The 248,899-nt window shown below is 44.3% G+C and overlaps 5 protein-coding genes and 1 long non-coding RNA gene across 20 annotated transcripts; 3 read left to right on the top strand and 3 right to left on the bottom strand.

Annotated features, from left to right (window-relative positions):
* Positions 1-37,803: 37,803 nt before the first annotated feature.
* UBIAD1 (UbiA prenyltransferase domain containing 1) lies at positions 37,804-137,083 on the bottom strand. 10 transcript variants are annotated; one of them, XM_069034746.1, is made up of 4 exons: positions 136,128-136,230; positions 135,401-135,953; positions 77,798-77,906; positions 37,804-38,700 (listed from the first exon to the last, which is right to left on the bottom strand). In XM_069034746.1, the coding sequence occupies exons 2-4, from the start codon at positions 135,921-135,923 to the stop codon at positions 38,658-38,660; spliced, it is 675 nt and encodes a 224-aa protein (XP_068890847.1). In that variant the 5' UTR covers positions 135,924-135,953; positions 136,128-136,230; the 3' UTR covers positions 37,804-38,657. The 10 variants fall into 10 exon arrangements, 9 of the variants coding, with proteins under 9 accessions (XP_068890847.1, XP_068890845.1, XP_068890846.1 ...); XM_069034744.1 differs by lacking the exon at positions 37,804-38,700 and adding an exon at positions 57,470-57,904; XM_069034745.1 differs by lacking the exon at positions 37,804-38,700 and adding an exon at positions 60,943-61,439.
* On the bottom strand, positions 52,042-57,451 carry LOC138121332 (uncharacterized). 2 transcript variants are annotated; one of them, XR_011156160.1, is made up of 5 exons: positions 56,975-57,451; positions 54,249-54,287; positions 53,601-53,822; positions 53,219-53,318; positions 52,042-52,798 (listed from the first exon to the last, which is right to left on the bottom strand). It is a non-coding gene; the product is annotated as an uncharacterized lncRNA (long non-coding RNA). The 2 variants fall into 2 exon arrangements; XR_011156159.1 differs by having other exon boundaries at positions 53,219-53,822.
* Positions 137,084-137,377: 294 nt separating the features above from the next.
* On the top strand, positions 137,378-201,951 carry MTOR (mechanistic target of rapamycin kinase). Of its 3 annotated transcripts, none has more exons than XM_069034654.1 (59): positions 137,378-137,442; positions 138,511-138,674; positions 139,057-139,165; positions 140,459-140,691; positions 141,046-141,246; positions 141,971-142,105; positions 142,524-142,799; positions 143,119-143,227; positions 144,031-144,217; positions 144,401-144,529; positions 145,346-145,590; positions 145,762-145,977; positions 146,608-146,813; positions 147,308-147,430; positions 147,750-147,839; positions 147,927-148,019; positions 148,515-148,649; positions 148,980-149,109; positions 149,303-149,553; positions 150,425-150,466; positions 151,556-151,642; positions 152,213-152,380; positions 153,197-153,309; positions 153,743-153,905; positions 154,158-154,250; positions 154,955-155,101; positions 155,910-156,052; positions 156,649-156,811; positions 156,937-157,082; positions 172,475-172,550; positions 174,456-174,595; positions 177,000-177,100; positions 177,944-178,059; positions 180,033-180,110; positions 180,492-180,599; positions 182,878-183,003; positions 183,630-183,761; positions 187,383-187,498; positions 188,771-188,888; positions 189,653-189,859; positions 190,357-190,457; positions 190,788-190,884; positions 191,500-191,598; positions 192,193-192,315; positions 192,926-193,108; positions 193,696-193,830; positions 194,117-194,291; positions 194,516-194,651; positions 195,319-195,466; positions 196,146-196,268; positions 196,671-196,753; positions 197,730-197,802; positions 198,300-198,374; positions 198,864-198,999; positions 199,307-199,372; positions 199,515-199,595; positions 199,870-199,950; positions 200,376-200,481; positions 200,970-201,951. In XM_069034654.1, the coding sequence occupies exons 2-59, from the start codon at positions 138,555-138,557 to the stop codon at positions 200,983-200,985; spliced, it is 7,608 nt and encodes a 2,535-aa protein (XP_068890755.1). In that variant the 5' UTR covers positions 137,378-137,442; positions 138,511-138,554; the 3' UTR covers positions 200,986-201,951. The 3 variants fall into 3 exon arrangements, with proteins under 3 accessions (XP_068890755.1, XP_068890756.1, XP_068890757.1); XM_069034655.1 differs by having other exon boundaries at positions 137,393-137,442; positions 199,873-199,950; XM_069034656.1 differs by lacking the exon at positions 150,425-150,466 and having other exon boundaries at positions 137,393-137,442.
* ANGPTL7 (angiopoietin like 7) lies at positions 157,998-163,976 on the bottom strand. 2 transcript variants are annotated; one of them, XM_069034870.1, is made up of 5 exons: positions 163,496-163,976; positions 161,800-161,903; positions 161,279-161,473; positions 160,287-160,485; positions 157,998-159,452 (listed from the first exon to the last, which is right to left on the bottom strand). In XM_069034870.1, the coding sequence occupies exons 1-5, from the start codon at positions 163,872-163,874 to the stop codon at positions 159,283-159,285; spliced, it is 1,047 nt and encodes a 348-aa protein (XP_068890971.1). In that variant the 5' UTR covers positions 163,875-163,976; the 3' UTR covers positions 157,998-159,282. The 2 variants fall into 2 exon arrangements, with proteins under 2 accessions (XP_068890971.1, XP_068890972.1); XM_069034871.1 differs by having other exon boundaries at positions 161,800-161,900.
* A 1,168-nt stretch (positions 201,952-203,119) lies between the features above and the next one.
* Positions 203,120-217,636, top strand: EXOSC10 (exosome component 10). 2 transcript variants are annotated; one of them, XM_069034835.1, is made up of 26 exons: positions 203,120-203,258; positions 204,200-204,336; positions 204,779-204,902; positions 205,190-205,288; positions 205,383-205,487; positions 205,881-206,046; positions 206,784-206,895; positions 207,171-207,246; positions 207,383-207,493; positions 207,920-208,063; positions 208,381-208,571; positions 209,281-209,437; positions 210,043-210,191; positions 210,457-210,507; positions 211,245-211,356; positions 212,008-212,058; positions 212,603-212,681; positions 212,844-212,959; positions 213,269-213,364; positions 213,997-214,071; positions 214,508-214,595; positions 214,818-214,891; positions 215,446-215,626; positions 216,095-216,156; positions 216,832-216,905; positions 217,467-217,636. In XM_069034835.1, the coding sequence occupies exons 1-26, from the start codon at positions 203,130-203,132 to the stop codon at positions 217,495-217,497; spliced, it is 2,790 nt and encodes a 929-aa protein (XP_068890936.1). In that variant the 5' UTR covers positions 203,120-203,129; the 3' UTR covers positions 217,498-217,636. The 2 variants fall into 2 exon arrangements, with proteins under 2 accessions (XP_068890936.1, XP_068890937.1); XM_069034836.1 differs by lacking the exon at positions 205,190-205,288.
* A 2,158-nt stretch (positions 217,637-219,794) lies between these two features.
* On the top strand, positions 219,795-226,198 carry SRM (spermidine synthase). The gene is made up of 8 exons (XM_069034810.1): positions 219,795-220,034; positions 220,172-220,292; positions 220,560-220,652; positions 222,071-222,224; positions 222,940-223,023; positions 223,326-223,471; positions 224,335-224,457; positions 225,022-226,198. Exons 1-8 carry the CDS (start codon positions 219,889-219,891, stop codon positions 225,037-225,039), a joined length of 885 nt encoding a protein of 294 aa, XP_068890911.1. The 5' UTR covers positions 219,795-219,888; the 3' UTR covers positions 225,040-226,198.
* Positions 226,199-248,899: the final 22,701 nt, after the last annotated feature.

Genomic DNA, 248,899 nt, shown 5'->3' with positions numbered 1-248,899 from the left:
AGAGTACCTGTTGTAATTTCATGAAGGCATGGGGGGGTGGAGCGTTCAACTTGTACTTGTGAACACAAGCATCTGCGCTGAGATAGGCAGATGCTGACGCAGCTGTAATTTGATGAGAAGTTTGAACAGGGAGAGATGGAAGCGATGAGGACTTTTGCTCCAAATGGCAAAGGAGAAGACCTCAGTTCCTAGAGATGCTCCCAGAGATAGTTCTAGAGATGAAGATGAGGAGGACCCTTTGCTCCCAGGGAAGGAGGAGGGCCTCTACTCTTAAGAGATGAAATGCTCCCAGGGATGGGTGAAGAGAACTTTTGTTTCTGAATGGCTCAAGCTTAAAATTGTACGCCATTAGCTCAAGATTGGACCCTCAAAAGCAGTTGTAGGAAAATCTGCAAGTCGTCGGAGGGGGACTCTCACATGATGCGAGCAGAGAACCAGCCTGGGTGGCTGTCTTGCTGTGATAGTTTCTCCATAGCATGAGCAAGAGAGATCCTCTTCCTAAATGAACTGAACAAGGCTATTACGGAAGTGGTAAACAGACTGAACATCTCAAGGGTTGTTTTTTTGCATTGTCAATGGGAGAAAGGAGAAAGGTGGGGGGAGGGGAAGTGTTCTGAAGGTGTGGTATGATTTTATCTTTTCCCTCTTTTAGGTCTGTTAATAAACTTTATATTCTTTCAAGTTTGGTGCCTGCTTTGCTTTTCTCCTAATTCTTATCTCACAGAAGGTAAGTAGTAATGAGTATTTTGGACCAAACCACTACACTAAATTGGTGTTTCTGCCCGGTTACAAACTGAACCCGCTACAAGATCGCCCTGAACAATTTGTGGGAAAAGTTCCAGTGTGCATGTAGCAAATGCAGGGCACATTATAGCCTAATGATTAATGGAAGATAAGATGTCTTTCAAATTCAAAATTATATTAGGTATTTTTCCTGTTGATATTATCTCCGTGGAAAAAAGAAAATTAACTGTGGGGGAAAATTATGAACAAAATTTGTAGCTGTTATAAATCAGTCCTGTTCTATTTTGACCTCAGAAAGGTTGGCCAGTTCCTAGCAATGGAGCATATGACTACTTACCTGTCTATTCAAACACCCTGTGGCAGGGAGTTCTATATGGTACCTGCTTGGCAAATTAGTCTTTTGTCCCCCACACCCAGAGTTATTTCCAACCAGCTATTGGAAAGCTAAGCAGCTAAATATTCCTTTAATGTCCAGGTCCTTCCACTGAGTTAAGACAAGCATTCTGCCTTAGACAATGAAACAGAATAAAAGCTTGTGCTGTTCTCACACCCTGAGCAAATGGAGCGCAATTGAAACCCTCCATCTATTATCAGGCTTTGTATTTTACCTTGTGCAGGCTTTTTCATCTGAACATCAACCTGCTTGAACTGCTGATGTGGGAGAAAGGCTGATCTACCTGTGGGTGAGGAAGCCAACAACTGGTGTGGTTCTCTCTGAGGGAGCAAGAAAAGGGGCCACGTGTGTCTGAGCAGCCCAGGCAGGCAGATGCGGTTGCTTTTTGACAAAGCCAGTGGCTTCGTGCTCTGACAAGGCAGCTCTTCCTGTTGTGGCTCCACTACTTCACCAGAGCCCTTCATGCCACAGTCAGTGGGTTTGTGTTCATGTGGAAGGCTGTAGACTGCAGCCACTGCAGGCAGTGTGCGAACAGTCCCAGCTGTGCTGCCTCCAGTGTGGAAATGGGGACCAGTGCAGGCTGTAACTGAGAATTAAAAACATTATCTGTAAAAGAGCCCCTGGTGCCTCAAGATGGAGAAAAGTGTCCTCTGAGAGATGGGGCTGGAGAAATATCTTTTGCAGTTGCTTTTGGTGGTGTGCCCCTATTTACCAACACAGTGTTATTAGTATAAAGGTAAAGTGAGAAGTACAAGAAGGGAAGAAGACAGACAATACACAGCCAGGAAAAAGCTAAACAGTACATAAAGCTAGACTGGCAGATTGATAAAATATTCTTAGGCAAGAAACAGTCTGAAAGACAGGAAGATGGAGAGAGAGATTTAGAGCTGAACTTAATACTTCTGTGATTTATTTGCATTAAGCTCAAGTAGTGTGTGTGGCTTGGGTTTTACTTGTTTATTTTGCTTCCCTAACTGCCTCAGGTGCTGGCAGAGAATTGTTTTGCTGAAGTTGCAGTCCATGGAATATTTTGGAAATTCATTGTCCCTGGGAAAAAATGAGGACCATTTCACAAAATTCTGAAAAACTTCTTCAAGTTCCAAAACTCCAAAGAAAGAGAATTACATGGGAAGTGGTCTGGCCTCTTTCCTATAGTAAAAGTCTAACTTTGTCTCCTCAGAGCCATAAGATGAAGAACTACCAGCAGGCTTCCTACTGTGCTTTGCATGAGGACATTGTGCAAATTATGGAAATTTTGTTCATCCAGCTATACTGCAACAGATGGCAAAGTAGTGAGAATGGCCAGAGCTGGTGGGTGGCATGGATGTGTTTACTCTAATAAGGCCCTGAGATTAAAGTTCCACCAGTGCCCATCAGCAGTCCGCTACATTCATTCATTTATAATTATTTCCTATTTTTCCCTGAAATTATATTTTAGAATTGCCATTATTTGGATGTTTGTAAGAATCCAATGTAGCTCACATGACCCCGACTCAAAGTTGGGCATCCAAAATTCCTTCCAGGATCCCCCTTGTAATCCAAGCCCAGGCATCAAGCTCTGGGACACTGAACCCCTTGCAGCCAGAGACAGGACTGTGGTATTGCAAAACCTCTTCTGCCATGATCAGGCTGTCCAAAAGAACAGGAAGAAAAGTGAAAAAGCAGGGAAATATGTGGATGTAGGAAGGAGAATACTCAGAAAAAACGTGAAGGAGACAGGTGAGGGAATTGAAAATAATACAACAGAAGTTTTAGAAAACCATAGGACTGATACCTATAATCTCTGCTACAGAACTTCTGCAAGATGGATTAAAAGTTGCAGAGAAAGAACTTCCTTACATTTTGTGTTAAACTCCAGGAAAAGTATTAATAGAAAGAAAAAGGAGAAAGTTAAAATAGGAATAGGAAACTGAAAGTCCCTGAAGTTGTGCAGTTACAACCCCTGCAAGCCCAAGTACCTGAATGCTAGAGGAAGGGGAAGGGAGAGGCAGCTAATGGAGGAGCTTGTTGGAACTCCATAAAAAAATCAGTTGCTTCTAGATGTAATGTGATCCATGCTGCCTTCAAAATCTCGGCTTGGAGCACCATCCATTTTTGGATGCTCCAGTACCAGGGAGCTGTACCCTCTCAGGTGCTGTTTGCTTCTGATGGATGCTGCTGTGACAAGTGCATTAAACACAGCAAAAGTGAGCTTTATTAGGATCTGAAAACCAGGGTCCACCACTTCTCAGAATACTTATAAAAGAGTCTGGCTTGAGATAGATGCCAGCATTCCCACAGCATGCAGAGCATGGCTGATGGCAGCACAAGTCCTCCCACAAACTCTGTCCGTATCTATTCAAGGCCCTGCAACACAGAGCAAACTGGGCAGCTGCCACATCTCCTCCTTAAAATTACTAGTGTTTCCTCTCAAGGAGACTTGTGGTTAGTGGCAGGTTATCATGAAAGCCTCAAGTGGGCTTCAGGAAGTTGCATCCCACCACCACTAGTCATCCAGTTTGCAGGATATCTCTGTGGGTGGGACACAAAGGGTCAAATTATGGTTTTGACTTATGGGATTCATGTTACCACAAAGAAAAGTCTATATGTAAGCTGGGTCACAGGACAGAGATGTGGTTTGTTAGGCTTTACTAAACCCACAGACTCATTACCCAGCTCCTGTTTCCAGGGAGGAGCAAATGGGTGAGAGTTCTCCCTCGTGTGACTCCAGGTCTCAGCCAAAGGCTGACAGACAGACTGTCACTGTCTCCTGCTGTGGCTCTGATTTTGCTGCCATTTGAGCCAACAATAGTGCCAGCCCAGTTGTGACCTTCTCTGCCCCCTAAGTCTGGATTCCCCAACACACCCCAATACTCCAAGCAGCTTTTGCAGAGAATCTCACTCACTGGTCCTGTAATGAGCTGCACAGCTTGATATGGGATTAGTAGAATCTGATTTATTAATTGTCTACAACACTTAGCCAGGACACCTGGGTCTGCTGGCACCTTGGTTACTCTGTGGGAGCCAATTACAGTCTGTACATATTCATGGCATTTCATCCACAAGCCATAAAAGCTGCTTCCCCAGCTCTCTGCCCATCTCCTTTATGCCAATGCACATCCAGCCCACCCAGAGACAGGGAGGAGTAGTTTCCTTTCCTTTCACATTTCCCTGAAATCAAATATTTGCAGTGTACATAACTGATGTAATGGAAATGCACAACTAGCACATTTGACAGAGAAGAACAGAAAAGGCCTTCCCCAAACTCACCCATGCCTTAGAAGATGCAGAGATCTTGCTGGACTTCTTTCCCTGCAGCCACTTGCTCTGTCAACAGACCTCATCATCCAGATGAGCTGAATGAGAGATATTTCTCATGGTCTGCAACACCCTCCCCCCCAGCTCAGATGCATCTGAGACCAGGTCTCATGGTATAGATCAGTGTGGTCACTGCAGTGCCAGCGAATCTGATAGATTTAGACCAGTTTATCCCCAGTGAGGACCTTGACAGTAAGTGCTGAATGAGACACTGGGCTGCACCAGGTATGTCATTTAATGCTCATGTGTGCAGTGATTCTTCACTGCTTCCCAAGGTTTCTCTGAGGTTACATCTAACACAGTGCGTGGTCGGTGGAGAGTTCGCCGCGTTATTCCCGAAAGTGTCTCTGGCAAAGGATCGCTCCGGTTGTGCCATATAGCACACTAGCAGGCTAACTTCTTCACCCGTGCAGCTGGACGCATGGAAACACATACACATTCAAGCTGGATAGCTCATGTGTTACCAGAGACAAAAGAGTCAGGAGGGGTCCCCGTATGGCATTCCATGAAGGTTTACTGCAGCAGCTGTGAAGGTAGCCAGTGACGAAAAGACCCTAAACAATGGCGGGTCCAGAGTTTTATACTGGAGTTGGGTAGAGCATCAGGGACCAATGATCTGAGGGAACAGGGGTGGTACAAAGGCAGGACTAGGGAATGGGAGCCAATGGGGAGGAGGGAAGGGCAGAGTGGGCAACGAGCCAACCTGACAGACCCAATCTGCATAGCACCACAAAGCCTGATGGGAGAGGCTTTTCCTTTCTCACCCTAACTTAGGGGGTGTTCTTAAACTTTGGAGTCAGGCCACCAAGTCCTCTCCTGTTTCAGAGTTCTTTGACCCTTCAGCTATCTCATCCACTGGCTCAGCCACCCCAACATACATCTACCAATATCCATGTGCTATGCTCCTAGGAAAATAGCAGCCCTGTGAATACATCACTGAAACCATGCTTGGCCCCAACAGGAGATGGAGCTGGTGCTGGGATGAGTGCATGGAGCTGCAGGGAGCTCCACTAAGTGTTCTGTGTGCTTTCAGCACAGTAGGCTCCGAGCCCAGCCAAGCACGGACACGCATCTCTCAGGAATCCACTGATGCACCAGAGTTAATCTCTCTCCCACAGCAGCCATCCAGGATCCAAAATGTTAAATCCATAACCTGCTCTCTAGATTTATTGTCCTGAAGGCCATTAAGACTTTTGTGAACTTTGGAATGCAAAATAATGTTAGAAACTCACATCATTTATCTGACACACTAGAGTGGCTCCTCGTCAGCCATCGCTACTGAGGAAATATATCCCTGTTCTGTGTTTAGGAAACAAAGCTATTTCTGTCACACAGGAGACCAGCTAAAGCTTTTTAAAGAATCTGATTTTAATATTACTAATCTTTGCTTTTTGTTTTTGTACATCCAAACAACTTTGTGAAGGGGCCAGATTGATGTTGCCTTTCCAGTCATTTTTAATCATCATCTCTGCAGGCTGATATGAGATAAAATCACAATTTTCATTAGTGATTTGGGTTGCTCCACTTCTGTTATGGACACCACCTCAGTAAAAATCAATAACAAATTAAATCACAGTAGGCAGTGTGACCAGTGAAGAGTGGCCGTAGGCTGTGAGAGGGAAAAGGTTTGTATTCTTTTAAATTAGAGATAAATTGAAAAGAGAGAACTTTGTGGCGTCATCAGAAGTAGCCATGCTAGGAAGGTACTGGATAAACACAGACTGTACTTTAGATCCTACATCATATTAACTCATTACTAAGAAGTAGTATTGGCCACTGCTGGGAAGTGTTTCCCTGTGTAGTGCACTACACAGGCCTGGTTCTCCCCCATTACTCCCGATTTATTCCATCTAACACCATTAACTTGAAGAAGGTTCCTTCTGACTTAATACCAATATGAGACCAAAACCAGATTCCTCCTTTTGAGACACTGAAAAAGAGTGTAATGCAGTCTTCTACTTGAGCCTCGCACAAACATTTTCCATTTCTCCTGAGTCTGTGAGGAACAAACCTTTCTGCTTTAAATTCACAAACTGTGAGCTCTCCCAGGGCAGTGGGAGAGACAACATAAACAGATTTTAGGTCACCCCCATGTGCTTTTCAGTGTCTCTTTTGTTTCTCTGCATCACCACAACTCCCCTGAAAAGCAGCAGCATGACTGGGATTGCCCACTCTAAGTCCTAGACTTGCCAGTCCCAGTATCTCAAGTTATTGCCTGGTTTTACACTAATAACGCAACCGGGGGCTTGTAATCACAAGCCTCGGCATGCCCTCAGGCAGAGGGGACGCAGCGTTAGCCTCCACAACGTCCTCGCTGGACGGCTCAGTGGAATAGGTGTGAGATGGATGTGTGCGCTGGCTCCTCCTCAGAGGAAGCACATCGGGTGGCCGATGGATTAGGCTCGCGTTAGTCCGGAAGCAAAGATGGCGGGAGGGGCTTCTGGTGTTGTTCCAACATGTTTATTAGCAGGAGGGTCCAGGAACCAGAAAAAAGCCTCGAGAAGCATTGGGCACACCCTTTTATGGGGGGCTGGAGCAAGGCGGGGAAAGGGAAAACCACCAATGGGGTACAGGCAGAGGGGAGGATACAATTTTTCAGAACAAATGGGAAAAACAGGGAGGCGGGAGTCACAACAGGGAACCAATTAACAACTAAGAAAGGGAGAACTTTCTGGAACAGGGGGAGGTAACTTAAGATTGGGAGCCACCCAGGGGGAGGTAACCTAGATCTCAGTGATCTCTTCTGGTCCGCCCTCCGATCCACTGTCCTGGGTGGAGAAATCCACCCAGTGGGTGGCCCTGGTTTGACTGACATTTGACGGTTTCAGCCCGAGAGTAGGCTGAGCCACCCCAACATACTAAGGTTCCTGGCATGTGGCGACCTGTGTCTTGTAAGTGCAAACATTTCCTCTCTGAACAACTTCATTTAACATCTCAGTTATCTGGTGCTTTTTTTCCTTTTGTCTGCTTCACAGTTTATATTTTTTTCTTTATCATGGGGATTTTGCCTGTCAGAGGAACATTACAGAAGGCAAAATAAACAGATCAGTATTTGATGTTACACTTTCTGTTTAGAAGTTTCTCTTTCTTCTCCCATTATATCAATATTACCATGTTGATTCATAAGCAAAATAAAGTATATAAATACACTCTTTTTTTCATTTTTAATCATAAAACTCAAAGTTATAGTTCCCACAACAACTGTAACTCAACCTTAATGTGCACATTAGAGGCAGGGAAATTACCCAGCAGTGGAATATGTGTGAGGGAATTATGCTACTGGTTGAAATCCCATAGATGTGAAACATTTCATGTCTGTTTGTGACAAGATGTCACACCAAAAAAAATAAGCTATCTCAAAGATTTTGATCTTTATGGACATAAATGGAATTCAATCTTGCAAATGCAGAATCACTTTACTGAGGTGGTGTTACCTTCATTGTTGAACTCCACTGGCCTTAAACATGCCAAGGCCCTCCAGAGCTCAAGAGAGTGCACTGAGCACGTGTGTGAGCTTCTCTGTTGTGCAGAGCAGTTGGGGTGACCCAGAACCACACAGAGAAGGGTCTGACATGTCCCCCAGACTAGGGCATGCACCATGTACCAGACCACAAAGCTGGAAGAATCATGAGAGGACCTACTGCATTCATATACACAATCTGTCATCCATCTTGCCTCTTCCAAGCCTGCATGTCACTCCTCTTTTCAGCTGATCTCTGGAAAAGACACAGTTCTGAAACACAGGAAAGGATTAGAGAGATTGAGTTAGAAAGGATTGGAGCCCACAGGGATACAGATGAAAGGCTGGAAGCATCCACAGGCAAGAGGTCTCAGCCCCTCCAGCTCTTCTATACTGGCTGCCAAAGTAGCCAGTCACTGCAGGGAAGTGTTTTAAACACAAACTGCATCCCAGGAGACTTTGGTTAAGTTATTCTAATTATTTGTACAATAAGATGAAAGAGAAATGTGTTCCCAGTTCATAAAGGCTTCAGCAAATAGAGTCTACCAGGTGCTGATGCTCCTTTGTGAGACCTGAGAGCTGAGAACTAATTAGTTTCAAATTATACCCTACACAAAGACACAGCAAGGAAGCAGGAAAGACATTCACATGCCAAACCACTACAATGCACTTTCAAATGGCAGATCAAATAGGCATCACCACTTCAGAGGGCCAAGGATGCCTCCAGCAATCGGTTGGTGTTTACCTTAAACAGCAAGGAGAAAGGCAGAGGAGGAGAGGAAAAGGGAAACATCAAAAGGGGTGGCAGACCTGGCTCTCCTGAATCCTCTCCATGCTGTTCCTGTAGGAAAGGGGTTTCCCTTAAATTTAGACCTTTGGGATCTGCACAACTGCTTTCACCATTTGCTGTCATTTTTCATTGGATGTACTTTTAAACGAGCTTCACAGTTTAAATAAACATGAAGACAGTGACTTAGGAGAATATAGCTGGAGTTTGAAGACATGCTGTTTGTTGTATTCTATGATGCAGGAAGTTGTGTGTGATCCTATAATTAAAGGCTCATCACAATCCAGCCCAGAAGGGTTAACACAACTTTTCCTTCCGTATTTCCTGCCTGTGGAAGGTAGTGCTGGGTACTCCTTTCACTCCCGCACAACCTTTCTTACTTCTCTCACCGGTGTTGCAAAGAGAAGACTCTCACCCTGTTGGGGTGACCCAGCCCACTGCAGGGCTGGGGCAGCGTGCCAATCAATCCCAGCCCCTCCCCTGGATCGAGTTCCCCGAAGAGTCAGACTCAGGGGGCGGCTCAGAAGCCTAATCCACACCCCCCCGGGTGGTGCCCGTGTACAAGCCGCCTCCCCCGGTTCGGGAAAATTCTCGGTTACTGGGTTGTTCACTGGTTCTCTGTTATAACTCCCGCCTCTTGGTTTACCCCAGTGGTTCTTGTTAAATTGTATCCTTCCCCTGGCTTGTAACTCATTGGTTGTTTTCCCCATTCACCGAGGTTTTAAAATTATCTATAAAACTGAGGACAAGGCTCCGAGATCCCATCCCAGCAATCTAACCTCATCATGATCCCATCGCATTAAACCTGTTGGAAGACAGACCTGAACAGCCTCTCTCTTCCTTTGTCCCCAAGCTAACGTGAGCCGATCCCGTTGGCTCCTGCCGTGTTTTCTCTGCTGAGAAGCCAGCTAGTTAGCCCAGCAAGCAGCTCTTTTCCTGATCCCGAAGTTGTTTCTGCGACGGGCAGAAGTAACGCAGCTGGACTCTCTCTGACCTGGGGCACACCAGAGTTGGTGCCTCGAGCACCAAACGCTGCATTATCACCCCCCTTTGAAACCTTCAAAATTAAATAACCCTACCAATAACCTGCTGCAGGGCAGAGATGTATCTGTGCCTCTTTATCAGCCAGTTAGTGGCATGCACAGAGACAATGCCAGTCTAGGGAATGCCTGAGAGGAGACACAGGCATTAGTCAAAGCAATTTCACACTAAGAGTGTCCTGCAAACAGTCCTCAGCATTCCACTTCCATGCCTTCATATGATGAATGCTGTGTAGTGTACACAGTTTATGTTTTCCACTGAAATACATATCATTGTCCTCCTCTAGTGGCACCATCCTGGACTACACAAACCATCACCCTGTTACATCCTGGTATTCCCACAGCTCATCTCAGACACCCTAGTGCACATTCAAACCAACTCCTCTGCTTGGATTGGAGAGGTTCTACAAAGACCTAAAGCTTATCCTAGAGCACAAGGCATCAAAAAGGCTACAAGGAACTTTAGTCCATTAATTCCATTCTAAAAAAAGGCATTTCATAAGGAAGATCAGAACCTATGTCAGAGCTTGACCCAGTTTTGGCCTGGGGAATCCCACAGAAGTCCCTGGGGAGCACCCAGCTGTTTGGGGGGGCACAGAGTTGAGGCCAGGAATCAGCCAAACACCCAACATGTTCCTTCACACCAACTCCCCTCTCCTTTCCTCCTTTTCTCCTTTTCTCATGCATGTGATTCATTAATGATAGCATGGTCTGCTGATCACATCTGGACCATTCTCTGCTAAGAGTGCTCAGGGTACCATGTTAATAATATCCAGGTCTCTGTTTACCCTCCCAAAGCTGCCTGTACATTCTGTGTTTCTAACTCAGTAGCAGTAATGTGGTGCTCAATGCAGGCAGATACATGGTACTAGTACTCAGGCAGCACAACAGGCTCCTGCATTCACCTGACAGAACTAAAACACATGCCAGAGTTACTGGGGGCTGTTGGAACCTAATGATGCAGACACTCAGGCTGGAAGACCCCAAAAGCATCCAAAGATCTCAGCAACCATTCCTATTCACAGTCAAACATCCAAACTGCTTGGGTGCTTTGAACTTCTTGCTGGATGTGTTTCTCTTTCTATAGATGCCTCCATACCTTTAAACATTTGTTCCAAAGCAGAGTAAGGAATGCTACAGACTTTCTCACTGGAGGGTGGTTATTAAGTTGATAATATATTCATAACCTGTGAGATGTAAGATTGGAAAAAGCCCAGCACCTTTTCTGGCCCTTCCCTCTGGGATTTAACTAACCCATCTTGGCACAGCTCCGTTCTCCTTCCTGACCAACACCTCATCCCTGAGAAAAACAGGTCAAACACAAGTTGCTAAATTCCCTGAACTGGGCTGTCTTGCCCTTAGCCATTCCCCTGATGTAAAGCAAAGTTCCAAAGGCTGAATGCCATTGTGCCATGAACCATGTTTATTGTAACAAGAAACAAAGAAGGAAGAGAACAATGGAAAAGGAAGAGAGAAGAGAAAACAAGAAAGGAAAAGACAAACAGAAGAGTGAAAGGGAGGGATATAGATAGACCCATTAATTTGCTTCTGTTCACTCTGGGGTTTAAACAACAAGCCTCTGTGTCTCTGGTTTATCTAGGTTCCTCAGCTGTGAAACGTGCTGTGCTCCAGTGTCTTCTGAGCTTTAGAGATTTGCTGGGAAGCTGGGAATGAAGCAAGAGGCTCACCAAACAGAGATAGCAGAGGCAGCCTCATACATCACACTCAGAGGGAATTTGTTCCTTTCAGCACTGCCCATGGATGAAATTACATTATATTCTGTTTGGATAACTGGATGTCATATACCACCCTACCTGTTATGGGATGGCATTTCCTTCTGTAACAATGCTGTTAGCTGCATCCCAGGACAGAGAGAACAAGGCACAGGTTCCATGAAGTATAGAGGAAATGTAACGACAGAGAGGTGTTAGTTCCAAGAAGTCCTGGTTCCAAACTGGACCTCTCAGGGTCAGGTTAGTAACGGAGAGGGTGAAAGACAGAGCATATAGAACAAGAATGAGATGAAGAAATGAAAGGGAAAGAAGCAAATCTAAGAGGAGAGAAAATAAGGAGGAGAAAGGAAATATATATAAATCCCCAAATATATTAATTTGGGGATTTTTTTCCAGCACAAACACAAAGCATTTTCTTCTCAATTTGTGAGGTGGGCTGCACAGGTCCTTTAGCTCGAAATTCACTGTGGAGACAAGCCTGTCCCACTGGGCAGGGGCAGGTCACATAACATCTGCCTGGTGGTCCTGCAAAAATACAGCAGTTTTCTTTGATCTCAGCCACTGAGGATCACAGAGGTATTCCAAGACTCCCAGCCACGCCTTGCTACCTTTTATATTAACCATTTACCTACATTTTGTCTAAAACACCCTCAATTTCCCCCTCATTGTGTCCTTTCTTGCAACACCTCACTCCAGCTCATTGATGGCTTTTTAATAGCACAGTTAGAGCTGTCACACAAGCCAGAGGATAATTTTATGTGTCATACTGTCTCAGTGCATCCTGGGGACTCCATCTGGCTCAAGCAAACTTCTTTTATTAAAATAATCTCTCCTCCCTGCTAGTTATTGAATCGTCTTCGCTCAATGGCCTCGCTCAATATCAATTTTTCATGCTTAATAATTAGTACAAAGAATAGAGTTTCATTGAATAAGTGTTTAATGTCACACATGATTAGGAGACACAGACATTCCTAACCAGGAATTCAATTTGGGGCCTACAAGAAAATGTTAGCCTTTATTTTTCTTCCTGAGGTGTACTGTTCCCTTCTGCAATTAACTTCTTCAGAAATCTATGCTGCTATTAGTTGATTGCAACAATTGCTGCAATTCTCCTTTTAACTTGAGAAGAGTCACCAGGTTTGGAAGGAATTTCCAATCAAGCACAAACAGGCAAATACCCAGTTTCACTGCTGCCTTTAAATGTCAGTGTGATGATGTCTTGGTCCCAAACCACAGGCTCATTTCCCAAATAGAGCAGAAACCAAAAAATTGCTTGCCACAATGAGTCTCAGATAAGCTATAGAAGCAATCCAGGCAGCACAAAGTGATTTGTTTGCCTGGCTGCTTATCTCTCTTTATCTATCCATCTAGTTAACACTACCCTACCTACTCACCTATTTGTGAACCCAGTGCTGTCAGCCCTTCCAATCAGGATGTTTGTGGACTTGGTGGATGCCTGATATATTTAGTCTCCAAAGGCTCTCTGCTACTACCCCCTTTTAAATGTATGGTGTCTTGGTTTGAAAGACAGGTGTCTGCTAAGGAAGGCAGAAGCCTCCCTTGGAATGGCAGATGCGACCCCCCTTCCCTCCGAGTTATTATAATTTTGAAATCAAGGGGCTTTTAGGCAAAGATATGGGAAATAGAAAGAGCAGTTCCTTACTATTATATATCTACATGTATATAACAAGTCAAACAAACAACAATAACTATGGCAGTAACAGCAAACAATCACAAACCCAGTCCCACCCTTCCTGGCTGTCAGGCCCTTTCCCCTCGGGTGCAGTTCTGCTTGCAGCCAGCTGGGGCGCTGGCGGCTCCCAGTGAGCAGGGCAGGTGCGATGGTTCCCCCGCAGCTGCAGGGGGCACTCTGGAGTGAGCTCAGGGAGCACGCGGCACTGGTGCCCTGGGATCCCAGGAGGGATGGAACAAAGAAGCTTCACAAACCCCTGGGCAGCTGATCCTGGTGTCCGGCCGGACCCTCAGGAACAGCAGGCTGGAACAGCAGGCTGGAATGGCAGGGACAAGCACAAATCCCAGGTGCCAGATGAGATGTATCCAAACTGCGGAGCTGCAGTGGGGAACCCCCCGGAGGTCTGGGCAGGCAGGGCGAGCACAGCTACAACGTAGCAAAGGCTCGGAGCAATGGAGGGGGCAGGGCAGCCACGGCCCAGCTCCCAGCGGGGCAGGGAAGGTGGGCTTGGGATCCTGGGGTTTCTCTGGCAGAAGGAAAAGCAGCCAAAGAAAGCAGTCTCCCTCTCCGTCCAAACACCGGGACCGACTGTCCACACACCCAGGTGAAACAAAAGAGTAGCCAGATGCACCCCATTCCAATGGCTAGGTCTTTTGTTTTTCTTAAGTACTCAGCAATTTGTCCCCCTAGCAACATGTATGGGGAAAATTCCTTTAACAGAAAAAAACCCTAGAACTCCTAAAACCCCAACATTATCCACCCCGAATTTTTCCCATACTAACATGTTACATGAAACTTAACCCTTTTAACCATATAAATGCATGCATCACCCGAATTATATACATATATACATGCAGATATTGATACAAGTACAGAGCCATGGGTAGTTCACCCTAAAACAAGGTCCCCTTGAGGTATGCATCGGGTCTCTCCATCCTTTTGCATCACCCACCAGGTGCAACCTGGTCCCTGAGCGAAGACAACCCCACGGATGGGTTTGTCTTTGCTCAAGGCAGAATTAACCCAAACAGTTTTTCCAAGCATACCTCTCATGTGCGCCCCTGGAACCTTATCTCTGTCTATTGTTTGTAGGGGTTCGGATTGGGCAGGGCCTGCTTGGCTGGTGGAGCCTCGGGTGTTAACTAACCAGGTGGCTCTTGCAAAATGCACTTCCTAGTTTTTGAAAGCGCCCCCACCCAGTGCCTTCAAGGTGGTTTTAAGCAATCCATTACACTGCTCAACCTTCCCAGCTGCTGGTGCATGGTAAGGGATGTGGTACACCCACTCAATGCCATGTTCTCTAGCTCAGGTGTTTATAAGACTGTTCTTGAAATGAGTCCCATTATCAGACTCAATTCTCTCAGGGGTACCATGCTTCCAAAGGACTTGCTTTTCGAGGCCCAGGATGGTGTTACGGGCAGTAGCGTGAGGCACAGGGTAGGTCTCCAGCCATCCTGTGGTGGCTTCTACCATTGTGAGCACATAGCGCTTGCCTTGGCGGGTTTGAGGCAGTGTGATGTAATCAATCTGCCAGGCCTCCCCATACTTGTATTTGGACCACCGCCCACCATACCACAGGGGCTTGACCCACTTGGCCTGCTTGATAGCAGCGCATGTCTCACAATCATGGATAATGTGGGAGATACTGTCCCTAGTTAGATCCACCCCTTGGTCTCGTGCCCACTTATAGGTGGCATCTCTGCCCTGATGGCCTGAGGCATCGTGGGCCCATCGAGCTAGGAACAGCTCTCCTTTATGTTGCCAATCCAAGTCTATCTGGGACACCTCTATTTTTGCAGCCTGATCTACCTGTTTGTTGTTATGATGTTCTTCATTACCCGGCTCTTGGGGACGTGATGGACCTTCACGGGTAGCTTCTCTACCCGAGTGGCAATATCTTTCCACTCCTCAGCAGCCCAGACTGGTTTTCCTCTGCACTGCCAGTTTGCCTTCTTCCACCTTTCCAGCCAACTCCACAGAGCATTGGCTACCATCCATGAATCAGTGTAGAGGTAGAGCTTCGGCCACTTCTCTCTTTCAGCTATGTCCAGAGCTAATTGGACGGCTTTGAGTTTAGCAAATTGGCTCGATCCACCTTCTCCTTCAGTAGCCTGTGCAAATTGTTGTGTGGGGCTCCATACAGCAGCTTTCCATTTCCGGCTAGTGCCTACAATTTGGCAGGAACTATCAGTGAAGAGGGCGTATTGTCTTTCACTCTCTGGTAGCTCGTTATATGGTGGGGCTTCTTTGGCACGTGTCACCTGCTCCTCTTCTTCTTCAGAAGATAACCCAAAAGTCTCACCTTCTGGCCAGTTCGTAATTATTTCCAAGATCCCAGGCGACTTGGGTTTCCGCTTTGGGTGTGCTTTGTGATGAGGGTGATCCATTTGCTCCAAGTAGCGTCGGTGGCGTGATGCGTGGAAGGAATCTTTCCTTTGAACATCCACCCCAGCATCGGTAGTCAGGGTGCCAGGAGGAGTTGTGCCTCTGTGCTGATTACTTCTGAGGCAGCTTGGACTCCTTCATAGGCTGCCAAGATTTCTTTCTCTGTGGGAGTGTAGTTGGCTTCAGACCCTCTGTAGCTTCGGCTCCAAAATCCCAGTGGTCGGCCCTGAGTCTCACCAGGCACCTTCTGCCAAAGCCTCCAGGACAGACCATGGCTCCTGGCTGCAGAGTAGAGCACATTCTTCACCTCTGGTCCTGTCCTGGTCCTGTCCTGGGCCCTGACTGGGCCAAGGGCTACTGCGTGAGCGATTTCCTGCTTAATTTGGGTGAAGGCTTGCTGCTGTTCAGGGCCCCAGTGGAAATCGTTCTTCTTTCGGGTAACCAGGTAAAGAGGGCTCACGATTTGGCTGTACTCAGGAATGTGCATTCTCCAGAAACCTATGGCACCTAGGAAAGCTTGTGTTTCCTTCTTACTGGTCGGTGGAGACATCACAGTGATCTTATTGATGACCTCAGTGGGAATCTGACATCGTCCATCTTGCCACTTTACTCCCAGGAACTGGATCTCTCGGGCAGGTCCCTTGACTTTGCTCTTCTTGATGGCAAAACCAGCTTCCAGGACAATTTGGATGATTCTCTCTCCTTTCTCAAATCCCTCCAATGCCATGTTCCCCCACACAATGATGTCATCAATGTACTGCAGATGTTCTGGGGCCTCACCCTCTTCCAGTGCAGCCTGGATCAGTCCATGGCAGATGGTGGAACTGTGCTTCCACCTCTGGGGCAGTCGGTTCCAGGTGTACTGCATGCCCCTCCAGGTGAAGGCAGGTGAGGCCTGCACTCTGCTGCCAGAGGAATGGAGAAAAATGCATTAGCAATGTCAATAGTGGCATACCACTTTGCTGCCTTGGACTCCAGCTCATACTGGAGCTCCAACATGTCCAGCACAGCAGCGCTCAACAGTGGAGTCACTTCATTCAAGTCACGATAGTTCACAGTCAATCTCCATTCCCCATCAGACTTGCGCACAGGCCAGATGGGGCTGTTGAAGGGTGAGTGGGCCTTGCTGACCACCCCTTGGCTCTCCAGCTCACGGATCATCTTGTGGATGGGGATCACAGCATCTCGATTTATCCGATACTGCTGGCGGTGCACTGTCGAGGCAATTGGTACTCATTGCTCTTCCACTTTCAGGAGCCCAACTGCAGAAGGATTCTCAGATAGTCCAGGCAGGGTGTTCAATTGCCTAATGCCCTCTGCCTCCACAGCAGCTATCCCAAATGCCCACCTGAGTCCTTTCAGGTCTTTGTAATAGCCGTTCCGGAGAAAGTCTATGCCCAGAATACACGGGGCCTCTGGGCCAGTCACAACCAGATGCTTTTGCCACTCCTTCCCAGTCAGGCTCACCTCAGCTTTCAAAGGGTCAACTGCTGTGATTCCCCGGTCACCCCAGCAATGGGAACAGGTTCTGCCCCGACATGTCCCGATGGCATTAAAGTACACTGTGCCCCAGTATCAACCAATGCATCGTATTTTTGTGGCTCTGATGTGCCAGGCCATCAAATCCACACCATCCAGAAAACCTGGTTCTCCTGTGCCTCTTCCTGGCTAGAGGCAGGGCCCCTCTAGCCCTGGTTATCATTCTTTCCCTGGGCGTACATGCTAGAGGTACCTTCAAGGGGATCAGACATATCATCCTCCCTTCTGTAATACCTGTCAGCTCAGTCACGGGAGGCTGAGGCTACTTTCACCTTAGCAGAACCCCCTCGGTTAGTGCCTCCCTCCTTGAGTTCACGCACCCGCGCTGCCAGGACAGAAGTGGGTTTCCCATCCCACCTTCTCATGTCTTCCCCGTGCTTGCACAGAAGAAAAACACAGCTCAGCTCATGGGGTGTACCCTCTCTCTCTAGCTGGGGGATGACGGGCTCTGATTTGGGGGCCTGTGACTCGCACTGGTGCCACACTGATCTTCCTCATCTCCTCCCTCATCTCCTCCCTCATTTCCTTCCTCATCTCCTTCATCTCTTCTTTGAGGTCATGGGCCACAGCAGAGACATGAGCTTTCAGCAGACCAGTGACCATACTGTCATAATTCCTGAGCTTGTTGGTGACAGAGCCCACTGTTTCTCGGTTATTCTCAGTATTAATCGTTGCAATGAATGTGGTGTATTGCTGTGGCCCTAGCTTTGCCAGGTTCCACATCATCTGTCTTGTGTACCTGACCTTATCAGGGTCATTATCATGCTGTCCATCCCTCCCAGAGTACCTCTAATACTGCCACCTCTCTTAGCTGCTGGATCCCTTCCTCGAGTGTCTTCCACTGCATTCTATGATGGTACTCCTGCATTCTTTCTTTGTGAATGAACCTTTCTCTCACACTCATTAAGAGCCACTCCCAGAGAGAAAGGGGTCCTGGCTCCCTCACAAATATCTGGTCCACGCTCGGGTCCTGGGTCAACGATCCCAGATACCTTGCCTCACCACTATCCAGTTGCACACTTGTGCCCATAAGGTCCCAAATCTCAAGCAGCCAGGTTGTATAAGGCTCATGCCCCTGCCACACAATGTCTTTTTGCATATTACGCAGACTGTCGTACGACAGGGACTCAGTGATGATTTCTGGCTCTGGCTCTCCTGCTGGTTGTGAGGGCCCTGGTTCCTCATCATCAACTGGTCATACTGATATGGTCTTATACTTCCTCCTTTGCACAGGGGCGACTGCTGCTGGCTGTGGTTGCCCTTGTGGTTCAGCTGAAACCTGGATGGTCGTAACATCCGTGGGTTCCACTGCTGCACCATCGGACTCACCCTCTTTGGGGCAGGGAGATGGTTTTTCACTAGCTGAGGAGGTGTATTCCCTTAGCACTTGGCATATCTCCTGGTGCATCTCTTGCATCCCCTTCATCAGTACCCCTACCCAGTTCAGGTAGTCTATTTCTGAGGCGGGCTGTTGGGCAGTATCAGGCTGTGGGGCAGGGTCAGGCTGTGGGGCAGGATCTCTAGTGTCTGGGGCTGTGTTAAGCTGTGGGGCAGGATCTCTAGTGTCTGGGGCTGTGTTAGGCTCTGGGACAGGATCAGGTTCTGGGGTAGGATCTCTAGTCTCTGGGGCAGGATCTCTAGTCTCTGGGGCCGGTGTCTGGGTAGTTATCCAAACCAATCTCAACTTATCTCTGAGTGCTAAATAGAGTAGGCCTATGAGCACCAGTTGGACAGTACCCAGAGGAAATCTAAACCCTTCAAAAATTGATGGGGTGGGCCCAAAGAACTGGTTGAGGGGTTGGGAGAAAACTTCCCCCGTTGTCATTTCCTCACAGAAGGTACCACTTTTAACATAACCCCGAAAACATGCACTTAGTGTGTGATAGCCCTTTATCCACGTGCCCACATTCCAGAGGAAGTTAAAAGCCCATTAATTCCTCACCTTCTCGACCCATAGTGCAAACTGGATAACAGCAATGGTAGCCTTAGTCAGAGGACCCATGTTTAGGTAAGGAGCTGGAAAGGGGAAGAATATAGCCACGACCACATGCCACACGAACCAGGGTAAACTAGACCAGATAGTGCTGCCTAACAAGGTTCCTATATCCAGCACACAAAAATTAAGTTCCCCAGGATCTGGTTTTCCTTTCTCACTCCTTTCTCTTAATGCCCTAAGGCCCCACGCTGGGGCCAAGATCTGTCTTGCTTTGAAAGACAGGTGTCTGCTAAGGAAGGCAGAAGCCTCCCTTGGAATGGCAGATGCGACCCCCCTTCCCTCCGAGTTATTATAATTTTGAAATCAAGGGGCTTTTAGGCAAAGATATGGGAAATAGGAATAACAGTTCTTTACTATTACATACATCTATATATGTATATAACAAGTCAATATATAAAACAAACAACAATAACTATGGCAGTAACAGCAAACAATCACAAACCCAGTCCCACCCTTCCTGGCTGTCAGGCCCTTTCCCCTCGGGTGCAGTTCCAGTCGCAGCCAGCAGGGGAGCTGGCGGCTCCCAGTGAGCAGGGCAGGTGCGATGGTTCCCCCGCAGCTGCAGGGGGCGCTCTGGAGCGAGCTCGGGGAGCACGCGGCACTGGTGGCCTGGGATCCCAGGAAGGGATGGGACAAAGGCTTCACAAACCCCCTGAACAGCCGATCCTGGTGTCTGGCTGGACCCTTGGGAAGAGCAGGCTGGAACAGCAGGCTGGAACGGCAGGCTGGAACAGCAGGGACGAGCACAAATCCCAGGTGCCAGACGAGATGTACCCAAACTGCGGAGCTGCAGTGGGAACCCCCCGGAGGTCTGGGCAGGCACGGCGAGCACAGCTACAACGTAGCAAAGGCTCGGAGCAATGGCGGGGGCAGGGCAGCCACAGCCCAGCTCCCAGCGGGGCAGGGAAGGTGGGCTTGGGATCCTGGGGTTTCTCTGGCAGAAGGAAAAGCAGCCAAAGAAAGCAGTCTCCCTCTCCGTCCAAACACCGGGACCGGGACCGACTGTCCACACACCCAGGTGAAACAAAAGAGTAGCCAGATGCACCCCATTCCAATGGCTAGGTCTTTTGTTTTTCTTAAGTACTCAGCAATTTGTCCCCCTAGCAACATGTATGGGGAAAATTCCTTTAACAGAAAAAAACCCAGGAGAACTCCTACAACCCCAACATATGGAAAATGAAATTCAGATAAAAAATTCAGGCCAACAAATATATTTATGAATGAAGATGAGAGACAGCACCTAATTGTTCTGAGGGGTCTTCTAAGTGATTTTTCCATGGCATATTAAATTGAGTTCTTCCAGGTCTGGGATTACCATCCTGACTGACTTTCCTTCTTCTGCATATTTAACTCATTAGAAGTGGTCTGCAAATGGTTGTGGTCTCCATGTTCACAGTGACTGAAATCTTGTCTTAATATATTTCCTACAAAAGCAATTCTTAAAATTCACTAACACACCAGTCTATGACATCTTCATATATATCACACACTGCTCTGAGGAGTGATAATAAGAAAATTTGCTCAATGAAACATACTTTCCTCCCTTTCTCTGGTTCCCTCATCCCTCTTCTCACAGAACCTTCCAAGCAAACTCTTCTTTTAATAGGACTTGGAAAGCATTTGATAGCAGCTGTCAGCCCTTTACACCTGCCCACAGTCTGCACTCTGCTCTTCCCCATAAAAGAGCACATCGATCTATCCTCTGCAAGATGTATTTAGTTTCCCTGGAACTTCTGATCAGTCGGCTTGTCCCAGAAGAACAAGTGGCTAGATGAGAAATGTGTTCCCTGTTCATAGTGATATTTTATCTGCAAGAGATTGATTTGCTATGATAGCCACCAACTTCCGTATCTGGAAACCTGGCAGCACCTTGAACAGCCTCCTGTACCTACCCAAAAGATGCCTGTAAATACAGAGCACTGTTCCTCAGCTTGGGGAATAAAGCAGCAGAAACCCCAGCTCACCTCTGTGCCTGTTAGTTGGGTATATGGGTGTTTCTGTCACTAACCTAGAGGAGATCTAGACACTCACCACCACCCTCCAGGCCATGATTATTTAATTTTTAATGAAACAATTTGGACCCTTTTTATTTTGACAATTTCTTCTCAGCTCCTGTGCTGCTGCAGCAGCAGGAGGGAAGTAAGGGGTAGCAGAACACATTAAGGCTAGCCCAGATTATCAAAGTGAGATTCAGCTTCAGAAGAATCCCAGGCAGTAGAGATCTCTCTAGGAAAAAAGAAATCTTGATTTCTCAGCTGTTTTAGGGTGCCTGGCCAGAACTTCAGCTAATAGGAGTCTGCATCCTGAATAGGATCATTTTAGAAGACCTTCGTCAGCTGTTTCTTTTCCACTCCCTTTACTCACTGTCATAGGTTAGCAAGCATAGTCCCGGAAGGGATGTCCTTGCAAAGGGGTGCTTACAGCTTCCTCTGGGACCTGATAGAACCTATCAGCTGGCCAGTTTGAATATGGACAATTCTTTAAGCCACTTAAAGTTGTGACCGCCTCTGTGAACCACACTTAAGAATAGACAAACTCCCACCCCAGCTCTCTCTCGTTTCCGGCGCTGGGACAGGTGGCTGCAGGCCCCGTGCAGGGGCCAGTGGGCCCGGCCAGGCCCTGCTTGGGCCAGGCTGGGCCGGGCCACAGCCAGCCTGGAGCCATGGGCCTGTTCCAGCCATGGAACCCCCCCCCCCCACTGCCTTGCCGTGGGCAGCCGGAGCGGCTCGGAACCCCCCCCTCTCCACTGCGGCCGAGATTCAGCAAAGCGGCACCGCTGTCCGGCAGAGGTCAGGTGACCAACTGCGATAAGCCACATTCCAGCTGCAAGGCCGAGGTGAGATTAACCCTTTTATTGCTGTGAAGAGCTGAAAACCTGAGGGAAGAGAGAGAGGAGATGCTTAAAGCTGAAAGTCTGTTGTGAAGCTATGATATATCAAAGTATCCTGTTGTAATTTCATGAAGATATGGGGGGTGGAGTGTTCAAGTCATAAGCAATAGGCAGATGCTGCCGCAGCTGTAATTTCATGAGAAGTTTGGACAGAGAGAGATGAACCAGATGAACCAGATGAGGACTTTTGCTCCAAAGAGGAAAGGAGAAAAACCTCAATTCCTAGAGATGCTTCCAGAGATAGTCTTAAAGATGAAGATGACCCTTTGCTCCCAGGGAAGGAGAAGGGCCTCTGGTTTTTTTGTTTCTGAACAGCTCAACCTTAAAATTGTACCCCAGAAAACTTTCAAGAGTGGACCCTCGAAAGCAGTTGCGGGAAAAGCTGCAAGTCGGGGGAAGGGACTCACATCGTAAGCAGAGAGACTCCTCTTCCTAAATGGACTGAACAATATTTGGAAGTGGGTGGCTGTCTCGGTGTGATACTGTTTTCATAGCACGAGCAAAAAGAGACTTCTCTTTCTAAATGGACTGAACAAGGTTATTATGGAAGTGGTAAACAGACTGAACATCTTAAGGGTTGTCTTTACATTGTCAGTGGGAGAAGGGAGGAAGGTGGGGGGAGGAGGAGAGTTCTAAAGGTGGTATAATTTTTTTTTCTTTTCTTCTTTTAGGTCTGTTAATAAACTTCTTTATATTCATTCAAGTTGGTGCCTGCTTTGCATTTCCCCTAATTCTTATCTCACAGAAAATAAACAGTAATGAGTATTTTAGACCAAACCACTACACTCACTCTGTATTACTCCTGCTGGGATATCTACAGAACAGCAAGATGGTTTCTTCCTTTCGAACCTGAGAGACACAGTGAGTAACTATGCACACAGGCAGTAAAAAGAAAAATCACTTGGATGAATTAGGGACTTTATTTTATTGTTTATTTGTGGGAGTGAGACACTTACTGCAACTGTATTGCACATGGTAATGAAATACAATTACCTATTCTTCTCCAACTCAGATGAGAACAAAGAAGCCCGAAGTCTTTGGAAGGTGAAGGTGAATTAAAACCAGATTCAAAGAAAAAGGAGAAAAAGAGCTTTGAAAGGAGTGGAGGGGCTGGGAGCTTATTTTGTTTTTGAGATCTCTATTAAAATCAAACATTATTTCAGAGGCTTCCAGCTCTAGCAGATAATTAATGAAATTAAGCTGAGGATTTGCTGCTCAATATTTGCTCATGCTACAAGGGAAAGAAACAGTGCCAAACCACCTGTAATTTTATGGGCAAATAAATCAAGAAAGAGTGGTGTCTTGATTACTCAGACTACAGAGGGGAAAAGTACCTCTCTTTACAACAGAGGCTTCTCAGTAAAGGTAAAAATTAATTGGTTTTCAAAGCCACCCCCTGCCAGTGCCCAGCTTTGCAGTGGTTGAAATACTGGTAAAGTCTCTAAAGCACTCTGGGGCTGTGGATAGCGTAATCAGGATATAGTCAAAAGGCTGACATTTTCAAAGCTGCAAGTGGATTTGGATGCTGCAGTTGGGAAGGCAGTGATGGGAACCTTAAACAACCTCTCTCCAAGTCTTGCAGGGATATGAGAGCCAGATAAAGGATTGTGACAGTGGGTTTTAGGCAGGATTTTCTTAGCCTCTCACTCATGCTGTGACTAGGGGTGTGCAATGCGTGGAACTCCCACACTCTGCTGAGCTCCCGGGCAATTTATTTCTCTGATTAATCAGACTCATTTCAACTAGTACAAAAGACACAGATTTTCCAGCTCTGACAGTTTCTAAAACCAAAATTACTAAGTCAGTCCAAACTGATTAGACAGGCAGCCTGGCTTAGAGTCTTGAGCTTGGGTAAGGCAGAAGGCCAGAGTAGGTGATCAAAATTGTGCTTCCAGCTTTAATATTCATATCTGTGTGCTTCACTGTGCTATTGGGGGTCAGTAATCACTGAAGCAAAGCTGTGCGGAGCCATAAATGTGTGCCAGCTTTGGTCACCAAGGTAGACATCCACAAAATTAGTGACATCAACTGCTAATATAATTGGATCCACAGGATGCTTACAAGTAGCCTTAGCTTTTAAAAAGGAATTGAATCCATACTATAGGAGGAATGAGTTTAGCCCTTTTTATAATAAGCCCAGAGTTAGTTTAGAGACAGTCAGACCAGCCTTTAGTCCGATTGGGAAATGCTGGCCCTTCAGCTCCAAGCTATTTGCACAGTGAGCAACTATGATACCTCCTTCTGCCCTGGGAAACCACTTGCCTGACAGAGATTGCCCTAGGGCCCAATGCAGCTTCAAGCTGGAAATGGAAATGTTATCTGCAGGAATGGCAAGTGCAGTTAAACCAACTATCAATGGGGATCTGGAAGAATCTGGATCCCTCAGGCCACTCTTTACTATGCCACAGGATTTCCAACACAAGTATGGTACATCTTTTGTGATGTGCTGTGAGAGGGCAGAAGACAAAACAGGATTCCAGTCTAGTCTTCCATGGCAATCCCCAGGTATGTGGGGATGAATGACATACAATAATAGCAAGTCATTACATCTGCACTGACAGTGATAAAATAAGGGGTCAGCAGAGAATTCAGAGGTTTTCCAGGGGTCTTGCACTCAGCAAGCAATTGCAGGTTAGTGTGTGATAGATTGAGAGGCCACGTTGAGGGGACAGTTAATAAAAGCAGGACTAGAAGAATCAATGTATTCTGACACAACAGTGACAGATTGGAGAGAGGGACAGATTTAATATCCCAGAGTTATTCTTTCCCAGCCTGACAGATTTAATATCCCAGAGTTATCCTTTCCCGGCCTAAGGGCCCTGCAATTGATTGAATAAATTAAACCATTGCTGTGGATGACACTCGAGTTAAGGTCATATCAGCACTTCCATCTTAACTCCCTGTTTCCTTCCCTCTGAGGTTTTCTTTTTCAAGTCTTTGCACAGAAAGCTTACTCCTGGGCTACAATTCTGCCAAGAAGATCTCACCTCCCATTCAATTTTGCTATTACAATTTTCAATAGGAGGGAAAAAAGCAAGAAAAGGAGGAAATTACAGAAGGAGGAAGAGATAGATCTATCTGGTGTGCTTTTGAAATGAAAGGATAAACAGGCCATATCAGGTGTCTAGGTTTGAAAGACAGGTGTCTGCTAAGGAAGGCAGAAGCCTCCCTTGGAATGGCAGATGCGACCCCCCTTCCCTCCGAGTTATTATAATTTTGAAATCAAGGGGCTTTTAGGCAAAGATATGGGAAATAAGAATAACAGTTCTTTACTATTATATATCTATATGTATATAACAAGTCAAACAACAATAACTATGGCAGTAACAGTAAACAATCACAAACCCAGTGCCAGCCTTCTCGGCTGTCAGGCCCTTTCCCCTCGGGTGCAGTTCTGCTTGCAGCCAGCAGGGGAGCTGGCGGCTCCCAGTGAGCAGGGCAGGTGCGATGGTTCCCCCGCGGCTGCAGGGGGCGCTCTGGAGCGAGCTCGGGGAGCACGCGGCACTGGTGCCCTGGGATCCTGGGAAGGGATGGGACAAAGGCTTCACAAACCCCCTGGACAGCTGATCCCAGTGTCCGGCCGGACCCTCAGGAACAGCAGGCAGGAACAGCAGGCTGGAACAGCAGGGACGAGCACAAATCCCGGGTGGCAGATGAGATGTATCCAAACTGCAGAGCTGCAGTGGGAACCCCCCGGAGGTCTGGGCAGGCACGGCGAGCACAACTACAACATAGCAAAGGCTCAGAGCAATGGCGGGGGCAGGGCAGCCACAGCCCAGCTCCCAGCGGGGCAGGGAACGCGGGCTTGGGATCCTGGGGTTTCTCTGGCAGAAGGAAAAAAAGCAGCCGAAGAAGCAGCCTCTCTCTCCGTCCAAACTCCGCCGGGAACTGACTGTCCACACACCCAGGTGAAACAAAAGAGTAGCCAGATGCACCCCACTCCAATGGCTAGATCTTTTGTTTTTCTTAAGTACTCAGCAATTTGTCCCCCTAGCAACACGTATGGGGAAAATTCCTTTAACAGAAAAAAAACCCAGGAGAACTCCCAAAACCCGAACATCAGGCTACTGTGCTTATTCTGTGTCGTGGTCAATCTCTCTTTGCAAATAGTGAGCAGAAAAATAGACTTTGTAAAGAAAAATGTACAGAGAACTGACAAAAATATATAGCTGTAGTCCAAATTAATCTCTGTGTAGCTTCACTTGCATGCAAAATTCATTCTTTCATTACTAAAAGCATCTAAGGTAATTGCAGATGAATGCTCTTCCACTTTTATTCTTTATCACCTCTTGACAAGTGTCTCTCAGAATCATCAATAGGATTTTATGTCACAACAAATTTAACTGCTCAAATAGAGTCAGGTGCTATGACAGAACTGGGCCCTTTGTTGAGCTGGTCTGATCATCAGTATTCCCAGGGCACCTCTCACCCATGTACAGAAGTGAGTCTTGGAAAATGCTCAGTTTTCTTTAAAGCACTAGGCACCCTCATCTGAAGGAAAATCTAACCTCTGCCCCTCAGAAATGTGCCATGTCTCTTATAAACCAAGCTTTAAAACCATTCTGTATAATTTTCATTTTTATAGGCTGTGTCATTGTTGAGACTCCTGCACCAGCCACCATTGGGTCAGTACCATCCCAAATATTGCCAAAATGCTACTCAGACATCTGTTGACACACGGTTGACAAATAATGGGCCAATAGACCATGCTCAGAAAGTTGTGTATTACAGATAATAAAGATTGTGCAGGGCAACTTGCCTCTGCTGTGTGGTTCTTTGTGTTAGTGCTTGGTATCGTACCCTCTACAACCACACCAGCTCCAGCAATAGCAACAACAGAACCTCAGTTTCACTTCTTAATTTCATTCCACTCACTGTGCATAAAGCTCCACTGCTAAAAAGTATGAGCACTTAGCATATTTCTCATTTTAGCAATTACCCATCTGACCCCAATTCCTTCCTTATCTTTTTGGCCGCACTGATAGGGCACCAGGGAGCAGTTTCAGCCTTCTCCCTGTGTGGAGAAGCAGGTGCTCTGAACTTCATACAACATAACATTTCACCAGACAACACAACAGGAAAACTCCCCACTCTTCCCTGATTGGCAACAGCCAAAAAACAGAATGGTTCTTGATAGCTGCCTCTCAGGATGCTTTGGGACAGATGTGCACATAAGAATGTAGTATGTGAATGCTGTCTTTAATGGGAGTCACATGGCTACAGCCCTAAAGATCTACTTAGAAAATTATGAGGCTTGGTGTTTTAAAATGAGAAAAAAATGTACACAAAATGGTTCAGGTCAGTATTCGACTGAGACACAAGGCAAAGCCAGTTGGACATCCAACACAGACACAGCAGTGTGCACCTCACCTCTTCACCAGCCAGACTACATGGGCTAAAGTCAAAGTAACAGAGTCACCACTGTATGAATCTGCATTTAAACCACGAATTTATGGGGTAAACACACCAATCATTCAGGCTCTTGGTGTCAGCCTCTGTGGGGCCCTCAGTGACTCTGTCAGCGTGTATCTGAGTCCACAGGCTGTTTGGCTGTGAATATAAATATAGATTGAATGTCAGTGCCTCTTTCCACAAGTCAAGGCTTCTCATTTAAAACACTGCACTTGCATGTTAAGTAGAGAGCAGTTAGACACTCAAAGGCAGGACAAATCTAATTTGACTAGAAGGGTATGGTGAAATCAATGCAGTGCAGTGGCAGTATGGAGGACCTTTGACCTCTAGTCCTGCTTCTGATATTCACTTGTCTTTTACACCCTCCCTGTTTCACTGCTCCTTGGGTCATCATTTACAACAATATGCAAATAGCCACTGGCGCTCCAGCATCCTACACACATCACATTTGTGCAGGGCAACACAAACTTCACATCCACTGTGCCCGTATTTATTTTTTAAATCATCTGCCAGAGTGGTCAGAGTGAGCTTACCAGCCCTTCTTCCTGAGCAATGTAAATGATGGATTTAATCTACTATACCACAGCCATCACCCCTGGAAAAACCACACACCTTTTTGTGAATAATGGGAAACTTCTCATGGATTTTTCTAAATGAAATGGAGCACAGTTGGCTAAAGCAGTCTCTGGAGGCTACTCTTTAAACATCAAGCATAGCATCCTCAGGCAGTGGAATTTTATGAATCCCCCTCTGAAGTTAATGCACTCATTAGTTTTAGGCTGAGGAAGCAGATGGCAGCAGACTTGCCTTTCCTTGGACATAAGTGGCAGAGTCTGCACCACCCTTCATTAAAGGCTCTGAGACATTAAAGAAACTAGTAATTAATCTAAAGATGCATGTCAAAAAATTTCTTTCCTTCCATGAGGTCTGAGTTTCCTACCACATATGACATCATTACTAAGTAGCCAGCACAGCATTGAAACTGAGAAAAAGGGGGAGGGAGGCAGAAGGAAAAACAGAATTCACCTTTCTGGCTATGATTTTTATCTGAACAATGCAAAATGTCAATAATGACATCTTGAAATAGGAGCTCACATACTTAGAACATCAGATTTGAAATTCACCCCAGGCTGAGCCAGAGGCTTGAAAAGATTTCTAAAATTTTGGAGTAAGCTTGGGTCCAGTGCAACATTGTACAAGGTCCAATTCCAAACAGAAAGTGGCAAATTTAAACCTGGCTTCAGTTCTCACCAGACCTTTGTAAATCCATTATTTCGTTTCAGAAGACTGGAAGAAAGCCATTTTGCAACAGCTGGTGTTAAGCCAGGTGGAATTGGTGATTCTAGCTAATTAGATATCTGTTTCCACTCAAAAATGGGGAGATCCTCAACAAAGTGCAGCTGGAGGAGAACTGAAGGAGAATCACCTCTGTACATGTGGCCTGATCCTGATACATTCCAGCCATGAACCAGTCTAACCACAATGAACCAGTCTAACCATAGTGACACCTTTAATGCAGCAGGACAGCCTCTTTATTGCAGCCTCTAACCTACATCTGATTTGGCTCTGATTTTGGTCTTCATCTGAAGCCTGCCAAGGACAAGAAATCCTGACTGTTGATTGAGAAAGTCCTCTGACACTCTCTGACTTTCAGGCACAACTTGGTTGAGTTCATATATCCCCTGTGATGATCTTGGCAAGAGCAGCCTGGCTCCTCCAGAACAGTTGGCATCCACTGCTGGGTGGTATCTGCCAGGGACTCCTGTCAATGTAGGGACACAAAGAATTCTTCCTCCCTGCTCCAGCTCACTGTTCTCTCCCCCAGGGTGCAGCTGTTATCTCAGACAGGAGGGTAATTGAACAGACTCGGTTTTTTGACTGAGGATCAAAACAAGTGGTGTTTAGCTAAACTCCCTTCACAGCTCAGTTTCTTGATGCTTCTGTTACACCAGCAGAAAATCTAACTTTATTATTAGTGTTTCTGTAACAGATTATTCTATTGTGTTGCACAAAACAAAGTGTGTTTCAGAATGCCACAAAACATCTGGCTAGCTCTTCATATCCTGGGAGCTTCACTGCACCTGCACAAATTGATTTGAAAATGTATCATCCCAGGGTTCTTTCTTATAAAAGGTCTATAAAGAGGTTAGTTTGGAGAAGTTAGCCTGAAGGTTAGCCTGAAGAATAGCTAAGCAACAAGCTTGAAGCATCAGACACCAGCTACTCCCACCACCTCAGACTAAGAAGCCCTGATGTTGCCTTGGGTCAGGCCCTCAAAACATTGCTATGTCTCCATCTGTACAACAGGTAATGACAGCTCAGTTTTGCAAAGTTATTCTTTGGCTAAACTAACTGAACACTGAAATGTCTGTATAATTGTAATTGCAAATAAATCTCAGTAGATATTTAAAATTAGGATTTAAAAACTCAGTGGATTTTAGTAGCAGTATTAATATTACCACCATAGCCAAGGCCCTTTGCATACTCTGTGCCCAAATCCTGCAGCTCTAATAATCGAGGGAATGTTTAGTCTTTGAGCTGTAATATTTCTTGCCTTTTAGGATTCATCCCTGACAATAATTAAGTCTCATAAGGATGAAACTTAAATGAGCAGTAGCCTTTGGGGATGGTATTAGTGTGCTAACTGTGTTTGTGGTTTAAATATTAATGTCAAAGTGTAATTACCATCTGCTAAGTTTCAGGCTTGTGTTTGAAAACACATTGAGCTAAGCAGGAAGAATGAGCTGTACCAGTTGGAAGCTTTTAGAGCTGGAACAATTTCTCAACCAGCAAAGATTAGAAGGAGACATGCTTGGTGGGTATTCTTCTTGCAATCCCAGTGTGTGGTGGCTTCCCACTGCTGGCTGACTCCAGGCATAGCTCCCCCCTCTTTCACCAGCAGAAGCCTCAACAGCAGCAACACTCTAATACGTCATTTCAGGGGAGGTCGGGGATGTCGTGTGTCTACCTTACAATTGCAATGCAAGCTAGGGCTGTGTCCCAGGGTAAAAAGCCTCATCAAATTGAATGCCACTGTCCTTTTCTCCTTGTAGCCTATTTGCTTATTCCCTGGAGGCTGAGCAAGGATCCTGCTGGGTTCCCAAGATCCCTCTGGCAATGAGTGAGGAAGCACATAACTGTTAAGTTCACTTATCACATCTGGGCTCCCTGTGTGAAGTATTGTACAGACTTCACAGAATGTTCCCAGGGAACATTCAACATCTAGAAGATTGGAGCTTGTAGAAGAAGAGCTTTACAAAGTATAGGGATAGCGACAGCAGGAAAGCAGGGTGGTGGTGAATACCTATTAGGTTTGGAATGGGAGAGAAGGATTCTGGGCATGCTAGCACTTGAAAGGGAAAGGCTGCACTGCTGTGGAGCCACAAATTGCAAGCCAAATACAGTAGCACTCTACTCTCCCTCTAGGTCTTGAGCTTGAAAGAGGGAGGCTGTGAATCATTTCACTTCATGTCTGTTCATTTCAGACAAACAGAACAGAAAAGTCAAGGCACAGAAAGTGGAAAGAGGGCAGGAAATGGAGCTGACTTCGTGAGGCTGTGTTAGCCTGGCCACTAGTTAAAAATATTAGTAACATATAAGCTATTCCCACTACTCCCAAGCCTTTGTGTGATGTCAAAAGTGTGGACAGGAGGAGAAAAAACAAAGTAATGCAAAAAAAAATCTTGCAGAGTGTTGCCTAGGCTTAATTCCTTTTTCCTATACACAGCTACCCTGACCCTCTAGGGAAGACCTTCTCTCCCCAAGGAGTGCTGTCCCTGTTCAAGACTTCCTTTCATTAGAAATTATCCTTGTGCCCTGGGTAGGATCAGGTGATCCCTACACCTTCTCAGACCTCTGCATAATAGATGACAGATTAAAGATGATTCCTCTGATACTGCCCTTTGCCTCTGGGGAGAGCAGAGCTTTGAATGGCCGTGGAGGTCTGTGTGCCACAGATAAATCTTTCATTCAGCATCTGTTGTAAATCCCAAGGAATCTAAAGGGATTTAGCAATTTACTCTAGCCAAGGCTTAGATGATCAAAAGAATTTCCTTAAGTCAGCAGCACTTAGGATGAAAACTAGCCAAAATCTTTAAATATAGTCCCTCAGCAGGATGAAGCCATTATTCTTTCTTTTTGAGTTTATATGTCTTTATTTTTATCATCTCTCTGAGACGAGTGGAGAGAAAAAAAGTTTAAGAGCATGGCTAAATTTTGCCTTGCTCAGTTTCTGCCCTGTTCAGAGACACAGCTATCTCCAACCTTCCAGTGACATCAGCCTTCAGAGACTCATCAATAGCTGCATTGCTGGAAAAGACTCATTGCCAGTGCCCTAATGACCAAAAACCTGCCAGAGGAACTGCAAAATTAACTCTGGTTCTAAGTAACTAAAGATTAAGTGAATATTTTCTTCCATTAACTATTTCAGCTGGCACTCTAGCTGCAGATTGCTCTCTGCCTTCAATGGAGGGATCATACCTTCAGCTGCTTTGGGGTAGGACATGCACCCCTGTTCAGGCAATCTGGTCTCCTGGGTTGCGTTTCTGGCTTTCTTCTGGCAACATTCAGGATCTCACAGAAACCTGGTGCATGTTTTAGGAGGAAACACAGTAATCCAAAATTGATAGCCTCATTTGGAACACAGAGCCTTCCTCTCCCTCTGTCTGTTTCCACTTCTGTGAAATGGCTTTCTGCTCTTTGGAGATAGGAAGGGATTTTGCTGATGTTTGGTAAGAGGTCATGGAACAGAACGGATAAATGGTAGAATAGATTTCCTGCCTGTCTGCAGATCCTGACTCTTCATAGACCTTGAGCTGTGCCCTTACACCAACGGTCAGGTCCAGTATGGTACTCAGCATTTCTGGCCTCCATCCTAATTCTGTCTGTAACTGTGGAGTGAAAATAATAAAACATGATATAAATACTGCTGTCACTCAGGGCAGTCATTGCTTCTTAAAGAGAACTCTATAAAGTACAGGATTAGGTCCCACTAACTTTTTTGTCTCTAGTTCTTTCTGCCTTTTTTCAACTTACTCAGTCTCCTTCTCCCTTTGCAGGTATCTTCCACAACATCCCTTCTGTTCAAATTCTGTATTATCTCAGCTGGGATGACAGTCCTGGACAAAACATCCCAAGGAATGTGTACACTATGTATCGGCCCTGCTCTGACTTTATGCTGGATCAGGTATTGCTTGTTCTCCCCTGGGCAGTGTGTAAGCTGCCATAAAAGCATAAACTGGCTTAAGTCTGAGCTCCGAGCATGGGCTAATCCAACTGAAATGCAGCCATCTGTAACAGAGAGTAAAATTCAAATTTGTCCTGCCAGAAGGACCAGAAATGTACCAATCTTTTACAATGCTTGTGGAATCGCAGATGCAGATAGTACCTGGAGATGCTTGCTAAATGGGAAATGGGTGAGGTATAAACCTTAAATCCTTCCTGCTATAGAACATCTTTCCAGGACAGAGTCAAGACCTAGATAAGGCACTGTGAATTGACTCTGCAGGTGTGCTGAAATATTTGCTGATACTTCTAGAGGGCTAAATTCACACATGCAAAAAACCAAGCTGGAACAATGAGCTGAGCAAACTTAAAATAATGAAACAAGAATGAAGTGTGGCTCCACTCCCTTCCTTACTGGGACAGAACTAAACAATCACCAGGCCCTCCTTTGCTATAATTTTCTCTGGCAGGGAAAAAGACACGAGCTCAACATGACACTGATGTCCCTATGATCTGCTCCAGAAATTGCTGGGGACAGGAGGTGTCTCACTGCCTGGCCTGTCTGGCAATGACAGAGACATTCCCAAGGCTCTTCTCTCTTGCCTGTCAGCCGACACGCTGAGTTAACAGGCATGTTTTGGCAGGGAGATTTTTTTAATCCTTGTGCAAAACTGAACGGTTTAACAAAGCAGAGGTGTAGATAATGTATTCTGGATTAGTGGTCAGCATTGCAGTTAAACCTCTCCTCAACTCCATGGAGGAGAAAGAACAAAAGAGAGAAGGGAAATTAATGGATTCTCCAAACTGCTACATTACACTAACTTAAGGCCATCTGCAGGTTGCGTGAGCATTCCCTGGTCTTGCATGCATTTGTGCCTACAGAATCCTTCCAACTCCAATCAGAGAGGAGCAGCTGCAGTGAGACCAGTGGAGTTGGTGCCGAATTATGCTTCTGATGAGATGCAAGAGGCATTTCGATTTCAGTTAAAACCACTAACAGCATCTAACAGAGATCAGAATCTAGACCATCTCTCTCTGATTCTGGAAAACAGGATAAAAGCAGCACATCATTAAAACAAAATCTCACATAATAAGCAGAGCTCATTTGCATGTCAGTACTGGTAACAATCTATCAGGCTGTCACCTGCCTTGACAACTGTCATCTGGGATTGACACACTGAGAGAGCACAGTGCTTCCTGTGCTTCTCTCTCTTGTACTGCTCACCCATGCTCATGTCTTAGTCCCACAATTTAAAGCATTTTCCCATCTCTTATGTGCATTTGATATTCACATCTATTGATCTAGTCTTTTGACTTTATCCCACAACATGCCTTTTGTTGACAGTATTCACTTGAGAATGATTAGCCAGACATATTTTTAATGCAACACTCTTAATGCAGGTGGGAGGTCTGGGACAGGGCCTTTACTGATGTGATTTGGAAGGAATGCCCACCTGCATCACCTAATGCCCCATCTCACCAATTTTTCCACTGCATTTCTCCTCTCTCCTTCTTTCTGTTTCTTCCATACAAATTCCAACCCTCTCTCCATACTTCTACTTGTTTATTCTTTATATTTATTTTACAGCTTCTTTCTTTCAAATACAAGTGCCTTTCTGACCCCAGCAGGAAATAGGGATATGAGGCCAGGTATAAAAGATGCTGCCTCCATAAAAGATGTTGCCTCCAGCACTTGTGATGGAGTTACTCCTACATATGCTAAGACTGAACATAAAATCAAGAATTCCAATCAGGAAAGTGGACACAATCTCTGATGGGAAGGAGAAAGTGTTTACCATTGGGCCAAGAAATGAAATCCCCAAACCTTGTTCTAAAAAAAAGATGAGCATCTTTAAGCCTGCAGAAAGGGAAGCTGCAATACAGGGCTGTTTCAGTCATTACAGTAAAGGCGGTTCTTGACATAAATCAGACAGATTTTGCTTTCTTTGATACTGGTACAAATCCAGGATAAACACCACAATTTCACTGGGATTACTTCACATTCATGCTGATGCAAATATTATTAAAATGCCATTTCTCACCTTTAAGAGGAGAACCCTCCAGCAGCATATCCACCATGCGCCTGCTGCTGCTGTAGTTCCTCATTAGAAATAGGCTTACTGAATAAAGATCAGTACAGCATTTTAGCAATGCTTTTTCTTTGTTCTCTCTGTCCCCCTCTCCAGGTCTCATTTATAGCCAAGGGAAGGGAAAGAAACAGCATCAGCAATTTCTGTCTACAATGAAATACAAACTCTTCTTCCCAAGCTTCCTTGTGAAAATCAGCCCTGGATAATTGTCTGCTTTCTCTCTTTTCATGAGAGTAAAGAAAATCTAGTAGATAACAAATACATCAGACAGAGAAAATTCTGCTAAAGTTGATGAGCTGGTGTATAATTTTGGTGCTCCTAGAGCACAGTGGCTTGTGACTGTGACAGACTCACTGGCCTTTACTGGGGGCTCAGGAGAGAGTCCAGAAGTATCTTTGCAATGGAGGACATTCCAGATTACTGCTGAAATAAATATATTTGCTGCATTCTACAGGCAATTTCTATATAAATCACAGAGTGAAATCCAGAGTCCCAAGCCTCTCCATCCAAAAATGCAGCATCTGCAGCTAAAGCTTAAGGAAAATTCCTTGAGAAACTGCCATAGTAATTCCTTAATCTTGCCTAATTTGGTAGGGACAGGTGGATGGATGTATAGACATATACATATTGCTTTTCAGGTTTCTGCTTGTGACTCTTGAGCATCCCTATTGTTTTAGCAGATGTATCACAGGGAAGACCAAGATTTTCCTTATCAGTTTAATATTATCAGCATTTTCTCCTGTTTTAGATCATTTGACACTCCTTCCTACTCTGTGGGATTCCTTGATAGAATCTACTAAGTACAAACAGCTACAGCTACAATGTTAATTGGTATTTATGCTGCAAACACTGCATAACTGCATGGTCATTTGCAAGTTCCCTTACATCAGTCATTAATGATATTTAACATTGTCAAGTTACTACATCAAATTCAGAGTGTTCAGGTCCCCTGATGAAAAAGCAACCCAGAAAACTGAAATAGTCCTGCCTATACCTTGACATTATTCCGACTGGATGTGATCATTGCAGGATTCCACATTGCCTTATCTTGTAAAAGTTAGTACTAGCAACTGATTTATCCCGTGACCTTCACCTGCCATGCAGCTGGAGTCTGCCTGTAGTGTGAGTACCTCAGCCAGCTTCAAACAACCTCAGAGTCACAACAGAAGCACAAATTTCAGTCTGGGCTGCACAAGCTTCCCAGGTGTCCCAGGTGTGTATGGCTTACTTGGGCTCACATCCATCCAATTGCACTTTCCCGTGGCTGCACCCCCATTGCCTCCCACCTGCTGTTGTTACCTAGGAAAGTAAAATGAAAGATGCAAACGCCAGGTTCACTGTGATATAATGGCAACCCAAGACTTCAGATTTGACAAACCCTTTATCCTGCCCAAAGTCCTTTGCATGAAGAGCCCTTTCATCACCATGATTCTCCTCAGTTTTGTTCTGTTTGGATTTTTATGGAATTGAACTTCACAAATTGTTTCAATGGTATAAAGGAGAACAGACGGTTTTCAGGCCCAGCCCCTGCCACAGATAGAAGCATATTACTTCTTCAGCTCCTTGCATACAATATACTGGGCTACCAGGATGTTCTTGACAGGATTATCTAATTACGTCCCTGTCTTGGTTTTGAGAAAGACAGGTGTCTGCTAAGGAAGGCAGGAGCCTCCCTTGAAGTGGCAGATGTAACCCCCCTTCCCTCCAAGTTATTATAATTTTGAAATCAAGGGCTTTTAGGCAAAGATGTGGGAAATAGGAATAACAGTTCTTTACTATTATCTATATAACCAGTCAAACAAACAACAATAACTGTGGCAGTAACAGCAAACAATCACAAACCCAGTCCCAGCCTTCTCGGCTGTCAGGCCCTTTCCCCTCGGGTGCAGTTCCGCTTGCAGCCGGCAGGGGCGCTGGTGGCTCTGGTGAGCAGGGCAGGTGCGATGGTTCCCCCGCGGCTGCAGGGGGCGCTCCGGAGCGAGCTCGGGGAGCACACAGCACCAGGAGCCTGGGGTCCTGGAGAAGGATGGAACAAAGGCTTCACAAACCCCCGGACAGCTGGCCCAGGTGTCCGGCTGGACCCTCGGGAACAGCAGGCTGGAACAGCAAGCTGGAATGGCAGGCTGGAGCAGCAGGGACAAGCACAAATCCCAGGTGGCAGATGCGATGTATCCAAGTGGGGAACCCCCTGGAGCTCTGGGCAGGCAGGGCGAGCACGGCTACAACGTAGTGAAAGGCTGAAGCAGCAGCAGGGCAGGGCAGCCACAGCCTGGCCTCCAGCGGGGCAGGGAAGGTGGGCTTGGGATCCTGGGATCTTTCTCCGCAGAAAGAAAAGCGGACGAAATGAACCAGCAGCTTCTCTCTCCAAACACCAAGAGCAAACTGACCCCACACCCAGGTGAAACAAAAGAGTAGCCAGGCACACCCCTCAGTGGCTAGCTCTTTGTTTTTTTAAGTATCCAGCAATCAGCGATTTGTTCCCTTAGCAACATGTATGGGGGGAGGGGGGGAAATTCCTTTAACAGAAAAAAAAAAAAACCTAGGACTAAACTAAAACCCCAACAGTCCCTAATTGTGTCTTTGGAATATCTTTTAAAGATGTGTCTACAAGCTGCAGCAGTTGAGGATGGCAGTATTGCATCTCTCCCACCTGCTCGCTCCGTATTTGTCTCCACTGTAAAAACACACGAGTACACCCCTCACCCAGTCATGCTGTGCCTGCTACCATCACTTTCGGGACAATGAGAATACTAGATCCCCAGGGATATAGGAAAGGCAAAACTTTGTTAGGACTAGGAAGAATCTGTTTCCTGTTGTTGCTTTTGACTCTACTGCATTTCTGAATTAGGAAAATGTATTGAGGGAGTCTTTTCTACATTTTTTTCAGGCCTGTAGTGAATTTGTACAGTCCCACCAGAGACTCATATGCCATTGTCAGTAACCAGGAGACACAGCTTAATACCTCAGAGACCTCAGTGCAGCACGTGGAACCACTCTGGCTGTTGGCCACAGTTCTGAAAGAATAATATGTCACTCTTATTTCCCAGAGAATGGCGAATCACGACACAAGTCCAGGTTGCAAGATATGGCCAAGGCAAGGCCTGTTTAATCACCCATAACCTTTATAGCATGGTTCGCAAAAGAGAAATTACATGATTGGCCTATTGGCCTGCCACCTCTGGAGGTGATAGGTTGAGCAGTAAGACAGCCATTTCCAAATATTATTCTTACAAGACAGAAAACAATTCTAGTGTTCTCACAACAACCTGCAGGTGCAGAAATGGTTTACATTCTTACAAACTGTTGTCCATCCAGTTCTCAAGAGAATGAAAGCTTTCACTGAGAAGCTGTGAGAAGCTATGAGAAGCTGGATTTCTCTAACTGCTTTCTTATGAGAAAGGAAAGTTTCACAGGAAAAATCCTCTGTCAGGCCTTGCATCTACAATTCCCCCTTTTTGTTTTAAAAGGACCAAAAAGGTCACGTTTGTAATACTTTGCTGGATCCCTTGCAAAGGAGAACAAACCCAGCATAAGGAGTCTGTTTGGTAGTGGCCAGTTACCAAACAGAGTCTAAATCTGATACTGATTTAAAGCAGGCAGAGGGATTCTCCAGTATAGAAAATACATTTAGCGAATCCAGCTATACTCCCAGTCATTAATTCCGAACAGCCTTAAGGGCTCTCTATCAATTACTACTTCTGGAGAGCCTTAAGGGCTCTAATATTCTGTGTAACAATCTGACTCTAGAAAGAAATACTTCTGGGTAGCCTTAAGGGCTCTAACAATCTGACTCCATAATACAAGAAACTTAAAATTCAGTCTCTGTTAAAATTCAGTCTCTGCTTGTAGAAGGACCAGGCTGACGGTCGACATCCTGGTCATCATCAGAAGGGTCACTCGATGGATGCTCTGCATTCCAGTCATCATCTGAAGGTTGCCTTGGAGGTTGTTTGTTCTGCTTCTGGTGCTTCAGGTCAGGGCGAACACATCTCACGGGTAGCCATCGTACTCCAGTATCTGTGGAAACGCAAGCATACCCAGGACCCCAAGCAAAAAGCTTGTGTGGGCCTTCCCACGTTTTAGTGAGGAGGTCCCGCACCCAGACCTTTGCTCGAGGTAGGTGCGTCTCGCCTGCAGACTGCAATGAGAGAAAATTATTCAAAATAACAGGATTGTTTGAATTTGGTGGCACTGTAAGGTGGTTAATGGTATACAACGCCTTTTCTAGACGGCTCTGTGGGGTTTCTCCAATCATTTCCCTTTTTGTTTTCTCAGAACACGCTTCAAAGTACCATGAGCGCATTCAACAATGGCTTGGCCTGTAGGAGAATGCGGAATACCCAAAGCATGATCTAAGCCCGATAAGTGCAAAAACTGCCGCGTCTTCCGACAGACATAGGCAGGGTCATTATCAGTTTTCACAGAAGAAGGTACACCCAAAATCGCAAAAGCGAGTTTCCAATGGGCAATGACATCATGGCCTTTCTCCCCAGTATGAGCAGACGCCCTGTAATGGTTTGGTCTAAAATACTCATTACTGTTTATCTTCTGTGAGATAAGAATTAGGAGAAACGCAAAGCAGGCACCAAACTTGAAAGAAATACAAAGAAATTTATTAACAGACCTAAAAGAAGGGAAAAAAAAATTATACCACCTTCAGAACTCTCCTCCTCCCCCCACCTTCCTCCCTTCTCCCACTGACAGTGTAAAAAAGACAACCGTTGAGATGTTCAGTCTGTTTACCACTTCCATAATAACCTTGTTCAGTCCATTTAGAAAGAGAAGTCTCTTTTTGCTCGTGCTATGAAAACAGTATCACACCGAGACAGCCACCCACTTCCAAATATTGTTCAGTCCATTTAGGAAGAGGAGTCTCTCCGCTCGCGATGTGAGTCCCTTCCCCCGACTTGCAGCTTTTCCTGCAACTGCTTTCGAGGGTCCACTCTTGAAGTTTTTTGGGGTACAATTTTAAGGTTGAGCCGTTCAGAAACAAAAACAGAGGCCCTTCTCCCTCCCTGGGAGCAAAGAGTCTTCCTCATCTTCATTGTTAGGACTATCTCTGGGAGCATCTCTAGGAACTGAGGTTTTCTCCTTTCCCATTTGGAGCAACAGTCCTCATCTGGTCCATCTCTAGGGACTGAGGTTTTCTCCTTTCCCGTTTGGAGCAAAAGTCCTCATCGCTTCCATCTCTCCCTGTCCAAACTTCTCATGAAATTACAGCTGCATCAGCATCTGCCTATCTCAGCGCAGGTGCTTTTGCTTACGAGTTGAACACTCCCCCCCCCCCCCCATATCTTCATGAAATTACAACAGGATACTCTAATACATCATAGCTTTACAACAGAATTTCAGCTTTAACATCTCCTCTTTCTCTTCCCTCAGGTTTTCAGCTCTTCACAGCAATAAAAGGGTTAATCTCACCTTGGCCTTGCAGCTTTGCAGTTGAATTTTTCTTATCGCAGTGGAGAGGGGGGGAGAGCCAAGCCGCTCCGGCTGCCCACAGCAAGGCAGTGGGGGGGGGTTCCATGGCTGGAACAGGTCCATCAACTCCAGGATGGTCATGGCCCGGCCTGGCCTGGCCCAAGCAGGGCCTGGCCGGGCCCACTGGCCCCCACACGGGGCCCGCAGCCACCTGTCCCAGCACCGGAAATGAGAGAGAGAGCTGGGGGGGAGTCTGTCTATTCTTAAATGTGGATCACAGAGGTGGTCACAACTTTAAGTGGCTTAAAGAATTGTCCATATTCAAACTGGCCAGCTGATAGGTTCTATCAGGTCCCAGAGGAAGCTGTAAGCACCCCTTTGCAAGGACATCCCTTCCGGGACTATGCTTGCTAACCTATGACGTGCCCACATAGCTGAGGAGAATGCGTCAATAGACACGAGCACATACTTAAGTCTGCCAAATTCGGAGATGTGTGTTATATCCGTCTGCCAAAGCTGCAAGGCCCGTAGGCCTCTGGGGTTTACCCCCGATGGCAGAGTTGCACCTAGTCCCTGACAGTCAGCACAAGAGCTGACAATGTCCCGAGCCTCAGTTGGCATTAAGGGAAACTGCTTTTCCAGAGTATGTGCACTTTGATGGAAGAAATTGTGTGATGCTTTAGCTTGTGCAAGTTTATCAGGCTGAGGAGCTACCCATGCAGGGTTAGCCAACATGTCAGCCCTAGCATTACCCTTCGTGATAAAACCTGGCAAATTGGTGTGGCTTTGAATATGCAAGATGTAATATGGATGCACTCAAGCTTGAATCACACTCCACAAGGCTTGTAATAGTGAAAACAGAGCCGCATTATTCACTTCCTTCAAAAGTGAACAATCTAAGCGCTAAGTTATATCTGCCACATAGGCAGAGTCAGTGACCAAATTCAAAGGAACCTGAGAGAACCACTGAAAAGCCATGGCAACAGCCCTCAATTCAACCAGCTGGGCTGAGCCTGACTCATGGCCTTCCAACACCTGCCACTCATATCCTTCCTTCCAGGTAATAATAGCTTTCCTAGTTTTCCCAGAGCCATCGATGAAGACAGTGGGTCCTTTCACTGATACCCAACTATTTTTTGGTCATTGAATGAGGCTTGTAGATTTTGCCATTTGCAGTAAATTATGGCTGGGCAGATGACAAGCAATTTGCCCTGAAAAGTTTTGCAGCGCACTTTGCAAAGGAGCACTGTTCACAAGGCTCCATTCAAAAAATTCCTGCTGCACTGGAAGCACAATTGTCACAGGATCCGCTGCCATCAATTGCAAACACCGATGACAGCATTTGATTATCAGACAAGCCATCAATTCAAACAATGTGGGTGCTGTCTTTTTTGGCTGATGTGGCAAGAAGACCCATTCCAGAATATGTAAAGGGTCAGACCACTGCTTATTCCATTGGCCAATGATACCTGTAGGATGCAAATCTGGAGTGGTAATGAAAACAGTGATATCAATGGAGAGATCCACTCAATGAACCTGTCAAGCAGAAACAGCCTACTGCACCTCCACCACTGCTCGTCGCGCTTCAGGAGTCAATTTGCGAGGTGAATTCAACTCAGGGTTCCCCTTTAAAATATTAAAAAGCGGGGAAAGCTGTGCTGTGGTTAGTCCTAGATAAGGACGTAACCAATTAATGACACCCAGCAATTTCTGAGCATCATTCAAAGTCTTGAAAGAATCTGAGAATTGCACCTCCTGATGTTGGACAGTCCGATCCAAAATTTTGACTCCTAGGTATTTCCAAGGAGGATGCTGTTGAACTTTTTCCAGAGCCACTTGCAAGCCATAAGAATGCAGAGCAGCAAGCAGCCAAGCCTGTATCCTCAGCAGCTCATCGCGGGTAGGTGCTGCCACCAGGATATCATCCATGTAATGATAGCAGTATGCCCCAGGAAACTGCTCACGGACTCCGGACAAAGCCTGAGCAACATACCATTGGCAGATAGTCAGGTTGTTCTTCATACCCTGAGGCAGAACCTTCCATTGATACCTCTGCACAGGTTCAGCATTGTTAACTGCAGGCACAGTAAAAGCAAATTTTGATTTGTCATTAGGATGCAAAGGAATAGTGAAAAAAAATCCTTCAAATCAATGATCAGGATTTCCCACCCTGCTGGAATCATGGTGGGTGAGGACATACCAGGTTGCAATGTCCCCATACATCACTGCATTGACTTGTCGGAGATCCTGCAACAACCTCCATTTCCCTGATTTTTTTTTTAATTACAAAAACAGGGGTGTTCCAGGGACTAGTAGAAGGCTCAAGATGTCCCTGTTGCAATTGTTCCTGGACTAAATGGCGAAGGGCAACTAATTTCTTGTCTGTCGGGGCCACAGAGGAATCCAGATGGATTTGCGTACTAGCCACCGCAAAGGCAGCGTAGGATACACTGTGCCCTTCAGTACAGCAGCCCCCATCAAAACTTTGGCCCAATCCGCACCCCCCAAGCTGCCAACACATCCCGCCCCCAAAGGTTAAGCGAAGCAGCAGTGACATGGGGTCGAACCAGAGCTGTTTGCCCCTCTGCATTTTTCACCGGCACGGGATGTTCGCTTAAATAGCTCTTTGTGGTTCCTCCCAATCCTGCAATGGCTGACCCCACAGGGGCCAGAGGCCATGTGGCAGGCCACGCAGAGAAGGAGATAATCGTCACATCAGCGCCCGTGTCGATCAAACCTCATTTGGATTTTGGGCAGATGGGCATCTGGGAGGATTAGGGTGCATGTTATCTGCGGCTGTTGGCAGGAGATGTCAGCAGTCCAGAAAACCTGCAGAGGTCCTGTGGATCCAAAGCCACCATCCTGCAATTGCATTGTCCTACTCTAGTAACACATGACTTAAAAGGCACAAGTTGAGCAATTCTAGTCTCTTCAGGAATAGTAAGAGGAGGGGAGGGTGTGGAAACCATAGCACAAATCTGACCTGTATAGTCAGCATCTATAACTCCTGGGTGTACATGGATCCCCTGAACAGTGGTGCTAGACCTTCCTACGAGCAATGCACTCAGGCCTTGCCCCAGGAGTCCATGTGCATCCAAGGGAACCTTATAGACCTGAGTGGAGTCTAAGACGACTGTTGCTGCAGTATGTACATCCACCCTGGTGGAACCCTGGCTGCAAGCTGGCTGAGTAGGCCTGCATCGGAGGAGCCTGGGGAAACATTTTTATCTGAGCACAATTTCCCCGTGCGCTCCTTTGCGAGTTTTTTCCCTGGCACACCAGGGATCAACCACTGACATGGTAAAAAGACTGGCAGGTCTGAAGAATGACCTGGCCTCCTGCATCACTTTCAGTGATCAACCCTCCTGTTTTCCTTCCCTTTCTTCTTTCCTTTAACCTGTTTCTGCTGTTGCTCAAGCTTAGGGTTCTTTTTTAAGCCATCAGTCTTGAGGAGGCCGCAGGACTGCTGCTAGAGCAGACTTATACTCCCCAGATCCCACCTTAGCACAGGCATCAACCATTTGTGCTACTATGGGTTCTCCAGGCAAGGCATCTATAATCTTTCTGCATTCATCATTCGCATTATCTCTTGCCAGCTGCCTGCACAACATCTGTCTCATGGTATCATCCTCAACTTGCTGCTCTAAGGCTCCAGCAAATCTTTCTACAAAAGACAAAAAATTCTCTTTCAGCTCCTGAAATACCTTTGTATATCATGTCCTTGGAGCAGCTGTATCCAAACTTTTTAGCAAAGCAGCCATACCAACCTTCTCAATTTGTTCCAGGATCTGGGGATGCCAGGTAGCCTGAACATCAGGGTCCCAAAATTCATTGATCCCCAGAAAATCGTCCACAGGAACTAAACGCCTGAGATCAGTTTGAGGCAATTGCATATTCCAAGCTACGGCCTTTTCAGCCAACCTTCTTCAATTAGCTTAAAAAAGTGAATATTGTACAGGTTGGAATAAAATCGGACCTAAATGTTTAATATCAAATAGAGAAAGCAGATCAGTATTCAGCACTCTGATAACCTGCATAACTTGAGGGGAACTTAATCCATACTGAGCAACCTTACTCTGCAAATCCTGGACTATCCTCCAAGCAATAGTCTCATGCCTGTCAGCCTGGCCTGAGTTGGGAGGAGCTTTCTGCACTGGAAAAGCCTGGGCAGCACCCCCTATGTCGCCACTGGCTTCTGCATTCATTGCTGCATCACTTCCATCTACCTGCATGCCATCATCAGATGAGGCAGCAGGTTGCTCAGGTGCTGTGTGCCCAGCAGGCATCCCAAGCCTTTCCAGAACCTCCCAAGCCCCATCTCGCAAGGCACATCTTTTAATTTCTTCCCAAACCCGTCTCGAATTCCTGGGACCTAGAGTGCCATTGCGGCCTGGAGAAGCCCAAGGACAGCTGCGAACTTGCTGCATCGCTCGCTGCCGACGCCTAAGCTCCGCCACGGGCTCCCACTGGGAAGCGGATGCCTCCATAGCAATGGAGCTCATTCTGTCATCCAGGGGTGTATCAGCCAAACCCTCTGAAGACTGGCACAGCAGCTCCGGGCCAGTGGACAGGGTAACTACAAGGGCTGGATTTGCAGCTGGGAAAGCAGCGGAAGCTGAAGCAGCGTCAGGTGGCGCGGCAGGGGAAGAAGCAACAGCCGCCACGCTAGATAGTGGGACCTGCAACGTTGCAGGCCAAATCAGAGGCCGTTGCTGCCCAGGTGTAGGCGCAGCGGCAGCCAGTGCCATGGACGCCGCGGACCCCCACGCAAGCCCAGACAGGGTGGCGACCAGCGCCGTGGTTGTCATGGACTCCCGCCCTGGCTCAGGCACTGGGTCCACCAGCTCTGCACCCTTCTCTAGGGGCGCGGCCTGTTCCTGCGGTACCACTGGCGCTCGCATAGGCAGCACACGTGAGACCGGCTCCGGCCGTGCGCTCTGAATGTCTGGCGCCGCACCCGGTTCCAGAACCGGGACTATTCGCTCCAGCTCCCGCCGCAGGGCAGCAATAACTGCCTGTGCCATAGTCTCCGGTAGCCCTGCAAGCTCCAATTTTATGTCCAATAGCGTTGCCAAGATCTGTTCCCCCATAGAGACAGGGATCGGGGAATTCGGCTGCTGCTGCGACTGCGCAGCAGAGTCCCCAGCCTTGACAGCCGTAGGATAACCAAGCCTCACAGGAACTGGACGGGGGCTCTGAAACCCTGAACACGCAGGCACGGGGGGCCGAAACGCCCCGCACGCGGTCGGGAATGCAGGCTGCCCCTGTAACAAGGGTGCAGTGAGCTGCGCTGCAGCAGACAACAGCACTGCCACCACGGAGGCTGCGCTCGCAATGGCAGATGATGCCGAACCCAGTGAAAGAGCAGCAGCCACCGGCGCCGCGGCAGAAGGAGACGCCGTGGACGCCACCGGTGAACAGCCCCTCGAGAGAACATATCTCGGAGGGCAGGGATAACCCTTAGCGTTCTTCCAAGGTGGTACTGGGACCATTCCACCACGCTACCCGCGTGACGTGGGGCACCCGCGCTGCTTTGAGCGCCTGCGCTGGTGGGAGCGCCCGCGCTGCTCTGAGCGCCTCCCCCACCGGAGAGGTCCTCCACGTCCAAGCCGGGAAGGCACAAAGGCTCAGACTCATCAGAGCCTGAGTTAGCTGCAATATCCCGTGTCTCTGTCCATAAGTGCAGTCCATCGTGTAAAACCGCCCAGGTGCATAATAAATCAAGCACCTCCGCGTTACTGCGAATTTCCGCAGTAACGTGTTCCCCAGCCGTCTCCAGGCTTCCGAGGTCAAGTCAGTATCAGTCTCTGCATGACATCCATGCAGAAGTGACCAGTCCATTAACACAGCAAGCTCGCCGTCTCCTACATTAGCTCCTGCGGTCAGTATCACAGACTTAAAGGCGGAAAATACCGCACAGTCCCAGGAGGATTTCTGCTCCATGGCTCAGTCTGTGTTCCCTGCAGCCCCAGAGGATGGCCAGCCGCGCTCGGGAGAAATTCCCATCCCGCGGGCCCGGGGAAAGTCCCGTCCCGTGGCCACCAAAGTGGGGGGGGGGGAGGGGTGGCCCGCACCTTTCCAGTCCGGGTTGCGGTCTTTGGATCATGTCAGGGTTGCCAGATGTCGCTGTTACTCCCCAGAGAACAGCGAATCAACAAGTCCAGGTTGCAAGGTATGGCCAAGGCAAGGCCTGTTTAATCACCCATAACCTTTATAGCATGGTTCGCAAAAGAGAAATTACATGATTGGCCTATTGGCCTGCCACCTCCGGAGGTGATAGGTTGAGCAGTAAGACAGCCATTTCCAAATATTATTCTTACAAGACAGAAAACAATTCTAGTGTTCTCACAACAACCTGCAGGTGCAGAAATGGTTTACATTCTTACAAACTGTTGTCCATCCAGTTCTCAAGAGAATGAAAGCTTTCACTGAGAAGCTGTGAGAAGCTATGAGAAGCTGGATTTCTCTAACTGCTTTCTTATGAGAAAGGAAAGTTTCACAGGAAAAATCCTTTGTCAGGCCTTGCATCTACAATAATAATGGGAAAAAAAGTGCTTGCTACAGGACTGTAGACCTAAGGGAATCAAAATACTATTGATTCCAGCCCATCTTGTTCTCATTACAGTCTGCTCTGCTACTAGCATCAGGAGTTTTGACAAGATCCATCGTTATTAGAGGGGTAAATACATCATTAGGTGGCATAAATCAGCAGCACTTGCTATGCCAATTTATGGCAACTGAGAATATAGACCACTCTGATATGTGTTATGTGCAGAGAAATAGTATACAGGGTCAGTATGGAAAACTTCAGTATGGCTGAGACTTGCAGAGCATTTGTTTAACTAATCAGCTAAACTATGCAATCAGTGTCTGTTTTTCCTCTCATAAATAGGCATGCATGAGGGGAAAATATGATTGTTAAATACTCATACAGCAGGTTTTAACAACTGCCGATTTGAGACCCAAAAAACCAAGCACAAATAAAGCTTCCCAGCTGCTTATTATTTTTTTTTCTTCCAGTTGAATAAATAATTTCCTTTGGCTCACTGAATAAATATAAAACTCCTCATAAATGGCTACTGAACAAAGGACCGAAGAAGCCTGGCACTTTCAGAAGGAATTCCTCAAGAAACAGCACATACAGGAGGCAATTAATCAAATATTTCTCTCAGTTCCTCTATATGTGAGAGACAACTAAAAATCTGGAATAGCAAAGTAAAGAAAGAAATAATTTAATTAATAAACTGAATGAAGAGACAAGAGCATGGCAGAGAAAATAGCAGATGCTTCACTCTGAAGTCCTAAATAAAAGATAATGGGCAAGACATTACCCAATCATCTCCACTGCAGTTCAACTTCTAAAACAGGTCTGCATGCTACAGCTTTACTAAGTGCACTGAATAAAATACCACAAATACTTGAGAGAAGGGATTACCATGAGAGAAGGAAGTAAAAAGCAATATGACTTTGTTTTATAACACACAGAAAAATAAAAACACAGAAGGACACTGCATGGTTTGAAGCTGAGCTGGTGGCAGTGTTGGTGCCCACTTCACCATCAAACCACAGGGTCTTCTATTTCTAGCTCTAATTCCTGTGTTTCTTAAGAACATCAAGCTTTAAACCATTGCCAGACTGGGAGCTGAGCTTATGAATCAAAGAAAGGATATGACTGTATAATCTTTTTCAACCCATCTTCTTGTAAGGCAGTTTCTATTCATTTAACATCCCTCCATGGTCTTTATTAGCAAACAAAGTGTGAAGTACTTCACATGCTCTGTGTGAAATTTTATGAAGGAGAAGAGCAGCATAAGATAGATGTGTCAACTGGGAGGTCTGGGAGATTGGCTGTAAGAATTTTAAGGAGATAGTTTAAAGAAAACAGTAATCAAGCGAAGCTGAAAGAGTGGAAGAATGTCACAAAAAGAAACAAGCTGCTTTTTTCTGCTGAAGGAACTGGGGTGATATGATTCTCTGAGGGTCCCAGACTGGCTGCACTGATTCTACAAACTTTAGGTGTTACAGCAGGACAGCTCCCAGGAAGCTGCATTTTTAGAGATTAAGATTGGCTCCAGATTAAGTAACCCCAAAAATCCTGCCATCTGGAAAATGGTTTGATTGTTTAAAGAGAAAATTATGTAACCAAGAAAATGTTTTCCTTTCCCCGTTTTTTCCCCAGTTAAAACATTTTAACAGTGAAGCTGAGTTTTACAAGGAGTGTAACAGGCCAAAATGAGTAAATTCTACTAACATTAAAGCTGTAAAGGGATCAAACTATCCCCAAAGACTCACTTCTCCATTACAGCAAAATCCAGTGAGCCTTCTCTACATCCATCATTCTAGGATAGCAGAGCATTAGAGCACTCACACAAGGTCTCAGAAGGTTTGTGTTCATGGCAAAGTTCATTTGTTTATAGCTCCAGTGCACTCATTAATCGACTCCTGTCCAGGCACTAAGTCCCATAGTTTCCATATTGTGGTGTTAGTAGCTCAAACTGATTAACAGAGAAAATAAGCACAGCTTGTCATAAATGTAAGGAAGTTGAACTGTATAATTCAGTTCTGTTGGCCTCCCTGGAAAAGGAGGGAAAATGTGAGGGTTTTGCCTTAAAAAAATGAGGTTCTCAGCATGTTCTGCCTTCCAGCCACAGCAAGAGTTAAAATAGACAGGGACAGTGAGAGAGGGAAGGAAATCATGGGATCCAGCTGATGCTGCAATATAATTCACACTGCACATTCAAATCAACTGGCACAGATACTTGAGAATAATAAGGTGGCATTTTGATAAAAAGGAAGAATGTATGGGCTATTTTAAGATTCTATCAGATCTAAAATCCTGCAGTAATCTAACGTGGGTGTGGGTGTGTGCAGCATTTCAGCCAGACATTGCTGCACAGAGTCCAAGAGCCTTTGGTTAGCTTAAAGTGTGCCTTTCAGAGAGACTGCTAAGGTGAAACCCCCATGCTATTGAATCTGGTGCCAAAATGTTCAGTAATTTCAGTGCAAAACTTATGCTTGAGTCCTGTTTTACTCAAAGTAAAACAATGTACCCTAGCTCTCAACTGCCAGCTCTGGGCTATATTCTGTGCACTGGGATCAGTAGGGACAGCTCACCAGGGTGAGCACTGAGCAGATCAAAGCCTCATGTTTCCTCATATCCTTGACAAAAAGACCCCATTGAAAAATGTCGCAACGGAGGGAAAGCCCGGACGCTCAATATGAGTGGATCAGCAGGATTCTGTTTATTAATCATACTAAAGTTTCTTATATACTATCAATAATAGGCTTATGAATATTCGTAAAGGCGCATTCTAAGTGGTTCACGTAGTTTTAGCTGACTTCTTAACCCCTCCTAGCTCCTCTTCTGTGGTCAGCAATTCTCTTTCTTCTTTGTCTTTTCTAACCCACAGTATTTTATTGTTTTACTGCCAAAGGCTTAACCTTGCTAACTTTGCAATAAAACACTTAGCTTAGCAATAGGAACTCAATGGAAGCCCTATTGTTGAGCAGGAGAACTTGTAGCTTTTTGCAACTTCATTTGTTACACAAGATGCATGCCATCAAACTGTAGGGGTTTGATGTGCCCTTTCTCACGTAGCCAATCTTCCACAATATTCCTTTTCCCACAATCTTCCTCAATATTTCCCCCGATAGAAAAAGATGTCTCACTCTCCTCTGCTGAAGATGCACAAAGGGGGAACAGAGCTCATCCCATTCATTTTCTTGCCTGCATGCAGAAATTGGTAGTTCTCTCATCAGACACAGACATCTGTGTGTGTTGTTAAACAAGGCCCACAAGCTCCCCTTAAGTGCCAGCAAAATGCGGAAGGGCCACTGTGCTCATATCTGCACTGCCCTGGAGTTGTGAAGGTGCCCTTAGAAGAAGCAACTTAATGTCTGTTAATACAGAATTGAAACCATCCCTTTCACCACTCTATTTTCTATGCATCCTCCTCACTTTCCCCTGGTTCATCCATCAATCTTTGTATCTCTCTCTGCCTTTTTCTCCTTTCTGGTGCATAAAGACTTTGCTCAAATGGCAAAAAACTATGTTTTTCTTCCAGTCTTGGAATTAAAGTCAATATAAACCAGCTCCTTATCTCCAAATTCAGGGGTTTTTTATACCTTCAAGGGTCTTTATACTATTCCAATAGCAAATTTAAACAGACAATTACAGCCAGTGATGTGCATGCAAGGAGCTTAAAACCCATGTTACCACTGCATTAATCCACACTGAGCTTGGAAGCCAGGCAGAGTCTGCCAAAGGTGGTACTGCCAATGCATCCAAAAGAGGAGGCCAGGGACACCATGCACATAAATACTAGCTATAGATAGCCTTTTGTAGAGGGATTCCTTATGGAACAAGGGCATATGATACCCCTGGAAAGACTGGACAACCCAGGGTTCCTGAGGGATAGGCCCTAAGACTAGGGAAAGCCCCTGAACAGGCCCTGGCTGCAGGCAGGCCTGGAAAGCACCTGGCTGCAGGCAGGCCTGAGAGTCCTTGGCAAAGTATACACTGGCCAGCTGCCCCGCTAATTAGAGGTCGTCTAGAGGGACTGGGCGTGAATCTTTGAAGAAGTAGATATAAGTTCGCATAGTTGCAAAATAAAGGGAGAACGATGCTTAATCATATCGGTGTACGTGTTGTTTATCCGGCCAGCTCTCCGGACTTGTTCCCTAACAGCCTTTGTTTTCCTGCTCCCCCATTTACAGAGCTCTAGATTTAACAACCACAGGTTAGAAAAAACACATATAGGATGTAAAGCATGAAAGTACAGCAGCAGAAGTTAAACCTGTGTAGCAGGTTCGGTTTGTAACTGGGCAGAAACACCAATTTAGTGTAGTGGTTTGGTCCAAAATACTCATTACTATTTACCTTCTGTGAGATAAGAATTAGGAGAAAAGCAAAGCAGGCACCAAACTTGAAAGAATATAAATAAATTTATTAACAGACCTAAAAGAGGGAAAAAGAAAAAAAAATAATACCACACCTTCAGAACACTTCCCCTCCCCCCACCTTTCTCCCTTCTCCCACTGACAATGTAAAAAAGACAACCCTTGAGATGTTCAGTCTGTTTACCACTTCCGTAATAGCCTTGTTCAGTTCATTTAGGAAGAGGATCTCTCTTGCTCATGCTATGGAGAAACTATCACAGCAAGACAGCCACCCAGGCTGGTTCTCTGCTCGCATCATGTGAGAGTCCCCCTCTGACGACTTGCAGCTTTTCCTACAACTGCTTTTGAGGGTCCAATCTTGAGCTACTGGGGTGCAATTTTAAGCTTGAGCCGTTCAGAAACAAAAGTTCTCTTCACCCATCTCTGGGAGCATTTCATCTCTAAGAATAGAGGCCCTCCTCCTTCCCTGGGAGCAAAGGGTCCTCCTCATCTTCATCTCTAGAACTATCTCTGGGAGCATCTCTAGGAACTGAGGTCTTCTCCTTTGCCATTTGGAGCAAAAGTCCTCATCGCTTCCATCTCTCCCTGTTCAAACTTCTCATCAAATTACAGCTGCGTCAGCATCTGCCTATCTCAGCGCAGATGCTTGTGTTCACAAGTACAAGTTGAACGCTCCACCCCCCCATGCCTTCATGAAATTACAACAGGTACTCTGATACATCATAGCTTTACAACAGAATTTCAGCTTTAAGCATCTCCTCTTTCTTCTCCCTCAGGTTTTCAGCTCTTCACAGCACTAAAAGGGTTAATCTCACCTAGGCCTTGCAGCTCAAATGTTGCTTATCGCTGTTGGTCACATGACCTTTGCGGGACAGCAGGGCAGCTTCAGCTGAATCTTGGCTGCACTGGAGAGGGGGAGCCGGGCCGCTCTGTCTGCACGTAGCAGAACAGTGGGGGAGGGGGTGGGTGGGGGCGGCTGTGGGGGGAACAGGGCCCATCGGCTCCCGGATGGCCGTAGCCCAGCCCGGCCTGGCCTGAGCAGGGCCTGGGCCGGGCCCACCAGCCCCCCCACAGGGCCCGCAGCACCTGTCCCAGCGCCGGAAACGAGAGAGGGCTCTGCCCAGGGTTTATCTATTCTTAAGTGTGGACCAGAGAGGTGGTTACAATTTCAAGTGGCTTACAGAATTGTCCATATTCAAACTGGCCAGCTGATAGGTTCTGTCAGGTCACAGAGAAAGCTGTAAGCACCCCTTTGCAAGAACATCACTTCCGGGACTATGCTTTGCTAACCCATGAGAACCTGTCACAATAATGATGTGAAACAGTGCTGCCTTTACACAGAGAAAAGGATTTCTAGAAAAACAGCAAGTCTTGTCTTTCAACCAAAACCAAGCCTGACTTCCCGACAATTCATTTGAAAACAGATGGTGACTATGGCAAAACGAGGCTTCTCCTATAAGGCAGGCAAAACTCTGCTGTTCAGAAATGTAGAACATGAGGCCTTTATTTTGCCTTGTGACATGGAAATTAATAAGAGTAGATGAGGACTGCTGAATGCAGATTCCTCAAGGGGGAAGGATCACTTATCTCCAGGAATATGTTCCACTCAGCATCCTCTGGCAAGAGAGATCTTTGGAGCAATGCCAGGTGAATCAGGGGAATAGCAATGAAGGTAAAGCCTTTCTCTTTCAGGTAACAGTTCTAGTTGGCCAGCAGTGATCACTGCTCCAAGGTTTGCTGATGGCCTGAAGACAGACAAATTGGTGGCCTTGGTCCTGTCTCATTCTCATTCCAGCTACAGGAAACCACAGAAACAAGTGCATGGCAGTAATTCCAGGGCTATCCCTTCTAAAACACTTCTAGAGTTTTGACTCAAAAGAAAGGTAACAGAGATGTGTGGTACTCCAGGAGCATGTCCATCTCTGATGGCAGGTAGTTGCAGTGGCACCTGATCAAAGGCTACACACACACACACACACACACACACACACACACTCGCACACAATGTCTGGCAATCAAACAAAGTCACCAGTTGCTGACTTAACCAGATTAGCATAGTGAGGTTGAATTAGCCACATGCTGGCACTGTAATTCTCATTGTTTTAAAACACACATTGTAATAAAAGTCTAATTAGCACACATCTCCAAATGGAGCTGATGGCATCTAGGATGGTTTTGCATTGGTGACAAGTAATGAAGGATTATACACACTCACCTGCTACCTTTGGGACACTTTTCTTCTCACCATGTTTTTTTTGGTTTTGTGGTAGAGGTTTTAACCCACGAAAACATGAAGGAAAGAGCAGGCTAACAAACTGCATGAGATAAAATATATAGATCAGAACCTTGGGAATGCAGTTCAGCAGAGAACATTTATATAGCATGACTATAGAGTTCTGAATCTAATGCCCACGTGCTCAGCAGTGTGGCTGAATGACCAGTTGGCAGGAACATGCAGCCCTTTGCAGGTGGGCACACAGGTCTATATGCGAGCACATCAAGGCACACACTCAGTGAGTGTGAACCCACATACACACCCCTGTTATTGTAGGCAGTGATCCAACAGCCCACAGACAGCCCCAAACCCCAGCACAAACCTTCAACCAAAGACACATTTGCTGTACCACTGCATCAGATGTCATGTCCACACTTCAGGCTCTTCCTAATCCAGCTGCATGAGGCAGGGGTGGGAAGGAGTGTGACTGGGACCACTGAGCATCTCTCGAAAGGTTGTTGTGGGTTGCAGGGAACACCAGCCTTCTCCCAGCACAGGAAATACTGTCCCATGGGACGCAGAACAGCAGCATGATGAGGGATGCCTGGAATTATGGATATGTTGCTTCTCCTTCCAGTCCTACTCAGTACAAGGCAAAGCAAGCCCTGAACTACTGAGCTTGTGTGATGACGTGTACAGTTTGCAGCAGCCACTGCATACATTATTAATGCCACTGTCTGTGCCAAGGACTGACCCTGCTCCCAGCCAGGGAGTTCCATTGACTATATGCTGTGAAGTAGTCCAGATTGTATGAACAAAGAAATAGAATAGTTTGCCATTGATCAGAACATGCAGTAACTTACTGAAACATGAGCATATAGTACCCTCATCCTGCACAGCACATGAATAAATGGTGAAGCACTTGCCAGCATAGCCATCTCCATCTCACCCTGGCACGTGACTTATTATCCTGAAGGCAAACAGAAGAACCACAGGGTATGAAGGGAGTGTAGTCCCTTCCCAAACCTACCTGCTATTCCATTGCCACATTTGTCTGAGCCAGCCAGACCTATGTAAACAGAAGGGAGCCAATTAGTTGCTGATCCGAGTGGTTCCATGGAAAGTTATTACTTAAAAGCTAACAAAAATAATTAGGGGGCAGTTTAATTAAAACATCAACTTAAAATGAACACAGTAGATATCAAGCCCAGCAAGATGCACAGCTAGCAGATTCCCCTTGGAGGCTGCTAATTAGTGTTTGCAGTAACTGCTAATAATAAATAAAATAATAATATTCCTTTAAGCCTTAGAAATTTTATTAATCTGGTTCCTTTGTGTTCAGTGCATGCCCAGGGCTCAATCCCCACTGCATGCCCAGATAGTTTGAAACAGTATTTCAGGATATTAGAAGACTAGAAAGCTGTAGTAACTCAGACTAAGTTTTTGAATGTCCTTGTTTCCCTTCAATCTAACAGTCCCTTGCAGGAGAGAGACCACCACTGGAATTCCCAGGAACCATACCACCCACTGGGCCACACTGCAGGGCTGCTGTTTTATGTTGCTCATCTTTTCTCATACCAGGACCACTTCCATGAGCAGATTGTTTATGATCAGAAATTGAAGGAAAACCTTATTTTTCCTTACTCTGATACCAGAAGTGTTATAGCCTGGGAAAAGTTGTTCCTGGGTGTTAGAAGCTTAACAGGACGAGGAGCCCGGGCCCCCGGCAGAGGGAGAGTGAAACAGTCCAAACCAATATGGTTGATAAGGCAAACTCCATAAAACTCCGTTTATTAGCAGTCCAAAGGCACTTATATAGTATACCAGCTTGTTAACTCCTAAGTGGCTTAAAGCTTATCAAAACACATTTCTATTTCTACATAATTGGACTTACATTGGCAAGTTTCCATAGTCTTGTTATGATCAAAAGAATTCAGTGCTCATCTCCCTCGTTCACTCCCGGATAGTACAGCTGCAAGTTTTCACTCCCTCTCTGTTTCTCAGGCCTGCTTGTTATCTTTCACACAGGGACTTTCCCACGGAAAGTTTTCTCAGACACAAGCCTAAAACTTCCAGGCCTATTGCTTGCACAGTTCTTTTATTGATCCAAATAATTCTATTTCCCAACACCTGGGTGCACATTTGGAGAGTCCTGATGCTCCACTGAAAGATACAGAAACCCACAGAGCTCAAGCCCACTTCTGATACTGTGCATCCGTCTCCAAAGAGGGATACACCAACCTTTGTTACCTTTTAAAGTTCTGCAAAGCATTTGCTGTAACACTGCAAAGGATCTGATTGTGATATCAATGGCACTGGTGGTGATCTGAAGCATCTCTTGTTCTCTCACTCTGCACTGGCAACACACTGAGCATGACAGTACCAGGCAAAAGGGGAAAAGGTGAGACAGCTGCAGTATTTGAGGGGGCATGCTGGTGATTCATCCATTTAAACAGCTCAAACCAGAATTCTCCAGCAACTACAGAAGGAGATGCTGCATTTCACACAGAAGTTAACTGCCAGGGATTCCAACACAAGACAGGAAGGTCTCTGCAGTAGAAGAAATGATGCTCCAAATAGTATGTGCAGCACCATGAGGAACACAAATACCTATTTTCTCAGGTGAACAGAGCTGAGCTGTGTTATCTAATTCCTGAGCTATAGATTGTGAGGTGCCCAGGGGGAGTGGAATGCATTAATTACTTAAGAATCAACTGATCTGCTGCTATTTCAGGTACATCTATCTAATGGCTTTGTAATAGAGATGATTCCCAAACAGCAGCTGTTTCTTGTAACACAAGCCATCCCTTGCCCCCACTCCCCACAGAAGAGCAGGATGGGAACCTGCAGGACAGGCAACTTTTAGGATGTACAGCAAACTTCTACTAAGCACTGCTCTTGTAAGCTTTTCACCTTTGTCTCAGTTTGAGACAAGTTTAGGGAGAAATGCCCTGAAAGGGACATCTCCTCCAGAGAAGACAGGTTTCAGCACTCCCTCTCCCATTGTCATGGTTTGATGCAGCTAACACACAAAATGTGTTATTTTCATAAGGGGAAAATGAGAAAATATTGAGGAAAACTAGAGAGCTGCAAGGCAAAACAGGTTCAAACGGTTGTGTACAAAGAAAAACTTTTATTACTAGTAGAATTAAAAGTAAAAAGAAATAACAAGAAATTAAAGCAAACCCCCCCCCCTTCCAGCACTTCCCTCTTTTTACCCAACTTGCACAAAGGATAACAGAACATGAGATTGTAGTCAGTGCTGCAGTTCTTGAAAAGTCTCTTTCTTATACTTAAGGAAAAAAAGGGTTTTCTTTTGCTTCACATGGTTCCCAAACTGCCCCTAATAGCAGACCTGCCCAGAAAGAAACAATCTGCTATGGTGTAAAACATCTCTCCCATGAGAAATCTCAGAGTTCCTTCACCCTGCCAAACATGGGCCATCACATGGGGTTATTAATCTTTTTAAGGATGAGTTATTTTGGCCTGAACACAAAGGCTTTCTTTGCCACAAGTCTCTAAAAGCCTCTCACTGCTTCTATATAGCCTGGCATAGGCACTCTTCACAATCTTCACGGGCCACACATGAATTCTCCATCCCCCCATGTACTTCAAATGGATTAAAGAGACAAACAGTTTGTGATATTAGTTTCTTACCACAGCATGCAAGAAGTTTTTTTTAAGCTACGCGCGAGAAACACAGCACCGCCCTCTTTTCTCTCATCGCCATTTCCAGCTTCATCTTATATGACTTACTTTCTCTTTCTCTCTGACTTGAAGTCGCTATGTTGAAGTGTTCTTGTTCAGGCTTTACGGTGGAGAAATCCTCGCTCCCTTTGTGCTGCTGGCTGCATGGTGTCTTCTTCAGTTTGGCACAAAGTGTGCCGGCTGCAGACAGGAGGCTCCCGCCAGCTCCCACTGGCTCCTGCCGCCTCCGCATGGAGAGGAGAGGGACCCACTGGTCCCAAGAAGCCACACTGGATGAGTTTAGCTGTGTGGCAGTCCATGGCTGTTTTTTTGTTGCCTGCGGCTCTGGGATAGTTCCCCCTCCCAGCGACCCAGGGTCTGTGCTGCAGTGTTGGGAAAAGGGGAAGGGGGCAGGGACCCTGGCCCATCCCAGCAGGGCCTGAAGGCTCCAAGGCCCCCCCACCTTCCGGCAGGCGAGCTGGAACGAAAGGAGATTCCTGCCTCTCCGCGCGGTTTAAACATGTAAATTGTGAGAAGCATCATTAGTCTAAAAGACTGTCCATCAACTCAGGTCCAACCCACTACACCCACCAATATGAAAGGAATTTCCTTGGATGAAAGTGAAACAAACTATTTATTTAACAAGCAGAGTGCCGGCACAGGGCACAGGAAAAATATGAGTAATGTCAGATAATAAACCTCCTCTCTGCAGAGAAAGCTGGTGGATTTTGAGTTCCCTCTGCAGCTGGCTCGGCTCCTCCCGGAGTCCGAGGCCAGGATGTGGTGTCCCCGCAGCCTCCCTGCTGGTCCATGGGGTCTGATGATCTGGTTCTCGGATCACAGCTAGGCCAAACACTTCCAGAAGAGGAAGAAGTTACCAGAGGATTTCGGTGTGCTGGTATGGGAAAATTTCTTGCCTCAGCTAACAGGCTGGCTAAAAGAAGGAAGGTGCTCCCTCGGCTCTGCAGTGGTGGGAACGTAGGGGAGTGTGTGTGAGTCCTGGAACACAAACCATGCTGGAAAATTCACCTGGCTTCTCTCTCTCCTCTCCTGGACCCAGCTTAAAGCTATGGGACCCATTTCTGGACATAAAGCAGATGATAGGGAAATACAATATTATCATAAAATCACCCCAAGACAAACTTGTTCCTGCACCCCAGGTTATAAAAGTGCAAAGCAGGTGTGAACTGTCACCACTGGGAGTGAAACAGTGTTACACTTACCTCACCCTGCTAAAAATGGTGAAAGCAGGTAAAAAGCAATAAAGAAATGGGTCCAGGGGATGCTCTCCTTGGTGGGATATATCCCAGAGTATCATCAAATCATGGTGAAGGAAAGCCATCTCTCCATCTCTCTTTTTACCCTCATACATGGAAAAATATACCCACTTTCTGGTATGGCCAGAAATAGCAAAATATCTGAGCTGTTCTCTTGACTAACTTACCTTGCACCTGAAAGCTGTCAAAAATTGAACCATCAGTTAATTAAAAATGGTGTGGATAGTCTGGAGATCCAAGTCTGGAAATTTAAGGGAGAAGTTTCCATTTTGCTTGGCACTTCTTCTCTAAAGGATATTTAAGTATTTCTGTCATTCTATGAATGTCTATCTCTGCTCTAAAGGAAATTCAGAGGCAATTTCATTTTACAGGAGTAGCCTTCTTTTCTAGACACATTTAAGACAACAGGAAGAGCACCCATCAAATTCTTCCTGTTACTCTGTGTAACTGAAGCACAATTATCTACCAGCATACCACTCCTATCTGCAGCTTCTCTCTTAAATGATTAAGTTCTATGTCAGTCATCAAGTCTCTCAGTGTAAGCAGGGTCAAAAGGTAACCCATGCTCAAGTAAGATTTGGATGGTACATTTATGCGAATGAATTTACCCCTGATGGTCAAAATCTGCAAGCAATGCTTTCCAGTGGCTCTCTTGCTAATAACAATCTGTCAACACTTATCAAACTTGTATCTAATCATCTCATCTGTCGTGTCTTTATTTTTTTAGCAAGCCATCAAACTATATGATATTAAAGAAAACATCTAGTCTTGCTGTTGGGGTTTTAGTTTAGTCCTAGGTTTTTTTTTTCTGTTAAAGGAATTTTCCCCTATACATGTTGCTAGGGGGAAAAAAATGGCTGAATACTTAAGGAAAACAAAGGACCTGGCTGCTCTTTTTGTTTCACCTGGAGGTGTGGGCAGTTGGGTCTCGGCATCCAGAGAGAGAGGAAGCTGTTTTTTCTATGGCCGCTTTTCTTTCTGCTGGAGAAACACCGGGATCCCAAGCCCACCTTCCCTGCCCCGCTCGGAGCCAGGCTGTGGCCACCCGGCCTCGCTGCTGCTTTGAGCTCTCGCTGCTGCTTTGAGCTCTCGCTGCGTTGTAGCCGTGCTCACCCTGCCTGCCTAGACCTCCGGGGGGTTCTCCGCTTGGATACATCTCGTCTGCCATCTGGGATTTGTGCTCGTCCCTGCCGCTCCAGCCTGCCGCTCCAGCTTGCCGTTCCTGAGGGTCCAGCCAGACACCGGGATCAGCTGCCCAGGGGTTTGTGAAGCTTCTTTGCTCCATCCCTCCTGGGATCCCAGGGCACCAGTGCCGCGTGCTCCCCGAGCTCGCTCCAGAGCGCCCCCTGCAGCCGCGGGGGAACCATCGCACCTGCCCTGCTCACCAGAGCCGCCAGCGCCCCTGCCGGCTGCAAGCGGAACTGCACCCAAGGGGAAAAGGCCTGGCAGCCAGGAAGGGTGGGACTGGGTTTGTGATTGTTTGCTGTTACTGCCATAGTTATTGTTGTTTGTTTGACTGGTTAGATATATAATAGTAAAGAACTCTTATTCCTATTTCCCACATCTTTGCCTAAAAGCCCCCTTGATTTCAAAATTATAATAACTCGGAGGGAAGGGGGCTGCATCTGCCATTCCAAGGGCTTCTGCCTTCCTTAGCAGACACCTGTCTTTCAAACCAAGACACTTGCACAGCTCTTTTCAGCAAAGGATATTGAAGCTTTTTAAGCAGAAAATGTGTGTCATTATAGGCATATACAGAAAGGAAAATGAAAGTACAGAGGGATTAAATGACTTGCTAAAGGTGTTGGAGAAGATTACTAGCCAAGTCAGAAACAAATTCAAGTGCCTCAAGTGTTGCTTCAATGCCCTGGGTGACACCAGGTAAAGATCAGCTCATTCACCACTGAATACAACCATTTCTCAGCTGAAACTGATCACTGCATATCAATGTTACATGGCAATTCAGGACAACTGTGACTTAGATATTGTCTCTAATCTGTGTTATCTAATTCAACATCCTATTCTGCAGTACAACTGAACAGGACAGTAACATTATCCGACTGCTGGCAAAGCCAGTTGCTGGCATTTCTAGTTTACTCCCAACCATCCATCCATCCATCTATCCATCCATCCATCCATCCATCCATCCATCCATCCATCCATCCATCCATCCATCCATCCATCCATCCATCCATCCATCCCTCAGGGCTTGCAGCCAGGCAGGGACAGCTGCAGTGAAGGACAGTGCACTGACAGGACAGAGTTACACACATAGAGCAGCTGAGCCTTCAGTTCAGGGACGTGATGCAGCTGCACCAACTCAGCATGAAGATGGACTGGGACAAAGGCTGGGAATAGTCACAGCTTTGGGCAAAGACAAAAGACACAGTGTTGGTGGCAAGGAATGAATAGAAAGGGCTGGCCTTGATCTCTGTGCTCTCTGAAGTGGCCCTGCAGGAAAGCTCCAGGATTAGAGGGTTAATAAAAGCACTTGTGCCATGTGGCCAGCAGCTGCTGCCTGCATTGATGCAGCTTTGCCCATGTTGACTTGCTGTGCAACATGCACACATGAAACATCGGTTCAACATTGCCCTAGAGGGCAGCACATCAGTAATTGTACCCGGTGACAGCCACGGCAGCAGCTCTTGCTCAAGAGGAGAAATGGCTGAAGGGGAAGCAAAGAACGCATCACTGCAGACCTAAACAAATCCAGATTGCATTTACATTTTCATTCTGATTTAATAAGATATTGTTTGTTAATTATGTGCCAATTGATTACTGCAGTAACATATTTATTGAAGAGGAATAATTCAGATGAGGATGCATATTCTACTCATCTAAATTGAATCAAGCAGATTGAAAGTGATGAAGTGTCATGGAGCATTCATTTCCAGTTTAGTACATGCACTTTGGAAAAATTTCTACAGTTTGGAAGACAAGCTGCTTTGTTCCACAGCAACCTGTGACCAGGAGGAAGTATCACCCATGAAGGATTCGTGTGTAACACGCTGGAAGCTGATTATGAGCCTGCAGACCCTGAAAGCCACAAAACCTTGCTCTGCCAGGAACTGTACACACAAATACAAACAGTAAACATACAAATAAATGGAAAACCACAAAAAACCTCACTCCCAAAACTGGAAGCTGAAATCACAAGAGCCATTGTTCCCATCCATCTTTCCAGTAAAAAGCAAGTTCTTGTTTCCACTAAACTCCACAGAGAGCTGAAAAACCAGGAGGTGTGGCAAAGATCACCCCTACAAAAGGAGAAGAAAAGGCAGAGTTCAGAGCTTGTGCCAGTTCTGAGAAGGAGATGTAGGGTATGTGGGGATGGGGGAAAATTAAATCCCATTTGATGAATATGAGAAATTAACGATCCTCTTTATGATGGTCTCTGTACACAAGCAGCTGCAAATCAGAAGACTGCTTCAGCAGGGAAATGTCAATTGTATGGAAATGTCATTTTCATTGCAGAGCTCTCCTGGAGCTGCTGGAAACTGCAACTCAACTGCATTAATTTCCATCCCTCTTTCCCTATGTCACTTTCTCTTTTATTCTTCAATCTTTTAACCTTTATAAAAAAATTTTAAAACAACCATCTTTTCTGCATTCAGTAAAAATTTGTATCTATAACTATGCAGAAAGGTTAAAGATTTCAGTTAGAAAGGTCACTCCAGGATGATTGTGCAGCTGGATTCACATGCTGCCTGCTGTTTGGAAAGTTAAAGACAGCACTGAGTAGCTTCCTGTGCCAGAGCTGACATCTCCAGCTTTTTCAGTCCCAACAAAAATAAACTTTCAGACCTTACTCGTCAAACAGTGCAAAGGTTCACAGATCTCAGGAGGCTTTCAACAGAGAAAACTGTAATTTGAGTTCAAATTGAAGACCAGATCAAGAGGAAAACAAGATGTATACAGTCAGGCAATTCCCAGTGCGGAGCCACTACACTCTCAGAGGTGAGTGTCTCCAAAGTGAGGACACTAGAGCTCTTGACATCTCCAAAGCACCCTCAGCATGAGACAGAGCTCACTGGTAGGCTTATCTAACATTGCTGTCTAAGCTCCCACTTCCTGCATTCCACAGTTCTTTCCCCTACCCTAAACTATACCTTGTTTCATAGAAAAATAGATGAATGTATTCCCTGGTGTTGAAACGAGGGAGAAACAACAAGGTGCACAGGAGCAACAAGCATATGGCTGGTCAGGAGAGAGAGATTAGGTGAATTACAATTGATTTTCCACTGTTAATGAACCATGAAGTGCTTGTGATTGCATCTTGAAGAGATTTATAATTATTCATTGAATCTCAGAAGATAATTAAACTTCATTAAACACAGACATGACAAGCTTGCACAGTAAAGAATAAACCCCAGAGCAGGTTCCTTATCAGAGGAGATACTGTGTGGGAGATGATAAGGAGAACCAGGGGAAATAAAAGGCTTCTTCACTAAAACCAGTTTTTGCCCAAACAAGAAACTACTGCCCTCAGTGTGGCTTTTTCACCTCTTTTTCCTTTGTTTTTAAGGGTTCTTTGCTTTGTCTTTCACACACAACCTTTAACTAGCAGTGAATGCCTTATGTAATACACTTACCTATTCTGCAGCAGTTACTGTATGAAAATGTTAAGAATGTTTTAGAGCCAGTGGGGACTGGTCTTGTTGCATGTTTACCAAATTGTCTGTGATCTGCAAAGCACAGATAGAGGAAGGAGCAGGGCAGAAGCAAGGGGAAACTGTAGTGGGGAGATGCAGTTCATCACCACATGGATCAGAAATCCCAAATAGCAGCATTTGAGGTATCAAGGGAATGCTTATCTCTTTCAAATAGTTTGTTCTTAGCTTCTGACTGTGTGAAAATTAAGCCCATATAGTCCACATTCTAGAGATTTATTAGGACATAATGGAACATATGCTACAGGCTATATGGTACATTCAATACTGGTATAAATTATGCCTTAGTTGGATACCAAACATTTGACACCAGATAAGCAGAATCTAAGAGTATTTCATTAAAATAAGTTACTCATTGAAGAAGGAACCCACTGGAAAAAGAAAAAGCTAACAATAATGTGCACTACTGAGGAGCAAAGGAATCTTGGCCAGCTAGTGGTGGTAACCAAAGCCATTAACCCAGAATAGCAATTGTGCAAAATTTGATTACTTTGCTATTGGGAGCTGTCAGTGATTACAGTGCCCCAAATCAAGTAAACATCTGCATCCACTAATACAGTCAGAGGAACCACTCACTGGAATGTTCTCTTTTCTGCTCATACAAGTGAAAGGAATGAGGGACTTATCTTTACAAACAAGCTGTGGACCTGCTGGTAAATAAAACTAGCACTGAGAGATAAAAGGGAAGGATTCCACTGATTGATGAATGGAAAGAAAGAGATTTGTCTTTACAAATAAACTACAGGTCTGCTGATAAATGAAATTGGATATTGAGAGATGAAAGAAACAATGGGAAGAACCATAAATTCCATAAGAATTAAAATAAAGGGGGGGTTATACATTAGAAGGGAGTCTTAGGTATTAGGCGTTTTGGGAAGTCTGTACCTCTCAAGTACCTCAGCCAATGGGGAAAGAGAGAGGGAAATGCGGCTGGGAAATTAGGATAAAAAGGAGGCTTCATCCTCTAACAATTTGAGAGATGCCAGGGGAATGTGCCATGGCCTCCCTCTTTATTCGAATAAAGTAACGGGACTCCTCTGTCTCCTTTTTGGACATAAACCTCTGGTGTTTGTGGATTAATTTTCTTGACAACAAGGTAAGCCAAGGTAAGCCAAAAGTCCCCCCTGTCTTGGCCTAAGGTGATCTCACTGCCTTTTCCATTTACACTGAATTTCCTGAAACACAGAGAATGAAGAGTTTCCAGTCCTGAGGCAATCTGATTTTAATAAGAATTGCAAATGTTGACATGAAGTTAAAAGATGCTTCTCCCAGTCGGTTGACACAACTTTGCTGAGCACACATGCTCTGTGAGCATGCCACACAGGAGAAGAGACAATGCACTTTGCACTGTGTTTCTGGTGTGAGCACCTTTTTCCCCACGTTTGGCACCCAGGGGAATGACTGAGCCCTACAGCTACATCTCTCACATCTCTCCTTCATTTTCTATTCCTGCCTGACATAACACCTCCTCTTTCCCTTGCCTAAGATAGGTTTTGGAAATACAGGGCTTCCCCAGCACAGTGTAACTTAAATCAAAATCTTGTAGCTAGCCTCTCACTATGGTAACATTGCCAGAGATGCACAGTGTACACAGACCACCAAAATAATTGGTATAGACAAACCAAAGGATAAATAGGCAGGCACATAAGTGGAAAATCATCATCTGAGAGCTGCTACTTATTTTCTCCCTTAGACAGTCTTTTTTTTTCTCCCTTAGACAAAGCCCAGAGTCTCTGGCACAAAGAGGATTCAGGTTTATCAGGCCTGATTTCTAATTGGTGCAATTGAACTAGTGAAAAGTCCTTCATCAGGTTAAACATTGTGAGCCAATTAAGCTAAACTGATTTAATAAAGGAGCAGACCAGTCTTACTTTATATACCCATAGTTCTTGCTCCAATTTAGTTGAATGAATTTAAAATCAGTTTCAGAAAATCTTTGCAAAGCTTGTAAAGGGATTTCCAGTTCTTTCAGAGAAGAGAAAGGCTGAAGGGAGGCTCTCTCCACCTGTTGGGGTTTTAGTTTAGTCCTAGTTTTTTTCTTGTTAAAGGAATTTTTTCCCATATGCATGTTGCTAGGGGACAAATGGCTGTACTTAAGAGAAGACAAAAGACTTGGCTACTCTTTTGTTTTCATTTGGATGTGGGGTCAGTTCGCTCTCGGCGGCGTTCTCAGGGAGAGGGGCCTGGTTCTTTTCGGCTGTTTTTCTTTCTGCGGAGAAAGATCCCAGGACCCCCAGCCCAACTTCCCGGGCTGCGGCTGCCCTGCCCCACCGCTGATTGGAGCCCTTGCTGCGTTGTAGCCGTGCTCGCCCTGCCTGCCTGGACCTCCGGGGGGTTCCCCGCTTGGATACATCGCGTCTGCCACCCGGGATCTGTGCTCATCCCTGCCGCTTCAGCTTGCTGCTCCAGCCTGCCATTCCAGCCTGCCGCTCCAGCCTGCTGTTTCCCGAGGCTCCAGCCAGACACCGGGACCAGCTGTCTGGGGTTTGTGAAGCCTTTGTCCCATCCCTCCTGGGATCCCAGGGCACCAGTGCCACGTGCTCCCCGAGCTCGCTCTGGAGCGCCCCCTGCAGCCGCGGGGGAACCATCGCACCTGCCCTGCTCACTGGGAGCCGCCAGCGCCCCAGCTGGCTGCAAGCAGAACTGCACCCAAGGGGAAAAGGCCTGGCAGCCGAGAAGGCTGGGACTGGGTTTGTGATTGTTTGCTGTCACTGCCATAGTTATTGTTGTTTTATTTGACTAGTTATATATATATATGTATATATATATAGTAAAAACCTGTTATTCCTATTTCCCACATCTTTGCCTAAAGGCCCTTGATTTCAAAATTATAATAACTCGGAGGGAAAGGGGTTATATCTGCCACTTCAAGAGAGGCTTCTGCCTTCCTTAGCAGACACCTGTCTTTCAAAACCAAGACACCACCCAAGACCCTTCCTGTCTTATTTTGCAATGACTCACACATCCCAGCTTTGCAATGAATGAGCTTTCCAAAGGCAGTGTTTACTCTGGCTCTCACACCCATGCTGTAGCACCACGTGTTTTACAGCATTGTCAGACATAAGGATTCCTACCCTGGAGAGAAACTGGGTCCCATTTTATATTTTATTACCTAAGAAAGGAGATTTTTTACTTTCCACAGTCCACAGTTGGCAGCAACAGCCCCATAAATCTTGTCAAATGTTTTTTGTTTTTATATTGTCCAGCAAGATGTCTGTGAGGCTGGGCCTGCATAGAGTAAACAAGTTAATGGCTTCCTGATCCATGTCTGAAAAGGAAGGGCAGCAGGGATAAGGAGTGCTGCGAAGTGACTGCAAGCAGAGTCCAGCAGCTGGGGGGTGAGCTGAGAGACCACTGGGAGTTTGTTTCCCACATCATGTGGAATAACATGTAAGCTGCAAAGCTTCCTGGTTCCCAAGAAAGGGGTCTTATTCAAGAAATAAGCCCTGGTGCCAGCATACTCTGCCAGTACTTGTGTTTGTTGCAAGGGCCTGGTTCTCACTGGGAGCCATGATGGGGGCAAACCTGCGGGAGCCACAGTGTGTACCAGCAGAACTCGTGGAAACCAGGGAAAGAATAATTGGAAGGAAGGGAAAGGCAAGAACATACTTGTGAACATACTTCTATGCATGTGCATAGAAGCAGATTTCACAGCTGAGGGGACAGAATGCACTGGAATGCACAGTGTGAGCACAGAGGAATGCATACAGGGGAGACAAAACTCCCTGTCCATAGAAAGCAAGCTTGGTACAATTGCTGTGCCTGCTTTCTGGTAGGAGGGTGGGACTGTTAGATGTAATTGAGTTGGATGTGGTTGCAAACAGTGCCTATAGAGCAGATGAACTGGTTTGCAGATACAGAGCATGTTCTGGCACATGTGTTTCTAAATTTAAGTGGACAGTGATGGACGGAAAGATTGTTCTTGTACTATGGGAGCATCCAAGATGTACATTGCATGTGTGTTAGTTGGTGCAGGTGTAGGGGTATATGTAGGTTACAGGTTCCCTGAGCCAAGCCTAATTCCTATTAGACTTGTCCTTTTCGGGTGCTGACAGAGCCTCTTCTGAGAAAAAGAGATGTTCAGCTTGATTCCTTTGGGCAGTTAATGAGCCATTTCCCTCCTCTCTGTCTTACTCCCTGTGCTGCTCCCCACGCTCCAACAGCACTTTGTGGGTAATGAAGAGATAATGCCATAATGAGTCAATATGTTATGCTCAGCCCTGTTGAAATGCCTTGGAACAACTAACTGCCACTGCGAGGGCTCTGTCAATTCAGCTGGTCATGGCGATGCCTTAAGAGGCCTCCGAGAAACAGAGACTAGACAGGAGTAAGAGAATAAAAGCAGGTATTTATTTGAAAGGCCTTCAAAGGTACCCCCTGGGGGCCAGAGGCTATTGCCAAGATGGACCCCAAGATGGACAACAGGTCATGAGTTCATCACACTTTTATAGGTTTGGTTCATTTGCATATCAGGGTTAATTCTCCCAATTAAAGCTTCAGTTTAATTATGTAATTCCCCTCAGCTTGCCCCATTTTAGAGGCTTTTTGGTTTATACTTTTTGGGCCTAGGACAGTCTGGGTGTCCTTGGAGAGCAGGCCCAGAGAGGCTTTGTTATGTCTACCTAGCACAAGAGAGCAGAAGTTAACAGGCTACAAGAAACTTCAGAGTTACACACTAGGCAGTATAGGATTTGAAAAATATAAAAGTTAAAACCTAAGGCATCAAAGGTCAATCAATGCATGGTCCCTATCTGGCTCTCTGGGCCCAGGAACATTCATCCTGCAAAACCGAACAAAACCTTGCAAGGCCAGATGACCCCAGCTTTACCACCCCACACCTTTCCTGCAGCCATGCAGCAGGAATGCAGTCCTACAGACACAACCCATACCAGTTACTGTGGGTTGGCAGTGATTTCCTATAAGTTGGAAATTCTCCTGAGGCCTCAAGAATAAAAATACTGCTAACCCTGGCTAGAAGCATAATTAACAGGATGAAAGACTGATTGCTAGGGCTGTAATTAAGTGAGAGCTTTGATAGCCTCATAAGCTACAAGAGCCAAACTGGAGTCGTGGAATTAGAGTGGCATGGACTCCCTCCCTGCATCCTGCCACCCTCTCCTGTGAGGAACAGCACCTTAGGATTCTGAGCACGCAGCTGCCCTGCTCCAGGCTTTATAGTCTACAAGTCATTTTAAGGGGAAATGAAAGAAATGAGCTTCCCACAGATGAGTGTGATAGGAGGCTCAGGGACTGACTACAGTGGGAAGGAGCAGGAATTGGCAAGCTGCCTCCCACCCTGTGCCTCACCTCCCTCTCTGTGCCTCACCTGATGGTAAGGTGTCTCTCCACATTAAGCAGAGCATTGCATCCATTTATAGCCTGTGAACAGTGTCTCATATACAGGGCAGGAGGGCATGGGGAGAGGAGACGGAAGAAGAAGGGAAAAATTATCCACGGGCTTGAATCCAGTGAGATTTACACCCTTCCTCAGCCATAAACATCTCAGAGAGCTCTGGAGATAAACACATTTGCTCATCAGAGGCAAATGCTGCCTGCCAGCCTCCAGATGCTCAGCCTCCCTGCATGCCAGTTCACCAAGGATAACCCAATTATGTAAGGGGATGCAGCTCTCTCCACCCCACTCCTCTCCCATTTGCACACAGGAGTGATACCTTCATTGGATATCTCGTTGACAGTATGTGTGGTGTCCTGAGAGGGACAAAGATAGTTTTTTCCCCTTAGTTGAGGCTAATGCTCTGCCTGACAGCCTTTCATTTTGCAGCACAGCCACTGTTCACATACTGAACCAGTATGTTCCCACTCGATAGAATAGGTCATCACACCATCCCTCTCCTTCAGCTCCTCCTCCCAGCCCAGCTTGCCACATGTAGTGCTTGTGCTGGAGTGGCTTCTGTGACAACAGAAAAACAGGTTGCTCATGTACCTGTCAAAAGAAGACATTTCCATGCAGCTTCTCAAAGGAGCCCCTTAAGGAGACTCTCTGCCCTCTCCTCCAGTTCTGGCTCCAGCTATGCACAGCCCTTTCAGTAAATACTCTCCTACAGGCTGTTACCCATGTTTTTCCTGCAGATCATGAGAAATACATGGGTCATGGGAAACAAACTTCATGCCAGCCTTTGAGCTTACACTGAACTCACGATAAACTCCACAACAGAACTTTTCCTTTCCCTCTGGGTTTACGCTCAGCCTCACACCGCTGTTGATGCACTTGCCCTCCTCCGCTGTTTCAATCACCCAGAAATACAAAATGTCTCAGCCCACCCCATCCTTATCTCTGAGCACACAATTCCCTTCCCTCTGATTTGTCCATATCTACTGTCCTTTATTCCACTAAAATATTATTGCCTATTCTTTTGCTTATGTGCACATGAAGGTTTTTTTTTCTTCTAAGAAGTGATTCAGGAAATTACCTTCTACTTTCCCAGTTCCATGAGAGGTGATAGTTCTTCATGATCAGGTGGGGGAACAAAGGAAACAAGAACTTCTAGATCCTGCTCCTAGCTCTGGCACTGGGATTTTCTGTAAAAGTAGCTACTGCCTAGGGCTGCCTCAGTTTCCCCGCAGTGCCTCACAGATTTAATAATCGGATGTACATAAAACATGGAGCTTTTCAGATAAGAGGAGCTAGACAAGGTCACAGTCCCACTGTGACATGATGCCTTTGAGCTTCCTAGTAACCAGATAATGGCTTAACCATGAAGATCCTGTTGTAACTGATGTATGAGCAAGGCTGAAGTATTCACCAGTATCATCTGAACTCCTCTGTGCCTCTCCCACAGGGCATTTGTGGTACATTCCCTCAACCAGGATGTCTGACCCCAACACAACCCCACTACAATCTCTGTCCATCACACATTGTTGGCCTTGAAACTCAGAGCACTAGGGGTGACAAACAGATCTGCAGAGTGACAGACTACCAGAGTCAGCAGAATGCAGCCTGTTGCCATGGAAATTCAAGCCTCCTTTTTAAACACCTGTGTAGCTCAGGGGAACATAACCAGCTCTTACTGTGAAAAATCTTTGTAGAGTCCCGTGGAGAGTTGGTTTTGTATACCACAATTGCTCTTTGCTCCCCAACCCAATTACGTGCTCTGGCAGGAAATGACCAGACCACAGCTTGGCTGAGGATAGATGATGTCCAGGTGTATTGTCTAACGGATGAGCCTGCAACCAAGGACATATGAGTTTCTAATACAAAACCTTTGCAGGAAAAATTCAAATTTAAAAAAAATCTTGGAAGAGATCCATTTTCACTGCTGTGCCACAGAACAACACCAGGCAACACTGCTCAGAAGTAGGCTTTGAGGACATCTGCTTATCTGAACATGCAAAGTTAGATCTCAGAGGCTTATTTATTTGTCCACTACATTGAAAGGCTTTTTTGGGATGCTGACAAAGGCATTGTCATACACAGGTGTGACATGCAAACAAATAAATAAATAAATAAAATTTTTAAAGCCATTAGGACAGAGGAGTGCTGATGGAAAATTCCAGAAAACAAACCAACATTTTTGGCTCCAGCATCTTTTGTAACTGCAGAAAATACAAGCAGTTATAAATACAAGCAGAAAATGCATGGGAGTTATTAACTATTTAAGATTTCCTAACCTCTGTTATGTGTGTGCGTCACCACTTACATACGTGGGTAGTGTTTTGTAGTATTATGACTAAGAACAATATTTCTTGCATGATACTGCATATCAGCTGCGTATACTGCACATCTATTGCCATGAGACACATGTGCATGTATGTGGGCCACTGGGTCTATAGATGCACATGGAATACTCACCAGGGTAAGTATGCTTGGGAAAGGGGGTAACAGTGTAGTCACTCACCAAAAGGTTTTGTCAAGTCTAATTACCTGTGCTGTTTTCCCCATGAAATTACTTTGCATGTCCAAGCTCACTTTCCCAATTGCATTGACCCTTTTGCCTCTTATGAAATAACAGATATTTAAGTGAGGCTGCTGCTGTAGGAGCCTGATAATGACCACCACAAGCTTCCTGAGCTTTCAAAGTCCCAGACACCTTCATTAGCCAGACAAAGCCCACATGTCCAGAGCTGTACAAAGAGGCAGGAGTTATAGTAGAAAAGCAGTTCTTTGTTACATTGTCCTACATGCAGCCTTCTGGGAGTGGCTAGTTTTGCAAGGAGTTGTGATAATAAGCTCTCTAAGGATGCTGGCTTTGTGATGTCCAAAGCACAGACACGTGACAACATCCCCCAACAAAAGCCCATGACAAAACACCCTCAAGACTTTTCTTTTAGGCTTCATTCCAGAAGCCCTGAAAGATATTTAGAAGTCTAGTTCAACATGCCTGGTTCCTTATGTAGTTTCTCACACCACAGTTAAGCAACTGTCAAACAATGCTATAAAGGATGACTGATGCCTTCTCATCATCACTGGCCCAAGCCCTCCCCAAAGGGCACTGCACCCAAAAGATACACTACTGTTTGCTGAAGATACCTCCTGAAATCCATGGTTATGCTATAAAATTTCCCTGTCTGGCAGTTCAAAAAGTTCCTTCTGAACTTTACTGTGGAAATCTCTCACAATCCAAATGGCCTCCCCAAAGAAGAAAGATATTTACTTCCTGCTTCTCCTACCTGAAGTCTTTTTCCAATGACCTTCCACTATGACAAACATAGCAGGCACTGTAATCCCAGTGAGTGGACTATTTCTCTTCCTCTTCCCACCGCTGCCAGTATAAACATCACTCTGAGTTAAGGGCTAAGTGCCAAGGTAAAATAATGCCCTCTTTGGTCTGGGGATCTGGCTTCTCCAGAGATCACAAGAAATCTGTGATGGCGGGTGAGAAGGAACGGGGATTAGATCCAGGGACACCAACAGGAAATACTTTCGCACTAAATTTCACACCTCCTCCTCCTATGGGTTTCAATGAACAGTTATTAGGATGCACCCTGAGGGGCCACCAGGAAGACAGATAATCCCATCACCCTCCCTTGTACAGAGTTACATCTCTGTAACTCTCAAGGCTGTGTATTGGTGGAGAACCTTGTTTGTTTTTCCTTTCCTTACTCCCACTTCTCTCTGCTCCACTGCTTTTCTGGGAAACTCCAGGGGAAATAATTCTAAAAAAAGGCAACAAATTTAATCAGGACACCAAAGCTGTAGGCAGCCCACAGCCAGAAGAGTGCTAGCCTGAGATGGAAGCCAGAGAATGTCAAACTTGACAAACCATAATTTCCATCCTGAAACAAGATAGAAATACCACAAAAAACCTTCCTGAACCTAAACTTCCTGTCTAAAAAATATCAAGTTGGGTCAATCAATAGGTTTCTTTGCAATAATTTTAAATCAAGTCATTTAATGTCAACCTTTAAAAGATGTATGTCGTGGTTACAGGAGAAAGACTGCTGATATGGGTGTAACCAAACTATGTATTCTACACCCATCACATTATTCCTGATGAACTGTTAATGGTTGGTCGTTTGCAACAGCTGTCCAGTGCACACCCCATCCCAAAGGCTATGAGCTGGGTGTAGTGTTTTCTTTGTCTTCACTGAATAACCACCCAGCCTAAGGGGGTCATCTCTGCCAGTGGGCCATCATGGCTCAATGGCACCAATGGGCAGCTGTAGCAACCTAGGCTATCAAGGACTTCCCAAAATATCCTATGACTCATGGGATTACATCATTCTATCGTGAAATTCCCTGCCCTGGGGGAGGTACTGAACATTCCTGCCTGTATATAATCTGGGCACTTTGGGGCCTGGGACACCACCACCACCACCAGCACTGGGCATCCAGAGGAGGACCTCAGCTTCCACAGGAGGACCAGACCTTCCACAGGACCACTGCTTTCAACAAGACTGAACCATCACTTCAACAGCACTGCAATCACTGCTTAGTTGGACTTTGAACACCACCCTGACCAACAGATGCCAGGCTCTACTCTGACTTTGTTTTAAGCTAGTTTCTTCTGTGTTGTTGCATTTATTGTATATATATGTATCGTATAATTAATTGTAACTCCAACTTGAAATCTCTTGCAAGGTATTTGTGTGGGGTTAATTTCTCCCGCTGGTTTACTTTCAAACCAGCACAATGTATTTACTTTTTTTGGTAAATTAATTTCTTTTTTGACAGCATAAATTCTAAATTTTAAAAAGTATTTTTAACAATTTATAGTGTCTTTTATTAAGAAATACTGCCAGCTCATTTTCCTGCAAGTCAGGGCTCCCTTTCTGCACACTAACATACTGCTATGGGAAGGGATCTGTAGTCTCCAAGCTGGAGCTTCAAACCTCCATGCAAGCCCTCCTGCAAATTCTCAGAGGATGTGAATCTATGCCCAGATGCTTTGCAGGTGGGGCACAATCTCACCCTTCCTGCAAAGAGTGACCCTGCTCACAGGTTTCCATACAGTCAGGGCTGAGCACCTCCAAAGGGCTCTGTGGTCTTTCCTAGCACAGCAGAGAAACTCCACACAAGCAGTTTCTCTGTCCTGACCTTCCCGTTAATGTCCCGGACTCCAATCCAAACACCTGCACCTCAGTGAAATTGAATCAAGATTGCCATGAACTCATCTCCAGCCTCATTTTCCTTTTCCTCTGCCTGATTGTGAGGCCTTACCCGTATGACAGCTTCATTACAAGTGACCTTCAGCACTGGCTTTGTTGGGGAAGTGATTTAGAACCAAATTACTGATCTATTTTTTTCATCTCATTCCTCTTACTGAAAGCAGCAATAGCAGCCCGGGAGAGGCTGCCTGAAACAGCGTATTTTTAACACATTACAGAAGGGGAGACAGAGCAGAAAGCCATCCCCCACCACAGGTTGACATGAAGGGGCTAAACTGTTCTTGGAGAAGTGCCAAAACAATTGTACAATTTATTCCAAGGGTACAGGAGATTCAGGTTTAGTCCAGCCAGGAAACAACTCTAAAGGAGTTGGGGACTCTACTGAGAACAGACAGGCAGCTGGAAAAAACAGAGGCAGGTGGCTGCTTGGAAGACAGAGTCCCTGTGGCACATGGGCAAAGCAGAAGGGAGATGGCAATATGGGCCTCGTTGTTATGGGCTAGGTTACATCTCATTGGAAGCAGTGAAAAGAGCAGCTGTCTCTGAGTCAGGCTAAATCAAGGAACACTTAAACGTGTCTTTGGTACAAACAAAGCAATGTAGGCTGTTCAAATTACAAAGACAAGGGTTGATCTGAATTGAGCTATGACACAGCTTTACTGCAGACCAATGGCTGTGTGTCTGTGAAAGAAAAGAGGAGGGAGAAGAAGATGAAGAAGAAAAAATAACCTGAGCTAGCGCAGATTATCAAGGACAATCAGAATATGCAAGGGAAACTTGAAAAAATATCAAAGCGACGGTAATGGAGAAAAGAGTCGTTAAAGGGACCTCTGCCTCCTACAGGGCACTAACAGGCAAGGGGACTTAAAAGCAGAGGAAGTGGGGAAGCAGGAGTGGGGAGTCCCTCCTCCCACTCACTGAAGTGTCTTCCACCATTAGAGCCTAACGTGTAGGAGAGTGCACCAGCAGCAGATCGTTGAGTGAGTGTCCAGATCAAACACTTGGAAAACTGGATCCACTCATGAGGCGCTCATCCCCATTAACCAACAGTTCCTAAGCAAGACTACTGTATGATGAACCACATAAAAGAGAATCTCTGATTCTTCACCCATGTAGGCTCAGGAACAGGGGGCAGACACATTGAACCATTCAGAGAATGAAACTGGTAGCAGGCTGTTTCAGCACAATCATTTCAGCAGAGTGACTTACCAGATGAGAAGAGTTTAATTCACAAACAGAAAACATAAAAGGAAAGTCAAGACCATAAGCAAAGCAGCAACAGAAGAGCCAGTAATGAGAGGTTCACACAGAGGAGATTGGCTGATCCGTGTGGTAAAGAGCAGCACAAAGGGGGACATAGCAGGAAGAGATTAACTGCTGACGCTGAAGTGCTATTTCCAGCTGACATTTATCACTGCCTTGAAATTCCCAGTTGGAGAGAAGAGGCGACAACAAACAGGAGAAATTTACACCGGCCCCTTTATGCAAATCTAACCTTTCTGCACCTGCCAGGTGGGGAGCATTTATTTACATTCTGGCTGCCTGGCTACGTGTGCAGAGGGAATGAATCCAAAAAGAACACAGAGAAGGTCAAAGGAATATGGCCCATGGCTGTAATTTCAGGACTTGTTACAGGCATTACAATTTTAATGTGGCAGTTGAGAGATATACACCTCAGGCAAATGAACTGGCAGAAGACCTGTGCATGTGCCAGTGTATTGTTCCACATGAGAATTTCACTGCTCCCTGACAGGCAGATTCAGAGACGTTAATCAGTGACACAGTCCATACTTGTGCCTTGCTCATAAAGGACCTCAGCAAATTCCTTTAGCTCATGTATGAAGAGTGATTAATTTTGCACCAGGAAGATCTGAGTCAAATCTCCTTTGCCACAATGACTTTTCAAGATGCAAAGATGTTGAGCAGTAACTGTGAGATGTCTGGGGATGAATTCATCATAATTTAAAACAGAAAGATAACACTCATATACACTATCAAATTAACACGTTCATATTGCACTCTTAACAAGTGAAAATAAATTACCATCACCCCAGAACAAGACTGCCTTTTTTTTTTAGCATGTCAAATATCTCTTTGCAAAAAAAAGTCATGTTAAGCTTTTTACATTAAAAAGTCTCTTTCTGTCAATGTAAATACAATGCAGCTGTCTCTTCAGTAGAAAATAGCACAAGAGCCCTTTGTACAAAAGACCAGGAAAAAAGTAAAGACCCACATATTCAGCTAAAAGGAGATTTCAGAAGGACTGCTAGTGGCTTTGCACCATATTGAACTATGGTCACAGCACAAGAAATTACCAACAGTGCCCTAAAGTAAAAATGCCCTGAGATGTCTGTCCTGCCAGGTCAAGAATGAAGTCGCACAGCCCTGCTAAGTGTGCTCCAGCTGCATATTCCAGGAGCCTGCCAGGGCACTGCTTCAGTCAGACACAAAGGATTATACCACATTTTCCAGCTCATGAACCATCCTCCAAAATACCACTGACACTAGCACTCATGTAGTCAGTAGACACCTGATCTTTCAAACATGTCCAGCAGTTCAGGATCATACTGACAAATGCCTTTGAGGAATTTGTTTCTAGAAAGTAAGCAGATCTCCCTGTTTCTTTGTGGTATCAGTGTCTGGGCACCAAGGTCACTGGATACATACAGGCACAGGGACTGCTGACAGCCAGGTTTTTTTAGAACTGCTTTAAGTCTCTTGAATTCAAATCTAAGTCAAACACTTTATAACTCATGAGATTGGCTTAGAAAACAGGAAACTTTTATAAGCATACCTGGGTCAAACGTTCAAGCTTTTCACTGCAACTGTGAAAGACTAGAATTGACTTCTCAGCACAACAAAATAGGTTGTGGCATGTTGTTGCTCTAGGATCTCCAGAAGATGAAATAATGCAAAGTTCACAGTAAATACTATAGAAATGGGCAACCTTTGAGCAAAATCCCTGGTTCCTCATCCCTCATACCACATGGCAACATTGGGACCAAGCCAATTGGTGTCACACTTAACAGCCTTGTGCAGACAAAGTTCACAGGTTCCCAATTGGTGTCACACTTAAGAGCCTTGTGCAGACAAAGTTCACAGGTTCCCAATACTGTCTCCTGTAAAATCAGGTTTCTTTCACCATCTACCATCCAACCCCATTTTGCTTAGTACACAAGAACTGAAAACAGCTTGAGGTGATGTAGCTGCAGGACACACCAGGGACACATTTCTGAACCAGGCACACCCTCACCTGGCCTCTGCCCTGCATTTCTGCCTAGTTTTGTGCAAGAAGGGGGAAAAAAGGATTTATGAAAGATCAGAGAAAAAAGGCAGGGAAAAAAACTCCCATAGGATAAAATATGAGAAATTCAAGGTAGTTTTAAAGCAGTATGTGAAGTCAAGAGCCCAAGCTGACCTGAAGTCAGGGCAGTGAGAAAGTAAATGGACTTTTAAAGGCTCACACTGAGGTTTTCAAAGCCTTTTCAACAACTTGAGTGTTCATTTTCATTTTATTGGATTGTAGCCAAGAAAATCCTGTGGGCTGCTCTGATACTGGAGGTCTGAATTTGGAAAAGATAAGCTAGACTTTGCTTTATTTTTTCTGTTTCTATATAGAGAGATCTATATAACGAGTCAGCAAAACCAGCCAATCATTTCCTTATCAGAGTGCCTGAAGGAAAGGTCAAGAATTGTAGGCTACAGACTTCTCCCATTCCAATTCCAGACATTAGAAAAAGTCCACCCATATGAGTCATGTGGGTTGTTCCAGTAGGAAACAGTAGTAGTGGAAATTACTTTCTTCTGTTTTCCAGCTCTCATGAGCTCTAGGTTAAGAAGACTTGGGGTTTTAGTCCTGTCAGACCATCAACTGCCCAGCAGGTAAAGAAAGCAGTAAGTGGAAAGTAACTAATAGCAGCAGGTAGCTCAAGCAAGTTTCTTAATCAATACAATTTATAGCAGAGACAGCTCCAAACACTAAAGGAGAGAAGCCCAGCTTAATGTGTTTACATTATTTCTCACTCTCCTTTGCTCATTTTTCCTTCCCTACTTCTTTCAGCAGTGATTTTTTGAGAACTAATTTCTCCATGGACATAAAAAGTTCATGTTTCATTCACCATTTCCTTACAAACTCCTTGTAAATTGAATTACCTGGGTGGCAAAGGGGACCTCCCCTAGTTCTGCAGGCTCCTGAGTGAAACACAGGCATGTGGCCTTGCTCTTAGCAGAAATAATTTTTTTCCTATTATTGGATTTAAAGTGAGGATAAATGAATGGAAAACAAATAAAAAATAGCCACTCCACAAAAAGAATGAACAGCACAAACCCAACCATGATGCAATCCCAGAAACACCTGTGCTGTGTGCTTTATCTCCTACCTGAAAGCCACTGGAATATACATAGATTCTTTTTTTCTTCCTGCTCCAAGTGATAATGACACAGAATCTTTCTCCTTCCCAGCAGCTTCTGGTTCCCAATATAATTCCTCTGGAAAAAGATGGGTATCAAATCAGTTACATGGAGAAAGTGGATACAGAGGATTTTTCTCTGTATAAGGAGCATTCTTCTTCTTCCTTGCTAGCTGAGAAGGCAAAATTAAAAAGCTGATCTACAGTTCTTTCAAAACTTTGCACAGAATCACAATATTTTTCAATACACAAACAAACAAAACCATATTTTATCCTGAAAAGTTCTGGTTTGGTAAATATAAAAAGCTGACCATTACTCCAAATAGCCATATGGAGAATTATGAAAAGTCCATATTTGTCAATTACCAACATTTTCTAGGAAATTTTAAATTAAAAGCCATTTTCCAGTGGGTAAAAAAAACCCCATACTTTTCAGCAGAATGCTAAAAATACTGAAAAAGAGTCTTGGGCAAAATTTTTGGCACAACAAGTAAACTTCAGTAGAAAACCTGGTCCATGGGAAATGTATAATTCCTCCCCAGTGACTCAGCAGCCTCAGACATGCTTCCAAGTTGCTAGTTGTTCTTCCAGGGCTATTACAGAAATCTTTCCTTCTTCAAGAAACCTTTTACTATATAAGATAGGTTAGGAAAAAAATAGTCAAAGCTTTGGTTAGTTCCCACTGAGGAACTCAAAACAAGGACATTAGAATTTAAGGTATCAGAAACTATCACTTGTCCTCATATACAGAGGAGGAAGTAGCAAGAAGACAATCCCTGAAAAGCCACATTCCCTGCTCCTGCAGGACAGAGGCACAGTCATGGTTAGATAATTGCTTCTGAGGCTCTCTTGTGGTTTGACACTGGCCAAATGCCAGGCACCTACAAAAGCCTGTCACTCAACCTCCCCTGCCACAGCTGAGCAGAGGAGAGAAAAATTTAACAAAGAGTTCATGAGTTAAGATAAGGACTGCGAGAAAACACTACAAGGGCAAAACAGGCACAACTTAGAGATATGAAGTGAGTTTATTACTAACAAAATCAGAGGAGGATAATGAGAAGTAAAATAAGCCCTTAAAAACACCTTTAGTGCAGGGAGACAGAGGGTGGAGATCTTGGTCAGTTTGTCACCTGAGGTTTTCTTCTGCTTGGCTCAGGGAGATAAGTTGTTCCCCTGTGAGACCATGAGGTCCCCTCCCACGGGAGACAGTTCTCCGTGAACTTCTCCAGCGTAGGTCCACCCTCACGAGCAGCAGTCCTGCCAAAACTGCTGTGCCGTGGGTCACTCTTCCACAGGGTGCAGTCCTCCAAGGACAGGCTGCCCAGCCTGGGAGCACGGCCCTCTCTCTCCACTGGATCTCCCACTGGATCACAGGCCCCTGCAGGCATCCACCCGCTCCAGCACGGGCACCTCCCCCATGGGCTGTGGGTGGATCTCTGCATCCCCCGTGGATCCCCAGGGGCTGCAGGGGCACAGCTGCTTCACCATGGTCATCACCATGGCCTGCAGAGGAATCTCGGCTCCAGCACCTGGAGCACCTCCTGCCCTTCCTTCTTCATTGACCTTGGTGTCACCATGTTGTTTCCCTCACATGTTCTCACCTCCTCCTCTTCCCTAGCTCGAATTAAAACTGTGCCACCACTTCTGTTTTGATTTCTTATTAAATATGTTGTCACAGAGGTGTTACCATCATCTCTAATTGGCCCAGCTTTGGGCCAATTAGCAGCATGTCCATCTTCAGAGCCATCATGGATTTGCTCTGCCAGCCATGGTGGAAGCTTCCAGCAGCTTCTCACAGAAGCCACTTCTGCGGCCCCCCCGCTACCAAAAATCAGGCCGTACAAAACCAAACAGGCTGCCTCAGAAAAGCTCATCCCAGTCTTTTTTCTCAGAGAACCATGGCCTTCTTGAGCTTACTGTAGGAGGTTTTCTTTGTGGAGGGGACAACTTTCACGAGACAGGTCTTCCCATGGGGATAATCAATGAGGACCCTAAAGAGGAGGTATAATTCTCCCATGTGCAAAGATACAGTCCAGAAAGGCCTAAGGTGCACTCCAAGCCCCCCTGACAAGCCCTCAGAAGGATACTGAGAAACACTTAAGCCTGTTCCCAAACCTCAAGCAGGGGGTTCATCTTCATCCCTGGGAACAGTGCAGAAGTGCTGTGTGAGCCATTGGAGAGCTGCAGAAAGTCCTGGGACCTGGTGGGGAACTCTCCATACTCTATGCTGAGCATCAGACTCCTCAACCAAAGCCCACCTGCAGCAATGCCAGGAAGAGATACTGTGGCAGGGAGACAGTTTCCCTTTCTTTTAAAGACATTTTAAGGGAATTAATAACTCATCCTGAATGACTTTGAGCTGAGGCAATGCTCCATGTTACCACCTGATTATATGTCCCATAAAAAGAGATGATAGCAATTTATCTCTTTTTTCTTGCTGGGTGGGCTGGTGGGGGGATAAATATGCTGCCACCAAACTGGAGTGATGAGTCATCCCTCAGTGATTTGGCAGTTAGTCCTTCCTAGTGGGAACAATAGCGAGAAGGACTTCAGCATAAACCTTCAAGAAAGGAGAAAAGATCGTGGGGAGCAGAGGGCTCAGTTCTCTTCATCTCCATATGATTGGGGAGTACCCAGCAAAGGCATCTGGACAGAAGAACCTTTCTCCTGAGAGCAGTGGAGTCTGCAAAGATCAGGTGCTCACGTTGCTGCCTGGTGATAAGGAAATGAGTGTTATTCTGCTTTATTATTGACTCAACAGTGGGGCTGGGCTGGAGGAGAGGAGCTCCATTATATATTACCCAGAATCATGTCTCTTTCTGGTATAACAAGCTGTGCAGCATATGCCCATTGTTCAGCTGGGAAATGGGAGGGAGAGATTTGTCCTGGGAATTAAAGCACAACTTTTCTTAAATGAGAGAAGTGTGCAAGTAGGTGCTGCTCTGGCTAGAGGGATGCCCTGTCCTTTACCCGTGCCCACTTACAACAACCCGAGCCTTTCCCAAGAGGGGATCATTAGCTCTGCCAACATGGAGCTTTTGGGATGATTTGAAACCACTGAGCATGGATCAATTAGGCCCAAGTCTGAGAAAGGAGGGCTTCCTTTCCTTAAACCACTCGATGTGCTGCCAGTGATAGCAGTCCATTATGGAGATATCCCATATGTTTATGGCCACGCAGACAGCTGCTATCAAGCTACACCAAGCCAAAGGCAGCCAAATGCTTGATCTGCTTGCCCACAAGCAACATATCCTGGCTGAAAACTTTCTCCCTCTGCACATGCTCCCACTTTTGCCCTCAAAACCAGATGTTTCATGCTATACCATGAAGTCTCTGCAGCCAGGGGCACCCACAAGAACTGGAGCAAAGGAAACATTTCCTTGTGCACACCCACACCTCCAGTGCCCTCACCTGCACACTTTATTCTGCTGCCTCTGTCCTCCCAACTGCTCCCAGCCTGCAAGGGGCTGAGACAGCATGTAAATGTGCTACAAAGATACATCCTTCCCACCCCCATGCTGGATATGGGGAATGTAAAACACAGCGGAGATTGCTGCTACTTTATTATTTATGAAGCTTTGGTTATTTCATATATAAATAATCCATGACTGCAAAGTGTTGCTGGCACTGTAATTGAATATTCATGAGGTATTTTTGTTGAGAATTTTCACCATCATTTCAAACCAAGACATAAAAATAAAAATTTCAGCTGTCATTTCACAGTTTCAAGCCCTGAGAAACTAAATCTCTCTCCTGCCCTGAGGGCTTTCTGTGCAGGGTGGAATCAACCAGTAGGGTTAATATGGAATGCAAGTTCATGCTGCATTGGAAATAAGCGGGAACATCCTTCATTGTAGCTCTGCCTGCTGTCTTTTAACATTGTCAGGATGCTTCATCTGGGGATGTATGCTGCCTGCATGGAGTATGTGCAAATTCCTTCTCTCCCTTCTAAAAATATTTCTTTTTTTAGGATTAATCCCAGCCAGAACCTTGACAGAGAAGCACCCAAGTGGGATCCCTCAGCATGGAAATTGAAAGCATGCTGCTGCCACCCTGTGGAAAATGGTGGCCCTCAACTGTTGGGGACCACAGCTGGTATGGTGGTTAAAGAGATATATGAGACCGTCATTACCCTGATGAGACCCAGAGGTAAAGAAACCAGGGAATTACCATTAAATAACGTCAGGATTTGCAAAGAAGATGTTTGGATGCTTCACGGGAACAATTGATGGTGTCTGTGCCATCCCCATGGTGTACCAGGAGGATGAAGTACCTTTGCTGCAGAGGCTTTCAAGGACATCCTTGGCAAATTCCTGACACAGGCAATGATCGAGCATCTCTTGCATTCTGGGATAGCTGAATGTGCAGCTTCACCTGTTTGCCTTGCTAGGATTCCCTTGTTCTTTCCCCCAATGCTCTTTCTTCACTGTGCTTTTCAGCTCCTTCTATTCCACACAAAAAAGAGGCAAAGGGAGGACTAAGCAAAAGGTAGCAGCACTATCCAAACTCTTCCCTTTCCCTGCTTGCTATCCACATCTTCTGTGAAAAGGTTCCACAGCTGCCTGCATGACACATAAGCCACTGGCCCAATTCTCCTCTACAATTTCTTTAGATCACAGCTCCTTCTTTTTCAATTCTGTGCACAGAAAGGAAATACCAGAAGGAGAAACAGCAAGTTCCCAATCCTTCTAACCCAGCCTTCTCAAACCCAAATTGGGGCATATGGCAGCCAGATCTGAGATCCCCATCCACATTGATCTGCCACTGTCTATGTGCAAGTGGTATATTTGTGGCTGTGTCCCATGAGCCCATCCCAAATGGGGCCAGAGCTCTCGGAGCACCTTTCCTTCCAAGAATGATTTATGGACCCTGTCAGTCCAGCAGACTAAACTGCAGAGACAACTGGAGCATGCAGCAAAGAGTGCCGCAATCCATCAGCACCAGCTGAGAGTCACCCAGGAATCTATCAAGAGCTTCATCACGGTGACACCTTTGCAGAGGCAGAAGGAGAAACAAAGGAAAAAGATGGAGACAGAGTGAGCAGGGGGTGGACGATCCACCCAGGATTTCTCAGAATTTCAAAGCCATGGAAGTAAAGCAAGATGACAGACATATTTTTTCGGTCTTTAGTAAATGAGGTGGTTCTGCTTCAAAGCCACAAATTACAGTGCCTCACACAGCTGAGCAGGGCTTTCCAGTGTGAGCAGTATTCAGGAATTGCTTTCCCATTGGCTAGCTTTGTGGTAGGTGTTACTCACTTCCAGGTATGACAACTGCATGATTTTGAAGGCAAGGATATTTTATTGCTCAGGAGCTGCCAGTGGCAGAAGGAATCAAGCCTAGCCCCCCTGCAGAGAAGAAAGGTGATGCCCTGTAGTTCACAAAATATAAAACAACCTGCAGCATGTCACTATACGGCATTGGAGTTTGTACTCTGACCTAAAGCTGACACCTCAACAGGAGCCAAGCTGTTCCTCCAAAAAATGCAGGCACAAAGATACAAGTACCCCAGACCAACAAGGACACAAAACCACACAAGACCTTACACAAAGCCCATAGAGACACTCAAGTTCAGAAAAATAAATGTGCAGCAGGTCAGCATACACAAGGAGAAGGGGCAAACACAGAGATTAAGTGTGTCTGGAATCTACAGGTATGGCAGAAATGTAGAAGATGCAGACACACAGTCCTCTATGCAGTGCCAGTATGAATACTAAAGCATACATTGTCTGTCTTTGATCAGTGATAAGAGGTACGTCAGGTTCCCCAGTAACACAACTTCTCTCCATCCCAAACTCTCTAAAAAAAACCAGAGAATGTAATTTGTCCTAAATCTGTTAGGCACCAGGGAGAGAGGTAAAGTAAAGAAGTGAGCTTCTGCTCTTAGAGGAAAGAAAAGCAATTTATCTTTGAATAGGGAGCAGCAGAACAAAGCACATTATTTCTTTTACTTCATGGACAGACACTGCTGTCATTTTGAATCATGCTGATTACAGGTTAAGCATGTGCTCCCAAAGCTTAGGAAAGATGGAGGATGTGTTGGGACCTCTCAGAACAGCAGAAAATTTGGCAAAAAACAAATATCAAATGAATGAAAGGATTCAGAAGCTGGAAGTAGAGACAACAAATGTATTTGTACATCACAAGGTGGATAAGACTCAGTAGGTGCAAGAGAGATGGGGGTGAGGATCAGGGCCTCTGTGGGAAGAAAGCAGAGGTGGGCATGAGCTGGAACAGCCGGAATGACTGCACAGGAGAAGAGTGAGTACCTGAGACTGTGAAGAAGTGGTCACAGACCTCCTGACCCAGGTTTATTTCGGATATGTGTCTCTTCTGGGGCCCTTGACTTGCCTCCAGAAGACCCTCTCCCTACCTAAGGCATCCATGCAGACAGAGTGTACCTACCTGCCCTGAGAACACAGGATAGTATGGGGACAATATGATTTCCAGTGTAAAAGGAACATTTTTCACTGCACAAGGTAGGCTGAACTGTATCTAGTTACCTCCAGCACATTCTCTGGTGCCATCTGAGTGACACAGACTACGTGGAGCCATTTGAGTTTATGATCCTTTTATCTCTCTGACCAAAGGATCATCCGTTGCTTGTCCCAAGAAGAATAATGAAACTTCATATATCACACATCCCCCAAAGGATTTAATTTCCCTTAATCGAAGGGGAGGATTCACCTTCAGTCTCCAGCCCTTTTATTATCCATTTGTTGCTCCATCTACAGCACAGATCACGAAAGAACTTTTTATTTTTTAAGTCAACCTTTGCTTGGGCATCATTAAGGCCTTACACAAAGTTCCATGCTGCTCACAGCTTAGAGAAATAGAATGAGACAGAGGCACTGAAGGCTGGATGGCCTTGTTCTCCCTCTTAACAGTGCACTGCAAGGACAAGGGGATGTCTGGCTCATAACCAGAAAGATTAAATGATGAGTCAAAAGAAATTAAGCACTGACACCCTTCCCTCGGACCCAAGTTTGCTTTGAAATATGATGCTCTGACAAACAAGAATAATTCTGGTTTGGTGAAATACTGCTATTCACACTGTGGGTGCAGCAGCAGCAGTATTAACCAGCGAGCCAAGACTCCTCTGGACTACACAGGGTGCAAAGATACACCAACACAACTGCCCCATCCCAGAGAACATATCCAATGTTCTCAGAGAAGCACATGCAGGTGAGCTGTGGCTACTGAATTCTGCTCCTGGCTCTTCCACTGATCCACAGCCTATTTCTTCATATTTCATATTTGAGCATATTTCTTCAATTGTCTTTGCTTCTCTTCCCATGTCTGCAAACTAGAGTCTTACAATTCAATAAAGTAGATTATTTTAAAGGGTCTAGATATCAGTGGTACAACTCAGCATGTAAGAAAGGCTCTACAGAGTTAAACAAGCCACCCGTTCTCTGCTTTTTTAACAGCTGTGTTCTAGCAAGGCGGAACAGATGTCTGGGGATGCATGCAACCCTTCAGTGCAGTGGCCTCAACCCCTCTACCAGCTATGTATATACACACATACATGTATGTATGTTGCCTCTGAAAGTGCTGCTGTTTTATTTCCTCCCCTTGCTGCTATCACTGAGCTAGAAACTGGCACTAAACTGAAAGTAATTTCCTTTAATTTTAAATAAATAATAATTTTAAAATGCATGCTGCTGAATTCATTCTTGTGTCAAAGGAGGGGTGATTGCACTTCCCAGGCCAGAGATACAGAGGGGAGGAAGACACAGCTTTATAGTTAAATTTGATTTTTCTCCTTTCATTGTGCATCTCATTTAAAATAAATGAGTTTTAAAAAAACACATAGAGCTTTGTGTCTCAGCCCCAGGAAAAAGGAAAAACTCCCTCTTGTTTGTCTCTTACTGCTACTTCCATATGACCGCATGGATAACACAGGTAACAGGACCCTTTGAGTTCTGGTGGGTGAAGCATAGTAGGAAAAAGCAGAGCCATTTCAGCTTCTGCCTGGGAGAAGAGCAGAGACCTGAAACCTTAAGAAGTTGCTCAGCATTTTCTTTGCCATCTCATACCTGTAAATATGCTGTTAGGGTACTCTTCACCCGTGGTAGAGCCAAAGGGCCAGAGCAGAGAGCACTGCAACATACTTAGGATTATCAGGCAATTAATTGAGTCCACATGTGTTTTAATCCCATGGATAGACACCCCTTGATCTTGCAGGCAGCTCATTTTCAGCAGAACAGCAGAAAATTTGGACAGACTTTGGTCCAAGAACTGCCTGAATTCTGCAAATCTCTCTTCCCTTGCCCCTTCTTCCTATGTATAGGGAAGTTTTTCTCTTTGCACCATCTCTATTTAGTATGGCAGAAAAGAAGTATCAAATAACCTTCAGCTTTCCTTGCCATCTGCATTCCAATTGTTCCAGTGGGATTTGGGCTGCATTCCAAGTTGTTCCTTTTGCAGTGTAACTGGGGCAGAGGGAGGACAAGTTAACTGTGACATGTCTCAGTGGATAAGATTCCAGAGCAGCAAGTTTCTGGGACCTTTCTCTTCTGGCTAACTCAAGTGATAGCTGTCTGGGGCTGCTGAGCAACCTCCCTCACACAGCATCCTGATTTACCTGCCAATCTGCAGCATGGCCTATTAAAAACAAACAGCTCTCCTACACACAAAATTTAAACATGAGGAAACAATGAAAAATACAAAAGTGGCATTACTGTGCATTATAAAATAATTAAACTGGGTTTTTTTCAATTTGTTTCTATCCCAGATAGTGGCAGTGATCAGCACTTTACAAAAGACGCTTCTTCCACATCCTGGCATATGTTATTACCGTTATTAATAGCCAGCCATTCCCAGAGGCAGCACTCTGTACAGGTACATTTATTTCCTTCACAGCCCTGTCACCTCCTTGCTGGTGCTCCAGCTCCCTACAGCACATCCCACTATGAGGCAAGGGAGGCAAATGGAAAGTTAGGTACCATTCTGCCACGCTCCAGACACAGTTCAGCCTCATTCTGTCACTCGGGATGTGCTTGTTAGTTTTATATCATCATAATGGCATTATCTGTCCCTCATACTACTGTTATTTCCTGCTTCTTCCTCCTAAATCAAAACTGGCCATAGAAGAGGAAAATACTTGGACACTGCCTCCTTCCCTCAGAGACAGCAGGAATGGGAGTTATCAAAAACTTGCTACTCAGTAATGAGGCCAACTCTCTGTTAGTTTTTCTGTTTCCAAGTGCTGACTCATAGCTTCTGCCCTCTGAGCAGGATCTGACACGTCCCTGTCATGGCTAGTTCTTCTCAGTAGGGCTGCAATAACCAGATACATGCTTGGGTGTTACTGTGAGCACCTCAGGTTCCCAGTCACTGTCTCACACTGCACCCTGGCATTCAGAAATGTAATGAACTGCAGCTTAACAATATAACGTGCAACAGCTGAGCTGGAATTACCACCCTCCGGCCACCCAAGGTGAGATAAAATGGACAAACAAGTCAGTGCACAGCTTTGTTTCTCCACCTCTCCACTGCCTGTCTTCCCTACCTGAACCACACACTCTCTAGGAAGCAAGTCTCTCAGTGTCTAACAGAGCAGGAACCTTGGCCTGAGCAAGGGGAGCATCTCCAAAGAAATTCACCACCTTAGGGAGTTCTTAGGCTGGATTCAAAACACACAGGGTACATTATCTCTCAGCTCCGTCCTTTCCATAATTAGTAGCAACTTCTATAGTCACATTTGCCTTTCCTGGGTGGGATGAGGCTCTGGGCAGTCACTAAAGTGCTAAACCAAGTCCCTGTCAGCAATGCAATCTGGATTTGTGAGCACGGAAGAAATCAATACCATTGGGAAGCTTAGCTCCTCTTTGCCCACTGGCCATATTCATCACCAGCACAAGGTAACAATAGCTTAGCTCCTCTTTGCCCACTGGCCATATTCATCACCAGCACAAGGTAACAATGTAAAGCCATTTAATAACACAGCTCATTAGGCTTCTGACAACAGGAGATGATGGAACTAAGGCCTCAAACATACAGCCTCATGATTTTATTTGCATATGCAGTTTTAGACTGGGTATGCTATACTTCCCAGCATGTGAGGAATACAGGTCTGGTACAAGATTCAGAGGGAAATTGCCTATGAAAATCATGTAGGAATCCCCTGACGGAGCAAGACAGAATGCTCAGAAAACTGGAAAGTAGTTTACATGAAGCAGATACAAATAACCTAGACTAGACAGTTTCTTCAGCTTCTCAATGTCAGGAAAGCATACAGAGCTCAAAGAAACTTCAAAGAACCACTTCTGCATGTTCTATTCCAGATTATAACTCTTTTCTTCTTGCCCTAGGATTTTGACCTGAAGCTTCTCTGCTGTTTCTAATAAAAATAATCAGAGAAATGTGGTGACCAGTGAGCCTGTTGTACAAGGTACAAAGAGAGCCCACTAGTGGTACCACTTTGGTAGTGGTCTCTAGTACCAAAGACTCCTCCCTAGGTGAGGGTGAACAGAAGAGATTTCCCCCAGAATGCTCTGCCCTGCTACGTTAATGTACCCCAGTTCTGCTTCCCTGGTTGCCCTGTTGGCCTCTCCGCCCCTTGTTACCTTATATGTTCCTGCCCTAGAAGGTTCTCCACTCCAGGTTCCTCCCATTGGCCCTCACCCCATTGCCACTCCCTCAGAGCTTCCTATTGGCTCCCATACCCTAGTCCCGCCTGTGTACCGCCCCCATGCCCTCAGATCATTGGTCCCTGATGCTCCCTCTTCTCCCATATAAAACCCTGGACCCTCCATTCCTCTTTGTCTTCATCCCTGGAACCCTTCATGAGTGTGGCTGCATTAAACTCCTCCTGTGGAACTCCATACAAGGACCCTTCCTGGCTCTTTATCATTGACCCATATGGAGCTATCTGCGTGTGTGTGCGTGCATGTGTGTGGTGGTCCTGCTGAGTGGTTTCGCTTTGGAGATGCTTTTAGGAAGGTCGTGGCACCTCGTGCTCCAGCACCATCCAGCCACAGTAGACGGTTCGCAACAGAGAAACAAAACTGTAATGGATAGCCAGAGTCCAGTTAGGGACACACTGCAGTTGCATGGGAAGAGTCTCATTAGCTGCAAGCTCAGAAGTGGTTTTCACATGGGTGAAGACCAGTCCCTGCCCAACCAGCAGAAAAATAGGAGGACACAATGCACAGCTCTCCTGTCAGGACCATCATGCCACAGACAAAGGCTGGAGGAATGAAATTCACCAATAAAAGCAGGAGTAAAATCCTGATCCCTTCGATGCTGATGACCAACCCACCACCGATTTTAAGGACGTTTTGGGAGACTGTGAAAAACAAGTTCACATTTATGAAAGAAATAAAATTTATTTGATGGACAAAGTCGATAAAACAGTTTTTACAGTGCTGGGCACAGAGCCCTTGCTAGAGGCCAGAGGCACAAAGGCACGAGGCTGGTGTCAACACCATTTATATGTCTTGGTTGTCACTCAAAAGCACATGGATACTTTTTACCAATCAGAGGGCTGGTCAGCCTAGCTCCTCCCTGAGTCTGCCCACTTAGAGCATGCTCAGTTTGATCACCCTGGCTCCTCCCTAGGACCACCCATTTGGAGCATGCCCAGTTGTTGTTCTCTTGGAGCATGCTCAGTTATTAGACAGGGAGTGGCTCTGGTTTGATTGTCACCTCTTAGAACCTTCCAAGAAGGTTCTAGTTTCTCCCTCCCCCCTTGCTGCCCATCGGCCATTTTATTAGTGCAAACCTTTACAACAAATATTACAACAATCCCAAATTTACACCAACACTTAAACAGCATCAACTAATTACAAATATAACCTTACAATGAAACAGTCTCCAAAACACACAACATATAATCTGTGAGAGCCAATCCTAAAACATTCATCTATCACAGACATTACCCACAGTCCCTCTACGACACCTTATATAATGCCAGAAGAAGGTAGAGGTGATGTGGAAACAAAAGCAAGGCTCCCAGCTGCTACAGCCGAAAGACCACCGCGTTCCTTCAGCAAGCCAGGTCACCTAAGAGATCATACACTTTTTGGAAGCACCCCCAGCCTGACTCAAAGACTCTTAGTAAGAGACAATCCACCACTATCCAAGGCAAACCTCTCCAGTACCTAATTATCTCCTTGTTTACATTTTATTCCCAGCATGAGTCAGACTATATACACTTCCAGGCACTGATCTCACTGTGGCCACTATCTGCTAGATTAATGAGATTTCTGTTATCAGAAATCTTTTTGTTGTACTTACAGACTGTGATCAAGTCACCTCTTTAGCTTCCTTTGTATAAACCAGATGCAATCTCTTGGCACTGTCGCATTTCACAGAGTTGTATAAGAATAAATATATGCAATTTGTGATCCTACCATGATGGAAAACAGAGTTGCCAGAAGTGGAGTCATTATTCAGAGCTGTTTACTGAGTTTATCTGTACTGGACATAAAATTTTGATAATAATTCACTGGCTTGAGCAGTTACTCCTTTGCTGTTGGCCACGTAAGTCATATAGAACAGTTTCAACTGAAGGGCACAGAAGTGTTCATGTTGACTCCTCTGAGTGCTTGTGCATGAAGCTTCAAATTACTTCAAGAAACCTCTGTACCAGCAAAATGCACCTACTTAAATATTTGGGAAAAGAAGTACCAGGGCAAACTGGGAGTCAGGTTTTCCCTAACATTCTTCTGCTTCTAACAGGAGGGGCAGTATGATTTTGGCAGAACATGCAAACAGACTCAGTGCCCACAACAGGCTTCAGATTTTGAACACAGCTCAGCACTTGGGTGTAGATACAAAAATGCTACTAGCAAGGATTTTCTTGCTAGTTTCTAAGTCCGTGAGAGACTTTTTTCTCTCACAGAAGAGGCAACAGAGTTATGTAAACAACCAAGCCACCTGCAACTGAATCAGGGGGATGGGGAGCAGAAGAATTCGTTTGTCAGGAACAATGCATCTAGCTTGGTCAGCATACCAGAGCAGGAAGAAAAAAGATAAGAGACTGCCGATAAGACCAGCGGGAGCCTCAGACAGACATCCTGCCCTCCCCAAAACTAGCTCAAACCAGTACCAAAGCTTAAACCCAGGCCAAAGGTATAAAAGAGCATGCGTAGGAGAGAAAGGTGAAAAGTTCAGACGAAGAAGACTCCCCTGACTTCATCACAAGACCCCCCAGGAGACCCCTACCACAACCACCAAACAACACTGCGCAAGCGCTATGTGGATGTAAATGACTTTTGAGTTCATTATAATACGAAGCGAGGCTGGGCGGGGCTAGGTGATGAATATGTATGAGTTTGCTAGGAAACTTAATGAATATGGAACTTGTAACCTGATAAATACTGAGCTGAATGCAGCTGTCGGCACGCATGATTTTGGAGGAGCGATCCCCCGTGCGTCCCAGCGCTGGAATAAAGCATACCTACTTTACTACTTATTCTAGTAGTGGAGTCTTTTCCGCTTTTCATTTGGCGAGCCAGGCAGGAGAAACTCTGCCCGAGTGCAGGATCGACTGAGGAGCGGACATCCTAGGCGCACCCCAGGGCTTTCCTGGAGGATCTCCTCCCCTCAGCTCGCTCACTGCGGCGGACAGACAACCTGCTAAAGCTGCGGACAAACGGTATGTTTTGCATTTAAGGTGCCTGTAAGTCGTACGCGTGGCCAGGGCTGCTGGTAAGCCGTGAGGAGACGTCCCACGCACAGCACAGTCCCTGTGAGGGTAAAGGTGGGGCTTGCAAGCAACCGGCTACGGAGCCGGCAAGGGGGAATCGCCGACCGATAGAGCGGCCGCTAGCAATCCTGGGGGCAGATTGGGTGATTCCAGGGGGGGTCCCGGTGGAACTTGTTACTCTGTTGGGAAAATATAAGCAGGACCCTGAAACTATTACAAGCGAGTGTTACGAACATTTTTGCTACTAGCAGCTGGTTTGAATGTTGTGTTGCTTATATGTCTGTGCAGACATTGGTTGCTGTCAGACTGCTTTTATGGGTGTGGATGTGTATTAGGTCGCCTATTCGTTTGTAAAACAGGAAGCGTGCGTGTTGCTGTGTGTTGTTTGAGAGTGTGATATTGAGATATTTGTTTGGGAGAGTGTTTGCTTGTTGAATTTGGAATCTTGACTGGGAGAACCTCTGCAGGAAGATTAGTGGCTTTTGATTGAGAACAACCAGCAGCAGAAAATTTAGAGTTTGAAAGGGTACGTGGAATAGCTTGTTCTTGTGGATGTATCAGAACCTTTTATTCAACGGGAGGGTGGCAGGTTGCATGGGTATTAATGCAGTGTAAAGTTTGTATTTTGAGCCTGAGATTTTAAAGATTGTGTGTGGGAAGTCGCATTTGGTGCCTGAGGTTTGGGAGCTTCGGGAAGAAAATTGGGAAAGAACTGTGAGAGAGTGTGAAGAAAGATTTGGGTGGAAATGAGATAACACTAGGGGACGAAAATCTCTCCATTCATGTGTCCTATCTGCTTGAGTGATAGAAAGGACTCCCTGCTTTGTGTGTGGGTGTAAGCTCAGTGCAGATTTTGTGGAAGTCGGGAAAAAAAGAAGAAAAAAAAAAGAAAAAAAAGGGAGATTTCAAGCAGCAAAGCAGGCTTGGCAAAAGGCATAGGATAGAGGTGACCCGGAGGGGGTGGCACAGTATTTGAGTAAGCTCAAATAGGATGGGAACCAGACAAAGTAAGGAAATCCCCAGAGCAAGCCCGCTCAGCTATATTCTAGCCCATTGGAAGGAGATAGTAGGAGCTGGAGGCAGAGAAAATAAAAGAACCCTTATAAAATATTATACCCAGTGGTGGCCACTGTATAAATTAGAAAATGAAGCCAAATGGCCATCTAACGGAACTTTAGATTATAATACTTTGCTTCAGCTAATGCTGTTTCTGAGGTGGGAAGGTAAATGGGAAGAAGTTTCCTACGCTGATGCATTTTTTTCTCTCCGAAAACACCCTGAATGGCAGAGAGATTGTGGAATCAAACCCCCCAGTGATCCTATGGTGCTAGCTCTGGAAAAAGAGAATAAAAAGGGCCAAAGAAGAATTAAGCGCTGCTGTTCGTCGTGCAGCATAGGCCAGAGATGCACAAGGTCAGACAAAGTCTATCAAGCAGCAGCTCAGGGACAAGATGATGATGAATTAACCGATTTGCTTAAGCCTCCCCTTAGGAGACAGGAAGAGGATGCGGACTCGGAAGGAACACCAGCGCCAACCCCCTCTCCCCCAGGCAGTCCTGTCTCATCCCGAACCAGGAAACAGGTACTGATGGCACCCCTGAGAGAGGCGGTGGCACCTGATGGGGATACAATGTTGATTAGAATACCTTTCTCTACTGCTGACCTAGATGCATGGTATAATATTGCCAAAAATTACCAAAATGATCCAGCAAGTACTGCTGAGCGCTTGCGACTTATAATTAAACAGCATAATCCAGATTGGGCTGATATACAACTATTATTGGGTGGACTAACAGAGACAGAAAGACAGTTAGTTTTGAAAACAGCTCGAGACTTGGCAGAGGATTATTACAAAACGCAACAATTAGATGTAAAAGATTACTTCCCACTCCAGGAACCACACTGGAATCCGAATAGAACAGCTGAATTAAAGAAATTAAAAGGTTATCAAGAATGGATAGCAAAAGGGGTGGAAAGGGCTATTCCCAAGACCCTAAACTGGTCAGCTTTGTACGCAATAAGACAGGGTCCTTCCGAGTCACCATCCGAATTCCTGGATCGTCTGAGGGATGCAATGCGCCGTAACACATTGCTGGATCCTGGGACCGAGGTAGGGGTAACACAGCTGGTATCTTTGTTTATAGGGCAATCCACAGGAGATATCAGATGTAAATTGCAGAAACTTCAGGGGCCAGAAGGGAGGAACCTGGAAACTCTATTAGATGCAGCTTGGAGGGTATTCAGTAATCGAGAAGAAAGTTACAAGCAAGGGATGAGGAGATTAGTAGCAGTAGTAGAAGAAAGGAATAGAGGAAAACTTAGACAAGGACCCCCCAGACGAGGACCTCCCAGACAAGGCCCACCCCGGCTAGGTAGAGACCAATGCGTGATTTGTGGAAGGTCCGGCCACTGGAAAAATGAGTGCCCAGAAAGAAGACAAGAAGACCGCCAGAACAGAGGAAACCGAGGAAGGGGGAGGGTGGTTGCACATGTGAAAGAAGATTGAAGAGGACCGGGGGATTCCACCCTAGCAGATCCACTGGTTATAATGAAGCTAGGGGACAAGGAAAAAGAAATAGAATTTTTGGTGGATACGGGGGCAGCATATTCAGTTTTAAATAAAGCTTTAATGCCTCTGGAGGATGACTATATTGTGGTACACGGAGCAACTGGCCAATCTGAAAAAGCTTATTTTTGTAAGCCATTGAAATATAAAATTGGGAAACAATGGGGTATTCACAAGTTTCTATATTTACCCAATTCTCCAAAAGCACTCTTGGGAAGAGATTTATTAGAACAATTACAAGCAACCATTATTTTTAGGAATGGGGAAGTTATTCTGGAGGTAAATGACCAACAGTACGTAGAGATACTGAGCCTAATATTAACAACCAAAAGCCCTGCGGAGGAAATTAGGGAAGAGATAATAAGCCAAGTGTTCCCAGGAGTCTGGGCCACAGATGTACCTGGGAGAGCCAAAAATGCAACCCCAATACAGATCAAACTCAAAGAAGGGAAACAACCAGTTAGAATTAAACAGTATCCCCTTAAAAGGGAAGACAGGGAAGGAATTGGCCCAATAATTGAAAAATTCTTACAGTTGGGATTGTTAAAAGAGTGCCAATCTGATTTTAATACTCTTATCCTGCCTGTCCGTAAACCTGATGGATCTTACCAGGTGGTACAGGATTTACGGGCTGTTAACAAGATAACTGAGGATCTCTATCCTGTGGTGGCAAACCCTTACACTCTGTTGACATGCTTAACACCAGAGCTAACTTGGTTTACTGTTTTAGATCTAAAGGATGCCTTCTTTTGCCTCCCTCTCCATGAAGCCAGCCAGAAAATGATTGCATTTGAATGGGAAAGCCCTAAGAGTGGGCGCAAAACCCAGCTCACATGGACGGTGTTGCCTCAGGGATTTAAGAACAGTCCCACCTTGTTTGGAGAACAGCTCGCAAAAGACATAGAGTCCTGGGAAGCCCCACCAGGAGAAGGGAAACTATTGCAGTACGTGGATGATCTCCTAATAGCTATCCAAACAGAAGAAGCTTGCACAGCCTGGACGGTAAGCGTCTTAAACTTCCTGGGACTCCAAGGGTACAGGGTATCCAAGAAAAAGGCTCAGGTGGTGAAACAGAAAGTGATCTATCTGGGCTATGAAGTCAGTGCTGGGCAACGAACTTTGGGGCAAGATCACAAAGAAGCGATATGCCAAACCCCAAAACCCCAGACAGCGAAAGAGTTATGGACTTTTCTGGGGATGACGGGGTGGTGCAGACTGTGGATTTACAATTACAGGCTGCTCGTGAAACCACTATATGAACTCATTACAAAGGAAAGCAGAGATCTCCAGTGGACAAAGGAGGCCACGCGGGCCTTCAGCCAGCTAAAGAATGCCCTCATGTCAGCTCCAGCTCTAGGACTCCCAGACGTGAGTAAGCCATTCTTTCTATTTTCCCATGAGAAGCAAGGGATCACCCTGGGAATACTAGCACAGGACCTGGGCCCATACCGACGGGCAGTTGCTTATTTCTCTAAGCAGCTAGATGCAGCAGCCAAAGGATGGCCTGGGTGCCTCGGAGCTGTTGCAGCAGTCATGCTAAACATCCAGGAAGCACGCAAGTTCACCTTGGGTCAGAGAATGACTGTACTGGTATCCCACACGGTGTCCGCGGTGCTGGAAGTGAAAGGCGGGCACTGGCTCTCCCCACAAAGGTTCCTGAAATATCAAGCCATCATGGTGGAACAAGATGATGTAGAAATAGTGGTAACTAACATTGTCAACCCAGCTTCCTTTCTCAGTGGAAATCAAGGGGAACCGGTACGCCATGATTGCCTGGAGACTATCGAAGCCACCTACTCCAGCCGCCCGGATCTCAAGGATACCCCTTTAGACAACGCAGAGACCTGGTTTACTGATGGGAGCAGCTACATCATCAGTGGAAAGCGACATGCTGGGTATGCAGTTACCACCTGCCGGGAGGTGATAGAATCCGGACCTCTGCCAACAAACACCTCTGCACAAAAGGCTGAAATAATCGCCCTAACCCGTGCCTTAGAGATGGCAAAAGGAAAGAAAATAAACATCTATACAGACTCAAGGTATGCGTTTGGAGTTGTGCACGCACACGGGGCCATTTGGAAAGAAAGAGGACTGTTAAATTAGCATGGAAAGAACATCAAACATGCACGAGAAATAATGCGGCTGTTGGAAGCAGTCCAGCTACCTGAGAAGGTAGCAATCATGCACATAAGGGCACATCAAAAGGTGAGCTCAGAATTGGAAGAAGGGAATGAGCTGGCGGACAGAGAGGCAAAAGAAGCAGCAAAAGGTGAAGTAACAACAACTGGAGCCTTGATCCCAGATGGACAACTTTCCCTAGAGGGTAAGCCAACATATAATAAAAAAGACAAGAAATTGATTAAAGATGAAAAGGGAACATTTAACCAAGAGGGATGGGCTATCACTGCAGGAGGAAAAGTAGTTATTCCCTCTCATTTGCTATGGGCCGTAGTTAGAGAGGAACACCAGAAAACACACTGGGGAACAAATGCCTTATATAACTACTTAATTGAGAAAATTATCGCCAGAAACTTATACAAAACTGTTATGCAAGTAACCCGACAGTGCAACCTTTGCCTCCAGACTAATCCCAGAAATACCCCTAAACCAAAATTGGGCCAGATTGGGAGAGGCCATGGGCCGGGACAGCAGTGGCAAATTGATTTCACAGAACTTCCAAGAAAAGGGGGGTATCGATATTTACTGGTGCTAACAGATACTTTTTCAGGATGGCCAGAAGCTTTTCCTACTAGGACCGCTAAGGCTCGAGAAGTAACCAAGGTGTTACTACAAGAAATAATACCGCGCTTCGGAGTTCCAGCCACAATGTCCTCAGATAGGGGACCACATTTTATTTCAAGGGTGGTACAACAAACTAGCCGACATTTAGGCATAGACTGGGAACTCCATACTCCATACCATCCCCAGTCGAGTGGCCAAGTATAGAAAATGAACCATTTGATTAAACAGCAAATTGTGAGATTAGGGCAAGAAGCTAACCTACCCTGGCCCCAATCTCTTCCACTTGCATTGTTACGAATTCGGACCAAGCCCAGAATTAAGAAGCTAAGTCCCTTTGAAATACTTTATGGGAGACCATAAGGGGTACAGAAAGGAATATCTACCCAAATAGGGGAAGAAACGCTAACCACCTACATGATTGCTTTAGATAAACAGCTTAGAGAAATTGGAAAACATGTGGCTGGAACTTGAAGTCGAGGCTTGGACGGTCCTGTACATGGCATTCAGCCTGGAGATTATGTATATGTTAAGTCTCTTACAGAAAAGACTCTGGAACCACAGTGGGAAGGACCATTCCAGCTGCTCCTCACCACTTACACCGCGATTAAGATCAGAGAACAGAGCGCCTGGATTCACCATACCTGGGTAAAGAAGGCTCCAGAGACCCCTTGGAAAGTGACCCCTGGGGATGATGAACTGAAATTGAAGTTTACCCGAACAAAATGAAAATGTTAGGGTGGCACGCAAGTATAACCCAGAAAATTTTCTCACAGTTATAATTGTAACCTTCAGCCGGGAAGTTATTCATTGGAGAGAAGACATATGGTCCCAAACCTTTATGTGGGTTACTGGACTCATGGGGAAATATTCTGATTTAAAAAATTTTAACCTGTTGACTGTAGTCATACACGGAAACCAAGTGTATACAAAGCAAGAATGGGAAAAACAACTTGGCAGCTCCAGGGGACTGTAGAAGAAAAAATCAAGATTGGATGCCGAATGATTAACGGGACTACTCACAGAAAAGCAACCCAAATCAGTGTCTCAACTACTCCTTCAGACAAACACCGTGAAATCTGTAGTTATTCAAGTGAAGAAGATTGTTGGTATAATTTTACATTAGTACAGACTGTTGAAGTGGTTTGTCTTTGGGGCCAAGGCAGTAATGGACTCTCATTCAAATTCCAGATAAATGCCATGGCTAGGCCTACTACGACCTACTCTGGCAATCAGATTCAAACCCAGGTCACACCACTTAAATCTGAGCCAAAGGTTTATGAGATTGGCCCTTATGTAGTAAGGAACACAGGCCAACAATTACTGCTGTTTAACCCAGAATGGTCTCTTAAGCATGTAGAACTACTAATGCAAATTAACATTTCTGAAATCCAACCAGCCTGCTCCCCTTTAATTCAAACATCCCTTGAAGGGTGGACAGCCTGGCTGCAAAAGCAAACCCCCCTCAAGGGCAGGATGCGGAGAGACCTGACTGGCGTACGAGGAACAGGACTGGGAGTTATAAATGGGATTGATTCAGAGATACTGATGAATAAATTGGCCACAGTGACCAGTGACCTGACCAAATTAAAACAACCCCTACAATCTTCCCTATTAGCATTAGGAAACAGCCAGTGGCAAGTCTCAAAAATACTCCCAGACCTCGCGAAAATCAGCAACCTGGATCACGAACTGATATTAAACACACTTGGCACAGCTCAGGACAATGTCTCATTAGCCCTTAGCTGCATACAAGCTCAATTATGGATGCAGTCCACAGCTTCCTTAATCATAAGAGAAGGTAATGAAGGTGCATTTCGTATTGAAATCCGAGAGGCTGTTTGGAACAATGCTACTAAATTAGAAAGAAAGCTCCAATCCTGGTGGACCTTGGTAAATTTCACCTATGACCCAATGACTAACATAGCTACTGCCTTTGTGCTTACGATACGGAATGCCACTGTTTATGTAATTCATCCTATTGTCGCATTGGGATTAAACCATAAAGGGACAGTTTTCTACCCCTCTGAACATAGAGTATGGGCTCGGATGGTAGGAGAAAAATGGCAAACGGTAAATTTAGAATCTTTCATTACACGGGAACAACAAGGATTTATCTGTGAAAGTAATACACTTGATGCCAGAGACATATGTCTTGATACAGAACAAGGCATATGTCACTTTGAGATCCACCCAGACACTTCACCGAAAACTGTACTGGTATATGTTGGTCAAGGCTGTGTGTGCTTAAGAACTACCTGCACTTCGATGATGATAGATGACAATGTTATAAATGTAACTGCCAAGAATCACTCTAATTTTTGTATTTGTAATTTTGCCAAGATTGTTGGGTGTGACTTTTCGTATTTAGCACCAGTCGTATCTCATCAATTAATAAGGTCTAACTATACCATTTACCATAAATTGCTACCCACACCTATTGGGATGGACCTAACATTAGTAAAGCAATTAGTAAAACATCAGGACCTCATGGAGATTTTGAAAGAAATCCAAAGAAACAGGGAAAAGACCTTAGTCACCGTCCATTATGACACACAAGAAATCAGCAGAATCTTGCAAAGAGTAAAACAAGACGCAAGTCATAACTGGTGGGACTCACTTTTCGGGTGGTCACCTACCGCAACTGGTATCCTAAATACGTTATGTCACCCCATCATTGTCTTATTAACCTTGGTTAGTACCTGCCTCACACTGTCTATCGCGTTACTTATTTGGAACTATAGAGTACTAAAAAGGCTATCAGTTCTAACTACTTTGTCAAACGCACACGGAAAAACATTAAGAGATGCCTACCAAAAAAATTCATTAGGAAAAGAATTTAAGTATTAGTAAAAGAATTTATTAACTCTTTAGAAAAGGGGGGACTGAATCAGGGGGATGGGGAGCAGAAGAATTCGTTTGTCAGGAACAATGCATCTAGCTTGGTCAGCATACCAGAGCAGGAAGAAAAAAGATAAGAGACTGCCGATAAGACCAGCGGGAGCCTCAGACAGACATCCTGCCCTCCCCAAAACTAGCTCAAACCAGTACCAAAGCTTAAACCCAGGCCAAAGGTATAAAAGAGCATGCGTAGGAGAGAAAGGTGAAAAGTTCAGACGAGGAAGACTCCCCTGACTTCATCACAAGACCCCCCAGGAGACTCCTACCACAACCACCAAACAACACTGCGCAAGCGCTATGTGGATGTAAATGACTTTTGAGTTCATTATAATACGAAGCGAGGCTGGGCGGGGCTAGGTGATGAATATGTATGAGTTTGCTAGGAAACTTAATGAATATGGAACTTGTAACCCGATAAATACCGAGCTGAATGCAGCTGTCGGCATGCATGATTTTGGAGGAGCGATCCCCCGCGCGTCCCAGCGCTGGAATAAAGCATACCTACTTTACTACTTATTCTAGTAGTGGAGTCTTTTCCGCTTTTCACAACCTTGAAAAGTCTTGTTTATGGTATACTAGAAAACTATTTTGACAATGGATGTTTTAGGACTTTAGCCAATCACCCCCAAGGGGTGGCTGATCCTTGTCCAATTAGACTATGAAGAAAAAAGTCTATAAAAGAGTTTGTAAAATAATTAAATAAATCCATCTTGCTGCACTATTCCTGCCTGCTGGATCTTCTCTCCTCCTCTTCCCTATGGCTGCGGGACACGGTGATATACCCTAGGGCCTAGGCATGCAGTAATACTTGGGTGAATCCAGGCTGTTCTTTGGGAAACTATGCCTTAGCAAGTTAGCTGAAATCATGCATCATAGTGGCTTGTTTGCAATATGCAGCCTGCTAGTCTATCCTCATTCCAGCTCTTTGGCTGCTGTTCAGCTTTCATTCTATTCTTCTTGTTAATGTCCCTTGACATCCTTTAGCAAAGCTGAGTCTTATTTCTCTTCCCCCTCCACCACATCAGAGCTCATAAAGCAGTGTAACAGGCAAAATATCTGAAATATTTTAATAGAGCAATGCAGCTGAACCAGAAGAATCAGAATTAACTTGCCTGGTCAGTCCTGGCTTTCTTATTCTCCAAACAAACATACTTCCCTCAGCTTGAAATTAGCATTCCTTTTAAATGTTTTCACACTCTAAAATTGTTTCTAAATGTGCATATTAGGTAGTAAAACAACTTACTCTGTTAATCTACACAAGCTAACATTCATCTCAGCAAAAGCCTATTATACTTTTGTCTTGGTTTGAAAGACAGGTGTCTGCTAAGGAAGGCAGAAGCCTCCCTTGGAATGGCAGCTGTAACCCCTTTCCCTCCAAGTTATTATAATTTTGAAATCAAGGGCCTTTAGGCAAAGATGTGGGAAATAGGAATAACAGTTCTTTACTATTATATGTATATAACTAGTCAAACAAACAACAATAACTATGGCAGTGACAGCAAACAATCACAAACCCAGTCCCAGCCTTCTCGGCTGTCAGGCCTTTTCCCCTTGGGTGCAGTTCCTCTCGCAGCCGGCAGGGGCGCTGGCAGCTCCCAGTGAGCAGGGCAGGTGCGATGGTTCCCCCGCGGCTGCAGGGGGCGCTCCGGAGCGAGCTCGGGGAGCACGTGGCACTGGTGCCCTGGGATCCCGGGGAAGGATGGAACAAAGGCTTCACAAACCCCAGACGGCCAGACCCTTGGGAACAGCAGGCTGGAACGGTGGGGTGGAATGGTGGGCTGGAGCGGCAGGCTAGAGCAGCAGGGACGAACACAAATCCCGGGGGGCAGACGTGATGTATCCAAGAGGGGAACCCCCCGGAGGTTGGGGCAGGTAGGGTGAGCACGGCTACAACGTAGCAAAGGCTTGAAGCAACGGCAGGGCAGGGCAGCCACAGCCCGGCCTCCAGCAGGGCAGGGAAGGCGGCTTCGGGATCCCGGTGTTGTTTCCAGCAGAAAGAAAAGCAGCCGAAAAAAGAACCAGCAGCTCCTCTCTCCCGGAACACGGAGACTGAACTGACCCCACATCCAGGTGAAACAAAAGAGTAGCCAGGCACACCCCAGCCCCAATGGGTAGCTCTTTGTTTTCTTAAGTATCCAGCGATTTGTTGTCTTAGTAACAGTACAGGGGAAAAAAATTCCTTTAACAGAAAAAAAAAATAGACCTCTTAAAACCCCAACAACTTTATATGCCTTCGCCTTCATTTCTCAGGATCATAATACTCAGAAACACTAATGAAACCAGCATACTGACTCTTCACCTGGAACTAGAGAAAGTGCTAAGACTGGAAGAAAACATACATTTTAGTTCTAGAAGCACACTTATACAAGAGACATTTTCCAAGTTTAGCAAAGGTGGAGAGATACAGCTTCCATACAGCTTTCCATACCAAACAATGTTTGGAGGGAGAACTGTGAAAACACCATTTGCTTGATCTGAAAAAGCAAGATGGAAAAAAATGGTGTTTTGGGGGAAAGTTTTTAATGTAACTGCACCCAAAAAAGCCAAGGCTGTTATGCTCTTGCCTCACTTGAGGATCACTCTGAGATTCTAACAGACCTTGCTGTCAGTCATAGAGTTTAATAGGACAACACCTTGGGTGTTGATGGTGACAGTGCAAGGAAGACAACGGTGCTCCAACCTTTGCCAAGGCTCCTAGAAGGTACAGTGCTTCTCTGATGATTAGGAGGAATTCAGTGCTGCTACAGTTAAACCATCTGCAAAAGCCACACAAGCTGCACTAGCAAAAGACCTTTTTGCAGGTGTCAGTAGTGTCTGTACAAAAGAAAATCACAGGACCTGTCTGATTTTTCCCACCTCTTGCTGGTAAGGCTACCTGGTAAACACTTTAGATCTGGGGCAGAATACAAAGTAACTTTCAAATGCGTATCTGTCAAGGATACAGAACTAAGATAGGCAGAAGTTTGAAAGAAAGCACTCAGCTGCAAAATGGGAATGAAGGTGATTTTTGGCATTAGTTTAATCTATATCTGAGATGGAATTGGGTCACACTCCTGGGAAGATGTACCTAAAGCACTGGCTGGGGAGGAGAGAGACAGTAGCCCTTGTCCTGGCATTCACCAATGTACTTCCAACAGTGAAAGGACTTTGCTCAAGCTATGTAATGTGTAAAGTCCCATCAGGAGATGTCTGGCAGATTTAAATAGGTTCTTGCATTGTTCCTGGATTGTAACTGCTAAGAAAGGAATAAAGAGATTTTGGCAATTTACTTTGGGCAGAGAAGGGAGACGGCAAGTTTCAGAAGTGTTTGGACAGCTGAGAGGTATGCAGGTGTGCTTGGGACACTTTGGGGACGCTATAGATTAGGCTGGGGAATGTTCCAGGCTGGATGCACACATATTTGGGACTGACGACTGCTGCTGGGATGCTGTCTTTGTGGAGGCAGTGAGACAGTCTGCGTAGTGGAGGAGCCCAGTTGGCAGTCTCCATCAGCGAGGGGAGCACAAGATGCTCCCTATGGGACATACAGCTCTAGATCCATGTGGATCTTACTCAGATCATTACTGCTACCCCACAGGAGAGAAGTGTTTTGGGGAAAGCTTCAATCCACGCTTCTGCAATGCAGGACGTGCAGAGCCCCAGCATCTGGCAGAAGGGGAAGGGAAGAATGTGTCTGGCATCACTCCAGTCCCACCCAACTTTCCCAAAACCACAGCTCAGACTCCAGTCTAGCTCGTAAGTCTCTCCCTTCTTCCTCTCCTCTTTCTACCTACATGTTTGCTAGTGATGGTGTAATAGGGACAGAAAATAAATCAAGTGCTGTATCAGAGTGTTCTATCCCTGACTATGTAAAGAGCAGCTATTGTGGCTTCCTGATGTGATTTACCATACAATGACAACCTTTAATGCCCACTGGTATTATAATCTACTTTATCTTAATACAATCTTCCCCTGCTGAACCCTCCAGAGTCTTAACATCTATTTTCAATGGACATTTTTTTATTTTTATGACTTGATAATGTGATTACTGTCACACTCCTGTGTCGGGGTCCCTCCCCCCGCCATGTAGCCCTGGGAAGAGGAGCCCTGAGGGCACAGACACACGGGGTTTCCCTGCCCCTGGTCAGCCTCGTTCCCCATTGGTTGGTTTGTGTTTCCCTGCGCGGGCGAAAGGACCCTTGGGTCCTGACTGTAGCAGTTCCTCAGCAGAGCCCCAGCCATGCGGCTGGGGAAATAAACATCTCTGAAACATCTAGCAAGAACCTGTCTGTATATATGTTTCTTTTCCACGGGACTCCTGGTTTGATATAGGTGTTACAGTAATCCCCACTGTAACATAATGGTGGATAATGCGAGAAGAACGATCCCCGATCCCTAAGCGACTGATTTGTGTGAGTAAACCCTGGAAACTTTGGATTCCTCTTCTTGGTTTTGTTTCGCTATTCCATATCTGGACTATGGAAGGATCGTGAGAAATGGGGCTCTCTGAGCCACAGAAAAAAATGTATCTAGAAGTAAAAGGAATCCTTGAACAACAAAACAAAAAAGTATTGGAACCGGGAGATCTTGAACACTTTTTTATCTGGCTTTTCAAAGGGTTCCCCTATATTTCTCGAGACTTACTTTTTGATATCAAACCTCCTGGATATTATCAGGAGTGTTTCTGGAATGAGATCTGCGATAAGTTAAGGGATGGACTAGCGATAGAAGCTCTCCGTGGATCCTTTATAATCAGTGACGCTCTTCAGGAGCATTTGTATGGTCCCATTACCCCTAAAGCAGAAGATCATACTTCTCCCGTGGCCGAGACCGCGTGGCGGCCACCCCAGGAGCGTATGACTGCAGCCGTGCCGGTGGAGGTGCCTGTGCTGGATGCGCCCGGCCCCCTCAGGAGCGTGCACCTTATCGCAGACCCCATCCCTGTCTCAGGGTCCCCGGTCACGCGGCCATGAGTGAGGGAGCGACACCGCAGGCGCCATGGGTGCCATGGGCCACGAGCAGCCAGGAACCGGAGGTCAGCGTGGAAGCCCGCTCTGAGCATACAGCTCGGAGAGCCCTATGCAGGGAGAAGCGGCGGTTTCCACAGCGACACTAGAAGCCACGCAGTGCAGCGCTGAGCCGAAACGGGGCCGCTCTCCAAGCAGCGTGGAGTTTGCGGAGCGGAACCACTCACAGGCCACGGAGCCAGCGGCAATGGCAACGCGGGGTCGCGCCGAGCCCAGACACGCACCGGAGCAGCGCCCCTCAGAGAGCACAGAGCAGCCGCAACGCGGGGGCCTGACCGAGACATCGGAGTCGGCGAGGCGGTGGCCACACGGGACCAGCAGCCACGACAAACATGCAAGCACGTGATAGGAGAAGTTCTAGCAACGAAAGGCACAGGAACTGTGAAATGGTACAATGTAAAAAACAACTATGGATTTATAACACGAGATGATACTGGGGAAGATTTATTCATCCATAGAACTGCCATTAAAAGGAATAACCCTAAAAATTACCTGCAAAGTGTAGGAGATGGGGAAGTTGTTCAATTTGATATAGTGCAAGGAAAGAAGGGTTTACAAGCAGCGAATGTTACTGGGCCTGGAGGTATTCCCGTCAAAGGCAACCGTTATGCACAAAATTATAAACAATATCCACTCCAGCAATTTCCCTACCCACGGCCTAATTTCCCCTTTTACCCTATACCTAATATGAACCCTTTCCTAAGTTTACCCTATCCCCAGTTTATTCCTAATCTGTTTTTCACTCCATGGCTTCCTTATACAGTTCCATTTCCCTACAATTCCTCTCCGATGCCGATGGGGGGATGAAAAGGGGGAGGGAAGAAACCCTCTCCTGCCTCAGTTCCCCCACAAGCATGCTCAGAGTTCTGTCTCCCTTCTGTCAGCCATAAGATGTTCCAGAGAATCTGTTTGGACATTTAAAGACTTAGGAGGGTGGCTTGTTTTGTTTTGAAACTGTTCTTGTTATGTTTATCCAGTTGTCTTCATTCTCCTTTTATTAAAATAAAACGGGTGAAATGTTGGGGTCCCTCCCCCCGCCATGTAGCCCTGGGAAGAGGGGCCCTGAGGGCACAGACACACGGGGTTTCCCTGCCCCTGGTCAGCCTCGTTCCCCATTGGTTGGTTTGTGTTTCCCTGCGCGGGCGAAAGGACCCTTGGGTCCTGACTGTAGCAGTTCCTCAGCAGAGCCCCAGCCATGCGGCTGGGGAAATAAACATCTCTGAAACATCTAGCAAGAATCCGTCCGTATATATGTTTCTTTTCCACGGGACTCCTGGTTTGGTATAGGCGTGTTGCAGTATCCCCACTGTAACACTCCTGCTCTTTGTGGAAGGAGAAATTAGTAAGTTTTTTGTTAAGCTCTTTGCACCAGAACTGAATACCAATCAGCCATCAAGCTGAGTTCCTACACCTTCTGGATTCATTTATGAACCTTTGCTCTAACTTTCCAAGACACAGCACTTTTCAACAGCAAGTCAGCACATAAGGCCTTGTTCCACTTCCCATAGGCTCTCATTGAGGGGAGGAAAGGAGGCAGCCACTGAGAGGGAATATATGACCTTTCGTAGTTATCTCCACAGATATGTTCCTGTATCAGGGCATCAGCCTCATCACACCTTGGAGAGGAGGGTTAAAGCACTGCCATTTATATGAATTATTCTCTTTGCTATCCTTGCTCGGTCTCCCCATCTCCTTTCAGAGCTCACTGCATCTTCCTTTCTCTCCAGGAAATCATTATTAGGCTATACTACATCTCTCTGCTCAAACAGTGATGACACTGTGCTCTCCTGTAATGAACACATTCCAGCTGTGGGTCAGGCTACACAGTCCAAGACCTGCCAGTTAAACTCTAACACGGATGGAAGAGGTTCTGTCTCTGCACACAGAAGTTGTTTCTTTCTACCATGGAAACCACTTAGTTCAATGTCTGGTCCTTTCCTTCCCTTTCTACCCTCACTAGAAAAGGAGTCAGAACCTTCTGCTGTCCCTAGCTTCTTCCATCTCCTTCTGAATAGGGTCTTCTGCTAGTCTCCACAACCCAGCAGTGACCCACTCTGGAACATTTGTATCAACAAGCCATTAAAGGAGTGCATACACACAACATGCCACTTCTACCATGATGATGTCTATTTCTTCCACTCCTAAGGATGCATTTGGTCTGTCATTGTGATGCCTTAGGTTTTAACTTTTATATTTTTCAAATCCTGTACTGCCTAGTGTGTAACTCTGAAGTTTTGTGTGGCCCATTAATTACTGTTCTCTCATGCTGGTTAGACATAACAACACTTGCCTAGGTTTGCTCTTCAAGGATACCTTGATTGTCCCAGGCCCCAAAATGCGTCAACTAAAGCCTGGGGGGGGGGGGGGGGGCAAACTTGGGGTAATTACATCATGAACTGAAGTTATAATTGGAGAATTAACCCTGATATGCAAATGGACCAAACTTATAAAAGTGTGAAGAACCCGTGACCCAGCGTCCATTTTGGGTGGAGTCCCTTGTAGCCTTTTGACTGCCCAGGGTGTAACTTTGAAGGCCCTTCAAATAAATACCTATTTTTATTCTCTTATTTTTGTCTAGCCTCTGTTTTTAGGTAGTCACTTCAAGGCATCAATTGAATTCTTTCACTGCTAAAGATGGCTGGCTGGCACAAATCCCCAGCAATTCACTGCAAGGATTGAAAAACAGAGTGACGTGTCCATGCCTTGGATTAGGCTGTTCCTACTTTGCACCTTATTTCTACTAAAATACAAATCCCCTTCTGCTAGTCAGCATTTCACATCTGATTTGGACAAGTATAATTGAGCATATGAGGCTGAGGAGATGAAGGGGAATACACTTCATTTCACACTCTCATTTTTCAGGTTTTTTTTCTAAACATAGACCTGAAAGGCAGGAGCTTGGTGTGTGGACCTGGTCTCCTATAATGGGGAATGCACATGAAACACATTTGGCCCAGGAGGCTTCACTGAATAGATAGCCACAGATACCAATAAACACAACCAGACAAAGGCACCTCCCAGCTCCTTGTGGTACAAAGTCTAGATTCCATAAGATGTAAAATCCTACAGGAAGAGAGCAGGGCACAGTCTGGGCATTCGCTGCCTGTGCCTAGGCTCTTGGGGATGAGCCTATAGCATTTATCTCTCCCACTCCTGTTTTTCAGAATGATCAAACCCTCATCATCTCCCAAATAGCTGACTGCTAAGGCAGCAGGATAAACCGGCTGCACGAGCAGGCAGGCTTGGAGCCCAGTCTGCAGAGCTAGTGCCAGTATTGATCAGGAAACCTGTAAAAAATAAACAAACTCTCTGTAATTACTCAGCCTGATGGATGCCAGTAGGTTTGTTTACTTCCTGCAAAGATGCCAATAACCTAATGGAGCAAATATCACCATTATGTAATAAAACAATGCAGGTAATTAAAAATATCCTGGCAGGACTATAAACAGGAATATTATCTATTAACTCTTTCAGTGGAGCATGAGGGAAAGGATGGTGAAGATTCTGCTTCATTTGAGGGGAGACAGATTTAATGGATACTTGAATAAGAGCTGAGCCAGTAGGTAATCACATAGAATTCAACATTGACCTCTTTTCTGCCATGAAATACCTCCTTGGATATTACAGCATTCTTAAAGATCTCATATTAAACTAGGGCCCCACTGCACTGTGTTTCTTCTGTATCAATGCCTCAGAGGCTTTACCTAAAAACAGAGAAAAAAATGTGCAGGTGCTTTCCAGAGGACATCAGACACCTGATACACAGCCTTCACCTCGACAAGCCTCTGCTACTGGTCCATCAACGGGCAGGAAGTGGGGAGAAATGTAATCTATTTAAATGCATTAAGCACCACACCACAGCTGGCAGCATAACAGCTTCATACAACTCTTGTTGAAGCTCAAAAAATCTAAATATAGGCTTCAGTGAGACTTGAGCTTGGCTGGAAAAATCACAGATTTTTGACAACTCCTTGCTAAATATTTTAAATAACTCTTGTTTTCCTTCCTCAAGTGTACCTGAAAAATACCACCCTCCTGTCAAGGATCATGATCAAGCAACTGTGATGTTAATGTGCATCAATATTAAAAGACAACTGCTCTGGACAGCAGCTTATGAGGAGATTTTGTAAGAAAGGTCAAACGCCTATGTCATGTGCACACAGATTAGATGAAGTTTAAGCTAGAAAGCTGCATTCAGTGCCTAAGGGGGCCATGCTGCTATTCCTGTCAACAGTCAGTTGGGAAGCTTTGGATAGTATTTCCCTGCCTTAATTTCCCCTCAATTTCAGAACAATTAATTTGTTAGTGCTTCAGCATCATTAAGGCTTAACAGACAGTGCTATGGACATGTGAGCTATTTCTTTGCCAGACCCTGATGCAAAGTACTGACATGAGCATAGATCACAAAATATGATCCTGGAGAAGCAGAGATATACAGATTAAAGCTGTGTCGACTGTGTGACTCACTAGATCACGATAGTCACTAGGGTTTAAGTACAGCTTATTTTTAGCTGCTGTAAGCACAGAGTCCCTGGATCTCAGAATGACAGCTGGGAAAGGAAATGTGGAATTTTAAAAATTATTTTACCTCTGGTGAATGTTTCTTGCTCCCAAGAAGACATAATTAAATCAACAAAGACATAAAGATTCCTGAATCACAGAAAATGCTGCACTGTATCTGACCTCTTCCACCTTGCTTACTGAGCAAAGAACTGATCTTGCTGAAACTTAACTGGTGAATGGAAATCACAGCCAGTCAAATCTAGGTAGTGGGAAGAAACTGGAAAAGCAGCCAGGTTGTCCTAGAGAGATATGAGGTTGTCATGGTTTGATACCGATTAAAATATCAGATACTCACAAAAATCGTAACGAAGGGTTCATGAGCTGAGATAAGGATTAGGAGAAAACACTCTAAGGGCAAAACAGGTTCAAACTTAAAGATATAAAGGAAATTTATTATTAACGGAGTCAGAGGAGGAGAATGAGGAATAAAATAAGCCTTTAAAACACCTTTTCCCCCCCCAGCCTCTCCCTCCTTCCCACCGACAGTGCAGGGAGACAGGGTGTGAGGGTTTTGGTCAGTTCTCCACTCAAAATCTTTCTTCAGTTTGCTTAGGGAAAGGAGTCTCTTTTTTCTGCTATGCTGTGGGATCCTTCCCCATGGGAGACAGTTTTCCGTTAGCTTCTCCAGAGTGGTTCTAATTTCACGAATAGCTGTCCCGCTCGACCTGCTGTTACATGAGTCCCGCCCATGGGCAAAACAGTCTTCCCAAAACTGCATGGTGTGGATCATTTAGTCCATGGGGTGTAGTCTTTAAGGATAAGATGGTTTAGTTTGGAAGCAAGGGCCCCCCTTCTCTATCTCTAGAAGCAAAGGTCTTTTCTCTCTGTTTGTGTCTTTTTTTTAGCATCCAACCACTCTGGTGTGAGCACCTTTTCCCACGGGCTGTGAGTGGATCTCTGCATCCTCCCATGGACTTCAAGATTTACAGGGAGAGTTTATTATAGTCCTCACCACAGCTTGCAGAGAAATCTCGACTCCAACATTTGGAACACCTCCTCCCCCTCTTTCTTTCTACTGACCTTGGTGTCACCATGCTGGTTTCCTCCACATGTCCTCACTTCCTCCTCTTTCTCCAACTAGGAGGAAAACAACTGCTGTTTGTAAGTACCATTGCCAACAAATTCCACTAGTTCAAAGATTTCTGCAAGATTTTGCAGCACTGAGAAGTTGATCTCATCTAGGTTCCGTGTCGGGGAATCGCTCACCATGTTTTTGCCACTGGCCACGTGGCCCCCGCTGCCACCGTGCAGGCGGTTGTGGCCGCCGTGGCACCAATGCCATTCAACACCTCTCTTCATTTGGGGCACCAAGAAGGGGAAGCCACTGCTGCCCCTGCCCTTCTGCCCATGGCATGGCTTGCTAGAGACAGCCCGGCAGGCAAAGTTCACCACGGGCTGTGCTGAGATCGCAGCACCCACGCAGCCACATGGTCACACCTGGCACCAGGATAGTCCCAGCCGCAGTGCCTTGCCACCCCTTGGGAAAATAAGCTGTGCATGGTTTTGATTTCCTTCTTAAGTATGTCATCACAGAGGTGTTGCCAACTTTTCTAATTGGGCCAGCAGCATGTCCATCTTCAGAACCATCGGAGATTGGCTCTGTTGGACACAGTGGAAATTTCTAGCAGCTTCTCACAGAAGCCACCTCTGTGGCTTCCCCCCTCCACCACCAAAAAATCAGGCTGTGTTAAACCAGCACAGAGGTGTACAGGGACTATACCACCTTTGAGACAGCTCAACTGGAGCCCAAAACATCTTTAGAGACTTTGATACTCCAAGCAATTGTAATGATTTTTTCAAACTGCACATCAACAGGGATAGCATGAAATTTCCCTGGTGTAAGCAATTCCTTCCAAAATTGCTCCTTCAAGCTTAGGAGACAGGCAGACCTGCACTAGGCAGTCCCAGGTATCCTGGGAGCCAGAAAACACAGCACTGCAGGGCCTGTCTAGCCTCAAATAAACCAATGCCATTCATATTCTTTACCAAGAGCTGTCTCTCACCTACCACTACAAAAAAACCCAGCAGATTCCTTTACTTCCACACAACAGATAATAAATATTTCTTACTGTTTATAAAAGCATCATTACAGAAAATTTTAAGCACACTAAAGAAAAAGTAAGGCAGGATTTTTCCTAAATGCTTTTTTTATGGCAAAGCAGGCTTATCAGTGGAAAGGAAAATTCCCAAGGCAGCTTGTATTCTAAAACATATGGGAAGTAACATCTCTGAATCACTTTTGCCTAGCACAAAAGGGATTGTAACAACAGTACTGACAGAAGCTGGAACTCCAGATTTTCAGCTTTGACAATAGAAATATTGCACATTATTATTTCTAAGTAAATCAAACCCATTAACCATCATAATTAGTAATGCTCTGTGTCAGTGATATGGCAGAGTCATTATACTCTGCTGAAGAAACTAAAGAATGATACTACAGCCACTACATGCTGCTGCTGTCACTGTCTGCCTGTGGAGGAGGATGTTAATGCCCAAGGCTTAAGAAAGATGCCAACTTCAAAGAGATATGAGGGCAGCAAGAGATACCATCTCTCCCATGCTGGCTTTAAAGCCTCTGGGATGCTGAGAGATAGCAGAAAAGAACAAATTATTCCTTTGTATGATTCTGCTTGAGTCATTTCAAGCATGACAAAAATTATTTTGGTCCATGAGGTTTCCATCCTGATTTATACCTAGCAAAGACAATATTATTCAAATGTGAAGCCAACTCCAGTCACATATCGCCAGGCAGGGACTGGGTTTTGTGCAGAGTCCATCAGGATGCTGAGCTTTGGCACAATTGTCCTGGTGGTGCTCACATTGACATTTCATCATCATTTGTATTGGAAGTGCATTAACAATGTAATTACCAAGCATGAAAGATCTATCCATTAATAAGTGAGTGGGAGATTTTGCTAAACATTAATCATGACGCAAGTGCCTTATACCAACCCCCAACATGTAATACTGAGACTCGAGACATGCTAAGATATTTGTGAAATACCTTAATCTGGCTGTAGTCCATTTTTATTTTTTTGAATGTATTTTTATGCATACTCACAATGGCAGAGGGCAGTCCATGTGCTTGATGCAATGCAACCATAGAAAATGAGGCTCCTGAGGCCCCTGGTGATCCCTGCCACAAACAGTTTACTAGCCATCCAAATCACAGCAAATAACTTTCAGCAAGTTTCTCTTCCTTCTTTTGCAAAACATCTCTGGAGAGAGCAAGATTTTTTTTTTTATCTAACAGATTTGTTACTTGAAATCAGTTACTAAAATGTTTCACTAATTTCATTTCCATTCCCGCTCACTAGTCACGCTAGGTTGCTTAGTTACAATTGTCATTTGGAATTATTTTTCCTCTGTGCCTTGACAAATGATGAGTTCTCTGATTGATTCTGATGTTGATACTGACAGAAATGGATTATAACACTTCTTTTCCTCCTGCCTAGTATGATTGGATGGTATCAGAATGTTACAGAATATTGGATTGTTACAGAAAGTGGACACAAAGGAATCAATCTCCCTCATAAAGAAAGTATGTTCCTCCCAGTGATGTCAGTGAGACAACTTGCCTGGAGTGTAAGAAAGGCCAAAATAAACTGATGCAAACAGATGACTATTTGTATATTTATTCTGTGATGGGCATGTGCTTGAAGAGACAATGTGCTCACATACACCTGTGCTTGATGTCATTGTCCTGTATCAGTTGTCCTTACCAGTAATAGTCCCACAACACACTCTTAGGACAGGTGCCCAAACTGTCCAGAAATATGGGATACAGCAGATCCTCAGAGCACTGCACTGGCTCATTGAACTGCAACCCCAAAGTAACAGCTCTCAACTTTGTGCTTCCTCATCCCCCATCCTTTAGTACCCTCTGTCATAGGTTAGCAAGCTGAGTCTCGGAAGTGATGTTCTTGCAAAGGAGTGCTTACAGTTTTCCCCATGACCTGACAGAACCTATCAGTTGGCCAGTTTGAATATGGACAATTCTTTAAGCCACTTAAAGTTGTGACCGCCTCTGTGATCCACACTTAAGAATAGACAGACTCCCACCCCAGCTCTCTCTCGTTTCCGGCGCTGGGACAGGTGGCTGCAGGGCCCGTGTGGGGGCCAGTGGGCCCGGCCTAGGCCCTGCTCGGGCCAGGCCGGGCCGGGCCACGACCATCCTGGAGTCGATGGGCCTGTTCCATCCGTGGAACTCCCCCCACTGTCTTGCTGTGGGCAGCCACAGCGGCTCGGCTCTCCCCCCCTCTCCACTTTGATAAGCCACATTCCAGCTGCAAGGCCGAGGTGAGATTAACCCTTTTAGTGCCGTGAAGAGCTGGAAACCTGAGGGAAGAGAGAGAGGAGATGCTTAAAGCTGAAATTCTGTTGTGAAGCTACGATATATCAGAGTATCCCGTTGTAGTTTCATGAAGATATGGGGGGTGAAGTGTTCAACTCGTAAGCAAAAGCACCTGCGCTGAGATAGGCAGATGCTGATGCAGCTGTAATTTCATGAGAAGTTTGGACAGGGAGAGATGGAAGCGATGAGGACTTTTGGTCCAAATGGGAAAGGAGAAAACCTCAATTCCTAGAGATGCTCCCAGAGATAGTCCTAACAATGAAGATGAGGAAGACCCTTTGTTCCCAGGGAAGGAGAAGGGCCTCTGTTCTTAGAGATTAAATGCTCCCAGAGATGGGTGAAGAGAACTTTTGTTTCTGAATGGCTCAACCTTAAAATTGTACCCCAAAAAACTTCAAGAGTGGACCCATGAAAGCAGTTGTGGGAAAAGCTGCAAGTCAGGTGAAGGGACTCACATGCAAGCAGAGACCTAAATGGACTGAACAAAGTTATTTGGAAGTGGGCAGCTGTCTCGGTGTGATAATGTTTTCATGGCATGAGCAGAGAGACTTCTCTTTCTAAATGGACTGAACAAGGTTATTATGGAAGTGGTAAACAGACTGAACATCTTAAGGGTTGTCTTTACATTGTCAGTGGGAGAAGGGAGGAAGGTGGGGGGAGGAGAAGAGTTCTGAAGGTGCGGTATAATTTTTTTTTCCTTCTTTTAGGTCTGTTAATAAACTTCTTTATATTCTTTCATGATTGGTGCCTGCTTTGTGTTTCTCCTAATTCTTATCTCACAGAAGATAAACAGTAATGAGTATTTTGGGCCAAACCACTACACTAAATTGATGTTTCTGCCTGGTTACAGAACCAAACCCGCTACACCCTCCATGCTCCACTCCATTCACTTCACATTCCATCTTTTCCCCACATGTTAATTTGCCACTCTCTCACACCAGTCCCTTCTAAACCAGACAGTTTAGTCAATAACAGCATTTGGCGCTTCTAAATAAAGTATTTCTTATGCTGTGAGCTCCATCTAGTGATGTAACTGAAGCCTTATATCCAACCAATCTTCACAGTGCATGCAAGTTACTTTGTGCTGAACACAAGGGATCTGGGATTGAACAACACTAGGATAAAAAGCCTTTCTGCCTATTGGTATTTCCTTAAAGAGATCAGCAACTACAAGAGCTGCTGTGTGGCATAGGCAGTGCAGTCAGCTGGGGAGCCAGGCAGAAGGCTAGAGGAAAATGCGGGAATGTGGCCTAGCAGCTTCAGAAAGGGCTGCCTTCATATCCAGACCCAGATAGGTCCTGGCGACTCTGCAATGAGACAGACCTCCCACCCCAGCTTCCTGATACATCTGTCAGGAATTAATCCTTTTGGAGCAGTGCCTTTTCAGCAGTCACACACAGAATGGGCTGGTCTCCTATTGTTGCAGAAAGGATCTTGTGGATATGGTTGAACCATACTGACAGAGCAGCCTGAGGGAAACTGTTTTCTCATCATCTGTAGCAGCAGAGCACTTGGGCTTCCTCTGCTGCCAGCACAAATCTTTCCCTCAGAACTTGTTAAAATTGAGCATCAGAGGCCAATAAAAAGATGTCAGAGAATAAAGCAGTTTTTTCCCCTGCATATCTGGCTCCCTTCATAACTGCATGTAACATTGATGTGAAAAGCACAGCACCATGAGGAGAGGACAGTTCCAGTGTGACCAGGATTTGGTGGAAGTTCTCAAACCGTTGTGGGTGCCACAGGGCTGCTGTATTGCATTCCATGCTGACTTTTGACCACTTACCCTCACACACTACTAAGAAGCTGGCTTTGAGGCTGATACACTTTTGGAATCACACGCAAAGCTATGAAAATCAAGGAGGATCAGGTTCCCAGGAGGGGATGAAACACAGCTACCTGGAACAAGACAGAACTTTCCTTAGGCCTGCAAATCTCCAACTAGCCTCCTTTCCTCAATGGCCGTTCTCTGCTAAACCCTCAGCCTATGGTTTCCATTGAGTTATCCTGTCCTGCCTTGTTGTCTATCCTCTCTTTCTGGTCAGGACCCCATCCACCAGAGGACTCAGTTCTAAGCATGGACTTCTGAGAGATCTGGTTCAGACCTCTTTGCAATGACAACTGCAACGTAAGAATGCAGATACAAAGAGAAATGCACGTTTAAGTATGCTCCAGCTGCTCTCCCTCAATCTCTCCCTTTCTGGGAGGCTGTAGTGGTTTGGGCTAAAATACTCATTACTGTTTATCTTCTGTGAGATAAGAATTAGGAGAAACGCAAAGCAGGCACCAAACTTGAAAGAAATACAAAGAAGTTTATTAACAGACCTAAAAGAAGAAAAGGAAAGAAAAAAAAAAATTATACCACCTTCAGAACTCTCCTCCTCCCCCCACCTTCCTCCCTTCTCCCACTGACAATGTAAAGACAACCCTTAAGATGTTCAGTCTGTTTACCACTTCCATAATAACCTTGTTCAGTCCATTTAGAAAGAGAAGTCTCTTTTTGCTCGTGCTATGAAAACAGTATCACACCGAGACAGCCACCCACTTCCAAATATTGTTCAGTCCATTTAGGAAGAGGAGTCTCTCTGCTCGCGATGTGAGTCCCTTCCCCCGACTTGCAGCTTTTCCTGCAACTGCTTTCGAGGGTCCACTCTTGAAGTTTTTTGGGGTACAATTTTAAGGTTGAGCCATTCAGAAACAAAGAAACAGAGGCCCTTCTCCTTCCCTGGGAGCAAAGGGTCTTCCTCATCTTCATTGTTAGGACTATCTCTGGGAGCATCTCTAGGAATTGAGGTTTTTCTCCTTTCCCATTTGGAGCAACAGTCCTCATTTGGTTCATCTCTCCCTGTCCAAACTTCTCATGAAATTACAGCTGCATCAGCATCTGCCTATCTCAGCGCAGGTGCTTTTGCTTACGAGTTGAACACTTCACCCCCCATATCTTCATGAAACTACAACGGGATACTCTGATATATCGTAGCTTCACAACAGAATTTCAGCTTTAAGCATCTCCTCTCTCTCTTCCCTCAGGTTTTCAGCTCTTCGCAGCAATAAACGGGTTAATCTCACCTCGGCCTTGCAGCTGGAATGTGGCTTATCGCTGTTGGTCACCTGACCTCTGCCGGACAGAGGTGCTGCTTTGCTGAAATCTTGGCCGCAGTGGAGAGGGGGGAGAGCCAAGCTGCTCCAGTCGCCCACGGCAAGGCAGTGGGGGGGGGAGTTCCACGGCTGGAACAGGCCCATGGCTCCAGGCTGGCTGTGGCCCGGCCCGGCCTGGCCCAAGCAGGGCCTGGCCAGGCCTGCTGGCCCCTGCACGGGGCCTGCAGCCACCTGTCCCAGCACCGGAAAACGAGAGAGAGCTTGGGGGGGAAGTTTGTCTATTCTTAAGTGTGTATCACAGAGGTGGTCACAACTTTAAGTGGCTTAAAGAATTGTCCATATTCAAACTGGCCAGCTGATAGGTTCTATCAGGTCCCAGAGGAAGCTGTAAGCACCCCTTAGCAAGGACATCCCTTCCGGGACTATCCTTGCTAACCTATGACAGAGGCAAATTTGGCTTCCTGGAGACATTTTACTGGGACATTAGCAGGGAATAAGGGGTACAAAACACATTATTTACTGCAAACTGAAATCACAGAGATTCCACAGTAAATTGGAATGCAATGGTGTTTACCTGTTTTATCCCATTTCCACTTCAGAATAATAATTTCACAGCCAAATCTGCTGTTTAGTATTTCAAATGTTCTCCCTCTCCATTCCTTCTATTGAGGGAGATCACAGTACTCAGAGACAAAGTGTTCAACAGATTCTCAGACTGCAGGAAAATAATAAAAACTCAAACCAGTTAGATTCTTAATTTCAAGAGATAATAATTTACCAAGATATTAGCAGGCAAAAGAAATATATCTCTCTGTATATCTATCTAGAGTGTTTAGGATTTCATCCCCCATTTTTGTAAAACTAATGAAAGATTTATGAGTTATTCAGCTACTCTGAGTTCCTGGGATATTGCTAATAAACCTTCCCCTTATTCCTATTGTTACATCTCATCAACCCTCAGCCAGTTCAGACTTTTGAAGTGTAGATTCTTTTTTGTTGAAGAATTTTAATATCTGCTTCATGAAGATGAACATCAAGTTTTTCTACTCCGTCATATTCATCATTTTCCACTTTCCCATCATAACTTAGAAGCCAGGCAGATGACACATTAATCCCTTGTTAAGACAGGAGTCGAGTTGGATGAAGGGAACCTCTGAAACCAGATAATGAATCTCTACAAGTTCTCCAGCCCTTAAAGAATTAAGCAAAGGTAGCTTATCCTGAAAGTAAATTCAGGACTATTATCACCACAAATTACTTACTGATATACTGTCAGCATTCAGTTCAGCCAAATAAGGCTGAATTGAGGACTCATCCAAGTATAACTCTTGTGTAGCAAAAAGAATGCTGAAATTTGACTACTGACTATTCTTTAACACAAAATTTTCTTCCTGGACCTATTTCCATGCTCTCCTTTCCTTCTCTCACCACTCATTCTCAATTCCTAAGCAATTCATACTATTAATTTCAAGGAAATCTTTCAATGACCACGGATCAACCACAAACTCCATGTTTGGCAGACCACAAATTTCCCTCCTGTAGACTCTCAAAGCTGAGATGTAGTGCTTAGTCTGAGTCCCACTCACTTCCCAAAGGAGAGCTGGCATGGGAAGGGTGGACCTGCCTGCAGTGCATCACAAGACAGGCTCATGACCAGTCCAAAATATTTAAGATCTTTTCAAAAGAAAACAAACAATTCAAAGGAAATCTTGCCATGGTTTCCCAAGAAAATAAAACAAAGTTAACCCTATCAAGTATACTCTTTTACCTACAACCTAGATTTTCCAGTTTAAGCTTCCAGCTTTCCATTTCATATCTTCAATATTCCCTCCAGGCCATGGTCTGAAGAAAGTAAGTGCTGTCCAGGGTCCAGGAACACAGCTGCTGAACCTTAGTAATAGAGATACAGAGACGTTTCCCTTGTCAGAACTAATACAGAGATACATGCAGCTTCTCCAAGACACTTCAGTTTGAGCAGATTCTTCAGAGCACACAGTGGATGTGCCCTTTAGATACTAATCCTTTTGCTTTTTCATCTCTTTTTTCTTCACAGACTTATCATGCACTGCAGCATGCAGCCCCAAACGGAGGTAGAATTCCCCTGCAACCAAGAGCAGAACAAAAGAAATGAAGTCCTGATTCAGCCTCTTGTCAGCAAGTCCTTCCCCAGAACCAGGTGTGGGGAGATCACCCAGGAAAACATCTAAACTGTCATCTTAATTACTGACAGCAGCTTTCATCCCAACAGTGTCTATGTACCTCAAAGTATTAACAGATGTGTCACAACAGTGCTCTGGCAAGCTGAGAACCCTTATCCCTATTTTACAGATGAGGAACTGAGACCAAAAGGGAAACGTGATCCACTATTATATACAAAACCTGTTACTGAGCAAAGAATTTAGCATGAGCCTGCAAGCTGCAGACTCATGCCTCAGCCACTAGCTGCTTTTGCAATTTATCTCTTAAACCTCAGTATGGAGCAACTCTTTCTGTCCCTGAATAACACCTTGCCCCTCTTCTCAGGACATGCAGTGGGCATAGACCTGCACTGAGTTTTGCTGTTGAGGGCTTTCAGTGCTGAGAATCCTGTCTCATAGCATATCAGTGTAGTTTTCACTGGTAGTAGCAGGAACATTCAGAAGATCAGCCAAACAGAACATGCATCAATACGGATGGACCTCACAGCCTCATGATTCCTGTCTTCGCCTCATCCAAGTGATCCAGTTTGGGGCCATCCAAACACCTATTTAAGCACTGTGAGGCAGCACATCTGTAATGTCAGAGCACATAGACACAGCACAGTCTGCTCACTGATCTCCCTGTCTGATGTTCGTGTGACACAGGCATAGCAGGGGTTCATGAAAACAGAGGCACTCCAAGCAAAATACAGCTTGGGGATTAAGGAGCCAGCTTTCCACAAACTTGTAAGAAATCATGAGAACTAAGAATGCTTGGGATTTCACTTTCTTTTTCCTCAGAGAGAATTCTCTAATTACAGTTGGCAGCCACAGTGGCCACCTCATTTGGCTTTGTCAGGGTTGAATTCAACTACATTCAGAAGGGGATACAACATGCCTTCATTAAATCCAAATCACCTTGGCCATATGTTCAAAGCAACTATGGACAGCTGCTTCCTTTGTGAGGAATTCCAAGCAGGAATATAGGAACAGTATAGCAGAAAACACTTTTGGGCTTAAAGATTTCTCAGTGCATTTTGACAAAGAATGGTCCCTAATTGCTCCCCTTACCTCTAGGCCCATCTTACAACAACCCAAAAAAGTAAAGGGGCATCAAATAGTTTCACTTCCTGGTCCTAATATCTGCAACACCACCAATCCACTGTGTGCTGCTTTCAGCCTACTACTCTTGAATTTCCCTGCTGGCTCTGGGGGAAGGTGTAGTGAAGCTGAGAGACTGTAAGCAAGCCCTTATCCTCCAGTGGAATCAGAACCAGTCAAACCATGTATTACAGGTGCATTTATACTGGCACTTAAGAGCAATTTTCCTGGATGTTTTGGTAGCTGGAAAAAATTAATGTTACATCTCTTGCCAGGCATAACATACTCACACCCTAGAAATACTGTTTTATGGTGTTATCAATTCCTCCCAGGTAGGCAACATACAGAGAAAAAATGGAAGAAATTCCTGCCTCGGCCATGTAAGAGGTAGAAATCCAATCTGGGAGCTCTCAGCTGCTTTTCTCCATGGCACCATGGTAATTCCTTTCCAGCATTTAAACATCGTCATAGCATGGTTGTCTCTGCCTGAGTCTAGGATTTTACTGAGCACCTGTGAAAAAATTTATTTAAATCTTAATCTTGACCAAGATCACCCCTTTGTATCTCAAAAAGGTATGTCCCACACTCATAGCAGATTATGTACCGTAGAGCTTTGGAAAGCCTGTCCATGCTCATTGCCCAGCAGCATGTTGGATATGTCTAGCATGTGATCTCTGAAACAACCACTATCACACAAGTCTCACAGTGCATTCAACCCAGCTAAAATTTCAAAACATGCAAAGAGAGAAAACAACCTGGGAATCTTTTCTAGAGCAGTCTGGAAACTGAAAAATCTGGGACCTTTCTTACCAAGGAGACTGTAGCAGAAAGATGCTCCTTACATCTCTTGGTAGCAATAGGATCTGGCTAATACAGAGAAAGGCACTGAAAGTTTAGATATTCTTGTAGAAAACCTGAGGATAACACAACCTAGAGGAGATAACTAGGATCTGTCCAGTAGGAACTCTCCTAAAAAAATTAGATTTGCAAACTGGGACCTCTAGGCTATAGAGGCAGCTACATAGAAGCAGTCCAGGCAGTCCAAGAACCCACAGAGTTCAGCTCTGGGGGCATTTGAGGTCTGGTCTATTCCCCTGACTTGCAGTCGTCTGCCTGTCAGAAAGGGGAACTTTTAATCATTCTCTTCCAAAACTTTCCATCACAACTAAAACCTTGACATGTTGAGATGGAAAGAAAAGAACATGCACCAAATCTTTAGAGAGAAAACACTAAACAAATTTAGTATCACTTTCTATACAGCATTTCCTTTTATTCCCCTTTTGACAGCCCTGGGAGCTTCTGGGATTTTAAGCACTCAGCATACTTCAGTGTAGATTGGAGAATGGGAGAGCATATGAAGTACACCAGCAAGGACAGGAAGGTTGACAAGAAAAGCAAGAGGGATGCAGGTGTTCTGAGTACACAAGATTTATGGATGTCTTATCCAGTAATACACCATCAATTACACTCCTGCTGTCTCAGCTGGACAAACTCCTGGCAGACAGGAGGCAGCTGCAGAGATGGATCTGCTTTTCAGTCAGTCATGAACAAGATTAGCATTCCCCACTTGTCCAAGTAGGTACATGTGTGCTCAGTTCTGCAAAGGTGTTACTGACAGCATCACAAATTGCTCCAGAGGTCCATTGGCCACCTGCTGCTACCCTACCTGGCTTGTTTGGCAGTCAGTGCAGGGAAGCTGGCACCACTGGTTCACCCTCTGTGCCATAACACTGTGCTGGTCTGGCACAAACTTCATGCTCAGTGGGCATAATTGCCAGCCATTCCTGAGCTTAGAGGAAGATGGGGACTAAAATCTTTCAAGTGTTTTCAACAGCTTTTTAGAAATCACCCCACTGTAAGACATGTAGCCTCCCTGCTGCCTACAGAGTGCTGTAAGACCCCTGGCAGGAAGGATTCCCATAGGACACAGTGTTTATCAGTAGCACAGCACCACTCAGCAATATGAATCATCACACACCAATGCCACAGCCCCTACAATATGTTCCTAAATGCACACTACAGGCAGCAAAGATGATGTCTCTTTGTTTTCTCTTCAGCTCTCTTAGCCAGTCTGTGTCTTCGCTTGGTGGCTGTTTGTGAAAGGAGTTTTTGTGCTTGTGGATTTCTCTTCCTGCCTCTAGATCTACAATAACCCCATAATTGTGATGCCAAGCAGTGTCTGAAGACCATTCCATCACAGTCTGTATAATGTGCAAATACCATTAAGTTAGAGGGATTTTCTCATTAATTCTCCATCCCAGTGACAAACCAGGAATTAACACAATTGGTTTTCCCATCCCTGCTCATTATCAATCATCCAAGAACTTGGTCACATCTCATCTGTCCCAACTGGGTCCCAGCATATATTTGTAGACTTCAACATATATTAAACTAATAAAAAACAACAGTCATAGCAACATCTGGACTCAAACTCCAGACAAAAACAAGCTGTATATATTCCTAACTCCTTTGGTGGTAAACTTCCCATTATGTACCAGTATCCTACAGAGAACCAGCAGTGGCCAGATTAAGGAACATTTGATTGTACACTGCCTGTTGTGTTAATATTTTCTGTCTTTCAAACAAAAAAAAACCCACAACTCTGTGTTGCTTTAAAAACTTAAAGAAAACAATTCATAGGGTGTTTGCTTCCTGGAAGAAGCAAATTCAGGCATCTGAAATGCAGTAAGTCCCACAAGCTCTCTGCCTCACCCCAGAGAGCCTGTAAATAAGTGTAATATTTTAAAATCATCAATTCTCTTTGGCTCATCTGGATCCAGAAAGTACTCAAAACTGGCTCAGAGATGGAATTATCACTAGAACCTTCATGGAAGCTGTTTAAGGGTAATTCCCATCTTTTTTATTGGGTGACTTGAAATTTCCAGTACAAAAAGGTGGTACAGATTTGGAATACTAAGCAATAAGAGGTTAGAAGGGTATTTCAATCTGGAACCATTTCTCCAGATAATTGGATTCCTAATCCCTGAAAGGTCATGATCTCAGTTTACTGTGCTTGGATAGAAGGTGCCCAATTAGTCTTTTATGACATGATCCAGCCCAGGCTTCAGCAGTGCCTGCAAGGTAACAACCTGTAAATCATCACAGGGAAAAAATAAAGATGTTGCAGGTACAAGGAAGTCAGGCTCTGATAGACCAGCTCTGTCTTGTGTTCCCACTGGAATGAGAGTGGGATATCTCCCAGATACTGTAAAACAACAGCTCACAACATCCACAAACACAAAGGATGATAAAGTCCATTTTCCAAAGGATGCTGGTGGGCTAGCTAGCATGGAAGAGCCTGCTCCTGTCTATGCAGGACTGGATACAAACCTCTGCAGCCCAGACCTGGCAGCCCACCTTGGCTGGGTAGTATTGCTCTGTGTTGTCAGCTTTTTCTTAAGGTTATGGCAGTAATGCAATAGCATTAGCAGAAAAGCATGGAGGGAGGGGAGATGTTCTCTTCTTTATAGAGAACCCATATTAAATCACAAAATAATCTCTCAAGGACTGTGAAGTGTTTGGCTACAGCACAAAGGAGCTTGTAAATACAGTGGAACCAACCTCTTGTAAAATGTCTTTACAAAAACAGAACAAAACACAGAGGAAGTCAAACACACTATGCCCATCTCTGTAGGGAGTTAACAGAAACTACCAATGGGCTTAAAGCTAGTCCTAAACAACAACAAAATCAGGAGCTAAAATCAGCAATGGTGTGTAAGCATCCCCTCACAGTAATTCATGAAGGTCATACTCCAGATCATACCTGGTATGTTCTTAGTACTATTAGTACTATTAGTGCTGTCAACAACCACTGAATGTTTCATGCAAAGACTCTACCAATGAATAAGGAGAAGGAATGTGTTTCTGGAAAAGAAAACATGCTCAAGGAACTGCTCCCTTCTTAATGAGACACAAGACAAAGACTGGTGCCAAGAGAGGAATAAAAATCACTGACAACCAGACAAAATGATGTCACCTTCCAGGTACCTGAAGTGGCTGTGTCAGCACATGGAGCACTGCAGAAAGAAAATTCAACCTTTGTAGTTTCTGGAGATAAATCAAACCCATTCATTTGTTAATATGGGTAAGGCTTATTGTACCCTTTGTAAGTTCTTAACTAGACCTTTTGTCCTAGGTTACAATGTAAGATGTGCCCACAAGCATGTATTCTATCACCATCTTCATGAGCTGTTAAAACCAGGTGGGGCAGTGCTCCCTGCCTCCTCCCTCAAGACTATGTCCTTTTAATGGCCCATCAGTGCCTTATCTCATGACTCATCATTTCATTGTGAGATGCTCCACCCAGAGGGAGAAACCAAGCATCCCATCCTGGATATAAACTGCGATTTTTGAAGACCACAGGCAGCCCTTCCCACTGGATTTCCAGAAGACAAGAGCTACATACCTACCACTGGATCTTCTGAGGAAGACCAGATCTTTCTACACAGGATCATCACTTCAGCAGAACCGCATCCATTCACTTCAGGAGGACTGCAGCCACCATCTTATTGGACTGCTACTGCTACCCTGACTAACAGGGTCAGGTCGTATCTGACTCTGTCAGTTTAAATCAGTTTTTTTCCCTGCCTTGTTTAGATAGATAGATAGATAGATAGATAGATAGATAGATAGATAGATTAGTAACGAACTGTTATTCCTGTTTCCCGTATCTTTGCCTGAAAGCCCCTTGATTTCAAAATTACAATAGTTTAGAGGGGAGTTGCATCTTCCATTTCAAGGGAGGCTCCTGCCTTCCTTAGGCAGACACCTGTCTTTCAAACCAAGACACCTTTTGAGCAGCCAGGGATCTTGTCTGAATCCTCTCACATACCAGTGCTGTTTCAGGGATTACACTTTGTTGTCTTTTTTTTTCACTTCACTGCAAACCACAAAGGTGTGCGCTTTTTTCTAAATATGCTATCAGCTTGCAAAAGAAAATTATGGAAACTGTTAAAGGCTATACTGGAACTAAAACAAAGCAAAAAACTGTCATAAATCAAGACTTCTTCATCAAGGGCTGAGCTTAATTCACTATGAAGCCTGGTAAATACATCCATTCATGTGTGGCAAGTTTTATGGCAGAACTCAGACTTGAACAGATTTTTTATAGCCCAAGCACAAAATCCCAGTTGGTGAGGCAGTAAGACAAGCTGCAACACCACTGCAGACAAAGGACAAAGCCCAGGGCCAGCAATGATGCTGTGAGGTACCAGACACCAGAGGTGAGCACAGCAGGTTGCTGACAGCCAGCTCCCTCTTCACCAGGACTCCAACACATCCCAGCCAGTGCTTGGTAGCTCTGCCAGACTGTACAAAGCTCTGCCAGATCCCCATAGCCATATTCCACTTCCAGTCTTGGTTCCCCATATACGGCTCTTCCAGCTCACTTCAGTCCTGCCTTATAACCACATGTCCAGGCTGTTCTGCCCATCCAGGATGGGTATGAATGGTGAGCACTGACTGAAATTATATTCCCAAGCTGGGCATCACTTGGCAGTGACTGAACAATTTATAGCAAACTGAAGTGTAAGGAGTTGATAATGAAACTATTTAATTTCCACCTCTGATTCAGCTGCCACCTGTAAAACTGCAGACAGGAATGGGCTCTGGAAGTGCACTGAAATACCATTAGATTTTCACCAGGCACTGCCTTCACCTTTATGCCTGTGCCCACCCACATCAGCTTTGTTATTGTAAATGACTCCTCCTGATTCATCACCACAAGAGCACAGCTGCTTGCATCCTTTACAGAGAGGTATCACATGCAGAGCTCAAAGCTCCCAGCACTCAAATGTCCTTTCCTGTCCAAGAGGGCTGTCACCCCAGGAAAGGGGAAGCAGTGCCTGCTGAAACTATGGAACACCATAGTCTCTTTGGACAACTGTCTCAGGTCAAGGACAAAAAAATGGAGCACAGGCTGTGCTTGGCCACTGACATTTTACAAATGCCTGTGCTACTATTGTGAACAGCCCTCCTGCCACAGAAGCCAGTTTCTGACATTCACACCTGGATTGGCACCATTTGATGGTGACCCTTTCCATCAATGTCAGCCCTAGCCCCAAGGTGTTTTATGACACTTATTTCAGACAAACTGCTTAAAGCCACACAAGTTCCAAATGCCACATTTCTGTATGCACCTCCATAGCCTGAGAGTTTGGGTCAATTTTACTGTTAAAGCTCCTGTTTGGCAGATGAAAATTGAACAGTCTATTTCCACTATTCCCATTGCAGCACAGACATTTCTACTGCAATACCTTCTTGCAACTCAAACTATTCGCTGTCCCTTCCCCCATACATAGACAGGGACTCATAGGATTTCAGTTTTCCCTCCAGAAGTGTTAGCAGAGGAATGATGAGTAGGATGGTGAGGTCTTAAGTAAGAGAAAGAATCTACATCAAATCCCATTTTCCCTAGAAAGTACAAAGCCTTACTTTAGTAAATGAGGAAAACATTTCTTCCCTTAAACTTTTCCTCCAGAATATGATTTTTAGACAAGTCAGAATGCAACACACATTCTCTCTCACATGCAAAAAACATATGGATGTCTAGAAAACAACCTTTTCTTTTCCTCCTGTGAGTTAGCTTGCTAGAGAAATTGATATTCTGTTTATGTCCTCAGGAGACATTCAGGGCTCCTAAATTACTTGGATTTGTTTCTTCACCGTCTGGAGATGAGTTAACTCTTAGTGGGAATATGCATCACTCATGTATGTACTTGTACTTGCAACCCTTCATAGCCCAACACTCTTCTGTAATAGGAGTTTAGGACATGGCTATTTCTGGCCATGAACATTCTTCAAAACTGAAGATTCCTATACACAGACACTGGAAACAGACCAATTTCCTGCTTAAGGGTTTCCCAGGACATAGCTCTTCAGAAGACAAGGAGAAGGACAATAGACAGATGCACAGGACTTGCTATCTCAGAGGCAGATGCGAAATTCATACATTGAGCCAAGTCATCTCCCTTTTCCAAATCCCAGGTTCTTCAGTCTAAGAACCACACCATCAGTTTTGTGAAAATGCTGAATATTTCTAGATAAAACAGCGCTATGTAACACAGCAAAAACTCCTTACATGTAAGAAAGACTTTTCTTCTCTAGAACACGTGAATTTCTGTGTATCCACATCTTATGCAGAGATACTGACAGAACCACTACTAAACCTGGAGTAGTTTAGATTCAGCTTCCCTGGCTCATCCTTTCTCTTGCATTTGAGCAAGTTAAAATCCTGGGATCCAATGACCTTGAAAACTAGGTCATTTAGGATACGGATTTAAAATCCAGGCTATTGCTTCTGAAAGGAGGACAGAGGCCCCCATTGCTCACAGAATAGCAGGTGATTCCTGCCATGTGAACTAGGGGGAAAAAGAAGAAAAATTTTTTAACACAAAGTAACCAGGACTTCAGCTTCCGAAGTTCATTAATATATAGCTATCTCTCCAACTCCCTTCTTGATCTTTACCTTTAATCTTTCTCTCCCCATACATGTGCAAATGTTGTTCCACCTTTTCCTGGAAACCTCAGCTACAAAGGTTTGAAGACGCAGGGATGCTGCAGAAGATCCATTCAGAAAGGAGCTTTACAAAAAGCCTACAGCACATCACTGGGGAGGCAGCTTTGTGTTTCTAGGTGGCTAATCAAATTCTACTTAAGAACTAATTTAAGGAAGAAGAAAGACCAGATGAAGAATGGTATGGCACAGCACCAAGTATACTCTTAAGGCTTTATTGAGCTCTAGAACACACACAAAAGCACATGAATCTCTAGCATGTTATTCCCAAACTCTCCTTTATTTATGTTGACTGGATCTAAGCTTTATACAGCAGTAGAGGTATCCCCCACAGGTTAAAATATGACTTAACTGTGGCATACAGTGGCCTCATGTCATACAGAAAGTAATTTATACTCTATCTGAAATCATTTCATCAACCCTTGGGACAATGGCTAACGAAACTGGGAAGATGGTTTATTAGACTCTCTTTCCATTAGGTCAAAGTCTGAGAAACTGCTTAATTCCCACAGCACGATGATTTGTGCAGATATATTTGCAAATGCTGCATGAGATGTAAATTGCCTGAATTTGCCCCTTATATCAAACCAGCATTTGGTTTATTCCCTTACCACTAATATACCAGCCCATTTGGGGCACAGGCTTTGTTTTTTGGCTTGATTGCACACCTATATGCATCATCTTTATTCTTTGTGCTACATCAGTGACAGGGCACACAAGCCAAACCACTCCCTAAAAGAACTTTCCATTCTGTTCATTCTAAAAAAGAGTCTAGGCTTTATTAAAACTGCTGGGCTATTCTGCATTTCCCAGTTAACAAACTGGTCATGAATCTAGCACTAGAACAAAGAGCAGGTGCCAGGATCTCCCACATCACTTAGCACCTAAAATCACTGCCAGACTAGCAGACCTGCCCAGTGCTACTCTAGCCTAGGACAAGACATCTGAAAGGTGCCAACCAGGAGGCAGACTGGAGGAGGCAGACCCTAACCTCCTCTGTTTCTAAGCTCTCTACACTCTCAAGCTCCTAGAACAGCATTTCAGATCCAGTGTTTTAGCAAGGTTCTCACTGTTTTCCTTGCTTCCTGACAAACCACCTGTGACACATCTCTCAGCCAGCATGTTCATCTTGATCAGCCATCTCATTAATGAGCAGTTTCTCCTTGTTGCTTCATGATAAAGTAGCATGATGGGTGCCATAGATTTTTAATTCTTCAAATCACTCAGGTCCTGGCAAGCCAATGAGAATTCAGCAGAGGATAGTCAGGGGTTATAGCTTTGTTTGGATTTGTTCTGCTTTTAAAAAACATTTGGATCTTCATGTGGAGAGGTTGTGAACTCTGGTGTGTGAACTTCTCACTCAGGATAGTGCATGTATGAAGCCTGGGAAAGATGCACAAACACAGGTTTCTTTCTGAGGGAATGGATAAACTTGGCTGATAACCCACTGTTCCTGTAGATCAGTGAGATAAATGTTGGAGCAAGTCACACTCTCTCTGACCCCAAGCTGACCCCAAAGGAATGCTTAACTGTGTCCTTCAAGTTTTTGTCATTAAGACAAATCCTTGTGGCCACTGAAACATCTGGATTAAAATATGGGTTTTCCTCATGATGTAGCAAGAATAAACACTGACAGCATTGAAAGTTATCATCAGAAAAGAGTGTAAAAAATCTCTTGACAAATTTGTTCATTTTGGGTCTTACTCTGAGTTCAGAAAAGCACAAAGACCTTGTTTCAGACAACAAAACATGGGCATGATCCTGTCCAGCACTGGGCCTGTTTCCTTTAGACATACAGCTGCAATAAGCCAGCCCTGCTGACCTTTATTGAAACTTACACATTTTTAGGCAATGCTGAGAGCCATTGATTTTATCTTGGCTGGATATTTAATTCCATCTTAAAAACAGCCTTAAGAAGCCAGAGTAGCATTTCATTCCTTAAACATGTAATTAAGCAGGTAAAACTCAAAGTATAAAGTGACTGAAAGTGATTCAAATAAAAATAATCTACCAGTGACCAGACAGAGCAAGGTGTGAGGGGAAAGGCCTAGTTATTAAGGTTTCAGACTGGAAAGGCGAACTCTCAAGTACTCTCCTCCAAGGAGCATCACCTTGAGTAAGCAGCAGTGACTCAGTCTACTCGCCCAAGTAATGGGAAGAACAGAGTCCAAGCTCCTAAAAACACTGTAAAAGTATTAAGATTTTCCACTGGGGATTCAAGATGTGTTAAAAGCAATTGACTGAGCAGAAGTACATCTCATAGAGTGTGCAGACACTGCATTCTTCCCTGCATGCGTGTACTGCCCTTCACGCATAGCTTGCCCACGCTCTTTTGAAAGCTCAGTGCTCAGCATCTGACCAGAAAGAGCTTATTAAGCCGTCAGCAAAGGCTTTAAAATTTAAGAGCTGACTGGCTTCCTTCAAATGCCCATTTCTGCCAGTACCTGCCTAGGCAAGGAGCATCTGTCCAGTTATAATCTGCACAACAGAAATTCATCTGCAGCCATTTATCTTTCAAGTACCCTTACACCAGCAGAGACCCAGTGAGATGCAACCAAACACTAAAATAACCCTTGCAAACACAGCTCACAAGTTCCCATAGAGAAAAGGCGCTGCAGCAGCAATGGAAGAGCAACGCTGCCATCTGCAGACTCTCAGAATTGCAGCCTCCTTATTTGGGAAGATCAGCCCATGTATCGATGCCATGCTATCCTGCATTTTATCCTTTATAACTACCTCCAAATGTGTTTGTGGAGCACACTGCACCAGTGGCCAAGGCAGGAAAATTTCAAACCATGCTTTAGGCTCATTTATGACACATACGGGAGAGGCATTATGCTGTCATAGTTCTATGGAGCAGTGATCATGGCACAGGAAAACTGGCAGAACACACTGGTGAGGATGAAGAAGTTAATCTTTATTAAAGATATTAAAGTTCAGCTGAAACCTCCTTACAAATGCTGAACAGTACATGGCACAAAAAACTGCATCAGAGAAAATTCTGCACATTGATGAATATACCAGAACTACTCTAAGTCTGCCATTAGTAGGAGATGATCACTGCTACAGAACTGTTTGCCTTGTGATAGGGAAGGACAGGACTGTGTGATTCATAAAACGACTTTTACACACAAAAAAAAGTATGATTTTTCAGGCTATTATACTATAAACGTGGCAGATGAAGACCCTCTTTCTTTCGTGACCATGTTTTAATCCATGTGCAAATATACAACTTGAGTAATATAAAAGAATCAAACATAGCATAATTAACAGACTAACATTCAGACAGTTTATTGGGTAAGAAGAAAGGCCAGGAGGTGCTTTAGGACACATTAACATATGGGCTACAGATCTGTTCATCTACCAGTGCACACTCATCACACTGCAATACAGCTCATCAAGAGAGACCTGAAAGAAGTTTCTAAAGTTTATATTTGGAGAAAGTAGCATGAGACAGGGAAGAGTGGGGTAGGGGAAGAGACCCAGCATCTTCATCACAAAGCAAACCAATAAATGAATCTCTCTTACTACTCAATGATTATATGTGAAGATTATTTTGGCCTAATTACATTGGTTAAGTCACCCTTTACATTAGTTCGTATCTAAAATGTTTTCTAGTACTAATAAGCTTTTTGGAAAGCACACAGAGATAAAGCACTTTTTACTTTCAAAGCTCTCTATGACAATGATGTCAGCTCAGCATCCCTGTGAGGTAGGCAAAAATTAGCTGTTTTCTGAGACAGAAGTTAAATGACTTCCTCAAAACCATGGTGTAGTGGTTTGGTTTGCTAAACCATGACACACAGTGAAGAATGTGTTAGTTATTACTCATATCCTTAAGAACCTGGAACGATACTGTTTTTCAGAGGGAATTGGAAGTAACCAGCATCTGGAGTAAGGAATTACAAAATTTTCATCTCCGTTTTACTATTAAAATACTTTGAATCCCCCCTACCTTGGAAAGCGTTCCACACTCAACTTTTTGTACTAATGAGCTGTTTCATCTCAGTAACAAAAAGCATTGGTCCTTTCCAGCCCTAAGTAGACATCCTACCCAGGCAAGGGTAGCCAAGATACAATAAGAGTTACGTACTCTACGGCACCAATGACCTTCTCATCATTACAATTACGGTTATCAAAGATACAAGCCAAGTTACTTTAAGGAATTTATCTGGAGTACTCTAGTTTTTGTAAAAGAAGTAGAGAAAAGGTAACTAACCATTCTTTGAAACGGAAAGCTATTTAAAACCAAGCTATCATAAAATGAAGCACACAGCTGCTACAAAGGGCGGGATTAACCCAGTAGACGCGCATATCCCCAACTGCAGGGTTAACAGGTTTGTCAGCTCAGCCCTTATCCCTACAAAAGCTTTTGGTTTGCAGAAATGTGAAATGTGTCTTGGAGCCAGGCTCTTCTTCATTCTGTAGGTCCACAAAGAAGCAACAGTAGAAACTCTGTTGTGTATATCTGCATTGAAAACAGTTTCCAAAACCTTCTGGATATCCCCCTCCATCCGAGCTGAACTTTTGCATTTTCTCCTTGTATTTTTAATCCTAACAAGTATTTTGCTGTAGAAAGCAGTTGCTGAAGCCCATCTCTTCTTGTCCTTTGCCTATCCAGATTAGAGAGATCATCTGCCCATTTTAATAAATAAAAGATGAAATTGTGTCTCTTTAAACAGGCCTGCAAAGACTCCTTCCCATTAACTTCAGCTCAGATGTAACTGCTGGGTAACTAACACTGGATAACATGAAGCCATAAAACCAGTCTCTAAACAGCTGTACCATGTAATCTGGTACCATTAACTCAGCTTTACTGCTGTCAATACAACCACTAATGGGACACTTGGCTCTTCCAGATGAACATCACGAGGGCATAACTTACCTATGACAGATGCAGGGGAATACCATGTGAGTTTATTGCTAGTTTATTGCTCGTGTGTAAAAGCCCTTCATACAGTGGTTCACACACACACTTGTTCAAAAGGAAGGCTGTGACCTGGCACCACCAGCTCTAGTTCAACACCTGTGTCAATTCCTCTGAGCTTTCCACAGCTCCTGCAAACAAGCTTTTCACTAAAACCTGTGTATAGGTACTAAATAAAACAGAAGAGAATTCAGTTGCCACTAAGTAATATGGTACAGATCAAATCCTTCTTTGCACTGGAAGGCACATGTTTTCCCCATTATGTTTAGCATGTTTTTCACACAGCTACATAACTGCTGAAACAATCAATTCTCCAAAGGGCCACGTGAACAGCAAGTGGCAAGATCTGCAGGAGAAAACAAAGCAACACTGTAAGGTATAAAGTGGGGAAAAGTTGTGGGGAACTTCCCTTCAGTGATCTCTTAATTGTGATTCAGTGACACAAACTCTGGACTCCATTAGGAAAAATCATGTTAATAAAATTGGTTTCTTCCCATTTCCAGTCCTTCTTTTTCTGCAGAGCCAATGCAATAATTCAGATTTGTTTTTTCTAACACTGTATCTTTCTTCTTTGCTGAACTGGGCTTCTTAGAATAAGACGTTTCAGTATAATGCTGTGGGTCTCTAAAATAGCAGAGAAAAACAAGTGAAAAAATATTTTTTTAATCCATTTGTTTTCCACCTATGTATCCATTAATCCATAGCTAGTCAGAGAAATCTGGCACTTTTGTCAGCTCCCCCTCAACTCAAAACCTGTCATTTCAGAGAGTAAATTCTAAGCAAACACCAAAATGGAAACCATTTGTTTTTCTACCCATTGAGGGCTTTACAGCTGCATTTACAGCTTCAGCTTTTGTAGCACAATACAGATTTACTGGTTTTGGCTTAAAGTTTGTGCAGTGGTCTAATCGTGCTCCATTTTAGCACCACAACCAACAGAGATTTATAACTTTGAAATTTCCAGACTATATGGAACAAGCAGAAGCAATAGTTTAGGAATCAGTATCTAGCGCATTTCAGGGGGCTTGGAAATAAAAGCTCAAAATTTGGCTAGGAAAAACAAAACAAAAATTAAAACATACAACAGATGAAGATGAACTATGCTTACAAGAGAGTGAAGTAATGGCATCTACGTTGTGATGCTAAACATTTGGCAGTGTTTTCTGATTCCCACAGGGGAGCCACTGAACTCCTTCACCACGGTAAGAAAAGGAGTGATAAGAGTAATCATTGTGCTTGTGAAGTGAATGGAGAGTGTGACCTGAGGCTCTTTCATTGAACTGAAAGTGAAAAAATTAGGTGGCAGAAGGATGAGGTTCTTTAAACATTTCCTTGACCTTATGTTGCCTTGCTCCTCAAAGCAAAGCCACACAGTTCACCCTTTCTGAAGAACTGATGAATCACTTTTTTTGAAGTCTGCTGTGTAGCTATCCAAGACCAGAAATCATAACGTTCACTATCAACAGTGCAAGGTGGTCTTTCTATTCTTCTCACTGTCCATAATGGGTCATTTACTCATAACATCCACTGTTAATTGGCATGACTAGTGAATAATGAGGCCTGACTCTACAGCTGTTTTCACAGTTTGGGCAGAGCACCAGCTGGTGCCAATGTAATGCCAAAAACATAGAAAAGCCCCAGCAGAAGATTGAGTTTGGCTGTCCGTTGAGGAATTTTGCTGAAGCTCTGACTCCGGAACTGTCTTTCCAGTGAAAATGCCATTGGGATGGTGAGCAGTGGCAATGCCATGCTGATGGTATAGCGTGTGGCCAGCACACAGAAGATCAGGTAGGGCAAGAAGAGCAGCACAGCGTAGAGAACATAGGAGAAGGTGGGGCCAATGAGGATGGCCAAGGTGACAATTCCCGCCTGCCGGTCCGACTCCATGTCCCGTGTGTTGTTGCTGTGCAGGATAGCCTCAGTACTGAGGGCCAGAGGGACAGCGTAGAGCAGGGGTGACACAGACAGGTAACCAACCTGCACTGCATGGGCAAACATGACAGCCAGGGGCCCAAAGGTGATCAGAATCACCACGTCACCAAGCGCAACGTATTTAAATCCAATTCCTGTGGCAAGACACAAGAATAAAATCAAGCATCATCAAACAATTCAAATGACAGAAGAGAATGGATGACATAACAGTTCAGCCTCTTCCTGTAGGAATATTGCCAAACAACCAATACACATGCAGCTATGGACAAGAAACATATTATCTCCTTTTTGAAAGATAACAAAGGAAAAGCAGTTTCTGGATTTCTCCAGACAAACAATGTAACAAAAACTAAGGGCCAGGTTTTAATACCCATCTAGAAGTACCTGTTTCTGCAGAAATCTATGGAAATAAGGTACAGCGTGATCATGCATACTAGAAGCTGATCCTGAAGAAATACAGGAAATGCTCAGAACAAAATGCAAAACTGACAAGACTCTTTCAGGGAAACCCACATAACTGAAAGTGTGACAGTTTGAAACTAAGTTGTTTGTTCTTCTCCTAGTAATGATGTTTGTATCTATCCAACACAGGAAGACACAAAAATATCCTTGTCTTATTAAGAAGAATCACAAACTGTTCAGCATTCATAGTGAAGCTTCATCTAAATAATAACAAAACGTTCCAAAACAAAGTAACATTCCCACCTAAGGAAAGAAAAGATGCCACTAACTACACTGCTAAAGGATACGAGATAAACATCACAGAAAGGTTCAGCAATAGTTCTGATAAGCATCTAATGCCATATATGTAAATAATAATGCCTCAACACCACTATCCAGCTGAAGATCTTAGCATGACTCTTCCCACAACATTCAGTTGCAAAGAATGCAAGTTTATGTACCAGTACTTCAAGAAATACCACAAACATCTTATAGCAGTGCACGAGATAGATCACGTGTGTCTTCTAGAAACCTTTGACAATTCAGCTGATTCTATCACATCTACATTCAGATTCACAACAAACGGGATGCAGCACTTACCTCCGGTATAAAGGAAGGAGCTGGAAAGTCCTCCAAAGTAAATCAGGGCCAGGTGCTCCAGCTTGAGCGTGGAGACAGCATAGAGCCCAGCAGCACAGATACAGCCCACAGTGTAGAGGAAGACTCCAAACCGGACTACATCCTGCGGCTCCAAAATCTGGTCCACCAATGTCCTGTCATCACTTTTCTTGTGATCGATGCCTTTGGAAAAGTCATAGTAGGTATTCACCAAGTTGCCGGCCCCATGCACAGCCAGGACGGTCACGGCGCTTCCCACCAGCAACCCGGGGTCGAGTGCTCCCTCGGCCCGGTACGCCAGCGCGCTGCCCAGCGCCACAGGGGTCAGAGAGGCACTGAAGCTCCAGGGCCGGAGCGCTAGCACATAGGCTGCACACTTGTGTCTCCATCTGCCGGGGGCGGCCCCGTCAACGCCCGCCAGCGCCGAGCCGCTGCCGTTCCTTTCGTTCCCGCGAGGGCTCTCGGCGCTGATACTGATCTTCTGCACCAGGTCTGCTGGTCCCATGCTCGCCCCGCCGTCTCGCAGCAGCAGCACCTAGAAGGGGAAGGGCCGCGCGTTAGCGGGGCGGCAGGGCCCGGGGGGAACGAGGGACGCCGCCGCCATAGCGGCCCGTGGGGGAGACGAGAGCGCCGCCATTACCCGCCCTACCACGACCGCCAGCCCTCCCGGCCTCGCCACCCCCACGGCCTAACGCGAGGGGTTCCGCACCCGCCGGCACCTCCCAAAGTACAAATTAAAAGGAAAATTAAGCGGCCCACGGCGTCACGCGCGGCGGCGAGGGGTCACCCCGCAGCACACGCCAGCACCACGATTCACGTCATAGCCGCCACGGAGCGCCCGACACCCGGCACAGACACAACCGGCCTTGCTTCTGTCACGGGTAGCCGGACACATTTCAGCGGAACACACGGGGCACGGCATGGCAGCGCCCTGCTCGTTTTGCGCATGCGCAAGGCACACACAGGGCTTACACCCGGGACATGGCTTGCGCTGGGAAGGACCTTAAAGCTCATCTCGTTTCACCGTCTGCCATGGGCAGGGACACTTTCCACTGTCCCAGGTTGCTCCAAGCCCCGTCCAACCTGGCCTTGGACACTTCCACGGATGGGGCAGCCACAGCTTCTCTGGGCAACCTCTGCCAGGACCTCCCCACTCTTACAGGGAAGAACATTTTCCTAACATGTAAACTAAATTTCCTCTCTTTAAGTCTGAGCCCATTCTCCCTTGTTCCTGGTGAAGAGTCCTTCCTTGGCCTCCTTGTAAGCCCCTCCAGATACTGGAAGGCTGCTCTGAGATCTCCACACAACCTTCTCTTCTTCCATAGAGATGCTCTAGTCCCGTCGCCCCACTATGTGACAGCACCACACAGCTCGCTGTCACTTGCTGAGGGTGCCTCAATCCCATTGTCTGTATCGCCGACAACGTTGCTGAATACTATCAACCCCAGTACCACCCCTGAGGGACACCACTCGTCCCTGGTCTCCATGGGGATAATGAGCCGCTGACCTCAACTATTTACGTGCGGCTATCCAGCTAGTTCTTTATCCACCGAGTGGTCCATCCGTCAAATCCATGTCTCCCCAGTTTAGAGACCACGATGTCGTGCGGGACAGTGCTAAACGCTTCGAAAAAGCCCAAGAAGATGATGCCGGTTGCTCTACTCCATCCACCCATGCTGTAGCCCGGCCATAGCCGGCGCCTCACGGAAGGGCGGAAGCCAGCATCGAAAAGGTGGGCCTACTGAGCAAGCCCAGCCACTCTATTGGTTAGACGTACTGCCAGTCATTAATGATTTGCTTGATGATTGGTCGGAAGGCGATTGTCCTTGCGGTTCCTTGGGAAAGGGGCGGAGCTTTGAGCTCTTCTTCCCCCTTCCTCTTTTTCTATTGGTCAGAGATGATGCCGATCACCGCGTTCCTGGGAGCCTATTGGCCAGCAGCGGCTCGCCGGCCCTGCAGGCGCGGTGGTAGGGCGGGCACGGGGCCCGGAGTAGGGGAGCCGGCGGCGGCAGGGGCGGCGGCGGGTGAGTGAGAGCGGCGGTGCCTCCTATCATCATCGTATCCCCTTCCCCTCACCTCCCACTTCCTGCCCGGTCTGACCTTGCCCGAGCCCCCGGCCGCGCGGTGGTGCCGCCTGCGGCCTCGCCGGCCGTGCCCGCCTTCCCCCGCCTCACCCCTCCCTCACTCCCGGCCTGCGGAGCTCCCACCCCCGGCGTCGGGCCTGCCGGGTCCTGTCCGCCGGGTTCTGTGGCCTTGAGGGAATCCCAGGCACGGACACCGGGCTGGGGCAATGGGTAGCAGCAACCCTTGGCTGCTCTTTGATCTGGGGAGCCTCTCCTGGCTCCTGCCAGTAGCCACCTCACCTATGGTCCCGCTGGATGTCTGTGACCGCGTGTGGAATATTTGGGGAGAAGCAGTTGAAGTTCTAGTGTCAGTGCCTGGTTTGGTCTTATGTAACCTGAATATCGGGGGGGGGGGGGGGCGTCAAGCATCTGAAATATTTTTAACGTAAAGAAAGGCTCCTGAGAAAGTTTGTTTATGCGTTATGCTAGGAAACCCCCTGTTGCAATGATTGGTGTTGCTATAACTGGACTTCCCATCTCTAAATATCTTCTGGAGGATGTAACACTTGCCAGGCCCTCAGTACTCTCTTCCTTGTGTTGGTGTAACACTGAGATTTCTGTGGAGAAACTTGGATGAAAGTGTTCAGGGAGGAGTCAGATATGATAGTGATATAATCCTGGGAATGATTGTGCTTACTTACAGTAGGTAATTGCAAACCCTAGTTTGACCCTGCTGTTTTTCAGCCCTTGCATGACCCTTGATTTAGGATTAGGTCACCATTAGGTCACCTACTGCAATGTATTTTGGTATTTGAGGAACTAGAGAGCAAATAGGCTGGGGGTCAAGATATGTGGTAATACAGTTTTATCATGGAGTTTAAGGCCTAAGGAATACAGTCATTACTTGTAATTTTATGGTCTACTGACACAGCATCTTTATGTGTATTTTGGAAACAGTCAGGAGGGACAGCCTTAAGAAGGAAGCTCAGAGATTTCAATTCAAGCAGTAAAAAATATGTCTCTCTGAAGAATTTACAGGAATTGATGCCCCTGAGCCCCAGCATACTACCACCATGTCGGGCACTGTGTCCATTCTCCAGCAATTTGCCAATGGCTTGAAGAGTCGCAGCGAAGAGACAAGGGCAAAAGCTGCCAAGGACTTGCAGCATTATGTCACCATGGAGCTGCGTGAGGTGAGTGCTGCAAATGGGATTATTTATCCTTGTGTATCATGTGAGTGTAGAGCATGGGCTGGGTGCCTTGGCAATGGAGATTTTTGGAATATGGAAGCTGGTCTTAGAGAGGAGATGGGGCACAGCAGGGAACTTATCTTTGCCCCCTGGCATGTAGGAGAGGTGAGCGAGTTGGTGACACAAATGGGTAGTCAAGTACCAGAATAAGTAAGCTTGTTGCATATAGGGCACAAATAAGAGAAACAATTTTGAGTTCATAATGTATGGTTGATGTAATTTCTTTCTGTTTAAGTGGCATAAGAAGCATTGTCTTCATGGAGGTTTTGGGGCAGGAGGGAGGGAGAGAATGCTGAAAGCTGATTTGAACTTTTTGCTTTTACAGATGAGTCAGGAAGAATCTACCAGGTTTTACGATCAGCTGAACCATCACATATTTGAGCTTGTCTCTAGCTCTGATGCAAATGAAAGGAAGGGTGGCATTCTGGCAATAGGTGAGTAAAAGCACATAATGCTTTTGATGAGTTTTTTCTTCATGCAAATATCTTTAGGGACAGATTTTCAAAAGGAATGAGCTTTAATACTCGGGGCCTGATGTCTGACAGCTCAGTATGCTGGGTGTGTTTTAGTTGCTGGGCTCTGAAAATCTTTGTGAAGTATCAGCATGGGAGCTGCTGAGGAGGGCTGAAAACCTGGTGGTTAATGGGCCCTGAGCTCTTCTGGGAGTTAAGCATCAAATGTGAACGCTGAGCATGTGAAAATTTTGTTCTGGAGTTGAGCTGAGAACACTTTTTGCTGCCCATTTATATGTATCAGGGTAGGCTGACTTTCTCAACTCTTTTCCATCTGCAGAGATTGATTCTTGTTATTTAAAATTTACCTGGTTCCATAACAGCAGCTTCCATCCCCAAGAGGGGCTCACATAGCTTCTGCTTTGATTCTGATCAGCCTCTCCATCAGTGGCTCTGTCTGTGTGTTCACTGTGAGATTGCAGAACTGCCTGAATCCTCACTATTGGAGAAGTCAGCTTGCATAAATACTTTGCCTTCCAAGCAAGTAGCCTGTATTGTAGCAGCTACTTCTTTAATAGCCAAAGAGATGTTTATGGTTTAGGCTCATAGACATAATCATCCAATCCCAATGTTTGAAGGCAGCATAAATGCCTTAGAGAAATCTTTGTTACTAACATCAGATCTTAAGCTGACAGTATCACTTTTGAATTGTTTCTGTGAATTTAGTGATGTTGAAAGGTGCCAGCTTGACAACCCTGGACACTGATGGCCTCTTTATCTACAGAGGAGCTACAACCCAGGCCCTGGCAGCAAAAACTTCTGCCGTGCTGGTGCCTGATGAAGTGCCTCCACCCTGGCCAGGAGAGACTGTCTCTAGGGCTGAGGAGGAGATAATTTCCTTGGTCCATTCAGTCTTTGGCTTTTCTTGTGAGGTGGACCAGCCATAGTAGTTGCATGTGGATGGATGTTTTTCTATTAGGAATGGGTCTGTGATCCCAGGGTGAATTATTTTTTTCTCTTTTAAAACTAAAAATGGGGAAAATCTATGAGGCTACCAGATGCATTTTCCTGCTCACTTAAAAAGTTCAGGCTCAAAAGAATGGTGGCCCTTTCCTACTGCTTGATTTTTTTTTTCCTGTGGATTTGCAGTTTAGGAGGACTTAATGGGAATCTTTAAGCAATGTTTAGGGAATAGTGGCTCTCATCCAGGGATTACCTACTGTCTGCCTCACTGACTCTTGGGGAGAACTGCAGCATTGCTCCCTTTCTCTGCAGCAAGCCTTATTGGTGTTGAAGGAGGTAATGCCACCCGTATTGGCAGGTTTGCCAACTACCTGAGGAACCTCTTGCCATCCAATGACCCCGTTGTAATGGAGATGGCTTCCAAGGCTATTGGGCGGCTTGCAATGGCTGGTGACACCTTCACAGCTGAGTATGTGGAGTTTGAGGTGAAACGAGCTCTGGAATGGCTGGGAGCTGACAGGAATGAAGGTCGTAGACATGCAGCTGTAAGTGATCCCTTTTTTGTTGTCATGGGATAGTTGGGATTAGTGAACAGTGGTAGGAAATATGCACAGAAATCTGCAGAAAAGCTTTTGTCAGGATGGGAATGGCTGACAATCCATGTCTGAGAATCTGTAATGCTCTCATGGCAGACATAGTGCTGCTTCGTTGCTTCTCCATTAGCCCAGTGACTAATGAAGACCGAGACACAGTTATGCTAGGAATTGTCAGAGTGTGGAAATGGAAATAGCTCACAGACATCAACAGTCTAAACAAATGGTACTACACTGTAAAAGTTATGAGGTTTGTCTCTGTGTGCTCATCTTCCAGACTGTTACTGTTTCCCTCCCCACCTCCAGGTTCTTGTCTTGCGTGAGCTGGCAATCAGCGTGCCTACCTTCTTCTTCCAACAAGTGCAGCCATTCTTTGACAATATATTTGTGGCTGTGTGGGATCCCAAACAGGCCATCCGAGAGGGAGCTGTCTCTGCCTTAAGAGCCTGCCTTATCCTCACCACACAACGGGAGCCAAAAGAGATGCAGAAGCCCCAGTGGTACAGAGTAAGAAAATAACTTTGTTTTGAAGCAGCCCCTCATAATGCAATGAAGATGATGAAGTGCCAGTTTTCAGAAAAGCTGGCTAAACTAAGAACCTGTGTCACCTTTGTCAGTACAAACTGCCTCTCCTTCAAAGGGTTGAAAATATAATGGCTTCCAAAGTGAGTAGTTCCTTTAGCCTACTACTGTAAAAGTAAGCAAGACTTAACTCCTTCAAGAATATATTGTTCTGTCTGCGCCTCATCTTCAGCTGTTGAACTTGACCTAGTTTTACAGTCATGCAGTTATCTAGTGTCATCTCTTACTAGTAGAGGGTTTTATTTGTGTAGATATAACATGAGTGAGAAAGGTAAGAATTCTTTTGCCTGAACCTTTGCTTTGCTGCTGTTGCCACATGAATTCAAGCTTTGTGATATGAAATAAGTTTTGGACAGTGCAGTCAAATGTTGTGAACTTGGATTTCTTGTAATCAAGTAAATGCTGCAGATACTGATGAAGCTGATACCATGCTGTTTGATTAGTGCTGTTGAAAATGCTTTGCAGCAGTGTCCACAACTTCTGGATGAATCAGAATTTTCGTGTGTTATATTTCTGTTATTACTCAGTTGAGGTTTGTGGCTACTCTTGGAAAATTCAGAACATCAGTAACTCTTGACTGGCAGTACTACCTCATTCTCACAGGCTTTGTTTCTGCATTATCACTGAGATTTTTTTCTTTTCCCCCAAGCATACATATGAAGAGGCTGAGAAGGGCTTTGATGAGACTTTGGCCAAAGAGAAAGGAATGAATCGTGATGACCGAATCCATGGTGCCTTACTGATCCTCAATGAGCTAGTGAGAATCAGCAGTATGGAGGGAGAGGTGAGCAAAGGAACAAGGTGGGGATTGACTGAGAGTGTATAGCAACTCTGCAGTCTGTGGAAATATCCCATAGTGTTGCAATGGGGTTGTTGGGTGGAAAACTCATCTGAACATGGAGTCGAGCATTAAAGTGTGTCAGAGGAATAACAGGGACAAGTTTGGGCTGAAGAGGTATTAATCTCCGATGGAAAGGCTATTAACTTGATTAAATACACGGAAAAAGATTTTTCTATGGAATGAGGACTCTGTTGCATGTTAGATACCCAAATATTTTTGCTGGATTTTACTCAGTTGATCTTTTACAGCCATTGGGATATTGATTATACAGGATGCTATTCAGGAGATTTGGGTAGCACTGTACTGGGAGTGTCTTATTCAGTTACTTTTTATTTTTTTAATGCTTCTCTACTTTGTCCAGCGCCTTAGAGAGGAGATGGAAGAGATCACTCAGCAGCAGCTTGTGCATGACAAGTATTGCAAAGACCTGATGGGCTTCAGTACCAAGCCTCGCCACATTACTCCCTTCACGAGCTTTCAGTCTCTTCAGCCATCTCAGTCAAACGCTTTGGCTGGTCTTCTGGGGTACAGTGCTCACCAAGGAATTATGGGTTTTGCAACCTCACCTGTCCCAGCAAAGTCTACTTTGGTAGAAAGTCGATGCTGCAGGGATCTAATGGAAGAGAAATTTGATCAAGTAAGTGTTCTTCAACTTGTCTACCAACATTCTTAACATCTGTTCTTGCAGAGGAATTGTCCTCTGTGCTTACTTAGCAGGCAATACTGCCTAGTATTGAACTGAGCCTTCAAAACTCAAGAATTATATATATCATGACTTTGTCATTGTCTCTCTTGGGGCAAGTGATTTACTTCCTTTGGAAGCAGTCTTAATTATCCATTTCTTTGATGGACTCTGAAGCCAAATGTCAGTAGAATGCCTAAAAGCACACAGCTAATAAACGTTTGTGCATTACTGCCAGTGGCCATCCTTCAAAGCCTAATCTATTTCCTTCCAGGTCTGCCAGTGGGTTCTCAAGTGCAGAACCAGCAAAAATTCTTTGATCCAGATGACGGTTCTCAATCTGCTACCACGGTTGGCAGCTTTCCGTCCTTCAGCATTCACAGGTGACAAGACAGATGGTTGGATGTTAGAAGTGTTGCTGAATTTGGACTGGAAGTTATCCAGTTCTCTTTGGTCCAGATGAACATGTGCAAGGAGTGCTGCACACCAAATGTGGTTCTTGTCAGATGAGCACATTCCTCTGTGGGAGGACAGTCTTTTTTTCTCAATAAGTGTGACTTGATGGCTGATGCCAAATTGTTGATGAAGAAAATGGATTGAAACCTATTGTCAGAATTTGGTGATCAATACCATAAGACATAAAGACCTCCTTTTTTTGTTTTCTCCTCAGTATGTCAGACTTAGAGGAGAATTCTCTCTTGCTCTCACTTAGTATATCCCAAATATCAGTAGAGTTCTCTTCCTTTTTCCCTGTTGTATATGCTAGGAAATACCTGCCAGCTTTAAAACAATTGATTTATCAAGCAAGTTTAGGAGAGTATTAGAATTGGAGACAAGTCACCAAGCTGCTCTTAGTGGCTTGAAACAATCTTTGTGTTAATTACTCCAAATTTCCAGTCAATCACTATGAAACCAAGATGCTTGGCTCTTATATGTGTATAAAACCTGTTGCACTGGGGGTGTTTTATAGCTCTTTTATTCTGATTTTTCTTTTTAAAAACAAAGCCTTCTGTAGTTTGAAATTTTTATTATATGGTGACATATTTGCCACTGATCATGTCATCAAATTTAATATGACTATGTCTGTTTTCTAGTTTTACACTTGTAAAAGTTTAGTTGCAAATGTTATGCAACTGTATAAACCTAAATGAATTCTAATGTCTGTATTGTTTTCTGTTGTGGGCAGCTGATCAGTATCTTCCAGACACCATGAATCATGTTCTCAGTTGTGTGAAGAAGGAGAAGGAGCGAACAGCAGCCTTCCAGGCCTTGGGTTTGCTTTCTGTGGCCGTGAGGTCTGAGTTTCAAGCTTACTTGCCAAAAGTCCTGGAAATCATAAAAGCAGCTCTTCCCCCAAAGGACTTTGCCCACAAGTAAGTATGTGGAAGTTAGAGGAAGAAATGGAAACACTTGCTCTTTATATAATTTTTGTAATGTGGGATCAAATTCTTATATTAAAATCAGAAATATTTCTGTAAGACTGATAACACAGAAGTAGGATGAGGAAAGATGTCTGAAAAATAGCAGCTCCTTGTAGTTATGTGGTCCCTTTCCAGGAGGCAGAAGTCTGTGCAGGTTGATGCCACAGTCTTCACCTGCATTAGTATGCTGGCACGAGCCATGGGACCCAGTATCCAGCAGGACATCAAAGAGCTTTTGGAACCTATGCTGGCTGTGGGCCTGAGGTAAGCATAAATACATTTTCCTGTTAGCCACAGGATGGCATTGTTGAACATACAGAGTGAGATCTTCAAAGCTTCAGATTGAGAAGGAAGATTATTGCTTTTAAGTGATCTTTCAGAAGCAGTAAAGCTGTTTCAGAAGAAGGGTATGTTTCAAATGTTAATGTGTCTGTTGAGTTATGTAAGAGAATTCATATCTCAGTAAAGAAATATTTTTGTAGAAAAAGGAGATTTCTTTTGAACTAGTTTATTTTCCATTATTCAAACACATTTGGCAGCAACCTGCAAAATTTTTGAAAGCATCTGACAGCCAGCAGATTTGTGCCATATCAAACTGGCAGGGAAGGAGAGCTGAAATGCTGAATATTTGCTCCCAGCTTCTTTCACCTTTGGAGCTGACAGTTCTTATTGGAGGAATTAATGAAGTTGTTAGTATGGAAAGGTGTGGAAAAAAATTTCAGGCAGCACAAGGCTGTTTAAATTATATTAATATTGTCACCTGGAAGTGAATTTAGTTGCTTTTATGTTTAAAAAGTATAAGTGTAAGAAGTAATTTGGATTTGTAACAGTATTATAGCAACACTGACTAATGTAGTGATGTGTGCAGCAGTCCTAGGACTTCACTCACCAAGTTTATACAAGAAGGTCATCTCTTGCCTCAGTTCACACAAGGACCCTGTGCTCTGCTGGCAGGTGTTGCTGTCATATGCGAATGCCCACAATTATATTCCGATTGGCAAAGGCATAAATAAACAAAAAGGTGAAATATGCACATCATTGTTTCTTTTCTAATGACTTTTGCTTGCTTCTCGCCCTCAGCCCTGCTCTAACAGCTGTGCTGTACGACTTGAGCCGTCAGATCCCGCAGCTGAAGAAGGATATCCAGGATGGGCTGCTGAAAATGCTCTCTCTTGTTCTGATGCACAAGCCTCTGCGACATCCAGGCATGCCAAAGGGCCTTGCCCACCAGCTGGCCTCCCCCAGCCTCACCAACATCCCAGAGGCCAGTGATGTGGGGAGCATCACCCTTGCCCTTCGTACACTTGGTAGCTTTGAGTTTGAAGGTAAGATGAAATAAGGAAGCAGGGGGCAAGGGCATATGGGATATAAACACTGGTGCTTTGGAGTAGAATACAAGTAGCAGGAAAATTCTGGGAGCACGTTCTTTAAACTCCTGGTAAAACTGGTAATTGAGGTGTAAACCTGTGTTTAATGCCCCATCATCTTCTTTTCAGGCCACTCCCTGACTCAGTTTGTTCGGCATTGCGCAGATCACTTCCTGAACAGTGAACACAAGGAGATCCGGATGGAAGCAGCCCGCACTTGCTCTCGCTTGCTCACACCCTCCATCCACTTGATCAGTGGCCATGCCCATGTGGTCAGTCAGACAGCAGTGCAGGTCGTGGCTGATGTCCTCAGCAAACTGCTTGTAGTTGGAATAACTGACCCAGGTTAGTGTGGGATTCAGAGAATAGGGTTCTCCTACCACGTGTTAATTCTATCGTGTGAGCAGGTGATGATATTAAGAATAGAATTTGTAATAGAATTGGAATGTATTTGCCACTAAACTAAGCTGTCACTCTTGGTAAATTAGAAAAAAAAGTCTCCCAATTTCTTTTTCCACATCTTGATTTTCGAGATATTAGTACAATGCTAGTGAAAAATGCTCCAACTGTGCCCTTGGTAATCCTTTGAACAAAGTAGAACCCTGAGACCCCTTTTGCTGCTGTTCTGAGTCATGGCCTTCAATTTTAGGAAGGAATAGGTCCTTCTTGTTGAATCTTTGTACTTCTTTTTTTTTATTCTTTTAGTTGAACTCATCTCAGGTTGCCACATAGCATCCAAAAGTGACACTTGCAGGTGCAGGATGTTGGCACTGTAGTGACTTGGTTATTGGGGCATGTTGAGCAGCACAGAGATTTCTGGGCTGACCTGTCCTGTTTTTTCTGTGTGAAACACTGATACAGTGTCTTGCTCTGGGGAAGCTCATGTGAAGAATTTTTGAGGCTGTTTTGTGAACAAAGGCAAAAAGAGGAACAGGAATTTAGTACATTTAAAGAGAAATAAATGTGTTCTTGCAGACCCTGATATACGTTTCTGCGTGTTGGCTTCTCTGGATGAGCGGTTTGATGCTCACCTTGCCCAGGCTGAAAACTTGCAAGCTCTTTTTGTGGCCCTAAATGATCAAGTGTTTGAAATCCGAGAACTGGCCATCTGCACTGTGGGGCGCCTGAGCAGCATGAACCCTGCCTTTGTCATGCCTTTCCTTCGAAAGATGTTAATCCAGGTAAGGAGGAGGGATGCCTGCAGGGAAAACAGAGTAGTTGTTACTGAGACTAAGGTGGTGTTAAAGAACTGGGCTATCTAGCTGTAAATGCATGGAGAGTGGGGGAATCAATCTCTTTTGTAAAATAGTTATTGCCCAGAATAGTGGGTTTCAGCAAATCTTTCACGTGATAGGTGTTTGGACTGAAGCTCTATGGTTGTTTTGGAAGGGAAAGGAAGGATAGCAGTTGTTATTTCACCCCTAGTCATCATGCCAGAGTGCTTTCCATCTCTGTTGAGGAAGAATGTTCTGCAGTGCTTTTAGGTGAATGCATGGTACCTCTTTTGGAGCCATCCCTTTTCTGCTAATAATTTTAGCTTAATTTAGAATAAATGGTAACAGAGTGAAATGTAGAACAGCCTTTACAAGTGCTGAGTTGTGACAGAAGGAAATGCAAAGAATTTTTACCTGCCTTTATTTTCCCAGTTTGCTTGCTTCCATTGTCTCCTGTGCAGATTCTAACAGAACTGGAACACAGCGGTGTTGGCAGGATTAAAGAGCAAAGTGCCAGGATGTTGGGTCACCTGGTTTCTAATGCTCCACGCCTCATCCGTCCGTATATGGAACCTATCCTTAAGGTAGGATCTCTACATTTCCTGGTGACTTTGGAATGAGATGACTCAGCAAGTGGTTACATGACCCTCAGGAGCTGCAGTTCTTTTGCTTCATCATAGCAGGAAAAAAACAAATTGGTGTAGATGTTACCCTCACTAATGCATGTAGGTGACAGTTTAGCCCAATTTAATTCCAGATTTGCATAAAGTTTGTGACACCCAAGTTTCTTTTACTGTTGAAATTCTCACTAGATGCATTGTGGGGTCAATTTCAGGTGTAAACAAAAGGTAATTTTGAGTACTCTTTAAACACATTCTAATTTGTCCCACTGTCACCCATCAGGCACTGATTGTGAAACTGAAAGATCCTGATCCAGATCCCAATCCAGGTGTGATTAACAATGTCCTGGCTACCATAGGGGAGCTTGCACAGGTAGGGATATACCACAGGTACCTCTTCACCGTGCTTGTTAAGGTTTTGGCAATGCCAGATGAAGGATGAATTTTTGTCTTTCAATAGGTCAGTGGGCTGGAAATGAGGAAGTGGGTGGATGAGCTCTTCATTATAATTATGGACATGCTACAGGACTCCTCCCTGCTGGCTAAAAGACAAGTAAGTGTTTACAACTGTACTAAATTTGACAGCTGCTGTGACCAGAGCTGTAACAAAATATCCACACATCCCATCATAGCTGCTAAAATGAACCTTTAAATCACTCAAGTCTCTCCTGCAGAGTTACACTTAGGGCACACAGGTGAGGGATTGCAGTGCCTGTTGTGACATAATACAGAGCTGTTAAGAGGAAAAACAAGAAGGAGGAAAAAGCTGTTTTTATTGGAAGGCTTGGACTCACTGAATTGAATGCTTATTTGAATTGTACCCCTGAGTGAGAGCAATTGTGACAGCCTAAGATATTGTTGATTATTACTTTCTTTACTATTGCTTATTGAAAAATGTTCTTTTAAGGGCTTTCCAACCATGGAAACACATTGCAGTGTGACCTTAAAATGCTCAAAGAAACTTTACGGAAGTTGAATGACTGATGTACCAGAAGGCATAATAAATTCCCTGGTCAAAACTAATCTTCTCTGGGCTTTATCTTTGTAGGTGGCTCTTTGGACACTGGGGCAGCTTGTGGCTAGCACTGGTTATGTGGTAGAACCATATAGGAAGTACCCAACTTTGCTGGAGGTGCTTCTGAACTTCCTGAAGACTGAGCAAAACCAGGGCACCCGCAGAGAGGTATGAACATGAAACTATAATACAGCCACTTAGAAAACCTTTTTGGGAAGAGAGAGCTGCCAAATAAATGTGCCTGCATAGATTTGAGGCAGGGAGGGAGAGATCATTGTTGTGGCTGAGCAAAATACAATAAGCAGAATTAAGAGAGTGCATGTGCAAGCCAGTGAAACGGCCTCCAGCAGCTGGATGGAAAGCACTGTTATTTCCAGGCAGTCACTTTAGTTCCAGATTTTCCCTCTTAAATCATCAGGATCTTTTCAAATATGGGGATTTGAGTGTTGTCTTTGGCCTTAGTGATGAAGTTCTGGTGAATGTTCTTTGTCTTTTCAGGCTATTCGTGTGTTAGGGCTGCTGGGTGCTTTGGACCCTTATAAACACAAAGTGAACATTGGCATGATTGATCAATCTCGAGATGCTTCAGCCGTTAGCCTCTCGGAGTCCAAATCCAGCCAGGATTCTTGTAAGCATCTCAATTTCTGTCAGATTGATAGCTTTATGATCTACAAAGAGATCTTGACTGTTTTGTTACCAGTTTGTCTCCTCTTCCTAAAAACTCGTTAGTGTATATGTTTTCAACTTAAACTCAGATGTTCCTGAACCCATATTCAAGACAGTTTAATACCTAGCTTATGACACTGCCTTCTTTCTCCTAGCGGACTACAGCACCAGTGAGATGTTGGTGAACATGGGGAACCTCCCTCTGGATGAGTTCTATCCAGCAGTCTCTATGGTGGCACTGATGAGAATTTTCCGAGACCAATCCTTGTCCCAACACCACACTATGGTAGTTCAGGCCATCACCTTTATTTTCAAATCCCTTGGACTGAAGTGTGTGCAGTTCCTGCCCCAGGTCATGCCAACGTTCCTTAATGTGATACGGGTTTGTGATGGTGCCATCCGAGAGGTGAGTGTGCTAGGGACCACTTCTTCTTCCTATTCCACTGTCTGAAATTAAGAATCCATTTCCTTGAAGAGACTTGTGACTGGCTTTGGGCATTGCTGTGCTATGTGGTGATGCCAAGCATGCTGCCGAAGTGAGGTTCAGCTTTGCTTTTTCCCTCCTGCAAGCATTTACTGGAATGTCCAATGCAAACAATTTTTCTGCTTTTTATTGAAACAGCTGCTTTGAGCATAATCCTTGGAAGGCCAGTATTTGATTCTGTGTTTTCATCAAGCTGTTCTTGATGATGTTTCTTGTTCAGGAAAACACCTGTGCAGCTTCCAGAGCTTTCAGTGATCTCTGTGTTAATACTGTGTGGCAAACAGTATTATTAAATAATAAGGGTAGATTCTTCAAATTTCTGGTGCAACCGTGTACTTTGGCTCATCTCTGAGAAGGAAAACTCAATTTGATACAGTCTGCTAACATTTAGAGCAGCATGGGTGCTGATTCCAAAGCAGTGCTTTCTCTTCCTTCCCACTTAAGTTACAGTTATAGAAGGAAATGAGAATTGCGTGAAGATGATGATGGGCTTAAGGTTCACCAAACCAGAGATGGCTGCTGTTTGCCAAGGCTTTTCTTCAGGCAGCCAAACGCTCTGGGTTGTGAAGGGCAGTTTGTACTCGTTACTGCTGCTGTGTTTTATAGGTGGGATGGGTGCTCCCTTAGCAGAATCCCAACTCTGCTGTAGAACTGCTGTTTTCTCCCAGCCTGAACTACTACTCAGATTGGAAGGAAAACATCTCACATCTGGGTTGGCTGAGGTTCTAGACCTGACTGATCTAAGTTGCTTGAAAGCTATGCAGTTGTGCACACTCTGTTTAAAAATTTTCAGGTAAAAGAAGATGGTGAAAGTGTACTGGGGAGAAGAGCTGAGGTGGGTATGCATGACATAAAGCCTAAAAGAGGAAGGTCCTTGTCCTGTATGTAAGCATCCTCTCGCTACACCAAAAAATAGGCACAGTATGGGAGCTCAGAGTTCGTAATTGGTAAATGTATGTGTACTGCTCTAACTAAAGAAGCTGAGATTATTTCTTATTTAGTTCTCATGAAAGTGTTATCTCTTTTTATGAGCTCCATGTTGTATTTTGTGACTGTAGTCTTCAAAAACTGCATGAAGAAATGAAATTTAATGGATGATAACTTATATTTTCCTATTTTTCTAGAGAAAATAGACTATCTACATCAAAGTGATTTAGCCCATGTGATTTCATACCAATTTAAAGAGTAAATTCATTGTCACAACTGAATGTTTAAGATTGTATTGTGATAAAAGAAATTGCAAAACTGTCATAATGTATCCAAATAAAATTGTCTAAGTCAAAATTCTTCTTGGTGGTGAACAATGGATGGTGCAATCAACCATCATTTTAAAAAAATGTGGTGTTTCTGGCAAGGACCTAACTGCATTCCCCAGTAACTTTTCACCAATAGGTGGGGATGGGAAAGAGTACAAAAAGAGTATCTTAAAATGTATGTCAGTTTGGTTTTTAGGCAGGGGGAAAAGACTAGGGGCTAAATTTTTGGAAGCATCCTTCAAATCTAAATTACAGTGCTCTGTAATTGCGGTGTCTGTGCTTCCAAGTCTGTTCTGACACTATAGATTTGCTGGCACTTTATAAACCCTTGTTTGTGTGCTTGACTGACTGAGGCTTTGAGCTCACAAATTTTTTGATGCAAGCTGGGGGGAATAATATAATAATAAACCCAAAATCACTTTTCTTCCCCACTCCCCTCTTTAAAAACAGTAACAAAAATTAACCAAAACCCATAAAAACCCACAAAACCCCACCAACCCAAACTCCTGAGATGAAGCTGCCAAAAATTTAGCCCCAGATTTTAAGTACATAGGAGCTACGCATGCTATTGTTTGGTAAATGAGCTTGCAAATGCTGTGAAACTCTTTACCCCGTGGCTTTGGTATTTGGATAAGCTACACTGATTATTACCCATTTTTTCCTTCCAGTTCCTGTTCCAGCAGCTAGGAATGTTGGTGTCCTTTGTCAGAAGTCATATTCGGCCCTATATGGATGAAATTGTCACCCTAATGAGAGTGAGTACCATCTTTAAGCCAGTACTTTACTGTCACAGAAAGGTGGACAATGTTTATCAAATACATTATCAAAAGTAACAGTTACTTCATAAGTTCATAGGAAGTACAGAATTGCATATATTTGAAGTAATAACTGTATTGTGAAATACCATTTATTTTGAAGTCACAATATACATTATTGGTAGTAACTGAAGTAAGTGTAGTTTCAGGTTCTGGTAGTGACTGAGTTCTTTTTAGCACTTGGATTTTGTGCACTTACTACTTTCAGAAACATAGTTTTAGCAAAAGATGTCTGGAGTTCATAAGCAGGTGTAATTTCACATAATTTTCACTAAATGTTTGCAAACTCGTAGAAGGATTAGTAAAAATAAGTTGTCCAGAGGTCGTTTTCAACAACTGTAAATATACATGGAAGTGTAGAGTGTTTTACAAACAGAAAGTATAGTCCTTCCCTGCAATCTTGAATTTATCTACAGACTGTCTCCTACAGCTTTTTTTCTTGTAATTGGTACAGCTCAGCTGAAGAACTGAGCTGGATTTTTTTTTCCCCTTTTTTTCTTTCTTCTGTAGGACTTCTGGGTTATGAACAACTCCATACAGAGCACAATTATCCTACTTATCGAGCAGATTGTGGTAGCTCTAGGCGGCGAATTCAAACTTTACTTGCCTCAGCTCATTCCTCACATGTTACGAGTCTTCATGCATGACAACAGTCAGGGTCGCATTGTTTCTGTGAAGGTGAGTGGGGCTGCAGTAACTGCCTTGCTTTGGGCACTGCCCAGGCAGGTGTGTTCCCAGCATGCCCTGCTCAGCAGGGCTCCTTGCTTGTGTGTTGCACAATCAAATGGGACAGGTGCAGTTCAGCAGTGGCTTGGTGTAAAATGATGCAGACAGTTGTTTAAAGTGCAGGGTTGAAGCAACTTTTCACTGAATATTGACTTGTTTAAAATGGATCTCATCCATGACTTTGAGTCACACTGGGTCATTTTGGTTGAAGAACGTGATTCTCCCCTTTCTACTCTGCTCTTGTGAGACCCCACCTGGAGCACTATGTACAGTTCTAGTGACCTCAATGTAAGAAGGGCATGAAACTGTTGGAGCAGAGGAGGCCACAAAGTTGATAAGAGGACTGGAGCACCTCCCCCATGAAGAGAGGCTGAGAAAGTTGGGGCTCTTCAGCATGCAGAAGAAAAGGTTGTGTGGAGACCCAGTATATGAAAGGAGCTATAGGGCTGCCAGAGAGATACTCTTTGTCAGGCCCTGTAGTGACAGGAAAAGGAGTAACAGGTACAAATTGAAAGAGGAGAAATTTAGGTTAGCTATTAGGAAGAAATTCTTTACTGTGGGGGTGGTGAGACACTGGAACAGGTTGCGTGTGGAAGTTGTGGATGCCCCAACCTTGGCAGTGTTCAGAGTCAGGTTGGTAATGGCCTTGAGCAACCTGGTCTAGTGGCTAGGTGCCCCTGCCCGTGGCAGGGGAGGTTGTGACTAGATGATCTTTAAGATCCATTCAAACCCCTTGACATTTTCCTCTTCTATGATTTTTCTTTCCAGCTACTTAATGCGATCCAGCTCTTTGGAGCTAATCTGGATGACTACCTTCATTTGTTACTACCTCCCATTGTAAAGCTGTTTGATGCCCCAGATGTCCCTGTGGTGGCTCGCAAGTAAGTGCTGGTGGCTTTGCAGTCTCTCTCTTTGCAGTTTTACCTGTGATATCCAACTTCTGCCGTGGATGAATGTTTACAGTGAAATACCACTTAGCCCCTTCCTCAGCTTTTCTGTGTTAAATCATTGTGGAAGGTTATTTTTGTTTGGACAGCACAGCACTGTTACTAGCTTTTTGGGGTTTTTTTTGTTTGTTTCTTTCTTTGGGGTTTTAAAAATTTTTTTTAAATTTTCTGATTCTCACCTGCCAGTATTTTAGTCACTTGCAAACTGTCCTGCAAGTACTGGCTGCATTAACAGAGTTCTGGTGGCCTGTTTTTCCTATTATTATTAATCTTAGAAGGACTGAGCACTCAAGTATTTTTCAGTCTTATTTCTTCTTTCTTAACACTCTGAGAGATAAGTTCTTCCCTCTTTTTTCTCTGACTTTAGAGCTGCTCTAGAAACAGTGGACCGCTTGACAGAATCCCTGGATTTCACGGATTATGCATCACGGATTATTCATCCCATTGTACGAACACTAGATCAGAGCCCTGAGCTACGAACAACTGCAATGGACACCCTTTCCTCTCTGGTGTTTCAGCTGGGAAAGAAGGTAATATTGTTCTTTGGCTTGAAAACTCACAGAATGTGTGACTGTCCCAAAGATCAAGGCTTTAAAGTTGAAGTTTTGTAATGTACTGGATTTTCAAGAGAACTGGTTTTTCTTCTCTTCATTGTTTCTGGAATTGGGAGTTACTGAAATCAAACTGTCAGAATTGGTTTCATATCAATGAAACAATGTGATGGAATTTTACTGCTCTTGGTGCTGCTGAGTAACAAGTTTATGATGCATTCCCTTGTACAGTACCAAATTTTTATCCCAATGGTGAACAAAGTCCTAGTGCGACACAGAATTAACCATCAACGCTATGATGTTCTCATCTGCAGAATTGTAAAGGTAAGTTGACAAGTATACAGTTTTCACTTTTGGGATGTTGTCACGTTGAAACATGTAGCTAGAATCTTCACTTGGAGTTACTCATAAAATGAGGAATGGTTGTTGCTCTATTTCTGTTTGAAGTGCAGCTTTTTAAGGAGACTTTGAGATTGCATTGGGAAAATTTTTGTCTACTGGTATTAAATATTTCCTATAGAAAAATAGTGGCAAGTTCTAGGGAAGAACTTAGACTTGTAGCCAGTGTCATTACTATTCTTCTTCTTGGTAGTTCTTAAATGTTGATTTATCCTATTTTTTCCATGGTTTCAGGACTTGAGGAGACCTTGTTATCTCTGTTCTGTAGAATGTTATTTCATTTCTGTAGAATGTCTTACATTTTAAAAATTTAGTAACTGGTTTACAATTTGTGTGGAACAAGCAACCAGCAAGTCAAATAGGCAGGAGTGCTTGTTTTAATGTACATTATTTTGGCTTTTTATACTAGCAGCTAAGAGTTCTTAACAGCTACCTTGAGTAGCAAAGGATATTGTTTAGAGTTCTCTGGCTTATAGGGTGTAATCATTATAATGAAACATGGTTATTTGCTTCACAGATTTTGCTGTAAGATATTGCTGCAAGTGCTCTGACTTCATGATCTGTTCGGCTTGTAGAGAATTGCTTCTGTATGTGTAGGTGTGATCTTCACTGTAAATCAATTATTGTAGGGTTACACTCTTGCTGATGAAGAGGAGGATCCCCTGATTTATCAGCATCGAATGTTGAGAAGCAGCCAGGGAGAAACTTTGGCCAGTGGTCCTGTGGAAACAGGTCCCATGAAGAAATTACACGTGAGCACCATCAACCTGCAGAAGGTAAGACTGGAGCCTTCACAGCATGAATTTTCTACTGAAGGGAGGAGCTAATGTGTCACACTGAAGGAGTTTGCCTGGTGCATGTGAACTACATTTATTTATATTGCTTTTATGTTGCTTTTCTATTCTGTACAAAACTGAGGTCAAACTAGTGAGGTCAAAGACTCTTTAAAATTAAAAGGTGCTGAGCAATTTTAAAGATAGGAGACTTTGAACTATTAGACTGTTAATAGCTTTGAAGTAATCATTACACTTGTTAAGTATGAACAAGACTTTCTAGATCACAGTGAATAATCTCTCCCTATTAGAGACATCTATTTCAGAGCCTCTGCCTTTTTTAGTATTTTTGCTTTTGCTCCTCTTCTGTCTTAGTTTTATATTTTCTTGAAGGCAGAACTTAATAGCTGAGCACTGGCTAGTTTGAACAGTACGTACATGCAGCACTCAGTAATGGGATGGATTGGTTTGAAAATGCTGGACTTAAAAGTGTAATTCTAAATGCATCAAGTATTTTTAAGCTGATGTTTCCAACTGTGGCTTCAGCTCTACATGTATTTTTGTAGAGAAAGGATTGTTCATGTTAAATACTTGCATGTCATGACAGGAGTACATTTAGGGAAGATTTCTTAGACATGAGACTTGAGTACTGCAGATTACCTGGTAAAGGTGATGGATTTCAGAAAATTGAAGATGGATTCTCAGCATGTGGTTTAGAGCTGTAAAGGAGTAATGCTGCCTGCTGATGGATTTCTTCTGCTCTTGGATAGTGCTTTGTTTGGTAGGTGAATTGTCTTCCTTTGTACTGCAGGCCTGGGGAGCAGCAAGAAGAGTTTCCAAAGATGACTGGTTGGAATGGTTAAGAAGACTGAGTTTGGAGCTGCTGAAAGATTCTTCCTCACCATCCCTGCGCTCATGTTGGGCCCTGGCTCAGGCCTATAATCCCATGGCTCGGTACAGTATTTCTGGATTTTTATCTCACTTGAAATGGCAGATGCAAGCCAGATACTATAAGGAAAAAATAAAGTTATTTAGAAGCTCTTAGGTTTCATAAATATAGTTCCTGCTTTGGGATAAATGAAAGAGCCAACATCTTGATTTCATTTCTGCCCTTCCTAGTTGGCTGCTCCATGATGTGCACAAAATCTTTCATTGGAATTCTGCATATTAGTCTAGAAATAAGATAAGGCAAATAAGTGAAGCTGGAAAAACAGCAGAGTATGAAATAGTTTCGAGTATTTACTGTGGGGAATAAAAATGCCTTTGAGTGGAATAAGCTGCAATGCTTTTTTGCAACCAGCATGTTTGGAGAAACTTTGATAGCATGTGATAGTACAGTATTTCTATTATTGTAGTATACCAGCCTATTCTTTATTTTTTAAATAAAGGTTTCACAGAAGTTAGCTTTATAAGAACTAATTACTATTTATTGCAGGTAGGCATGTAGGTGTATTTTGTAGCTCTCTTTCTCTGAATAAGAAGGTGAGCCTATTGTCAGACTTTTTCCTCATGAGTCCCCACCTCTCACTGTCTTCTGTGTTCCTCCCCAGAGACCTCTTCAATGCTGCTTTTGTTTCATGCTGGTCTGAACTGAACGAAGACCAGCAGGATGAGCTGATCCGAAGCATTGAGTTGGCCCTGACTTCTCAGGATATTGCAGAAGTCACTCAGACTCTACTGAACTTGGCGGAATTCATGGAGCACAGTGACAAGGTAGAGATGCTGTTGGGCAGCTCCTCCTAGTGCTGGCTTGGTGGCTACTCTGTGGAAGGGGTGTGACAAGTTCATGACTAGTTTGTAATACTTATCCTGCTTTTGATGTGTGTGCTCCTTCCCAGGGCCCACTGCCTTTGAGAGATGATAATGGCATTGTCCTTCTGGGGGAAAGAGCTGCCAAATGTCGAGCATATGCCAAGGCTCTTCACTACAAAGAGCTGGAATTTCAAAAAGGTCCCACCCCAGCTATTCTAGAGTCTCTCATCAGGTAGGACCACAACTGGTGAGATTTCTGCTCTTGCAGTAGCTACAATTTAAGATACCACTAGGATTAATCCAGGCAATTCTTAGGACTTTAGTCTCTGTCACAAGATGTAGTTAAACTACCTGCAAATGTGCACTTTTATCTGCTGATTTCTGTCCTTCTACTGTGTGGTTAGAACTATGATAGAAGCCCAGGGAAGTTTTGCAGGAAGAAGTGCAGGAAAAAGTTCTGATTTCCCCTTCTCACCCTTCAAGTTCACTATGGAATTTCATTAAATGGCTGCAGGTTAAATGAGACAGATTTCTACACCTGCATTATAAATAAGTCAGAAAAGTTGAAGTTCTTAATTAAAATTTCTCATCACATTCTGCTGATTTAGCTTAGATAGGTCTAATTGCTTATATGTGAAATAGAAGATATGATAAAGTATGTGTTGTTTCTGAGCTTTGTCAGCAACACAGATGTTAGCCTGAAATACCTGCACAGGATTTGGTGCTTAACTACATATTTTAAAATGTGGATCTCTGTTCCATATCACAGAAATGTTAGCTTAGCTATTTAAGATGAAGAAATTGATCTTGGTTGAGCAAAAACTTAACTTTGTCTTTATGCAGTGAATCTTTCAACCCTCCTACTCCCTTGGAATTGTGTTTTCCAATTTTTTTTCTCCTCTTTTATTTTTTCACCCTTTGTTCTGCCTCATGTCATTGAAGAAAATACAGAATTCAGTGTATTTTTTTTCTTGGTTTCAGTTGCTCATGCAGTTGTTTCTTTGTGTATCAAAAAGCAAGGAGCAAAAAATTGACATAAAGCACGCTTAAAAATGAAACAATTTATTAGAAAGGAAAAAGTTTTAGAAACCTTTAAAAATCCATTTTATAGACCACAGTTAAAATAGTTCCAATCATAGGTCCACACAGTTGAAATTTGCAGTATGAATAGTTGAACACATGTAAATTCCCAAGACACCTTTATCTTCCATTTCACACAAGACTGAACAATCTAATCTAGGTTCAAACTCTCTTCAAGGTGAATAAAAATAGATATATTAATGATAACGATCTCTTCCAACATATTCAAACAATGGTAGGGCTATAGGAGGAGTCTCATTTTTTTTTTTAAAACTGTTATCTTTAACATTGTGTTATGCAAGGGAGAAGTGTACTATTTTTGACAGCCCATCTCTAGGTAACTTCCAACTGGGGTAGCTTTCAAAACAGATTTTGATACTTTTCAGTCTGCTGTGCTACTGAACATCCCCTTACGTTGAAATAACTGTTGGCGCTTAGGGATTCTCTGGTGTGTACTAGTGTTCTGCTCATGACTACAGTCATTTTAAGTGTTGGAGTTGAGTTATTTGGCTGGGTCTGGACTTTTTTGGCTAACCTGCTGTTCACTCTCAGCCTTACTGACATACAGCATGTTTATGTTCTAACCTGAACATAATTTGGGGACAGCCCAGAAAGTTGTTTTTCTCGTTTAACAGCATTTAGGTGATCTGTGTGAATAGAAATAAACATCAGAGCGCACATGGGACAAATCCTCCTCCAGTGTTACTATCTGTTAGGGCAGCCTTCAGTGGGGATTATTTGAGGCAGCAGCAGGAGGTGGCAGTAAACCTTCAGGGAGGAATCTGGACAATGCTAATTAATGCAACACTTTTGAGCTTTGTTCTTTCATCTGTGGGAAAGTAAGCCACTTACACACTAAAGAAAGGTGCATCAGGGACACTTCTGACTGATTCCTCTGGCTTGAAATGAGTCTATAACTTTTGTGGTTTGAGTACTTTCTGAAAGGAGTTGCTCAGCACTGCTTGCTCCAGACACTGAAGGAAAGGCAACCAAGAGGCTTTTGCTTTTCAGTCCCTGCCTATCTGGTTAATAATACTAAGGCAACCCAGTAGTCACACTGTTAGTGAAAACACACCCGTAGGTTTTCTGAAGGTGCTATAAGTGCGTTCAGTTCTAACCTATTCTAACACAATATTTTTCCCTTTGGAAAGAGCCTGAAAAGGAGGAAATAAGCCTGAGCCCTGATAATACTAAATACTAATAAATGCTGTGCCTGGTATCACAGCATTTGTGTACATCACCAGTACATAGCTGTTGCATGTATTGGATGAAATGAAAAACTATTTGGCTGTTCATTGCGCACCTTTTGCATGATGGCATCATGTAGCTGTACAATCAAAGGGTGATTCCTTCTATGGTTTGAAATCCTCTGGCCGGATCTTCATCTCCGCTCTCTTGAGTGAATAGGTTGATCCATGCCATCCATACCAGGTGATGCCATCCATGTTCTTGGTGTGTTCTCCTTTGCGGTAGTAAACCCCGTTGAGATTGGAATCTGTGCAGCAGTTGTACCAATATCCACCTTGTTGGGAAACAAATTAATAGATTCCTGGTGAGTCATTTGTATTAATGATTACTACTTTTTCTGGCAGACAGTGAGCAGAATGCAGCATTTAATCCCTGAAGTTTAGGACTCTAATAGTTGGGATTGCAGGTAAATTCAAAACTTAACATAGATATTTAGGAACTTAAAGGCGTTACAGTTCTATAGTCAAATTAGTCCAATAGCTTTTCATTTAGTTGCTCATTCCTCTGAGAATATTTCCTTGACATGTTTCTGACTCTGACTCAGTGAGTTAGCATAGGAAATGAATCTGGGTAATTCACTAGAGCATCTTAAGGTGTTTAAAAAGTTCCTGAACTCAAATAAAAATACTAAATTAAATGACGAGAGTAGCCTCATTTGAGTCTTGTAATAAGGTGTGAATAAAGATCACAAATCAACCTGAATGTGGAGGTGAATATAGGAGAAGAATTACAGGTGCCTAATATTACAACTTGAAAACGTACGAAAAAATAAGAACCTGATAGATATTAAGGAATAACTTCCTGTATCACTGTATTGCATCAGCATGTGAGATAGTCTGGCAGATACTATTATGGGCTGGGTAACTGTGTGTAGGTGAGAGCACATAAAGTTATTTAAGAGTACCGATGTCTGTAATACACAGTCTGGCTCTTTGTAAATGAGCTTTAACTGCCAGATTTCCCACATAAGTGTATTTTCCAGAATTGGTCACTTCTCCCTTGATTTACCATTCAGATGTTACTAGTTGCACAGAAAGAGGGAGTGTTGGGCTCTCTAAAACTGACCCAAGCAGCTCTCTTGGGACGGGAAGGGGTTTGTGTGTTTTACCTTTACGGAACTGGGCACAGTCATCCACACACTTGTCATTGTCCTTGTCCTTCGTGCTGAAGGCCGTGTTGTTGTGGTACCGCAGGGAATCCCGTCCTGTGTTCCCGGTGTAATTCCCCACAAACAGCCGGTAGCTATTTATTTCATTGCTAAGGGTGAATTGCTGGTATTGGGCATAGCGTGTGTTGCCTTCCCAGTCCTGCACAGAACACAGGAGAAGAAATCAGTCCAATTAGAATGGTTATGAAAAGACTCCAACATCCATGGTTATATACATATATTTTTACTATCTTGGACTGCAGAAACTGCTCTTTTAAGGCAAAGGAACTTTCCTTTGCAAAGCATGAAACTTCAAGTCTTACCTGCACTGGTATTGTACAATATGTCAGAAACCTGATGTGCAGCTCTTGCATTCAAAATCCTTGTGTCAGCATGCTGCCTCAAGTAATGTTTTCTCCTCTCTGAAGCAGTGACTTTTTGATATAAAGCCTTTCAGTTTATACATATCCCATCCCTCACAGCTATTGTGCCAGCTATAAACTAGTCCAAGTCAAACCCAAGCCTTTAGCAGACTGAAGAAACTGAGGGTAAAGCAATGCAAATTCTTGTACCCAGGCTGGAAGGAAGTGCTGCACAATGAAAATACTCAGAGGCTTGAAAACTTTATGGGACATCTCTTTTTGAATTTTTAAATCTCAGATGGTCAGCAGTTTGATCTCTGTTTGCAGTGGCTTTTGCAGGATTTCCTAGAACCACACGCGTTCTGAAGACGCAATCTGTGTGCAGACAGAAAGTTGTGCCACTGCACAGGAGAGAACATACTTCTGTCTTGTGTTTGAATGTATCTCTAGATTGATCCTACTTCCTCCTCCTGTAATTAAAGCATGCAAATCCTTTGGGCCTCCTACAGAGATAGGAGATGGTATCTGGTACTGGGGAATCACTTTGTACAAAAAGCCTTTTGCTGCTGAAATTAAGAGCTTATTAATTACCTCCAACTCTACTCTCAGAACAGTGGGGCGTCTTGAAAGTCGGTAGATATTTTCATTTCCCAGCCAAAAATCTCCCCTAATATTGCCAAATCCTTCCCTGTATTGTTTCCAGTCCCTATTGAACGATGTCAAACCAACTTTACGTCTTTGGATGATAGTCCAGCCACCTCCATCTGTCTCCATATCACAGAACACCTTGAATAGAAAAACAAGGCAGTGTTTACTTGTCAGTAGACTTAAGAAGGTTCAGTTCCCTTAACACAAGACATTGTTCCAGATTTCACAACCTAAAGAAATTTCTATTTTGTTTAAAATCCATGGCAAAAAATTATTAGATAAACCCTTTTTCTATTTTCCCTCTTAAGTGTACGCTTTCTCCTTCCTTGAAGTTTGCTTACGTAAAGATGCTGATGGCAAGTGCAAGGTAGCAAAACTTAGTGTGTGCTCTTTTCATCTCTGTAGAGAAGTATTTCTTGATTCTATTTTTAAAAACATATACATTGTGTACTAAACATCCTTACCTCCAGCTCTGGAATTCCCAAAAATTCATCAGGAGGTAGCTTGTAAACACCAGAAATTCGGTAGTTCCTCTGGTAAAGTGATGAGCAGTCATAAACAGCATCTACTTGAATCAGAACCAGAAAGTGAGAATCTGAGCAGAAAGAACTCCTCTTCTGTGAAGGTGGTTTCTGCAAAGTTTGTTTTGTAATACAAGGAGTAATGAAGAAGGCTTTCCACAAATCAAATGTTTTCCTGAAATGGCTTAGTTTTGAGTATGCATTGGCAAAAGGTGTTGTAACACTGGGATTTTGTGATTTTTATTAATTTATTTATTTTAATTTTTTTTTAACCTCTGCTATGCAAAAAGACATCTCTGCTTTCTCTTCACATTGCCTGTGTGTCTGTGCTGGAAGGTATATTTGCTGACCCTCTCTCTCAGTAAGAAAGACTTATCTAATGGGATGGCCAGGCCTGCTGCCAGGTGTCTGTTTTGAGTGTGTGAACATGTTGGCCAAGCTTGTGGATGAGGGATATTTGTTCAGCCCTTTCTGCACTGGTGTCTGTGACAGAGAAGGTGCCTTTTAGCTGTAGTCAGTCTGTGAAAGCCTCTTTTCCTCCTGGTGCAGGAACTGACTTGAAAATGGTAAAATGCACAGCTATTCTGAGGAGGATAAATGAGCTGAAGCAAGGCTTTATCCTGTCTGACAGTTTTCAAAAATGTCTCTTACCAGATGAGGTGAGACACATCTGTCTTAAATACCTTCTGGGCCAGTTTCTGCTGTGTGTTACTGTTTTTTCTACAGCTTCAAAGAAACTTGTTAATGGTGTGACTTTTTTTTTTTTAAGGCCTACTGTAAATAAGGATGTGTCAAAACTAACCAGGTGGAACTATTTTAGAGGAAGAATTAAGTAAATAGATTTAGAAGTTTTTCCTTAACGTTAAAAAAAAAATCCAAATGAAGTTTTTTGGCAAACCCAACTGAGACTGAGATTTAAGCTCTTTTCAGTGAATTTCATTTAAAGAGAAAAGTCAACAAAGAGGATGCTTTCTTTTAGAAGTGCCTTTCCAGGTAGTTGATCTAAAAATGCACCTGCATTCCACATTTAGTACAGGCCTGTGCAATCACTATGTGCAGTGAAATTTTCCCTCAGGGAAGAGAATTTTGAAGAATTTAACTGGTCCGGCTAGGTTTATATTACAGTTTGTATCTTGCATCATCTATAGCCTTGAATTTTTAAGAACTATCATTCAAAAATAATGAATCACTCTTTTTTACTCTGGTTCAGAGACAGTTGTAAAGATACAATTACAAATCTTCAGTAATTCCTGGAGAGCATTTCTAATTGTTTTAACAATTTCTAGTCTTCTGTCAGCACTGTGAACTCAGAGGTTATTACTGCCAGAGCCATTCCCTTACAAAGACAGCTCCCATTCTTTTAGGATTGGTGCTGTAGTGCTCAGAAAATGAAATGCTGGACTGAATATGAAATGTAGAAATGCAGTACCTGTTCAGTTTCTGCACTCCCTGAGAACAGACATAGATATAACAATACAGATGAACAAATTCAAACTAGTTTTTTCAGGATCACTGCTTAAGCAGCAGTGTTCAGTAGGCATACTTGCTAACCACATTAGCGGGACATGCTAGCACTAGGAACTAGTCATTAGTTGTGCATTGAGAGGTGTATCTGGGAGCTTGGTGACTCCCTCCTTACCAACTGATGTTTGTGTGACCGTCTGAGCTGCCTGGAGTTGCATGATGTCTATCTGGTTGTTCATTTCGGAGTATTTGCTCTCAGCGTCGATGAGGCGGGACTCCATCTGCTTGGTGCTCCCTTCCAGCTCCATCACCTGCATCACCACATTCGCCCAGTCCCCTTCCTGCTTCTTGCTCAGCTCCTGCAGCATTCTGCTGAGGTTGGCTACCTGCAGCTTGAGCTCCTTGATCTCCTCACAGCAGCCTGGCATCTTCAATTGTGCATTCCCATTGATCATTCTCCTCTTGGGAGGCTTCTGCAGCAGTGCTGGGTAGATTGCCACAGACACGGTGACAATGCAGAGCCATGCCAGCTGAACTGTGGGTCTTGCTGGCATTTTTGCTTACAGCAACAGAAACCTCCCGGCTGACTACAGTAGTCTGAATGCAGCTGGGGTAGGTATGAAATTTCCTGCAGCAGCCTTGTACCTTCCTTGCTTCCAATGAAGTGAGTCTCTGAAGGTGGAGCCTGAAGAAGTGGCTTTTTTTCAGACCCCTCCTGTCAGAGTCTATGCACTTTAGAAGTCTGTCTCAAAGCATCTTATATACTATTTTTCTGTTTACTTCCACCCCCGAAACTATGAAGAGCTTGCTGGCCCCTCCCAGTTCATCTGTTCATATCAGGTGTTTACAGGGTGATATTGGAACAGGTTTCAGCCAGGAACTGTTGAGCAGAAGAGACTTCCCTCAGTTCTGTCTTGAAGGGGTGTAGGAGAAGGCTAGGAAATGAGGAGAATTTCCAGCAATTATTGCCTATTGGATTGGAGCCCTCTTGATGACTAGTTCTGGCAGTTACTAACATGAGAGCATTAGAGATGCAGAATGTGAAAAGGCTGCTCAAAATGGGTGAGTTTATAGAAGTTCAAGGACGGTAACTCCCTAGAAGGTAGCCCTGGCTGCTACAAGTTGTAGTAATATATTCCCCAGAAGTTGTAGGGGGTAACTCTATGCTTGCAGTATTTCTTAATTTAGACAATACTTTAGCAAATTAGTCAGTTAAGCATTTAATCCTTTTCTCTCTGGACACTGGGGTCTCGCACTATTAATGTTGTAAAATCCAGTGCTGTTCTTTTAGAGGTGGGATATCTGAGGGTGAGATGGAATGAAATCTGCAGAATGTGTAAGTAAAAACCCACTCTTCTGTTTATTCATAGTGAGCAAGTGAAAGGATATTAAGTAATGGTGAGAGTCTATCTAAAATTGACACAAGATGGTTGTTTTTACAGGCAATGTGATCTAACTCCAGTGTTATGGAGGCCAGTTTATTAATAGGATTTTGAGAGGAAAATCTATGGGTAATCAAAACATTCACAGTTATGTAAAGAGTAGATTTTAGAGTAAATCTTAAAACTTTTATAGACATTCAGAGTGTTGGTCCAGTCTCAGCTGGCTGAGATGGCAACTTCCTCTCCTCTTTCATATCTTTTTACCAGTTCAGAATTTTATTATAGCAGTTTGATCCCCAAATAAAACCATTTCAGCAAAGGTGCAGACTTCTGCAAAAGGTCTGCAGGCTTAGTTCTAGATCCTTCAGGATAAGTTGTTTCTCCCCAGACCAGCTGCTCTGTGATTGCCTAACATGTGGGTTCTTGCATCTTCCTGCAAAAGTTCTGATTATGATAATAGGCAGAAATAAGATGAAATAAAGGATTAAATGCCTCATATATCTGCTCCTTGCATAAAAGCTGTGAAAGCTTCTTGATGTCCAAGGAAACAAGAAAGCTAATCTTGCACCTCTTACAAAGGACATTAGGGCAAACCCAACTGACACTCACTATCCCATCTTGGCTTCTTTTGCTGATCCAAAGTGGCTGCAGGATTTCTGCTTGATTAGGAACCATTAGAAAAGCCTTGCTGACATTTGCTTTTAAATAGAAAGCCCAATTGCTTGTTGATGCAGTTTCTCTCCCTCCTCAGCGCTGCTACACTTGTTGCTTGATGCTTTGTTATTGGCTATGATTTGCACTGGGGCTGACTAATAGTTTTTCTCCAAAAAAGACCCACAAGAGTGCAAAGATTTTGGGAGATGAAGGCATCAAAGCACTGCAGGAGTGGACTATGAATACAGGTGTCTCATAAACCTGAATATTCATAGAGAAGGAAGAGGGGATCTTTAGGAGGAGGTCAGAATTAGAGCTCTCCAAACAAGCAGTTGTCTTGTGGGTGACTGACTGCCTGTGTGCTGTGCTCCAGAGAAAACCAGTGGGTCCATTGTGTCAGCTGGCGAGGACACTGTGTGGGATTGGTGAGCTGAGATATTGCTAGAGATACGCAAGTACAATTTGATTAAAGCACTGAGGGTACCTCCACAGCAGACCATAGGCTTCAGCCAATTTTTGTCATGGACATTCCAGAAACCTTCCATAGCAAAATTGCTTTTTATACTTCAGACCAGAAAGTGCCACTGCACACAGATGAAAGCCTGACCTTTTTGTTCTGCCTCTAATCCTGTCTGAGCCCTCTTCCAGCTGGAGCTTCTGTCATTCCCAGGGGCAAATTCTTCTCTGGCTTCCTGTGATGAGAAACATGTTTTTGTCAAAGTTGGAACAGAGAATAGGACAGGCCAGGCTCTGCTTCTCTGCCCCAAAAAGCCACCCTGCTAACACCTCCATTGTGTTACACAGGACTTCAATCCATTCTGCTCTTGCTCCCACTTACCATAACTCTCCTGTCTTAGGCAGATGTGGAAGAGGGGAGCCACTTGTAGGTTCATGCATTCCCTCTTTATACAAATTTTGGAAGGATCCAAGATTCAGTTGAACACACATGTTACAAAACACTGCAAAAAGACCTCCAAATCCCTTCTCTAAACTGAAGTATTTAATTGGAAATGAGACAGGGTTTTATTTTGTATTCAGCTTCTAATTTGTATATCTGAATGCAAGCCATCTTTCTTCTGGGTACTTTGATTTATCTGTTTTAAAAGAGAATACTCCGTTCTGTGTTAGAGGGTGACAACAGACATATTATGCAGGAATGGAAGAGAGCACAAATCTTCCCATCTGTCATTACTTTTGAGAAAGCATTAAAGGAGATTTGGGCAGAGATACCAGCCTTAGTGGAATTTGACTTTTTAATGAGTATTTGAAAGATAGGTCTTTCCCAGTTTCATGGAGAACTGAATGTGGTCACTGAGGCAGCAATAGCTACAGATGGTAGTCATTGACAGGTTAGGTCAGTAGTTGGAGCTGACAAAAGCTGTTCCACTGTTCTGTACTATTCTACTTACGATTATTTGGATCCTGTTACATTTTGTAAAGAGGTAAAGTTTGCAGCATAGCTGGGAAGAAATGAATTCTGTGATTACTGAGTGGGTCCTGTTCTTTCTTTTCCCCAATATTGATGGAGAAATTGAGCATTATTTGGCCTGAAATCCATCACCCTAGTTTTCCTCCATTATATTTTGTATGTGGAAATACTGTGGTACATGATAGCTAAAAAGACAAGATCCTAAGGTCAAGAACGAGACAAATCCTTTTTGACTTCATTCATTATGTAGTTCTGAAGTGGTTGGGAGAACTGAAGCTAAACATGGTTTCAATTTGTACGTGCCATATGTTTATAATGTTGATTGATTCTAAATTCAAATATATTAGTATTACTTGATCAGAACCAGTTATCTCCTGTCCCTGGAGGGCCAGATTAAATTAGAAGTGAGTTTAAATGATTGCCTTCTCTGGGAAGCTGTTCTGGCAGGTGTATGCGAAGCTGAGACAAGAAGAAAAGCTCAGTGCCCTGTGGCTATTTATTTGGTAGCCATTCATTGCAAACCTCTTAATATGCATCTGGCAAACGCTTAGAATCTGGCATTCCTCATGCTTGCTGAGGTGGCAAAGGCTCTCATCAGCTCTCAGCTGGCCCATCATGGAGTCCACACTTGGTTGGAGCTCTGAAATCCTGCTTTTCACTCCCAGGAAGTGAAACTGTTCACCTTTGGCTTTGGAGATGTTCATAAATGCTCCAACATTCACTCTGCTACAGCTTTATGGTCGGGACTGTGTTGTAAATCTCTGAAGTTATATGGGACAGGTGGAACAGGGGAGAGGGCTCAATGAGAAACAAAACACTGCTACTTCCTCCTGTCATTTGTGATTTCTTTTTTTATTTAAGGCATTCCCTCTTTGCATAACAAATCACAAAGACTAGCTCTGTGTTTCACCTTTTTTTTTGCTTAGCAATTTTTTTCTTCTCTGCTTTCTGGTTAATAAAAAATAGGTGATACAAAACCTTTTGCAGCCTAAGCAGCAGGGCTGGCTAAGAAATTTATTGTAACATTTTTCACTGATTTTTCTTTCACCTCTGATGAATGTTTTTATTTGATTTGCAAGCATTTATATCAAGATTGGGAATTTGTCCAGTTTTGATGCCTGTGAGAAATGTGGTATGTCCTTGTTGGAAGCCAAAGGGGCTGCTCTGGCCTGGAAGCACTTGACCATCACAACTCTTTATTGAAAACAGTTCTTTCCTGGTATCAGTTTCTCAAACATATTTGTTCCTGGAATGGGAATAATTTTTAGTGGCATGATGGACATGCATTGGTTTTCTGAGTTGTTTTGGGGACTGTCGGTTGTTTTCTGAGGTTTCTTGAGTCAAGGACTGGGGGATGCCTGAACACAAATAAATCACAGAACTGGGGAAAATGGCCAACAAAGCCAGTTCCTTTTGCCAGGGGATTATCTGTTCCCCCAAGTCTTCACAAAGTAGCAATGCCTTCCAATTCCAGAGGCAGCTCTCAGCACATCTTCAGAAGGAAAAACAAGCTTGACTGAGGCTGGTAAAATCTATCACATAGAGAATCTTTTTAAACAAACTTGAGGAGACTGAAAAAAAGAAGAGTTTGTCTTCTTGTCTAGACTCTGCATACAAGCTGCTTGATTGCAAAAATAACGTTTCTCTATTATGTTTTGGGATGTATTCTTGGCAATAGGAAATGTGTGTTTTCCCTCATGGATAAGTTTGGGACCACTTGAAAAGGCTTTATTAAAATAAAGGGGTTTTTTTTAATGAGACGATGGAGAGAGTCTGGTTGCTTCTGAGTTCTTGAAAATGTTATATATTTTGAGTGACAGAGAATATTGTCAATATCAAAGATAATGGAAGACAGAAAACTCCCAGGACTGCATAAAAGAGGACATTTCTAGTAAACATGACACATTTATGCCTTGGGTTTGTGGAGGGGAGAAGTCCATCATTTCAGTTTGCTTCCCACTGAAGACAGTAAAGTTGTTTTTGATTCCCAGTTCATGTCTAGTTTCTGTTTAAATAACCTTTAAAATATACAAGCAATAGGAGTATATTTCTCTTAAATACTGTTCTTTTTTGTGATTCTAACTCAGTGTACATGTAAGACCTACAGTTTTGATACCTTAATAATCAAGAAGTAGGTTTATGTAGCCTTTCACTACTAATAAAATTTGAAGATTTAAGATTTTTGACCAAGATCTTTGTATTAGGGAGTTTGCCAAGGGTAGTCACTTCTTGTGGGGATAGAGTGACATATCAGTTGGAAAATGTTTTTTATCAGGAGGCTTGTTTACATTTTAATATCCCACTCATCATGATAAAGTGCTCCAAATAGGTCAGGGTTGGACATTATTCTGGCTACAGTACCGATATTGTTTAATAAACGGGGGCAGATTTAAATTATATTGTTCTGCATAATCTAATTATGCAGTGAGCCCAAGTGGGCTGAACTCATACAAAACTTTATTGATAAGAATTAGTTTTGCAACTGTTTTTTGCTCATTTAGACGGAAAGTATAAGGATCTTCTGTTGTTTTGTTATTTTTTCTAATCACGATGTTTGTTGAATAAAATGTGAAACAAAATGGTGGGTATTAAGCACTGAAAATAGTGCATTAGTTTTAAGTATATAAAAGTCTAGTTGATATGACTGAGGAAATCTTGTTATTTCTGTGGTGCCCCACTTGCAAGCATGGGACAGCTCTGTCTTGAAATAGCTTCCAAATACTTCAGGTAAGTATGATAGCATTGAAAATACATACTTTTGAAATACTTTCCTTGAGCATTAGTACTAGAAGGCTCTGCCAGCCCATAGCAGGCAGCAGAGCTGAATACTTGGGCCTTTCCTGAGAGATGAGATGTAACCTGTAACCTACTAAACCTAAACCTAAAAATTCTAAAATGTTCTAAATGCCCTAAAAATGTTCTTTTATGCCCTCCTGCCAAGCCTTCAAGTAGGAGATAGTGATGGGGTTTTTCTAGCTTTTTAACAAAAATGAACTGATGAATATGTTCTTCCCTCAGTGGGCATGGAGAACAAGATCTTTTCCTTTAATATTAAACTTAACATTATTCTGAACTAGGAATAATTGCAAGGACATCTGCCAGTAAACAAAGACTTAAGTTACTGTCTGACAAGTTAGCCAACAGCATTGTTTCTATCTTGAAAGATGTTTTTCCACCTTCTCTTTTAATACAGAGAGATTTTGTAATTTTTTTTTTCCAGATACAAGGAGAAATTCATCCCCTTGATCCTAATCCAGTAAACTGCCCTGATTTCCAGCAGCAACACTGTGGCTGAAAATCCCTAGCAACTCTGCCTGGCTGGAATATTAGCCCTCAGGGCCTTTTCTGAGTGCCTGGATGCTTTTCTGCAGTGTTTTTCTTTCTGTTCAGTCTCCAGCACAGTGGCTAGAAAACAGCTTTGTAGTGCTTTTAAGAGTGTTACGACATTTAGGAAGATTCTGTCTGAGCATGGGCTCCTCGGGTCTGCAGGGAGAGGGGCAGTGCCTTCATGGAAGGAAGGTGAAAGGGAAGGAAAGCACAGAATGTTGTATTTTCTAAATGTTTGTTTTGAGTGTACCAGGTTAAAAGAGTGTGTACACAAAATGGGCTGGGAGTGGGGAGCCACAACATTTACTGCTTTTGCAGAAATGGTCCTAAGCACAGGGAGAAGCAGCTGCCAGGAGATATCCCCGTAAGAGGCTTATCCTAGTCCACAAAACTACCTGTCACTGCTCACTGTGTTCTAGATCATTTGTTACAAGAGAGTAATTTATGATTAACAACTACTGCTGTGTATTCTTGTAAATCAAAGTCTTTCTCCTTTCCCTCCCCATCTTTTCCTTCCCTTTGCTTAAACCTAACCATTAATAGATTTGAGACACTTAATTCTACTTTGGACAGCCAAGAAAGTAAGAAACAAAATGAGCAGTTGAGTGCACTAGGGAGCGGTAGAAGAGCAGTGCTAATTGTCAGATAATAAAAGATAATGGCCAATTTTGTCAGGAAGTGTTGTCAAAAAAGATAACTTGGAAGAAATTAACTGTCTGACATGCTGGAAGTGATGTGTCTGCCAATGGCTCTTAAAATCATCAGGGCATGAAATGTGACAGCCATTTATTGCTTTTATGAGGCTGCTGCCAAGCTTTCCCTTTGGGAAGCTAGCTGGAGTTAGTGAAATCTTTGACTATCTTGTTAAAAAAATGGCATGGGTCTGTTTCAAGTGCTTCCCATTGTTGGGTGCCAGTCATCTTGAACTGTGATTATGGTGTATTTTTAGTCTGGCTAAATCTGATTTTAGCTCAACCAATCTAAAGTCCTATTTCCAAGAGTATTTTACTTGATCTTCACAGGTATCCAGAGTATGTCTAGGAGCTGGATTCTTTACTTGTCAGGAAAGGAAGCTTCCAGAGACAGAAGAAATGTAGCATTCATTTGAAAAATTTCCCTTTTATTGTCTATATATTACTCCTTTTAATAATTTAGATTTGCTTGTCTCTTACTGATCCCCTGCTCTCTTATAAGGGGGAAATCATGTAGCCATTCTGATGATGGCAGGCAAGAAAGAGCATTTCTGAGAGCTGCCTGTGTGTATAGTCCTATTCAAAGACTCTTCGCAGAAAGAAAGTCTCTTTGCGTTGCTCTCTGTTGCCATGTTTTGTTTTGTTAATTACACTGTTTCCATTCCAAACATTAACTAATGTTAATATTGGGCTATAGGATGTGTTGTTGGTGCTCAGGTGTTGTGATGTTGCCTTGAACATTTTGCACTTCTGGTTCTCCAGTGTCAATAGGGAAAGAGGAGCACAATGAACCAGAGGCTGTTCATAAACAAGCTTTATAAAACAGCAGAAGCTTAATAAAAAGTTAATTTCCTCATTAAATTGGGGTTTAGGAGAAGTGCTGCTCACTGAGTACCCCGTTTCTGATAGTAAGATAAGAAAACCAATGTGAAATAGAAATTATTTATTTAAGGGAATAGCTGTACATCATGAACTAGAGAATCAGGTTCAAGAGTAGCCTGTTTGCTCGTGCTTCATAAAATTCAGCTGGCCTTGCAAAGTAAGTGCCTCCCTGGTACAGATGGAGGATTGGTTGTGATGGCAGCAGTTTCTGGCATGTTCTTGAAAACCAGCAAAAGAAAAGCACCAGTGCTGGTTAGTACCAATGCAGAGGCTTTGTATTAAATGTGAAACTGAAATTAGGATTGCACACTCTTTATGTAATTTCCTGGTGACATTCGTCAACTGTTTTAATGATATAGACTGTTTCCTGCATCATTAAAATATCTACTCTGATTTTTAAAGGAAATGGTGGTCTGTTTAAGACAAAGGGGAGGAGAAAAGTTAGTACTGTAAAACTCTTAAGTGCAGCTGTTTGAAAAATCATGCCTTTAAAATTATTGGCAACAATTCTTCTCACTATGCAGGCTGTTACTTAGAATTGATAATCATACACCATCTCTGTTTTGTGTAACAGATAATGTGCAGACAACATGTGCACCTGTTGTTTTGAAAATATAGTCTTTCTGTGCCTTATGTAGTTTAATTGTTCATGTGGAAGTCTTAAACAAAAAGGAAAGTGTTCCATTGGTACTTCTAAATGATAGAGCTTGGTATTATCAAGTTGAAGTTTCTACCAACTCCTAATATGCCAACTGTGTTAAATCATATTTCTTTTCCTGCCTTTCCAGCATTAACAATAAACTCCAACAGCCAGAAGCAGCTGCTGGGGTGCTAGAATATGCCATGAAGCACTTTGGGGAGCTGGTGAGTCCTGCTGGATAATTTGCTTCTTCATGTCTTATGTTTTTATGGTTTCTGTAGTTAGTTTTTTGGTGGGTGGTGGTGTGTTTTCTCAATCAATCACATTGAGGTTCTATCCCTGCTTATAATATTTCATTGTTCATAGTGAAGGGCATTGCTGCCTACAGGGATGTTCAGTGGGTGCTTTGCAGCAAATGCTGGGTACAGAGAGAGCTGCAAGAACCTGACTTGGAGGAGAATTTTGCAGCTGCTGTTGATACTAAATGCAGCTGTGAGCAACTAGCAACCTGACAACATAAGTCCTTTTATTTAGGATAAGCTGGGAAGGGAGGGAGTAAGTTCCTGTTCTAAGCTTGAAGGATTTGAGAAACTGCATCAACACCTTCCAGGTAAGGATTTAATAGAAGTCATGCCTCTAGTCTCTCTCAAAAGTGTTCACAGGTAATATTTAGAATAGCAAGTTAACCAGTCCCTTACAATTTAGACTGCTCACTGAACTCAAATAACCCCATTATGTATTTGTTCTGTGTCTTTCTCAGAATAATGTACCTTTTTTTTCTTTCTTCTCATTTTATAAGTCATTTAATTTGTGTTCAAGGACCAAACCACTTGTGCTCTCCTGACAGTTCTACTGGTAAAAAGATGATTTTGCAGTGGTAATTGTTGCAGCATTTTAGGATGATTAGGAAAAGGAAGGCAGCCCTGGAAGCACAGTAGACCAGCTTCTTTAAGTAGTAACCACTAGAAAGGGGGGACCAGGTATAAGCACAAAATGGTGGAAGTCCTCTGGTGTAGTATTATGTGTGGTTTTGACCTAGACTGGAAAATAAGTCCTTTCTGGGAGAAGTACGGACTTCAGAACATATTTGCAGCTTCTTATAATTCCTTGGGTGGATTGAGCAAAGTCCTGCATTACCTAATTCTGACTTCACTCTTTAGCAGCAATATAGTTCTAGCAGTAAATGTAGTTCAAAGCACAGAGTTTGCCAGAATATGCAATAAAAAGAAAATTAAGAGGAGCTGTGAGCTCTACTTTCAGGGACTTAATTGAAATATGACTTAGCTGAGACGTTAAAGGGCTAAGTGGAAGACCTGGCAACCATGCAAAGCATGGTTTATAGTGACCCTGCCCACAGGTCTGGGAAAAGAATCTGCTCTGCAGCCTATGTCAAGACATGAGCTTCCAAGGACTGAGCAGAAAAACACTGGCAGAGAAAAGTGTGGAAATATATTAAGGCATTCTATTGCTTGAAAATGAGAAACAAAATCTAGAAGGACTGAAGAAAAGTGTTTAGCTGATAAGGATCACTGCTTTGCTAACTTTTAGTGGCTTTGTTACAAACCGTAGCCTTCCCTTGTGAAGGGTGTGACCCCAGCTTCATACTACCTGCTGTATTAAGTAATTGTCTTGCAGTAGCCAGATGCGAAGTTTGGGCTTTTTTTTACAGTTAGTTTAAAGGCATGATTTTTCAAACAGCTGCACTTAAGAGCTTTACAAAACAGGGCTGGTTTTCTTGTTTGAATGCAGGCATATGCAACAATGGGGAATGGAATATGTTATTGATTTACCCTTTTTCCTATTCCACTCACCCCACCTCTCCAAAAAGAAAAGCACCAGCTGCTGAGCTGGCATTTCAGTGGCACTGAGTAAGGGGGTGATGTTGGATTAATCCCTCTGGTAAACCTGAGTTCATTTCTGGGCAGGTGGAGCAATGCCAGGATTCCAGTTGTCACACTAGCTCAAGGCTCTTCTCTGTATCACAGAAGTCCATGCTGATATTTAGAATGAAAGAAGGATGAAGTGACCAGCATAGACACTGAATTTTTTAGGAAAAGCTGTGGTAATTAATACAGAATGATCAATGTTAATCCTGCTGTTTATTTTTACTTTTTTTTCCCTTCCCTTAGGAAATTCAAGCTACCTGGTATGAAAAGCTTCATGAATGGGAAGATGCTCTGGTGGCCTATGACAAGAAGATGGACACAAACAAAGATGATCCTGAGCTGATGCTGGGACGGATGCGTTGCTTGGAAGCACTTGGTGAATGGTAAGCAGGGAATGCCTGAAGACTGAGGGAGATGGTGTTTATCTGTTCTCTGGATGTTATCATTCAGGTGCAAATTTTTTGCCTGAATTCCTATTTACTCCCATATACTTAATAGTTTGAGTATTTGTGCAGCATCTCACTTTGTTCATTGAAGTCAGAATTGGTAATAACATCTCTAAGCCTTTTGGGACTGGCCATCTTGTGAGTTAAGGTCTCTCTGGAAGAGAATCTGCAATCTTGTAATCAAGTCAACTCCATTTATAACAGAGAAAGACACTGTAAATAGAGAAAACATTAATTGAGCAGACCTTGTCAGAAACAGTCATAAAAGGAGCTCATTGTGACCCTCCTTTTTAAACTCTGATTAAAACATGAGAGATTTCTGTGTTTATTCCGTGTCGGACCTATGCCTTGTAGAAGGATGAGGCTTTCCTTATTAGTCTTTTTCAGCATTTCTTAAGCCTTGTCTTTGTGGACATTCAGTATTTCAAGCTTTGTGTCAAATGTCTGTTGTCAACACATAACTGATTCAAGTCAGTGTTTGTGAGAGGGTGAGCTGCTGGTGACTTACAGCTTGCTACTTAACGGGGGGCTTCTGTTTTTCCTCGCTATTCAATTCCAAGAAGGTAATTGGAGAAGGCACCCTGTTCACTGTGGCATGCAGTTCTACCCAGGGGCAGGTGTGGGTTCGTCCAGATTCCACCTTTCTACTGAACTTTGCATGTCACAAGCTCTCTCCTGATGGGTCCTGACATGAACCCACAGGATGGCACCACAGTAAGGAGATTCCTCTTCACTAAAGTCATTTTACTGCTAGAAACAGGACTGTTTGAGAAACCAAATTCTGGCAGCATTTTTCTGCCCTTTTTGTTTCTGAACGAGGGTGACACATACAGGGTGTAGCTTTTCCAGTACGGAAAATAGATCTCTTACTGAGCATTCCTCAATCAGCATTTCTACGAGTAGGCAGTTCTCATCAGGGATTTGAAGAATTTTTCCCTCCTGCAGGATGTGTATTTGTGTAAAGTGTCCTTTCTGAACCTCCTACTTATTCATGTATCAGCAACAAATCTATGGAACAACAGAAGGACAATTTTGTTCTGTTGGACTGAGATATCAGGGATCTATTGATAGTCTGTAGTGATGACAGCAGTCAGAGTCTCCAAGTTCTCTTGTGGAACTGGACTCCAACTCTGTGCAGATGTTTTTACAGTTCAGAAGTGCTTTTGCAAAGTGCTGTCTGCTGCCTTGCAGCTGATTCTAGAGAGGCCGTCTTGAGGCTGAGGATTCCCTAGTTTGGCTGCTGATACTCTTCAGTAGCATTCAACTTGACTGGTTGTGCTGCTGGAATCTGCTTGACAGGATAAGGCAGATAATCTAGAATTATATTATGCAGCATTATTGTTTCAGTACTTTGCTGTGATATTTTGAGAGTACAGCCAAAACATTCTTAGCTATTTGTCTCCTCATGTAGTTATTCCTGTAGGACCCATAGTGTTTTATCAGCATCTCTGAGGTCCTGATTTACTGTTGTTGCTAGGTTTGGCTTTGTTTTTCATTGGCCTTGGGTTTTTTTTCCTCCTGGGCCATTAAGCTGTCAGAATTGCTGTCTTGCCTGTGGGAGCCCATTGGTTCTGTTTGACTAACTCATCTTCCTTTTTGGGAGGGGGGAGGGTGACAAGGCAAGTTGTTCTCCCTCACAGTTGGCAGCTGTTTCACTGCTACAGAGTATCCAGCCTGAGAAATTCTGGAACTGCAACACCCAGGGTAATTGGTTTGATTAGTGGAGCATTCACAGTTGATTTGAAAGAAATAATATAAAAAATCCTGATGCTTCCTCTCTGCTGGAGATGAAAGATTCAGATGCCCTCTGAGATCTTGCCATGACAAGTGCTCATATGAGGTTACAGCAACATTCATTCTGCAGTCTTTCTCTTCAGACTTGATGTGTTAGTTCAAAATTTTTGCCAGTAGGAGCCGTGCCCAAGCGCTTTAGATCATATGTTTCTTCTAATGACACTTGCAAAAATTTTAAGCATCCTTTTTTTGGTGGTGGTTTGTTTGTTTTCTTGAGAATTGAGGTGGTTTTTCTCCTGTAATTATAGACTGGCAATATCAGTCCAATTTATAAAAGTAGGCATTAAGAGCTGCTGAGGAACAAATGCAAACTTCTCTTTGGATGTGTATTTTCAAAACATAGTGTGCCCTGAAATTATTTTCTGATGATAGGATATTTATCATCAGACTAGCATGAGTTGGCCAGAGGAGTCAAATCCTATTCTCCACTCAGTATAAAAAGAACAATGGGGCTAGTTGTTGTCTTATCAGTGGGAAGTGGTTGTTTAATGAGGCAGAATTCTTGGAAGAGGCTTTTTGCTGATCAGAAATTGTGGATTCTTCTTAGGGGGCAGCTCCACCAGCAATGCTGTGAAAAGTGGACCCAGGTGAATGATGAAACTCAAGCTAAGATGGCCAGGATGGCTGCTGCTGCTGCTTGGGGTCTAGGTAAAGTATCCTCCTATGCTGGGGTGTGACAGCCTATGAAGTGCAAGTACAGATAGTTTTAATTTACTTCAGAGCTACAGAATACAGGAAACAGCAACATCAAGGAACCACATTATTTACATTGGGAAATGAAGTAAGTGTCATTCCATATTGAAGTCCTTTGGAAAACCTGCATTTACATCAAGTCTCCCCCTGTGGTCTCTAGTAACAGAGTGGTCTGAGCAGGTGATCAGTTGCTTAAATGCTCCCTTTTGCTTGGCTTTACACTGAACAGAGCTCAGGTTGGAAATGAGATAAAAAGACTTTCTCAGATTTGTGGCAGACTCTTATTTACAAGAAGAACAGTATCTGTTGAGCATTTTAGAGGTTGTGTCTGCTGAGTAGACAATCTTAAGTGGAATAAATCTGTAGTGGTCCAAATGTCCATTTATGTTGATAGTGAGATTATTTATTAGAGAAGCTTATGAATCACTTGCTCTCTGCCAGCCTTTGCTGGGAAAAATTCATCTTTTGCTTTGTATGGCACTAATTAATTCAAATGTTCTGGAAGTGTCAGAATTTTAATTTTTTCATCACAAGGAATGAAAGAACCTTTTCCACAAGGATAACAATTTGTCTAGAAGAAAAATGCCTATGTTTTTCTTGTCTGTAGCTATGTGTATGTTTATATATATAACAGTGTCCCTGACAAAGATAAGCTGTCGGAGAGCTGACTTAAATGCAGAAGTACCAGACAGCACTCAGGCCTAGGCACTGATGTCTAAGCACCACATCATAGTTCTGTTCTGTTCTCACATTGCAGAGAAGGCCGTTGCATTACTGAGGATATCTGTGTCTCTGCAGGTCAGTGGGACAGCATGGAAGAATATACCTGCATGATCCCCAGGGATACCCATGATGGTGCTTTCTACAGGGCTGTACTGGCACTGCATCAGGACCTTTTCTCACTGGCTCAGCAAGTAATTATCTTCCTTGTTGGTATCCCAAAACCTGGTTAAAGATGTTCTAGACTACGGAGTTTAATAGAAAAACAGTCTGTTTTAAAGCAGTTGTCTATAACCTATGAATTGCCCAATAATGTTTTTTTCCATGGATATATTAGACCTGGGTGATAGATCTTACCTTGTATTTCCAGAAACATAGCAGTGAATGTATGTACAGATGGTAGTGGTCCAGTGCTGTAGAGCATAAGAATGCCTTAGTCTTCTTTTGGTTTTTTTTACTTCTGTGCCTCTTTTCTAGACAGGCAGGGCACAAGGATTATGTCAGCAGAGGTTCTGTTCTACAAGGCACTGATTGTAAATTGCCAGGAATGCCTGAGACACCTGTAAGATTCCTAGTGGATTTTTTGTGCACTTCTTTCTCTTACAGCTGTTTCAGTGAAGTGCTCATATGTATCATGTACAGTAACTGTAATTTTTCTGGTAGCATTGATAAATCTCAAATCTTAGGTTGAGATACCAAGACAAGGAATGAGTCTATTAAACAGAGCTGTATTGATAATGCTTGTTTGTCACAGAGATTTGCAGAGCGACTCTGTACATGTGAAACGTGTTGTTTACTTTCCAAGGAAGCTCAAGTCCCATTTCTCAGAATTCTGTGCTGGCTTGCCAACTTAGATAAAGGAGTAATTCAATCTGTGCTGTCAAAACCCGTACATAATTTTTTGGGTGATGTGCACAGTAAAAATTAACCAGGCATTCAAAAGGGTAGAGTTTGTGATTAACCTTTAACATTTTGAACAGGAAAAGCTATAGGTGAGAGATTATATAATGACTAGAACTAGAGCAGGATTTATTTCATGCTTGAAGAGCCTGTCTTAGTTTGAGGATGAGAAATGGAATTTGCTGTCCTGTAAAATTCATAAAATCCTGTTGGGTTATGTAAAACAATGAAAGCTATTTTCTTTCATTGTATGGTATCAAGAGGCTCATTTCTTGAGGCTCCTTTTTGTAACCAACTCTCTTGCACTAAAAGGTGAACTTTTCCTCTACAAATGTTGTTAATGATGATCTCTACAATGACAGTAAGATTAGAAATACTGCAAACTTTGATTTTGTAGGAAGACAGACTTCAAACTGTGCAGGTGATGAATGAAGCTCCCTTGTGTTCCGGTTTGGTCAAATTTGGAAATATATCCTCTGAGAGAAGTCAGGTCACCACCCCTCCCCCACCAGGTTCGGGGAAAATAAATTTTCCTCAAAGGAAAGTGAAAGAGATAAAAACTATTTATTTAACAAACACATGGGAAAAGGATAATAATACTAAATAATAAAATCTCTTGCTGTGGAGAAAAAAAACTGGGAAAGTGTTAGAGTCCTCCCTTTGGTCTCCTCGGAGCTTGGCCCAGGGCCAGGCCCTCTGCGCTCGTTGGAAAGTCCTCCTGATATGTTCTAATATTGAGCAGTCCAGTGGAAAAGGGAGAAAATCCGAAATTCCAGGGAAGGGAAAAAATTCAACTCTCAGTCTCTCCGGAGAAAAAGAAGCTGAACCACTGGCCAAAAAACTGACTCGGGAAACAGCAAGCCGGGTGCTTCCTCCCTCGCCTGCCGCAGCTGGGCAAAAGTTGCTATCTCTGTGTGACCTTGAACAAGCTGCAAACTGCTTTGAAAAAGTTTTGCTCAGTTTTTCCTTCCCCCTCTCAGGCTCAATTTAGAGGCATAGAAAGGCACAAAGTTAATTTCTGGGCATAGGGCAGCGATATGGGATACACATCATAAAGTCACCCCAAGACACCTTGACTCCCCTATATATGCCCTGGACACTGTTTTCCTGTCAAATCTTTCTGTTGATAAGATCCTTTCCTAGTTCTTATTGGAGAGTTGGAACAATGCCGGCTTTGTCCATGAGATGAAACAGCTGAACAGCAGTGTCAACAGTTGACTCTAGATGAAACACACTACCTTTGCCCCAATATTTTGTTCTGTTTCAGTGCATTGACAAAGCCAGAGACCTGCTGGATGCTGAGCTGACTGCCATGGCAGGAGAGAGTTACAGTCGAGCCTACGGGGTAAGTGTAGCTCTCAGACTTCATTCCCTTCATTGCTGCTTCAGACGGTCTCTAAAATGTGCATAAAACTTCAGAGTAGTGCTTGTCTCAAGACCTGTGTACGCCCACAAGCTAAATGGCTTTTGTCAGATAAGACATACAGCTTTGCAGGAGCAGCTTTGGGGCAAACTAAAAGTGAAGTGAGCTTCACCCCCTCAAAAGAAATAAAAATTGACATTTAGGGAGTTTGAATCAGCAGGTCATCTAGGTACCAATATATAGCAGTTGGTCCTTTATCTGTAGGGCAGCCTATGTATTTTAAGATTTTGATGCCAAAACACTGTTCCTTAATTATAGATTTGTTCTGTAGTGATTGGGATGGAATGTGAATTTTTCCTTCAGGCTATGGTATCCTGCCAGATGCTGTCAGAGCTGGAAGAGGTTATCCAGTATAAACTTGTACCAGAACGCCGTGAGATCATCCGCCAGATCTGGTGGGAAAGACTGCAGGTACATCCATGTAAAGGTCAAGGATGGAGATGCCAATGGGCTGGCATGAAGAGCTTCCTTTTAAATCAGTGTGGTGGCTCAGTAAATCTTTCCATGTCTCTCTCCATCCCAGTAACATCCACACTCGCATGGCTGCATGCTCCATCTCCTTTGTGCTTTTCCTGGTTGTCTGGGGTTTTGGTTTGGGCTTTTTTTTTTTTCAGGTTAATGTTCCTGAGGTCCTGATATGACACTTTAAAAGGGTGAACTAAGCCTTGAAATAGATGTATACAGAAGAGAGACACTAGTAACATCTCCAAGGCTGCTTATCTCAATAGTGGATTACATCTGGAAATACTGGTTTGGATCAGGCTAGTTTGAACTTTTTACCTGGCTGGCTGCATTTTAACAAGTGAATTCTCTCCAAATTCTGGAAAACTGGTCAGAGAATTCACATGCTTGTAAAATAAAAGATTATTCTGTTCCTTTTGGACCTCTTACAAGAACATTTCCAGCTGATTTGTTACACCTAGGGACATGGCTTAGTGGTGCAGTGGCAGTGTTAGGTTTATGGTTGGATTTGATAACCATAAAGATCTTTTCCAATTTAAATGATGCTATGATTAACCTTGACCTTTCAGAAGAGACCTTTAGCAATGTTGATTTTCCTGTATTGAAAGAGAAGTTTGTGCCTTTCTTACTCTAGACATCAAAAATCCAAAGTACCTCTGAAAATTTAGACAAATATTTGACACTCTTTCCTTATAAGAGGCATCCCTACAGTGAAAGTGAATATCCTCAGATGCAGTAGTACATACAGGAATACTGTTCAAAGAGGTGATTTCTGCAAGAGAAGGGGGTAAAAGACGAAAAGGGCGTAACTAAGGTAAAATGCTGCCTGGAGGAAGAACTTTTGTGCAGAGTTCTTCACTGGGACTGCTATAATCTGCCACCTTATGAAAGCCTGCTGTATATTTTTTAGCTGTTTGGGAAACTGTGACAAAGCTTTTAGTCTCCAATCTGCATTCCTGTCTGGAAAAGCTCAGGCCCAATCCACTAGGGTAGAAAGATGAAGTGGCAGGAAATGTAATGTCTGAATACAGCTTTTTATAGTCCTGAAAGCAGTACATACAGTTCTTTAACGTTTTATAGCTGTTTTTTAATAATTTTTAAATGCCTATTGGAAGAAGTTTATTTGGGTGTTAGAAAACAAGCTTTGCCTTCCCAGCCCTCAACTTGGGGGAAAAAGAAAAAGGGAAAGAATAACTTCTTTGGTGCTAAGTCCTTTCTGCCACTGGAAAATCTCTTGTTTACCTCAAAACTAAGTAGTCGCTGGCTGAATAGAAACTTTGGAACATCACTGTTACCCTGTACTTGGCCACTATATAAAGCACCATGGATTTGGTTGCTATGGTCCCTTCCACAATTCTACTTCTCTGTAGCATCCTTGAGTGTTTGAAATACAGACTCATCCTTCTCTGACAGTGTTGTGCCTCTCCCATCAGACAGACAGGAACCAGACAATGCTTTCACAAGCAGCACAGCAGTTGAAGCTGCAGTTTCTGGCAGAAAACCAGTTTAGAGGTGCCAGCCTCCAAAAGCAATACATGCAAGGAAAAGGGCAGTAACAAAAATATCTTTGCAACCATTTGGTTTTCTACCATCTCCATGTTGATATTTAAACCAAAAATAGGTTGAGAAGGTACTTTGGAAGGCACTTTGACTCACTGTGGAATTGTACTAAGAGCTTTCTTGATTTTTGGATGCATTTCAGCTTTAGGAGCTTTTCTCCTTTTTCCATTAGAGGATATCGTTAGACTGCAAGCAGTGAGCTGCCTGCAGATTGTGAGAGTCAGGGACTGAACCTTCTTCATGCACTGCAGTGTTAAAGAAATAGACAGTTCCTTAAGACACAGTCTTTAGCTGCACCAAGGGAAGTTTAGGTTAGACTTTAGAAAAAAATTCTTCTCTGAAAGAGTGATTGCGTGCTGGAATTGTCTGCCAGGGAGGTGGTGGAGTCACCGTCCCTGGGCATGTTTAAAAAGACTGGACATGGCACTCAGTGTCATGGTTTAGTTGATGAGGAGATGTTAGATCATAGGTTGGACTAGATGATCTTAAAGGTCTTTTCCAACCTAGTTCATTCTGTGATTCTCTGTGATTCTGTAATGTCAGTCTGCTGTGAATTATGGGCACAGAAGTCTCTCTCGATGGAAGTCCCTTCAGATTCTGAATCAAGGCTCTGTGCAGTACACTGGAGACCAGACACTAGTAAGTTCTCCCTTCTTTCTCCTCTCAGGGCTGTCAGCGAATCGTGGAAGACTGGCAAAGAATATTGATGGTCCGATCTCTTGTTGTGAATCCTCATGAGGACATGAGAACTTGGCTCAAGTATGCCAGCTTGTGTGGCAAGAGTGGGAGGCTGGTGAGCATTGTCAGGCTCTGTCCTCTTCAGCAGGTTTTCAGACAATTTTCTTTGCTGTGCTGCTTCAACCTTGAGCATTCCTAAATGCTTTCATTGCCCAGGTGGTATGGGCTCTCCTCTGAGGAAGAAACTAGTCAGAAATTGTTGAAATGCTAAAATTGTAACCAGCATAGAGTTCATGCTTGTAGCCAAGGTTATTTTTGTGGGACTGGTATTATACATGAGAACCCCTGAGCCAGTTTTTTTATTGCATGCTATAACTGTAAGTTTTTATGCAGCACTGGAGATTATTAATAATAGCTCTCTCTGCTAGAGCATCTAGAATGTGATGTTACTGTATTAGAGTTCTGTTTTAACAGTCACCACAAAATTTATCGCCAAATACTTTAAACAGAGACTTTACACTTTCTACTGGTTTCTGAAATGAGAATCTAATGCTCTGATCCAAAGGAAGACATAAGGTTTATCATGTGGTATTCTTATGAGTCCAGGGAGTCTGCTGTGTCTGTCTTGTATCTGGAGGGTCAGATGTACTTTTTTAGTGTTGGGCAATTCTGAAGCAATATGAGCTGGAGGTAACAATGAGCTTGTTTTAACTTGCTTTTTGTCTTTGCCACTTTCTCCAGGCTTTGGCCCATAAGACTCTTGTCCTGCTCTTGGGAGTAGATCCATCTCGACAGCTGGATCACCCACTGCCAACAGTCCATCCCCAAGTGACTTATGCATACATGAAGCACATGTGGAAGAGCGCCCGTAAGGTACAGGAGAACACAGCGCTCTGTTTCACTGCTCAGGTTTTGTGAAATGCCATACACAATAGCTCTTCATGTTCCCCACAGAACAAAGGCAAGGCTGGAGATTTTACTTTTGCTCCCCTAAAAGAGAGTAACTAATTCCTTTCCTTATTGTTATTCAGATCGTAAGCTGTTTTTTTCCTTTAAAACTCTGTAAGGCAGAGAAAACCTGGCCCTAATTTTATTTCATACATAGAGTATTTTTGCTAAACCAGTAGCTGGTACCCAAAGGATGTAGCCAAGATTAATGGTCAGTAGTAGCTCTTTTGTCCTGTGTAGGTTTGGTATTTTATTTTTCATCCACTGTTCTGATTGCCAAGTCTCTACACTGTACCTGTGGTCAGGGTTACGTGCTGAAAGAGGGAAGTAAAGGGGGGTTTATTACCAGTTTGAGAAGTATCCTGAACAGTTTGCACTTAGTTGCTGAGCAGAACTGATTTTTACTAAAGAGATTATTGGAAATTTCTAACTGAAAGACAACTGGGAAGTACAGGGCCTTCTGTCATGGGAACAATTTGGCTCCAGAGAGCCCAGGGTGAATGTTTTTGACATTGCAGCACAGGGAGAATTTACATAATCAAATCCAATCAGCTTCAGACTGGATAAATTATCTTTTTTTTTAATATACATTAAAGCCTCCATTTATCCTCATGTTCTGCCACATATTTTTTATTTTTTCTGCCTTTGGGATTGCCAGCACTGGAGCAGAGTCATTGCTGTGGGAACATTGCCATGACCTAACTATTCTTTATTTGAATTAAAAAGGCAAGAGGAGCTGCTGCTGAGGCCCAGTTCTGTTGGCTCTGTAAAACAGTGAAATTGCCTCTTACCTTCTTCAGTAAATGACCCCAGAAGTATGTGGGGTCTTTGCCTGCCTCTGTGAGGGAAACCGTGTTTTGCGGTGTTTGACTTGTGGTCAAGAAATAGATGGACATGGTGCAGGACACTGATGCAGTGGTGGAAAGCAGAATGAGAGAAGGTATAAAGATTAAGGGGCTGGGAGAACATGTCTAAAATTAACTGATGCAAGAATAGGTGGAGTCCATGAAAATGGGGGAAAACTGATACCAAAATAGATAAATAATACATAGTTACACCTGGTGATGTGTGTAGTTTTATGTAACTGTGTGTGTTCACTTGATTTGGTATCCTAAGTAATAAGCTGCTGATGTAGGCTGGTATGGTGGGAAATGACCATTTTTTCTAGCTGAGCAGTTCAAGGTTCCTCTGTTGGCCTAAAATGTTTTCAGTACTGCCATTTTGGCACTTGCCAAATCCAGCAGGAAAAAAGCTGGCATCTAGAAGGAAAACAACCACACAGCACTTGCAGAGCTCCACGACAGTCTTTTCTCAAACAACAGATAAAAATGGATAAGTAAACCCTATTACATTTCTTCTAACAAGGACCTTTGCCAGCTGCTGTGTTCTAAGCCATATCCCATAAAAAGGCTGCATAAAAACTTAGGAATTCAGTTGTTCTGGAAGAATTACTGCTTTCAGTCTTAAGTGCTCCATGTGTCAGTTTTTGGCGATTTGTTTTCAATATTAATGGAAACTGAAGAACAGATTGTTGCGTGTATTTAGATATGAGAGGGGCACATAATAAAAAGATAACATTCCGTGCTGATACTGTTTGGCAATATATTTTCTCTATTTTTAATGGATTCTAGCATCACTATTTATAAGATTGTTATCCCCCCCCCAGTCCCTTCTATCTAGGTTACCAGCTGTGGAATACACCACGTTAATGTTAAGAGTATGATCCTTTCTTTTTTTTCACCCTGGGCTAAATACCGTTTTTCCTCACCACGGGATTGTGCCTGCTGACATTTGAAAGGGATAGATAAGGCATTTGAGCTCAGGTGGTTCGTATCTCTAACATAGCTCATTCCTATAGATTCGCAGAAGTAAATTAGGCTTCTAACAGCATATTCTGCAGTTCCTAACCTGAAATTACCTTGCAGATTGCAGGAGCTTTAGTCTTAGTTCTTTCCAGTGAAGTGTGCATACTTTTTTTCTTAAATCTTTAATTTTGGGTTTTCCTACCCCAGAATTCTTTCCAAGGAATTTTAAAAAGATTTTTTCCCTCAGAATTTGATAGTGCAAGTTGCTTTAGCACTACTGCCCTATGTATTCTGGCAAAGGAGCAATGCACATTTGTACTTCTTCAATAACCTAAGGAGAAATCTAGACTTCAATTTGTTGAAGCAACTCAAACGTTGTTTCTGTGACCCAGCCCACTTCGGGGCTGGGGCAGCGTGATGCCAATCAATCCCAGCCCATCCTCTGGATCGAGTTTCCTGAAGAGGCAGACTCAGAGGGTGGGTCGATGGACGGCTCAGAAGCCTAAGTCACACCCCTCCAGGCGGTGCCCGGGTACAAGCCACCTCCCCTGGTTTGGGAAAATTCTCGGTTACTCGGTTGTTCACTGGTTCTCTGTTATAACTCCCGCCTCTCGGTTTCCCCCAGTGGTTCTTGTTAAATTGTATCCTCCCCCTGGCTTGTAACTCATTGGTTGTTTTCCCCTTTCACCACGGTTTTCAAGCTCTCTATAAAACTGAGGACAAGCCTCGGGAGAGCGTTCCATCGCATTCCATGCCTTCCAAGCTTGTTCAGGTTGCGAAACTTCTAACAATAAACCTGTTAGGAGTCAGACCAGAACAGCTTCTCTCTTCCTTTGTCTCCGAGCTAAGGTGAGCCGATACCATCGGCTCCTGCCGTGTTTCCCTCTGCAAAGATGCCAGATAGCTAGCTCAGCCAGCAGCACTTTTCCTGATGCCGAAGTCGCTTCTGCGACACACAGAAGAACGCAGCTGGACTCTCTCTGACCTGGAGCACACCAGAGCTCGTGCCACGAGCACAAGTACTGCATTAGTTAATGTCCCATGGTGTGTACTTCAAGCCTAGCCAAATCCAGACGGTTAGGAGGAAAGATCAGGAAGCTGCAGGTTTTCCTTCAGGCATTATTTTCTCGAATTGTCTTTTTTTTATTGTCTGGCCATAGCATATTATAGGTAGGCTTCTCTGGATTTGTGATCCTGTCTGTTTGGTATTGTCCTGGTCAGATGCAGTTTCTAACCTATAAACATTCGATTGTTGGAATTGCCAGACTTAGTTCATGCTCAGCTGCAAGCGAGATACCTCTGTATCTGTACTAGAATCTCGCACTGCGTGGGCAGTAACAGAACATTTTCTGCTGTTGAAGTTTTCTCCCTGTACTTGTGACCTTGTTGCTTTGGCAGAGTTGAGTTCTTGCACATCAGAGCATGGTGTTAACTTGTATTATGGTCAGTCATACCTTTGACTGTCTGTCTGTATGACAATGAAGGTGTGCCTGGCATCGGAAGGATGCAATTATTTGTTCCTTAGTTTAGCCATTTCAGAGACGACAGTCTCTAACCTCTTCATTTATTTGGACATATTCAAAGTGTAAAGTGACTTTAGAGGGATGTCAATGGCTGAAAAGCTTTGAAAGAAAACCATAGAGTTTTATTTCAGTGAAAATTAATTTCCTCATTGTCTTTCTCCCTTGAGAAGTTGTATTTAAGCCCTGTGGTCCTCACTGCCTCCATTATCCCTTTGCAGATCGACGCATTCCAGCACATGCAGCATTTTGTGCAGACCATGCAGCAGCAGGCCCAGCATGCCATCGCCACCGAGGACCAGCAGCACAAGCAGGAGCTCCATAAGCTCATGGCACGGTCAGCACAGGGTCTTGGGGCACCCTTTAGCTCTAGACTGAAACCGAAGGCTTTCCTGAGGTGCAGGGTCCCTGCAGGTGACACATTTCAGACGAAGCTCATGCTTTGATTAAAAAAACAGGGGATTTCTCATTTAGCTGCTTTGGTATTACATTCTTATCTACCATGTAATGTTCAGTAGATGTTACTGGCACACATCAGCCTAAACAAGCTTGTATTTGTTGCTGGTGGCTAGTCGTATTTTTCCAGCACTGTGGCTCACTGGCAGAAGGCAGAGCACTCAGCATGGCTGTTTCTTTGCTTTTCAGGAGATTCAGTCACTAGGAAAGAAACACTTCCCACACACCTGGCACATCTGTATTAGGTACACAGGCTGCCAAGGAGAACAGCAGTTCTTTGGGCAGTAGGTGCTCAGCATGTGATGGTCTCTTATAATATTGTTGCATTAAAAACCCTTTCTCCATTTTTCTCTGTGGATCTGTAGGTGCCAGATCTGTTTTTTTCCGTTTAAATTAAAATTTGCATAGTGCTTTCTATTGAAGGTTTGCTTTTTTTGAAGGGAGGCATGCACTCAATTTGCTTTTATTGGGATGGGAACTTGGTAACACCATTGTCTTATTTTTTCAGTGACTATCATGGAAAACAAGTTAGTGATGATTTGCATACAGTCTTTGTCTTGCACAACGCTTTCTGGAAAACTCAAAATACAGAAAAGACAGCCATGTAACTGTGGCATTTAAAGTCTGCTGAGGGAGCAAAGTATTAAACCTTGACAACCCCACCCTGCTGCAGTAAAAATACGTTGTTTTTCCTTTCCTCTAGGAGGGAATGACTTAATGGGGTTCTGGCTGGGGGAAGAACAGTTCCTCTGTGTTTCCATTGTCTGTCTGTCAGTGTTCTCCCCAAAAGGCTATTCATATGGTGCTCAGTGCAGCTCATCACCACGTGTGTATGCATTTTATCAGCACAGACTGATGAAGTCTTTCGATGTTGCTGTTACATATTTCTTACATTTATTTTATAACTCTTTATAGATGAGGAAAAAAGTTTGATCCCCACCTTTCCTCTTAAATTAAAGCTTCAACTAGTTAGTTCCACACTACAAGCAAGATGGAGATATTTTGAACCTTGCATCCAGCCTGCAGGAGGAGCTTCCTGACTGGATTCACCACATGGAATGTCTTTTAGACTCCAGATAACAAGTTTGCCTTTTAGTCCAGAGGTTTTGTTTTCATTTTAGGTTTTGAATCAATAATCCCTTTGCTTAACCAGGTGTTTCCTGAAATTGGGTGAGTGGCAGCTGAACCTGCAAGGCATCAACGAGAGCACCATCCCCAAAGTCTTGCAATACTACAGTGCTGCAACGGAGCATGATCGCAACTGGTACAAGGTCATTACAGAAAAGTTGTCAGATAAATTTGATCAAATCCCATACTACAGGAAAGGAATATGTTAATTGGAAGATCTCCTATAACTGTCTGCCTTGTTAGTGCCAGTAGGATTAAGAAAAAACAAAACAGAACCAAAAAACAGAGAAAGTGGCCCGAGGCAACCATGAGATTCTTGTTTAGAATTTTATCTGGTTGGTAAAACTAGGCCACAGTTCAGTTTCTCTTCTTGCTTTTGAGACTCTCTCCTGTTAGTTAGCAATGAAGGAGAAAGAAAATGGAGAAATTTAACTTGTTCTCAGTCAGTATACTTGAACAAGGAAAGTAGCCCTGTTAATTCTCCAAAGAGCCCTTGATTTCAGGGTTGTGATATTTCAATTAATATTTGGTGCCAGATTTTCTCTTGGGCAGCCATCTCCTGCATTTTTTCCCATTACACATCCCCAAGTCCTAACATACTAATTTTCATTTTAGCCTTTGAAAAATTAAGGTATAGGCAAACATAATTTAATTTTTGGTACCAAGCTCATTTGCTTTAATATTCAACAGGGAGTTCCTGGCCAAGAACTCAACATGATGTTATTTAAGATAATAAGACAGTTCAAATTACAAGCAATTACAGAAATCAAAGCGTTGTGTTGTCGGCAGGGTATTACTGCTGTTGTTTGCAGACACAGAAAGGTTGGATTGTATCTTAACAGTTAGAAAGTGCATGTTGCAGAAAGGAGTTATCTTCCTTCTGACTTCTGTTCTCTCCTGTTGGCAGGCCTGGCATGCCTGGGCAGTGATGAACTTTGAAGCAGTGCTTCACTATAAACATCAAAACCAAGCCAGAGATGAGAAGAAGAAACTCCGTCACGCGAGCGGAGCCAGCGTCACCAGTGCTAACACTGAGGGCAGCAACAGTGAGAGCGATGCAGAGAGCACTGAGAACAGCCCCATCCCATCCCCAGTGCAGAAAAAAGTCACTGAGGTAACCTCCTTCCTCCCTTTTCGTGTTAAGAGATTGGTAAATCTGCTTAAACACAGGAAAATTTTATGGGCTAAACTAATGCAAATGATTATTAGCTGTGGCCTAAAGCAGAGGCTGAGGTGGCTGTCATAGGTGATACAGTGCATTAACAAGTTCTGCTACTTAAGCCCTTCACAGAAGACTGTGAGGAATCTCTTTCATTTACCAGTTATAGTTGTTTTTTGGCTGCTTTGCTGTCCATAGCTTTGCAAACAAACTGAAGTATAAAACCATTTCACAGCGTTTTCCTTGCCAGGTTGAAAGACCTTTGTGTAGTCAAGCAAAACATAAAATTCTAGGAGCAACATGTCCTATGAAGAGTATGAGCAGACGTCAGCTACAATGGGGATTACATCTATGTTTCCACATATTTCTTCCTCTTTCCCCTTCTTGAGTTTAGGATTCATGTGGGCTGATGTGCTTGCATAGAACTAATGCAGCAATTTTCATTCCAAAAGGATTTATCCAAGACCCTCTTGATGTACACAGTCCCTGCTGTCCAGGGTTTCTTTCGATCCATCTCTCTGTCTCGAGGAAACAACCTACAAGACACTCTAAGGTACATAATAAAGCACATAGTACATGAAATCCAGCTGATAAGAGCACATGGTTGCAGATTAGGTAGAACACATTTTTGCTATTTTTTGTTATGGTTGAGTTAAGTGAATGCTTCAGTCCAGGCTAATTTTTGTTAGATAGATTATCCCTGCTCTCTGAGGGTTCTGGGAAGAGAAGTTGCTTGTAAATGAGTTTTGGTTGGGTTTTTTTTTCTTGTTTGTTTGGGGTTTTTTTTGGTGGGTTGGTTTTTTTTGGTTGGTTGGTGTTTTTTGCTTTGTTTTGGTTGTGTGTTCATTTGTTTGTTCCTAACAAAAGTATTTCTCTTTTTTAGAGTCCTTACTCTGTGGTTTGACTATGGTCACTGGCCTGATGTGAATGAGGCTTTGGTAGAAGGAGTCAAGGCGATCCAAATAGACACTTGGCTGCAGGTAAATAACACAAAGAGAAATCCCAGTTCTGGGGCTAGTTTGGGGATTTGCTGCATGATATCCTTGATGATCCTTAGCTAACTGATCCTCTGTAGGTGAGTGCTGAGAGCAGTGTGCAGTACAGTCTGTTACTGATTTAATAAGCCTCTTGAACACAAAAATGAGAAATGTTTCTGTATTTATGTGCAGATTAGTGCATATTAATGAGAATGAAAATTCTTAAATTAAAGATGATGTGGATTTAGTGATGATCAAGTATAAAATACCACTGTCCTGCTCTGATGTAGTTCACAATCTGTTTCAGGATTGCCTTGTAGAATGACTCTTGTAATTAAATTATAAATACTTTATTTCCTATTTAAGCATTATACTTCAAGATGCAGCTTTCCATAGTAGGATCGTGTAACAGTTTTGCGCAGAACACTTGTGATCTCACTGAGCTGTTGCACATTTCTGTTTGGAACCTTGTGTTACCCTCTGACCAACTCAAAAATGAGTGGCAGGCTTCCCTGTCCCCTTTAAAGGCTGTGAGGTCTCCAGGAGAGGGCAGAACATCTGGTGCAGTGAACACATGAGATGACAGGGGTGTTTATTTTCCTTATCCTTACTATTAAGGTTATCCCTCAGCTCATTGCCAGAATTGACACCCCTCGACCACTGGTAGGACGTCTCATTCATCAGCTGCTCACAGACATTGGTCGGTACCATCCCCAGGTAAGCATTAGCTTAGAGGAGGAATTTTCGCAGGTGTCAGTTAAGGCCTTTCCTGTGTTCCATTTCACCACATCCAGATGCCTGCACAGGAAGTCAGAGCAAGTGCTGACAGTGAGGCTGGGAACAATTTCTGTTGCTGCTGCTGCTTTCACCTCAGCACTGTTAATATAAAAATGGAAAGAGGTGAATGAGCCATGCAGCCTGGGAAGAACTCTTTGTCTAATGTAATTTAATGTCTACTGGGTAGTGCAAATCACCTTAAATGTCCTTAAGTAACTACTAAGAACCTACCTCACAGGTTTTATCTAAATTTCTTTCCACAGTGTGGAATATCACAAAATCCTAAAACCTGTTTTGCTCTCCAGTTTGAAAGAGGCTCTCAATGTCATTCTGCTACTCAGTGGATTAAAGTCTTGAAAGCCTTTTGGATCAGAAGACTTTCAGTAGCAAATTCGTATCATCACTTTCCAGAAGCAAGCTTGCTTCCTCCTGTTTGTCCCTAAGGCTGCTGTTTATTGATGTTTTGCTAATTATTTAAATTTATGTAGCTCTTCTGTGGGGTTCTAAAGTATTATTGGTTGCTGTCCTTTGCAGGCTTTGATCTATCCTTTGACTGTGGCTTCTAAATCTACAACCACTGCTCGGCACAATGCTGCAAATAAGATCTTGAAAAACATGTGTGAGCACAGCAACACTCTGGTGCAGCAGGCAATGATGGTGAGTGCTCAGTATAGCATTAAGTGTGTTATGTTGGGTGGATGGATGTCAGTTATAAAAACACAAAATGACTATTCATTGTTGATTCTGTTCAAGTACAATTAATTTGGGGTATTTGCAACTGGTAGAAGTTACAGTATTAGTGTAATTTCCAGAGAATGCTTTATTTTAAAATAATTCTCAAACTGAGTTTTCGTATTTCCTTATGAATAAATTTAGAGAAGAAATACATGAAAAGTCTTTGTTCCGTAAAGAGGTGTTCCTGCTTAATGGAAAATAGAAACAAAACTTACTGAGCATAGCATGGAAAGAGTAATTTAATTAATTTGATAAAGATTTTTATGAATAAATGAAAAATAATGCTTTCAGGCCAAGCTACACAAGCATATAGAAAATTTCAAAGGTATCAAGGTGAGAAAAGCCTGGTCTGCAAGAAGCTTCTTGCAGAAAAAAATGTGCCGTCACTGTGGTAGTTCTTGTGGCTCCCTCTGGCTGCCAGGAACAAATATTTCATAACATTAGAGAAGAAAGGAGTTTTGCATTTTTAAGTCAGGACACAGTCCCAGGGATTTCTTTAGGCGTTTAATCTTTCTTTTCTCTCCTAAAACAGGTGAGTGAAGAGCTAATCCGTGTGGCCATCCTATGGCACGAGATGTGGCATGAAGGGTTGGAAGAAGCATCTCGTCTCTATTTTGGAGAAAGAAATGTAAAGGGAATGTTTGAGGTGCTGGAGCCACTTCATGCAATGATGGAGCGTGGGCCTCAGACTTTAAAGGAGACATCCTTCAATCAGGTATCAGCAAACAGCCAAGAGGCTGTTCTTCAGGACAGCCACCTGCCCCAGCTGTGTTACAAGAACCTTTGCCATTTAATACAAAAAGCTAATTCCTTGGGACTCATTATGTTAGTTGCAGAGTTCATTATTGACATTTATCTTCAGATCGGTGTCACTTTTGGTGACTATAAGGGGCCATGATGGTCCAGATTGCCCTGGAGTTTTGTATTGGCAGGGTGCCTGATAGGGACTGGAAAATGATGACTGCTCTGCAGTTAACTATTCTGCTTTGCTCACAGTAAGCACTAGCACAGATAACAGAATTAACTGAGCTTGTGAGCCTACTGTTAAAGGGTGATTCTAAGCATTTAGTTGCCTCCTATAATGAAGTCTACTTGCGAGCAATGTTGTTTGATAAATTGAATGCAGATCTTAGATCCAGGAATTTCTGGATCTTTAATTCTGATCTGCTATAAAAATGTGAGATCAAGTATTTGTAGTGCAATTTGAAAAGAGACTCTGATGCTCTTTGTAGGTGTTAAGTGGTCTCCACCTGTTACACTACAGTCTGTTAAAATTCTTTCTTCTGTTGTTTTCCTCCCTAGGCCTATGGCAGAGATCTTATGGAAGCTCAAGAATGGTGCAGGAAGTACATGAAATCAGGAAATGTCAAAGACCTAACTCAGGCTTGGGATCTCTATTATCATGTATTCAGACGTATCTCAAAGCAGCTGCCTCAGGTGAGGGGGGAGATTCAGTTCTTCTGTGAGTCTTACAGTGCAAGTTGTCAATACCAACCTTCGGTTTATGTTTTCTGGTTATTCAAAACATACTAATTCAGTATTCTGGAAATAACTGCATAGGGTTTGCTGCAAATTTGGTGTTCGTGCAGCACTTCCTGTAAGTACCTGAAGTATTGGTTACTGCCTGAACTGTTTTAGGTCCCTTGACAGCATGAACTCTTCAGATGCTTCTTTGAGATTGAACTGAAATTCTAAGGGGTTGTATTTCTTTTGGTTTTGGTAGCTCACTTCTTTGGAACTACAGTATGTGTCACCAAAACTCTTAATGTGCCGGGATCTGGAATTGGCAGTGCCAGGAACATATGATCCCAACCAGCCCATCATACGGATTCAGTCCATCGCACCCTCACTGCAAGTCATCACCTCCAAGCAGCGGCCCAGGAAGTTGACATTAATGGGTAAGAGAGAGCAGTTTTCACTTAGCTATGCCAGTATTTAAACAGTTGTTGCTCTTAGGTCAAACTACATATTTACCTGATAAAACCTCTCCAACCTTTCCTTTCAGGTGAGGTTTTTCTTAGTCAGTCTGACTGCCACACTTTCCAGTTTTTGGGTGCCTGTGTATTTACTCTTGTCTGCTTGTTCAATGAGAATAAACTTTTGTGCACTAATTCTTTTGCAGGAAGCAATGGGCATGAGTTTGTATTCCTTCTGAAAGGTCATGAAGACCTTCGCCAAGATGAAAGAGTGATGCAGCTTTTTGGGTTGGTCAACACTCTGCTAGCAAATGACCCAACTTCTCTTCGTAAAAACCTCAGGTGTGTGCTCTGGGTAATCACTGAAAGTGCTTGTGCATATGTGACTCCTTATGTGGGTGCAGCTTCACAAGTAAACCTTGGCAGAAGCAGTTGGTTTGTGAAGAAATGGCAAATCTTGGAACTAAGTTAATTAAAAACAGCATTCATAGATTTCAAACAGGGAGGAAATGTATCTGAGGGGATTGTTTGTTTCATTTAATTGAAGTCCTATCTTGTAAATTGTTACAGTCTTTGAAGCAACGCCTATTTCAAGACACCTTGAGCACTGCCTTAGGAGCCTGAGAATGGGTTTTTGCCAAGGATTTTTTATTATAGTCACTAAATAGCTTGGTGAAGAGTCACTGAGTGCAATTCTGCAGAGCATCTTTCAAGCAAGAGCACATCAAATATCATGTGCAAATAACAGATCATCGTAGGTGACATAACGTGTACCTTCTGAAAGCCGCCTTTCAGTGAAAACCACATAAACTTTGAGCTTGTCTGTAGATTATCTGGCAACAATCTGTGCAAATGGATGTTTGAAGTCTGTTTGAAAAGATAAGCAGAGCAACTATTGACAAGACAATTTGGACCAGAATCAGATTTAATAGTAGTTGTTTTAAGCATCTCAAAATCTAGTAATTCACAATAAACAAGAATTCGAGCTGATTCTCCATTTTTCCTATAGCATCCAGAGATATGCCGTTATTCCACTGTCAACAAATTCAGGTTTAATTGGCTGGGTGCCCCACTGTGACACACTGCACGCACTGATCCGAGACTACAGAGAGAAGAAAAAGATCCTGCTCAACATTGAACATCGCATCATGCTGAGGGTAAGGGGCAAAGCTGGCAGAGGTTTTGGTACATTCTTTTAGGACACCAGCGTCTTAATGAAGGAAAATGGTGCAAGGCTTCTTCCTCTGTCTCTTTTCTGATTGTTAAAATAAATAAAAAATACTAGATAAGAGTTATAGCTTGCCATATGTTTATTTGTTTTTCCTTTCCAGTTGTAGCAGTGACCACGAGTTGTTGCCATCTGGTGACTGATATGTGTTTGGAATTTTGCATGATTGATGTGCCTCGTACAAGGTGCCGTGCTGCTGGCATTGCAAACATTGTGTCTAAGCAGCAGGGCCAAAATTAGACAGACGGGAGAAACTGAACACTACTAGAAAATTTGGAATTCCATGCCAAAAAGGAAAGTGTTTTCCAGCCCGGAAGACTTATTTGGATAATGGTTTTTGAAAAATACTTACCTTTGCAGTTTTCTGGTTAAATAGCGATGTGGGCTACTGACTTTGTGGATACTAAATCATTTGCTATCCCATTTAAAAAGAATTCTTCACTGTTGTGTGATCATCTCACTGTGTTTGAAAAATACTAGTCAGTCTACAAATAATTTAAGTATAAACTTGATATGAAATTAATTATGATTGCTGTGTTTCTCACAGTACAACCAGAGGGTACTGGAGGTGGCTTTTTAATTTGCTGAATGTCACTTCTGAATTACAGATGGCTCCAGACTATGACCACTTGACTCTGATGCAGAAAGTAGAAGTATTTGAACATGCTGTCAATAACACAGCTGGGGATGACCTTGCCAAGCTGCTGTGGTTGAAAAGTCCAAGCTCGGAGGTGAGTTCAACACAAGTACTGGCAAACAGTAGTGTGTGTAATTATCTTCTCTGCAGAATGAGTGAGAGATGGAGTTTATTCATCCTAAACCCCAGCTGAATCACTGCAGAACGCATATCCACACATGTATTCCCACACGAGGGGCCTTACAAGGCTCAGAACACAGGTGAAGTGCAAAGCACAAGACTGGAGCTGTCAGTCTCCATATACTCTGCAGGAGAGAGAAAAGCAGAAGCCCCAGAATATATTCTCTTAATGACTTGGACATCTAATTCAAGGGCACTACTGAACCTAAGTATATCACCGTTCTGCTTTGTGCAAAATGCAAATGGTTAATGTATAAATTAAAATATAAACTGAAACATGCAACATGCCTGGCTTCTATTTTGTCTCCACTCATAGGTATGGTTTGACAGAAGAACAAATTACACCCGTTCACTAGCTGTGATGTCAATGGTTGGGTACATTTTGGGCCTTGGGGACAGGTAAGTAAAGCTGTAAAGGTTTCTTTTATTTAAAAACACAGACTGTGAAGGCCTATCAGTTCATTCCTTGGATCTGATCTTGTGATAACATCTTCCATTGTGGTTACTGCTGTGTTGTAGTGATACCATCTTTCAGGTCCTAATTGTGCTGCTGTTATTCTCAGCACTGGAGGTATGAGATGCAGTTTGTGTATCTTGAGTACAAATAAGGCTTTCTTTCTTTTTGAAATGAATACAGATGGAACTATCAATGACCACAAGTTCTAATTTTGCCTTTTCACAGAATGGGAAATCTTTCTCCATCCATTTTATTAATAATATAATTTGCAAAATACTTTTGAAGACAATGTATATTAGATTTAAAATTTGTAATGCAAAAACAGCTGAACCCTTAAATGTTTTAGTAACAAGAGCTCTTATTTCTGATCTTAAAAGTCTCTAACATGAAATTATAAATCTTTAAAAATATAATTAAAACAAAATTGGAAGATGTAAGCATGAATACAGCACTGTAGTTTTGCTTTTGGCTAGTCTGGATTGATTTTCTTCTCTGTTGGTGGTAAAACAATTTGTGCTACTTCAAGTGTAGCATAATGCATTACATATTTCTATACTGAAAAAAATGAAAAAGCATAAAACAAGCGGAAATATTTATCCTAACTGAAAAATAAACATTCATAAGCATTCGTATCCAAGAAATGTACTGATTGTTCTGGTCCAGGAGGTTATTTATATTCCAAGGTGAGAAGATCTCTAACTCCTGAGAGGTAATTACAAAAGTAATGTGACAGATGTACTGTCAGGAAGGTTTCCTGTTCATCCTGAGACTGAAGAACTTGAACAAGCAAGCTATCACTGGCTGTCTTGTTCATGAAGATAAATACCTTTTCAGACTGGAGCTGCTGTGATTTACTTTGTGTTTTTGTAATGGTCTTGTCACCCATGGTCTGTTTTTTCTCCTACTCCTTCACTAAAGACACCCTTCCAATCTGATGTTAGACAGACTGAGTGGAAAGATCCTGCATATCGACTTTGGGGACTGTTTTGAGGTAAGTCTTTGTATTTCAACATGACATTTTTGGTAATATTTCACATTTTCCGGTGGAACAGAAATTAGTCTATAAGCCAGGACAAACTGACCTTGGAGTCTGATCCTGGGCAAACCCTTTGGCTCTCTTTTTAGCTTCCCTTTACCTACAGGCAAGATGAAAATAATAGACACTTTATCTCAGAGCAAGTTTTCACTTAGCTGACTACTGGAACAAGCAAAAAGTGCTAACATCACTTCCATGAAATTTCTTGGAGCAATTTAAGCTGCTGATAGGCAGTCTGTGTTGCTGGGCACATGCTTGAGTTTTCCCTTTCTTAGCAAGTTAATCATCTGGCTTCTCCCAGTAATTTGTGAAAAATGAGGAACAAAGTTGTGACTTTATTTCCTATTTGGAATAAAATCTTCAGGACTGGAGCAAAAAGATCCCAGTACTTAATAACTTTTAAAGAGTAGGTTAGCTATTAATTTACTTATTCTCCATCATCATGTGTTTAGGTTGCAATGACAAGAGAAAAGTTTCCTGAGAAGATTCCATTTAGATTAACAAGGATGCTGACAAATGCTATGGAGGTAAGCATCCCCTCTTTGATTTGAAGGGGACTTTTCCTAGGAAAAATGGCAACCATTTCTCAGTTTTTCCTGTATTTTTTGTTGTGGCTAAACTTTACCACTCCTTAAGAACCAGAGATGTTAATATTTCAGCTTAATTTTCTGTGAGTTAAAATATCTCCAGTGATATTTGCAATACATTACAGTGGAAAGCAACCTTTTAGTTAGAAAATAAACTACCCTGAAATTCCTCTTATTTCTTAGGTCTTCCTTAGTTTCCCCATTTCAAATATCTGTTTATATCAGCCAGACACAGTCAGTTGCATGGTACTTCACAAAGATCATCTTCATGGAGAAAAGAGCTTCTTAGTTTGTAATTAATGTCTGTCTTGTTCTCTTAACAAAGCATAGTGAACTCCAGTTCAAAACCACTTCCTGCTCCCTGAGTGTTGCGGTTGGAGTTGCAGAGTGAACAAAGCAGTGGTTGATTCACTTCTTTTTCTTCCAAAGGTGACAGGCCTTGATGGGAATTACAGAATCACCTGTCACACGGTGATGGAAGTGCTGCGTGAACACAAGGACAGTGTCATGGCTGTGCTGGAAGCCTTTGTGTACGATCCCTTATTGAATTGGAGATTGATGGACAGTAAGTGATTCTGATAAAATAGTGACAGCAAGAGAGTATTTATACAAGAAATCCAGGAGCCTGAAATCCATTGTGTTTTCTAACAGTCTGATCAAGCTGTTAGTTTGCATGTGGTATTTCTGTGTGCACACAGTTTTAGGGATTTTAATATGAAATTACAGCAGTGATCAGGAGATTGAAATTATTTTCAGGTGACATCAGATCTGGAGAAGGAGAAAGGCAGCCAAATCTATATTGTTTGTGGACAAATTTGCTCTGAAACACTGAAACTCCAGTTCATGCTTTCCAATTCCTTGTTTTCTTGCAGCAAATACAAAGGGCAATAAGCGCTCGCGAACAAGAACAGACTCCTACTCAGCCAGTCAGTCAGTAGGTGAGTAGAAAAGATGGTAGACATCACAAATATGCTTTTCAAATGAGCTGATTAACAGTCTTGCTAATGTTTCCAGAAGAATATTTCAGCTGCTTTTCAGCTTCACATTGATGCTTTTGTGTTTTTGTGGTTTTTTCAATAGAAATGTTGGACAGTGTGGAATTGGGTGAGACATCCCATAAAAAAACTGGGACCACAGTGCCTGAATCCATCCATTCCTTCAGTAAGTTTCATTGTTGTTTCTATATTGATCCAGAAACTGTTCTTAGATCAGAAAATTTCATCATGATACAAATGCAATTATATGAGATGGGACAGATACAGTCTCTTGTCAGCATAAATGATTTCTCAACTCCAACAAAAACAGTTGTATCTATAGAAAATGCATCTGGGTTTGCTCTCAAAATGGTATTTGGAAAGGGCACATCTAACCGCAGAATAAATGCTTTTGTTGTTCAGATGAAGTCCTAATTCTGTGTCCTATCTCTGTCTTTTAGTAGGAGATGGTCTGGTGAAGCCAGAAGCTCTAAATAAGAAGGCAATTCAGATCATCAACAGGGTTCGAGATAAGCTCACTGGTGAGCATGTAGTTATGTTTATATAAAAGAAACATAAAATCTGATGGATCAGCACTATCCTTAGTGTATGTATTTTTTGTTAATCCTTGAATTTAACATATTCTGATTAAGTGGACAAGGCCATTTTCCTGGTTTTATCCAAAACCTAAGTACTGTGCCTGCATTTAGATACAAATAAGTGTGATTTGAAAAGTACAGAGGTGTTTGTAACTACAAAGACTTAATATTTTGCATGTCTTAGCTTGTTAGTGGAAGTTGAATTTCTGCTGTCCTGGCTTCATAGTTTGCAGCATTTAGTTGCAAAATTTTACACTTTTAAATGTTATAAGAAACTACTCCCGATCTGCCAGATAATGTACTTGAAGGGATTAGGACAAGGATTTGTGACTCCTTTCATGTTTTTTTTTCATCCTTTAATTTCCAAGGTCGAGACTTCTCTCATGATGAAACTCTTGATGTACCCACACAAGTAGAACTGCTCATTAAACAAGCAACTTCTCATGAGAACCTGTGCCAGTGCTACATTGGATGGTGAGTTTGTCACTCAGCTAACCTGGCAAAACTCTTCTGGAATAGTCTGAGCAAGGAACTACTAAAGAGAACCTCACTTGTGTAGTTAGTTATTTATAGGAGCCTTACCACATACTGCATCTGCCCTGGTAGATTTTGCAAGCCCATGGCAATGCCATAGACAGTCCTCTAGGAAAGTTGCTGTTAGAAGTAGTGACAGGGATTTTACATTTTAAGTGTTTGAAGTAAGGAATGTGGTGGTCAGTGCTTTCAGTTACACTGAAGTACCAAAGATGATTTAGTGTCATTTTGAGAGTTAGATAACTTAGAACTATGCTTAAGGAAGTAGATCTCTTTCCTGCTAATGTTTAAAAATGACAAAGATCACCTGGCAACTTTTCCTGTGCTAAAATGGTGCCTAGTCTGTATGGAATCTCACTCCTTCTCAGTGTTGCCTTTGTGAAGCTACATGCAAGTCAACATTAATACAATATCTTTATTTTCTTTAGGTGTCCTTTCTGGTAACAGAAGATTCCAGAGTATGCACAGCCTTTTATTCTGGAGGCTTTTTCACTCCAAACTTGCTCTTCTACAAACAGAAACTGAACATTGGACTGAAATACAGCCTTTGTCAAATATTTTTAAATGTAAATGAAGAGAGTTATTGTATATTAAAAGTTGGTGTAAGCCAATGTATAGCTGCTGTTGGAAAAACAAGCTGTCTGAAACACAACACTTGATTTGGGTTTCCAGGACAGTGAAGACTGATTGTACCACAGATGTCTATGGTTCCACTTGGTCTTTGAGGAACTGGAGATCCATTGAAAATAACTATACGGGTTTTCACTTACTTTGCAATGTAACTAAGTAACTTGCAGATTAATTATTGCCCTAGTCATTCCCGTTGATGTGGGTGCAGTGAGCTCAATGCGCTTGTGCAGGAGGCTTCATTTAAGTTTGGGGGGAGCTGCATAACTGGAAAGAAAGAGAAGTAGAATTTTACCATTGTTTCCTCCTGTACCTTGTTTTCAGACTTGATTCTTGCCCCAAAATTGGAAATTGTCTGTCTGCTCATTACACTAGTTCAGGATTTGTGTTTCTGACTAGATCAGGGTTTTGACCACATCCAAGATTTGAAAACCTTGAGCTGAGCAAAGTCAGGTTGCCTCTGTGCCACCGATCACTCTGCAAACTGGATGTAGAGTACAAATAAATACCACTTGGGAGCTTCCTGCAGTGTCTGGGCTAAAAAGCAGTGTTGGGAAATAACTAGGGAAGGTTAGGGTTTGGCACAGGAGGCAGATGGAGGGTAGAACTGGTTGTAACTTGAAACAGAAAATAATGGTTATTAAACATGAGGTTGAAGGTAAAATTATGATTTATGAATGAAAAATGTTAAAAACAATGCACAAAATACAACAGAGTAGCCATGTTTAGATGCCATGTTGTATTTGAATATTTTTGTGCCAATAAATTACATCAAAATGTAAACACTTCGGCTGTGTTCCTGTTTATTCCTAAGTCTTTATTAGGCAGGGACAGGGAAGCAGATTACAATTTTTTTTTTTTTTTTTTTAGGTTCCTGTTGCTATTGTCTTGTCTTTTTGATCAGTTCAGGTTGTTGGCTTTATTTCCCTTCTGGTAAGAGCTGAATGAAGTCTGTCAGTTTTATAAAGAGACTGTGACCATACAACCCCTAAATTTTTGTTCCTAGTAGATGCGATGTCATCTCTGTGATAAGAACATCAGCTTCCTTGGGCTCAGGGTCACAGCCACAGTTCCAGGCACAGCATGGAGTCTCAAACAGGGTTCCCTGGGCTTCCCCAGCTGCTTGTGCAAGTGCTGCACTCCAAAACTGGGAAATAGGGAGGTGGCAGTCACAAATTTGGGTATTTGCCCTAGCCCTTCTCTGGGCACTGGTGTGGCCATCAAGGAGACTGGGCACCACAATATAAGGAAGATTATTAAGCTGCTAGAGAGTGTCCAAAGGAGGAACATGAAGATGCTGAAGAGCCTGGAGGGGAAGAGGAGCCGCCGAGGGCACTTTGGTCTGTTCAGCCTGGAGGAGACTGAGGGGAAACTGATCGCAGTCTACAACTTCCCCTCGAGGGGAAGAGGAGAGACGGGCACTGATCTTTGCTCTGTGGTGACCAGGGACAGGACCCAGGAAAGGGCTGGGATTGTATCAGGGGAGTTTTAGGTTGGATATCAGGAACGGGTTCTTTACCCAGAGGGTGGTCAGGCACTGAACAGGCTCCCTAGGGAATAGTCACGGTTCAAGGCTGCCAGAGTTCCAGGAGCATTAGGACAATGCTCTCAAGCATTGAGATGAGGCACAAGGTGGGATTGCTGGGGTGTCTGTGCAGGGCCAAGAGCTGGACTCGATGATCCACCTCTCTGGCTCCCTTCCCACTCAGGATCTTCTGTAATTCTATGGGTCCCACTGGTGGGTGTTAGTGGGGCGAAAAAGGCCGCGTCTGCGGCACTGAAGCCCAGCTGGGTGGCCGTCAGCGCTTTCCTCAGGGCCTCCTATCCCATACAGGGCTTGTCCTGCCCCGTGCTGCCGCTGGGGGCGAGTGCGGTCCCCGCTGTTCCTCTCCCCCCTTCCCGCCACTAGTGCTGCGTTCTCGCAACAGCACCTGATTCTCGCGATAGCGCCGCGCATCAACATGGCGGCTGCGGCCCGTGAGGGGAGCCCGGCGGGGCGGGCGGGCAGCTCCGGGACGCCCGCGGACACTGGGGGAAGCAGCGCGATGTCAGCCCTGCCCGGCTTCGACAGCCCCGACGCCTTCGTCAAGGTGCGGTCGGAGAGGGGCGGGGGGAGCGGAGGAGGCACTACCGCTCCCGGCGTGCCGTGTGCGCTCGGGCCATGCCGGGAGCTGTAGTTCTGGCCTGCGGGGGCTGCGTGGGGACCCCAGCCCGAGCGGGTGACACCCGCAGGGTGTCTCCCAGTGCGAGAGGGAAGGTGTGGGCCGGGCCGGTGGGTGCGGGGGCCAGAGAGGGGTATCGGGGCCTGTTACCGGCCTAGGTCGGGCCCTGACCCTGTCAGCCACCGGGGCTTCCTGGGAATGCCAAGGAGTCGGGACCCTCGTAAGGGCCTGTCGCGATGGGAATTGCTCCTGGCGTTATGAATCGCAGCCCCCGTGTGTTTTACCTACGCACGATGATGCTTCCAGAGAGAGAATGGCTGCTAGTTCCCAAGTAGGAAGAGTTGTAGGGATTTGGGGTATTTTGTTTAAGTAATAAGGTAATTATCTACGTTCCTGCTGATTTAGAATTGTAGAATATTCTGAGTTGGAAGGCTCCCACAAGGATCATCGAGTCCAGCTCCTGGCCCTGCACAGACACCCCAGCAATCCCACCTTGTGCCTGACAGCGTTGTCCTAATGCTCCTGGAGCTCTGGCAGCCTTGGGGCCGTGACCATTCCCTGGGGAGCCTATTCAGTGCCTGACCACCCTCTGGGGGAAGAACCTTTTCCTGATACGCAACATAAACCTCCCCTGACACAACTTCAGGTCAAATCTGTAATTGTAGATTGAGTTATAAATCTAGCTTTTAGACTTTCATAATTTAAAGCTGTGTAAATGAGCTATGTGAAGTTATTCCTGGTGAAATACCGCGCATTAGAACCACACAGTTCCAACCAGACGGACAAAGTGCATTTCTGTCAAAGAGTATCATGGGTAAACAGGAACAAAAATACTGACAAAATGCTGATAACGGAGTGTTCTTGCACAGTATGCTCTTGGCACAGTGGTGGCTGCAACAAAGGCATCTAATGGGCTCCCCCAGCCTGGCGACGAGTATGATTTCTACTGCAGCTTCCCCGGCTTCCGTGCATACTGCAACACGCAGGGTGACCGCCTGCTCCGCTGGTAAGGGCCCTTTTGCATCTCTGGGCTGTTGTTAATAGCTCTCAATCCAAACCAGAAGGTAGACCCCTACTTTGGCAACTCCAAACTTGTCATGGGTGAAAAGGTGGTTTATTTTACACATCTAATTTTAGCTGCTTTTCTAGCACTTGGCAGCTGAAGTGACAAGCTTAAGGATGGCCTTTCATAATGATTGCCGTGAAGAGCTGTGCAGAGAGGAGCACCTGATACTGAACATGTTAGGCTGTCCATTTTAAAAATCGTGTTTGTGAGAAATTAATTCTAACAATACTGTATAGGTGCTTTTTCTGTTCACTGCTCACGTGGTGGTATCTATTTTTTTATTTTCGGACTTTGAAGTATAGAAAGTCAAAGAGAACTGGATGTTTTAGTGTTTAGATTGCCTGCTTTCAGATTGCTGACAGCTGTGCTGTTCTCTTGCAAGCATGAGCCAGGTGATGCAGTACCATGGCTGCCGGAGCCTCATGAAAGATTCCAGCAAAGTGACAGGGCTGGAAGATAAATTTGATATGCTGGTTGACTCCAATGACATCATTCTTGAAAGAGTGGTAAGCAAATTATTTCTGGATATGGTTTTTATAAAGTGTTCAGTTGCCACAAGTTTTCTTTTTTATTGCAAGAATTTTAGTGGCAGTGCTTTCACAATTAGTCACTATTTCCTCAATCTGATGTATTCCCTTTTTATTTTAAAAACCCTTCCATATGCTAGGCCAGAGATCCCAGCAGCTAAGGCAGGTGGGCCAAAGGGAGGGAAGGTAATATGGGATGCGTGAGGAAACTAAATACAGTTTGACATAAAGTCCTCACAGCCTGAGAACATGTCTGTACATTTTAGAGTGCTTCTCTGAAGAAACTCTTCCCATCCCTGATGTTCACCATACTCTTCCCATGTTTGTCTTGTGTTGCGCAGAATTTGGGGGAGATGGCTATGGAGGTACCTACCTACACGACTTTCTTTACTCAGTCTGACTAGAGTGTCTGAGTGGGGTGATTTAACAGGTGTTTCACATTGTTTTTCTGGATTTTAGAGTATTTTATTGGATGAAGCATCAGGAGTGAACAGAAACCAGCAGCCAGTCCTGCCAGCCGGGTTACAGCCCCCACAGATGATCATTTCCAGCTGGAACCGTAAGGTGAGGCCTTGAGTTTAGTTTGGCGGTGTTAGCTGAGCTGTTCTCCCTGCCATTGCACTACCAGTTCTCCAGTGGAGTTGAGTAGTTAAATGTTCTCTCATGTTTTTCACACATTCTAAGTAACTCTCTTTTTTACTTTCTCCTGTTCTGAAAATCTGATTCTGAAATCTGTGTGCTTTCAAATGCCATTTCAGTTTCACATGCTCAACAGCCTTTCTTGTGCTTATGAATTCATGACCTTGAGTCCAAATACTTTCATTCCTCACTGAAAAAAAGTGACTCAGTTTCAAGTGTGGGGTATAACTCTTCCTCTGAATGTTGGATCAGACTGAGCAAAAGAGACTCTGAATGTCTGATAAGTCATGTTGGTTTTACCTCTGGTGTTTTAAATAGGCAGGAGAATTCCACAAGAGAACTCAGTCTGAAACATTCCGACTGCTTCATGCCAAGAATATTTCTCGACCACAGCTTAAGTTTCACGAAAAGATTGACAATTCCAATACTCCCTTTGTACCTAAACTTTTTATCAAACCAAATGCTTTGAAGCCTTTGCCTGAAGGTAAGGGGTTTCTTTTTGTGGGGTCATTTGTTGTGAGTATTTGACACAAACCTGTCCTCACAGTCTAGAGGAGAAATCACTGACTGTAAAAACAAATAGCAGGAGATGTTGAATATTTGGGTGTACTGATCTTGGTGACACTGTTTTTTCCATATGTGTAATATCAGGATAGGTCAGCAAACAGCATCTTCTTGCTGGTATACAGCAAATAATCTGTTCCAAACAAATAATCTGCTGCTGCTTTTTACCACCTTGAACATACACGAGAGTCACTTCTGTATGAGAAGTCTTGACTAGTCTAGTTGGCTTTACAGATATTCTTTCAGATGAGTGAGCTGCACCAGGTGTGTGGAGAGACCTACCTTTGGTTTTGGTGCTTTATCAAAGCTGCTGGTCACACCCTGTCTCAGTAACACATTCTGCTGCTGCCAGTTCATCTGTATTCTGCACTGATGCAGTTGTACTTTCAGAAACTGGGAATGATTGAAAAATTTTTTTAAAGATTTTTCAATTTGTATCCAAGCTTTTGAGCAAAACCACCTTGTGTCTTGCCTAAAAACAGCCAAGTAACTGAATTGCTATTGGAGGTACAAAATGACAGCAAAAGCAGCAGCACTAAATTGTTAAGATTTTTGGTACTTCATAGACTCTTGTGGTGGGTGGAGGGGGAGATAGTAGTAGGCTGAGAACATGTTATGTGGGGGACCCAGTCCAGTTATTCCATATTGGTTGTTCAGCCCTCACAAAAAGTGGACGGCAGAGAAAGGAGCGCCCTGAGGACTTGGATGTGCCAGCTGCTTTGGCAGACTTCATACATCAGCAGAGGACGCAGAAAACTGAGCAAGACATGTAAGAAACTAACCTGACAGCAAGGTGCTTGGAGTCCCCTGGGTGAACCTGTGTGGTCAGATTGTGCTGATGCTCATCACGTATAACAGTTCTGCATGTGTTTGTGTCCACACTATGTTGTGTGTGATTTGCTTTAGACCTCTGCAGTTATGTTAAACCTCTGCTTAAAAAGAGACAGAATAAGGAAACTACCACAGCTCTCAAACCCTCTGTGCTCTGTCCTCATAAAGAGGACTGGAATTTAGTCTGTGCTTGTCTCTTTCTAACTTCCACAGGTTTGCTCATCCTTACCAGTATGAACTGGAGCATTTTTCTCCACCAGATGGAGTTCTCAAGAAACCTGAACTCCAGGTTGGTACCCACTTTAATTTTAAACTACAGATGCAGTACATTTACAGCCATACTTGACAAATTTCAGGTTTGAGGGTGGAGGTTGGGGTGGGAGTTGACAGTAAACATACCATGCCTAATTCATTTGCTCTGCCAGATGTACAGGCCCATTGAGGAAACACCCTGTCATTTTATCACCAAACTGGATGAGTTGGTAGAACTAAATGAAAAGCTTATGACTTGTAAAGAATTTGCCTTGGACTTAGAGGTAATCCAATTGCCTTTTCTATTTAAAAGTTATACATGTACTTTTAGGAGCTAGGAGATCATTATATTCTTCGGGAGGGGGGGTGGTTTTCTCCTGGTTTTTGTACTCCCCAACACAAAAAGACAGTTCATGACCCCTGATCTGTCAGACATTATCTGTAACGTTGAAATAAACTGTGTCAGTATTAGAAGTTTTCCAATGGCATGGCTGGCTGCACACTTCTTAGTGAATTTGATCTTCTTTCAATTAATCTTTAGTTTTTTTATGTCATCTTAGTAACTGCAAAGAGAAAGTTTGCTCATCCAGTTGTCTTTTTTTCTCAAAGAAGTCCTTGTTGCTCTTTCTTCCCTCATTTGGAGTGCTGTTTGTTTTATAGTATTGTTTCTGTAATGAATCCTAGCTTTCATCTCTCTTCCCTGTTTTCAGCACCATTCCTACAGGAGCTTCCTTGGCTTGACGTGTCTGATGCAGATTTCCACCCGAACAGAAGACTTCATTATTGATACACTGGAACTGCGCAGCGACATGAACATCCTCAATGAGACCTTCACAGACCCTGCAATTGTGAAGGTCAGCTGCCAAATTCACCAGGGGTTTTTTTAATTATTATTATTGTTTTAGTTTAAGCTTTATTTTAGTTTAAATCACATTGTGTGCTTTGTCTTGGTCACTTGATTCTGCTTTCACTATAATTTGTTCAGGAGCCTGTTTCCTTGATGTTAGTTGTGAATTACTTGCCAGATGCACTCATTTAGTAGTTCTATACTTAACAGTAAAAAACAGAGGAACGAAATCTGGTCCTAGACACATGAGTATGAAAGCACAGTACTACCAGCCTGGAGTAGAAATGTTCATCATATCATTCCCAAATTTTTATGCTTTTCAAGGTCCTTCACGGTGCTGATTCAGACGTGGAATGGCTGCAAAGAGACTTTGGTCTGTACTTGGTGAATGTGTTTGATACTCACCAAGCTGCTCGCCTCCTCAATCTTGGCAGACATTCTTTGGACCACTTGCTAAAGCTGTATTGCAGTGTAGATGCTGACAAGAAGTACCAGCTGGCTGACTGGAGGATACGGTAAAAACTGACCCCTAAACAGGCTGGAGCTGCAAGGTAGCACTTCTCCTTGTTTGCATTTCTAGAGCTTCTACTTGCAGAACCCATAGTTATAGGTTAGTCTCAAAGTGAATGAGCACAACATTTACCTGGCTATGCCCGAAGTTTTTGAGTGTTATATTTTCCCATGTTTTTTAGAAAATGAGTTCTTTTTGGAAGGATCTGAGAAGATGAAGTAATTAAAATCTCCTGGAAGCCCACTTCTTAGGAACAGTTCTTAACCACTGCGGTGTTATGGAGACAGTATTTGCTCCTCTACTGCCCTCACAAAAACATTTAATCACCTGCACAGGGTAGAGCAGATGGTGTTGGAGCAGTGAGCTTGGCTATGCAGGTGCACCCGGCACGCCACAGAGATCTCAAGTCTACTTTTGTAGGTTCTGCAGAGAGAAGAGAGCTATTACAAATACTGTAGCAAGCTGTTCTGCCATGTGACTTAGATACACAGCAGTTTGGCTATCCAGCCCATGAACAAGAATCTGAATTGGAGAGTGCACAGCATTTTACTGCTGTTGCCCAACCAATCCTTCACTAAGAAAACAGAAGCATTTCCATGTTAGTTCTTGGCATGTCTCATACGCAGTTTGCCCTAATATGCCTTGCAAGAGAAAAGTGACAGTTTGGTGGGACAACTGAAATGTGTTAGTGTTAATTGTGGGTCTTTTTCTAGCCCTTTGCCAGAAGAAATGATCCAGTATGCCCGTGATGACACTCACTACTTGCTCTACATCTATGATAAAGTGAGGGAGTCACTGTGGGAGAGAGGGAACGAGCAGCCCACACAGCTGCAGGTTGTGTGGCAGCGCAGCAGGGACATCTGCCTGAAGGTAAAGCTTCACCTGGTTTGATTACCTGGATCAGAGTATGGGAGTAGGAGAGAAAGTCCCTTGCCTATTCTACATCTTTTCCTTTTTTTTTGTCTGAAAACAGCTGTATAAACTCTGACTCCGTCATGTGCAGTCATTTGTTTCACTAGCTAAGGTCCTTGGATTCAGATGCCTTCCTGCTCTTTTTTGAATGCTAATATTCCTTGGCCTCACAATGTATTCAGGTGTGTCTTTTCTAAGAGAGATGCTACATTTCTGGTTCTGCTGGATGTTCCTAAAAGTTCAAAGCCTTACTGGAGAGTTGCATTCTGAGACAACTATATTGTGCCTATGGAAAACACTGTCTACTGAAAGTAGGCTTTGTGTAATGTAGTAAAGCTTGACGACAGTGAAGCTGTTCCTGGATTTGATGAGGCTGGGTTTCCCCTAACAATGGATGAGATGTGTGTTTTTCAGAAATAGGCTCCTACCAATAGTTCAGGATAAAAAGCTCAAAGATACATTGTACCAGAGTGTATTCAGTCCCCTGATGTGTCCGTGTGAGATTCTATGTCTGAGAGAGGCAAAACAGAAAGCTCACGAGTGCTTCCTTTTTTTCTGTCTAGAAATACATCAAGCCCCTCTTTACAGATGAATCCTACCTTGATCTCTACAGGAGGCAGAAAAAACATCTTGACACCCAGCAGCTGGCAGCATTTAGGCTGCTGTTTGCATGGAGAGATAAGATAGCACGTCAAGAGGACGAGAGCACAGGGTAGGAAGTCTTTTGTTATGGACACTGGCTTCAATAAATCTCTTGGATTATGCCCCTTCCACCCCTGAGATGGGACTAGTTTGTTACCTGTAGAAATTACTGTACTACCTCAGGCTGCTTGTTACACAGAAGTCCTGTTATGTTTCTTTTCTTTTTAACTGATTTCATCTTCTCAGACCTTGTAATGGGGGCAGAGTGGTCTACTTTGAAGTCGTTTTTTAAGTGTAACATTCTGTTACTTTCACACCACCTCTTTGTGTTGTAGATATGTACTACCAAATCATATGCTGTTGAAGATCGCAGAGGAGCTGCCCAAGTAAGTTTTGTTCACCCTGAAGGAGACTTACTTAATTTTAATATCCAGCAAGTCCAAGTTCCAAGTGTGTAATTACTTCTGAAGTTGGTCCCTTCATTCCAGCTGTCAGTACTGCTCTTCTCTATAGTTGTTCAGTTTGGAAGAGAAATAAATAGCAGTACTCCTTCAGAAGGCTCCAGACTTCTGGGATACATCACTTGGATTTTATTGCACTAATAAACCACATTCCTTTGCATTGCTCTATGTCACATGTTCCCTCTGAGATTCCTTCACTTTTACAGAGCAAGAGAGGGATGAGTTCCCCCAAAATTTATTTGGATTTTATTTGCAATTCCTAAAGGGGTGGGGAGGGCAAGGGGCAGATCCCTTGAAACACCCAATTTATACAATATTTTCCTCAAACATTTGGTACTCATCACCTAACATCCATACTTGAGAATAATAAAAACGCATCTTTAAAGGCAGGTCCACTGCTGGGCTCAGCTTTCATAGGTAATACTGAATGAAATGATGATGAGGACAGACAGACCGCAGAAAAGTGAGAGGAGAGCTGACTTGATAGCTTCTCCTCATCTGCACAAACCTGACGCAGAATTTCATCACAGAGATTAATCTGACTTGTCTTGCTCTGTCATGGTCAGGACAGTGGTTATATCCAGTTGCACATCCTTTGAATGCAAATGCCCAGCATACTAGCCATAAATACAGCACACTGAATTTTCCTTCTCTCTCTTTAGAGAAACCCAGGGTATCATTGCTTGCTGTAACCCTGTCCCACCACTTGTTCGCCAGCAGATTAATGAATTGCATCTGCTCATTCAGCAGGCCCGGGAGATGCCTCTTGTCAAGGTAGGAGTAGCTTGTACCACACAGGAGACTAATCACTGGCATTCCCTAAGCCAGGCCCTGAAGCTGAACGGTGACCTGTGATGATGTGTATGCTGAAGTTTGCTTTTTGAACACTGAATGTAGTGTTCTGTAGTAGAGCAGAAAGATTTGTTGCAACTTCTTGCCTGTCTGCTGTATAGTGGCTTACACACAGTTTAGTTTCCTGGAAAGCTGGAGCAGTAAACAAACAGACACTGCTTGAACAGAAGGCAGTTGTCCATCTTTATACTGCACATCACATTTGCCTGTGTGAGGAAGAACTGCGCCTTGCAGAATTTGCTGGCTGTGTAAATGGACTCATAAATGTTTTACAGCTATGGTGAGGCAAAAAAGAAAAACCAGCTTAGGTATAAGAAGTTCATTAGTTAAAATATATCATCAGCATGTTGATATTAATACAGCTTTCCTCTTGTAGTGAAAAAAAACATTTGCGAGCAAGAATGTACCCTTGTGTGAGGTGTTTAAATGTACAGCCAAGTGCAAACACTGCAGAAGAAGAAAGTAATTTTATTAAACTGCTAGCTTGTAATAAATGTGTTGAAAACATTGATAAGGTGGCCAGCCTAGAAGAAACGGGGCTTTTAAGTGACTTACCTTTCTCTCCCATTCTAGTCAGAGATTACTTCAGTATTCAAGAAGAGAGCACCTCTACCCAACCCTGAGGTACTGTTTGCATTTTATTTTTACCTAGTGTCTTAAGCCTTAAACTTGGAAACAAATGTATCAAAATTCTACCTGCTAGTAAATTGCTAATGTCATCCATTTTACAAGTCTCTCTGCTTTAGCTTAATGGTACTTTTCTGTGCTAGACTCATAATATTACCAGGTGTAAACTGATATTTTACAAACCACTATAAAGCAGCACTTAAGGTTTCATCAGCAAACACTCTGGCTGCTGGACAGTGTCATGTATGTTAGAATATATTGACTGAGCTGTAAGAAGAGAGGATTCAGATGAGTTTCTAAGGCTGACTCCTTCTCCCTCATCATGTGTATGAAGTAAAGCATCTCATTAGCTCGTGGGTGTTTGCACAGGTAGCCTTTTGATGCCAGATGCAATGTGCTCTGGCACATCAGCTACACTAAGATATTCCATCTCTGAATTTCATCCCTTTTTTTGGAATTTTCATTGAAGTGTTTCTGCAGTATGTGAAAATAATAGATTTATAGTGTGTTAATGGTGTTTATAATTTGAATCTCTCTGCAGAAGCTGGAGAATGCCCTCTTTGGACCACATGACAGTTCACGGATTCCTATGGATGATTTTCAGAATAACTCTGCCTTGGGTAATTTAGAGTTAACCTAAAAGCTGTGCTAATAATGCAGTGATGGAGATTTGACGTGGGGGAAATAAGTGGTCCTGAAAAACTTAAAGGGAAATCTCATTACACAAAAGAACAGTAAAATATACAAGAATCTAATAAAAATTTTGTCTCCTTTTCATGCAGACCCTGCACCAGTTTTGGAAGATGTTTGTCTGTTTTCAGACATTGAGAGGACAATTCAAGATCGTCAGCCAGAGTCAACATGTCTTGTTGCTACTGCCACTGTCAGCATATTTAATGTAAGCAGTATGTTTGTGACAGTGTCAGTATTGAAGTATTAGAAAACAGACTTTAAATAATCTGATAAAATTGTGTGGAAGTGTTGAAAGAAATAAGGTGGGAATGCATGGCAACAGTACTAAATTTTGTCAGGCATATGGCCTAACCAAGACAACTGGGTTAGGAGGCCAGCAAGTTAATTCCATGTCGGAGAGTCACTGCTATCAGTGGGATTTCAGAGTGAGAAGCAGCATGGCATGAAATGGCAGTAGCCAAACGAAAAGAATATTCATGTTAATATTTCTTCCTTTTTTTTCCTTTCTTTTAAGGAATGTGATGAAAACAAAGGAAATATGAGGATTTTAACCACTGCACAGCGGAAAGCTCAGCTAATAATGGAGTCCTTTGAAAATCCATTTAAAATGGTAAAAGCTCCCAATAGTGGAACTCAAATTACCCAGTGCAGAGGATGCTCTGAGCTGGTTTTCCAGGCATATCAGAAGAGCTTGATAGAGCATCAGCTGCTGCTCTCTGACTAGAGTGAAGGGATTATCCTTCTTGCAAAGACACGTGTGGACTTGTTTTCAAAACACGTTTAAATACCTTTTGGATACAAGTCTTTCTACATAGTAAACAGACCTTTCACTAGGTTTTTTTAAGCTAGTTTTAATGCTTTATGCTAGATTTGCATCACATTTTCATCTGTACTTTATGGCTAGGGTTAGTGAGCTGATTCTACTCTTGTAAAGAATCAGAATAACAATAGAATACTGTTATACATTTGGAGTGGTAAATTACTAGAAAATAATATAAAAAATTTTTCTGGTGTGCAGTTGATGGTTGGTCTGTTTGGGGGTGTTTTGGTTTTGTGGGGAGGGGTTTTTAGTTGTTTCTTTAATATTTCTCTTGGCAATAGCTGTGGTAACTTTTTTTTCCACAAGGTGTTCTATCTGTAGAATACTTCTTCAAATGAACTCACCAGTTTACAAGTAGCATTTTAGCAATGAGCTAAATGTCACATGCTGCATTCAAAGCAAATTTTTTTCCCTCTCTACAGTACCTACCTCCAGAGGAGAATTCTGCCTATGTCTCACAATCTGCAAAGTTTGACCCATCATCAAAAATTTATGAAGTAAGACTGGTGCTAAAATTTCCTGCCAAGTAGTACAAAAGAAACAAATAAGTAGTTTATTTTCCATCAGGAGCCTCAGCAATATAGATTTTTTTTTTCTCCTTGGGTATTTCTTGAGAAACTTTACATGTTTCTGTGACATTCATATCCTTTGAAGAACCAGGGATTGGAGACATTCTGATGTATAGTCCCTGTCTGTCAAAGCTGAAAACTCTACTGAAGTATCTGCATTTGTTCTCAAGGCTTATTTGTAGCTCAGAACTTATAAAGCATTTGCTTTTACTTCACCTGGTGCAGCAGATCTTAATCTCTTTTACAGTTGAATTTGATCTTTGGTACTCTTAATGAAGACCAGCATGTCTTAGCAAGTTTTTAAACAACTTCTTGCCATAAAACTTTCAAGAAAGTGTTTCCAGGTAATATTTTTTCGTTGCAGATCAGCAGTCGATGGAAGTTGATGAGTCAGGCACCAGTACAGAAGAAGTCCAAGAATGAAACCAATAAGACAGCAGCCCAGCAGTCAGGTACAGCCATTCTTCCCTTCCTTAGTGTGTCTGCCAGCATGCTTTTCCCAGGGCACGTAGGTTGCTTCCTGTAGATAATGGATTTCCTGATGAATGATATTATTTGTTAACATTTGTACTCTGTTTCATTTGAGACTTGATACAAGCTGCTTTGCTTGCTTTTTCTAAGCCCCTGGCTAACTTACTCCTGCTTTTTACAGTAATGCTTGTTTGTCTCCATAGCTGCCCATGTCCAGACACAGAAGTTGCATAAAAAGGCAGCACAAAACATTGTATCTGTTCGTCAGCAAGCCATGGTATGTCATAGAATTCCTCCTTCCAGCCATTGCCCATTTTGACTGTTATAGTTCAGAACGAAACTCTGAGCCCTGTAACTGAAATACCTGAATGACAGTGTTTTGATAGTAGTCTTTCTGTGGTGCTGCCCTGGGTGTAACAACAGGCCCCTGCTAATTGTGCTGTGGACATCATCACATCCCTCCATGTGTTCAGTAGGGAATGTTTTCCACTGATGCACCTCTGCTCCTCACTTCCTTTAAGGGTCCTCAGTTGTTCTGCATAGGTTCCCCCAAATATGCCAGTGGGGCCACAGCAAATCTCAGCTTCCCACGTCCTGTGGAATGACAACTTGGCTTTTCATAAAAGTCCCTATTGTGAGGAGAAAAAGAATAGCAGTTTAGGCCCCAGGAAAAGCACATTTCTCCCCATGCTACTATTGCCAAAGGCAAGAGAAATCACTGGAGCCTGGCTCCATTAGGCAGTTAATCTGCACACTGGTGCCTCCGCAGAGATGTTTCATTCTCCTTTCTTCAACTTATCTTTTTTTCTGTTCTGTGGGTTGCTTTCACAGCAGGAACAAGCTACTAGGAAGAGGGAGAGAGACACAAGTGAAATGGGAGCAGAAAGGGGAGTAGAGTTGCCAACACAAGAAAAGAAACGGCAAAAAAACCCCCAGCAACCAGAGGAGCTGGAAGCACCAAGGCAGTTTACCCCCTTTGATTACAGTAATTCCAACTTCAAAGTGTTTGCAGGTAAGATCTGATCCCTTGCTGGAGTGCTGCACGCTGTGGAAAATGTTGCCAGCTGAGCCTTGACAAGGCTGTGTGAGTGTGGGTGCCAGAGCAGTACAAACTGTTACAATGTGCTTAGGTTATAGTGGGGAAATACTTGAAGAAATTGAGGTGAGGAATGTAGACTTTAGTATCCCTTTTCTGATTTGGAAACAAAATCCTGAAACAATTGGCCAGGTGGGTTGTGGACTTGGATTTTGTTTCTTTTCTCTATGTGTTTAACTGGACCCAGGAACTAGGAGGCAAAGGAGATTTAACTCCTTTATAAAAAAGCACCTATTCAAAAACATCTCCAGCCCTTAAAAGATTGTTCTGGATTTTACCATGTGGGAGGCTGTAGTGAAACCTCCATATCATCAGAGGAACTCTGTGGAATGCATTGTTCTTTACTGAAAATTTTAGTGACAATTTCTCTCCTCTCTCCGTTAGGAAGCAGCAAATCAAAAGAGTCGCCACAGTTTGATCCTGCCAAGCAAAGTTACAAAGGCAAGGTATGGGCTTGTCATGAAAGGAGGAACAGAAATGTGGGCGATCATATGTACCCAGCTAGGGGCTCTCTGGGAGGGCATATGATACTTTCTGCATCTGCAGAATGTTCCCTAACAGCTGCTGAGATGTGGCTTCCAGTCACAGGTTCATGCTTTGTATTACTACCTCTTCCCATTCAGGGGGAGCTTCCTTGGAGTCCCTCAGACTCTTTTGTTGATTCCCACCTGTTCATACATTGCTCACATCTGTGCCTCTATACACCACAAGCATGACACTTGGACCACAGCAAACCACCACAAATTCCAGTACCAAATTCAGTTCTCAAAAATCACAGATATTCCAGTGGTTCCAGGACACATCGAGTTTGTGTGTTGCTCATGTTCTCCTCCAAGTACTGTTATTAGGAATAGTCTCACCTCAGAGGTTTTTTACTTAACTTATTGCTAACTGACATTGAAAAGAAGAAAAAACCCATAAACAATCAAACCGTGGCTTGCTGATGAACAGACACAATGTTTTGTGCTGTCCTTTTATTCATACTTAGGGAAGTCTGTGACCAGCACAGGGAAGTCGATGAGCAGATTTCTGTGAGGTTGGAAAGATTTGGCAGCACATGAATCTCATGGAATATACTTAGCAGGAACCTCATTGTGGTGGTGTTTTATTTGTTTGTGCAGAAATTTGCTGGAGCTAACAAACTTCAACAGTCTGGAAACCGGAGCATGTCCTACCTGATGGGGAAAGCTGAAAGGTGTGTTGTCAGCCTGCTCTCATCTAGCTGGAGTGTTTGCACACCCCTGCCCCAGAGCCATGGGCAGAGCTTAGCTATTGTCCTCTACTGCTGTGGGAGCTTTAGCATATGTTTAGTGGAAGAGGTTTCATCGCAGACTGACATCAGTTTAAAGAAAAAAAAAGAAAAAAAAACCCCAACAATTTAGGATTAATGCGATCAAAAACAAGTCTGGGTGGAAGGTTTGAAATGCTGAGGTAAAAGTTTGTGTTAATGGGTGTGGGAGTTGCTTTTTTTGATCAGAGATAGGTAGAAGTGGAGAGAACCACTTGCCTAGCTTGGGAGGAATAACAGTACTGCTGCATATGAACATTCCGAATAGATAATGTTTACCTTTCAGGATTTGATTCTTGTGTGTTACTTAGTCATAAAAGGGCAACACTATCTAAGGGCGGCATTGGAGGGAGAAGAGTTCTGTCTGCCTCACGACCCTTTCTTGATAGAATCTGTGTAACACTGTCAGTTTTCAATCTTGAGTGAATTTAGAGCAAGAGTTAAAGTGTTTGTTTAACTCTCTTGCAGGGGTTCAACACACCACTGGCCAAAGAGATAATCTTTGTTACAGGACCTGTGGGAGTTGCTGCTGAATGAAACAATAGTTAGAAGTGTTGTCACCATGGGAAAGCAAATACTGGTCATTGATCAGTTTTTGTAAAGGAAAGTTTTTAAAACCATTAAAATCATTTTTTTTCCAAAAGGAAAAACATTTTAATTTATGTCACTTTTGTTATATTCACATTGCTTTTTTTTTCTAATTGTACTCACAGCATTGCTTTGTTTATAATTTTTAAAGTTTATCCTGTGTCCTCAAACACAATTAGGCTAAACTTGTCACTTCTTGGAGCTGCCTGAAGTGCAGATCAGCATGTTATTGGAGTATGGGAGGAACCTCTTGGCATCTCTAAAGGTAGCACAGAAATGATAGAGATGCAGTAGACGTGACTCAAACCCCAGCAGTTCAGAGGAGGAAGTGAGGCCAGAGTGTCTTTCATGATAGACCTTGCTTACAAATTGAATTGCACAGCTCATCTCTTACAAGACAGGGTAATCCGGAAAAAGAGCATGTTTACCTCGCAGTGTTTGTGTATTGTAATCGAAAGATTGTATTTTAAGGGGGAAAAAAAAAGAGGTATAGGAGACCAATGGTTTCACCATGAAGTTAGAGTGAAAGTAAGAGGCTGCAGCTGAACCTCTGCAGTTAAAGTAACATCTCCAAGTTTTAAATACTCACAGTGAGTTATCCTTAAGTCTTTGTAGAAAGAGTATCAGAAACAGTGTAATTAGTATTTGATGGGTCAGTTACAGAGCTTATTCTAATGCAGACCTCTGACAGCTGGTAATATTGCTGTGGAGAAGTAGGGAACATGACATTTTATCAGGGCTTTATTTTACAAAGACTATGAGGAGGCCTGAGATTTAGTTTGTTTTCAATCTTTTTCCCTGTTTCTGGGAAATAAGGAGTGGAAGGAACAGAGAAGGGGTTTTTCTCCTTAGGTATCTTAGTGCAAACAGTGCCGACTAAGCAGCATTGTAATAGTAGAACAGAGTTTCTTTCTGCTTATAAAATCTGCTTAAATGGCTGAATATTGGAGAATGTTTTCTTAAAGAGGCAGTTAAATAGCAGTTGTCTCCAAGTGCATTAGCAGAGCCTGCCAGTTCCTTCCTTGTCAGCCTTACCAGTTCTTGTTACTTCTTTAACTTGAAGAACAAGTAAGTGTTAGCAAAAGCCTCATTGGCCCCAGGGATGTTAAAATCTCTGTAGTTTAAATCCTCTACTTAAAATTCCAAGGAAAGTGACATTTCAGGGATGATCCTAATTTTAGTCTTTTTCTGTTTTCCCTTTATGAGTTGCCATAGGTTTTAAAAATGTCTTTAATGGAAGTGACTAGCAACTACATACGTGTTTTATTCACTTGGTTGTGTCTGTGAAGTTGTGGTACTGGAGTCCCCTACTGTGAGGTTATTATATTGTTGTGCAGCAGTTGGAGATCTTTGTGTAACCTGGTTGGAGAACTGCTCTCAGTATAACCTTGGTGCATTTCTCCCAAAGTCTGCTCCTCACAGCATACACCACATTCTGTAAGGCAGCCGAGCCCTCACCTGGGCCCACCAGCACTAGAACTAAATCTGCTTTTGTGACATCCACAGAATCATAGGATGGGTTTGGTTGGTAGGGACCACAGCATCTGGTCCGATCTCCCTGCTCAAACAGGGTCATTCTAGAGCACATGGCATAGGATTGTGTCCAGATGGGTCTGGAATATGTCCCGTGAAAAAGACTCCACACCCTCTCTGGGCAATCCATTCCAGAACAGCCACACAGGAAGGTTCTTCCTAATGTTCCACTGGAACTTGGTGTGCATCAGTTTCTGCCCATTGCCTCATGTCCCAGTGGTCAACACCACTAAGCAGACCCTGGTTCCCTCTTCTTGGCATTCCCTCTTTAGATATTTACACACATTAATGAGGTCCCCTCTCACCCGTCTCTTTCGAGGCTGAACAGGCCCAACTGCCTCAGCCTTTCTTCTTGAGAGATGCTCCCTCCAGTCATCCTCGTGAAATCCATCACAATCCATCCTCATTACATCCAACCCTTAAAACCCCTAAAAAATTAGACTTTTCGTTTTCCCGAAAACTGGTCGCGCGTGGTTCCGCAGGCGGGGCGGAGCCGTGCCGAGCGCTCGGTGTCCTCGGAGGAAAGGCTGTGGCGGTGTGGGTCAGACGCGCCCTTTCCCCGTGGCGGCGGGGGCGGCCCCGCTCCGCCCGCACTGGCCTCACGTGGCTCGGCCGTCACGCCCGCCCCGGGCCAATGGCGGCGCGCGCGGGCGGGGGCGGGGCGCCGCAGGGCCCTGCGCGCGGCTCCGGCGCCGGCGGGGTCAGGCGGCGGCGGCGGCGGCAGCGGAGTGCAGGTGGCTTGGGAGCGGCTGCTCCGCTCCGGTGCGGGATGGAGCGCGGCGCGGCGGCGCTGATCCGCGAGGGCTGGTTCCGCGAGACGTGCCGGCTATGGCCCGGCCAGGCCATGTCGCTGCAGGTGGAGGAACTCCTGCACCACCAGCGCTCCCGCTACCAGGAGATCCTCGTCTTCCGCAGGTACGGGAGGGCGGCCCGGGGCGGTGGGTGGATGGCGGGGCCGGTCAGCGCCATGAGGTGGGGCCTGGAGGCGCGGAGAGGGAGCGGGGGAGCGCGGCACCAGGCCCGCTCCAACCCCGCTTCCCCGCTCTGCCCAGCACCACGTACGGCAACGTCCTGGTCCTGGACGGTGTGATCCAGTGCACGGAGCGGGACGAGTTCTCCTACCAGGAAATGATCGCCAACCTGCCCCTCTGCAGCCACCCCGATCCCCGCAAGGTGAGTCGTCCCCGGCCCCCACCGCGGGGTCTCCCCAGCCGGGGTCTGCAGACCCACCCCGGCCCCTGCAGGGCTGCCGCGGCCGGGGCCTGCCGTGGGCCATTCGGGCGAGAGGGGCCGGCAGCCTCGTAGGCCCCGCAGTTCATCTCCGGTCGTCGGGCAGCACGGGCCTTCAGGGCTTTCACGCCGTTCTCCTTTGGCCGTACAGCGAAAGTTCGCCCGAGCCGACTCCGCTGACAGCCTGTGTTCTGCCCTCTTCTCTGCCAGGTGCTGATCATTGGCGGCGGCGACGGGGGAGTGCTGCGAGAGGTGGTCAAACACCCGACCGTGGAGTCCGTGGTGCAGTGCGAAATCGATGAGGTGCGTTGGGCCCCCGGCTGCGTGCAGGAGCCCCAGGGCCTCGGGGCGGGCGGGCTGCCCAGCAAAACGATCCCGACTTCACAGCATCCACGGGAGCTGCGGTTTCACCTGTCTCTCGTCAGCACCGGGCGCGTTTGCTGCTGGTTCTGCTGGCGTGACAGTGACAGCGCCACCTCTTTGCCTTACAAGTCATCTACGTGGCAGCTGGATGCCTCTTCCATGTGATTTCTTTCACACACATACGATTAAAGCCCTTCCAGGCAGACGTGGGCCAAGCACGGGATCTGGAGGAGTGCCTTGGCTTTGTGGAGGTGCTGCTTTTCCCTCTGCCTCGCTGCCGAACAGAGTACTGCTCCTGGCCGAGGAGGATGGTTGCTTTGCTGAGCAGTCTCTTGCAACCAAAAGCAGGAAATAAGCAGCTTCTGTGACAGATGGGTCAGTTGCTTTAGAAATGGTCATAATTTTCTGTCTAGTACAACAAACTTGGAAGGGAGGAAGTCACTACCAATTTCCAGAACTTGTTAAGGCTTTGGTTTATTGATGCTGACTGTTACAAAGTGGGCACCTGCTAAGAATCAGCCTGTGGCTGGTAATCTGCTCACAGAGGCCTCCAAGTGAGAGTCGGTGTTAGGATGTGGGCTGGTAACTCTGTCAGACCACTGAAGTTTACTGTTTTTCCAGTCCTTCTATCAGCCAGTTTGTTCTGATATTTTACTTTCTCAGAAAGTTTTGCTCAGAGCAAAGCTCTATTAAGAACAAGAACCACTGCTATGTGAGACTGTGTGCTCCGTCTGCCAGCTAAGTAGGCAAACGTGCCTGGTTTTGAACAAGCACTGCCTGACACCGGCATATTTTTTTGTTTTTTACAGTTATGAGAAGTTGGTATTATTCAGTACAATTGCTGGGCCCAGGGCAGTGGCTTTCTAACGATTTTTGAGAGAAAACTATCTTACAGGTGGATTGATATAAGTGCTATAGTGCAGAGAGGGGGATATTTCTCATATTGCGTTCAGAAACCTGCTGGCATGGTTTTACTTAGAAAGAAAAAGAAATTGATTTAGCTGAGATCACCTATGCAAGTGATGTTCCGTAGGGAAAAGGAGCACAGAGCAGTCTGACCTGTAATCATATTTGGTCGGCTTCTCAGGGAGCTTTTGAAGCTCCGGGTTTTTGTTGAGTTTGGCGTGGACAGACCCAACAGTGTCACTGAATCCTGAGGCTGTAAGAAAGGGCTGAGAGTAGCTTGCTGGCTGAAGATGCTGGCAGCTCCTGTGGATTTTACGGGCGAGTCAGACTTGCGCTGAAGGTAGGGAAGGAAATGACTCATTGTGCTGTTCGTCCAGTCACAACTGCACAGTAGTCTGAGAAGCAGCTTCTTGTAAGCCTCCTCTGACCCACTTGTGCTCTCTGTGTTGCAGGATGTGATCCAGGTATCTAAAAAGTACCTCCCAGGGATGGCAGTGGGGTATTCCAGTGCTAAGCTGACCTTGCATGTGGGAGATGGTTTTGAGTTCATGAAACAAAATCAAGAAGCCTTTGATGTTATTATCACAGACTCGTCTGACCCCATGGGTAAGAATTCTAGCCATAAAAGAGCACTGCTTTCCACTCACCTCCTTCATTTTTTTTCCTTCTGCCTGCCTTTTGGAAGTTATGCCAGCTTACTCAGGATCCTTTCAAGTGAAAAGACTGTTGCCAACTTGGTTCTTTTAGTGGGGAAAGGGAAGGATGGAAACCATAAAATTGTATTAGCAGGCCTTCAAGCCAGCTGTTACATTTCTCTCCTCAAAATTCAACTCCAGCAACTATTTCTTCTGGCAGAGTTGTTCCCTGAGTCCAGCAATCCCATGGGGAATACAGCACCATGCTGGCAAGGGCAGCTTTGCGCATGTGCCTGCTGATAAAGCAGTGGCTCACACGCTTGTTGCAGCACCTACCCTCAAGATGGCTGTGGTGAGGCAGCTGGATTTCTGAAGGGTGAAGCTGAGGTAGAGAGGGACCAAATGTAGACATGGCACCTCATTTTAGAAACCCATCAATGAGTGCCTGAGTCACCTTCAGTCTTGCTCTAGTCAACACAGAGAGAGGCGTCTCCAAAAGGCAGTTTGGAGCAGGAGTTCTGCTTAAAAAGTGCTCTGTGAAGCAAGAGGCAGCTGCTAGGACTTTGTTTGGTAGGGGACCTGGGCTCGCTATTTAGCAAAGGTAAAATCCTGACTGTTTTGCCCTGGTAGGTGTAGGCCAGAGTTCACCCAGGGTCAAAACTCTTCTTTATTCACCTTTCTCCCAGGTCCTGCAGAAAGTTTGTTTAAAGAATCTTATTACCAGCTGATGAAGACAGCCCTGCGAGAAGATGGGATTCTCTGCTGCCAAGGTGAGGATGCTGTCCCTGGGCAGAGGCTTATGCCTTTACATACCAAGTGTGACACACAGAGGGGACTCCTCTTAGGGACATGTGATGCAGGGAATGAAACATGTCATCTCCCAGGTAAAGCAGTGGTTTTGATCTATGTCAGCTTCATTAATTGCTGGACTGGGCTTAGCAAAAGTGGCATAAGGGTCTTGTCTTTGAAACTACGTGAGCTGTACAGGTTGAGACTTGGAACCACCTGGCACAGTTCTGTGCAGAGAAGAGGGCAGCTCTCACCTTGCATCTTGACTTCCTTTCTCCCGTAGGTGAGTGCCAATGGCTGCACCTGGATCTCATTAAGGAGATGCGTCAGTTCTGCAAGTCTCTGTTCCCAGTTGTGGAATACGCCTATTGCACCATCCCCACATATCCCAGCGGGCAGATTGGCTTCATGCTCTGCAGCAAGAACCCGGTGAGTTTCAGGCACCTCAAGTGCCCTTTTCCATTCTCTAGAAACTTGCCTGAGGCTGTCCCTTACAGAGCTTGAGCTGTGGCACTGAAGTCTCCCAGCTGTGGGGCCTCGAGATTCTTGATGGGCCCTGACTCTGCCAGCCCAGAGCCCCAGAGCTGCAATGCAGCCTGCTCGGTGATGAATGAAGTGCAGAATTGACCAGTTGCTTTAGAAATGGTCATAATTTTCTGTCTAGTACAACAAACTTGGAAGGGAGGAAGTCACTACCAATTTCCAGAACATGTTAAGGCTTTGGTTTATTGATGCTGACTGTTACAAAGTGGGCACCTGCTAAAAATCAGCCTGTGGCTGGTAATCTGCTCACAGAGGCCTCCAAGTGAGAGTCGGTGTTAGGATGTGGGCTGGTAACTCTGTTAGACCACTGAAGTTTACTGTTTTCCCAGTCTGCTTCAGTGTGACTGTTAGATGGGTTTGGGTGCCAGGATTGCTGCTGCTGTACATGATTAATCTGGATGCTGGCAGCATGCGCTGTACCAAACTTCACACAAACATGGATTCTCCTTTGAAGAGGAAAGCCTTGCTTCTTGGATGCTTGGGTACTCTCACACCTTCATCTAGTACATGGCTCATGCAGTCTGACCTCATGCACTGACATCTGTGCATAAGGGCTGGTCACAGGAATTACAGAGCATAAACAGCTCTTGGGACTGGGGCTGTGTAGAACCTTTGACCTCATACTAGAACAGAAAGTTATTTGTTTTCCTGTGAGTCGTCTCAGTTCTCTGCCATGCATCAGGGTGCCTGTCACACAGTCTTTGGCTCCTTACCCGAATAGTGAGAGCTATTTGGCTTTATTTTTGCAGAATACAAATTTCCGGGAGCCTGTGCAGCAGCTCTCGCAGCAGCAAGTAGAGGAGAGGAGTCTGAAATACTACAACTCTGATATTCACCGGGCAGCATTTGTGCTGCCAGAGTTTGCACGAAAGGTAAGCCAGGCTGTGCCACAATGCCTTCCTCAAGGATGAGGTAGGAGTGGGAGTAGACAGGACTGAGGATTTCCTGCAGCCCCAAAGACTTCTATGGGCAAGTCGGAGCAGGACAGCATTTTGTATGACAGAGTATGAGTCAGTCAGGGAAGACTGGAGTTCATTTAGGAGCTGTTCTTCGGGCTGATATCCCATGCCTTGATGACAGATCACTCCTACCAAAGCCAGATCCAAGAGCCTGCAGAACTGGTGTTTCCCACTGGAAAGCTCCAAAAGTCTTAGATAAAATGTGGTTGTGGTTACTAGCGCAAACCAGAGGGTAAAGAAAAGATGCTCCAGTATAGTCCAGTCTGGCTTCTTGAAGGATAGTCTGTATTTTTGCATTATTCCATCATCTCCCCACTGGGCTGCAACTACAGATTCCAGAAAACAACTCCTTAGAGTGTCATAGGGATGAAGGCTAATACCATAACTGTGTTGCAGAGGTGGTGATTCGTATTTCTGCTGAGGACTGGTAGAGCTGTGGCAGGTCCATCCTGACACTTTGTCATTGGCTCTCTGCAGGCCCTGAGTGATGTGTGAGACCGAGACGCTGCTTCTTTCGTTCAAGTTGGATTCTGAGATCGTCAGTGATGTGGCTGGGACCTTCTCAGCAGACTGCAGATTTGCTCTCCACTGTGTGGGATTGTTTAACCCTTGGCCAGCCAACATTCCATCTGATGTGTTAAAAGATGATGGGGCATAAGCCAGATAAGACTATTGAAAAGGTCCAGTGACTTATTGCGTGAGGTCAAAACTGTTCTTTCCGGTGCTGGAAACGTAAGGTGTCTTTTTCCTTTCTCTCCTCCCTGCACCCATTCTAAATTCCCCCATCCCAACCACACCCCACACGCCCCCAACTGACATGATTATTTATAACTGACACATATTTCTGTCTGGTGGTCGGGGAAGAGTCCAAAGGGTCCCTGACTCAGCCTTAAGCACACAGAGAGAGCGAGCTTTGTGCACAGTTAGCTTGCTCTCTCCTCATGGGAGCTCTCTGCTGCTGAGACATTTTGACTGGTAACGGGTCTGAGCCTTTGTGTCCCACTGCCCTCCTGTGACTCCTGTACTGCTCTGCAGCACAGCTGGAGAAGTCACAGTGCAAACTGTTGCCATTCACAATAGGTCTCCCTCCAACCCTATGGAGTAGCAGTATTAAACACCAGCCAGGCAGGCTGGCAGCAGCCTTGTGGGGTTTGTTTTTTTGTTGTTGTTGTTAATTTTTTTAATTGGTTAGAAACAGAAGTGCTGAGGTACCAACAGGCTGACTCCTGTTCTTACTTCTGCCCTCACGGTGGTTCCAAAGAATGTTTATTGATATGGTGATAGGCGCTTTATACATATATATTTATATATATAAATATATATGTATAAAAAACAAACCTTAGCTCCATTGCCTGCTGTTCAGTACTGATGTTGGGGAGTCAGTTGTGCTGACAAATCTCTCATCTCAGTTATGCTGAGATGCCTCAGGCCTGGGTATTTGCAAGTCCTTAGGAGGCATAGTTACTTCCAATGCTGCATCCAGATGCATAAGTTGTTTTTTTCATTGTACTCTGTAAGATGGATCTGCCTCTTCTTTACTTCTGTTCTGAAGATTCCGTACCTCTGCGCAGTGGGAATCACCCTCCCAGCACAACCCACTGTGCCATTGTCACTCCCTTGCACTCGATTAAACACTCGGCTCTGGTTAAGGTGACATCAGTGTGGGTCAGTGTTCTTTGGGCAGAGAGTGGTCGGGGGATAACAGAGATCCTGAAGGTTTGCTGTGCTTCCAGGTGCACTCTATAGTTGGTCTGACTTCCTCTCTCACTTATCTTCAGGGATGAAAAGTTACCATCAAAAGTAAGCCCTGAAGAGTGATCCCATTGCATGTTTTGTATTGTAATGTAGCTGCCCAATAGCTCCTCCAGCTTCTGTCATCCTCTGTGCTGCAGACTCAGTACCTGCTATCCAAGCTATTCTCCAGTCCAAATGCTGCCTCTGGTACAGTTTTCCAAGTGGTTTTCCAGCTGCCCATATCCCTGCTATCAGGTAGTTCCTGTCAGTCCTGGCCTCACTGAGCTGCACCCTCCTTTCCTCTGCAGAAATGGCAGTGGCTCAGGGGCTTTGAGGGCTGAACCATTGAGCTCTGGCTGAGCAGGCTGGGGAAGGGCACTAGGTGGCATCAGGAGAAGACAAAAATACTCCTTCTGAGAGACTTTTTGGCTTGATAAGAGAGAACTAGGAGAAGCAGACTTTAGCAAGGGTTGGTGTTGAGCTTTGCCATAATAGTGACCCTACAAACAGTGTAGGTGGTCCAGCCACTGTGTGCCCACAGCAGAGGTTTTGTGGGGTCAGTATTCTCCTGCTTTCTCCTATTTCTGATGAGACTTACAACTTCTTTCTCAGTGTCTCCTTCTACCACCAATATTGGCACAATTTCTTTGTGGTTGCAAGGGTTTGCAAAGCATTGCTGAGCTGAGTCTAGATCTCTATTGTGTTGAGAAGATAACACCTGTTTTTCTCTTAATTGTCTGGGTGACTGTCTTCTTTCTCACACAATTAGTTTGGGTTAATGAGGCATTTTCATTGCTCAACTCTTGTATTTTTATAAGGAGCAGACCAGTAATGGAGGCTGGTTCTAGCTCCTCCTGTTTAAATTCCTGTGGGACTTGAACCTCACTCAGCTCTTCATCCTTGACAGAAAACTAGCTCTGGCACTTTCCCCTAGAATGGGAATCAAGACCAGGACTATAGTCTGGGAAGGCCTTAGAGCAGCAGCCAACTAGTAACAAGTTCAAGCCTTTCACCCACCCTTGGCGAGTACAACAATGCCCAGGAGGGAAAGAGCTTCCTCAAACCCGTTGTTGGCCTCCATGCAGCTAATTATTCCTTCTGGTTATTTGAGCTCTCTCCAAATATGTGAGTTCAGCAAGTGGCCAGTGATGAGAGCGGGAAGACAAGACTGTTTCCCATCGAAGTCATACATACTCTGTCCACACGGCCCTACATATATATAGTTTCTGAGTGATTCCAAGTCACTGTTCTCCACAGACCATTCCAAATACTTCAGTGCCTTCAATGTGAGAAGACAGAGATCAGTGCCTGAATCAAGCACTCATTAAATGAATGCAGCAAGAGAGGGAGCAGGGACTTGTGCAGCTATAGCTGGTTCCACCTGAGCAGCTCCAAGCTTCACGACTTAAAATCACCCCTGTGCTGAGCACTGCCACAGGTTTATGTGCCCTGGGATGGTGTTTGGCACCTGCAAGGCAGTTGTGTCTACAGATCGATCATCTCTTCCACAAATTTGTGTCTGAGCTGTTATGCTGCAGAATGTGGTGGCCAAGGGATGCTGGGGGTTGAAGAGACACTGGAAATTTGGGTAATGCTCAACAGGAGGAAACTGGGGGGTCTCATGTAGAACTGAGCACTGGCCACTTTTGCAGTGTCTTTAGGTGGGCAACTAAAATACCTGAGTAACCTTTTTCAGAGTTTTAGCTGCCTTTTGCCTAAGGCTAGTTAAGCAAGGTTGTTCATAAGCAAAGAGTCACAAAGATGATGTTTGTCTATACATGCTGCAGTCATGTTCCAGCATCTCATTAAGCCAGGAGCATATGAACAGGGATAGGCTTTGTCCCAGGTAATGTACAATGTAATGTCAGTCAGAGCAGGTGGAGACAAGCAAGGGAATGGAGCCTGATGGGCTTTAGCACATCCATTGCTTAAGTCTCTTGGCACCTTTTGAACTGTGTCAAACTGCTCTGAGCTTTACTCATTGAACTAACTCAATTTTTAGAAGTTCAGAAGAGTGTTTCAAAAAATTTACAGAAACCTCTTGCCTGTATCTCTTGAGCCCTTTCAGTCAGGTAATTGGCATGAGTGTCATATTCACCTAGAGCTAATGTTATTGAGGCCTGGCTGAATTATTGATAAAGTTTGACTGGAGCAAGAGGCTGCTGAAGAATGACATTCATCTTTCATCAGCAGCCTCAGTAAGCAAGCAGTCAAAAAAGTATTAAAAAGTGCAACCGGGTTCAGGGAGAAGAAAGTTCCCTTGTTAAAATGATGGGGGAAGAAGAGGGAGAAGTGTGGACAACATGAAACAACAGCTCAGGTCTACCAGAAGAACCAGACAAAATGCTGTTAACAAAGTAAGATGAGAAATCTAACTAAGTTAAATACTGAGAAGTCTGGGGAATACTTTTTCCTACTCATGTGTAGGAGTTTAGTGCTTTTAAAATATGCGAAAGATGGGGAACTGGAGTCGGGAATTGCAGTTACAGCACAGTGATGTGTGAAGCAGATATTATTAGTGGGCATTATAAGGGGGTATTATTACAAATGTTAGAGATCTCAGTGCAGGCCTTTCAAAGACAACAGCTCTGTGGCTAAAGGGGCTTGAAGTACCATGGGCTGCTGAAGCAGGGACCCCACAGGAGGCCTCTCCTTGGCACTTAAGGGCTGCTGCAGCAACCCCCAGCCAGGCATCTTCAGCAAGGAATTTACTAAACAAAGCTAATTCTGTGTTAAGAACAAGATGATGTATATGATGCCCCTGCATGTGTTTTGCCTTCTTAAGCTGTAGGAGAGGAGTAACCGGAACCCCACACTATCTGCAATTCCTGACTAAGGCTCTCCCAGCCAAGCAGCGCCTTCTGTAGTGCTGACAGTCTCACAGGCCCATGTGTTAACGCCCCTGGTGAGCTCTTGGAATTCCCATGAGGTGTAGAACATAAGCAATCCCTCAGGTAATCCAAATTGTAAAGGAATGTTTCTATCCAACTCTTGTCCAGCCAATCTTGCCACCAATGGGACAAGTCTGGTGTAACAGAGGTCAGTGCATGGCAGTAGACAATAACCCCAGACTGCACAGCCTGAAATGCTTCCTGCTTGGAGCCAGGCAAAATGTTTCAGTGGAAAACACATATTTTTAAATAGAAGTGTTTCATAGTGAGTAGTTATTTTTGAGGAAGATTTTTGGTGGAATAATTGAAATGTTTAACTTTGCATGCAGTAAAATAACAGAAGGCTTTGAGCCTACTCCTGAAGCATTTTGCTTGCCCTCCCCTCATCCTCCTGCAGTCCCTTTGGGGTTGGTAGACAGAGAAGGTAGCACAACTCCCCCTCATCAGACAACTGTGACAGGCTTGTAGTCATGCATGCTGTGAGAGCAGAATCCCCACAATCCTTCCTCCTCTCCTCTTCCTTGCACCTGCTCTGAGCAGGGATGAGGCTCCTGCAGTCTTTTTCCTGGGTTTGTTAGATTAGTGCCAATTCCTCCAGGGCCCTGGGGAGCACAGTGCCAGGCAAAACTGCAAACCTGGCCTGTTTAATGAGCTGTGATTTCAAGCCTATGAACGAATTGGTTTCCCCTTCCAGGAAGGCTCACAACTATCAGCTAACTATTGCTTTATTTGTTGCATTTGCCTTTGTAACTTGAGGGCAGAAAGCAAGAGATCTGTCTTGGTTTGAAAGACAGGTGTCTGCTAAGGAAGGCAGAAGTCTCCCTTGGAATGGCAGATGCAACCCCCTTCCCTCCTTGTTATTATAATTTTTAAAATCAAGGGGGCTTTTAGGCAAAGATGTGGGAAATAGGAATAACAGTTCTTTACTATTATATATATAACCAGTCAAACAACAATAACTATGGCAGTAACAGTAAACAATCACAAACCCAGTCCCAGCCTTCTCGGCTGTCAGGCCCTTTCCCCTCGGGTGCAGTTCCTCTCGCAGCCGGCAGGGGCGCTGGCAGCTCCCGGTGAGCAGGGCAGGTGCGATGGTTCCCCCGCGGCTGCAGGGGGCGCTCCGGAGCGAGCTCGGGGAGCACGTGGCACTGGTGCCCTGGGATCCGGGAAGGGATGGGACAAAGGAGCTTCATAAACCCCTGGGCAGCCGATCCCAGTGTCTGGCCGGATCCTCAGGAACAGCAGGCTGGAACGGCAGGCTGGAGCGACAGGGACGAGCACAAATCCCGGATGGCAGACGAGGTGTATCCAAATGGATACCCCCCGGAGGTCTGGGCAGGCAGGGCAAGCGGGGCTACAACATAGCGAAGGCTCGAAGTGGTGGCGGGGCAGGGCGGCCATGGCCTGGCTCCGAGCGGGGCAGGGAAGGTGGGCTTGGGATCCTGGGGCTTCTCCAGTAGAGAGGAAAAGCAGGCGAAGCAAGCAGACTCTCTCTCCCAGCCGAGACCCACTGAACCACACACCCAGATGAAACAAAAAGAGCAGCCAGGTCTTTTGTTCTTCTTAAGCACCTGGCTGTTTGTTCCTCTAGCAACATGTATGGGGGAAAATTCCTTTAACAGGGGAGCTCTTAAAACCCCAACAGGTTCCAGTGACAGGAAGGTATTTTAACTCTTCTTTCAGCTGCAGCTGAGTGCCTTACCTTTAGGAACCAGAAACTTCTGGAAGCCTGGTGTGATTCTGCTATGTGCTTTAAAACATGGTGACCTGAACCCAGACCAGGCAACAAACAGGCAAAAGACAGCAAATATCCAGGCCATAGAGGAGAGCAATTGAGAAGTTATCTCATTCCTTAATGTGGTATTTGGTGCCAGACAGTGATAGCTCGTGTTCCTGCAGTGCCCAGTATTTGCTGCTGCACAGACACACTGAGGAGAGGTCAGAGGCCTCTTTCTTGAATGATAAAACCTCTCCCATTGCATGTTGTATGTGCAACCTTCATCACAAAAAGAAGGAGGTTCTCTTGAGTGATTGTGGAAGCATATTCTGCTATACTTTTGAATCCACTCTGCATCTATGCTGGAGCCATGCTAACTGTGAGACAAAATCCTTGGAGAGGCAAGCCTTTTCTAGTTATTGTATGCAGAAATTCCTTCTGGAGCATACCCACGCCAGGTTCCCATGGTTGTGTTCACAGGTGCACTGATTTCAGAGAGATCTGCCCTCACTGTGAAATGACAGAAATCCACTCAGGCCATGTACAACTGAGGGTAGGAGAGCATCAAGGAAAACAACTTCGGGAGGGGTGAGTCAGATAACAGAGAAAGTGGTAAGAGGAAAGAATAATCAGAAATGTTTATTGTTCCAAGGGAAGACCTTTACCATTTCCTGTACAGGATCCTAAGCATTTAAGGGTTAGGAAAAAAAAATAAAAATTGAGGCCTTCTTAAAGGTCAGACAACTAATGCACATGGAGTAGGAGCAATGAACAATCCTGGTGCTATATGTTGAACTCTATCTGATAACAAAAAAAAAGCAAGTTTTATCACCAGAGAGTTATTTTACTTCCTTTGGAGAAGGAGATGGTGGTCTATCTTGTGGTGGGGAGATGGTCAGCAGCATCTGCAAAGAGGCTGGAGGACAGACTAACATAGGGGAAGCAGCAGAGGGAATGTGAGGGAAGGGAAGGGCACTAGGGAATATGGAGGAGTCTGGAAAAGAGGTGCCCAATATTGAGGGAAGCTGTAGCAGAACTCAGGGGGAACTTGTTTGGATTTAGAGATCCATTCTTACTGTGGGCACTGGAATGTAAGTGCTTTGATGTGACCCTGTTCACTCCTTCCCAGCTGGGAAGAGACACTCAGCCTTGCCCAGTGTGACATACAGGTTTTGGCTGTGCTGTTCTTGTCAGCAGGACAACAGACTTCATGATGGTGTATGTGAGCAGAAACTGTCTCCAAAGTCACCCCTGCTCACAAGGTAACAGCTATTTTATTACTGCCCTTTAATTCCAGAACAGATTCACAGCAGCCTGGTCCCCATTTACATCTCTGTGGGTCTCCCTGGCTCAGCACATCCTCTCCTTTTTGGTAGCATTGTCACACTTGTGACCCTGTTGGCTCAGTGGAGCGTGGTAGAAAACAGCCCGTTCCAACAGCAAGTGGCAGACAAAGCTGGGTTTGTGGGAACAAGCAGTTTGGGTGGAGCAGGTGGCCCCCAGCATGGAGACCTGCCTGCACTGCTCCAGCTGTCTGCCTGGCTTTGGGGCCAGTGGGCCATGAAGATTAGTCCTGCAGTATGGGACTCAGCCACTGCCTGCCTGTCAGCTCAAGCACATCTCACACTCCTGGGCACCTGCCCTTTGTTCCTGTTGAGCAGCCAGGTGTACTTTCTCCATTTGGTCTTCTCCCACTTTTACTTCTCCTGAAGCAAACTGGCTGTGGGTCATTTGGTACATCCCTGTGGTTTGTCTGCTCGCTGGAGCCTGGTGCTTCACTGCTCTTTCTCAACCCCAGACTGGGAAGTGTATGACAGAATCCATTACACAGGGCTACCACAGCAATCCTGATAAACTAGCATGATTGGTTTAAAAGGAAACAGCTAATGTTTCATCTGGATATGGCTCATGGAAGCCAGCTCTCACATGGAGAGAGGAAGAAACAAGGAGGTAAATTCGTATCTGGAAATTGCTAGAATGTTATTTGTCCCCACAAGACTCTATGACTCAGAAGAGGTTTTTTCTATCTTCCAATGATATATTCTAGCATTTCTTTTACAGTGTGCATGGAAGTGATAGCATCTTTTCACTCAAGAACATCCGGGGTGGTATAACGGGCAATAGGAGCTGGATTATTTGCAGGCAAATTTCCATTATGTTGTTTTCAGGAGCTGTAATGCTGGTAAGAGGTAGAACTGACAAACAGGTTTTTCTGCCTTCTGTTCTTAGTTCTGCCACAGCATCCCCTGGCCAAGTCACCTCTCTGTGGGTTTTTTTTTGTGCTAAATTAGGATAATGATTTACCTTTTTTCTGTCATTTGTTGTTAGGGTCAGAGAAGGACTTGCCGTGGGGTGAGTGCTTCTGGAGCAAGGGCTGGTGATGAAATGGGATCTCAGCTCAGCCTCTCTCTGCATCTCACAGGCAGGTGAGAGTGGATGCCATCCTGGCATCCCAATTTTGGCCATGGGTATCTGGACAAGAAGAATGGCTCTTTTCCACAGGAAATTATTCCTGGCACCACAGTGTCATGTAGGCAGCTAAGAGGTGGCCCCCTGGGAGGCCAAGGCCAGCCAGACCCATTGGTTCTGTCAGTGTTCATCTGAGAGCAATCCTCAGACCATCATTGCTTTAGGATGTGGAATCCAAAGCCAAACCATGGGCACCTGGCTGCAAAGGACATTGCTTTTCCACAGGAAGGAAAGCCTGGTGTCCTGTTGCCTCAGGGGCAGCTGAGAGGTGGCCTCCGCGAAACCAAGGCCAGCTGGACCCATTGGTCCTGGCAGCTTTCTTCTGGGAGCAATCCTGGGATGTACAGGATTTTGGAAACAGATGCCACTTTAGGCCACAGGCAATGGAAGGCTCTTTTTCACAGGACAAGGCCCTGTGCCCCAGTGTCTCGGGGGCATCTGAGAGGTGGACCCTGGGAGTCCAACACCTAATACAGCTCCGTGGGGTCCCACATGCACCCACAGAAGCACAGGTGGGTTCAGTATTATAGTCGGTAGCAAAGAGTCGAGAAGGGCATTTGCTTGCTTTCCAGCAGGAGCATTTATTGCTTCTACACTGTCAAAGGTTGCAGAGACAAATACGATCATGATCCCGAGGTTCACAGTTTTGTCCAGGGGTGGGTAAAAGGCAGGACTAGGGAACAGGGACCAATGGAGAAGCTCTGGGGGAGTGACGAGGAGTAGAGGCTAACAGCCAACCGGGGAATTCAAACTGGGATAGATTAACATAACAGAATTAGCATCCCGGGAGAAGCCCTTCCGGCCACCCTAACAGGTAGTGGTTCTTGTGGTACTAGGGATTTGTCTTACTGAAAACTCTCTCTCCCTCATAATGTGTGTTCACTGGCCACCACAAACACCAGCCAGACCTGTTGGTCCTGGTGTGTCTTGGTTTGAATGACAGGTGTCTGCTAAGGAAGGCAGGAGCCTCACTTGGATTGGAAAATGTAACCCCCTTCCCTCCAAATTACTATAATTTTGAAATTAAGGGACTTTTAGGCAAAGATATGAGAAACAGGAATAACAGTTCTTTGCTAGTATATATAACAAGGCAATAATACAGAAACACTGGCTTAAACTGACAGAGTCAAGGATACAACCTGACACCCTGTTGGTCAGGGTGGTGGTAGCAGTCTGATTAAGTGGTGGCTGCAGTCCTCTTTGAAGTGATAGATACAGTTCTGTTGAGGCAGTGATCCTGTAGAAGGGTCTGCTCTTCCTCTGAAGGTCCAGTGGTGGTTATGTAGCTCTTATCCTCTGGGAATCCAGTAGGTAAGGGCTGAGTGTGGTGTTCCAAACCTCAGATTATATCCAGGTAGGAATGCTTGTTTCCTCCCCCTGGGCAGAGCATCTCACAATGGCATGTGATGAATCATGCAGTGAGGCTGGGTGGCCCATTAGCAGAAGGGGCAGATAACTCCCAGAGGGAGTTATCAGGGATGCTTCACGGAAGAGACAAAGAACACTGCCACACTTGGTTTTAACAGATGGTGATAGAATACATACTTTTGGTTACATCTTACATTGTAACCTAAGACATGGTGGCTTTCTTCTAGGATCCATCCTTGGACGATCAGAATTTTAGGAGGTGGAATCCCACTTTTGTCCACAGGCTCCAAGCCATGATAGTTGGTTCTTTTCCACAGGAATAAAGCCCAGCACCCCTGTGTCCTGGGGTCAGCTGAGAGGCAGCCCACAGGAGACCAAGGCCAGGCAGACCTGTTGGTCCTGGAAGTTTTTGTCTGGGAGCAATCCTTGGACATTCAGAATTTTAGGAGGTGCAAGCCCACTTTTGAGCCTCGGTTCCTGGCTGCGCAAGATGGCTCTTTTCCACAGGAAAGAAAGCTTTTCACTTCAGTGTGTCAGGGGCAGCTGAGAGGCAGTCCCCAGAAGCAAAGGCCAGCCAGACATGTGGGTCCTGGCAGCTTTTATCTGGGAGCAATCCTCAGACACTCGCAGTTTAAGGAGGCAGAATCCCACTCTCCTCCATAGGTGCATGCTGTGAAGGATGGTTCTTTTCTGCAGGAAGGAAAGCCCAATGCTCCAGTGTCTCAGGGGCAGCTGAGAGGTGGCCCTGGGAGGACAAGGCCTGCCAGCACTGCCAGTCCTGGCAGGTTTTTTCTGGGAGCAGTCCTTGGACATTTGCAATTTTAGGAGGTGGAATTCCCCTTTGCACGATGGGTACCTGGCCAAAAATGACCACGCTTTTCCAAAGGAAGAAAAGCCATGTGCACCAGTGTCTCAGGGGCAACTGTGAGGCAGCTACTGGGAGGCCAGTGCCATCCAGACCTGTCAGTTTTGGCAGTTTTTCACTGGGAGCAATCCTCGGATGTTTGCAGTTTTAGGAGGCAGAATCCCACTTTAGGCCACAAGCTCCTGACCACACAGGATGGTTCTTTTCCACAAGAAGGAAAGCTTGGCACTTCAGTGTGTGAGCGGCAGTCCCTGGGAGGCCAAGATCATCCAGACCCATCAGCCCTGGTAGCTTTCATCTGGGAGCAACCCTCTGATGGTTCACAGTTTTAGGAGGCAGAATCCCACTTCCCTTCACAGTCACATGCTGTGAAGGACGGTGCTTGTCCACAGGAAGGAAAGCCCAGTGTTCCAGTGTCTCAAATGTAGGTAAGAGGTGGTCCCTGGGAAGCTAAGGCCAGCCTTGGTCCTGGTAGCTTTCTTTTGGGAGCAATCCTCAGACGTTCACAATTTTGGGAGGCAGCATCCCACTTTTGACCCTGGGCACCTGGCCATGAAGGACAGCTCTTTTATGCAGAAAAAAAAGCCTGATGCCCCAGTGTGTCAGCATTAGCTGATAGGCAACCCCCAGCAGGTCAAGGCCAGCCAGGCCAACGTCATGGGATGAGTGGGAGCTTCAGACAAGCCCTGCCTTAGCCTTAGATTTAGGCAACAGTCTACATGTTAGAAATCACCCTGGCCCTCAAGTTCCAAGGATGGCAGATCAGGTCTACCTATAAAATTAATTCTTTATTAAACAGACAGGTGATAACAGATGAAAGATGTTAATCAGAGTTACTTTCTACCCACTACAAAATTAAAAAAGAAAATATTAGTAGATTACAGCATAACATACAACAGTGCACAATATCAAGGTACCTATATTAAAGCTAGCAACATATATCATATTGATTAGAAATCAAATGTAACTTACCACCAAAATGATGATAAAGTACATGGTTTCCTTTCACTTAACCTCTGCAGGAGTAACTGCCAAGTTGGTGTCCCTACTCATGGGAGAAACTCCGCACATTTCCAGGGAAACCAATGAGCCAAACCTCTTTTCCATTCACTTGCCGATCTAATGCTTCCCACTGACACAACCACTATGTGGCACCAGACTGCATAAGAATCAGCATACACCATCCTTGCTTTCTCCTTTATCGCCAGCATACAGCTTCCAGCTTTCCCACCTGTGTACTCCCTATTCCTTCTTCCACTACTTCCACTCGTTTCAATGTTAAGAGTGAAAGATAGTTGCTGAGTTCTCATCATATGTGACTAAATCTGTAATTAACTAACAAAATGTTTTTAAGACCTTTTGCCCTACCGCATAACAAAGATAAAGAGAGCAAGGTTGAAAAACAGGATCTGTAGATTATGTTTAACTAGAAACTAACAAATATTCAGGAAAAATGTAACCAAATTGGTAATGTCTTTGTAAGAAGAGAGGATAAATATTGCTTAAAATAAATAAGCAGCCATCAACAACCAACCTTCAAGGCTGAGAAGAAAGTAATCTAGGATGATAAGGAAATAACACCAGTTTTTTAGTTTGAAAACAAGATAACAGAGACTGAGCATGCACCAATTCAGAAAGTTTAATTAAAGGACAAACTATGAAGACTATGGAATGAATGACCACCAAAGAACACCAGACGGACTGTGTTCTTATGAAAGTACAGCAGATGGCAGCAAAGACCATGAAATAGTTAACTCATGTTCGTAGAGTGACTTTTTTAAATGGGTGGGGTTTATGTTACTGATTTCTTTTTCTGTGTAATGAATATGTAACAGCCTTGTAAATATAAACTGCATTAATTCATCCATTGGTTGGGAGCACTCATGCTGCAGCCCCAGCCCTGAAATAAAGAATGCTTGCTTAACAGTGATATTCATTGCTGTTGAGTGAATTTCTTTGTTTCAAGAGCAACTGCTCTGTACTTTCATATACCATCAATGTGTTTGGCTGAGGTGTAAGTAAATTAGACATCTTTAACTTCAGAATCTGAAGTGAATGCAGGAGTGTCCAGTATGGGACCAGGTTTATATGGCTGTTGTAAAGTTAGCATGTCTGGGGTCACAGCTATCTGTAATTTTGTAGGTTTTGTTGGCCCTTCAGTGACATCCATTTGATCTGTGACCCCTGAGATATGTGCATACCATTTGTGCAATGTTGGTTCTTGTGCAATTCCCTCTGGTGGAGCACTGCCTTTCTTAATGCTGGCTAACAGATTGAAAGGTCCTTGGATTTTTACAGGCTGACGCTGTTGAATTTTTCTACTTGTTTAAGAGCTTGGGTCAGACACAATAATCCCTTTTCCCAGTTTTGATTTTTCCTCATTAGTGTGTACAAGGGTATTGTTATAGAAAATCCAGGAACATGATTTCTCCTGTATCCCAAAGTACCCAGGATATTTTGAAGTTCCTTTTTAGTAGTGGGGTAGATATAGCATCTAATTTTGTAATTATTTCATCTGGAATTACAGCTTGCCCTGCTACACACCAGGTTCTCAGGAATTTCACCTCCTTAGAGAACCTTGACAATTAGTTGAAGGCACTTCTACCCTCTCTTCATTTAACCTATTCCATATGTCCTGTGCTGTTGATCTTACTGCACTTTCCTCCTTGCCTCCTACCAATACATCATCAGTGTACTGATAAATCTGTACTCCTTCCTGAATTTGTATCTGTTGAAGGATTTCAGCCAAAGCATTGTGTATTATTGTGGGTGAGTGATTATAACCTTGGGCAGGCGATTGAAGGTATATTGTGATCCTTCCCAAGTGTATGCAAGTTTGGGTAACTTCTTCTTGGGTAGCTTTAAGATAACTTCTTCCTGAGTTGGGGCCATAAAAGCTGTCTTTCATAACCAAAACTGCCATCCACTTATGCGCAGATGCCTGCAGCATTAGCAGTGAGGTTTGCAATATTTGGGACGGCTGCAGTGAGTGAGCTTGTGTTTGCATTAAGCCTTCAATATTAAGCTCCTGGTCAGCCTCGTTCCCCATTGGTTGTTTTGTGTTCTCCTGCGGAGGCAAGGACCCTTGGGTCCCGGGATTGAGCAGTTCCTTGGCAGAGCCCCAGCCATGTGGCTGGAGAAATAAACATCTCTGAAACATCTATCAAGAATCAGTCTATATATATATATATTTCTTTTCCACGGGCCTCCTTGTTTGATACATCGTGTTACAGAATCCCTACTGTAACAAATGGTGGAAATTTGCAGGCAAGATACTGATCCCTAGGGACAGAAAATTCATGAGTAAAAACCACTCTAGATTTCTCTCTTCTCACTTTGGTTTGGATATTCTCTCTGGACTATGGAAGAATTGTGGGAAATGTGGCTCTCTGTACCACAGAAAGAAATGTATCTACAAGTTAAAGGAATCCTTGAACAACAAAACAAGAAAGTATTTGTTCCGGGAGATCTAGAACATTTTTTAACTGGCTTTTCAAAAATTTCTTCTATATTTCTTGAGACTTACTTTTTGATATTAATCCTCCTGGAACTAGTCTCAAGTGTTTTTGGTCTGAGATCTTGTGTGAGATGAAGGATCAAACAGAACATGCATTAGTGATAGAACCTCTCCGTGGATGCCTTGTAATCACTGAAGCTCTTTTGGAGCATTTGTATGGTCCCATTACCCCTAGAGCAGAGGATGACCGTAATCCCGTGGCCGAGACCGCGCGGCAGCCATCCCAGGAGTGCATGACTGCAGCCGTGCCAGCGGAGGTGCCTGTGCTGGATGCACCTGGCCCCCTTGGGGGAGCGTGCCTTATTGCGGACCCCATCCCTGTCTCGGGGTCCCTGGCTGCTCGACTGCGAGTGACGGAGCAACGCTGCAGGTGCCGCAGGTGCCATGGGCCATGTGCAGCAAAGAGGCGGCCCCCACAAGCAGCCAGGAACCGGGGGTCAGCGTGGAAGCCCGCTCTGAGCAACGGCTCAGAGAGCCCTGTAGAGCGAGAAGCAGCGGTTTCCATAGCAACACGAGAAGCCACGCAGTGCCGAGCCAAAACGAGACCGCTCTCAAAGCAGCATGGAGTTAGCAGAGCGGAACCGCTTGCAGGGCGCGGGGCCAGTGGTGATGGCAATGCGGGGGTGTGCAGAGCCCAGACACGCGCCAGAGCAGCACCGCTTGGAGGGCACGCAGCAGCTGCAACGCGGGGGCGAGGCAGCAGCCACGACAAACACGCAAGCATGTGATAGGAGAAGTTCTAGCAACGAAAATCACAGGAACTGTGAAATGGTTCGATGTAAAAAACAACTATGGATTTATAACACGAGACAATACAGGGGAAGATTTATTCATCCATTAAAAGGAATAACCCTAAAAATTACCTGCAAAGTGTAGGAGATGGGGAAGTTGTATAATTTGATATAGTACAAGGAAAGAAGGGTTTACAAGCAGCAAATGTAACTGGGCCTGGAGGTATTCCAGTCAAAGGCAGCCGTTATGCACAAAATTATGAACAATATCCATCCCAGCAACTTCCCTACCCACAACCTACTTTCCCCTTTTACCCTCTACCCAATATGAACCCTTTCCGAAGTTTACCTCATCCCCAGTTTATTCCTAATCCGTTTTTCACCCCATGGCTTCCCTATACAATTCCCTTTCCCTACAACTCCTCTCCAATACCGAGGGGGGGATGAAAAGGGGGAGGGGAGAAATTAAACCCTCTCCTGCCTCAGTTTCCCCACAAAGCATGCTCAGAGAGGTCTGTCTCCCTTCTGTTACCCTTAAGATGTTCTGGAGAATCTGTTTGGACATTCAAAGACTCAGGAGGGTAGCTTGTTTTGTTTTGAAACTGTCCTTGTTGTTTTCAATGTTAAGTTTTAAATCTCCTTTTGTTAAAAGTAAACGGGTGAAGTGTTGGGGTTCATCCCCCCTGCCATGTAGCCCTGGGAGAGGGGCCCTGGGGGGGAGGCACGGGGTTTCCCTAGCCCCTGGTCAGCCTCGTTCCCCATTGGTTGTTTTGTGTTCTCCTGCGGAGGCAAGGACCCTCGGGTCCCAGGATTGAGCAGTTCCTCGGCAGAGCCCCAGCCATGTGGCTGGAGAAATAAACATCTCTGAAACATCTATCAAGAATCAGTCTATATATATATATATATATATATTTCTTTTCCACGGGCCTCCTTGTTTGATACATCGTGTTACAGAATCCCTACTGTAACAAATACCTTTTCCTTTTTTATCTTTCAGCAATCCTCTTTTTTCATCTAATTTCTCTTGTATTTTTTCCCACTCATACCAGTTATCTACTGGCCAAGGATCATCGGTTTCAATATGAATACAGTTCCTCTGTAGGTAATCTGCTAAGCCTTTTGTCTTCCTAAAATCATTTGCCATCATGCCTTCAACTACACCAAAAATGTCATGGGATGAGTGGGAGTTTCAGACAAGCCCTGCCTTAGCCTTAGATTTAGGCAACAGTCTACATGTTAGAAATCACCCTGGCCCTCAAGTTCCAAGGATGGCAGATCAGGTCTACCTATAAAATTAATTCTTTATTAAACAGACAGGTGATAACAGATGGAAGATGTTAATCAGAGTTGCTACACAGTATAAAACTAAAAAGGACTACTAGTAGATTACAGCATAACATACAACAGTGCATAATATCAAGGTACCTATTGTCGGAAGCCGCGGCGGGACGGGGAGCTCGGATCCCCGGCGGGGGGAGACGAACAGAGGCCAAACCAATATGGTTGAAAAAATACACTCCCCTTTATTAGCAGTCTAAAGGCACTTATATAGTATACCAGCTTGTTAGCTCCTAAGTGGCTTAATGCTTATCAGGACATATTTCTATTTCTACACAATTGGACTACATTGGCAGTTTTCCACAGTCTTGTTATGATCAAAAGAATTTTGCCCTTGCCTCCCTTATACTCCTAGATATCACACCTGCAAGTACATTACTCCCTGAAATTTCTCAGGCTGAAACTGTTTTGCTTTTCACAGAGACCTTCCCATGGAAAGTGTCTCACACACACAGGCCCAAAAACCTCCAGCTCAATAGCTTGCACAGTTCTTTTATTGATCCCAATAATTCTATTCTCCAACAACCTATATTAAAGCTAGCAACATATATCGTATTGATTAGAAATCAAATGTAACTTACTACCAAAATGATGATAAAGTACATGGTTCCCTTTCACTTAACCTCTGCGGGAGTAACCACCAAGCTGGCGTCCCTACTCATGGGAGAAACTCCACACATTTCCAGGAAAATGTACAGAAAATTTCTGCTTTGTGGAAGTTTGGTGTAGCCTTTCCCAGCCCTCCCTTGTCTTGCCTTACTCCCCCCACTGCCCTGGTGTCCTGCCGTGCCTTGCCTTCTCCTTCATGTCCTTCTTTTTCATTGCCCGTTTCTACCTTGGATACCTATCCCTCATCAATGCTTTACTACTTTCTTGCCTGGCCTTGCCTTCCCTTGCCTGCCATCTCTTGGACTTGCCTTGCCTGCCCTAACCTACCATTGCCTTATCAACTCCCACCTTGCCTTTCTCTTCCTATACCTCCCATGCTTAAATGATGTTGCATACCCATCCCTCGCCTTGACTTTCCCTTCCCCTTTTTTTCTGGCCTTGCCTTGTTTTGCCTGCACTTCATTTGCCTTCCTTGCATACAACTCTCTTTCCTTGCCTACCTTTGCCTTTTCTTGCCTTGAAGTGTCTGCAACTCCCTCGCTTTGCCCTGCTGTGCACTGCCTACCACTCCAGTGCTTTGTATGGCAAATACACCCTTTGCCTTGATCTGCCCTGCCTATCTGTGTCTTGCTTTGCATCGTGTTGCATATCCATGCCCTCCCTTGCCTTGCCTTTCCTACCCCAACCTTGCATTGCCTTAATTACACCACCATGTCCTTCCCTGTCGGGGTCTCCTCCCCCCGCCATGTAGCCCTGGGAGAGGGGCCCTGAGGGGAAGCACGGGGTTTCCCGAGCCCCTGGTCAGCCTCGTTCCCCATTGGTTGGTTTGCGTTTCCCTGCGTGGGCAAGGACCCTCAGTCGAGACTGTGAAGGTTCCCCGGCAGAGCTCCGGCCGTGCAGCTGGAGAAATAAACATCTCTGAAACATCTACCAAGAATCCGTCCATATATATTTCTTTTCCACGGGACTCCTGGTTTGATATATGCGTGTTACAGTAATCCCCCCGTAACACTTCCCTTGCCCTTCCTACCATTCCATTACCTTGTAATGCCTTAATTACCCATCCCCCACCTTGATGTCCCTTTTCCTATGGCTTGGCCTTGCTTTGCCTAGCCTACTTGCTCCTCCTAGCACTCGCATTGCTTGCCTGTCTCTCACTTTGTCTTGCCTTTCAAACCTACCCCTTGACTTTCTAGCTCTGCCTACCCCTCTCTTCTCTTGCACTGCCTTTCACACAGATCCCCTGCCTTGACCTGCGTACTCCTTTCTTCCCAGGCCTTGCCTTCCTCCACTTTGATTTGCCTTGCCTTTCCTATCCCCTTGCCTTGCCTTACCTATTCCCTTGCCTTGCCTTGCCTTGTCTTGCTTTTTCTTGCTGACATGTCTTCCTGCCTTGCCTTGCCTACCCATCCCTTTCATTGCATTTCCTTGTATACACATTCCCTGCCTTGACTTGCTTGCCCCTTTCTTGTCTGGCTTTTTCTTGCCATGCCCTCCCTGTCCCTTGCCTGGCCTACTCATGACTGGGTTTACCTTCTGTTGTGGGTTTAGGCTCTCAGTGAATTTCTTCCCATTGTCATTGGGGAGGTGCTGGGAGGTGGAGGGGGTGGTTTCTGGATGAATAGCCAGCAATCAAGACACAAAAGGGTGGCTGATGGTCCCTGGCATACCAGCATCGTTGTTTTTAGGATTGGAGAGTTTTGGCTGGCAGGTGGCCTCTTCCACTCTGGGACCTGGACTGTCATGTGGTGTGCCACAAGGAGTTGGGCAGTCTTCCCTGGATCTCTTTCTGTGCAGTAACTTGGCACTATGATTGAGTTCTGCTTGCCTTCTCTGCCTGTGCCCACTGCTGTTGAAAGGTTTCCACCCATCACTGCTGTTTCCTCCTCTGCTGCTGGCACCAAGACCTGCTGCCACCCAAGTGAGTTTGCAGGAACCTCTTGAAAGGGGAAGCCATGCTTTTTCCCAACCTGCCCACTCATCCTAGCATCAGCCTGTGCCGCCTAGGAAGTTCCAAGCTTGCATCTCTTGGAGGTTAGGATTTTTCCTTTTTGTTTTCTTTCTCTTAGGGAATTTTGTCCCATTTTGTTGCTAAGAAACAGTAACAACCAATGCTTAAGAGAGAAAAAGAAGTAACCACAGAGAAAGGGGAGGAGTGCAGCTGACTTAACTATCGTAGCTGAGGGCTTTCTCTTGGAGGGGCAGATACCATGAGATGTGGGCTGGAGGAAGGGGCTGGGCACAGCTCCTAGCTCTCTCACGGTCAGCTTGGGAGGAGGATGGTCAAGCTGCTGCTTGGGGGGGGGAATTCTCTGCTGCTGCCAGAGCCCAGCCCTGCCCTGTTTTCTCCTTACCATGGGTGAGCTTTTGCTCATGAGAGCGGCCATTGAACTGGGACCTTACTAACACCCTACCTCACTAAAAACAAAGGACCTTCACCATCTGCTTGGGTGCCTCAGGGGAAACAGCAGGACCCCAAGCCCTTTCCCTCTCCAACGGAGCCTCACCCTGCCATGTCCAGGAGCCAGGCTGCCACTGCCCAGCCTCACTGTGTCTCTGCTACTGCTTCAAGTATCTTGCTACACTGTAACCCCACACCCCCTGCCTGCTGGGATGCCCCACTGTTCCAGCTACAGCTGCGGAGTTTCTGATGCATCTCGTTTACCACTTCAGGATTTTGCTCGTCCCTGCCGTTCCAGCTTGCTGCTTCCGAGGTCCCTGCTACAGCTCCTTTTACTATCCAGAGGGGGGCACCGGGATCGGCTACCACTGCGGGTTGGTAAAGGAAGCCCCTTTTCCATCCCTTCCTGCCGGCTGCATCCGCCATTGCCACGTGGAAACAGCCGAACTCACGCCACAGCGCCCCCTGCGGGGGGGGGGGGGGGGGGGGAAGGGAATCACCACACCTGCCCTGCCCGGCTGGGAGCCACCAGTGCCCCTGCCGGCTGTGACCGGAACTGCACCAAGGGGAAAGCACCTGTGGCCGAGAGAAGGCTGTCACGGGGTCTCTGGTTCTGTTTGTTGTTGCTGCTGTTGTTGTTTGTTTGCCTTGTTATCCATATACATACTAGTAAAGAACTGTTATTCCTTTTCCCATATCTTTGCCTGAAAGCCCCTAAATTTCAAAGTTATAATAATTTGGAGGGAAAGGGGGTCATATTCTCCATTCCAAGGGAAGTTCCTACCTTCCTTGGCAGACACCTGTCTTTCAAACCAAGACAGCATGCCAAAGTCCCCTGCTGGCCATGTGTCATATAAGGGGCACCAGATCAGCTGCACACCAAGACTGAGCATAGCTGCTTACCTTGACCAAAATAAGTGTACTGCCAGAATTTCAGAAGGCCACCTCTGTGAAGCGGCAACTTCATGCCAAACGGAATCTTTCAGGAGGCTGCCTTCAAAAGATGGATACCAACTCCATCAGCGTGCAGACTGAGGGAGTGCTTCCACACCAAATATGCCAGGACAGAAAGTTGCTGCCACCCTTGACCTCCACTAGGCAGCTGCTTCTCTGCACCTCCAATGCTGGGGCTACATGCGTTCCTTCCTGTGAAAAAGCATTGCCCTTCTCATTCAGGAACTTACCAGCAGAAAGTTGGATACCACCTCCAGTAGCGAACACATCCAACAATTGCTCCTATGCAGAAGGTGGCAGGACAGAAATTTATTGCTGGAGTTTATCTCCCCAAGATACCTTATCATCTGTTCTGCCAACACGGGGGACTATGTCCTTTGCTTTCCAAGGAAAGGTACTCTGAGTCACTAGGCCTTGCCTTGCTTTCAGTACCTTGCCTAGTTTTTCCTAGCTTACCCTTACTTTGCCTTCTCTTACCTATTTCTCCTTTGCCTATGCCTCTCTTGCCTTGCCCTGTCTACCATGCCCTTGCCTTGCTTTGCCTTGCCTACTGCTCTTGGCCTTGCCGCATGGAAAGCAAGGCAAGACCATGCAATGGCAGTGTAGGCAATTCTAGGCAAGTCAAGGGAGAGGTAAGGAAGGCAAAGCAAGCAATGGAGTAGTAGGCAAAAGAAGGTTCAGAAGTTGTAGGCCAGGCAGGGCATAAGAAAGTAAGTCCAGGGTGGGTAAGCCAGGCAGAGAGAGGAAGGGCTAGGCAAGGCAAGAGCAGGCAAGAAAGGGATATGCAGATAATGGTGGGAGATGGGTATGCCAAGGCAGTTGCAAAGGAACTGGTAGGGAAGGCAAGACAAGGGAGGAAGATGAATGGCAAAGAAAGTGGAAGTTGGGTAGGAATGGCAAGGCAAGGCAAGGCAAGGCAAGGTACGACAAGGGGTGGATTTGCAAGACAAGACCAGGTGGAGGGAGGCAAGGGAAGGCAAGTCAAATGAGAGGCTTGCAAAGTAAGGGCAGGCCAGGAAAAAAGGGGTAGAGAAGTCAAGGTGGGGAATGGTTGAGCAAGGCAAAACAAGGCAATAGAGTGTTAGTACAGGCAAAGATAGTGCGCAGAGAGGCTGGTATGGCAATGCAAATTTGGAGCATGCACAGCAAGGAGGAGAAGGCAAGGTAAGGCCAAGAAAAAAGGGGTAGGAATTTCAAGGTGGTGGATGGCTGAGAAAGGCAATGCAAGGCAATGGAGTTGAAGAAAAGACAGAAAAAGGACAAAGAGGGGTTGGTGAGGCAATGCCAAGTTAGAGAAGGCAAGGCCAGGCAAGGCTAAGGATGGGGAAGCAAGGAATTGGAAGAGCAGGGGAAAAATCTGGGTATGCCATGGTGGGGGATAGGCAAGCTAGGTATTTCCATTTCCTTGACCTTCCCTAATTTGCCATCCATGTCCTTCCCCTCCCCTCCATTGCCTTGCCTTGCCTTCTGCAGTACATATTGCCTTAATCACCCCTCCATGTTCTTCCCTTGCCCAACATAACACTTCACTGCTTTGCATTGCCTTGCTCACCCATCCCCCACCCTGACTTTCCTGCTGCTTTTTGCCTGGTCATGCCTTGCCTTGCCTAGCCTTGCCTTGCCTTGCCTGCTCCTCCTATTACTCGCCTTCCCTAGCCTACATCCTACTTGCCTTGCTTTTTAAAGCCAACCTTTGCCTTGCCTTGCTCTGCTACCTGTCCTTTGCTGTGCATTACCTTGCATGCACCTTCCCTGCCTTGACCTGCCTAGGACCTTTGTCCCCCACCTTGCTTACCTTGCCTGTCCCTCCTTTGCTTTGCCCTACCCTTCCCACCTGAACCTTGCATTGTATTACTACCCCCTTTGGGCCCTTTCTTTGCCCTTGCTACCACTTCATTGCCTTGCACTGCCTTTCTCACCCCTCCCCCACCTTGACTTCCCTACCCCATTTTCCAGGCCTCGTCTTGCCTGATCCTCTTGCCCAATGACTTTTATTGCCTTGCCTACCTACCCCTCTCTTGTGCTCCCTGCCTTTCCTACCCAACCCCGCATTGCCTTGGCCACCCATTCCCCACTTCGGCCTCTGTCCTGGTTTGACGCAGCTAAGCATCAAGCACACGAAATACGTTATTTTCATAAGGGGAAAATAAGAAAATGTTGAGGAAAACTAGAGAGCTGCAAGGCAAAACAGGTTCAAACTTAAATGGTTGCATACAAAGGAAGAGTTTTATTACTAACAGAATTAGAAGTAAAAAGAAATAACAAGAAATTAAAGCAAACCCTCCCCCCACTTCCAGCACTTCCCTCCTTTCACCCATCTTGCACAAAGGATAACAGAACATGAGATTTTAGCCAGCGCTGCAGTTCTTGAAAAGTCTCTTTCTTACACTTAAGGAAAAAAGGGTTTTCTTCTGCTTCACATGGTTCCCAAACGGCCACCAACAGCAGACCCACCTGGAAAGAAACAATCTGCTATGGTGTAAAATATCTCTCCCATGAAAAATCTCAGAGTTCCTTCACCCTGCCAAACATGGGCCATCACATGGGGTTATTAATCTTTTTAAGGATGAGTTATTTTGGCCTGAACACAAAGGCTTTCTTTGCCACAAGTCTCTAAAATCCTCTCACTGCTTCTATATAGCCTGGCATAGGCACTCTTCACAATCTTCACGGGCCACACATGAATTCTCCATCCCCCCCATGTACTTCAAATGGATTAAAGAGACAAACAGTTTGTGATATTACAGTTTCTTACCATGGCATGCAAGATGGTTTTTTAAGCTACGCGTGAGAAACGCAGCACCGCCTGCTTTTCTCCTGTCACCATTTCCAGCTTTGTCTCACATGACTCACTTTCTTTTTCTGTCTGACTCTGAAGCTGCCATGTTGAAGAGTGTTCTTGTTCAGGCTTTACAGTAGAGAAAGCCTCTCTCCCTTTGTGCTGCTGGCTGCATGGTGTCTTCTTCAGTTCAGAGCAAAGTGTGCCAGCTGCAGAAAGGAGGCTCCGCCGGCTCCCACTGGGTCCACGTGGAGAGGAGAGGGACTCGCTGGTCCCAAGAAGCCACACCAGATGGGTTTAGCTGTGTGGCAGTCCATGGCTGGTTTTAGCTGCATGCACCTCTGGGATAGTTCTCCTTCCCAGCGATGCAGAGTTGGGAAAAGGGGAGGGGGACAGGGGCCCCGGCCCGGCCCGGCCTGGCAGGGACCAGGGGCTCAGAGGCCCCCCACCTTCCGGCAGGTGAGCTGGAATGAAAGGAGATTCCCGCCTCTCTGCGCGGTTTAATTATATAAATTGTGAGAAGCATCATTACTCTAAAAGACTGTCCATCAACTCAGGTTCAACCCACTACAGCCTCTCTTGTACCATCCTACTCACTCACTCTCACCGATCCAAAACACTTTCAAAACATCCATTAGCTGCTCTCATACAAAATGTCTGAGAACAAAAAGCCAGTGCTGGCATTGCTGTCTTTCCCCCGCAGTCCGTAAACTAGACAAAACACACTAGTGCTTTGCACTTTCCTTCCCAACTCTAGGTAGCATCACATTCTCTCAGTGTGGCAGAGCCCATGGCTAAACAGAAGTATTTCCAGCCTGCGATTTGCACTGGTAAGATGTCCCATGATGGTAAGCATTCTCTGACTTTCCCTCTTACCCATGACTACTGATATTCGCAGTGCAATCACTTCCACTCCCCTTCAGTGTCGCCCAGTCCAAGTAGCTATAGCTTATATAGCTTATAGAGAAGTGAGTGTGAGGAC

The sequence above is a fragment of the Aphelocoma coerulescens genome, chromosome 21 (genome assembly GCF_041296385.1).
Source record: "Aphelocoma coerulescens isolate FSJ_1873_10779 chromosome 21, UR_Acoe_1.0, whole genome shotgun sequence".
NCBI lineage: Eukaryota > Metazoa > Chordata > Aves > Passeriformes > Corvidae > Aphelocoma > Aphelocoma coerulescens.
The sequence above is the reverse complement of the archived record's forward strand: the minus strand, read 5'-3'. Positions and strand labels throughout refer to the sequence as shown.

Excerpts from the sequence above, each read along its gene's own strand:
- UBIAD1 (XM_069034741.1), bottom strand. The coding sequence starts at position 135,923 with ATGGGACCAGCAGACCTGGTGCAGAAGATCAGTATCAGCGCCGAGAGC. Across the intron at positions 134,494-135,400 it reads CTCCTTCCTTTATACCGGAG|GAATTGGATTTAAATACGTT; the intron begins GTAAGTGCTGCA and ends GTCTTGCCACAG.
- EXOSC10 (XM_069034835.1), top strand. The coding sequence starts at position 203,130 with ATGGCGGCTGCGGCCCGTGAGGGGAGCCCGGCGGGGCGGGCGGGCAGC. Across the intron at positions 207,247-207,382 it reads TCAAGAAACCTGAACTCCAG|ATGTACAGGCCCATTGAGGA; the intron begins GTTGGTACCCAC and ends TTGCTCTGCCAG. Across the intron at positions 216,157-216,831 it reads AGCAAAGTTACAAAGGCAAG|AAATTTGCTGGAGCTAACAA; the intron begins GTATGGGCTTGT and ends TTGTTTGTGCAG.
- SRM (XM_069034810.1), top strand. The coding sequence starts at position 219,889 with ATGGAGCGCGGCGCGGCGGCGCTGATCCGCGAGGGCTGGTTCCGCGAG. Across the intron at positions 220,653-222,070 it reads TGCAGTGCGAAATCGATGAG|GATGTGATCCAGGTATCTAA; the intron begins GTGCGTTGGGCC and ends TCTGTGTTGCAG. Across the intron at positions 223,024-223,325 it reads TGGGATTCTCTGCTGCCAAG|GTGAGTGCCAATGGCTGCAC; the intron begins GTGAGGATGCTG and ends TTTCTCCCGTAG.
- ANGPTL7 (XM_069034870.1), bottom strand. The coding sequence starts at position 163,874 with ATGCCAGCAAGACCCACAGTTCAGCTGGCATGGCTCTGCATTGTCACC. Across the intron at positions 161,904-163,495 it reads GGTCACACAAACATCAGTTG|TAGATGCTGTTTATGACTGC; the intron begins GTAAGGAGGGAG and ends TTCTGATTCAAG. Across the intron at positions 160,486-161,278 it reads TTCTGAGAGTAGAGTTGGAG|GACTGGGAAGGCAACACACG; the intron begins GTAATTAATAAG and ends TGTTCTGTGCAG.
- MTOR (XM_069034654.1), top strand. The coding sequence starts at position 138,555 with ATGTCGGGCACTGTGTCCATTCTCCAGCAATTTGCCAATGGCTTGAAG. Across the intron at positions 142,800-143,118 it reads TGGAAGAGAAATTTGATCAA|GTCTGCCAGTGGGTTCTCAA; the intron begins GTAAGTGTTCTT and ends ATTTCCTTCCAG. Across the intron at positions 178,060-180,032 it reads TTTTCTCACTGGCTCAGCAA|TGCATTGACAAAGCCAGAGA; the intron begins GTAATTATCTTC and ends GTTCTGTTTCAG.